The sequence below is a fragment of the Urocampus carinirostris genome, chromosome 18, assembly GCF_059441175.1.
Source record: "Urocampus carinirostris isolate Australia breed hairy pipefish chromosome 18, RoL_Ucar_1.0, whole genome shotgun sequence".
Lineage (NCBI taxonomy): Eukaryota > Metazoa > Chordata > Actinopteri > Syngnathiformes > Syngnathidae > Urocampus > Urocampus carinirostris.
In genome coordinates this window covers 9,356,350-9,644,707 of record NC_142366.1, presented here as the reverse complement: position 1 = coordinate 9,644,707, position 288,358 = coordinate 9,356,350, and the positions used below count along the sequence as shown (strand labels likewise).

The 288,358-nt window shown below is 40.6% G+C and overlaps 3 protein-coding genes, 1 long non-coding RNA gene and 2 pseudogenes across 6 annotated transcripts; 1 reads left to right on the top strand and 5 right to left on the bottom strand.

Moving 5' to 3' along the window:
• Nucleotides 1-59,853: 59,853 nt before the first annotated feature.
• LOC148348315 (uncharacterized) lies at nt 59,854-60,921 on the bottom strand. The gene is made up of 2 exons (XR_015847602.1): nt 60,624-60,921; nt 59,854-60,229 (listed from the first exon to the last, which is right to left on the bottom strand). It is a non-coding gene; the product is annotated as an uncharacterized LOC148348315 (long non-coding RNA).
• A 32,169-nt stretch (nt 60,922-93,090) lies between these two features.
• On the bottom strand, nt 93,091-109,398 carry pxdc1b (PX domain containing 1b). 2 transcript variants are annotated; one of them, XM_088322280.1, is made up of 5 exons: nt 108,988-109,398; nt 99,141-99,232; nt 97,836-97,947; nt 97,668-97,779; nt 93,091-94,705 (listed from the first exon to the last, which is right to left on the bottom strand). In XM_088322280.1, exons 1-5 carry the CDS (start codon nt 109,241-109,243, stop codon nt 94,594-94,596), a joined length of 684 nt encoding a protein of 227 aa, XP_088178406.1. In that variant the 5' UTR covers nt 109,244-109,398; the 3' UTR covers nt 93,091-94,593. The 2 variants fall into 2 exon arrangements, with proteins under 2 accessions (XP_088178406.1, XP_088178407.1); XM_088322281.1 differs by having other exon boundaries at nt 97,677-97,779.
• Nucleotides 109,399-114,274: 4,876 nt separating this feature from the next.
• On the bottom strand, nt 114,275-129,492 carry prpf4bb (pre-mRNA processing factor 4Bb). 2 transcript variants are annotated; one of them, XM_088322491.1, is made up of 16 exons: nt 129,378-129,492; nt 128,555-128,636; nt 127,192-128,270; nt 124,986-125,159; nt 124,758-124,916; nt 124,601-124,682; nt 124,322-124,523; nt 123,727-123,800; nt 123,570-123,660; nt 123,352-123,499; nt 119,064-119,201; nt 118,841-118,994; nt 117,176-117,290; nt 116,959-117,110; nt 114,857-114,943; nt 114,275-114,790 (listed from the first exon to the last, which is right to left on the bottom strand). In XM_088322491.1, the coding sequence occupies exons 1-16, from the start codon at nt 129,434-129,436 to the stop codon at nt 114,587-114,589; spliced, it is 3,000 nt and encodes a 999-aa protein (XP_088178617.1). In that variant the 5' UTR covers nt 129,437-129,492; the 3' UTR covers nt 114,275-114,586. The 2 variants fall into 2 exon arrangements, with proteins under 2 accessions (XP_088178617.1, XP_088178618.1); XM_088322492.1 differs by lacking the exon at nt 129,378-129,492 and adding an exon at nt 128,726-129,298.
• Nucleotides 129,493-132,303: 2,811 nt separating this feature from the next.
• On the bottom strand, nt 132,304-280,746 carry gli3 (GLI family zinc finger 3). The gene is made up of 15 exons (XM_088322278.1): nt 280,396-280,746; nt 252,170-252,331; nt 225,323-225,520; nt 203,674-203,779; nt 175,679-175,893; nt 172,340-172,480; nt 165,425-165,626; nt 160,621-160,855; nt 154,747-154,860; nt 154,529-154,669; nt 141,661-141,810; nt 139,542-139,706; nt 139,218-139,478; nt 136,534-136,891; nt 132,304-136,021 (listed from the first exon to the last, which is right to left on the bottom strand). The coding sequence occupies exons 2-15, from the start codon at nt 252,288-252,290 to the stop codon at nt 134,136-134,138; spliced, it is 4,293 nt and encodes a 1,430-aa protein (XP_088178404.1). The 5' UTR covers nt 252,291-252,331; nt 280,396-280,746; the 3' UTR covers nt 132,304-134,135.
• LOC148348312 (U2 spliceosomal RNA) lies at nt 154,025-154,114 on the bottom strand (annotated as a pseudogene).
• On the top strand, nt 230,852-231,029 carry LOC148348311 (U2 spliceosomal RNA; annotated as a pseudogene).
• Nucleotides 280,747-288,358: the final 7,612 nt, after the last annotated feature.

The window sequence follows — 288,358 nt, the reverse complement described above, 5'->3', positions numbered from 1 at the left end:
TCATCTCATCTCATTAGCTGCACTGCTTATCCTCAGTAGGGTCGCGGGGGTGCTGGAGCCCATCCCAGCCATCTCCGGGCAGTGGGCAGGGGACACCCTGAACTGGTTGCCAGCCAATCGCAGGGCACACAGGGACAGACAACTCGCTCGCTCATTCACACCTAGGGACAATTTGGACCGGCTAATCCACCTGTCTTTGGAATTTGGGAGGAAACCGGGGTGCCCGGAGGAAACCCACGCAAGCACGGGGAGAACATACAAACTCCGCACAGTAAGTCCGGTAGCTGGATTTGAACCCACACAGGAGGTTCCCAAGACCTTAGAACTGTGCCGCACACGCGCTAACCACTGCGCCGCCGTTCTGCGTGCATAAAAAATATACATTAGAATAAGAATACTTTACTTCACATAACTGTCACGACCGGTACAAGCAGGGGACCAAAATGCGTAACGTTTCACATAATGCTTTATTAAGGGATCAGGAAAGTCTGGGCGAGAGGAAAAATACAGCATTCTGGTGCTCGCTGGGCAGGAGTAGCGGGAAGCCATCGCGAACTAAGCTTGGTCGGATATCGGAACAAAACGGGCAGCCGGGGCGGGAGACGAAGCGCGGTCGGAGGTTGGAACAAGTCCGGCAGCCGGGACGGGGGACAGAGCGTGGTCGGAGATCGGAACAAGTCGGGTAGACTGGACGAACGGGAAGCCAGGGATTGGGGATCGGTACAGGAAACAGAATCAGGATACGGGGAGCCGAGACAGGAGAACGGAGCTCGGATCAGGGATCAATATACAGGAAAAGAGTCGGGATCAAACTGGGAGTCAAAAGTGCTTGCCTTGCATGCGCTGAGGTTTGCAGACGGGCTGACTAGGAGTGAACAAGAATGACGTGTTTAAATAGAAGGAGGACTAAATATGGAGTGAGTGGCAGCTGGGACTGAAGAGAGAGCGCAGATGAGGGCAATTGGCAAATCATGACAATAAGATAAATGATCATTACATTGGGGAGCACCATTAAAATTATTCTTAGCAAAAACAAAATGATCAACCAAAAGAGGGCACCATATGACCACTGTATCTCTTTCTCAGAGGCGGAACAGTTACCACATTTAACAACAATTTAAACAAAAGTACGCAGTTTTGTACAAATCGTTACCATAAGCAAATAATCCCAATATGTTTCATACTCCTGGGCAATTATTTGTCAGGGCAACAGCAAAGGAGGATTTGCATTGAGTGCTCAAAAGTTAGCGTCTGAGCTTCCTTCCAACTTCTGCACTTGTCTTGTTTACTTTTAGCAACAAACAAGTTAAACCACCAAAGGGTTCTTGAAGACCTCTCTATATGTTTCTCAAGGGTAGAAGAGTTATGCAGTATGATTAAATTATAACTAAACATTTCAAATAGGATTATAATATATATAAGGCTCACATTCAAATTTCTGGCCAATTTGTGTACCTTATAGTCCAGAATATACGGTCATATTGTTAGGAAATACCTAGAGTGGAAATTGCCTTTAAACGCTAATAGTTATTCGTATTGTTCAAAGAATCTACAAAATAAAGCTCTTACTAAATCATGAAGACCTTCTTTGTTTATATGACGATTTTATATGATGATGTATTTGAGCTTAACGTACCTAGCATCAGCGAGACCCATCCAGTTTAATAACCCCGTGCTAGCAAGATACACAGCTTGTATTCCTTACCTTGAGCTAGCTTTATATTTGCTCAAATACAAAATACGATTGTGGCCGATCAAACAATAAAAAGACAAACCGTGTTCAAGAAGTAAGACTTAATTGTGCTAAGCTATCGGAGCTCCCCGAAGAGATTAGCGCGAGTATTGCAATAGCAGCAGTTTTATTAGCGCTGAACACAACTTCTTGATTAAAAGAAGAAGAAAAACCTGCAGTAAGCTTTTCGTGATGAAAGGATGTTTACGTGTTCTTCCCGTTGGGTTTCGGCAGTACACATTGACATTGGCAAGTTATATGCTTTACTTACTTGCTTTGATATTGACATTTTAGACCGGCTTGTAATGAGGTGAGTGGAGGATGCGAGACAATATTGACTTTTGTCTTTGGCTCGTCGCATGTATCAGAACATATGGTTATTTCGGAAATTTCCAGTTATTTCAACCAAATCTCTTATCATTGTCGGGATTTGTCCTCAAACACTGCTCTCAACATTGACAAATGTAACATAACCCATAGTGACTCGGGCAAAAATCTAAGTGCTGTATTTGATCCTAATCTGTCGTTTCAGTTACATGTGAAAATATTACTAAAATTCATCCAGCTTCTCAATATTGTGAAGACTTCGCCCGGTGCTATCACAATCAGATGCTGGGATCATATTACATGCATTTATTACTTCTCGGCCCAGTTACTGTAATATAAGCTCTCTGGTCTCTCGTTGTCTCGCATCAAAAGTTTGCAGCTGGTTCAGAATGCGGCAGCGAAACTTTGGACCTAGGACAAGAAAGTTTGACCATATCACTCCTATATTAGCTAACTTGCACTGGCTCCCAGTCCGCTTAAGATGTGACTTTAAGGATGGACTTGCCCCTCTTATCGGAAAAAGCTGGTCTACTTGTGACTCCAAGAGCCAAGAAGAAATTTGCATGCTCAAGAGCATTTTCCATCCAGGTCCCAGTGTTTTGGAATGGTCTGCCTCCAGAGATAAAATCTTCAACCTCAGTGGAGGTTTTTAAATCTAGACTTAAGACACACTTCTATTCTATAGCTTATGATCGATGCCCACTACATACTTTTCTTTTCCTGTCTATTCCGGCTGCCTGGCTTGTGGTGATGTAAGGGAGACAGACGTATCAAGATGAGTCAGCAGACCAGCGCTTGGACTTGAAGCATGTCAATGTCTGAATCAACCAGCCGGGCATAAATGGGAAGCTTCGCAATTGCTTTCAATTTTACAGGCTCGAGTTCTTGTTGCTGTCATGCACTTTCTGGACAACATTTTACATCTTATCCATGTTTTTTAATTGATGTTCTTTGTGCTTTTTGTATTATTACCCAATGCCAAATCTATTGCAGCCTGGTCATTATGGAAGGGGAACTACTACTTGTGGGGCCCCTTCCCAAGGTTTGTTTTTCTCATATCGAGGTTTTGAGTTTTTCCCTGCCCACATATTGGTTTAAGATCAGTGGATTGTGCGATTGTAACTTGTGCAGTCCTTTGAGACATTTTGGGATTAAGAGATTTACAAAAAAAAATATGACTTTTGCGGGACAATTGCGACCCATGGGGTGATAGTTGGAGGCCACACCCTTAATAAAGTCTAGAGACAGTCTGTATTATTAAACGCCTACTAGTGGGAAAATTATGATTCATTTTTAAAAAAATACTCATTTAAAAATAAATAAGATTAAATTACTACGAAATAAAAGGCCATGTTTTTAAATACTCATAGGTAGAGAAATTTGCATTTGTTTTACATGACATTAGCCTCACTTAGATGAAGCTGACATCATTGTTAGGCATCTTACTGCTACCGGTACCCAAAACCCTCACCTTTTTCTTGTTTTGACTAGCCTTTTTATTTTTTGTTCTCTTTTCTTTCATCTTTGTTTTCATCTTTTTCATTTTCTTTCTTTTTAAACTTTTTTTCCTTTTCCTTTTTTCCATCATTGTACTTTCTTTTTCCCTTTTTTTCATTTCATTTCCCCCTTCCTCTTTCCTTTTTTTTCTTTCTTTACAAAAGGCTGGGCCGAAAAAAAGAAAAATGTTGTGGTTTGGTCACTTTAGGTCCCTGTAGTTTGTCTTCTTTCTTTTCAGCACTCGTTTTTGGTTGCACGGCACAATCAAGCAACATCTAGTGGTCAAATAATATACACTCTCCCTTTGATGTCAGTGCAGCCCATGCAAATAATGGATTAATGTATTACTCATTGGTTTATTTTCACATTTGTTCTTGATCTGTTTTATTTATAGATTTTTTTGTGTGTAGCATATTTTTTTAAATATATTTTATAAGAGTGGATTTGTTTTTAAAAACAGAAGTTTTCTTGAAGAAAGCCCAATTCGGCCCGACCTCACCAAGACCCTAGCTCCGACGGCCCTCATGTCAATTGAGTTTGAGACCCCTGCTTTAAAACATCTTTTCCCAACCAGTGTGAGACCTTGTATAATGTGCCACAAGGAATTGTACAATGGTGACAAAATATATTCTATTGTTTTTGTGTGTAGTCTACAAAAAAAGCAGTCTACAAAAAGTCCAGTCAGAAAACTATTAAATAGAGTACGCACTAATGACCACGTGCTAAAGGCCACATGCTAATGGTCACTTGCTAATGGCTACATGTTAATGACCACATGATACAGCCACATGCTAACTGTTAAATGCTAATGGCTACGTGCCAGGGCCCAGCCCCAACTGTCACAAGTGCTGCAGGAATTGTCTCATTATGGCTTGTTTTCTTAAAGTATCTCAGAATGCTTTCCGTCCTTCCATTTCATAGCAAACATTTTACTAACAATAATTCCAATTTCAAAATGTTGTGTTTATAAACACATATGTCAATACTATATGAAGTTAATATCATTTTTGTATTGTTAATAATATAGAATATAATTATTATTTCTATTAAGATTATCATTCCCGGACCTAATTTTCCCCTCTTTTAGGTTCCCACGCTAAGGAATTAGGTACATAGACGGGTTCGAACCCAACAGGGTGGAATTGTTTTAGCTAATCTAGCTGTATTAAATATACATTAATAAATAAAATAAACATCTTACTGAGTGAAGTTTGGAGTAAAACAAAAGAAAATCATAATGAGTTTACTGTTATTATTTTAGATTTTTGGGGGGGTATTTCTAGCTGTTGTCAGCCTCAGCTGAGCACATTTTGAACTTAATCTACTTTTAGCCTTATTATCTGTATTATCATTGCTGGCTGAGAATACTACAACATTAGTAATTAGCTTGGCTTAAAATTCTCGTAGGTTGAGAATATAGCAATTATTTTCCATGATGTAAGGTAGTCCATTTTGGGGAAAACATTCTGCTTTCAAAGAGACATGAACTCCCCCCTGCTACCCCCTCCAGCTTCCTCTCTCTCCTCCAGCTGGACTCCACAGCGTTGAAATCGCTCATCTGAGTTTGCACACAAAAAACTCGACATCGAAATATTACCCGTTTGCAATGTCCAAAAAAAAATGTGAAGAAACAATGTCAGAATATGTGAATCGACTTCTATGCTTTTATCCAAATATTTAAAGTGATTGAATTATCTGGTAGCAACGGGGCGTGAGGTTTGATCTTATATCTATCGTCTGGAAAGAAAAGGTATTGTGGAGTTGCCTTGGTAACCCCCCAAGAGGTAAGAAATGTTTGTGCCTGACACCCCACCGCCCGAAAAGTTTTCATCCAGCCAGCGGCCAAAGCAGTCCTGTGAGCAAGGAGTAAGAAAAAATCTTGCTTAGCCAGGGACAAAAGTTCTGAATGCGAGAGCTGCCAGGCAAGTTCTGTTCAAGAAATCTGACGAGCACTTTTAATGTTGGGTTATTTATGGATCTTGGGTTTTATCGATATTTATTCGGAATATTTATTCTGTGAATTTTAATTTCTTGCTGAGCGGTTAGCGCGTCCACGGCTCAGTTCTGAGGTCATGGGTTCAAATCCAGCTATGAGCTTTCCTGTGCAGAGTTTGCATGTTCTCCCCGTGTTTGCGCTGGTATCCTCCGGGCACTCTGGTTCCCTCCCACATTCCAAAAACATGCATGTCAGGTTAATTGGCCAGTCCGAATTATCCCTAGGTGTGAATGAGCGAGTGAGTTGTTTGTCTCTGTGTGCCCTGCGACTGGCTGGTCACCAGTTCAGGGTGTCTCCTGGCCACTGCCCAAAGATAGCTGGAATGAGCTCCAGCACCCCCCGCGACCCTATTGAGGATAAGCGGTGCAGATAATAGACGGAAGAATTGATGCGCCAAAAGGAATTTGGCTACTCTTTTACAATGACAATACATCTTCGGATTCCGATTCTCAAGTGAGATTGTACCAGCAACCTCAAAGGTCTACCAGATTTAACGCATTTCATCCAGGTCTTCTGGTCCCGATTGGGCCTCCATACTTGAGGACTGCAGACTGGCCGGGACCTTCTGAACCGGACTCCACCATCACCACATCGACGCACTGAAACCAAAGTTCATCACAATGGTTTCAGTTATCGAATTAGGTTACAAATATGCCCAATTGCCTAAAGTTCTCCTTACAGTAGAAATAATGACAACCACTATTTTATCTATCCTAAAGATGTCAGCCAAGATCCCAACCTCTTTCGTTCAGTCTTTTTCTTATCCTTATTTCTGTTTTTTGTTCTACTCAAGTTTTCCTGTAGATGATTAGTAAATAAAAATAACTTAATCCATGAGTGTGTTTGACTTGTTTAAAGTATTTTGTACTTTCGAAAAAGGTGAAAAGTATTCACTTTCTATTGTTATGTAGCCAGTCTTCAGATTAAATAAAAGGTTTTTCATCAGTTTTCCTGAGCAAATTGTCTAAAGAAAATATGTGGAGCTCCTAAAAGGTGAAACAAGTTAAAAATAATTTGGTCACATTCAGTCTCCATACTTTGTATTCTTCTTTGTGCACTCAGTTTTGGTTGTGTTACACCATGCAGCGACATCCAGTGGTCAAATAATACACACTGTCCCTTTAAAGGGACTTTGCTTTCCAATCTTCATGAATATAAGCATGCTTAGTTATCGTACAATCATTTGTAATGGTTCAGTGCCTGCAGTCCCTTTCCTTTTCCAACAGATGGCAGCATTACCCCATTTTCCAGTCGCCCTCCCAGCTCCTTTGCCCTGGTGCTCCCTTTCAAACAATCATCCAACCTGTGCCATAAATACTCCGGGGTTCAGCTATACGTGGCTAATTTCTTTTTGATTCTTGCTCAAGACATTCACCCGCCAAGACTAAAAATTTCTCCTTCCAAGACTTTCTTCTTCATTTCCCTCTTCGTCCCAAGATCTGCCACGCCAACCATCTTTTTAAAGCTATCCTCATACCTCCTTTTCAAGATCTGCCACCACAAGACCCTCTTGCATATCACCCTCCCAAGTCACCCTCTCAAGTTTTTCCTCCTCAGCAGTCCTGGTTCCACTTGCTTATCATTAGTGAAGTCCTTTTTTAGAATAGAATAGAATAGAATAGAATAGAATAGAATAGAATAGAATAGAATAGAATAGAATAGAATAGAATAGAAAATATCTTTATTGTCATTGTTACAACTTGGGTTGAATATATTGTGACAACGAAATAGGACGTGTCACTACAGGTCCACGTTTTACAGTGAGGGTAAAGAAAACAAAGAAGACAAAGGAACAAAGAAGATGTTTGTACTGTCCTTGTTGCAGGCTTTGTTATCCTCCAGAGGGGGGTGTATGAGAGGGTGAAGGACAGACAGAGATGGCCGGATCCCAACTAGATGTTTGATCTTACTGTACACACGGTCCAGTGTTTTTTCCCCTGGTTGCTCAGTGCACTTATTGAATGAATTTGGGAAGTACAGTCCTTAAGCATGCCTGATTAAAGTCGCCGGCGACGATAAAAGGTCCATCGGGGTGTGCAAGCTGCTGTTTATTGATAGCAGTGGGCAGGAGATTTAGCGCTATGCTAACGTTAGCATCCGGCTGAACGTCAATAGCAACCACAATGACCACAGTTAGCTCTCTCGGTAGATAAAAGGGTCTACACGATACTGCTAGAAACTCTATAGCGAGTGATCAGTGTGTATCAATGATTCGGCTGTTGTTGCAGCGCATAATCCCCCACCCCTATTTTTACCGGAGTCTCCATCTCGGTCGTGCCGGTGAAGCGTGCGTCCTACTAGTTGGACTGCGGCGTCGGGGAAGCCAAGACTCTGTAATGACAAAAATACTGCAATTTCGGACGAAGCTGTTGGTGGCGATCCGCAGCTCAAATTCACTCATTTTGTGGACGATGGATATGGCGTTGGTTAGGAACATGCTTGGAAGCGCTGGTCTGTGTGGTCGCCTTCTTAGCATAGGCCCGACTAGCAGCTTTTTACTTTTGCTCCGTCGTTGTCGGCAGGCAGATCACCCAGGGAGATCCGCTGGTCTCTGTATATCCCTCGGGATGTTGTGGATGTTATTGTAGTTGTGAAAGGAGTCAAAGGGAAAATATTAGGGATAAAAGTACACTGAAAAACCAAAGACGAACTGGAGAGCCTGAAGCCGCTGCACTCGCGCGCGCCGCCATCTTGGATCATTTTGTTGATTGAATAAATGCCACTTATTAGTGTTTTATATCATTTCCGTTTTATGTGTCCTTGTGACCTGCATTTGGGTCTTTCCAACATTCTGTGACACCATCATGTGGTGTCGTGTATACACTCCCCTTCCTGCGGTGTCGCTGTATACTAATGCGCAGCCTTGTACTTGTGCTTGAGAACTACCGAGGAAGAAGTTGAGTAACCACTCTATGAATGTACCGTCCGTGCCTCTCTTGAATCCTACTACAACCCTACTACATACACAACATATTGGCGACGAGGATGACTTGTATCGGAATCTCACAACCCCCTGCTTTGCTTGAAACCCCGGGTGAGCCTATGATGTTGTACACCACGTGGATTCGGATGTTCGAAAATTACCTGCTAGCATTGACTGCTAACGACATACCGGACAAACGAAACCGCGCACTACTGCTGCACTGCTTAGGCACAGAAGGGCAGAGAATTTTTCTCTCCCTTCCCGACACTGGCACTTCTTACAAATCCGCCTGTGATGCGCTAATAACTTTCTTTGTACCGAAGATGAATGTCGTGGCTGAGCGTAGCAAGTTCCGTCAGCGTGCTCAGAGACCGGGCGAGACCACTGCTCAGTTCATTGCCGCATTGAGGGAATTAATTACTGTATTTTCCGCACTATAAGGCGCACCTAAAAGCCTTTATTTTTTTCAAAAGCTGACCATGCGCCTTATAATACAGTGAGCCTTATTTATGGATCAATATTAATTCGCAAAGTCTTGCAACTAACTTGCCACCGCCGACTAGATTTTCCCCCGAACGCCAAGTAGTCCGCGGTGTATGCTGGCTAGAAACCTAGGGTGATTAGCTAATACCTTCCAAACCCCCGAACCCAAGACAAAAATTCAAAATATATAAATAAAATATGGTAAGTACCATATACACATGTTATTTACCGGCGTTTCATTGGCTAACCAATGTGTCAATCATCATTTGAATCGATCACTATTGGCTAAAGTTATTCAGAGGTCAAGGGGCGGATCCTTTTTATCATTTACAGGCTAGCATTGGCTTAAACGGCAAAACAAAGCCTGCAATTGGCCGAAAAAGATGAATGTGTATAGCATGTGGCTGACGGCATAGAGAAAGCATTTTTTTCTATTCTGTATTTGTAAATATTTTATTCTCCTGGATTTACTACCCTCACGGATATAAGAGGACATTGGCTGCACATTATTATGAACACAACGACTTCGGTGAGCTACTCCAGGTTTTATATTGTCCCTGTATCTTGTTTCAGACTGAACTCGATGTTTCTGTGATAAGTGGTGCAGATAATGGATGGAATGGAGTGTCTATTTTTAAATTAAACTCAATTCCAAGTGTTTATTGTCATATATACAGTAAAGTTGCGAGCGAAAAAGAAAATAGAAACTAAGGAATGGATGGCATTTCTTGAATCCCAAGACTTTAACCTTCCGAATGATGGAACGATGCATTTGAGTGGAATCGTACGGACACCGCATCCGCACATGTTCTCGACACGTGTTTGCGTCTTTGCAAGCTTTGAGAATGTTAAAGGAGTAATAAGTTTGACTGAACTATCTGACTGTTTTGTCGACGTTCCCATTGTAGGGCCTTATAATTTGGTGTGTCTTATGTATGTCAAAAATAGGACCAAAAACTATTTTTTCGTGGTGCGCCTTATAACCCGGTGCGCCTTATAATGCGGAAAATACGGTACTAACTGTGACTTTGGCACGTTTGCTGATGATATGATTAGGGATCAATTCATTGAGAAGATGTCCTCTTCGAGGATCAGAGAACGCTTGCTGTTGGAAACGGACTTAAAACTTGACAAAGGGATCGCTATTGCTATACAAATCGAATCCGCTATGACAGAAGCGAATGCTATTGCTCCTGTGCACGTGTCCGACGTCCCTGTGAAGCTCGTGCAACAAAGAGATCAAAGGAATCAGAGCAGTACGCATACACAGCGCTCGAGAGATAAAAGGAATCAACACAAAACCTGCTACCGTTGTGGCTCCAACTCTCATCTAGCAAATGACCCCAAAAACCCTGCTAGAAATGCAAAATGCAACCAATGTGAAAAAATTGGACATTTTAGTAAAGTGGGCCGCAGCGAATTTCCTACTCGATCAGTGAGAGAAGTTACTGTCCCAGAACTTACTGTGTGTCATGTAGCCCCTACAGCTGCAGTCCCAAAGTGCCTTACGTGTACAGTTGCTCTCCATGCGAATGATGAACAGTCAATTACTACTGACCTGCTTGTGGACACTGGTTCAGCAGTCTCAATTCTGCCAGAGAGAATTTACAGACATTCATTCATGCACGTGTCTCTCTCAAAGCCTACTGTACGCCTGGTGACCTACATGAAGAAGCAAATTCCAGTGTTGGGCTGTCTTCAACTTACTGCTACATGCTGCAACCAGAGTGCACATACCACATACTGACTTCTACATAGTTCCTGACGGTACTCCACTACTGGGAATGGACCTGTTCACTGCACTTCGCCTCCACATACAAGATGGGCAGATTACAACACCTGCTGCATCGGAGATGAGTCACACCGTCAACACTACAAATGCTTTAGGCGTTGCTACAGGTTTTATACACAAAGTTAAAGTGCATGCAGACGTCCCTCCAGTCCAGCAAAAGCTACAGAGACTCCCATATGCCGTGCGTGACAAGGTGTCGGAGGAGCTGACGAAACTGGAAACGAATACAAAAGCAGATTGCTTGTCACGTTTGCCTCTCCCTATCACAGACGACCACGAGGAGATGGAGTTGGAGATGGTGGCTGCTGTGTCTCCTGATTTTGCTGCAGTCACTGCTGATGAGCTCTCCAGTGCGTGTGAGGAATGTCTGGTGCTACAGAAGGTGCGACACTACATGCAGAAGGGATGGCCTCGTACTGCAAAAGGCCTTGACCCCCTCATCGTGCCATACTTCCGACTGAGAGACTTGTACTAGTGGCCTGGAATGGATTCTCAAGTTGAGCTCGCCATCAAATCATGCACCACCTGCTTGCAGCATGACAAAACAGCAACCACACGTACTGCCCTGTTACAGCCTGTACCTACCCCAACTGCTGCCTGGAAAAAGGTTGCTGTGGACATTGTTGGTCCTATTCACTCTTCGCCTGCTGATTGCCGCTTCGCCATCACCCTCATTAACTATTACAGCCGATAGCCTGAGATTGCCTTCTGCTCAAATGTTACTTCTGCCTCTGTTATGACTTTTCTTTCCATTGTGTTTAGCAGAGAAGGTTATCCACAGGAAATTGTTACTGACAATGGCCCTCAGTTCGTGTCGACCGACTTTGAAGCATTCCTTATTGACAGGAACATCACACACCGTCGCAGCTCTGTGTACTACCCACAGGCCAACGGTGAAATTGAGCGTCTCAACAGAGTCTTCAAGGACTGTCTACAAACAGCCAACATCGAAGGTAAACCACTGAAAGCCTTCTTCACTGAGTTTTTACACACTTACAGAGCCACACCACATGCTGTGACTTCAGTATCCCCCGCTGAACTATTGCATGGTAGACCACTGAATACAAAGCTTCACATCACAGGTCTTCACTCCATGCGCCCCACTGCTGACAAAGGCAACATGCTACAAAACATACAAATCAAACAACGGAAGTCAAAACAATACACCGACAAACGTTGCAGTGCAAAATCACCCAGCTTCCAGATTAGCTCTGCGGTTCGCATCCGCAAACCTGGAATCATTGCCAAAGGACACTCAAAGTTCACCAAGCCACTGACAGTGGTAGCCCAAAAGGGTCCAGCCACTTATCTGCTGTCTGATGGAAAGGTGTGGAATGCTTTCCACCTTGCCCATTCTTCCACCTGGTGCTGCTGCTTCAGCGCCACAGCCTGCTGATGCTGATGCTTGCCTCCTGCCAAGCAACCAAGGTGCTGAGCCACCTGAACCACATCCCTCTCCGAGTGCACCAAGAATACGACATGCTGCATGGCTTCAAGATTACGTGACTTAAAAAAAAAGAAACAGAAAAGATGTGGTGATGTTCAAGGAAAAAAAAAGACAAGATGAATGTTCATTGTTTAAAAATTGTCATGTTTGTTTATGATGTGATCTTCATACAGTCTGCTTACGTTTACAAGGCTTACACACTTTTGCTTACCGATATTGACAGTATAGTTCCTTACAATATTGCTTACCTTTGATAAAAATTTACCTCTAATCTGGTAATGAATATTGAAATTTATGTTTTCTATAAGCTCATACTTACCGAAGAGTTATTGCGTATTTCAGATTAATGCTACGGTTTGTGTGCTATTCTAACAAAAAGGGAATATGTGGTGTCGTGTAATACACTCCCCTTCCTGCGGTGTCGCTGTATACTAATGTGCAGCCTTGTACTTGTGCTTGAGAACTACCGAGGAAGAAGTTAAGTAAACACTCTATGAATGTACCGTCCGTGCCTCTCTTGAATCCTACTACAACCCTACTACATACACAACACATCATGTTACATCTTTTGACCAATTCCTAGAAATATGTTCTTGCATCCTGAATATTCACAACACCCCACCATTGCAAATTATCTCCCTTTCACGATTATTTTTAGTGTCCAACCTTTAAATACATTTTGTCAAAGACATCACTCACAAAGGAAATATTTATTAAGCATCCCCAAAGTTTAAAGTCATTCATAACCAAAGCGTGCCCTTCAAACTGGTTATGACGTTTGTCCTTGTTTTCTGCTTTGCATTGCTCCGCCTCTCTCCTTGAACCTGACCATTTTGATTTTTCTTCTATCTTTGTGCAAAAGGTGCCGATAAAACACATTCTTCAATGCAATTCCGAATGGGGGACTTGCTTTTGAATAGAGGGACGCTTTCTTTTCAACTCCAAACGTGACTGAAATGGAATTATTCATCAAGGTTGATCTTTAATTTGGATGATACTGACAAAAAAAATGTTCTGTTCGTGCGTTTCTGACGACGTTTCAGCAAGCAGCTTCCATTTGTCAAAGGTGAAAAAAACACCTACCAAAAAAGCTTAATTGCAAATTGCTGGCACTGTGGATCCCTGGCAACCTTGAAACACTTGCAGTTTAATTTGTTTGATTTCTCTAAAATAGTTTTGATGCAGTAGTCTCTCATTTTCCCTGGGTTTCGTTCCAAGAAGGACCTAAATAGAATGTCATTTCTCCACTTACATGTATTTTATTTATAATGTTATTTAATCATATGCACATATATAAAAGTTTGAATCTGTCCTCCCATTGCATCCACCTGCTACTCTACTCTACCAGATCAAGTCATACCAAAGGTAAATGAAATTTATTTTTTCTTAATACGCATGTATATATGTATCATGTTATTTATACATGTGTATATGGTACTTACCATATATTATTTATATATTTTGATGTTTTGTCTGGGGGGTTTGGAAGGTATTAGCTAATCACTCTAGGTTTCTAGCCTGTGCTATATGGCAATTTAACTTGGTGATCCCCTCTTCAAAACAGATCAATTTTGTATCCCAGGGGTCTACTGTAAATGGCTATTTGTCATCTGAAGTGATAGTCTATGTTTGTTCAGTGAAGACATGTTTTACATAAGAGACATTTTACTAAATAGTACAATGTAACAAAATATTGTATTTATTTGTGTATAACACGCACCTATGGATAACAATCACCCCTATTTTTTGATTACAAGTTTGTATAACATTTTGTTTTACTTTTTCTCAGCTCAGACTAAGCATGATAAGTGACAAACGTTGTTGGATACTTGCGGCTACGGTTAAAACCATGTATTGACAACGTAAACTATGAACACAATACTAACAAAAAATTTAAAATGTATTTGTTTCATGTTCTTCAGAGTCTGATTCTGTCACAAGCCAGGGACGGAGACAGGACCCAATAGTGTTCGTTTTACTCAGTTTTTATTGAGAAAGAAAGCAGTGCGTGCTTCCACGAAACGGGTCGCCAACAGGTAACAGGCAGGAAAACACAGGGCAGGATAATGTCGGATAGTACAAAGCTTGCCTAGCTGAGAGCATAGGTTCGCAGACAGTCTAACAGCTTACTCTTGGAAGACAGGGGTTTAAAAAGAGTCAGGGAGCCAATCAGCGACCAGGGGTGTTGGCGCCAACGGGGCAGTCGCAGGTGCCCCGAATCAGCAATCATGACAGATTCACCATCTGAAACCACAAAGAGTTGTTTACCTCGTCATGTGTTTTTTGGTATATTGGGACGACTTTCTTTTTTTCCGTTCTCTAACATTTGTCCCTGGTACTGTTCATGAAAATGGTGTGATGAGTTCAAATGAAATGCCTTTTGAGATGTCATTTATATCACTGGTGGTCCGGTGGTCAGGATTCGGCGCTCTAACCGTGTTCGACTCTGGTTGCATTCAATGTTTTGCGATTGTTGTCACGGAAATCAATCGACTGATAATCACACAAATACAGTATTAAACTACAATAAAACCTTGTGTATAACGCGCACCCAAAATTGTTTTTGGATTTCTTTTACCGTATATACAATACGGCATATACAATGTGAATACATCAAACTAGTCCTTGAGCAAATACACAAAAGCTCCGTAGCACATGATCTAGCAATGGTTTTGATACTATCCGCACTCTGCGACAAACTAAGTGTCAAGGGACCTTCTGATCAAGACTCAAGCTCACATCAACACATACTTACAGACTAGATGCTAATCCAATTCTCATCCATCTGCTTAACTGGCTTTCAACAGGGTGAATGAATTTTGATTTGTAATCTCTCTCCGCTGAACGAATGTAAGCCATCTGACTCTTTTTTTTTTCACGTACACAAACACAAACTCACACATAAATGGTTTAATAATTTTTTTGCTTAGGGATGTATTGTAACTTTCTAGGACAGGGGTGTCAAATTCAAATGGAGGGAAGGCGAGGTACAAATCTTTACTACAAGCCGAGTGCCTTGATGCATCTAGCAACCCCTAAGCAATTTTGGGCGTGTAACAATTGTAGCTTAGCTTTGATATATTTAGTTTTAGAATGGAGTTGTAGAAATGGATTGTCTACTTTGAAGTTATTCAGATTAACCAACAGGGGACCCCAGATGTCCACCACAAAATTGAGTTTCCGTGTTTTCTTTTTATTTTCCTTTTATTTTTATTATTTTTTTAATAATCATCACGGAAAAATCACGATCAGTCTGAAACAAAATATCCGTAAACTATAACGCCATGATAGCTCACCTATAAAGTCTCCTGGGTCATAATAATAATAATAATAATAATAATTTCCTTGTATTGTCATTCTGTGTAACAATGTACACAGAACGAAATGTCGATTGCACCTGACCCGTTGTAGCGAGCCGATGCAGCCGCAGCCAACAGAGGGCGCCGCCGACCACTTTTTAAGTCTTAGGAATGACTCGGCCGGGGCGCGAACCACCGACCTCCCAGTCTCAAAGCGGGCGCCTTACCTATAATACGATTCCCCGCAAACATTGTGTGGTTACATTTACGAAACTCCAGTGAATTCAACCGTGTAAAACACACGATAATGCTGTTAAAAAAAATCCACCTAAAAGTATTCTTGCGTTGTTTGATGATCTTCATTGTATTCATTGTATCGGTTTTACTTAATTTTCCCTTTTAAAAACAGACTCGTCAGATGATATCCAATATGGCTGTCAGGCTGTGAGCTTTTGATTGACACCACTTTCAGCCAATTGCAAGAACTTTTTGGAAGTCCTTAGCCTGTGACAACCCATGAAGAAAAAAACGTCATGACCAATTCAGCTTCAAAAAGCTTTATTGCACGTCACATTGGGTATTTGTATATTGTCTTCTTTTTGCTTTGTTATTGTATTGTTCTCAGCGCAGGGATGTTGCTGGAAATGTGAATTTCCCTGCGGGGATGAATAAAGTATCTATCTATCTATCTATCTATCTATCTATCTAGCCAATAGTGACCGATTCAAAATATGGATCGACACATTAGTGAGCCAATGAATTCCCAATGTAAATATGTACAGATTTACGGTGTGTATTAAATAAGAGCGGAAGGTAAACGTGCGCAAAGCCATATATGATTCATATTTACACACCATTATTATGTGCAAATGTGCACAATTGGGATTCACTGTCATGATTGCTGATGTGACTCAGCTGTGCCCGCTCATTTGGTTCTGATTGGCTCCCTGTCAGTATTTGAACCCAGTCCTGTCTGTCACCTGTTGTCAGTAGTCTGTGAACCTCACTGAATACTAGGCAAGCCTTTTTTGACCCTGACCCCCACCTGTCCCGTTTTTGCTCCAGTCTGTCTCCAGCTACGACCCGTTTTGATCCTGACCACGTCTGCTCTCCCGTCCCGGCGAACGACCTCTTTCTGTCCCCGACTATGTCTTCTCTCCTGTCCTGGCTTACGACTCGCTCCAAACCATGACCACGCCTTGCTCTCCCTGTCCTGGCTACCGACCTGTTTTTTTCGTCCACGACACCGCCATCGTTGTTACGGAAGTTCAGCTTCCGCGTTCGGAACATCATCCGACTACAAGAGCGACTTGCTTCCCGCCTCCAGCGAACACCGGATCGTGGGATCAGCCTCTAATAAAACTAGTGAGAAACGTAACGCAAGTGGGTCCTGTTTCCGTTCTGGTCCTGACATTCACTTCTTAAAGGAGAAGTCAAACATTTACAACCCCTTTAAAATGTCTAAAAATTTGCCAAAGTAAAAAAGGGCTGTGAACTGGTCATTTACAAATGGCCAGGCCTTGTACTACAATTAAAAAAATGTGTAAAAAAAATATTGTTTAGGTTTTCTGATTGTATTCAAATTTGACAAGGTACTAGGTGAGGCTTTGAGCAGTTGTCTCACCTACTTTCCAGCTAAGATGCAGGCATTCATTGGAAAAATAAATCAGACGAGAATTAAAACCTTCTATTTCTGTATGTTAGATTACCCAATGTTAGTAGCACTTGCAGTGATTATTTCAGTTTTGTTACCTAAACCATACAGATTCTCGGCTCAAGAGCAGCATTGAATTTACTCTGGGTACGCCTTGGATTAGTATTGAATTTTACAGGAACGGTAAAGGGTAATAATCCCAAATGTGAAAGTTAATAAAAATATAAATATCTGAGATGGTCTTCCTACCTCCCATGTATAAAACACACACACACACACACACACACACAAAATTTACGAGTGCCATTTTTGGATGAGGTTAACATGATGCATTTTACCGTTACAGTATACCTCACCGTGATGCCGTATGCCAGCATGCTCTCCAATTTGTAAAAAAAAAAATATATAAAATAAAAAACACACAAAAGGTGAAACTCCTCTGCAGCAAGAAAAATGCTGTCTTTTCTTTTTAAGATCGTTTTTTTGGGGGTAGGGGTAAAAACACCATCAATACAAATATTTAATGGAAGGAAGAAAATCCATTTGCCTGCACCATCTGCAACGCCTGAATCCCGGTCCTCTCTCAGCACCCAAAAAAAACGAGAGGGTGGAGATTGGTTACCAATAAGCAGATGGAGCTCATACTTCACATGTTCCAGTTAATCTCTGGATCTTACTGCAACTTTTTGCTGGCCTCATCATGAGGCTACACCAGGAGCCATATGGCTGGGAAAGGCATGCAGGTGGTAACTTTGGCTTGCTCCATATGCATGCTTCTCACAAACACATTTAAAACACGCAATAACACTGAAGTGATTTTTTTCAACATCTGTAACAGTCCTCTAAACCAAAATTAAGCTGTGGGGAAATAAGCCAAACTTGAGTTCAATCAATGTCAGAAGACCTGTTTGTGTCACAATCTAATGGAGGATTCTTATGCAGGCAAGCAGGTAACAAGGCCAGTGTGCTCAAAAAATATGTTTAATAAAATAAAAACAGTTAAAGTAACAAACCAAAAACAAAAAAGAAATAAGAAACCAAAAACAAACCTGCTATGACCATTACACTGTCAATGACCCGACACAAAAGGAAATATAAAGGTTAGGAATGATTGAGTCATTTGGGTGGGATCAGATGCAGTTGTGCGCAGTTCTATCACTCCCCTCGGTTTGTGCACTATAAGGGACGACTCTGACTGTTTCTTTGGAGTTTTCACCCAAAAAATATTCTAATACCTATTAAAGTTACAAACGGAATGTAATCAAACAACATTTTTTTTTCTGGAAAAACAGAGGGAAACATCCATCCATCCATTATCTGCACCGCTTATCCTCAGTAGGGTCGCGGGGGTGCTGGAGACCATCCCAGCTATCTTCGGGCAGTGGGCAGGGGACACCCTCAACTTGTTGCCAGCTAATCGCCGGGCACATAAAGACAGACAATTCGCTCGCTCAATCACACCTAGGGACAATTTGGACTGGCCAATTAACCTGATATACATGTTTTTGGAATGTGGGAGGAAATCGGAGTGCCCGGAGGAAACCCACGCAAGCACGGGGAGAACATGCAAACTCAACACAGGAGGTTCGATTTTATGACCTCAGAACTCGAAATCAATGAATTGATCACTTAAATTATCCTTCGATGGCAGTCTATTTGGAATTGGCCTCCGAAACAAAATCCTATTTTTTTTCTCTTCCGAAAATATTCTTGAACTGAAATGATCGTAAGTACAGTAAACCAATGTTCATCGAGGGGGTTATGTTCTAAAAAGAACCTGTGATAGGATATTTGTTTTTTTACAATTATCTGTTGTACATTTAATCTAAACACTCATTTAGGGGACTAAAATGCCTGCAATATACGAACATCCACAAAGTGGCCCTTTCACTCATTTTTACCATGCGCTCTGCCGCCCCACTTTCAGCAATAGTCGACCGGGGATGAAGGATCGCAGCGACATGGGTGCTGATCATTTTAGGCGGAAACGACGTTAAAACAAATCTGCTCTCTCGGCCACCTCTCTTAGCAATAGTGGACTGGGGTTAATGGATCTAGTCAAAACAGTATAGTTTGAATTTAGACAGGCAACAATGGCATGTTTCAGTGACCCAAAATAGAAGAAAAATACGCTCTGCTGGGCCCTGCTCACAGCAAAATGTGATTGTGGATAATGGATTGTAGCCACACGAGTACAGTTTACTTTAGGTGTAAAGAACAGGGGAGAAATGGAGCCGCCACACACGACACAAATTTGCTTCCACGGCTCTTGTTCTAGCAGGAGTCGACCAGAGATAACAGATCGTAAGTTCATTAAACTCTACAGTCATGCATCCAGTAGATAGGAAAATAACAAACAGGGTTGGGTAGGGTTACTTTAACTGGATTACTTTCAATTTATTTTGGATTACTCCAATACCAAATATGCTAACAAAATACAAATAAACTAAATATGAATAAAATTACAACATTTTGTGCAGGCTTGGGGAGTAACGGAATACATGGAACGGCAAAAATGATGCAAGCTGTTTGGATTTATTTTCATTTTGTTTCTGTCGCATTTTATGTTAGTTTTGTCGGAGATCAAATCCAGGAGAGAAAGCTTACCATGTGTTGTGAGTCATAATTGTATTCACTTTTAGGTTATAATAAGGGTTTCCTGTATAAGTGTGTTTTGTTTTGGTTTTTTAACTGTGAAGGCTTGACTAAGGGCAACTCATCAAAAGATTCCCGTTGCTACTGTATTAAGTTAAATCTTTCTCTTTCTCCATTTACTGTAGGCCTTTTTTTCTCAACTATTTTGCAACTTTTAAAAAGTTAGGACTTGCAGAGTTTAATCCATTGAAATGAGAAATATTGATTTCTTTACTTCAAAAGAAACAATCTTTGCAGCAGCGCTGTCCCAAGGTCTGAATTGACTGTATTACACTGCACCGCTTACAGTTTTTGTTGGCAGTAAAATAATGGCTTCAGCTACGGCGGTAATTGTACACAAGGAAGAAAAGATTTGACAGTGCATGTCTGTGTTTAGTGAGCAAAACAGCAAACCAGAGGGAGATAATTGAACAGTTTGACTATGAATCAGTTGCAGTGATTCGCAATGGTTTTACAGTCTTGTCTTTTTGTTTCGTTTGTGTTTGTACTGCTTCTCCAAGAATAGATTATATTTCGGTTTAAAATCAGTGTTATAGAGCTAACTTTCTAATACCTGGCAGCATGTTGTACTCAAGACTCAAGCCTTAACATAGCCCCCCCCTCAAAGCTATGTACTTAGCCCCCTTCCTGTACCGGTCCAAATTGTCCCTCGGTGTGAATGAGTGAGTTAGTTGTCCATCTCTGTGTGCCCTGCGACTGGCTGGCAACCAGTTCAGGGTGTCCCCGGTCCCCTGCCCGAAGATAGCTGGGATGGGCTCCAGCACTCCAGCGGCCCTACTGAGGAGGTCTGTCAAAGCTTTTCCAAAAGTGGCCATTTGGAGACAAACAGTTTACAGTAACAAAACTTCTGCAATGTTGTATTTTATTTTGGCCAATCAACAGTCATTCCAGAAGTCAATCACTGATTTTGCACTCTTGCATGTGATAAATGGATCCCGAGTTGCGATTACACCCATTTGTTTTCACCTCTGATTTGAACACACATTATAAATATGCATACATTTTTGGGGGGAATTTGTCAATCATCATAAGAATCGGTCACTATTGGGTAATGATAATTTGAGCCAAAGTCATGCATGTCGTTTTTCTCAGTACAGGCATTTATAGGCTATAAGGACCGTGAAAAGAAACTTGTGATTGGCCCAATTGGTGTCAATCAAAAGGTCAGATGCTTACAGCCATACTGGAAATCATCTGACGAGTCCATTTATTTTCAAATGGGAATTACGGAGTAAAAATAACTGATTACAACAAAGATCCCCAAGCGACGCAGGTATGCTTTTCGGCAGATTTTGTTAATCTGTCGGCAGTATCGTGTGTTTTGGAGTAGATATTTTACTCGGATTCACTAGAATGCCATAAATGAAACAAGACTATGTTTATGGAGAACCGTGTCATTAGCTGACTATTGGAGCATGTTATTGCTATATAGCCATACCGGCTTTATAGTTTTCGGGTGCCTGTTTCAAACTGAACGTGATGTTTCTGTCCCATTATATGTGGCATGAGGTATTTCAGTGACTGGTGACATCGTGAAGACAGGTCTTTTCTTCTCAACAGTCGGAACCTTAAAGGGTTAAAAAAAAATAACCGTAAGACTGAAATCCAAGTTTGTGGATTGAATTTAGGAAAACTGGTCAGTTAACCAACAGATTAAAGAAAACCACGGGGTTGATTAAACAAACACCTTGTGGCTAACTCTGAATTGTTTCGCAAAGAGAATAGATTGCCCACCCCTGAAGTTTACATTAGACTTCCATTTTCGAGGAGCGACTAAGTCGTATTCGTTATGATGTCTTCGGGGATACAGCTCTCTTGAAGCCATCTAATGCTCAATAGGGACATTTACGCAGGCAACAGATCATTACATGAGCATTTATACATAATCACCCACTTAAAAAGACCCCATAGGACACAACTGCAGCGTATGGGCCTTTTACACACCCCACTTGTGTTTTTTATGCTCGTGTAAAGTGCAATGGGTGTGTTTGTGCTGGGGTTTTCAATGGAATAGTCCATCTGACACGAGCCTTGTGGTTAGAGATAATGGTCAAAATGATAGGCTAATCGTTACAGTTTTCAACAAAAAAGTCTTTATACATTTCATAACATTTTGATTTTACTTATCAACCTTTTAATCAAAAAATGCAACATTTTGGATAACCAATTCAGCAGTAGGGGTTTTTTGGTAACATTTGAATCCAAGTAAATACATGATAATATTGATCGATACAGATCGGATACAGAAGCTTTTTGCTTGTAAATGTCATGATGATTGAATAATTGAACCCTTGTCCCTTGAGTTAGCTTATAATTATGATAAACACAGATTTTAAGCACTTCAAATATTTTAAACAATATGTATACAAGTAATTCTTTTACATCAGTTTCAAAACAAAAGCCAGGAGAGTCAAACCATAAAACCAGCAATGTGAGGAAAAAAAAACTCTGTATTACAATGCCATTTAGAGAACTAAAATACCGATTGCGCAATATTTTGGAGAAAAAAAAAGTCAGTAATGCAAATAATTGTAAAGTGTTGCTCTGGCTCCTTTGTCATATTGACAAACAGGCTTTTGTTCAGAAACAGTAACATAATTATAATTGGATTTTAGCTCGTTGCTTTAGGCAGGGTGAGCTTTTTTCATATGTTTTTGTAAACTTTTGGTGTTGCCACAGTAGCAGACCACTTCACCATACAAATTGCACCTGTCCTTTTCTATAGTTGAAAAAACACCTGTACTGCGCTGAGCTTCATATTTACCTATGTCATTTTTAGCTTCTGGTAGAGGGTGGCAGATATATTGTGCCATTCTTTCTGCCTTGCAGTCAGGCTGCAGCAGAAGGCCAGGTACGTAGAGGTGCGAGTGGCCAAGTTCCCTGGGAGAGAGAGAGAGAGAGAGAGAGAGAGAGAGAGGTAGAGAGAGAGCGGTAGAGAGAGAGAGGTAGAGAGAGAGAGAGAGAGAGAGAGAGAGAGAGAGAGAGAGAGAGAGAGAGAGAGAGAGAGAGAGAGAAGAGAGAGGGCCGCACTATCTACATAGCGAAGCCACGCTTTGAGGAAATTGCTGGAGGAGTGGCGTATCGATCCCAGGAAACGAGCATCGATCCGATCCAAGTACAGTGGAACCTCGGTTCTCGACCATAATCCGTTCCAGAACCCTGTTCGAAAACCGATTTGTTCGATCACCGAAATCATTTTTCCCATTAAAAATAATGTAAATCGTTTTAATCCGTTCCAACACCCTGAATGTTTACCTTGAATGTTTAACGTAAAAATAAAGCTAACCCAAGCTAATCGTACGTTCGCGTTATCGTAATCTTCCGTACGAAAGATTACGCTAACATGAACGTGTAAAAATAAAAAAATCAGGTCGTTTACAAGTCATTTAGCACCCGGGTCTCCACAACAAGTGGTGAGCGGTTCATTGGAAAGGGGAATCCGTTCCAACACCCTAAATGTTGGGCTCCGTTCCAACACCCTGAATATTTACCTTGAATGTTTAATGTAAACATAAAGCTAACCCAGGCTAATCGTACGTTCGCGTTACCGTAATCTTCCATACAAAAGATTACGCTAACATGAACGTGTAAAAATAAAAAAAGGATAAAGAAAAGAAGTATGAATAGGATTTCCTACCTTTGTGGTGGTCAGCAGAAGGCGCAGGTGGACCGTGGGGAGAGGGATGGAGCAAAACGAAGCACGTCCGCACGCGATAACAGTTGGTCACGAAAAGAGTGATCTACACCCATACGCCGCTCAGCATTGCACCCTAGCGTACGCACTCACGCATTACCGGCGTTCGAACTCCGATTTTTTGACCGAACACCGAAGCAAGAATTTCTTGAAATTTTTGGTCGGATTCCGATTTGTTCGAACTGAGAGGCGTTCGAAAACCGAGGTTCCACTGTACTTGCTTGGTATTGATAATATATATTGATACTTGGATCTATCCGCCTACCCTTACTCTGTAGTGATATGGGTCACAAAAGATCTCCGAATGCGGCGGTTGACTCGACCTTCGTTTTATTTTCCGATTTGAAGAACCTTCAAAAGTATACATACATTTTGGACTGACAATTTTTCTAAGGCAAAACTTGACTGTCAGCGTGTGATTGATGAAACAATATTTCAGGCGTATCGCTAGCCCACACGGTTTATTTGTAAGCGATATGTTTCCCGCTAGCTGTTAGCCGCCTGCCGGCACTACTCTGGACGTTACGACGGCAGAGTCGGGGAAGCATGAAAAAAGATACAAAGACTTGTTTTTGCAAATGTCTTATTTTCACGGAAGGAAATAACGTCTTCCTTTAGAGTTCTGGAATCTCGATTAAGTTCATTCATGGTAGCTTCCTAGAGTTTTCAAATCGACACTCCAAACTACAATACATTTTCGCCAGGAATATAATTGTCAATCAATCTAGTTGAGTCATTTTCTCTGATGATTGTAAATAATGCAACTAGAAAATCTACGTTTATGTCCTGTCTGAACAAACGCCGCAACATAGATTTATTGCATGGGTCATGATTTAAAGGTCTGATTTCTTTTAATATGGTTTAAAGGAACGGCTTGATCAAATTCGATCGGTGTTGAGTATGAGCCAGGCTAGAATTGTTAGGGCCCGGTGCGCCTCCTTCCACCAGAGGGCGCCAACCGGGTTTGGAAGAGGTGTGTCCAATCAGGACACATCTGTCCCTATTTATTATTACCCTTTGTATTGACATTTTGAACAGTACAGGTCAGGGGTCATTTTCATTTCCACTGCCATTGCTAAATGAGATTTGTTTTTTTTTCCTTTTTCTGGTTGGTATATTTTCTTAGTTGTTAGGCACAACTTGTTTTTGTTTGTTACTTTGTTCATTGCATTCCCACTACCAACCCTAGTTGTTTTTCTTTAATTTATGGTTTGTTGTTTTACATATTGCTTCTAGTTTTGTGCCGATTTATTTTTGTGTGTTGCTTTGTTCATTTGGATTCCCATCACCACACCAGATTTTTTTGTTTTTGCTTCTGTTTCTTGTTAGGACATTTTGCTACTCGTTTATGGTCCACTTGTTTGTTACTTTGTTCATTATATTTCCTCATTTTGGTCTTTCTTTCTGGTTTAGACATTGTCAAGTTTTTTTTGTTTGGACACCTTATTTTTTTGTGGCCCCATGTTTGTCTGTTGCTTTGTTCCTGGTTTTGTTTATAAATATCATCCAGATTGTAAGCACCCCTTCCTACGCTTCACATGGGTCCATCTGCCAAACCGAAAACAGAAAAAAATATTTGCCAGTGAAAGATTTTGTTTTTTTGTCATATTCAAAAAAAGTTATTTGGCTAAATTATTTCCCTTTGGAACACAAAAATTTGCAACAAATATTTAGCAATGTTATCCAATGTGGTAGGTAGCAGATGATTTAGCTCCATTTAACTATTATTTTTCTTTTTTGGGTACAATTTTCAGCAGCATATTAGACATACTTTTCACAGCACACTGGTTGAACAATGCTGGTACATTCGAAAAACCCTTGGGTTAAAAATGAGAACGACCCAATACTTCAATTTGACTAATTTATCTTGGCCATTTTTCTCAAAATGATGCAAATAGCAAGGGTCGTTCGAAACCAAATGTCGGAGACTGTTTCGTATAAAATAAACTAATTTTGGGGGGGGATGTTACCTTAAATAAAAATACGTTTTTTTTTCAGAATTCTCGTGTACCAAAAAAAATTACACAAATTTTAGGGGTGAATTTACAAGATCTTGCTTCTACACTGTATTTCACTATATTCTTGAAAATTATTTTAGGACACTCTCTTTAATTCAGTTGGTATTTTGTCGCCATAATGTGGACGTTACGGGGGAAACAAAAGTGGCATAAAAATGTTTTTAGCTTTCTTTAGTATGTGGAGAGGTCCAACTTTGTTGGCGATATAAACAATCTTCCTCTTTCTTTTGCTGCTTTTGTAGGTCGAGAGTGTTTTGTGGAGATAATGGCTTTTGGAGAAACTCAAATTTGAAAAAGATTGTGATGTAAGTGTGTGAAGCTGTTTGTGCACAACTCAGTTCGCACAGTTATTTGCGCACAGCGAGAAAGGGTGCGGGTGAATGATGAAACCCTGAAAAGCAGCAAAGAGTAAACTGCCAAACAGCAAGGGATTACTGTTTTAGGTGTGTCCATTTTGATCCAAACTTGGGTTTTTTTCCAGAGCAGGGGTGTCTCACGTCGTGCCCACGGGCACTATTTCATGTAAATTTGATATACTATATTGGCAGACTGAATAATCCTACGCATATATAATTCATCTTTTGTTTCTTGTTTTTCTAGAGCTTTACGGTTCACGGCCTGGGTTGTGGGGGCACCACTTCCTGTGGTGTGTTTTGGCCAAGTACAGTCTGGCGACGTCCATCCATTTCCTTTGAGTCGAGGTTTGGTACCCCACATGGAAAACATAGTATTGGTTTTCTTTAGTACCTGCAGCATGAAAAGCTTACTGATCTGACCCAGATACAGCAACTTCATCATCTGGTCTGCGTTGTTTTTCGGCGTAAAGTGTCATCCCGCTTTTCAGAGTTGAGTCGGAACTCGGCATTGACAGGCAGTGATGGTGTAACATTACTATTACAAGATCCTAAATCACTAGGTAAAACTGTATTGTTACAAAATTGTGGGTATCAAAGCATAGCATGCATAGCATCATTTGTGGCTTTCATATTTCTGTTAAAAAGCAAACTTTGTCACTTACTAAAGTAAAATAAGATAGTTCTTGAAACTTCTACCTGCTCAACCAAACACATCCACCAATAAAAAGTTCACAGAGGATTCTACAGATTTAAAAGTCAGCACAGGGAATGAAATGAAACCCATTGAAAGATGAATGCAGATGGTGGTCATCTTTATGAACTGTTTCCATTAAAAACACATCAGTCAATTTGGATGGATAACCTTTTGGCATGTAGAGTGATGGGTACATTGCTTGGCAATAAGGTTGTCAGTCAACATGATTACAGAGACCTCCGCCATGTAGCAAAGGGCAAAGGGCTCGGAATGTGCGAAACGTGTTTGTGTGTGTTACCGAGGCAGCAGATATTTCAGGCGATAGTGAGTGATGCCCTTATAATATTTCCGTGTTATTCCCTTCTATTATTGGTGTTGGCTGCAGAGTCGCCCTGCTTTATTACTGTCGAACTCTCACCACGCTTCATCTCTCACTCACTTATGCCGTTCCCGTTGCTCCCCGTCCTCCACTCTTCCAATAACCCCTCATGTATTTCTGTCCTGGTGCTAAGATCCCGACTGTGATACCATGAGAGTTGTTGATTTTTTTTCTTGCAATCATTTCATTTGACCACCGTGCATCAGTGTGTCCCAGGATGGTATGATTGTGATTTATTTTGGGAGAAAGGGGGCTGTTTGAATGGAAGTTCTTGTGATTGATGGAAAAACATATGAGTGTTTGGCCAGAAAATGAGATGGGGCTATTGAAGGACACTAGTAAACACAGTCTGTATTTTGTGCCCCTAATTACAGGTCATGTGTCGCCGGAATATCAAACAGAGCTGCTGACGGACGATCCCTTTTCCATGAAATACATTTAGTCCATCTGTGGCACCGGAATAGAGTTTGGTAACGGCGACGTAGCATGTGAATTGTCGTATGACATTTTCAATCTAGGTGGCAATTTGTGTGTAAATGAGGCTCTTTTCTGATCCGGTATCATGGAAAGGTTTTGCCTACATTGAACGTGAACTTATGGGAGAAAAAACAGCAACTGTCACAAGGCAGATCAGGATTCCTCACTCATCTCCAACAGGGTGATCACACACCTCATCCAGGTTTCTCCAATCTTGCTCCCCGAAAGTTGGAGTCATGGCGGTTTTAGATGTTTCCTGATTCTATAGTTTAAGACCATGAAGGCAAAGAGGTGAAACAGCAATTAAGTATGTTAGAGGGCAGAGACATGTGCTAAAGAGAATTCTGAAGATATTTTAACTGACCAAGGAAAATAAACTAGTAGAAGGTGGTTTTCTGGTACGAGGTCAGGAAACAGAAGAGAGAACGTGTTCTAGACCAGACTTGGGCACTCCAGTCGTCAAAGGCCAGATGTCCTGCATGATTTTGAAGATGTTCCTTTTCTACTCGAGTGATACAAATTATCAGATCGTTAGAGAGCCAGCAGAAGCTTGGAATCACCTGTTTTGACTATTGGAAACCTCAAAAATAGAGCAGGACATGCAGCCCTCAAGGACCGGAGTGCCCAGGTCTGTTCGAGACCAATGGTTTTCCAATGATGGTAGGCATACCCCTGGGGGTATTTGAGGGTATTTTAGATTCAAATTAAACTTAAAAGTTATTCAAAGCGGAAATTCAATCATTTTACGAACAGCTATGTACAAAAGTTGGCAGTGGTGCTTGAGCCCAACCCAGCCGAAATTGAGAATTGTCCATCTAATTGTAGGGAACACATTGACACATAACCATTGACACACCCTAGGGAAAATTTAAATCTGCCAATCAACCACCCTTTTGATATATGGGAAGAAACTGGAGTACCTATACAAAACCTACTCAGGCACAGAGAGCATGCAAACCCCAAACTCATGGCTGGAATTGAACACAGGACCTCAGAACCTTTACCTAGTCATCCACCTTGCCGTCCAAAGTTGATTTGTTTTTTTTGTTTTTTTTCAGAAAATATAAGTACTGTTCATGTTTCAGGTTTTAACCTGTTAGTTGGCTTAATCTTTAATCCGTCTGAAATTTGCATTTCATATAAGAAAAACAAAATGGAAGTGTTTCAATAACGTGTGGTCAAATAAATCAAAATGCAGCAGATGGTGCAGCTTTTGCAGAGGTTCCTAATTTGTTTTGGTCCGTTTTGTTGTAAAGATAAGGGTGTGAGTTGTTTTGAACTCAATTAATTACAATAAGCTGTGGGCCGAGAAAAGAGTTTATCGATACATCTAATCAAGGGTTCATCCGATTGTTTAAACTCTCAGAAAAACTCAGTTGTACCGGGCTTCTGGTTATTAGGGTGTTTCTTGGAAATCTCATTTGTATAGTCTTTGAGAATCCCTTCTGGGCACAATGGAAATAGTTTGACTGACCTAGAAACAGAAATGTCCTACGCTAGGTTTGAACTCTTCCTCAGGTTAGATGAGAAGGTTTTCGGACATCTGGTTATTAGAATGTTTCCCAGAATTCTCTCATAATGTGTTTGGAACACCCAAAATATACCGGAAGGATCTCAGCTCAACACTTGATCTCATCGAGAGACCTCAACAAAGTTTTTAGGTAGATACGTGTATTGTGGATGGATGGATGGATGGATGGATGGATGGATGGATGGATGGATGGATGGATGGATAGACGTGTACTGTGATGCAGGACAAAAGTTCGTCAGATGCCCTGCGAAAGGAAATCGTATATGCTGGTTGGAGATGAAAAAAGGCTTCATTATTTAGCTCAGGTGGGTTGGAAGGAGATTTTGATTCAAGTCAAGTCAAGTCACTTTTATTTATATAGCCCTTAATCACAAAAATGTCTCAAAGGACTACACAGGTTTACAATCACATCCTTACCTGATCTTAAACCAAAATGCGGGCAAGGAAAAACTCAAAACCTCAGTGTGAGGAAAAAAGACACATTGAGAAGGGGCCTCACAAGTGGATTTAATGTCATTTGATGCCAATGCTAACGCATGGTCATCTTTTAGAAAAGTGGCGTGCAGCCTGGCCTAAAGATTCTCTCGGAGAATAGAAAGGGATGCTTGCACTATTTGTTGGCCATCTCTTAAAACAAAGGAAGTCATTGGTTTCAAGTTTCAACATACTGCCCCCTTTGAGTAATCAGATTTATTATTCTCCAATCTGTATAAAAACAAGTCTACACTCTTTAGGACAGGACTTCTGATCTGCTCTTTGAGGAAGGGAAGGTTTGCACCTTAGCGGTTATGCACCACCAACACTACGGTTTAATGCTTTAGACTACCGCTTTACTCCCCTTAACACTTGGGCAAGAAATGGACAATCTGGTTTTTGGGTAGCTGTGAAGCTTAGTACGCATTGTTTAGGTGAATTTCTTAAATTAGGCACAACAATACAGAATCCTATGTTTCTCAACAAAAAAAAATACAACATTGCTCTCTCTATTCAACTCCAACTCCCTTTTTCCTACACTTTTGTCAAGTGGAAATACGGGTTTCCATTGTCACCAATGTCCTTTGTTCTTTCTTTTGTTTTAATTTTCCTTGCCATGTAACTAAATTGTAGTTTGTTGGAATCCAAGCACTATTTATTGCGTTAAGCATTATTTTTTGTGTGTCTACATATTTTTCTGTTGGACTGATCCATCATTAACAATATTAATGAACTGAAAAATAAATCATTTAAAGCTAAAAATTCAATATGTTGTGAGAATTGCTTCCTTTTTGATACTAAAGAGACAAAAGACGCTATTTTGGGAACTAATGCGAAAGGGAAATCGGGAGAACCACCGAATTTGATTCTGAATCAAATAAATATAATTCAAAGGAATTCTCTACAAAGACAAAAAGAGAGTATGAGGTCAATAGCTCCTATAACCTATGAAATATACAGGTATGTGTGTTTCAAGTCTAGATTTAAACACTTCCACTGAGATTGCAGATTGAATCTCAGAGGAAGGAACATTCCACAGCAACGGGGCTTGAATGGACAACCTGCAGATTTCTTTTTGGTTCTTGGAATCACTGGCAGACCAGCGTTTTCTGAGCGAAAGCTCCGAGCAGGTACATAGGGTAAAACGTCTCGTTAAACTTTGCCGTTTTCTTTTTTAAACCAGAATATGTTGTTGTTGTTGTTCTTTAATAAACTGGAGACAGATTGTGTTTTGCATGTAAAAATACAGTGCACGATAACATCTACCACTTTTTAATGTCCAAAGGTTGGCATAAATGGTTATTTCACATGTGTTCTCTTTGTGTCAAACCTCCCATTTGGATTTATACTGGTCGCATATGGAAATATACCTCAAAGAAAATTCAGCTTTGGCTGCTCCGTAATTTTCCTTATCCTAAACAACTTAGAAAGCAGCAAATACAATTAACAGTTATGACATCTCATGGACTGAACAGAAACTGAGTTGCCTGAGTTGCCGCATACTCAGACTTTGTAGCCAATCAACGCTTTGGCAGTTCCATCAAAGCCCATTTCTTTTTCAACACGACTACGCCTTTGCGGGGAAATGCAAGTTGAATAAAAGACTAGGCCGGATGCGTTTTGTGAGGAAACATGTCCAAAAACACCTTCCCAGATGAACTCAAATCACGTTAAAAGCCTCACATGGTCAATAACGGCACTAAAAGTCAGACATGCGGCTTGGTATAAAACATTTTTATCTCACTCTACTTCCTTTGACAGGTAAAGTGGGGCTTTTTTAAAGGAAGGCAGAAAGGACTTCAAAAAATATATAATAGTTACAATTTTGTCTTTGGGTGAAAAGAAAGTGAAGGCTTCTTTTTTCTTTTTCAATGGCAATTAAACTTTGACTGCAAGGCAAGGTGGCACATTTTAGGGCATTAGCCTCTTCTTGGGTTATTTTCATGGCGGAAAATTTTGGACAGATAGTTATTATAGTAGGAAATTACAGTCTAGCAGAATACTATGAAGGAAAGTATTTTACAACAAATCTCAGAGATGATTACATGTGTTGGAAAGTTGTTTTTCAAACCCCTTTCTACACATTTGTTTTGTTCTAACTTCTGAAAGCAGAATTTAGGGGGCTGATACATTGTTAGCCGAGAATTATTTTGTCTTTGTTTTTGTTTATTCCAGGACTCTGTGGTGGAACTCTAGTAATTGCTTATATTTGGTCAGGTTTGTATCATCTCATCTCATCTGATCAGCCGTACCGCTTATCCTCATTAGGGTCGCGGGGGGGCTGGAGCCCATCCCAGCCATCTCCGGGCAGTGGGCAGGGGACACCCTGAATTGGTTGCCAGCCAATCGCAGGGCACACAGGGACAGACAACTCATTCGCTCATTCACACCTAGGGACAATCTGGACCGGCCAATTCACCTGAAATGCATGTTTTTGGAACGTGGGAGGAAACCGGAGTGCCCGGAGGAAACCCACGCAAGCACGGGGAGAACATACAAACTCCGCACAGGAAGTCTGGAGCTGGATTTGAACCCACGACAGGTTCCCATGACATGAACTGTGCCGCACAAGCGCTAACCACTGCGCCGCCGTGCTGCCCAGGTTTGTATCAATTGCTTTTTATTCATAACGTAATTATATCCGTCATTTCTAATGTTTTCATTCATTCATAATTATAGAGCTTTTTCCATTATTTCAGTTGTGTCTTATTTTTTAGCTGGAAGCGACCTTCAAAATGTAAGTGTTATCATATCACTTGTTAGTATCGGTTTGGAACAAAACGTCCACAGAATGTCCGATGGTCTTTCTATAGGTTTAATTTTGACTCATCTACCACCATTTGAGTATAAAAGTGATTGTCAGCCACTTCAGTCTTTGAACAAGTGTTGTTCCATAGCCATTGTTCTGTAGCTCATTTGCTGTAAAAAAATCACAATTGCAAAGACTAAGGCGAATATCCATCATTCTTTAGGATTCGTGCACCTTTATCATGTCCAAATTTTAGCACTTTTAAAAGACTTACAACGCCAATTTTTGATTTCTTTAGTACCATTAAAAGATGAAAAGGTGAAAATCGTGTATTTTACAGAGCCACAAATATATCTGCAAATTTGTTTAATCTTGCATGTGCAAGACATCATATTTGTGGATTTGAACAATACATGTGCAAATATTTTTTAGACAAATCTTTCCCCAAATAGATGTTGGGCATAATGAAGCTCACATTTTCAGTTACAGGAAGTTCTTTCCTTTACAAATTTCCACTGAAAAATGCTACCGTCATTTTTTGCATGGTCTATAATGAATAGCCATAATTGATACGTAATACTTGCACTAAAAGACATTTCATAGTACCCTGTTAAGGTGTATCATGCGTCTGTCTTCTTGGGTGCCATCCACCAAACTCTGCCATACAAACTAATGCCAGTTGCCGTTAACCACAAAGAAAGAAAAGCAATGGCATTGCAAAGCCACTAAAGAGCAGCGTTGGTATGAGAGTTGTTGAGAAATATGCCAACAATTTCAAGAATTTACAAGCATTTCACCCAAAATTCAAGCACTTTCCAATCCTTGAAAAAACATTAAAATTCAAGCATTTCCAAGGATTTCAAGTACTCTTATAAACCGTGATTCTTGTACGAAAACGCATTTTCAGTCAAATTGCTGTATAAAAAAATTCAGTGTACGATAAGACAATAAAATCCCCTCCTTTATCCCTACTCAACAAACCAAAAAACGTAATACAGACACACACAATGGTTAAACTACAATGACTAATAAACACAAAAAGAAATAAAATATGATTATGAAAAGGCACAGATTAACCATGTGAGGAAAGGGACCTGAGGAAGGGTTCTCAACACTGATAGGTATGGCAGCAGATGGCCAAAAAAGAAATCACGAAAACATAAATATATAGATAAATACAACTGCAGACCAAAACATAAAAATGTGAAGTAAAAGTAAAGTATGATACAGTAAAAGATTAGAAGTTCAACAAATCAAAGCTAAAAAAATGTTTTTTAAAAATCGGTTAAAAGCCATATTAAAAAAGTAGGTCTTAAGCCTCTTCTTGAAAATTTCTCCGGCAGACCGTTCCAAAGGTGAGGACCAAAGTGACTGAATGCTACTTCACCACAGGTTTTAGTACTCAGCCTAGGAGCAGTCAACAAACCTCTGCCAAAAGGACTCGAGAGACCGAGAGGGCTGATATAATGGCCTAAGATTATCAAAACATTTAAAAACTAGTAAAACATTAAAGGAATCCTATGGTTAAATAGAGCACTGTCCAAACTGAAAGCTTGCTCAAGCCGCTCAACCTTTGCCTGAGGAAATCAATTGTATTTTGTCAACGTGTGCGAGAGACTTTGCTTGATGTGATCTTCTAACTTCCCACTGGCACTCAGGAAAGTTCTTTTTTTAAGCACCTTCATACGATTGTGTCTCCTTGAAGTGTTAAAAACTCTTCCCTGACTGTTTATGAATGGCTAAGAAAATAAATAAGTTATGGATAAAACAAACTATACCGCCTTTTTGTGTAAGAATGATGGATAGCCACCCTAGTCTTTGCAGTTGAAGTCACCCGTGAGGAAATCTTGCTTAGGCAGATCGACATTTGCCTGAGGATATACATTGTTATTTTGCTTTCATGGACAAAAGAGGACATTGCTTGATGTGATAAAGAAATAATACTCCCTTTTAATAAAAATAATGACAAGTCCCATTAGTCTTTGCATTTGTGAATTCCCACAACCATTCTTCTATAGCTCATATGTAACAGGAATTCACAAGAAATTCACAAATGCAAAGACTAATGTGACTTACCATAATTCATATCCAAAAAGGACGGTCCATAAGATGATTGTAAATACAATAAAAATAAAAGTAATCCAACAGTTGAAATCCTCCTAATGATACCCTCGTCTTCTTTGAGGAAATCTTGCTCGAGCCGCTCCACCTTTGCCTGAGGATATCAATTTTATTTTGTTAACATGGACGAAAGAGGACCTTGCTTTATGTGATGAATAAATTGTATTGCCCTTTTTGCATAAGAATAATAGTAAGACACCTTAATTTTTGCATTTGCGAATTCATACAACCATTGTTCTCTAGCTCAATTGTTCTCAGAATATTCTGTAATAAAAGTTTGACGGAACTGCTTATTTTTTAAGTTTTTTTTAACCGATCTACCATCTAACAATCCAGATATGAACAAACACGCAGACGAAGAGAATAGTGTTCTTCAGAACTGACCAGCTGGGATATAAAATGCTTATTTGCAGGACATTCAGCCGCTCATTTAACATTTCAAACCACAAACAGTTCAGTCACTAGGTGTGAAGCTGGGCTATGTATGCTCAAATTGTTTGGACAATATAATTAGGATGTCCAGTTGCAAAATAACCCTACTTGTAATGCCTCTGGGTATTTGGTGTTGTCCTTGTTTGTTTTTCATCACGTTGAGCAGATATTTTAATGAGCCTTGTAAGACCTACTGGAGCCCTGTCATTCACATTATAAAACCTTACCTTTATTCAAGTGAAATATCAATAGTGCAATAGCCTAACCTACCCTGTTTCATTTATGTAAGATGTATTTTTTTTAATAGGCATCCAAATTAGACTGTGAAATTAAATCCCATTTGACATGAGGCGGTGTTTCACCCAGAGTGCACTAACTGAAGCAACCTTGACTCCTATTCTTCAGCTGAATAATTGGAACACAACACACAATGAGAAGCGGTAGTCCTGCGCATAAATGCTAACAGAAAAGCAATTTGTCTTCGGTTACTCCAGCATTGTGACTGACCTCTTTAAAAAGTCTTCCCACTTTTGGAACACGGCTTAAAAAAATTTGGAATCTGATATCAAAGAATCAATCAAGCAAATTACGTGTGATTGGGCTTCCACCCTAAAGAAGTATATTAAAGCCGGGTTCACACAGCACGGGATTCGGCTCGATCTTGCCACCACACTTAACTCTCATAAGGCACACAGTATTTAAAGACTGTGCCAACAGCAAAAGCTGTCAGATCTTTGTTTGCTCTTGATGTTCCTGATTACCTCAATGTCTTTGATTTATTCTGGACTTCCTGAAATTTTCCAGGAAATGTGTATTTTGTCGTTCTCCAAAATCAAACTAGTGAATTTGTAAAATGGTGATTAATCACACTAATTTCACAATGAATTCTCAACCTGTGTTGTCAGAGGATCTCCCTCAAAATGATGCTAACTGACAGGCAAGAGAAGCCAAGATTGTCGCTCATTTCATTCGGTTCTGGTGTGTTTAGGTTCCAATTTCTAAAACCGAAGCATAAATTAATCAAGATTTTGATGGGCTCAGAGGTCTGTAAAAGGAGACACTGGAGGACAGACAGCAACATGAAGGCCTAAGAGTATACTAGGCAGGTCTGAGATAAAGTTGTGGAAATGTTCAAAGCAAGAATGGAATGCAAGAAGATTTCACGCATCTCTCTGAGCACTGTGCAAAAATGGATATAGCATACAACCTCTGTAAACCTACCAAGACCTGGCCAGGAGACAAAAGGAGTACTGATGCATAAATCTGCCCTTTATGGAAGAGTGGGACATATATAACAAGGTGCTCTGGTCAGATAAGACCATAATTGAACTTTTGGGCTTAATGCAAAGTGTTTCGTTTTGTATATGAGTAACACTGCAAATAACCCTGAAAACACCATCCCCGCTGTCAAACATGGTGGTGGCAGCATCGTGCTCTGGTGTTTCTCTTCTTTAGCAGGGTCTGGGAAGATGATTAGAGTTTATGGGAGGATGGCTGGGGCTAAATACAGGGCAATTCTGGAATAAAATCTGTTGGAGTCTGCAAGAGACCAGAAAATGGGGCGCAGGTTCTATGTCCAGTAGCTCAGAGCCCAAAACATAAAGTAGCATCTACAATGGAATGGTTTCAACTAAACAGTATAAAGGTGCTAGACTGGCTCAGCCACAGTTCAGACCTCAACCCTTTAAAGCATGTGTGGAAAGTTCTGGATATCTTTGTGCAAATGATCACCTTTCAACCTTAAGGAACCTGAGCTGTTTTGTAAGGAAGGATGGGAAATTATTTCTGTTTCAAGATGTGCAAAACTTATAGAAACATACCCAAAAATACTTGTGCCTGTGATCGGAGGTTGTATAAATTATTAATTGAAAGGGGACCAATATGGTTTTGATTCTTTAGTTGTTAGCAAAATATAAAATGTTGAATAAATGTGTTTTCTTTTTACTCTTGTGTGTCACATGTTGTCGATTCATAGAAAATATTTTGAGTTTTTTATCTATAGGTTTGAAGCCTGAAATATGACAAAGTGACGAAAGGGAATTGGGAGGCCACTTCTTTTGCAAGGCACTGTAGACAGTACTGCCTTTTTTTGTCATCCAATACACATAATCAACATTGTTTTCATTTGTAGCTATTTATGTCCTTTTTAGCTTTCCTGCATTGTCTTGGGTCCACTCTGTCCACTCTCTGCGGGAACACCTAATTTCAGCCGCCACTCAAAAACGCAATAATCCTTCATCTCCGAGCCGCCACTTTGTCGTCACTCGTGTTTCAAAACACAGCACGGCGTGCGCTTCGCGGAATCAAATGTTGGCATCCCCATATTCTTCTCGTCGGCTGTTGATTGTCCAGAGTGGAAAAAAAAACATATCGAAGCTTTCATTCATCTCATTGAGGTTTATCAATGTTTTCATTTTCCCATCTATCTTTTCATGGAATTCAATTTGGAGCTGGAGCTCGGCGGGTGCAGCATCTTCCAATCAAGGGTAGCGGCTATTGATGCAGGCCACGGCATCCTCTGGCCTCAAGCGAGGAGCCCAATTTTCTGTCTATTTACGCCACAGTTATGACCTCATTGATTTCAAATAGCTCTGTTGCTATGGTGGCTCTTCTTCGATGCACCCTGTGACCACCGCTGATCAACCAAGTGAGAGCAACACAAAATCTCAGCGGGCCAGTTAAAGCCAGCAAACTGGAGCGTAGTCTCATCAATGTCCGGGTGTCTTGTCGATACTCAAAGGGAGATTTGATTGCTTGGTACACGCTTTAAATCACGTGAAACACATATTTTTCAATATCTATAGTCACTGGTACTGAACCCTTGCCATAACCAGAATAACTTTTTACAGTCTTGATCCTTAACTGATTTGCATATTCAAGTTAAGTCATGTTTATCTGTATAGCCTTTAATCACAAAAAGTCTCAAAGGGCTGCACGGACCATAATTACAAAACCTCCTGATCTGAGATCCACATGAGAGCAAGGATAAACTCAAAAAGCTCAGCATGAAGAAAACCTTGAGAAGGGCCTGCACATGAACTAATCCTCTTTCTGGGATGACCAGGTTACAATGGATATTGCATCAACAGACAATACACAGACATCAACATGAAATATAGGTAAAAACAAAACGTTTTGTTGACGGCTTCCTGTTCCAAATTCTTGACCGCTAAAGCAGGTTCTAGAACATGGCGTATATCAGGTGCAGGTGCCGGCACGATGGCTCAAAATGCATGCACAGTGCATCATGAACTGTGTTTTACATTCCAATTAGGTCTCTTCGCTTCTTCTTGAAGAGAAACGGTATTTACTTCCTTTGCTGGAGTTAAGCAGTTTCAATGAGGTCTTTATTAAGAATATTCCGGGCACAAATGGGGTACAAAACAAAGATGGTAAATTCACAAGTAAGCAGACAAATTGACAGAAAATCACTTTTACACTTGGAGTGCGGGCTATTCTTGTTTTGCGTATTGTTGCGCCAGCAACATCCATTGCCGCCTGGTCAACCGGGAAGGGGCGATTACCTCCATATTTTGAACTTGTGAGTACAGACCAGTGCAAAGACCAATGTGGATGACAATCACTTTAATAGTAGGAGGGCAGGCCATGTCAAAAACAAAGCCTGAGTAGGGAAAGGTCAGAACGTTAGAAAGCTCATTGAAAAAACTTTGCTTCATAAAAGCCCTTAGTCTAAACCGCGAGTAGTGATAACACTGAAGGCCGTGTTTTAACTGCAAACTAAAAACGCCACTTGAAACAATGTGGAAATTGAATAACACTGAACTTAATGCCGAGTTTACGTCACATACTTGAAAATTCTCTTGCAATCTCTAATTACCTTAAAGCACGTCAAGCAGAAAAAACGTTCTACTTCGATAAAAGTATTTGGTTGTATAGTAATTCTAAAAAAAAATGATATTTGTTTTGTTGTAAAATTGAAATGTGTCGCTGCACACAGTCTTGTCTTTATTTCTAACCTTATTATGATTTTGTTAATTTATACCTCTTTACGTTTTAATTCACTTGATGATTTTTTTTAAGTATTTACTGCTTTAGTATAATTATTTAATATCTTTACATTTGCATTCATTCCATTTTATCAGTCTCTGCATTGTTTCAATTAATATTTTTAGTTTGCAGTTACGGGCCTTGAGTTCTATTAGTACTTGCCTAAACAGGTCTAAACTGGTAGTTCTTCTTTAGTTTCTACTTTCTGATTTTGCCCATCATGGGTTCTTTGTGGAACATAACTGTCAGAATCCTGCACTATGGTTTACATTTCTCTGCAGGTTACCTATGTATCCTACTTTGCTCCTTCTCTCCTGTCTCTCTCGACCTTACCTTATTTGGTCACTAACCTACGAGTTACTTTTCAGTGCTGTGATCACTTGTCTAGATTTCCTTCCTATAACAACTCTCCTTTGTCTCTTTTCGAACAATCTTGTGTCCTTGGTTATGTGCTAGTTTGTGTTCTTCCATGTCCTGTCTCAAGCACTCTTGTCTCAGCCTTTTGTTAATCCAGTGTACCGAACCCTCCACTGCCCTTCCGGGCCACGAGCACCGCACGACGAACTTTTGGACTGTCGCCACTGCTGCCTCGGTTTACTAGAACACTTATCGTAGGCTGATTTGACAAAAATGTTGTTTACTTTCTAATCAGGTAAAACCAGAAACAACAAAAATCAGAAATATTGCTGATTTTTTTACCGATTATATAAAACAAGGGTTGGCCAGCATATACACACTGCCTGATTACTGTAGTCAACAAACACCATGTTAAAAAGCTACCACTGTCAAGAACCGGAAAAGTAGGAGGACCCAGAAGTGTGACGTTTCTCACACAAAGCTTTATTTTACGGGAAATGGGGCAGTCATGCACGTAAACCCAAACGCCAGTGAATCGGCGATCGTTGGGCGGAAGACGTAAGGCAACAGTCTGGCGTGGAATGACAGGAAGCCAGAGGCCGACGAGATCGATACCAATAGCACGAGCAGATATCGGACAAATGGGGTTGATCCCGGACAGGAAGGGATAGACAGGATATATATCATACACTGAAGACTGGAGTCCGATAACAAGCAGGACAAGATAGACGGAAACGATACCAGACACTGGAGATCGAGATCAAACAGGACAAACTAAGCAGGAAAACCCACGTCTTGCGGGTGCTGAGGTTCGTTGACGGGATGACAAAGGGGGAGTGAGAGCACTGAGCTTAAATAGGAATGAAGCCAATCTGTCAACGAGCCGCAGTGGGGCCACACGGGCAGGGCCAATTGGGCGCCATGGGCAACCGTGGCAACCACGGAAAAACACGCCAGACTCAAAAGCTGTGTCAGAAAACAAAATTTTGAAGAACCGAAAGAGTCAAATAAAACTAGATAAAAGAGAAAATCGGAGGTACTCACCGCTTCAACTGAATGTATCATCGCTCTCAAAGGCACATATGATAGGTAGGATAAAAACTTGCACAACTATTTTAAAGTTTTGTAAGGATGCATACTTGGCATTGTAAAGATGTCTCGGTGTGTAAGGAAGACGGACAGTGGTTTTCATCTCTTGTCCTACGCATGTTCGTTGAATTTCAGGTTAACAGAATGTTGGTAGAATCAGAGGCTGGAGATGAACTGCTTCTCGAGAAGTTTTTTTATTGGCAGAATAAAATTCTGGAAACCATTGCAATACAAGTCTTCAATTGGACAATCTTAGCAATAGTCTTTCTTCGACATTTTGAAGCAAGATTCTGATACCTTTTCCGAGGCGTTTTATAGGTCAACAGATAACCACAATTTCAGTCTTCTGTTCGCGTTGTTAGCACATTTTTGGTGTTATCAGCCATATCTTAGAATTTGAGTTTGCACACTTTGGCAAAATTGAGTTTTTCTTCTGTCCCAGATGCGGAAACTTCTGTTTTTAACATTCAGTTTGAAATTTGCCTACACATGTGTCTTCACCATTGTCTCTAAGTGTCTTGACATTAGCTTTAACTTATGGTTGTGAGTTTAAAGGTCTTGACATTAGTTTGAACTTATATTATGCACAAAAAAATATTAATTCATGATAAAAACTAATATACTTGAGGTACAGTACAGTCTTCAGTAAGAAGGAATTGCAGAACACCTAATTTTCCGGAAAAAAAATATTTTCTTTATATCTAACTAACAACGATCAGATTTCTTCCTTATAAATCCTTAAAATAGTAATTGAAAGACCAAAAAAAATGGTATTTGCATGAAATCAGCCTGAAGCATAGAACAATCCTTCGAGTATACTGTGACTCGGAGGCTTTTCCGGCAATCTAAAACGAGGAGAGGTTCAAACCGGCAAGGTCGCAGTTAATGACTGTAAAGCGCTCGGAAACATGCTCTTAGAGAATTTGATGAGAGGAAGAATAAAAGCAATCGCAAACAACTGCAGAGCTCAGTCCTAAAAGGCAAAACTGCTGGTTATTGTCACGGGTGCTTGAGATTTATGGTTCATAGTTCACGGATCCCTTAACTGCCCGGGGCACCACTGTCTCGGGTAAGTAGATCCTGGCGGCGCGCATCCTTCTCCGGGACGTTTTTTTGGGTAGGGATTTGCTCCCCCACATGAAAGAGATAATACAGGTTTCCATGGTTACAGGTTGCAGGAGAACTCTCATGATTTATCTCAGATACAGCACATTTATCATCTGGTCGCCGTAGGTTTTTGGGTGTAAAGCGTCATCCCGCTCTTAAGAAATGAACCAGACCTCACCGTTGACAAGCAGCGGAGTGTGACAATACTGATACTAGATCCTAAATGACTGTCAAAAGACTATTCTGTTCCGAAACTTTGAGTGTTATACTGACTTTAATTTTAAGTGTACAGTAAGTGTTTACGTATCATCAACAGTCTCCCGTGCCTCCTCACTCCTCCCATCACATCACGCATACATCTCTGTTACGGTGACTCCCTCCATGGTAAGTGCTCATAATAAACTTTTTTCTTTGTCTCCTGGTTAAAGGTAAAATATTCGGCCCGGGCCAGTTTCAGACTTAAATGTGAAGGATCAACACAGCATGCACTTTCTTTTACTCAAGTAATAATTTAGATTAAAAAATACGCTCACCAAACTTTCGGTTTAACTCCAAATCACGAAATCCAAAGAAATTTTCCTCCTTGGTGTTGGGGTAAAAGACACGCGACTTCCTTCTTCCCCCTCTATCACGTCAGACGTCATTTCTGCTAGTTGCCAATAGCTAACAAGCTTTCCAAACTTTATTTCTGTTTTTGGTCAAATCGTTCACTATTTGCAGCTTTTAATCTGCAGAATTTGATTTTTTTTTCGGTGCCATTTTGTTCGGCACCACTTTCGCTCGCTGCATGTCGCCGTGATGCGCACCTCGGCGCCAAACCGCACTTGCAGTGCACACTTGATTCGATGGACTCAGTCCCAAGTAAACCCCAAGCTGTGTAGTTCAGCTGAAACGCACTGAAGTACGCACAGCCTGAGTAAAGCTTCACATTTACTGTGGGGGCAGATTAAAGCTTCGGGTTTATTTCGTGGTTGTTTATCAAATCAAGTCAATCCGTCGGGTTCGGCCGGGTTCGGGTTTATATACTCGGGTAGGGTCGGGCTAAATTTTTTAGGCCCAATCTTACCTCTACTCCTGATCACTGAGGTTTTGACATGGAGCCACCAACACAGTCAAAACCACAAGCAGTGTGGACATGCAGAAGCATATAGCACAGTGATTCAGATTCAGATTCAGATTCAGATCTACTTTATTGTCATTCTAGTACACGTGTATACAGAACGAAATGTCGATGCATCTGACCCCCACAGTTTCCTTGAATGTACAGATATAAATAAAGTTGTATTGTAATTGGCTACGTATAGTATTTTACCATAGTGCCGATAGTGCAAGAATAGTAGCTAACCAGATGTGCAAAATGGGCATTATAGGGTAACAGTCAAGAGTCAATCACGCTTTCCTGTCGGATCAAAACCACCATCCTTAAAATGCATGAGTGCCTCCTTACAGTAATTTTACCTGACCTAACTGCCTTGGTGCGTCCTGCAGTTTTTGCTGCTTTACAGCTTTGTTAGTGGTGGCTGGAGACTGCCTGGACTTGGTAAACAAAGAGACAGGCATCCGACATTCGTATTCTGCAGGGTGACCCAAACGAAACAGATAAAACAAAAGAACAACTCAACGCACAGAAGAGTGACAGAACCAGGCAGTGATGGTAGAAAAATAACAAAAATAGTGTGAGACCTTGTGCAATTTTTTTAACTTATTACCATATTTTTATGTTCAATGAGTATTTAATGCGTTTTTAGCAATCAGGAAGGTGTGTTTTATAGCTAATTAGGGTTATCTTAAATGTTTTTGGGAAGTTAGGGATGGACCCATTAGTTTTTTTATTTATTTTTTATTTCTTATTGAGAACATTAGCTTGTTAATTCAAGAGACAATCCAGGAACATATTAAGCTCGTATGTTGAAGTAACTCTGAATGAACAAGAAAGGTGGCAGTTGAGAGAAGGGAAAACAAGTCTGTGGAAACTAAAGGATCCCCACATCTAAATAACACGATCGATTTATGTATTACCGGGTCTCGCAATCTGTAGAACATTACACAAACACACACCCTGTGCCCTGAGGCTTACTTATTTGCATGACAAACATGTTTGTGATCAGAAGTAACCCTGTCCTGCAAACCAAATCTCTTTCTTTGTCAATTAGATATGACGCCTGCAGAAAAATATCTGCAATTGCTTCATATTTTACTAAAAACACAAAAAAACAGTGTTTTGGAGTTGAGTAGTGTGTCATTTCCACAAAATGTAAAGCTATTAACTAACCATTCGGACGTGTCTTTTGTTATGTATATGAGCCCCATTATGTATGGATGTAAATGTGTCGAGAGGAGGAGGATAGAAGGGGGTCAATGTGAATAAGGGGTGTTTTTTTTAATAATCTTCGTGTGGGTTTTACAGGGGGTGAGGGTGGGCTGTTTCCCTGGAGGATCCACTTCAGGGCCACAGCGCACCTCCTCCTTCTATTATTTTCTGCTTTTTCCACTTGATATTGAGACAACAGGGAGGATAAAGCCCTGCGGTGACAGGGAGAATGGTTAAAAGCATCGTGAGCTTATGGGCTGATGTCAGGGGGTTGTAAGAATTACAGTTTACATTATAAAACTGTTCTCACCCTGGTCTGACCTTTTGTTGGATGGACTAATAGGTAACAATGGGTGGTTCGATCCATATATCGATATTATCAGTACTGAGCAAGAAATTGGATCGGATTGATACTATTGTCCTGGGATGGATCCTGTCTTTCAATTTTAACTAGCACTCAGGGATCGTACACCTTTTTTGATGGCTAAATTCAAACACGATTTAAGGACTTTCAAAGCCAATTTTTCAATGATTCAAGTACTATTAAAAGAATGAATTAGTGTGAATTGTGTATTTTGCAGAAATATATCTGTGATTTACTAATGCGATTTTTGATATTGCGTTTGCATTTATCATATGATTTTTAGATCTTGGAAAATCGCAAATGTGTTTGTATATCTGAACAATACAAGAGAACCTATTTTTTGAGAGAAATCTCTCTCCAAAAAAATGACAATGATTTGCAGCTTACATTTTCAGTTGCAGGAAGTTACATTGTCAGAAGCCGAACAGACGTGGGACCCAGACGCGTAACGTTTTCACACAGGCTTTATTTTACAGGAATGGGGCAATCATGCGCCTGAACGCAAACGCCAGGGATAGGGTGATCGCTAAGCGGAAGAAGTGAGACAGAGAAGTCAGAGGCAGACGAGATCGAGGCCGGCCAGAACAGATGGGATCGATACAGGGCACACGGGCGGGACAGACGGGATCGATACCGGATACTTGAGCAAGAAACCGGACACGATGAGACAAACAGGATCGATACCAGATACCGAAGACTGGAGAAAGATACCGGACAGGACGAGACCGTCAGGATCGATACCGGATCCTGGAGACTGGAGCAAGATACCGGACAGGAGGAGACAGACGGAATCGATAGTGAATACTGGAGAAGGGAGCAAGATACCAGGTAGGAGGAGACAGACGAGATCGATACTGGAGACTGGAGCAAGATACCGGACAGGAAGAGACAGACGGGATAGATATTGGATACTGGAGACTGGAGCAAGATACTGGGAAGGAGGAGACAGACAAGATCGATATCGGATACTGAATACGCGTGCAGGATACCGTACAGAGTCAAAACACAAGTCTTGCAAGTGCAAAGGTTCGTTGACGGACTGACAAGAAGTAAATGAGAGCACAGGGTTTAAATAGGAGGGAAGCCAATCAGGCAACAAGCCGCAGCTAGCGTCAAATGGGCGGGGCCAAGTAAGGGCAATGCGCAACCTTGACATACATTAAAATTTACCACTGGGAAACGCTATCTTAATTTTGCATGACACTTATTAAATGTCCACAATTGATACGTAATCCTTGCAATAATATAAATAGTGCAACCTGTTCTCTTAGGTGCAACTCATAGGGGCCGATGATGCTTCATAGGACAATGCCATACAAACTATTGCCAGCTGCCGTCCATCATGAGGGAAGAACTGTAATGGCAAAATGAGGTCACCAGAGAGCAGTTCACTTCACCCAAAATTCAAGAACTTCCAACGTTGAAAACACGAAATAAAAATTGAAATCTTTTAATGGATTTCAAGCACCTGTACAAACCCTGAGCACTAAAATAATGTTGTTCATGGATTGTAATATTACCCATACATTGTTTATATTTCCAAACTGGATCCAACCTTGTTCACACTTTATTTGCATTGCCGACTTTGATTTTCAAAATATTGTGCACCGGAAGGTATTTTAGTAGCCTTGTTGACATTGTAATACAGTAGTTGCATACCAACTCAGCCAATTGATCCTTACTAATAATGGATGCAATTCCCCCTATTAAACAACATGGGTCGCTGAAATGGTCTTACAAAGTTAATGCCTAAATTCAGAAGGTCTTGCAATAAAATGTTATTTTGCAAGCAAAGTGCCCTTGCGTTTATGAAAAGCATTGTTTACATATTGGAGGTGTCACAAATGCAAAAAAAAAGGACCGAAATGTAAGTTCTGCTTAACAAAAAGCTGTTTTTCTCCGACATTTGCTTGGAAATGAGTACTTTCAAGAAACCTAGCTATGTTCAACGATTGTTTACTAAACAATAGTAAAAGTTGGAAATATACATTGTTTTTTAAAGAAAGATGAGGGTTCAAGTCTTCTGTAGACCATTAAGAACTAGTTGAATGGTAAAAATTGGTTGACACCGGATCTTCCCATTTGAGAGGAAAGTCTGGCATTGAATTAGTCCAAAACCCGTTCGTTTAATTTCTACGAATCAATTTTTTTTGCTTGATGACGACTAAGCAAACAAAAAGTACCGGTGAATGGCGCTCCGGCCAATTGAGAATGTACAGGAATAGACTGCTTTGTAGTAAAGACAAGGAAATGCAAAGGAACAAGAGGATGCCGTGACAGTTATTCCAAAGGGGCTTTTATCTCATTAAGAATCCGTCTTTATTGGCTTCCTTCAGTCTATTCTGGTCAGGTCAATCCCAACAATCAATCAATCCATCCCTTCCCGATAGAGCTCCCCCGTTGCCAGGCGTCTGGAGTCTTATTCATCTCCACATAGAAGACAGTGCACTAATCAATTCCAGAACTGACAATTACAGAACCATTTGGAAGAACTGCCAAAAATGAACCAGGTTGTACAGGAAAAGAGGCCACGAATAGTCTGAAGGTTCATAGAAAGCAGACTTACTACAAGTGTTGGAAGCAAGTCATTAGTTAATTACTCACTATTTCTTCCAAAAAAGAACTGAGTTAGTAATTGAATTACTCCACAGTAAAAGTCACCAGTTACCAGGGAAAGTAACTATATCCGTTACTTTACTTTAAAAAAAGTGGTATGTCATAGAATTTCAAATTATCTGATCAGTATTTGTGTCATTTGAATAGAGAAAAACAGACAGTAAGTTGTGTTATGGAACCTTATGATAGCTTTTGCTCTTCACCAGCAACAGTTTTATCCTATACAGTGGAACCTCGGTTTTCGAACGCCTCTCAGTTCGAACAAATCGGAGTCCGACCAAAAATGTAGAGAAATTCTTGCTTCGCTTTTCGGTCAAAAAATCGGAGTTCGAACGCCGGTATTGCGTGAGTGCGTACGCTAGGGTGCGATGCTGAGCGGCGTACAGGTGTTTTAGCCCCTTATTATGCCTCCAAAGAAAGTGCAAGCAGCAAAAGTTGCTACAGGTGAAAAAAGAAAAGTAGTGCGTACAACTATTGCATTTAAGAAAGAAATTATAGCAAAATATGAAGGAGGTGTGCTAGTGTCTGATCTTGCTGGGGAATACAGCATGGGTAAATCTACGATCAGTACGATACTAAAGAATAAGGAGGCTGTGAAATCTAGTGATGTGGCTAAGGGAGTGAGTGCTATAAGCAAGCAACGGCGGCAAGTTTTGGAAGAGGTTTCCTCTCCTCATCGTCCACCTGCGCCTTCTACTGATCACCACAAAGGTAAAAAATCCTATTCATAATTATTTTCTTTATCCTTTTTTTTATTTTTACACGTTCATGTTGGCGTAATCTTTCGTACGGAAGATTACCATAACGCAAACGTACGATTAGCCTGGGTTAGCTTTACGTTAAACATTAAAGGTAAACATTCAGGGTGTTGGAACGGATTAAAACGATTTACATTATTTTTAATGGGAAAAATTATTTCGGTGATCGAACAAATCGGTTTTGGAACAGGGTTCTGGAACAGATTATGGTCGAGAACCGAGGTTCCACTGTATTTGAAGTGCAACAAAAGAGAATTTAAAATCATCAACACAGAATCCCCCAAAAATGCACATTGACAAATCATAAGAGGGAACCAGCTCTTGATTGGTAGGGAGCACATTTGTTCGCCAACGACACGAGTCAGGTGATGTCAAAATTCACCCCTCAGTTGCCTTCTCTTTGTCGTGATTACCGATGTGAATCACTTGTGCCCGCTCATTTGGCGCCAACCGCTGCAGGTTCTGATTGGCTCCCTGTCCCTATTTAAACCCAGTCCTGTCAATCCCCTGTTGTCAGTCTATCTGCGAACCTCTTTTTATACAAGGCAAGCCTTTTTCGACCCTGACTCCCGCGTGTCCCGTTTTTGCTCTCGTTTGTCTCCGGCTAAGACCTGTTTTGATCCCGACCACGTCTGCTCTCCTGTCCCGGCTTACGACCCATTTTTGATCCCGACTATGTCTACTCTCCCATCCTGGCTTACGATTCGTTTCCGACCCCGAGAACGCCTTGCTGTCCCAGTCCGGCTACCGACCAGTTTTTCCGTCCCTGACACCACCATCGCTTGCTACCGAAGGTCCACATCCGTTTTTGGATCACAATCCGAGTGCGAGAGCGACTTGCTTCCCGCGTCCAGGGAACACCGGATGGTGGGCGCAGACCTTCCTCTTTCTTTCAATAAAACTTGTGGTAAACCTTACGCAATTGGGTCATGTTTCCGTTCCGTTCCTGACACGAGGAACTACTATATTCATAATCGCCATTTGGTAGTGGCTATTTTGAATAGTGATATAATCCGGAAAAATGTGACGTAGATTCGGAGGAGAGAGGAAAACTGTGCCGCTAAAAACGGCTCCAGCTTTGCGGGGGCATGGAGCTGTTGGCGTTCTGCAGCCAAAATAATGCACCGCTTACCATCAGTAATGGTGATTGCGTTGTTACAGCGGAAAAAATAATTAGTTTGATTACCCGGTTACTGAAAAAATAACGCCGTTACGGAATAATGCGTTACATAAAAACGTGTTCCTGGAACACAATTACTTTTCTCTGTAACGATCACAAAATAAAATTGTGTCACTTAAGTGGGCGGGACGGCAGCTGAGTGGTTAGCATGTCCGCGGCACGGTTCTGACGTCATAGGATCGAACCCAGCTACCAGACCTCCTGTGCGGAAATGTCATGTTCCCCCCCATGCTTGTATGGGTTTCCTCCGGGCACTCGGGTCTCCTCTCACATTCCAAAGACATACATGTTAGGTCAATTGGCCGGTCCAAATTGTCCCTGAGTGCGAATGAGGGCGTGGGTTGTCTCCATGTGCCATGCGATTGGCTGGGAACCAGTTCAGGGTGTCCCCTGCCCACTGCCCGAGGATAGCTAGGATGGGCTCCAGGATCCCTGTGACCCTACTGAGGATAAGCGGTGCAGATAATAGTTGGATAGTGTTACTCAACTGCCGTTACAACATGGTGCATTTTAAAAGAAGATTCGACAGTCCTTCCCTCACTCAGGAAAGCATTTTACTGTAGCGTTTTTGGGTGGTCAATAAACTATTTGAACAAATAATCTAATTACCAATCACGTGAAAGAGGTGAGTTTATTGCTTGAAACTCCTTTTGGCTATTAGAAGCATCACATTTTATTTTTAGGATGATTTTATCAAAAACGGAAGAAAAACATTTTAGTTAATCCAAAGGATTTGCTACATAACGAGTTAAACTGAATTATTTTCACCGTTTTTGAAAGTTGAACATACTTAAATCAAGACAAACACACTCTCGGGTTTCAGGGATTTTCTTTACTAGCCTTCCAAAGAAGAAAATTGAATAGAACATGACACAAAAATAGGGTAAGGATAAGAAAAACACAGAAAAAAATATAGTTTGGAATCTTGGCTGTGTAGTTGGATTAATTATTTCCGTAAGTAAAACTTTTATTTTTACTTTCAGAGTAACATATTACTCTTGGGTGTCAGTAATATGTTGTTGTTCATTTTGTGATTTAGTGGTTGATGTTATTTGTTTGTGCTCTGCCCAAATAGAATGCTACAAATAAACATGGAAAGTACACAAAAATGGAGAAGGTCGAGTGCTTTAAAGCCCAGAAACAAAATGGATATGGAGTGTCTCCGCTTTGTTAGTTAGAAAGCTCTCAAGTAATATTTTGTTGTTTCTTTTTGTTATTAATGGTTGTTGTTGTTTGTTTGTGTTGTTCCTAAATAAATTGCCAATATCATATATAAAAACATGGACAGTAACAAGAAATGGAGATAGAAATCATTAGGTAGTTAGAAGACAAGAGACAAAATTTATATGGAGTTGCGTTAGTTTGCAAACTCTCAGGTTTGCACAAGCTAAGATATATGAAAGGTTGGTGTACTTGTTTGCTTTTATTTTTTATTATGTGGCTATTTCTAAGGGGTTTTAGGGGGTCACCTTCAATGTGAGAATATTCGGTGATATCTAACTAAATTGTCACTTTCAGAGTACAGTAACGTGTTAACCATGGGTTTCAGTAATATTTTGTTGTTTCTTTTTGTTATATAGTGGTATTTGTTGTTTGTTTGTGCTGTGTAAAAATAAAAACCTAAATGTGAGTGTATATGGTAATTTGTAACTAAATAATTACTTTCAAAGTAAGACACTACTATTTACAAGTCAAGTCAAGTCAAGTCATTTTTATCTGTATAGCCCATAATCACAATTAGTCTCTAAGGTCTCTGACAGGCAAGCCGCTGCCTGTCAACGCAAAGATCTTCAAGACGCTTATCTCTAAAGAGCTATAAAAGTACAAATTTAAATGAATACACTGATTACTTGGTACTCGACCATAGTCTGTTTGAGATTGGTGTGCAGACACCAAATTGTCATGAAACAATTTTCCTTATATTTAGTAATGGTATTTATTTTTGTACATTCAAACACTTTTCAAAATACTCAAACTACCCAAAAATATGTACCTTAATAACCCTTAATGTTTAAATACAGTATGTCACAAAAGCAAGCGCATTTCTGCAGAGATTTCATCATTATATTTAAGTGAACAACACTGAAGAAACACCCATTTGACCGAATGAAAGGGAGACTGCGTAAAACTTATATAGCAGTGTAAATGTTTTTTCCCCTCTAAAAACTCAAAATATAGCCATTAATAGCTGAATCCCTGGTAACAAAAGTGAGTACACCCTAAGGTAAAAGTTCCATAAGTTCAATATTTTGTTTGGCCAATATAATTTTGCAAAACCACCTGAATCTTCCTGGCCATGAATTTCAGCAGAGCCTCACAAATTGCCACTCGATTGCTCTTCCACTCCTCCAGGGCAGCACAACAGAGATTTTGTGCTTCTCCACCTTCTGCTTGAGGTTGCTCCAAAGATGTTCTATTGGATTTAGAACTGGAGACATGCTTGGTCAGTCCATCCCCTTTACCCTCGGCCCCTTAAGAAAAGCCTTGGTCCTCTTAGAAGTGTATTTGGGGTCATTGTCAGGCTGGCACATTGTCAGGCTGGCACATTGCCCTGCGACCCAGTGTCTGGAGGGAAGGGATCATTCCTTGCTCCAGTATTTCACAGTAGATGCTTGAGTCTATGTTTTCCTCAATCAAATACAACTCCCCAACTCCAGTTGCACTCATGCAGCCCCATACCATGACATTCCCAACACCATGCTTGACTTTAGGCACGACACAAACATGTTTGTACTCCTCACCTGGTTGACAACACACATGCTTCACACCATCCGAGCCAAATAAATACATCTTTGTCTAATCAGACCAGAGGATGTATTACCAGTAACTCCTGGCCTTTGTTGACATTCTTCTTTTCATTGTGTCGAAGTGATGTTTATTCAGTGATATTCTATTAAACTAGAAGAATATCTCTGCAGAAATGGGCGTTGTGTACTCACTTTTGTGAAATACTGTATGCTGCCTTTCAATGCTGAGGTCCAGCCCATCTCTGAGGTGCTAGATGAAGCTTTACACCGGAAAACAACGGCGGCTGGATGCGGCCAGGAGGCTTTTACTGCTACTGCTAATGGTAACCATGGAAACCAGTATCTGTTTTACGTGGGGGAGCAAACCCTTACAAAAAACAGCCTGGAGGGGGATGGGCGCCATCAATACTTGCCCAAGACACACCACAGGAAGTGGTGCCCCGACAATCCCAGCAGTTAAGAGATCTGTGGTTGCGAATCTTGGGGGGTGATGCAATTACTTTTTAAATAAAGTACCTAGTAACTAGCTATTTTTTTTCCAGTAGCACACCCAACACTGCTCACGAATGAAACAAACGGCCTCCATAATAAACCAAGTTGAAGGACAGCCAACAGGCTAGCACGGAACCATCAAGCTCGATTTTCATAACGTTGGACTTGATGCCCTTTACCTCTTCCTCGCTATTTGTCTGAGAAGACTTCTAATGAAAATACAGCGTCCGAACCCATTCGCCGGCAGCTTTTCTCCACAAATGGTAACTGGCAAATACTGTGAGGCCGATCGATAACCCGAGGAGAAACCTGTGGACTCTCAGGGCTTAATGGGAGGTAATGGGAGTGGAAGTAGAAAGAACAGGACTGTGCTTTTGCAGGTTCGGACTGTAACATTGGCGGAATTAACACCTGAGTAAGACACGGAGAGTGTGGGCAGTTAGTGGGGAGGATCGGCCAAATGAAACTAAATGGTTCATAATGTTATCTTAGGCTATTGCTAAAGGTTTCAGATTGACGGGTTGCCTTTGTCCCCACTCGGGCTTTTATGTCTGACCTAGCTTGACAGCAATTGGGAAGAAGAGAGCCTTGTCAGGCCCAATTTCCAATTTTCCTTTTCATTTTTTCCACATTTCAGACCAGTAGTTTGGAAATGGTAGTATGTGAAGGCACTTTGTATCCTTTTCATTACTTGCGTAAGATTGTACATTAAGTTTATATTCAGAAGGCAATGCTAAAAATACAAAATAAAAACACAAATCAAAGCAAATACAGTGATAACTCTGTACTCGACCATAACCATTTTAGTGTTCAATTGTTTATTTTTAATGTTCTTACACATTGCAAAATACCCAAAGTATAAATAAAACATGAAGCTAAACTACCATCAATACCCCTAAAACGATAATCATTTGATTGTGCAAACACGCTGCCTGTCAAAGCCGAGGTCTAGCCAAGCTTTACACCAGCCATGTCCAAAGTCCGACATGAGCAGTTCTTTTGAGGAGTTTTATTACAGAAAAAAGAAACAAACAGAACATTCTGGGATTGTGATCAGGACAACGTACTCCCTTAAACAAGCATTGAAAAATGGCCGACCACATTTTTTGTAGGAAAGTCCTGTGGATTGTAAAAAAACATGAAACTTACCTGGAATTAACCTTAACTGAAATTGATTTTTTAAGGCAAAAGCAAGGTAGCAACATCTTCACAAGAAACCTTTGTTTGGACTAGATCTAACCCGATTTGGCAGGTGATATGATAAGATTACGGCATACGCAAGGACAGACTCATCAGAACACTACTGAATGAATTGATACATAAAACATCAAATGAATACAGCAAGAACATACTTCATTTAAATATGTAGATAAACAAAATTTGCATTTATACCATCCAAATGAATAATGTGATTATCAAAGTAATGTGATGATTAAAAAAATCAACTAATAAACTATGAATTATGCTCACATATTCAGTTATACCAGTATATTTTAAGATTTCTAAAAGTTTTAGTTTGCTTATTTTAGTTTTTATCCCAAACCAAAACGTTAGTTTCAGGTACTTGGCTGAATAATTCCACAAGGAGTATGTATTCCTGAAAAAAATTGCAGGGAGTACATTTCCTCAGTATCGTCACACGCCGCTGCCCGTCAATGCTGAGGTCCAGTTCATCTTCGAATAGCTGGATGACGATTAACACCTAAAAACAGCAGACACCAAATTATGAATGTGCTGTATCTGAGTCAGATCAGGAGGCTTCACTTGCGCCAAGCTGTTTTTGCCCAAGACCAAGTCCTATTTAAGCTCAGTCTTTTCACTCTCCTGTTGTCAGTCCGTCAGCGAACCTCTGTTTTCACGAGGCAAGCATTTTTGACTGACTCCCGTCTGTCCCGTTTTGTCACCCGTTTTCCACTCATCCGTTCCTGATTTCCCCGTTTGTCTCCTGCTACGACCCGTTGTTTGACCCGGACCACATTTTGATCTCCCGTCCCGGCTAACGACCCGTTTTTTTACCCCAATTACTTTCTGATCTCCCGTCCCGGCCAACGACCTGTTTTTCCGTCTAACTACGCTACGATCTCCCGCTCTGGAAGATCCAATTCTGCATTCGAAACATACTCCGATCCAGTGAGCGGCTTGCTTCTCACGTCCAGCGAGCCTCGGGTCGCTCACGCTGCCTTTCCTCTATGTTTCAAAAACTTGTGAGTAACGTCACGCATCTTGGTCCTCCTTCTATTCTGGTCTTGGCAAGAACTTAATTTGGTACTGCTTGTCTCTTCATGTAATGTATTGTTTGTGTTTATAGTCTTTTCTTCTTTCTAATTTCATTCTTGCTAACCAAATATCCATCTTATTGCTATGAACACTTGTTCATTTGAACAGTTCACACCAAGGAATATCCTAAGACAAAAGAAACCAACATTACCTGTCGCGATAAAGTGTCTTTATTATACGAAGTCACTGGTGCATTGGGATCATCTGGCCAGAAAACAACAAGAGTGCCATATATGAAGAAAATATTAACACCTATGTGACCCAGGGAAACGCAATTGGGTGTTTTTTCTTCCATTAACTGGATGTTAGGCACTTGACACCAACAAAATGCCCCTCGGAGTGTAAGGAGCCCTCAAGGAAATAGCTTCAGCCGACATTAAATCCTTTTCTCCTGCTACTCAGAAGGGCTTGAAGCCCGAAGCGGGATTAAGAGAAGCCTATCAGTTCTTTGCCATCATAAGTGATAAGGGGGGAGTGTTGTGGGAAAAAAAGCTTTTTAGCCACATGTCATTATTTGACTCAGGAAATGTTAGTATATCTTTTAATTAAAGCATCCGAGACTTATTTTGTTACGAGAAGTTCCAAGTTTTACTTCAAGAATTGATTTTCACCACAAAATCTCGAACATGGCTTACGTTCTTTTTTTTATGCTTTTTAGTCTCAAACTGATTCGCCATTATGCTAAAGCACAAAGCAAACAATTGAACCAAGGTCGGGGCTCCATTCGGGAATCTGAAATGCGTTGAAATGCTACTTATATCTGTCTTTTCTCCTGAAAACCTTCTAGATTACCATGAGAAAAGCATCACCTTCATTGTAAACATAGATTAAAACATATTTTAAAAACTGAACTAAATGAGAGTACTATTTTAATCCCTCGTTTATCTCGTTAGGATGTGGGTGTCAAAATAATGTTAGCTCGGGGGCCACTTGGTGCTTTAGCTGGCGGGTTGGGTGTCTTTTTGTTGGCTAAAAATTAAATTATGATTTGGGGATGTAAGATTTGATAGTAAATTGTTTATGATTTTTTCTCTCAATATATTTTCTTCTCAAATATTTAATCTCTTTGAATATTTTTAACTGTGCAGAAAGAAAGACAGAATAAAAGAAAGAAAAAAAGAAAGAAAGCTAAACAACAGTTGAGTTAATTTCCACTACAGTTTATTTAACTTTTCTAAAATCCAAACATACTAGGAAACAAAAAAATATCATACACCAATTTAAATGATGGCGGCACGGCGGCTGAGTGGTTAGCGCGTCTGCAGTACAGATCTAAGGTCATGGGATCAAATCTTCCTGCGCGGAGTTTGCATGTTCTCCCCGTGCTTGTGTGGGTTTCTTCCGGACACTCCGGTTTCCTCCCACATTCCAAAACATGCGTGTTAGGTGAATTGGCCGTTCCAAAATGTCCCTAGGCGTGAATCAGCAAGTGAGTTGTCTTTCTCGGTGTTCCCTGCGACTGGCTGGCACCCAGTTGAGGGTGTCCCATACCCACTGCCCGAAGATAGCTAGGATGGGCTCCAGCACCCCCGCGACCCCACTGAGGATAAGCGGTGCAGATAATGGATGGATGGATAAAAATGTTTACCCGAATTTGGGAACGTTGCCAGTGAATATCTTTAGCATTAAATGTAATTTTTATTTGATCGTATAAAATCCTTTATAGTCAAATGTATAAAATCCTTTATAGTCAAATGTATAAAACTCTTCAGTAGCTACACAAAATGGACAGCGATTTCAATGACCAGAAACAGGAAACGTCCACCCACGACAAGAGTTGCTTGGCCACCACCATTAAAGCTACTCTTCTTGCCTGATTAGAAGAAAAGGAAGAGATGGAACTGTTCGACCACCGCCATCCGCTAATCGCTTCCTAAAAGGCAGCAAGCAAACACAAAGCGTTTCCAGTCACGGCCCTGAAAAGTGTCGGCTTACAAAACACTACCAAGGCGCCAATACAACAAAATGGCGAGCTTTTCTATCGGGAGAAATCGGAGAAAAGCGCAAGGTCATGTTGATTATGTTGATGTGTCTTTTCCACCAATGGCGCAATGTTCAGTCCTCCACACAGAATTTCGATAAACATATTTATATAAATTCATGGGTACAAAGAGTATATGGTGCTTGGAAATTTGGTATTGTTCCAATTCAAGTAAATACAATCAGAATCATATTTATTATTATTGTGTTGCTACAATGAACTTAGGGTTGTACTCCAGTTGGCAAAGTATATAGAATCAAGAATACTAAATAGTCAAGTCGTGTCTATTTGAATAGCCCTTAATCACAAAGAGTCTTGAAGGGTTGCACAGACCACAGATTTTTGCAAACCACAGACTATGATGACACCATCCCCTGATCTAGAACCTACATGAGGGCAAATAATACACAGATATTGTCACCATAAAATATAGGTTATTCATATGCTATAAAATAGAAGTGTGTTTTAAGTTTAGATTTAAACATTTCTACTGAGGTTGCAGATCGAATCTCAGGGGGAAGAGCATTCCACAGCACCGAGGCCCGAATGGAGAACGCTCTCAAACCTGCGGATCTCTTCTTGGCTCTTGGGATCACTTGTAGACCAGCATTTTCAGAGCGAAGGCTCCATACCGGAACATAGATGGAAATTAAATCTGAAAGATATGAGGGAGCAAGTCCATGCATGATTTTGTATACTACCAACAGAACCTTGAAATCACATCTTAAGCTAACAGGGAGACGATGCAGGTTAGCCAAAATCTGGGCAATGTGAACAAACTTTCTTGTCTTAGTTAAAAGCCTCGCTGCAGCATTTTGTACCATCTGCAGGCTCTTGATTTTGGACTTCGATAGACTGGCGAGTAGTGCATTACAGTAATCGAGACGGGACGTAACAAACAAATGAATTATAATCTCAGCATCCGACTGAGACAGCATGGGGCGTTTTGTAGCAAAGCTGTTCTAGTAATATTCTTAAAGTGTGTTCGAAAGGACAGATCAGGGTCAAATATGGCACCTAATGTGTAAAACTGGAGTGTCATGCCCAATTTCGTTGTCACAATATGTTAGCCCATTTGTAACAATGACAATAAAGGTATATTCTATTCTATTCTATTCTAGGTGATATTACATTTGTCAATGTTCAGAGCAGTTTTTGAAAACAAGTCACGCCATTTAGATGGACCAATAACTAACACTTCGGTATTTTCAGAGTTATGGCGCAAGACGTTGGTTGACATCCATTCTTTTATCTCAGCGAGGCAGGCCTCCAAATTTCCACAGTTTAGTGTGGCAGATTCCTCCATCGGAAGATATAGTTGAGTGTCATCTGCGTAGCAATGGAAACTGATATTATACTTGCAAATAATATCAGCTAATGGAAGCATGTAAATGCTGAAAAGAAGGGGCCAAGTACTGAACCCTGCGGAACACCGCAGGTAACACTAAAGGGCTCAGATGTCATTTCACCATATTTAACACAGTGCATCCTATCTGAGAGTTAGGATATGAACCATAAGAGGGCGGTTTCTGAGAGACCAATCCATTTTTCCAACCGTTCTAGTAAGATATTATGGTCCACAGTGTCAAAGGCAGCACTAAAGTCCAGCAGATAGAAACGTATAAAGTATTCACTTCTCATATAAAGTATTTAAATGGGGAAATGAACTATACACAACTGGGATGTAAAATTAGAATTGTCTTTGATGTCATTGATAAGCACTATATATGCAATATTTCTGTAGTAGTGTTTTTTTATGGTAGACACACAAAAGGACAATGGGGACGAAGCTGGATTTTTTTTTTGTTCGTAGTATTTTATCTATTATATATATATTGTTATTATATTTTGACCATTTTTGTTCAGCCGGTCGAATTAAAAAAAAACTTGCCGGGCAGTATGTGGCCCACGGGCCATAATTTAGGGCTGCAACAACAAATCAATAAAATGGATAAATATCGATTATTAAAAGGATTGGCAGCTAATTACCTTGTCAATTCATCGTGTTCCGCAATTCATGAGCCACTACGTATGTTAATCAATGCAAGTAAGAGCATTGGATCTCATTGTGAAGTTGTAAAGTTATAGTACCACTTTGGTCCGGCAGAGAACGCCTTGAGACTGTATTTATCAAAGTATCTAATTTTTTTTAATCATCTTTTATTCAACATTGTCAGTGTCTGAAACTCATGACAAAAAGTTACTGGACACCAGGGCAGACAACTCTGAAAAGTTGCCTGCCCAGCCATAAAGTTGCCTGCCCCATTTTTCACAACTTGAAACACAATTAAGGCCGAGTCCCATTCTTCGCACTTTCACTCGCTATGTGCCCTAGTCACTCGGTTTGCGCGTTCACGTGAAAATGGAGTGTGTCCCGATACTCTCAAGTCCGAGGCAGAAGTGACCTCAAACCATGTCGTAACCACTTCAAGACCGAGGGGGCTCCCTACCTCACTTGGCGGCGAAGTGACTACCCAGAAGGCTTTGCGAATTCTCAATATCAACAAACATGCCCGGAAAGGAACCGCACAAATGTAAGTAGTTTTCCACAACCACGCATGTATTTGCAACAAAATGTATTGAGATATCTTAGTTAGACGTAAATGCAATAGAAAATCGTATTTTCGCGTTAAAACATGAACATTGCAAAATCGCTACTTTACGAAGTGCACAAATCTACCAAGGGAGCTGCCAAAAAATAATCTTCACGCTACAAACTCTAAAGTAGGATAACTGCAGAAAATCACGGTTCAGCCCATCCCTGTTTGTATCTTAAACGAGTCGTGCTTTTACATGTACATGGCCAGTCGCTAAAGGAGCATAGTCAGAATAACGTTCTGGACATACGCGCTTGTTTACTGCACACAATTTCGGGTGTCGTGTTTTATTTACAATATGATTATTTCATGTGAGATCAGAATGCATTTGTTTTCATTATGCATTATGAGTAATGTCTCCGAATTTCACGTGGAAATACAGTTGAAACAAATTACTATCACACAGTCCACTGCCTTCTCTGTAAACACATATTAAGTAAACTAATTACCTTCTCAAAATGTTGTCCAAATGTGGAGACAATTCTAAAGCATATGTGATGCTGGCCAATAGAAGGCTCTTACAGCCATAAGAATAACATGTCCATTTTGTGTATCTATTCACTATCAAATAATTATCCAGAACACATCCTATAATTTCTCACATCAACTTGTTGAGCATCCTATACACAGTTGTTTTTGTGCAATACACAAGCATTAAGTAATTCTTGTTTTTTCCACCCAACCTAAAGGCCAATGTAGAACGTCCCGTGGAAGAGCTGGCCACCATCACAGCTACCACGCCATCCACACCAACGGGCACGTCGTTGGCATCTTCTAATCCGGCGCCAAACCCCAAATCACCCAGAAAAAAAAGGAAGCACGATACACTCCTTGACTTTTTGAAAGCGGAGTCTGCCGGAGTGAGGAAAAGGCTCGAGGAAACTGTGGCCAAAACTGAGCGGTTCCCGTCCTTTTTGGGAAGCTCGTGGACAAATTTCCAGAACAGTGACATCCCTGCAATGTTTCCCTTTGTTTTATAAAAGGAAAATATTTTTTTTTAATAAGAACTCAATGAAGTTCCAGTTTGTGTTTTCCAGCTTTATGGAAGTATTGGTATATTTTTGTTACAATTTGTGACATATTATTTATTTACTATTATGTATTTCGGCCCAATGTGATTTTGTTTTTCTGAAAGTAAACTATTATTTCAACTGGAGTGATTTGTAGTTGTTTTCTGTCCAACAGTCACATAGTTCACACACAGTATCTCACATCATTATGAAATAAACCACCAAGGTGTTACTCAAAATAAAGATGTTTATTGAATAGTAATGCAGAAAAGCACGGAATGCAAATGTGGGTCTGACTTCCAAAGCCTAAAACATGGCTTTTGGGCAATTTATTCCATATTAACTGTGGACAATTCTGTGTATGGTGGACCTGGGAACCCTGAAGACCCGTGACACCACACGGTGGGACAGACCGTGGGCCAGCCAGTACACGTAGATCAGGACCTCCAGCCATGGCCCTGTTCCCTCTTTAGCAGCTCCTGCAGGGCCCACATGACCTTTTTGCTCAACCTTAAGTCCTGAATGAGTTTTGACTTCACATCGAACCATAAGCACAGGATGGGAACATTCCTGTCCAACCTGTCCACGCTTATGGGACAGCCACTCTGGAACACAATAGATAACAGACAATTTAGACATAAATGTGGGCATAGATGATGTAAGCATCATGAAAACATGTTGAAATGAGCTTTTTTATATCCAATGACAACTCTTTTGAATTAAATTCCTTATGAACCAAGGTTTTTGGGTCGTACAGGGAAGTTTGGTGACGATATTATGTCAGCTTAAGGGTCAGGTGGACTGTTCTTGTGTTTGTTTACTTTTCATCATGTCACACACTAAAGACCCCTACTATATGTCATAAAATGGCATTAAGATACTAATAAGTAGATTGCCATTTATGTCTACACAAACATAAGGTATTATGTGAACGTGCATTGTATGTTAACTTTTACTGTATTTGACCGAACGGGTCATTTTTTTAATGAGTGTACGTACCTTGTAAAGATGAATCAGCACTACATAGCGCCGAAGCTGTCTTCAGTATAGCACATTTCTCCTCCGTTTATTGGAGACACGGAAAAGATGATGAGCTTTCAGGCAATCGGTAATAACACAGCAGTAGCGGGCATTTTTAACATTGCACGAACTCTCCAACTGACACACTACAAGTTGAGACTCGAGTTGTTTACATGTGACGTAGACCAATACGTCACTGAGGTCTACAGCCAATTAATATTACCGCCATCTCCTGGACAGGGGTGGAACCTTGCAAGTCTTGTCCAAACCTTTTCCGCTTTGCACTTCACTCGCGTAGGGCACTCCTCTTCGAGGGACCTCACTGGAGGGTCCTCAGGGCCGAGTGAGAGAAATGGGATTGGGCCTAGACTACTAATCGTAAAAAAACAAAAACAATTGTTGCAAAGTATTAAGGATTGATAATCAGAATATATGACAAAGCAACACTTTAAAATTAAGTTTATGACAAATCTAATTATAACATTCATTGCATGTATATGACATCGCTGTTTTCCCATCTGCCATCAGTATGAACCTGTATTTACTCATCTTCTGGTCTACTAGTGATCCCAAGAGCCAAGAAGAAATTCGCAGGTTCGAGAGCGTTCTCCATTCGGGCCCCGGTGCTGTGGAATGCTCTTCGCCCTGAGATTCGATCTACAAAACCCAGTGGAAATGTTTAAATCTAAGCTTAAAACACACTTCTACTCTATAGCATATGAATAACCTATATTTTATGTTGACAATATCTGTGTATTCTTTGTTATTGAAACATTCATTTCAGCCTGGTCATCCTGGAAGGGGGATTACCTCATGTGCGGTCCCTTCTCAAGGTTTCTTCATTTTCCTCATGTTGAGGTTTTTGAGTTTTTCCTTGCCCTCGTGTAGGTTTTAGATCGGGGGATGGTGTAAAAATTGTCTGTGGTTTGCAATAATCTGTGATCTGTGCAGCCCTTTGCGACTCTTTGTGATGAAGGGCTATACAAATAAACATGACTTGACATGAATGAATCAATGGTTCTCTTGCGGAGGAATAGAACTCCCACTTCCACGAAAATAAGGGAGGTGGCCCGAGTCGGAGGAAAGACCTGAGCAGTGGGTCACCGAGCAAAGCACAAGAGTAAAATAAGACTTTTCAGACCTCGTTGTGCATATCGCTACAGTGCTTTTTGAAAATGTTGTTTTATTCTTGTGTTTTACTTTGTAATAAATACTTAAATAAACCACAACTTAACCCAACAAAAGTTTTGCTCCCGCTGTATTTTTCATTATGCACACTTGTATGCTTGTCTGTGTTGTTAAAAGGTGGGCACACTAAAGAGCACCCGCCCCCAATAATCAGGTGCGCCCTATATATATGTTAAATACAGAAATAGAATAAACTACCAAGACTGCACCCTTGAACTTAGTGGGCCTATTGTCCTGAAAGTACCGTACTTTTGTTGTAAAAAAAATTGTAAAGTACAGTTAGTATATGTCTACTTGACCAGTTGACTGACTTGAAACTGTGATTTATGCAACAGAGTGAAACTCGCTTCTTATTGTTTTACCATCAACTTTTGTTTTGAAAAAAATATTTTGAGATCAGTTGCGAATGTCTACTTGACCATTTGTTTCAGGTTTTAAGATAGATTTAAGTGATTAAACTCACACAAAATTTCAAATTACTTGATGTACAACAGCTTATGTTTAAAGTAACAGAAATAGTTACTTTTTCTGACAACTAGTTACTTTTAATATAGAGTAATTCAGTTATTTACTCAGTTTCTTTTTTGAAGAAATAGTAATTATAACCAATTACTTTTTAAAGATAATGTGCCCAACACTGTTCATCACACTCGCGACAATTAAGCTAGCTGCTAGGCTGATCATTGTTGCATTTAATTCAATGTAGCTAAAACAAGGACTAATACCTGTATATCATAACAAGGAAATTGTCAGAACCAGGACAGGAGGAGGACCCAGATGTGTAACGTTTTCACACAAGCTTTATTTTACGGGCATGAGGCTGACAGGGTCGATACCAGTCACGACGGGACATGCATGATCGATACCAGATACCGTTCGGACAGGATACAGGCAGATACAGGAGCAGATACCGGACGGATGGGATCGATACCGCACAGGACGGGACAGACAGGATCCATACCGGATACTAGCGACTGGAGTCAGATATCAGACAGGACAAGACAGACAGAATTGAAACGGGATACTGGAGACTGGAGTCAGATATCAAACAGGACGGGATAGACGGGATCGATACCGGACAGAGTCAAAACACACGTCTTGCGGCTTCAGAGGTTCGTTGAGGGACTGACAAAGGGTGAGTGAGAGCACTGAGCTTAAATAGGAGGGAAGCCAATCACGCAACAAGTCACAGCTGGCACCAAACGGGCGGGGCCAATTCAGGGCAATGGGAAACCATGACAGAAATGGGATCACGTGGTAAAATAGTTGTTCAACATAACCACTGTATATTATAACCTCACTAAATATACCGGAGCCTCCACTGACTCCGTCGCTATGTTGCAAGTGAAACTGGCCGAGCGGAAGAGGAGCGGCGCTAAAAATCAAATTGACTGAACCATTTCAAGACAGTGGAGTATTTCCGACACTGTCTTCTTTACATGTTTTATTTTTAGTTTTTCATCATATTTAAGCCTGTCCTGTCTTTCAAGTAAAGGAGAGTTTTAAAAATGCTATAATTTTGGGGGTGTTTGGGTTGAACTAGTTACGCTCATGACGTCTGTAACCATCAAGGCAGTGAATGAGTTCAGAACAAATACGCTAATAAACATAAATGCCGACAACATAATGTAAAAATCATTAGGTTTGATTCCCCTTCAACATAAAACAACATGGTGGACGCATCAGGTTAGCACTGCTCGTTCTATGCGTTTATACTGTCATTGGCGTCGGTTATAAGAGTATTGTTAATTATTAATTTTACAATTCTAACCATTTTAACATAGTTAGAAGTAAAGCAGCCGAGTCCTGCCATGGCCGGGCATTATACCGGCGGGCGGAGACGTAACTGCGTGAGATTCTTGCTCAAAGATGTTGTGGCAGTTTCGGAGGGAATGTCAAGGACGGATTTTATTAACAAGTTTGTTGAGAAGATTCTGAAGTTTAAAAAGGAGGAGGTATATGCTGTCATAAAATTGACTTCTGGCAAAGGCTTTGATGTGAGTTTTGAAACGGCAGCTCTTTATCAAGAGTTTTGGAATCGCTTTGAGGGAGTGAGGTCCCAGTTTTCAGGATTTACAGTGGAGAAGCTGACTGATAATACTAACAAAATTGTCGTTGTTAGAATGTTTAGTGAAATGATCAGTGCTGATGACGTCTGTTATTGGTTGAGTAGATACTGCTCAGTAAAAGGCCAGGCTATGAAGGTGAGGTGTGAGAAAGGCTATTGGAATGGTGCCTGGAGGGTACCAGTCCAACTACGGCAAGATCCTCAGGGCTTTCAGGGACTGAAACAAATTCCGTCGACTATATTCCTGGGGGAAAACCGTGGCTTTATCCACTATCAAGGGCAACCAAAACTCTGTCGCAAATGTGGTGAGCATGGGCATCTGGCTGAGGTATGTGATCGAATTTTTTGTGGAAAGTGCAGAACAATTGGACATTCCTTTGAGGAATGTAGCAATAGCAGAAAATGCAATCTCTGTGGAGAAACGAATCACCTCTTTAGAAACTGCCCGAATTCGTTTGCTAACAAATTGAAAGCTAGGAAGGCAGTTAACAAAGACAACAAAGACAATGAAATGATGTCAGACAACATAGATAATGAAGTGAATAAATGTCACAAAGACAATGAGGTGAATAAAGATAACAAAGACAATGAAATTATGTCAGACAACATAGATAATGAAATGAATAATTGTCACAAAGACAATGAAGTGAATAAAGATAACAAAGACAATGAAATTAATAAAGTCATGGAAATACAAAATGGAAATGAACAAGAAATTAATGAAGTTATAGAAATACCCAATGAAGATGAACAGGAAATGAATAAAGTTATGGAAATACCCAATGAAATTGATCAAGAAATGCACAAAGAAATTGGACAAGACAAACAAATTGAAAAAACAGATGTACCTACCAAAACCCCTGGAGCAGAGACCAGAGAATCAAAATTGAAACAGGAAGAACCTGGAAATTCAAATTCGATTTCTCATAAAATACCTGAATTTGGACATGACAAACGAATAGAAAAAGCAACTGCCACTCCGAAAACACATATTAATCAGGAAGGGCCTGGAAGAGAGTTCAAATTAGCAAATTTGTTTGCTACGCCATTGCCGGGATTTGGAGAAGACAAACAAATCGAAAAGGCGAATGACTCTCCAAAAACCCATACGGGCACTGGAAAGAGGAGTAAAAGTAAGACAAAATTGGGAGTGGTGAAAAAACCAGAAACAAAGATAAGAGATTTAGAAGAAAGCCGATTGCCGGTAAATAAGCCCACAAGGGAACTGTATGAAGTTGAGACGGAGGAAGTCGGGGAGGGAAAAAACCTGACCCTTAGTGGGCAAGGAAGTAAGAGACCCCTTGATAGGTCCTCTGGCTCACCCCCTAACCCAGAAAAAAGGGGAAGACCTGGAACCACAGACAGAGAGTCAGAGGGTCCCAGAGTTTTCCCCGGTGAGTCTCAAAATGAGGTACTACTCTTAAGTGATGTGTCTGACACAGGTGACACCCTCGATGATTTCGATGATCACCAAAGAATGGACTCAGATCCCCCAGTTTTGTCTAACTAGTTTAAATACTTTTACAACAATTATGAACATTACATTCTCTACTATCAATGTAAGAAGTGTGAGATCAAAGGTTAAGGCTCACAGTGTTTTATCGTTTTTAAAAACTATCAGAACGGATGTGTTTTTACTACAGGAATGCTGCATCCCCTTTCTAAAAAATTATAAACAGTGGGAAGAGATTTGGCCATATCCGTCATTATGGAGTGGCTCGAATGAAAACCGTAACGATGGGGTAGCCATTTTAATAAACAACCCTCAACTCATCATAAAGGGGAGTACTGTGATGAGAGACGGACGCGCAATCTTAGCAAGACTTTCTTATATAGGGAATGATTTTAACCTCATTAACATATACGGCCATGCCGACAGACAACTCAGGTACGAACTTTTAGAGGACATCCAGTCGTATATGCTAGGCCATCAACCACTAATCGTGGGAGGAGATTTTAATTGCATCTTAAGTAGGAAGGATAGAAAGAGGAATGATGAGGAGTTTAAAGTAGATAAATCATCAACTTTATTACAAGACATGTGCCGGACATTTAAACTGGTGGACTGTTTCAAATCCATACATCCAGGAGAGGAGGGCTTCACCTGGTTCAGTAGTGACAATGCCAGAGCCTCTCGAATAGACTACATATTTACGAGGGGTTTAGCACAGAGTGATGCAAGATTAATTCCAGTTTTTTTTTCGGATCACTTGCTACTGTCCTGCTCTTTCTCATTTCCTTCAGGTATGACTGTTGGGAAGGGTTTGTGGAAGTTAAACTGCTCCCTGCTGGAGGATGAGGCTCTAGCCGCACAATACAGGGAGCTGTACAAAGACTGGCAGACCCTTCAAGACTCGTATGATTCACGAGCACAATGGTGGGAAATGACAAAGAAACGAACACAGACCTTTTTTAAAAATGCAGGGAAAAACAAGAAACTCAAAGAGATGAAACGCATGTCGGGACTACAAAGAAGACTCCAACGCTATTTCATCCTAACAGAAAAGGGGATGGACTTTAATGATGAAATCAAAGAGACCAAACAAGAACTAAACGCTTTGGCGGAAATAAAGAGCAAAGGCATCATAATAAGAAGCAGAGAAAGAGAAATAGAAGAAGGGGAAAAATGTACACGCTACTTTTTTAAAAAAATTATGGGCAAAAATGAGGGGATTTTTAAACTTCAAAACGAAAACGGGCAAATAACAAAGGAAAGTAGTGAAATAACCAGATTGGTCGAAGACTACTACAAAAAATTATTTGAAAAGAAAGAAACATATGAGAATGAAATGGGGCATGTATTAGATCATATTTCAAGATCAGTGCGTCAAGACCCCTTTTTAACATCGGACTTTACCCAAGACCAACTGAATGATTGCATAAAGACTATGAAAAAAGGCAAATCACCCGGGGAGGACGGACTCAACCTCGAATTTTACCGGACTTTTTGGGATATTTTAGCACCAGATCTGTTAACTGTTTTTAACGAATTTTCCAGTCGAGACCATATGCCAGACAGTTTCAGAATCGGGATAGTTACTCTATTGCACAAAAAAGGAGACAAAATTGACTTAAAAAACTGGCGACCCATAACGCTTTTAAACGTGGACTGTAAAATCTTCAGCAAGCTTCTAGCAACACGAATGTCTGTTGTCTTGGGAGACTTGGTTGATCCAGACCAAACCTGTGCCATTGTGGGAAGGAAGATCAGCGACAGTCTCATGCTGATCCGTGACACCATTTGTTATGCAAGAGACAGAAACATGCGACTAGCGGTCCTAAACCTAGACTTTGAAAAAGCCTTTGATCGAGTCTCGCACCAATACCTCTTCAGGGTATTGCAAAAATGTGGTTTCCCCCAAAAATACATCAATTGGGTAGGACTGCTATACCGAGACATCTACAGCAAATTCATGATTAACGGGAATTTATCGGAAGCAATCGAGATCAACTGCGGTGTACGTCAAGGTTGCCCTATGTCTCCCCTTCTCTATGTTCTTTGCATTGAACCTTTGGCACAAATGTTAAGAAAAGATAGATTTGTCGAAGGCATCAATATCCCAGGAAGTGGGGGACAAATTACCAAGTGTGTTTTGTACATGGATGATTTTAATATTTTGTGTACTGACCGCGCATCTGTTGAAAGAGCCCTTGACTTGACTGACCTGTTTGGGAGGGCGTCTGGCTCAAGGCTAAATAGAGAAAAATCGCAAGTGAAGTTTTATGGAATGTGGAAAGAGACAGAAAAGGCAGGACTCCCGCTGACGGTGTTAAAGACAGACCAGAAAATCCTAGGGGTAAAATTCAATGCGGATGGAGGAGGCGAGACCAACTGGGATGACGTGACAAGGAAAGTTAAGCAAAAACTTGTTTTTTGGTCACTAAGAAAACTGACAATAGAGGGGAAGGTCCTAATCATCAAAGCGATCATCCTCCCAATGCTTTTGTCAATCAGTTTAATTTTTATGCCTAAAAGAAACGTGCTGTTACAAATGGACCGAGCCATCTTTCGCTTTGTCTGGGGCTCAAAGTGGGAAAGGATAAAAAGAGATACAATGAAAAAGAAAAAGGAAAAAGGGGGGAAAGGAGTGCCTGACCTCCAGCTTTTCCTGGGAAGCAAATATGTCTCTCTCCACTTCCAAAACGCTGTGGGCCCACCCAACAACCCGAAAAGTCAAGCAATGACCCGTTTTTGGATGGGCTCATATTTGCGGAAGCTAAAGCTTGTACCAAACAATCGTTTGATTCCAGTTTCGTTTAACTTGCCACCAACACATCTCTTTATTCGGGCTTTTTTGAAGAAGTTTGATTTGGAAACACAAGAATGTCACACTTTACAAAACCACAGGGCCCTTATTTCTATTGTGCAAGAGCGAGCTACAGTAAGCCCTGTGCGGGGGCTTGCGTTTGGCGATTCCACAACGGTTTGGAGCAACGTCAATCATCCTGCCCTCCCAAACAGACTACGAGACTTGTCATGGATGGTGGCTCATGAAGTTCTCCCAGTCAGAGCTGTAATGCACCACCGAGGAATGTCAGCGACTTCGACGTGCCCTCGACCTGGCTGTGGCGCCCAGGAGTCGGTGAGGCACCTTTTTTGTGAGTGCAGCGCTGCCAAGGTCTTGTGGACAATGGCCGAACAACTAGGAAAGTTCCCGGACTTGCCAGCAGGAGAGGTCCCTGATGCACAGTACGTGCTTTACGGGGTGAGTCGGTCGAGGAGACATCGGAACGACTTTGCCAGGGACTGGCTCACTCTCGCCGCCATCAAGGACGCCATCTGGACCTCCAGAAACCTGCTGGTATGGAGGTGCAGGCAGATCCCCCCCGTGGCTGTGCTCCAAATGGCTGCAGATACCATACAATCTGCGAGCGGCGGGCCTAGGACGCAGCCATAAAGAAGACTCGTCTGTACCCACCCGGAGGGGGGAGCCGGAGCTACGCTGTGGGAGTCCCGGCAGCAACGGCCTGGGTTGTGGAACCCAGAAGGGAGAGGACCCACGCAGAAGGGAAAGGACCCACACAGAGGACTGGAAGAATGCTGCTTGGGAGGGTGGGATGGCAGAGCTATGCCCTTGCACAATAGTATTGCCTTTTACACGCTGGTTAACTACTGTTAAAAGAAAATAACTCTGAAATTGTTTAATTGATGTTGGAAATGTCAGGAAAAAATGTTAAAACGTCATATCGTCACGTCATATTGTCAAATATAAAAAAATTGTGAATATGCTTGATGGCTGTGTTTTGCTGCTGTTGGTGTCAGTGGATTTGTTCAGACCGAGAACAATCGACTTTGGCCTGGACGGATCTATTGACACTAACAAAGATGTTATATAATGAAATTGTGAATATGTTTGATTTTCGAGAAGGTTTGTTCAAACCTCACTTTGTGTTTGCTGTTAAAAACGTAATATTGGAATATAATATTGTGAATGTGCTTAATTGCTGTTGAGATTGTCATGATTGTTTTCTGTTTTTAGTGTCAATAAATTTGTTCAAACCAAAAAAAATCAAGATTAAGTGTATATTTTTTTAAGTCTTTCATATCGAAGTAGAATCTTACATCATGTGAGCTGACAAACAAAGGACGTCAATGATGACATCAATCAAGGGCTTTATTGACAGCACACTGACAAAAAAAAACATAAAACACATCTGTATATGTTCCCGCTTCTATTTAAAGAAGTCCAATTAAATGTATTGTTTACATAATCTCTCTGCCTCACTCTCCACTTTCATTAAGTTTCTCTCGAATGTCAGACACCAGACCGCCCACGCCTCGCACTGGCCAATTATGAGCCGCAGCCGCAGTGCAACAGCTCCCTCTAGCGACGGTGTTCTTTTTTTGTGGCTTCCTGTCACTTTAATTGGACCGGATTTTGCAGAATTCTGCAGGAATTGAGGGTCAAACGTGTTGTCAGGGTGTCGAAAGGTTTTCGGGACCAAGCCAGACTCATTCGCTGGTGTGAAGGAGGAAAGATCTGCTCTGCAAATAACTCACTGTGTGGTTGTTTATGGGGAAGCATTCACTCGGGGAAGGTGAAAAAACTGCTTGGTTAGATGCCTCAAAAAAACCTGGGTTTTTTTTGTGGAAAAAAACATCCGATAGCCTAAAGCGGGGATGTCAAACTGAGTTTGGCTGTGGGGCCAGATCCAGACTTTCTGTTTTCAGGCAGGCCGAATCAGTAAAATAATATCAACTCCAAATTTTAAAGGTTGTGTATGGAGCTTCAAATATATTCTACTTGCGCCGGCCATTTTCTGGCTGAAATCATCATTGCAACTTATTATGTTGCACATGTATGGATTTGAAATTCTTAGATGTGCTCAAATAAACTCTTCCTTTTTTATCTAGTTTGGGGTTTGGGTTGGCATTTGGACTGTACTTGTGCAAGTTCTTTTCTTACTTTCACCAAAAAAACCACGAGCAAGGGCTTAAAATCACTCTGTACTTCCCACAAATAGAAGAAATGCCAAATATATTGAGGTCCCGTTAATCTCTGAAGAGATAGATGATACTTTCCATCGAAAAACAACTGTGACCAGAAAATGAAGCTGCTGTATCCGAGTCAGACCAGGAGGACACGTTTTTTGGAAAAGGGGATTGCTTGCCCACATGAAAACAGATACTATGTACATTTTTTCTTTCTTCATTATGCCTTTTTGGGCTTGTGCGACTTATACTCAGGAGCTACTTATAGTCCGTTTCTACAGGTATGTCTTTAGAAATTTCAGGAACCCTAATCCCTTGTTTTTCAGGGGAGGTGCCTTCCAAGAAGGTCCTACGATAGTAAAAACCCACAAAGTAGAAACCTTTATCTATCGTGATTTAGGGCTATACAAATAAAAATGACTTGACTTGACTTGACTTTATTTATCAAATACCCTGTTGTACATTGAAACAAAAGAACAAACCCAATTTGCAGGATCAAAAATGTGTTTGAGAAATAAAAGTACCACATTTTACACTATAAATTTTGTTATTTGTCGTTGTTTTTTACGAATAACTTGTGTACTGTAAAATTATGACTTTAAAAGAAACTGCAATATCGCACAATAGATTCAGTACATGATCCACTTTATATCATGAACCAGAACAGGATCAGGACCCAAATGCGTGACGTTAGTCACACAAGCCTTTTATTTTACGGGAAACGGGGAATCGTGCACATTAGGCAGCAGTCTGGCGTAAAATGATAGGAAGCCAGAGGCCGACGAGATCGATACCAATTTCCCTAATTGGTATCAGACAGATGGGGTCGATACTGTTCAGGACGGGACAGACTGGATTGATAATGAAACAGGATATCGATAATAAACAGGACAAACTAGACGGGAACGAAAACTGGAGAAAATAATAAACAGGACCAAAATAATCTGAAACAAAACTGGAAAAGAAAATTAAACAGGACAAAATAAACGGGAACAATACCGGACAGGAAATACCAACAGGAACAGTACCAAGTCGAAACCCACGTCTTGCGGGGCAGAAGTTCGTTGACGGACTGACAAAGGAAAAATTAGAGCACTAAGCTTCAATAGACAGAAAGCCAATCTGTCAATGAGCCGCAGCTGGTCCCACACGGGCGGGGCCAATTGGGCACCATGGCAACCGTGACACTTTACCGTCGTTGATAATTTCTCGCTCACGAGGACGTTATTGGAAAACAAAAATGCGGCGTGAAAAAAACAACAACACATAAAAGTACAGTACTTTATACACACCGCCAGGTTGTACTTGACCAAAACACACCACAGGAAGTGGTTCCCAGACCACCGAGGATGTTAAGAGATTTGTGAACGGAGGTATCACCTTATTATTATTATTATTATGTCTTTCGATATAACTCAATACTGCCCTGGAGTGTTGTGGCGCAACTCGGTACTACACCAAGATGATTTCCTTTGTCTGATATCTTGTTTTCAAATCAATTTCAATTCATCCTTATTTCAGGGAGGAATAGCCCCTCATCTGGTTCCATTACCAGTCACCACGCCGATTGGAAATTGTCGTGAGCGTGACGAAACATTTCATTCCAATGCGCCAACGAGAGCGTCCCTCCGCCTCTTTTGTCGCGGCGAATCGGATGCATCGGCCTACTACCGGGGGGGGGGTCAATCAGAGCAGACCTCACAAGCCGATCTCCAAGGTTTTCATTAATATTATTTTGTCTTGCCGGCTTATTGCTCTCCTGCACGCTTCACATTTGAATGAGGCTTACCTTTGTGCTCGACTATATTTCCCCACAAGGAATTATTCATCTAGGCACATGAAAAGCACGGCTGGGAAATGAATCGGCAACGTTAGATGGCAATCGGACGCCTTGTGCGGTTGTGTGCTGCCGATATTGAGAAGAGAAGATAGGCGATGTTTTACATGAGGATTTTAGTCAATAAACTCATTTTCACTGCACTTGGACAGATTGTTCCATGTCACATTTTTGGATCGATGTTATTACAAGTCAGTGGCACAGATTGTACATTTGTTTGTAGTTTTTTGGTTACATCAAAGAAATAACATTTTCCGGCATTGTGTAAAAAGTTTATACACTGCCTAGCAAAAGTATTACCCCCCAAGAACTTTTCTTCATATTGCCACTGAAGGGACAGTGACCCCAGCCGACTCCACCCAAAGAACAATCCATTCACAGGAAGTGATCCCACTTTCCAGCTGTATGATTGCCTTTTTCTTTATTTAGTCCAAACGACGAATTACTTCCCACAATGCCTTTTCTTCTGAGCATCCGTTTCCCAATTGGTAGAAAACCGTAGTGTCATTTCACCAAAGTGCCGTGGATTTCGACTTGCTCAGGGGTGATTTCTATACAGGGTACAAATGCTTTGTGCTTTACTGTTGTGTTATATTTCCCCCCAAAATGAGATACAAGTCTGTAAAATATAAAAACATGTTTGAACTAAATACAGACCCTCCCCTAATTACGACAATTTGACTTACGTAAAACGGTAGATACGAACATTTTTTGGGGGATGTCGAAAAATTTTCGGACATTGCTGTAAGTGAGATTTTGTATTGTGTGCACCTTTTTCCGAGTACAAGACATTACTGTAGAGCTTCTTAGCGCCGGTACTGGCGTGTGGTGGCGCTGTGAGAGGTCACCCAGCATCCACCCCCGAAGAAGAAATCCACTTCCTAGTTCGTGTGTAGACATTCTATACTGTGTCTCCAGCACGGAGTAGGACCTCTTAAAGCGCATCTTCCAAAAGTAAGTTAAACTCAACTTTATCTTTATAGAGCATATTATATTATGAAATGTTTATTTTTTAGTAGAAAACAATACAGGTTACTTATACAAACCTTCAATATACAAAATATAGCACTGAAGCAACTTACGAATGATCATCTGGAACCTCGTTCGTAAGTCAGGCAGCGTCTGTATTATTTGTTCTTATTCAACCAGCCTCGTTATTTTTCGTTGTCCTCATGTAGGTTTACAATCAGGGGATGGTTTGAAGGTAGTTTGTGCAGCCCTTCCAGACAGTTTTTGATAAAGGGTGAAGGACTTTATACATTTCACTAAAAAGGATATTATAAATTTGACTATAAAGGATTTTATACGATTGACTCATAATGCAATGAAGATTATCACTGAGTAGGCTTTAGTTCAATGACAGGTCAGGCTGCAGAATATTTTGTCTAGTTCTGTTGATAACAGGACTCTGACGGAGGACGGCAGGCGTTGTTTTGAGAAAAGCTGGGTTGTTTTGAGTACCCCAGACATCGGGACCCTCGTCTACAAGATGGTGAAGCCCAGGGGGCTTCCTTGGCACGCCCATGGGAGGAGCCGACACGCCACCTTGCGGGAAGACGTGGGCCAAGAAGAGAAAGCTAACGGACTTCAGAAAAAGGCATCCCTCACAGACGCCAACGTCACTAATTCGTCCGTTTTCAATGGAGTACACTTAGTTAAATTGTTAGGGAAAATAAATCTCCCCCCGTGTGGAAATGTTGGCTTCCTGTTTATCTTTTCCCTCAAGAAACGAGCGCACATAAATTGTTGGGTGAATGTGGGTTATGTTTGGTTAATGGAGTCAGATAACTAATTCTTACAATTTGGTAAACGGTACATTTTGATATTTAATTCCCAACAAGGGCTATACCAACACTGTAAATATGACTTGACTTGACTTGAAATCCCCAAAATGTTCATACTGTATGCAATCCAAATGTATGCAATGTATGCATCTGTGTGTCATATTCATGCCAGGATTTAGTTCACTGAGCGTCTAAATACAACATTGCCAATTATCAACATTCTAATTATAATACTTATAATCAACCAGTTGGAGAACTTTATTGTGAAAAGTATCAACAGGAACTCACCGGTCACCGGACTGGCCTCTGTGACCGGATCCCCCTTTAAAAGCAGACGCCTCAAAGCTTTCGCTCTCGGAGGGGAGGCCTCACCGGCCTGGGCCGCCTGGAGGACAATGGTGACCAAGGGGGCCGAAATCCAAAGCCTTGTCTCCCCAGCCAAAAAACATGGCCAAAAAATACTCTAACAAAGTGTAAAGTTCAGTCCAGTATATAAAGGTCACAGTTTTACCAAGAGTTAAAAGTCAAGGTGTCACACCAACAGAGTCCTTTATATTGAAACTCATTAAATAATGCATGTTCACTGTTGATACAGTTTGTGATAAAAACCCACACAACAGACTGTAATTACCAACAAACGCTAGCCAAATATACAGAGTAATTTGATTGAGTGAGCGGTTGGAGTGGGCGGAGCCATGCAACACTGCGCGCACCCCTCTGTCTTACACGCGCCCACCGCACTAAAGGGAAATGTCATGTAGTGGAGCGGGAAACAGGAAAAAAGGGCCCATTCGCGTAGACATACTAACAATTTATTAGGGAAAGAAAACAAACGGATCAGACCAAAAACAAAATAGGATCGAACGCAGGCAAATTTACAGACTGGCCATTTCTCAGAGTTAAACAGAACTTGTAGAATTCTCACCGAAAGTTCACAAAAATCTCACAGGGTTTAACAAAAATCTCAGAGAAGTTTAACCAGGTTTATCAAGTCTAACCGACGTTCAGGCAAAGCACAGCTCAAAGGAACGCGTTTAAGTACTCCAAGAAGCAATCAGTCAATGCGTCTCAGCCGGTGTCCATAGGCGGGGCCAATTGTGCGCCGTGGCAACCGCGCCAGAATCCGGCGCCACCCGGCTGGGACCAACTGGGCACCACGGCAACCGCGGCAGGCGTGACAGGAAATACAGCCATAAACTTTTTGTTTTCTTTATTTTGTGACATGTTTACAAAAGAACTCTGCTTGAGCCTTGCTTTGAATCATCAATGTGGTCAAAAAGAGCCTCCATGATCTTAAGTAACTGTGGGCGCGAGGCACATTTAAAGTGGTATATTTGTTGATATGGGACACAGGCTCTGGCATTAATATTATTATTATTATTTCATAAAAGTTATCAAATTAGATAACGTCACTCAGATAGAAAAAATAGCTTTTGTCTGGAGAACAGGTTTGGCGGTTTTCTCTTAAAACATATTGTATGGCTCGAAAAAAAATGTATAGATATTTTGCTATTATTGCTCTTTGGCTCACAAAGGTTCCCGACCCTTGCTCTTTACTTTCAGCCCAAACAAGGAGAAAACTAATTAGAGAAGCAACCAAGAGAACCATTATCGCATTGGATGACCTGCAGTTATACAAAGCTGAGGTGTGACCCTCAACTAACACAATGCAAGGTTTCATTTGGACTTCAAAGTTCTCGGAGAATCAAAAGAGGGAGCGCAATCCGATTTCTTTTGTGCTGTTGAGAATTTAAGACATGGTGGTTGTGGGGGTTCTAGTGAGCATCGGGAGAGAATACTAAATAGATGCACTTTGATTAGCATAAGGGGCAAGTGCTTTTGCCATTTCCTCTCATGTCCTGAAGCACTTTGGAGGATGCGCTCCGCCGTCAAGTCTGTCTTTGTTGGTGCGGGCCGATCGCGCAATATTTGCAGCATGTAAAATTGAGATGAATGTTGCTATTGTTGCCGATCCTTTCCAGACACTTTCAAAAGGTAATGCGGCTTGATTGGGCCACAGTCTGCTCTGACAAGATAAAAGCCGTTCGGGCTGCATACAAATAATGGAATAGGACATGCTAGGTTGGATTGAATGTCTAATTTTGCGCTAAATGCTACAAGAGTATTCAGAGGTGTTGTTTTGTAACAAATTACACTAATTTGTCGAGTAAAATTAGGAATCTTTTTGTATTTTTTAGAAATGTTAAACTCCATTTGGCTTTTTTGGTAGCAAGAAATTACAGTGAACGGATGTATAATGAAGGTGTTGCTTAGGCTGAATCTCATTATGTCCTTTTTGTCTTGTTTCATTCCCCTCCTTTCACTTCTTTGGGTAGGGCAAGGGAACAATTCTTCCCCAGAAAATAGCTTTGTTAAACTCTATTTGGCAATGTATTATGGGTAGCAAAAATATACAATGAATTTCTGTATAATTAGGCAGTTATTTAAACTTACTTATATCCCCTTATTCTATTTACTCAGTCTTGTTTCTTTCTCCCCCCTTTTCACTTTGTTGATGAGGGCAAAGAAACAATTCCTCTCTCGAAACTCGGAATGTTCAACTTCATTTGGCAATGCATTATGGGAAGTAATACATACAGTGAATTGCTGTATAAGGAAGGGGTTAGTTATGCTCAAAACCATTACTTCCTCTATGTCTTGTTTTGTTCTCCTCCTGCTTCCATTTATTTCGGTGAGGGGAAGGGAAGAATTCCTAGTTAGTAATTGGGAAAGTTTAACTCCATTTGTCAATGCATTATGGGTAGCAAAAAATTACGGTAAACTGCTGCATAATAAAGTGGGTACTTTGGATCAATCCCAATACTTCCTATCTCACCTGTCCACCTAGTCTTATTTGTCCTCCTCCCTCCACTTTGTGTGTGAGACATAGAAAACAACTCCATTTTAGGAATTAGAAATATTCAACTCTATTTGGACATGCATTATGGGTAGAATGAATTTGCAGCAAACTGCTGTTTAATGAAGGTGTTACATGAGCTCAATCCCATTAATTCCTCTTTGTCTTGTTTCTTTCCCTTCCTTATTCCATTTCTTTGGTGAGGAGAAGGGAACAATTCCTGGCTAGTAATTGGGAATGTTTAACTCTATTTGTCAATGCATTATGGGTAACAAAAAATTACAGTAAACTGTTAATAATAATGTTTCATAATAAAGTGGTTACTTAGGATCAACTTAGTCTTATTTATTTTTCTCCTTCTCCTTCCACTTCTTGTGTGAGACACAGAAAACAATTCCATTCTAGAAATTAGAACTATTCAACTCTATTTGGACATGCATTATGGGTAGGAGGAAATTACAGCAAACTGCTGTTTAATGAAAGTGTTACCTGAGCTCAATCCCATTAATTTGTCTCTGTCTTATTACTCCTCCCTCTTACACTTCTTTCACTTTTTCGGTGATGGCAAGGGAACGATTACTCGCTAGGAATTAGGAGTGTTCGACTTTATATGACAATGATTCTTGGGTGGCAAGCAATTAAAGTAAACTGCTGTATAGTATAATGAAGGGATTGTTTGAACTTAATTCCATTACTTCCTCTTTCACCTATCCACTTAGTCTTGTTTATCTTTTGGGTGCCAAACAAATTGCAGTAAACTGCTGTATAATGAATGGGTTAATAAGATCAATCCCATTACATTTGGTTTTCACCTTTCTTTTGCTTATTTTTCTCTACTGTTGGATTTCTACATTTACCCAACAATCATGCGTGCTCGTTTTCTGAGAGAACAAAAAATAATCAAACAGCCTTCAATTCCGCACGGGGGCGGGTTTATAACAACAACAGAAGTAAGTGTGCCTTCCCGAGACGACTGTCTCGCCCCGATTTTTCCATGATCATTTATACATTTCAACTAACATCTCAAAAAACATCCCACCATTTTCCAATTTGCTATGTGTCTGCAACTAGCTTTAGCTTTTTTCTCATTGGCCATCTTCTCCCCGCACAATGGCGTGCCGACTCCTCCTCCCATGGGCGCGCCAATGAAGCCCCCCCTGGGCTTCACCACTGCCTCGCCGAAGGGCGTCGCAATATTTGTCCTTGTGCATCTGGCCTTCTCCCGTCAGCACTCACCGGAATTCTGTTGTCAAAATACGTCTGACGCATTCCAGACAGCCTAACCTTCTAATGTACCTTGAAGAAAAACAGTCAGTGAATCTCTCTACTGCATCAAACTGAGTACATGTACTTACTTTGTAGTTAATTTTATAATATCTTTTACAGTCAAATGTATAAAATCCTTCCACTTCTTTGCTGAGGGCAGGAAAAAAGTTTCTTTCTAGAAATCAGGAACATACTACCTGTCTACCATGTCATCAGTTTGAGCTAAATTTGTATATTTGACATAATATATGTGACATTTCCTCATACTGTATGTGTTTTTTATGTTAATTTTACTCATCTAAAAACAATACTATTGAAACTGGTAACGACAAGATTATATAGAGTTTAAAAAAAGAAATAAGTATATCGCCAAAGGAGTATTGCGCTTCACTGTTGCTATTCTTTGTTTTAACCGTGACCACTTGACCTGAGCATCTGCGCTTCTTCTTTTTCCACAGAGCCCTCTATAAGAATTTCAGTTCCATAACAACCATCTCCATCCGCTTATTCTCAGTAGGGTCGCGGGGGTGCTGGAGCCCATCCCAGCTATTTTCGGGCAGTGGGCACCATGAACTGATTGCCAGCTAGTCGCAGGGCACACAGAGACAGACAAGTAACTCGCTCATTCACACCTAGGGATAATTTGGACCTGCGAATTAACCTGACATGCATGTTTGTGGAATGCATGAGAAAACTGGACCGTCAGGAGGAAATCCACGCAAATTCCATACAGGAAGGTTTGATCCCATGACCCCAGAAATGTATCGCACACGTGCTAACCACTGCGCTGCCATGCTGCCCTTAGTTTCATAACACAATACAAAAAAACATAATCGGATGAAATATATTTGTCACGAACCAGGTCAGGAAACAGGAATGGAGAACCCAATCGCGTAACGTACTCACAGTTTATTAGGGAAAGGAGGAATGCGTGCACACTCGATCCGGGGATCGATGGTCACGGACGTGGATTGAAATCCGAACAAAAGAGTTGTCAGAATCAAACAGATCAGGCCAAAAATAAAACAGGATCAAACACAGGTAAATTCACAGAACTAGGCATTTCACACAGAGTTTAACAGGAGTCTTGCAGAGGTTTCACAGACGCTCTGACACCAGGCACTTCGGAAGACCGCGTTTAAGTAGTCCGGCAGCAATCTGTCAACGCGTTTCAGCTTGTGTCCATGGGCGGGGCCAATTGGGCGCCGTGGCAACCGTGACAGAACCTGGCGCCACACGGCTGGGACCAATTGGGCGCCATTGCAACCGTGATAGAACCAGGCGCCACACAGCTGGGACCAATTGGGCGCCATGGCAACTGTGACAATATTATTTCATATATATATATATATATATATATATATATATATATATATATATATATATATATATATATATATATATATATATATATATAGCGTCAAGCAGGGAGGCAATGAGTACCAATGTTGTAAGTCTTAGGTATGACTCGGCCTAGGCTTGAACCAGCAACATCCCAGTCTCGGGGCAGGCGCCCTACCCCCAAGGCCACCAAGCTGAAATATATAAGAAGAAAAATAATGTTAAAAATATGTTAATTTTTCTAAAATGTTGTTACTCAAATACCAAATACAGTGGAACCTCGGTTCTCGACCATAATCCGTTCCAGAACCCTGTTCGAAAACCAATTTGGTCGATCACGGAAAATCGTTTTTCCCATTAAAAGTAATGTAAAAACATTTTAAACCCTGAACGCTTACCATGCACGTAAACATGAAGCTAACCCAGGCTAATCGTACGTTCGCGTTAGCGTAATCTTTCGTACGAAAGTTGACGCTAACATGAACGTGTAAAAATTTAAAAATCAAGTCATTTACACGTCATTTAGCACCCGGGTCTCCACAAAAAGTGGTGAGCAGTTAAAGGATAAAGAAAATAATTATGAATAGGATTTCTTACCTTTGTGGTGCTCAGCAGAAGCCATGCTGTATGTATAGCAAGATCGGAAACTCGCACAACTTCTTCATATTTTGCTATTATTTCTTGCTTAAATGCAATAGTTGTACGCATTACTCTTCTTTTTTCACCTGTAGCAACTTTGCTGCTTGCACCAAACTTCTTCCGAGGCATAATTAGGGATTAAAACACTCCCATCACCGATTTTAAAAACGAAAGCAAAAAGAAGTGCGCGCTCACGTGACAACAGTTCTTCACGAGGGGTGGGGGCAATCTACACCCGTACGCCGCTCAGCATCGCCCCTAGCCTACCGGCGTTCAAACTCCGATTTTTTGTACGAAAAGCAAAGCAAGAATTTCTTGAAATTTTTGGTCGAGAACTGATTTGTTCGAACTGAGAGGCATTCAAAAACCGAGGTTCCACTGTATGCTAATAAAAGACAAAAAAAAACTAAATATGAATACAATTATGACTCACAACACGTGGTAAGCTTTCTCTCCTGGCTTTGATCTCTTTGATCTCCAGCAAAACTAACATAAAATGCGACAGAAACAAAATGAAAATGAATCCAAACAGCTTGCCAACATCATTTTTGCCGTTCCGTGTATTCCGTTCCTCCCCAAGCCTGCACAAAATGTAGTCATTTTATTCATATTTAGTTTCTTTTGTCTTTTATTAGCATATTTGGTATTGGAGTAATCCAAAAGTAATTGAAAGTAATCAACTTAAAGTAACCCTACCCAACCCTGCTCATAAAGTACCTCGTCGTCGCAACCCACCTTAAGCTGTCACGCAATTAAGCCCACAGAAGCCGACAGTTGCAAAACGTTGAAAACGTTCTTTCCTTACACTAAAGGTAAGGTCGAGGGTTAGCGCCACCAAGCACGTCGTTTCTTTCTTTGTTTCTCCCCCCCCCTCAATCAAAGCCGTAATTAGTGCCCGTGTTTCTGCTCGAGCGGAATCGATGACTCACGCTGACGTGAATTGATGGGATGGAAAGAAAAGAAATGGCGAGAATCGGTGACACTTTGCTGGAAAGAGTTACTTATACTACTTTGCATTTCCTTCAGTAAGATTTTGCACATTTTGTACTTCTCTGAGTATTTCTAACCCCTTGAAGGATTCCCAAATTCTAAAACATACAAAATGTGAGAAAATAGTTTTTTTGCATGATATCTACAATGAAGAAAATAAGTATTCGAACACTGTGCTATTTTGCAATTTTTCCCACTTAGAAATCATGGAGGGGTCTGAAATTTTTATCGTAGGTGCATGCCCACTGTGAGAGATAAACTAAGAAGAAAAATCCAGAAATCACAATGCATGATTTTGTAACAATTTATTTGTGTGATACAGCTGCAAATAAGTATTTGAACACCTGAGAAAATGAATGTTGATATTTGGTACAGTTGCCATTGTTTGCTAATACAGCGGTCAAACGTTTCCTGTAGTCTTTCACCAGGTTTGCACACACAGCAGGAGGGATCTTGGCCCACTCCTCCACACAGATCTTCTCTAGATCAGTCAGGTTTCTGGGCTGTCGCTGAGAAACACCGATGTTCAGCTCCCTCCAAAGATTTTTGATTGGGTTCAGGACTGGAGACAGGCTGGGCCATGCTAGAACCTTGATATGCTTCTTCTGGAGCCACTCCTTGGTTTTCCTGGCTGTGTGCTTCGGGTTGTTGTCATGTTGGAAGACCCAGCTATGACCCATCTTCAATGCTCTGACTTAGGGAAGGAGGTTGTTTCAAAAATCTCATATTACAAGGCCCCAGTCATCCTCTTTTTAATGCAGTGCACTCAACCTGTCCCATTTGCAGAAAAACACCCCCGAATCATGATGCTACCACCCCCACACATCACAGTAGGGATGGTGGATTGTACTCTTTATTCTTCTTCTGACCAAAAAGTTGTATTTTGGTCTCACCTGACAACAAAACTTTCTCGCATGACTCCTCTGTATCATCCAAATGGTCAAATGGAAACTTAAGACGCGCCTTGACATGTGCTGGTTTATACAGGGGAACCTTTTGTGCCATGCATGATTTCAAACCATTACGTCTAATTTTATTACCAAAAGTAACCTTGGTGGTCCCAGCTCTTTTCAGGTCATTGACCAACTCTTGTCGTGTAGTTGCAGGCTGATTCCTCACCTTTCTTAGAATAATTGAGACCCCACGAGGTGATATCTTGAATGGGGCTCCAATCCCATTGTGATTGATCGTCATGTTTAGCTTCTTCCATTTTCTAATGATTGCGCCAACAGTGGACCTTTTTTCACCAAGCTGCTTGGCAAATACTCCATAGCCCTTTCCAGCCTTATGGAGGAGTACAATTTTGTCTCTGGTGTCTTTGGACAGCACTTTAGTCTTACTTTAGCCATGTTACAAGTCAAAGTCTTACTGATTGTATAGGGTGTACAGGTGTCTTTATGCAGCTTATAACCTCAAACAGGTGCATCTGGTTCAGTATGATACATGGAGTGCAGGTGGACTTCTAATGGGCGAACTAACAGGTCTTCCAGAGTCAGAATTATAGATGATACACAGGTGTTCAAATACTTATTTGCAACTGTATCACACAAATAAATTGTTAACAAAAATAATGCATTGTTATTTCTGGATTTTTCTTTTTAGTTTATCTCCCTCACAGTGGAAATGCACCTACTATGAAAATTTTAGACCCCTTCATGATTTTTAAGTGGCTAAAATTGCAAAATAGCACGGTGTTCAAATACTTGTTTTCTTCAATGTATATTTATGTTCCGAAAGCATTAAAGTTAACTCTAAATCGCTATAAAACACATCTGCCACTAAAACATTTGAATAGTAATTAAACATTCAAAATACAGTATAAAGATAGATAATATATTAATTAGAAAAAGTGTGAGTTTATTTTTTGGGAGTCGCTTTTACGTTGTGTGCAGGGAGTGGGGGGTGTAGGAGTGAAGGAGATGAAATTGTTGATGATACGTAAGCACATACTGTACACTCCAAATTAAACTTACTTGAACCCTAAATGAACTGTTAACACACAAACATTTTGCTGCACAATTTTCATTATTTTTTTCCTTGATTCAGTTTTTATTCATCACCTTCTTTTGCCCTTTTAGCTGTATTTGTAATTATTTCACTTTGTAAAATGTATCCAAAAACGTTAGTCTTCATCTCCACTTCCAGATTTTACAAAAATGTGTTAAAGGGATTGTCAAGTTTTAAAACATATAAAATGTGAGAAAATAGTAAATGCTGTTTACATAATATATGTATAATATATATATATATATATATATATATATATATATATATATATATATATATATATATATATATATATATATATATATATATTGGTATATACAGTATATATTGGTATATTCCAATTATTTTCCGATATGACGCATTTTGAAGACAGTCTGTCTCGTATTTGACTTTCCTGAGCAAGACAGTCACCATATTGGTTTACATGTTAACTAGTGGAAAATGATTTGAGTGTTTTAAGCCAACTTCAGGTAGTTTTTGTGGGGAATGGCCAGGTGTTGTTTTGCAGCAGGGGTGCAACAAATAGCAAGCAGCCAAAATAGAGCGAACTGGCAAAAATAACACACAGAGAGCCAGGACATAGCAGATTAGCCGGCTACCATAGAGAACCGGGACACATCGGTGAAAAGAAACCCGGTTACAAGCTGAGAACTTAGAAAATTTAGTGTTTAAAAAAGGGACCTAATATATCATATGGCTTTAAGTTGGGGCGTTTCAAAACAAATTTGATAAAACTAATCTATTTAAACACACAGCGAAATATAACATTCAGATTTCTGCATGAATATTCATCTCCATCCATCCATCCATTATCTGCACCACTTATCCTCAATAGGGTCGCGGGGGTGCTGGAGCCCATCCCAGCTATGTCCGGGCAGAGGGCAGGGGGACCCCTTGGATCGGTTGCCAGCCAGTCGCAGGGCACACAGAGACAGACAATTTGCTAGCTCATTCACACCTAGAGACAATTTGGACCAGCCAATTAACCTGACATGCATGTTTTTGGAATGTGGGAGGAAACTGGAGCGGCCGGAGTAAACCCACGCAAACACGGGGAGAACATGCAAACTCCAAAAGGGAAGGTTCAATCTCATGACCTCAGAACTGCGCTGCACATGCGTTAACCATTGCGCTGCCGTGCTGCTCCAATATTCATTTATAAATTGAAAAGAAAAATTAACAGTTCTACCCAGATCGGGAAACCAGTTTAGGGTGTCCCCTGCCCACTGCCCAAAGATAGCTGAGATGGGTTCCAGCATCCCCGCGACCCTACTGAGGATAAGCGGTGCAGATAACGGATGGATGGATGGATGGTATACTCTCAGTCGGTAAGAACGACCCTTTGGGGCTTTAAGAAGGATTTTCACTTTTCGTGGTTGCTTCTGGTCCCTATTAACCAAGGGATCTCTGTAGTTTACTGTCGCCATCTCAAGATGATATCTGTAGGCAGATACAGATACAGGTGGGGTGGTAAGCGGGCGGTATATGGTTCCATTTGTCAGAGGCGGGCGCCGTAAAAGTCGTCGGCCATTGCTCCCGGTAGAACGATAAGCGGCTTATTCCAAATTGGAGAAGGACTGATTGCATCCCCGAGGAGACGTCTGATGAAGTGTTCCGACCTGATTGAGATGTCTGCTTACGTGTCAAAGCCGTCCTAGGCCGGAAAACAGCTGCTTGCAAAATAAAAAACGTTTGCTCACCACCATAGAGATTTTATTGTCATAAATATTTACTGTATTTTGCGCACTATAAGGCACACCCGGATTTTAAGGCGCACCCCCAAATCTATTGTTCATAAACAGGGTGCACCGGAGTGTGTGTGTGAGAGAGAGAGAGAGAGAGAGAGAGAGGGAGAGAGAGAGAGAAAGAGAGAAAGAAAGAAAGAGAGCTCATGAGGGAGACATAGCGACATAGTGACATAGCAACATAGAGATAGATAGATAGATAGATAGATAGATAGATAGATAGATAGATAGATAGATAGATAGATAGATAGATAGATAGATAGATAGATAGATAGATAGATAGATAGATAGATAGATAGATAGATAGATAGATAGATAGATAGATAGATAGATAGATAGATAGATAGATAGATAGATAGATAGATAGATAGATAGATAGATAGATAGATAGATAGATAGATAGATAGATACCATAGAGAGATATCATAGATAGAAAGTATTAGTAGATTAGAGATTGGCTGGCAGGCCGCATTGCACTGAAAGATTTTGCCAAGGGGCCGATCCTGGAGACCTATCCAGTTCTTTTATTCACGAATAAATAAACATGCAGACATCTATTATTATATTTTTCGATATTTGTTTTTTTTAAGTAAAAGCGTTTTATCAAAATGGTTTTAAAGCGCTCAGAATAACCATTCCCCTGCTAACATGCAACAAAATGGTCGCCCCCGCATAGGTATTAAAACATCACATCCATAATGTATTTACTGAGAATTCGGGCATATACCTACAACGTCCCCTGAGATGCGTTTCACTTCACGCCCTGTGGTCATATTTTTCTGGGAGGCTAAAGTGTCGCATTGAAGCGCGTATAGAAATGTCGAGAGACTATGTTCCTGTTTAATTGATGCATTCCTTTCCAAAGTACCCGTAGGCCATTTTTGTTTACTTCCTGCCTGAGGATAAAGATCATACCATGCTGCAACTGCCGGTAGCCAAAGAATGTTAAAGAGCTCTGAGCAGGACCAATATGCTCTTGGTCACCAGCGTTATCTTTATTTTTGGGATTCGACGTAAAAAAATCTAGTCTGTCTGTCTGTCTATCCGTCCGTCTATATATCCATCTATCTATAAATATCTCTGTCCATCTGTCTGTCTGTCCTTCTATCCATCCATCTATCCATCTATCCATATGTCTGTCCGTCCATCTATCTATCTATCTAGACATCTATCCCTCTATCTCGTGAGTCAATCTTTCCGTCCGTTTGTCCGCCTATCTCAGGGGTCGGGAACCTATGGCTCGCGAGCCATATATGGCTCTTTCCATGAGTATCTGTGGCTCAGAGACCAATTTGATTGCATGCAAAACTTCTCCATCTTGTTCATAACCGGGATTGTCTATCCTTTTCAGGTATACGTAAAGCCAAACCAAAGCTAAATGCAAAGGAAACACTTCGCAGTATATCTAGGGCACGTTTTTCACTACAATTTACAGTCAAGGTGTCACACAAAAACTCGTTTTGGCTGTACAACGCTAAAGAATCCTTTATTTAAAAGTTCACTATATAATCTGTGTTCAGTGTTCAGATACTTTATGATGAATCCACAGAACTGTAAATACGCCAAAACACCGGAAGAGAACTTAGTCATTTGATTGGGTGAGTGGGAGGGATGGGTGGAGCTATGCAAAAAGTACAAGCATTCCCTCCCATCTCTCGCCAAAGGTAAGCACATAAGGCTCCCTATTCTCAGAATGTTGTGACGTTTTTACAAAATAAATGCTTGCATCTGGTTTTGAAACCAATATGTATGAAAAAAAGGGTCAAAAGAAGTTTAACTGATCTTGAGTAATTGCAAGAAAGAGACAAGTTTAAAGTGGTCTGTTTGTTGAATTTGGGACAGGGGCTCTGGCATTATTCTCTTTTCATAATTTTTATCAAATCATCAAAAATAAATGTGCTGAAGACTAAGCTTTTGTCTGGGGCGCGGGTTTAGCAATTTAGTAAATTTGTCTCATAATATATGGTGTGGCTCTTTCCCAAAATAAAATTAATATTTTTTGCTTTTATGGCTCTTTGAGTCAAAAAGGTTCCCGACCCCTGATCTAGTCTCTTGTCTTAGCGATCAGAAAGAGTTACAATATTTTGACATGAAAAAAGCGCTCTCTGCTGGTGGAAAGTTAAAATAGCATCGAAGCAGTACAATATTACATTCTGACATTTTTGAAAAGCGCTCTCTTCTGGCCGGAAGGACTATTACATCACTTTAAAAAGCTCTCTCTTGACCCGAAAAGAGAACTGTATTACATTATTTTGAAATTTTAAATAGTGCCATTTGCTGGTTGAAATTAGTATTATATTGTTTTTTCACGCCCTTTTGTGACCAGAGGGAATATTACATTCCTTTGAAATTTAAAAAGCGTCTTTTTGTGTTCCAAAGGGGTGTTACAATGTTTTGAGATGTTAAAAAGCGCTCTTTACTGACCTTAATGTCTGCTGGCCAGAAGGAGTACTATATTAAAAACAAAACAAATTAAAGACAAGCTCCTGATCAAAAGTCGTACCATATTACTTTGAAATCTTTAAAAAGCACTCTCCAATGGCTGAAGCAGTATTACATTAATTTGAAATTTAAATAACGCCCTATTCTGACCAGAGGGAGAATTACAATAAATTGACATTTTAAAAAGCCCCTTTGTGACCAAAAGGTTTGTTAAATGATTTTGAAATTTCGAAAAGCGCTCTCTTCTGGTCAGAAAGAGTATTACATCACTTTAAAACTTTACAAAACCGCTCTTTCTTGACCCGAAAGAGTACAATATTACTTTATTTTGATTCATTTAAAGCGCTCTCTGGTGGCCTGAAAGAGGGCTAAAATAATTTGAAAATTAAAAAAACGCTCTCTCCTGACAGTACATTATTTTGAAATTAGAAAAAAAGGTGCTTTCTCCTGGACAGAAGGAGTATTACGTAATTTTGAAATAAAGAATTGTCCTCTTCTGACCGGAAGAAGTATTACATCATTTTAAACCTTAAAAAATCGCTTTCTGAACAAGTATTACATTATTGTAAAACTTTAAAAAGGGCCATCTGCTGTCCAAAATCAGTTTTATTTTATTTTATTTTGAAATAAGTAAGCGCTCGCTTAAATTGTAAAATTTAAAAAGTTATGTCAAGTCACATTATTTTTTATACAAATTGTCTTAAAGGACTGCACAGGTTACAATGACACCATCCCCTGATGTAAAACCAACATGCGGACAAGGAAAAACTCAAAACCTTAGCACGAGGAAAATAAGAAACCTTGAGAAGGGGCCTCACAAGTGGTAATCCCCCTTCCAGGATAACCAGGGTGAAATAGATTTAACATTGGGTAACAGTACACAAAACATAGCCAACATTATAAAAAGAAAACAATAAGTAATATCTTAAAATTTGTCCAAAAAGTCCATGACAACAACAACGCAGCTTCCCATTTCAGCTGGCTGGTGGAGGCAGATGTTGACATGCTTCATGTCCAGATGCTGGTCCGCCGACTCATTCCGTAGACCACCAGCCAGGTAGTAAGGAAAATACAAGAAAAGAAAAGTATGATGTGGGCATCAATCATAAGCTATTGAATAGAAGTGGGTCTTAAGTCTAGATCTAAAAACTTCCACTGAGGTTCCAGGTCTTATCTCAGGGGGCAGAGCATTCCAGAGCACTGGGCCCTGATGGAAAACGAGCCTGCAGACTTCTTCTTGGCTCTTGGAGTCGCAAGTAGACCGGCATTTTCCGAGCGGAGGCTCCGTGCAGGATTGGCGACGGAACCTCAAAGCGCCGTTTCCAAACCAGAATAAGTTTTACATTATTTAGAAATTTAAAAAAGGGCTCTCTGCTGGCTGAAAGACGTATTATATTATTCTGAAATTTAGTGCTGTCTCCCGGAAGGAAGCATTTTTACATTATTATTACATAATTTTGAAAATTTAAAAAGCGCCCTCTCCTGACCAGAAGGAGTATTATATTCTTTTGAAATTTCAAAAACACCTAGTATTACAATATTTTTACTTTTTTTTCTTAGAAACAACGCTCTTTTTACCAGAGGGAGTATTACAGTACTTTGAAATAAAAAAGCGCCCTTTTGTGACCAAAGGAAGTGGTACATTATTTTGAAATTTAAAAAGGCCTTCTCTCCTGGCCAGAAGGAGTATCATAGTATTTATAAATTTGAAAAAGCACTCTCTCCTGACCAGGATTAAATTATTTAGATTTCTTCTTAAAATGACTCTTTGCTGGCTGAACAGAGTATTACATTACTGATGAATTTAAAAATCTCTCTCTGCTGGCTGAAAGGAATATTACATTATTCTGAAATTTTAAAAAAAGCGCAGTTTCCTGGCCATAACTCTAAGTGCCAGTCGTTTCTCTCAAATGGGAAGTACTGGTGCCAGCCCATTTTGACTAATTTTTGAAGGCTTACAGAAAATTTAGCTCTCTAGCTTTGTAGACATAGGACACATGGAACTAAAACTTGATCACTCAGCTTTAAATAGAAAAAAAGTATGCTTTTAGTTTTTACCGTTGTTATAGTAAACAACAGCTGAAGTTAAACTCGTCTTCAAGAAAATTTTAAAATATATATTTGTGATACCTCCATTATCTGAACTTTCCACAAACACAAGGGCACTTTGCTTGAAAAATAACATTTTATTGCAAGAACACTGAACTTATGCATGGACATTGCAAGAACTTCCAGCCTCTGATGTTTCCAGTGATGTGATCACATGAATTGGCACATCATGGCAATTGGAAGGTGCACGAAACGTCATCCCTCTCCGTCCCGAAATTTAAGAAGGCACTTCCTCATCTTTTTTTTTAGAAAGAATAAAGCTTTTAAGCGTTAACAGTCTGCACTTATATCTTCGCTACACACCGCCATATTGTGTAATACGGTGGATATAGTAATGAAACTATGCCCTTAGTGTTGACAAAAACCCCTGCCATCTAGTGGTGCTTTTTCACACTGAAACCATTCCCAGAGGCTTAATACTACCAATAGGGCTGCGCCATAGCCTTTAGAATAGTTCCATCCATCCATCCATTAATCCATTATCCGAGCCACTTATCCCCACTAGGGTCGCGGGGCCTTAGAATAGTTATAAAAAATATATATATATATATATATAAATATATACTGGACTGTCTCAGAAAATTAGAATATTGTGATAAAGTTCTTTATTTTCTGTAATGCAATTAAAAAAACAAAAATGTCATACATTCTGGATTCATTACACATCAACTGAACTATTTCAAGCCTTTTATTATTTGAATATTGCTGATTTTGGCTTACAGCTGAAAAAAACTCAAAAATCCTATCTCAAAATATTAGAATACTTCCTCAGACCAAGTAAAAAAAATAATTTTATAACAGCAAAACTAAATCAAAAATTTGAAAATGTCCATTGATGCACTCAGTACTTGGTTGGGAATCCTTTTGCACGGATTACTGCATCAATCCGGCGTGGCATGGAGGCAATCAGCCTGTGGCATTGCTGAGGTGTTATTGATGCCCAGGATGCTTCGATAGCGGCCTTCAGCTCATTTGCATTTGTAGGTCTGGTGTCTTTCATCTTCTTCTTAACTATACCCCACAAATTCTCGATGGGGTTCAGGTCAAGGGAACTAGCAGGCCAATCAAGGACAGTGATGCCATGGTCAGTGCACCAGTTACTGGTGGTTTTGGCACTGTGGGCAGGTGCCAGATCATGCTGGAAAATGAAATCCTCATCTCCATAGAGCTTTTCAGCAGATGGAAGCATGTAGTGCTCTAAAATCTCTTGGTACACAGTTGCATTTACTCTGGACTTGATGAAACACAGTGGACCAACACCAGCAGCTGACATGGCTCCCCAAACCATTGCTGACTGTGGGAACTTCACACTGGATTTCAAGCAACTTGGATTTTGCTCCTCTCCAGCCTTTCTCCAGACTCTGGCGCCTTGACTTCCAAATGAAATGCAAAACTTGCTTTCGTCTGAAAAGAGGACTTTGGACCACTCTGCAACTGTCCAGTGCTTCTTCTCCATAGCCCAAGTCAGACGCTTCTTCCGTTGTCTTGAGTTCAGAAATGGCTTGACCATGGGAATACGGCTATTGTAGCCCATTTCCCGGACACGTCTGTGAACTGTGGCTTTTGATACCTGGACTCCAGCTTCAGCCCACTTTCTTTGAAGCTCCCCCAAATTCTGGAAGCGGCTCTTCTTCACAATTTTGTTAAGGCTGCGGTCATCTCTCTTGGTTGTGCAGCGTTTCCGGCCACATTTTTCCCTTCCAACAGACTTTTTGTGGATATGCTTTGAAACTGCACTCTGTGAACAGCCTGCTCTTTGAGAAATTTCTTTTTGTGTCTTACCCTCCTGATGGAGGGTATCAATGATGGTCCTCTGGACAGCAGACAGATCAGCAGTCTTCCCTATACTTGTGATTTAGTTTACTGAACCAAGCTGAGTGTTTTTAAGGCTCAGGAAACCCTCGCAAGGTGTTTCGAGTTAATTAGATGATTCAGGTGATTAGTTGAATAGCCTACTTGTATACTTTTTCATGATATTCTAATATTTTGAGATAGGATTTTTGAGTTTTCTTAAGCTGTAAGCCAAATTCAGCAATATTCAAATAATAAAAGGCTTGAAATAGTTCAGTTGATGTGTAATGAATCCAGAATGTATGACATTTTTGTTTTTTAATTGCATTGCAGAAAATAAAGAACTTTATCACAATATTCTAATTTTCTGAGACAGTCCAGGGATAAAGTTCTTTATTTTCTGTAATGCAATTAAAAAAACAAAAATGTCATACATTCTGGATTCATTACACATCAACTGAACTATTTCAAGCCTTTTATTATTTGAATATTGCTGATTTTGGCTTACAGATGAAAAAAACTCAAAAATCCTATCTCAAAATATTAGAATACTTCCTCAGACCAAGTAAAAAAAATAATTTTATACCAGCAAAACTAAATCAAACATTTGAAAATGTCCATTGATGCACTCAGTACTTGGTTGGGAATCCTTTTGCACGGATTACTGCATCAATCCGGCGTGGCATGGAGGCAATCAGCCTGTGGCATTGCTGAGGTGTTATTGATGCCCAGGATGCTTCGATAGCGGCCTTCAGCTCATTTGCATTTGTAGGTCTGGTGTCTTTCATCTTCTTCTTAACTATACACAAATTCTCGATGGGGTTCAGGTCAGGGGAATTAGCAGGCCAAACAAGGACAGTGATGCCATGGTCAGTGCACCAGTTACTGGTGGTTTTGGCACTGTGGGCAGGTGCCAGATCATGCTGGAAAATGAAATACTCATCTCCATAGACCTTTTCAGCAGATGGAAGCATGTAGTGCTCTAAAATCTCTTGGTACACAGTTGCATTTACTCTGGACTTGATGAAACACAGTGGACCAACACCAGCAGCTGACATGGCTCCCCAAACCATTGCTGACTGTGGGAACTTCACACTGGATTTCAAGCAACTTGGATTTTGCTCTTCTCCAGCCTTTCTCCAGACTCTGGCGCCTTGACTTCCAAATGAAAAGCAAAACTTGCTTTCGTCTGAAAAGAGGACTTTGGACCACTCTGCAACTGTCCAGTGCTTCTTCTCCATAGCCCAAGTCAGACGCTTCTTCCGTTGTCTTGAGTTCAGAAGTGGCCTGACCATGGGAATACGGCTATTGTAGCCCATTTCCCGGACACGTCTGTGAACTGTGGCTTTTGATACCTGGACTCCAGCTTCAGCTCACTTTCTTTGAAGCTCCCTCAAATTCTGGAAGCGGCTCTTCTTCACAATTTTGTTAAGGATGCGGTCATCTCTCTTGGTTGTGCAGCGTTTCCGGCCACATCTTTCCCTTCCAACAGACTTTTTGTGGATATGCTTTGAAACTGCACTCTGTGAACAGCCTGCTCTTTGAGAAATTTCTTTTTGTGTCTTACCCTCCTGATGGAGGGTATCAATGATGGTCCTCTGGACAGCAGTCAGATCAGCAGTGATTTGGTTTACTGAACCAAGCTCAGTGTTTTTAAGGCTCAGGAAACCCTCGCAAGGTGTTTCGAGTTAATTAGATGATTCAGGTGATTAGTTGAATAGCCTACTTGTATACTTTTTCATGATATTCTAATATTTTGAGATAGGATTTTTGAGTTTTCTTAAGCTGTAAGCCAAATTCAGCAATATTCAAATAATAAAAGGCTTGAAATAGTTCAGTTGATGTGTAATGAATCCAGAATGTATGACATTTTTGTTTTTTTAATTGCATTACAGAAAATAAAGAACTTTATCACAATATTCTAATTTTCAGAGACAGTCCAGTATATGTTTTAGCACTCAGGGACAATGCTTCTGAAAACGCGTCCTCTACTGACCAAAAGGCATATTACATTATTTTGAAATTTAAAAAAGCGTCCTATCCAGGCCAAATGAAGTATTATATTATTTTGAAATTTAAAAAGTCCCCTTTGTTAGCTGAAGGGAATAATACCGTTTTTCAGATACTAATAAAGACCGCCATTTATTGGCCAAAAGGAGCATGACATTAGTTTGTAATTTTAAAAAGCGCCTTTTCCTGGCCGGAAAGAGTACTACATTGTATTGAAATTAAAAACAATCTCCTCTGCTAGCTAAAAGGGGTATGATTATTTTGAAATTTTAAAAGTGTCCTTTGCTAGCTGAAAGGAGTATTATAGACATTTAAAGATATTTTTTTAATAAATCCGCCATCTACTGGCCAAATAGAGTATTACATTATTTTTTTTATATTAAAAATTCCCCTCTGCTAGTTGAAAGGAGTTTTACAATATTTTGAAGTTTAAAGAAGCGCCCAGTTCTCGCCGTGAATGGTTAAGTGTGAAGCACATTGTAAAGTGCTTTGGGAGGTCTTCAGTGACTTGAAAAGCTCTATATAAATGCAGGCCATTTACCGTTTACCATAAGTTGAGACTCATCGAGAATGGAGCTGACATGATGGTCTTCTATCTTGCTGTTAAGGGTTCCCCAAAAACCAAACACAATCCTTAATGCAAAAAAATGAGAAGAAAATATGGCACTTCTTGGTCACTGTATCTCTGTAGTCTGTTGTCTCCCTTGTCCTTTGTAGCACTCGATTTCGGTTGCACTATACAACACAACATTTAGTTGTAAAATACGCACTGTCCCTTTAAAGTGACACTTTTCTCCATGACGCTGAAACTGCTGTGGCTTTAACATTTCCTTTCTGGATTTTGCAGACTACTGTATGTGGTGCCTTTGGCGGTTCGGAGCGGAACACAATTAGGTGAAAGGAATATGGGCTGGGGAGAGTGCTCGAGAGGGATGTTATGCTTCTCCTTGCAGATGTGGTTAGTGTGGCATGAAAATGATGACGTTAAGAAAATTCCATTTTCAAATGCCAACCCAAACCCCAAAAAAGAAGAAAAAAAAATATTATTTGAGCGCATCTAAGAAATGCACGTATTTGCACGCACGTCCTGAACAAGCTAAGGCTGCAATGGTGACACGAGCAAGGAAATGGCAGCAGCCAGTAAAAAAAAAATCAAAATTCCTTACAGCTCCTTTAACAAGCATTACGAAAACAAACACTTGTAACAAGTTGCCTTGATGGACGCAAATTTGTGCAAATTCAGCTGAGGGACCTCAAAGGGCTCCAGGTGGCACACCAGGACCACTCTTCACTTTCAAGATGTCCACCAGGAATCAGCAATGGCTGAAACACCTGTGTGGAGGACCACCAAGAAAGACCAGTTTAGGTGCAGACCCGGACCAAACAGTGTCCTTCCCGCACTGGTTTCGTCCATCCTTTGGAGGATCTGGTCTGGAGAGATCTCATTCCAGAATGTCGCTCTCGAAGGGAACCAGCTGGTAATAGGACAAGTTGGTGACGTACGCTTCCGTTTCCTCCATGCACGTCGATTCAATGCCACCATTATCGTCGAACCTGTCGGGGAAATAAAAATGTGTTGGGGAAGAAGCCGACACGGGGAACTACTGTATTTTTTGCATTTTTAGGGTGAATTTTGTTTGATAAAACCGACACCAGAAACATACATGTCATCTTAAAAGGCAATTTAAAGTAAAGTAGATAACCAGTGCAGGCCCCCGTGCGCATGGCTGAGCACGCATGCACGCGCTCGAGAATAGGAATGGTGATTTTTGCTGAACACGCACAGCAATTTTAGGCATAACGCCGTTAGAGGCAGTGGTGTTCATTCATGAGCAAAACGATAGCTCTATCTAGTGGTAGTTAGTAGCACTGCACTTACATTCAGTCACACCACAGGTAGGAATAAAGATTATCTCATCTCATCTCATCAGCCGTACCGCTTATCCTCATTAGGGTCGCGGGGGGGCTTGGAGCCCATCCCAGCCATCTCCGAGCAGTGGGCAGGGGACACCCTGAACTGGTTGCCAGCCAATCGCAGGGCACACAGGGACAGACAATTCATTCGCTCATTCACACCTAGGGACAATTTGGACCGGCCAATTCACCTGAAATGCATGTTTTTGGAACGTGGGAGGAAACCGGAGTGCCCGGAGGAAACCCACGCAAGCACGGGGAGAACATACAAACTCCGCACAGGAAGTCTGGAGCTGGATTTGAACCCACGACGGGTTCCCATGACATGAACTGTGCCGCACAAGCGCTAACCACTGCGCCGCCGTGCTGCCCGAATAAAGATTAAGTCATGTTTATTTGTATAACCCTTAATCACTGTAAATCTCAAAGACTACAGACTATTACAGACTACAAACTATTATGACACCATCCCCTGACCTAAAACCTACAAGGAAAAACTCAAAACCTTATCTTGAGGAAATTAAGACAGCTTGAGAAATGACCGCACATGAGGTAACCCCCCTTCTAGGATGACCAGGCTGCAATGGATGATGCAAGGGCATTCCTACCGTATGAACTTACATCTGAGCCATATTTAAAACTATAAAATTAAATCCTGAAATCAGGGATCAGTTTTTAAGCGCTTATTTGGTTGTATGTCACCAGTATTGAATGGTAGGGAGCACGTGGGATGGCTTATACGGGATCAATTTAATCAATGAGGCAAACGTGAGCAGAGAGTTTACGGTAGAGGTATGTTGAATTTTGGTCTTTTTATTTGCAAATATTTGGAATAAACCATGATTGGAGAAAAAAAAATGAAAACCTATTGGACGGTAACCCAGAAAGGGACAAGGAGATTTTGAGTAGTTTGAAGCCCAGAGACAAAATGGATATGGAGTGTCTCTGCTAAATGTTCATTTGCAAGCCCTCAAGAATGTAAAAAGCTAAGAAGTATGAAAGCTTCACTGCTTCCATAGGTTGGTGTAGATGTTGATGTTTTTGAGTTTTTTCTTGCCCTCGTGTGGGTTTTGATCAGCAGATGGTGTAATAATAGTTAATGGTTTGCAATAATCTGTGGTCTCTGCAGCCCTTTGAGACTCCTCGTGATTAGGGGTTATACAAATAAACATGACTTGAGTTCTATTTCTTTTATTATGTGGCTATTTAAACACCGTTTTCGGGTGTGGACTTCAGTGTGAGTATAAACAGTAATTTCTAACTAAAAAGCAACTTTCAGTGTAATGCAGCCAGAGCGAAACCCGGTCCGACCCGAAACGAACATAATGATTGACATTTTAGGCCTGGGATTTTACATCATCGTTTAAGGAAGACTGCTTTAGAGCCATTAATATAATCAAAATGAGTCCAAATTGGGATTATTTTCCCATTCACACTCAAGTCTTCCTCTGACTCATTCCTGTGGCGAAATTGCTGCCAATGTTAAAGTTATTTTGATTTACTTCAAGTTAATACATATTTGAAAATATTATTTTTATTTTTATTTATACAAGTTAATGAGACACCGTGGCGGTACCCCGCCAGGGACTTTCGATAGTATGGGAAACACTTCAGCGATAGAAATAACTTGATCTACACTTGAGGTATTTTAAGCATGCAATGTCCACATCTTTGCAGTATTATTACTTTGTTTTTTACTTCCAAACACTCCAAATTTTTATCCACGCATACATTTTTTTTCAGCCCACCATAGTCTTTAGTGTTAACCTAGTGCAGTGGTTAGCACATTAGCCTAAAACTAAAGACTGGGTGAAAACATTTGTTAGGCTGGAGAGGGGATGGGCGCCACCAGGCTGTACTTGCCCAAGACACATCATAGGGAACAGTGCCCCTACCACCCTAGTGGTTAAGGGATACACACCCACCCTCCCAGTGTTGTTTTTATGCTTTTTTTTTAAATGATAACACATCGTAGCCTCAAAAAGACAAAATATATTTCTGTATTCTCCAAATTCTGAATAATTCAGCATCGCTCATATTGCCACATAAAACTCTTGATCAGCTAGTATCAATGAGTGGGCAGGTTTATATTTACCTAAAACGTACAACTGCATCTTGTATGGTGGCACCATCTCAAGCACAGACTAACTGGACACTGAATTTCTCCTCATGCAGATATTCTCTCTACCAAATTTATTACTATAAAATACTGAAATCGAGGGGTCACCTTAAATGCAAATATTTGGTTGTGTCACCAGTAGCAAATAGTAGGCAGCACGTGGGGTAGGGGGCGTGGCTTCTACAAAAATAGCAAACCAACTGAAAATAAATTGGGGAAACTTAAGCACAGAAATTAAGGTAACGGTGCTGAAGTTTGGTCTTTTCATTTGTAAAAATATTTTTGCAATGCATCACGCCTCGAGAAAAAAAAGAAAATGTCTTCCACAGTACCCCAAAGTAGAAAAGGAAATCTTGGATGGGTTTGAAGCCCAGAGACAAAATGGATATGGAGTGTCTCAACTGTTTGTTTGCAAACCCTCAAGATTGCAAGCACCATGAAATTTGATGACAGGTCACTGCTTCCACAGGTTGGTGTACTTACATGTGCTCCAGCAGGTGGGTGGAGGGGGTGCTCTCCTCGGCATCCGCCATCTTCCGATCAAACACGATACTTTCCGTGTTGGCCAAGCAGAAGCCGTTGGAGCGCATGATCTCTGCAAACATTTATGTGAGTGGTATTGAATCGATGGAATGGTATTGCAGTTCTTACCCGATATCTTGAACGGGTCCTGGAAGCAAGGCTGCATGGCGTGAACCTTCCTCAGCACCTGGTCCAGTGGAGAGCGCTCGAAGAACGTCAGCATCACTTCAGACCTGGAAAACTGGACGACGACCGCTAGAATCAGCAAAGGCTAGGGATGCAACTAACCACTATATTAATAGTCCACAAGTCATCAACTTCAGTATTGATACTTTATAGTTGTAAATACACTTAGGCGTGAGTATACATGGTAGGGAGAATATCTCCATGAGGAGAAATTCACGGTTCTCGTACTCTATGTTTGAGATGGCACACCATAACTGCATTCAGTTTAGGGCTGCAACCAATGACCATTTTGATAGTCCACTAGTCACCAACTACTGAAACCATTAGTTTAATCCTCAAACATATGTATGTTTTTCGTTGCATTAAGTTTGATTAAACAAAGTGACAAATGATAATATACACGAGAAAATTAGGTAAAATGAAAAATAAATTGAACTGATATGAATTGAATACTATTTGGACCTGCTGTGGATTTGTACAAAAAGTATATAAAAATGCTTTCACTAAAACCAATAACGCACTGTGTTGTCCGTAGAAATAGTAATCCATAAATAAACCTGTCCATTTTTTTAGGGACAGACAAATAAATAAATAATACATTTAATTCAAATAAATATTTTTTTCTCACTGTAAACCAAGAACAGGCTCACTATCAACAGTAAACAGTAAATAAAACATGATGTGCATTCAGTGGTCAACCGCAAAATCTGTATCAAAAGAACTTAATGATCATCAACCCCGTTTGATGTCTTTACATTTTGACTGACGTTTGTTTTTCTGTCTGCGTGAATTTGATTTCAAATACGTCTGTCAGGCAGAGTCTGGCATTATGCTCAAGCTCTCTTTTATAGCCAAATATACGCGTATAAAATGTACAATCAAAACCGTATTGGCTTGAACATGACTTGAATCTTACTGAGGCGAGTCAGACTCCTCCAACAATACGCCATGTTTCGCTTTAAATGTTCGTGCATCACTTTGCATGTAGTCTTTTTATTGGCCTTATCCAAGCTAAAATGCTCCCAAACTTTTAAAGTTTTGGTCCTTGGTGTTGACACTGTCATTTCTATATATTCGCGCTCGCAAGAGATGCTTTGGGACATGATCAGCTCTTAGCAGATATTATATTCACGTACAGATGTCTCACTCTGTTGTAAAACCACGTCTGGTGACAATAGTCAACAATGGAATTCATTGTCGACTATTTCTGTTATTGATTCGTCCGGCAAAGTTTGTGTGGCGACTCACCTTGCGCGGCATGTTGATGGCGCTCTTGAGCAGCCGCTCCACCTCGTTCAGCTTCTCTTCAATGTCGCTGGCCTCCTTGATTTTGCTAAGGCCTGGGAAAAAGACAATGAAAGCACTCTCAAAAAGCTCTGCAGCTTCCGGTTAAACTACGGCCGGACATGCCGAGAATGCGTTCGGGCTTGGCGGCTTGCCAGATTTGTCGAAACGCCGAGCTCCTTTGAGAGCTTCCTGTCAGAGAGCAGTGTTAGGAGTAACGTGTTACAAAGGAATGTGTTCCTGGAATGAAATTACATTTCTTGGTAACGAATACTAGTATGCTTTATTAAGAACAACTCAACTGTCATTACAACATAGTGCATTTCTCCGCTTCTTTTTAAATGCAGATCACAATGTCAATAGGCCTTTTCTTAGCCTATTTCGCACATGAAACCAAGCATTTGTTTCTACTAGTTTGGATTTTAAAATTTCGTCGTGTGTGTGTGTGTTAGAATCGAAGAAAAAAACATTAGTGATCAGAAATTGAAGTTTTACAGCATCCTAGTGGACCCTCTTGATCAGAGAAAAGCTTGGACCGAGGCACTCATCAAAAATGCTCTGGTTTGCAGCGTACACTTCATATCAGGTAAGAGAAATTAAACATTTATGATTGTTTCTATAGAGTCTATATTACTTATTATATGGGCAAAGTATGTTGTTATTGTTTTATTTTGAGCTAACTGTTAGCATGTAGCATAAATGCCACTAATAGAGGCCTTTTCTAAATAAAAAAAACACATTGAATACATGAAAAACTAAATGTATCTAAAAATTGCCTGGATTGTGTGCCAAACAAATGCGTACCTGTTTTTATTTTCGAACCATGCAGTGTTTTCAAGGCTACCGTTTACGTTTAGGCTAGACGCTAACAGTTAGCTGAAACTGAGAAAAAAAACTAGATATTTTGCTGATATAATACGTATAATAATTTATTTGAGGGTGCATAGCAACAATCATAAATGTTTCGTTAGTCTTACTTGATATGAAGTGTGCATTTTCTCATAGGGCGTGCGACTTATACTCTGGTGAAAATTACACTTGAAATGATTAACACATTATTATATCATTGAGTTTTAAATGTTTATTACCGGTACTATATATCACTTCACGTGTTATTTTCACATTAAACAGCAAGAGGGCGCTATAGGCCTGTTTTGATCATTTCAAACTTGCCCTGTTGTGGGTGGACATTTTTCGAACAAGAAGGAAGAGAGTTATTGTCCCGAGTTGGAGGAGTTGTCTACTGGTAAAAGTGACAACGAGAATGAAGATGTTATTGGTTTAAAAGATTTGGAGTGAAACTGGTAGTTTGCTAAGCATGTTCTTTATGCTAGAGTTATCTGAATAACTCTTAATATGTTACGCCGTTACTGGTGGGAGTGTCTAAGATATGCACATACATACATGTAACGCTAGTATATCGTGTCTATTTTATACTTATTGTAAAATTGCCTTCATGATGACATGTTTTTGGTGTTGGATTTTATTTAATACATTTTCCCCAAAAATGCAACTAATACTCTGTGATTTGTACATAGTTTTCCTTCTTAATTATGCATTCATTGGCTGGTGTGGCTTGTACTTCGGAGAAACTTATAGTTCGGAAAATACGGTAGTTAATTTGACAGTAAGAAGCTATTTTTGGGTGTCCGTAATCTGAGGAGTCACTGAATTACTTTTTAGATGAAGTAACAAGTAACCGGAACTGTTTTTTTTTTTTTTTTTTTTTTTCAGTAACATGCCCAACACGCTTGTGTGAGGCAGCCTCTGATGAGTCAAATTTAGAGAAGGGGCGCTGATGTCACAGTGGGATGACATCATTGCGGTGTCTGCTTCCCTTGTTGTCGGGATGTAAACACAGGCAGCAAAACAGACCAAACCCAAAAGGACGCTTTGTCCGTCCACAAGACTGGCAAACAGACAGCGAGAAAATCCGTCCTGGTAAAAGCTTGTGGACTCTTTCCGAGCGGCAGCAGGAAGTGAAAAGGATTCCAGGCACAGCTGCGAGGATGTTTGGACAAATATTTGTCGTCTGGCCACACTGTGGGTGACCTCGCATCCAAAAGCTGTGCCAGAAACACTCCAAACATTACTGCCATGTTTTCAACCCTAACACACGATGCCCCCAGAACGATCATTACACAGGAAGTGACCAGACTCATCATTTGTATAATAAATGTTTGAAACTCCCAAAGTGTCCATATGTAATCAAAAGATAAATAATCTGCATCTGTGTGTCATATTCATGCCAGGAATTGATCCGCTGCGTGTAAATGTAAATGTAATTGTTCTACATTTATATAGCGCTTTTCAAGTCAATGAAGACCTCCCAAAGCGCTTAACAATGTGCTTCACACTTGCCCTTTTTACACACACTAACTAACCGATAGCAGCGTCAGACATGCAAGGCAACTACCTGCTCATCATGGTTTTAAGGTTTTGTAGTGAGTGATGGAGTTTCAGCCAACCACAATTTTTAATTTTCGAAATCTAAAAGAGCCAAACAATCAGAGGCAAGTTCTTATAATAACACAAGTCAAAAAACGCGATTCAAAGTTTGCAAGCACCACACCACGCCGCACCCACGGTGTGAGCTCATTGAGTGTCATGGCGGACTCCGTAAACATAGTCCCAGAGTCAACAAACGAGAAGGAAAAGGAGCTTGGACCGAAGAATTGTGTACTACAGTACGTGCAATACCTTATTTTCTTGGATTAAGCTTTTTTTAAGATTTCACTGCAAAAATAAAAATAACAAAATAAAAAAATTAAAAATCTTGCAAACATTCAGCAAATTTAGATTTGTTTAAGGTAAAAATAAAGTTTAAACGTAACAAAAAGCAGCAAAAGCAGCATATATTTGTGACTAATTTTTTTGCTCATCATAAAATAAAATGTATGGTTTTCTTCTGGTTTGTTTGTATGATAAGTCCAAATGAAATATAATCTTTGTATAAAGTAGTAGGAAATGCATATCTTGCATTTTTGCCTGTGTATAGCATGCATTTGTATGTATGTTTGTGTATTGTTGAGTTATTTGACACTTTTTTAAATTGTTTTATATTCTGAAATATTGTTGCTTTGTGTATTATTTTTCCTATGTGTTCAAAACTCCAATCTACACTATATAAAATCTCAACTTCTATGTAAATCCTGATTGTGTGTTTGTGTGTAGCTAAATAGGCTCTGAAACAGCTGAACCTATTTTAGTGAAAATGTACACAGTAGTACTTTAGGCTTCTGGGACTGTCTTTAGCTAGCTTGAGTCAAGGTATCCCCAACAAATACCAACAATATTGCGTGTCTGAGCTAAATTTAGCCTATTATCAACAATTAGATTTATTATAACAATAGAATTAACCAATTTGAGAACCTTTTTTTTTGAAAAGCATCAACCGGAACTTACCGATCACAGGACCCATCTCTGGTGACTGTGACCTTATCACACTTTAAAAGGGGACGCGTGAACGGCTTTTGCGCTTTCTTCACGCATGCTCGAATGAGAGGTCTTGCCAGCCTGTGCTCTCTGGGACAATGGCGACTAAAAAGGCTGAAAATACGGCCATGTTTCTCCATTTCCTTATTCTTCGGGTGAAAAAGGTACGATGGATGTGACAAAAGGGATAGAGAGACTTTTCTGAGGAGGGGTGGGGTCACCTGCGGCTAGCCCTCATCTTTTTTCCCTGTGTGTTGCTTTATCCAACCCAAAAGCTAGGCAAGAAAAGATAACGCGACTACTTTATTTTGGTGCAGGGAGAAATTATCTTTCATTCCTGACACGCTATGAAAATAATTAATGATCATTTAAATTGGATGATTATCTTAAAACCATGTTTATTGTTCAGTAATTTCATTATTGCAAATCCCAACCCCTTTCTCTAACACTGGAGTGCTTGTGTCAAGAATGTGCTTATTCTTTCGTTTTATTAAATTTTCCTTGTCATGTAAATAAAACGTAGTTTGTTAGCATAAAACGCACGGGCCTTATTTAGTTGTGTGTAGATATTATTTTCTTTCTGGACGGATCAATCATTATCTATATCAATTAACTAAAAAAAATCTATAATTTAAAGCTAAAAATAAAATATGTTCAGAGTATTGCTTTCCTTTATGATAAATTCTAGACACAATATAACGAGGACAGCAGAGAAAATAATCGGGACTACACTTCCCTCCATTCAGGACATTGGCCAGAAGCACTGCCTATCCCATGCAAAAAACATTACCGGGGACCCCTCTCACCCCCATCATGGACTGTTCACTCTGCTAGCCTCTGGGAAGAGGTACTGCAGTGTGCGGTGCAGGACCACCAGGCTCCGCAATAGTCTAGTCCCCCTGGCCATTAGACTGTTAAATGGTCAATCTAACATATAGTTAACTTAAATCTATACGGCTGCTGATCTGACTTTTGCACTACTGGCAGTTTTTTTTATAGCTTGCCACTCCTTGCACATTGCTCTCTGCACTATTGTAATTACAGCGTTATTGTTACAGTGTTAATGTTACTGTGTACCTGACTTGTTAACCTGACTGCCCATATTGCACATCTGGTTAGCTACTCTTCTTGCACTATCGGCACTATGGTAAAATACTACACGTAGCCAAAATACAATACAACATTATTTATATCTGTACATTCAAGGAAACTGTGGGGGTCAGATGCATCGACATTTCGTTCTGTATACACGTGTACTAGAATGACAATAAAGTAGATCTGAATCTGAATCTGAATCTGATATGAGGTTTCTTTCGAATGAATTCGTGTGGGAAACCGTGAGCACTACCTGCTGGCTAAATCAGAAACCACCAAATTACATTCTGAAGTGAATTAATATAATTTAAAGTAATTTTTCTCTACACACATGACAACAATGTCAGAGCAAGGAAAACATATTTTGTCAAAAAAATGTTGTGGCTATATTTCATTAAGTTGGAAAACAATCGAGAAAGAATTGGAAAAGAAAGCCCCGTGAATGTAAATCACACATTCACATTGTGATCGTAAACGCGTATCAAAATCTACTGTAGTTTCTATGGCTTTAAGTGCCTATGGCAGAGGTGTCAAACATAGGGCCCGCCGGCCACATCAGGCCAGGCAGAGGATTTATTTTGGGCTGAGAGGGACACAATAAAAAAAGATGGCGTAAATAAAAAGGCCTGCAGTTTTGAAAATTCTTCACACCATGAATTCCCAGGCGGACTTTTCACTACTTATTGTTCTTTACACTATTTTCTGCATCATTTCAGTACCTTTTTCATCAAATGTTTTTGTATTTTCATACATTTCAATACAATTTGATACTTGTAGAACTGCAAGACTCAAGATTGTCTTTATTGTCATAACATAAATTTCCAAAGAAATTTCCTTTGCAACCCTGGTGTGCAGTGTTTACCTTCCAGTATATTCTTCTGTTTTTTATATTATAGTACTTGTTTTATATTTACAGTATTTTTTGTTTTTTTCTTGGACTTTTCAGAAGTTATGTTTTATCCATTTTACTACCTTTAGAAGGGTTTCTTACTTTTCAGTACGTTTTAGAGTTTTTTAGTAATTTAAAGTACTATTTCATACATTGCAGTACTTTTTGTGTATTTTCAGACTTGTCAAAGCCTTTTAATAATGTCGGTTTTTTTTTTTCTTTTCTGATCATTTATCACTTTTTACATTTTGGTATTTAGTACTTTTCACACTTGTTGTTGCCTTGCAGCCATTCGTATACTTCATACTTTTCTGTACTTCTCAGTTATTTTTCATAATTTTTCACTAGAATTAAATGGCTTTATCCATACTTCGCAGTACGTTCTAGTACCTTTTTGTACTTCAGAGATTTTTGTAATTATTTTATGAATATAGAATATATATAGAATATAGAATATATTTTCTTCACTAAAAGTGCTTTTTCTACTATGTGCCCCCGGAGCAAAAATGAGTTTTACACTGCTCGTCTTGAAAAGAGGAGTGGACCCAACTAAGCGATTTTCAGGCATTACAAAGAGCCACATTTAGTCATCTAAAAACAGGACAGTGTGACACATCATCTTTTAATAGCATGCATAAAAAAAACGTTTTCTTTTGAAAAAATCCACTGCTGACGAGTTGTGTGACTTGTTGAGGTGGTAATGCACACTAGTAGCGGTAATAGACACCGGCTGACTCTTGACCTAATACTATCTTTAAACACACAGGCTGCAAATGGCTTATATGTCACGTACACATCCAAAAAACAGACAATTTGAAAGAAAAATCGATGATGAGCTTGGACTTTGCTCTGGTGTGGACCGCAAACGGAGAAGCTGACTTTGTTAGCAGGCAACCCGTCCAAAAATGTCAAAGCGATCTACACAAAAATGAGAAGTTGTGACCCAACCAAGATGACTCTTTGCTTCCTTTTCAGATGACGTCTCATCCGGCACAAAATGTGTCATGAAGCATTCACAGCCAATGAAGCCATTTTTGGCCTTGTCGAGTTTCAAAAGGAAAGAAAAAGGGTACAAAATGAAAGAATGTGTTCTTAGGCTAAGAACCATAATAGTTATAAGTGTGTAAGCAGCAAACACAAAAGTGGTCTGGAATGTGTTGTGGGTATTTGTCCCATTCTGAGCCAGTACGTATGGCAACTAAGCCTTACTCAGATTCCATCTATATCGAAAGAGAGAGAGAGAGAGCGAGAGAGAGAGAGAGAGAGAGAGAGAGAGAGAGAGAGAGAAAGAGAGAAAGAGAGAGAGAGACAGAGAGATAGAGAGAGACAGAGACAGAGAGAGACAGAGACAGAGACAGAGAGAGAGAGAAAGAGAGAGAGAGAGAAATATTAGGGGTGAGACGATATTCTTTGGTTCAATTTGATTCTTGACAATATCGATCCTACAAGCATTGCAATTTGATATAACTGATGGTTGCAATTTATTTTATTTCCTAAAAAACAAGCATAGGGTAAAAAACATGGACATCATATATTATTTAGCCTTCAATATGAAAATCAAAAAATACTATTGAAATAATACAAAAGTACTACTACAGTAAAACTACAACTGAAACACTACAAAAATACAACTCCATAATAATATCAAATACAACAAAAATACTACTATGGAAATACTACATAAATACTACTGAAATACTAAAATAATACTACAATGGAATACTCATCACGGAAACATCACGATCAGTCTGAGACAAGTTACAGTACCCGAAATCTATAAAGCCGGTATAATTCACCCAAAAGTCTTTTATTCCACTAGTGAAATGACTTCCCGCAAACATGGTCTGGTTATATTCACAATAGTCCAGGAAATCCAACAGTTTAAAATACTGACTCCAAAACACACTATAATGCCGACAGATTAAGCACAAAAAAAAATCTGCCTAAAAGCATGCCTGATTCGTTGGAAGATCATTGTTCTAATTTGATCATTGTTCTAATTCGACTCACCATAGCCATTATTCTCCGACCTTTTAATTGACACCACTCTCTGCCAATTGCAAGCTTTTTTTCACTGTCCTTAGCCTTACATAGCCTGCAAGGCTGTCATAATCAATTCAGCTTCAGAAATCTTTACCCAATAGTGACCAATTAAAATGTGCATTGAAACATTGGTTAGCCAAAGGAAATTCCAATGTAAATTTTACGCAATACTACGAGCTGTATTGAAATCAGTGCCGAAAATAAACGTGTGTACAATTATGCGCAAGTGTGCACAATCAGGGATTGACTTCTGGAAAGGGAAGTCAAACATTTACAACTCTTTCAAAACATCTAAAAAATGGCCAAAGTAAAATAGACAAATGCAAAGTTTTGGGCTACTTTTGAAAAAGCCTAGACCTACCATTAGAAAAATGTGTAAAATACCATGTTTAGTTTTTCAGATTGTGATTAAATTGAGCAAGGTACCAGGTAAGGCTTCAAGCAATTGTCTCACATGTTTTCAAGCTAGGATGCCCAAGCTACACTCTTCAGCAGCCATGTGCGTGCTATTTTTTTGTATGAAACAACAAAAACCTCTGTGTGTTTCTGTGTGTTTCAACTCAATTACTCAATGTTAGTAGCACTTGCAGTGATTACTTCAGTTTGGAACAAAACTTCCTAGTCTTGCCTTTCAAAAGAGACAAAACCATTCAGTTCAAGAACAGCATTCCATTTACTTCGAGTTCGTCTTCGAATGGGATTTTAGGCGAATTTCACAGGAAAGGTAAGGGGTTAAATCCCCTTCATGAAAGTACGCATCTGTCTGTCTCTGCTATGTACTGTATGCACAACGTATACAGCTGTAGACCCACATACTGTACATACACGTATATATTTCCTATGTATTTATTTTTATTGTTAAATCATATCTTTATTTCAGTATGTTTTCATGATGTAATCAATCTTGTCCTGGCTATTCTAAAAACGACTTATAGGTATGTCTTGTTTTATTTTTCGAAAATGTAATATTTAAAATGTTATGAGCATGTTTATGATAGCCCCAGCAAAAGTCAAGTCATTTTTAAGTCAAGTCATTTTTATTTGTATAGCCCTTAATCACAAAGAGTCTCAAAGGGCTTCACAGGTTATTACACAGACTAGTTATTTCAGACTATTATTACACCCTCCCCTGATCTGGAACCTACATGAGGGCAAGGAAAAACTCAATAACGTAATAAAAGATATGTTATTTTAAAAAATCCAATATATCATTATTATTACTTAAAAGTAGCCACGTGAGGCAAATGTGCTTTTCTGCATGTTCGTTTTTTTGTATTCTTTCGTCCAGCTGCACATATATATATATGCGTATATATATTAATCAACAGAAGGTTCACCCAAACTAACTGAGCAGTGAGTACACAGACTTACAATTACACAGACTTGTAATTTGTTGTTGATTCGCTGGACTTTTATGCTCTGATTGAACGGTTGTTATTTTTTAAAAATCAATTAAAAAGACATTGCTAAAGTTACTCGGTACTTGAATAGTTTTTGAACGAAGTACTTTTAAACTTTTCCCCTAGTCATTATTTGGATGTCTACTTTTTACTTCTACTGAAGTCATATTATTTTGAAGTAGCAGTACTTTTTCTTGAGTAAAAAAGTGGCTACTCTACCCACCTCTGTCCAAAGCACACAGACATTTTGTGTAGTATACATAAGATGTTTTTTTTTTTTAATGGGGTAGGATGGGGAGATTTTCATTTTTTTTTGTGTGCAGGGGCGATTTTAGTTTCAGAGCTCTCAGTGCCAGAGTGTCTGTCTGGTTAAAAAAATAGTTTCACTTAAAGTAAATAACATTTAAAATTTAATCATGAAAAACAAATCATCAAAGTATTTTGTTTAAAGCTTTTTAATTTAAAGGGTAGTTTTTATGAAGTGAAAGTTTGTTTTAAGGCCGTTTTTATGTATTGAATGTTCCATTTTGTAATTGAATTATGGCACTCTAGGGCTTCCATAATAACATACTCTCACGGGAGCCTCCACAGACTCTGCTGCTGTGCTGTAAGTGACATGAAAGAAGGCAAGGGCAGTTCTAGAAATCAAATGGACTGAACCATTTTAAGGCAGTGTAGTATTTCTGACAATGCGCTTTTCCTATCCTGTCCTTTATTAAGGAAAATAGAGTTTAATATCCTTAATGTTTAGGGTACTTGGGTTGAATTTTGGAGGTGCTTGAACACCCCCTAAAACGGGCTGGTTACGCCCATGGTCGAGTACAGACAGGGGCAAAAAAACAGTTCGCTAAAGTTATTTAAGGCGCGACTTATTTTGAACTCGTGTAGAGGACTAGAACAACTTTTTGGGGAGGGGGGGAAACCATTTAGGCACCAGAACCGAACCGACCTTGTGCAAGAGGCGAAGCCCGAAGGTCTCCGCCGTCGTCGGGGAAGGAGTCCGTGAGGCGTCGCAGGAGGCGTCCCATGTCCGAGAAGCTTCGGTGCAAGTAGAGAACGTTCCGGTCCGACCACTCGGTTCGGATCTCGAAGAAGTCCTCGCGGTCGCCCTGAGGGCCCACTAGGAGGCGGCGGACGCCGTTGACCCAACAGTCCCGCACGAACATGTTGACCACAGAAGTTCCCTCGAACACGGCCGAAGCCATGTCCGCTCACTCCGCCATCACCCGCCGGGACCGGGAAACACCCGACACCCGATCGCCTGCCCGCTTACGTTCCTTTCGGTCTCGACGTGGTTCCGTCTGCTCGTGTTCGACGTGGCAGACTTGTGAAACCGAATCGAACCGAACACTGGTCTGCCTCCGAGAGTCGAATCACGCCCACTGAAAAAAGGGTTTTCTCCATTGAGACGCATGCCAAGTCAAATCATGTCTATTTGTGTGTAGCCCTTAATCACAAGGAGTCTCAAAGTCAAGTCAAGTCATTTTTATTTATATAGCCCTTAATCACAAAAAGACTCAAAGGGTCGCACAGGTTATTGCAAATCACAGACTATTATTACACCATCCCCTGATCTAAAACCGACATGAGGGCAAGGAAAAACTGAAAAACCTCAACATGAGGAAAGTGAAGAAACCTTGAGAAGAGACCACCGCACATGTGGTAATCCCCCTTCCAGGATGACCAGACTGCAATGGATGTTGCAATAACAAATAATACACAGATAGTGTCAACAAAAATATAGGTTATTCATATGATATAGAGTAGAAGTGTGTTTTAAGCTTAGATTTAAACATTTCCACTGAGGTTGCAGATCGGATCTCAGGGGGAAGAGCATTCCACAACACTGGGACCCGTATACAGAACGCTCTCGAACCTGCGGTTCTCTTCTTGGCTCTTGGGATCACTAGTAGACCAGTATTTTCAGAGTGAAGGCTCCGGACCGGAACATAGGGGGAAATTAAATCTGAAAGATATGAGGGAGCAAGTCCATGCATGATTTTGTATAGTACCAAAAGAACCTTAAAATCACATCTTAAGCTAACAAGGAGCCAATGCAGGTTCGCTAAAAATCAAAGGGTTTCACATAGAATTCTGACAAATTGTCCTATTTAGGCATGCATTTTATTACCAAACCCAAGAAAGCAAAAAAGAAATGACTGTAAAGTAAAATAAAATAAATGCATGTAATATTTTTTCTGATTATATAATTTCAATTAAAATAATAGTGGAAAGGTAATATAAATACAACAAAATAATGACAAAATCGTTTTTAAAAAAAACTTTATTTTGTGAGTAAATTACAATGTCGTTTAAGACAAAAGAAAAAAATGATCAGGATTTTATTTAATAATTAGTTTAATTTAAAAAAATATACAATATATAATTACAATAAAATATGGTAAAATATATTAAAAACAGTTGGAAATATAATGGATAGATAGATAGATAGATAGATAGATAGATAGATAGATAGATAGATAGATAGATAGATAGATAGATAGATAGATAGATAGATAGATAGATAGATAGATAGATACTTTGTTCATCCCTGTAAGGAAATTTACACTTCCAGCAGTATTCTTGTGTTGAATATAAAATAATAATGAAATAAAAGAAATAGAATACAGAAATACAGAAAATATAACGTGTTGATATACAGTATTTAAATAGTGCTACATAAAATACACACATTAATAAAAATAGGGTAGTATGCAAATGTGGGGGTGGGGTTTAATGTTGGCTTTTACTCCCCCGGGTGGAGTTAAAGAGCCTCATGGCATGAGGAAGAAATGATCTCCTCAGTCTGTCCGTGGAACAAGACTGTGACAGCAGTCTGTCGCTGAAGCTGCTCTTCCGATTGGATATAAATATAAATATAAAACATACTCCAAAAACTATAAAATAGACAAACATCCATCCATCCATTATCTACATTGCTTATCCTCAGTGGGGTCAGGGGGGTGCTGGAGCTCATCCCAGCCATCTCCAGGCAGTGGGCAGGGGACACCCTGAACTGGTTGCCAGCCAGATGCATGGAAGACAAGGACAATCAACTCACTCGCTCATTCACACATAGGGACAATTTGGACCGGCCAATAACCCTAAAATGCATGTTTTGGGGAATGTGGGAGGAAACCGCCGTGCCCGGAGGAAACCCACGCAAACACGAGGAGAACATGCAAACTCCACACAGGGAGGCTGCGGTAACTAGACTTGAACCCTGAGTCTAACCACCCACCGCCGTGCCGCCCAACAGATAAACAGTTTTTACTAATACTTTTTACATGATTTCTACTTCAAAGTAATACAGTATATTACATTTGTTATTATCATTCAAACAAATGGTACTTTAAAATTATTAATAGACACAAAGTAATGAAAAAAAGTATTATGTTAAAATTATAAATCGTGACTGTTAGTAAAAAAGACCAACGTAAAAAACAAAAGGAAACTAGACATAAAATTCAAGAAATCTGAAATATGCATTTTTTTCTTACTGCTTGAATGAGAGGCATGGACTCGTTTTGCTTAAAGGGACAGTGTGTCATAGTTTGTGCCTCCTAGTGTTGCATACAATTTTCATTCAGTAAATGAAAACATTACCCCTCCCTACCTCTCCAACCTCCTTTACATTGCCACATCATCCCGCACCCTTAGTTCATCTTCCTCCCTTCAGCTCTGGAACTCATTGCCGCCTGACCTCTGAAATTCTGCGACTCTGACTCTGTACATCTTCAGACTTGCCTTTTCTTGCCAATCTGCCTTACACACTGCCCCTTTTACCTGTAATGTCTTTTATTGGCTATTTATTACTTGCTTGTTTGACTCTTAGTTTATTGTTGTGTCCTACTTACAGTTGCTTGCAAAACTATTTGCCCCCCTTGAACTTTGTGACCTTTTGCCACATTTCAGACTTCAAACATCAATACATAAAACTGTAATTTCTTGTGAAGATTTAACAATAATTGGGACACACTAATGAAGTGGAACACACTTTATTGGATATTCTAAACTTTTTTAACAAAGAAAAAACGAAAAAGTCGGTGTGCAAAATTATCCATTGAGTTTATACTTTGTAGCACCATCTTTTGCTGCTATTACAGATGCAAGTCGCTTGGGGTATGTCTCTATCAGTTTTGCACATCGAGAAACTGATATTTTTGCCCATTCCTCCTTGCAAAAAGGCTCGAGCTCAGTGAGGTTGGATGGAAAGCATTTGTGAACAGCAGTTTTCAGTTCTTTCCACAAATTCTTAAGTGGATTGAGGTCTGGACTTTGACTTGGCCATTCTAACACCTTGATATATTTTTTTGGGTGAATTTAAGTTTTGGATCATTGTCTTGTTAAAAGACAAATCTCCGTCCCAGTCTCAGGTCTTTTGCGGACTCCATCAGGTTTTCTTCCAGAATGGTCCTGTATTTGGCTCCATCCATATTCCCATCAATTTTAACCATCCTTAAGAAAAGCAGGCCCAAACCATGATGCTGCCACCACCATGTTTGACTGTGGGGATGGTGTTTTGAGGGTGACGAGCTGTGCTGCTTTTGCGCCAAACAAAACATCTTGCATTGTTGCAAAAAAGTTTGATTTGGTCATGTTTGGTGTGTCTCCCAGGTGGCTTGTGACAAACTTTAAATGGCACTTTTTATGGATAGCTTTAAGAATCGGCTTCCTTCTTGCCACTCTTCCATAAAGGCCAGATGTGTGCAGTATACGACTGATTGTTGTCCTATGGACAGATTCTCCCACCTCAGCTGTAGACCTCTGCAGTTCATCCAGAGTGATCATGGGCTTCTTGGCTGCATCTATGATCAGTTTTCTCCTTGTATGAGCTGAAAAGTTAGGGGGACGGCCCGATCTTGGTAGATTTGCAGTGGTCTGATACTCATTCCATTTCAATATTAGTGCTTGTACAGTGCTACTTGGGATTTTTAAAGCTTGGGAAATCTTTTTGGATCCAAATCCAGCTTTAAACTTCTCCACAACAGTATCTCAGACCTGCTTGGTGTGTTCCTTCTTCACGAAGCTTTCTGCGCTTTAAACCTCTAAACCTATCGCAGTGGAGGTGCATTTATACAGAGACTTGATTACACACAGGTGGATTCCATTTATCGTTAGTCATTTAGATCAACATTGAATCATTCAGAGATCCTCAGTGAACTGGACAGTTTCATGCACTAAATATTTTATTATGGAGTACGAGGCAAAACTACATGAACTATCATATCAATTTTAATTCGTATATTAAAAAAAATCATAGGTCAAGGAATTTGTATTTCTTTTGGAGTAAAATCCAGGTTGCCGCTATGTCTGTCCGGCATCATGCTCTAAGGCCCGGGTCCTCGCTCCCACCTGATAACTCAGTACCATCTCGTGGTCAAATTTTACACACTGTGGCTTTCAGCAAAACCAGAAAAGAATAATGGACTGCAAGATTTCTCATGTAGACATTTTGTACATTGATCTATGAGTCCACAACCAGAAGCATTTGTAGCCATTTGTCAAAATTTGTGTAGCAAGAAAGTCAGAAAAAGTCTCAAAACAGATTCAAAAAGTTGCAGAGAATTTATGGGGAACTTAAAATGACATGGGCAACTACTCAGCACAATTCCTGAAATTAATTTCTCAAGCAGACATTTGTCCCCAGCAAGGCTGGGTGTACCAAATTTAGATGGTCAAAAAAATGATCGATTGACCAATTTAATTATTCTTTTAATCTAGTCTTTTTAAAGCACCACTTACGTTTTTTTTTTTTGTTTTAAGATTATTTCATCAGAATATCAGATAAAAAACTTTAATTTGAAAGACTGGCTATGAAAATTAAGTGGACTATTTTCACTTTTGCAAAGTTCAACATATCTTAATCAAGACACATACTTCCAGTTTTAAGGATTTGTGTTTACTAATCATCCATAGGAAACTCAATTAGAACACAAAACAAAAATAAAACAGCCATGGCCAGCCTCCAGCGTGGTTGTCAAGACAACCTGGAATGTCCCTTTGTTTTCACAAATGCGTGATAGTACCAAACCTCACGCTCAGTTGCTAACTCAAATCACTGATAAAATTAAAGCATAGTATTCAATGCACATGTTTTGACACCATTTCATTCTTTTCTTTTTGACATTGTAAAACAGAACGCTGACCCAACGAAGAAATGTCCTACTAGGGGTGCCGACTTTCCACATTAATAGACATTGTTCGTTCTGCGCCAAATAAAGGCAAACACGCTCTTTTGTAGGAAACATGTTTTATTACTAAAAAGTAAGTGGAGGGTGCTCTTGTAGGCCGCAACTACTCAAGTCATGATGCGATTGGAAGGAACCAAAGAATCATGTGGGGGAGGTTTGGTCTATTTACAGGAGGGGGGAAAAGAGCGCTGGAATTAACAGCAAAAAATCCAAAGAAGAAGAAGAAGCAGACTTTTGTACACGGAACGTTTGAAAGCATGCATCTGGACGCAGTTCGTATTTACAGCATAACAAATAAACAAACAAAAAAAACCAAGAGACCGTGCGTAATTTACAGTGGAGGTGAATTGAAGGTCAGATCTTTTCCTGGATGAAGGGATGCTGCAAGGCCTGGTTGATGCTGATGCGCTTGGCCGGGTCCAGCATGAGCGTTGCGTCCAGGAGTTCCTTCAGCTGCATCACCTTCTTGCGTTGCTCCTCGGGAAGACACTGCCAGCCGATCATGTCGCTGAGAAGGTCTTTGGTGGGGTTGATGGTGCTCATCACCGTAACCTTCTCCTGAAGAAAGAAGGGGAAAAAAAAAAGTCAACGTTTGAAAGGACAAACAAGTCGATCAATGCTCACCCTCTCTGTGACTTTGTCCACCTCGATGTAAAGGAAGTTGAGGTTCTGGTCGAAGTGTTGGTCTTTGAACAGCCCTTTGCGGATCATCTGCACAAAGCGAAAGTCTCGTCAGATGTTTCCATGACGACCGGGCCCAGGCGAGCAACTAGGGCTGAAACTAACTACTATTTTAATAGTCCACTAGTCACACACCATTGAAACAATCAAATAATCAGATAACTTCATTTTTTCCTTAAATTTAGCATGAAGTTGATGTAATGTGGCATATCATGAAAAACACAAAAAAATGGGTACATCTATTTTTTTAACATACTGCTAAGTCGTACAAAAATTGAATAAAACCAATTAAAGGTCAGTCTGTGCAGTAAATCTATAAATAAACCGTGGTACATATCTCGGGACAGGCAGATAAATTATAATCAAGTAAACATTTTTTTTATCTCTGTAAAACAAAACAGGCTCATTAGCAAGAGGAGAACAATTATTCTGTCATATTGGAACCATTTAATTTTATACTTTTATTACCGGTACTGTATATTAATTCACGTATTATTTTCACACTTAACTGCAAGAGGGCTGTCAGTCAACCGGCGGGCGGGCGCTGCCTCGGTAAACAAACTTGGAAGCATGGCGACCCCTAGCTTATAGCGGCTAATTATATTTAATAGAAATTCATCAATTAAATAAGACTCAGAGGAAAGTCAGAAGAGCACAAAGAAATGCTGATCACCAGCGAGTGCTGCGTGGATTATTATTGTGTTGGTGAAGCGACTAAGTTGGCGTCAGGAGGCAAAAGCTCCTTCTCTGGCCTACTGCTATGGCTAAGCTAACCACCCTCACAAGCTACGCCTGCGGACCCTGTATCTTGCCAACAAGAGATCCAATAGCCATGAAACGGATGACCTGAAGCTAAAATTCATGGGAAACTCGGACGGTTTAATCATCGTGGAGATCTGGCTAAATTCGAAGACACCCGATGCTAGCGCGCAGCTAGCCGTCCGCTCTCTAAATTGCTTTCTTACTCTAAAAGGAGAAGCCCTCCAATTTTAGTTTCCTTCTGTATAATGGCAAAAAACGATTTTTTTCAACTGCAATTATGTGTTGTGTGTTATTTGTAGATCTATAATAATTTTCTTACAGGTGTATACGCTCAGTCGGTAATGATGTCAAGATAAGGTTAACCCTTTGAGGGATTTTGTGATGGAGCGATGCTCCTTCACGGATTTTCACTCTTAGCAAAGGGTTCTGGTCCTTGTCGACTGCGAGGGATCGCTCTGTATACAGTGTTCTCTATTTTATATTTATTTAAAATTTCCTTTGAGATGATATCTAAGTTTTTGGTGTTGGATTTTTTTAAGTAAAGTTCCCCCCAAAATGCGACAAACATAAGTTCATCTTAGAAATTCCCCATTTCACTTAACTGACTTCAGCACATATTTAAGCAATAAACAAACTAAAAGCTAAATCTCAATATATCATGCGAACAATTTCACTGGCACATATCTAAGTGTCACTGCTCCATTGAATCAGTCACTTCTCAAAGTGAAGCAAGGCACACCAGTGTCAATTGAAAAAGATTTTTATTCTCTGAAAAGCAGATAAGGGACTGAAAAGCCATAAACATGTGTGAGTTGATTCACTTTAGCATAATTAATGATATCCAAATGACCTCTATTCCCGCTGCCAATTACGGTGCTCCAATTGAGCTAAAAATAAACCTCGCGCAGTGATATATCAGCACTGCCAGACAACTCTGAAATGGTACTTTGTCTCCATCTTGCGGTGGAATGTTTTTACGATTTTTTATTTTTAGAGGGAAAACCGCAGTTCATATGACCCAACCGTAACACCGTAGTGGGTTAAAGAAAACCGTGCTCGTTGCGGCAAAACCGGAGTACTTGGCAGGTATGCATTTCCGTATGCTACCGCTCGAGAAAGAGACGCTATTGCACATAAGTGACTCTCAGCTGATGTTATATTCATGTGGAGATGCCTCACTATGTTAAATACTCATCTGAAAACAAATAAGTCCATTGTCAACTGTTTCTCTCATCCATTTTTGTCGTCATCGATTAATTGTTGCTGCCCTACTAGCACCCTACCTTGTTTGGCATTTTGCCTTTGGCGTCCATGGCGAGCTTGATCATGTGGTTGTTGGAGGATCCCGGGAAGAGGATCTTGCCCGTGTAGAGCTCGTAGAGCGTGCAGCCCACCGACCACATGTCGATGCCGTAGTCATATGGCTTGCCGATGACTACAAACGGCAGGTTAACAAAAGCACCAGCAGAAAAAAAAATGGGGATGGAAAAATGAACTCACTGATTTCGGGCGCTCGGTAGAAGCGGCTGACCAGGTAGGGCGTGATGTCGTTGTCGGCCACGTGCGACGCGGATCCAAAGTCGCAAAGCTTCAAAATGGTTTTGGACTCGTTCACCTGGGAAGGACACATGCACACATTAAAAAGGGATAGTGTATATATTATTTGAACACTAAATTGCTTTGTGCAAGTGAAAACTACTGCTAAAAAGATAAAGGAAGACTAAAAACTATAGAGGCTCAAAGTACAGGAAAGGTCGGGCCAAACAAAGCAAGCCTGACCCGACCCGAGAGTATCAAAGTCCAAACCAACCCGAGCCCGACCGATGAACTCGATTTGAGGGACCGGGCCAGAAGTAAACCCGAGGCTGCACTTAGGTGCTGTGCGTTTTTTTGTTTTGCTAAGCTTTTAATTCAAGGTATTTGAGATTACTTATAGGAGCAAAATTAAAATGATGGCAGCTCCCTCTGGGTGAGCCAAATGTCATTTCAATTTAATATATGAGTGTTTAATAAAAGTTAGCATGTGTCATGAGCAATTTGAGCTACAAGCATGATACGGCTCGTATGTAGAAGTACCACTGTACTGTGACTTAAAGTGAGAAAACTGCAACATTTTCCTTTTTTTATGCTTTTCTGTTTTTTTTTCCTGGCGGACAATCATGTGAGTGCGCTATAGGGTAGGGGTCGGGAACCTTTTTGACGCAATGAGTCATAAGGGAGAAATATTTAGGTTTTTTTTTAAACACATTTTAAGAAAAAAAACAAAAACACCAAACCCGCTCTCCAGACAAAAGCTAATTATTCAGTGCAGTTTATTTCACTGTGTGACGTTTGTTGATTTGATCAAATCTCTTAAATAATGATGCCACAGCCGCTGTCCCATATCAATATAAACATAGCACTTAAAATTTGTCCCCCTCCCTTAGTTACGTAAAAGTATTGAGGTTCATTTTGCCCGTTATTTTTGTCCTAAATAATGGTTTCAAAATATGGCGCTGGCAAAGTTCTTTGTAAAAATGTCTCAAAATACTGCAAACGATAAGAGTATCATCGTATTTACCTTCGGCAAAGACCAGACTGATCGAGAGAGTGAAGGGGTCGCTGTGTGCAGAGATCCGCCCATTCTCTACTGCTCACCCAACGGTTTGCTGGCGTTTTGGGTGTTTAGTTTGTTCTGTGGGTTTTCATCATAAAGTATCTCAACAGTGAACATACATAGTTTAATGAACTTGCATTTAAATTATTTTTAGCGACCTACTGCCAAAACAGGGTATGTTGGTGTGACCACGCGACTAACTTGTAGTTGAGAATGTTCCCCCTATATATACTGGACTGAACCTAGAGTTCTCAGTGTTGCTTTGGTTTACTGATATCCCAACCTAAGAACACCACAGAGAATGTGCAACCGTTAAATATGCTTTACAAGCCCGATTTACTCATTAAAAGAGCCATATATGACTAGTGAGCCATTGGTTCCCAACCCCTGTTCTAGGGGATTCTCATATGATGTCAAAGAAATGCTAATTTTGTGTAGCCCAAGTACTAAAGACAAAAAAATGCATGTTTACATGAGATTACTTATTTTTGCTTATCATTCTAAAACGGTGTTTTTCACTACTATGAGATTTTAAAACAATACACATAATGAAAGGAAAAGAGGGTCACCAGGATGTTGTCGGGCTTGATGTCGGCGTGCAGGATGTTGCATCTTTTGAGCAGCTTGAGGGCCAAAAAGAGCTGCTGACTGTAGGAGCGCACCGCCTTGATGTGCAAGCCCACGTCCTTGCCGTACTTTTTCAGGACCTCGCGCAGGTTCATGCTAGCGCAACAGCAACCAAAACGGTAGTTAGCATAGGCCTACAAATAGGCCGTTCAGTCTTTGGTCTACCTGAGCGGCTCAAAGACCAAACACAAGTGCTGTTTGTGGTAGAAATGTCGGAAGAGACGCAAGCAATGGAACTTGTCGTCGGGGTCGGCGTCGTTAAGCTTCTTGAGGAATTCCAACTCCTTCAGGCCCGTCTTCTGCCTGAGACACACCATAAAAAATGTATTACAATTAATGGAATAGGAAACTAGAAAATGTAATTTAAGAAATTCAAAGACAGTCTTTCCTCGTCTTCCAATACTTCTCATAATCACATGCAAGAGTTGGAAGATCATTTTTGTTTGGACATCATTCGTAGTGACGTATCGTTTGTGAACGTAACAGATCTTTGTGCAGGCACTTTCAAGCGAGTCCCCACCAACCAATTTGTTGAGTATATACAAAGTTGAATTTGTTGGGTATTTTGTCATTAATTGTGTATATGTAAATATTTTTAGACATTTTCTGTGTTTTCTTGGGATGCGTGCCACAATTAGCCTTTTTTTTAACATAAAAAAAAGAGAGGTTATTCTTATATTTCATGGTTTAACAGTTTTTGTACTGAAAATTCAATATTTTTAGTTACCTCTGTTGTGTGTTGTATAAGTCTAATCTAAATTTAATCAAATTTGCGATGTGACATAGTGTGATTGAGTAATCCTATAACAATGAGGTTTTTCTCAAAGATTTAGACTGCAACCTTAACAAAACTCCCCAGAAGAGGGCACCGTTTGCCTAAAATTAACATTTTGAAATCCTGTAAAATTGACCTATAATCTCAATCCAATATTTACCCTAAGTAAATTGAACGCTGTTGTTGAACCATTTAAAGAATCTGGGAGGTTTTGGCTTTTGAAAGGTAGCACTTTGAAGTTTTTCCCCCAACTGAAATAATCACTGCAAGTGCTACTAGCATTGAACATTTAAAGTTGGAACACACAGAAATGGCTTTTCTACTCGCCTGAATTTTATTTTTGCAATCACAGACTTGCTGATAAGTGTAGCATGGGCATCTTAGCTGGAAAATAGCTGGAACAAATGCATGAAGTTTTACCTGGTCCCATGTCCAATTTGATCACAATCTGAAAAACTAAACATTCGTATTTTGCAGTTTTCTAAGGGTATGTCTAGGGGTTTCCGAAAGTGGCCATTTGGAGACTCCAAAACGACTAGTGAATGGTGACAACATACAGGAACGTTTTTGCTTCTCAATAGTCTGACGGCGCGCAGGCGGGCTAAAGCATGTCAATAATATTAACCCCTGAATGCACAAGTGGATTTAAAAATGACCCCATGGGTTGTTTTTCTAAATCGTTGGAAAATAAAAAAAAAAAGTTTTAAAAAGTTCTCACTAATAATAACTAGGTCAGGCGTCACCAACCTTTTTGAAGCTTAAAGCTACTTTCTGTCACAGGGGCTACCATTGATATACAGACGTTCCCCTTCTTACGACCATTCGACTTACGTAAAACGGTAGATACAAACATTTTTTCGGGATGTTGAAAAATATCCAGACTTTGCTGTTAGTAAAGATTTTGTATGGTGGGCACCTTTTTCCGAGTAGAGGACAGTACTGTAGTGCTTCTTTCCACCGCGTGGCGCTGTGAGAAGTCACCCAGCGTCCACCCGGAAGAAAACAAAACTGCTTCCTCTTTCCTAGTTTGTGTGTGTGAACATTCTATGCCAGGGGTCAGCAACCTTTTCGGTGCGGAGTGCCACTTTCAAATTTCCTTGTATATCAGTGTGTCACACCAAGATTAATGACTCGCACAACATTTTTTTAACATCCAACAGAGCTGTCATTTTACACCAGTCCAAATATACAACATGGATAGACATTTTAATCATATAACTCAGTGTTTTTCAACCCTTTTTTTGAACCAAAGTGCACTTTTATTTATAAAAACGTTCTGTGGCACACTGTCCGTCGAAAATGTTTGAAAATGAAGTTATGTCAAATATTTCACTGTACTACCTCATAAGCAGATGATTAGTATATAAAAAGATAAAACAATAAAGAAAATAATACTTAGAAAAAGGAATGATGTGCTTTATGTTTTTATTTTTTAAAGTGCAATATTAAGTTATTAAATGTACAGTGCAACCTCAAGAGCAGATAATTAGTGCGTAAAAAGTATATAAAAATCTACTGCCACCTACTGATAAGGATGACTATTACAGTTCCCCGTCTGGAGTGCAAAAATACTGAATAATGGCCTAAGTTTTTGGAAAGATAAAATTCCAGCGGCACACTGGTATAACTGACCTATTTATCTTCCACTATTCTTGTTCATCAATTAACTAAAATGTGAATGTGAACAACATGTGGAAAGGCCTGTAGCCATTCTGACTAACTTTTTACCACAAGAATTAACCAGAATCAAGCATTCTTCATCAACTATAAACTACAATCAAAAAACAAGTAATATGGTCAGATACAATACCATTCATCAATGATATCTTGTTGCAGAAAATATCAAAACTTGAAATCACAGCAGCAATGCAGAAGGAACACACACACACACACACACTAAAATATTCGCCATCAGTAAATGGTTTTCCGTGCTTTGCAATTCAGTGAGCAATTTGTTGGATAGCTTCAGTGGTGGTGTTTTTAGCAGCGACAAAAGTTTTTAGGGTCTGTGTTTGTTTTCCATAACTGGACACAGAGCGTTTTAATGTGTACTCCTTGAATTCAGGTTTCGTCTCGTAATGACGTTTAACACTTAATGTGCGAGGTACAACGCTCTCGAAACACAATTCACAAACAGCACGGTCATGTTTTTTTTTTGCACAAAGTCCCTGTCATCTGTCCACGCTGGCTGGAAAAGATGTTTTTTGGCTGGCAGGAAGTCGCCTAACTTTTCCAAAGGTAAGTTAAACATAACTTTACTAATCTTTATAGAGCATATTATTTAATGAAATGTTTATTTTTTAGTACAAAACAACATTTAAGGCTTGTATAAGTAACCTGTATTGTTTTAAAAACCTTAAACAAAAAAATATAGCACTGAAGCAACTTACAAACAAATACAACTTACGACGATCGTCGTTCATAAGTAGGGCAAGCGTCTGTGCATGACTAAAATAACAGCTTATGTTATCACTACGTTGATATGTTATTATTACAGAGTTGTAATTTTTAGAAGACAACCACTAAAAGGTCAGTTGGAAATCAAATCGCAATGACCCATCACTGGTAAGCTTTTTGCAGAAGCCTTCCATAGGCTACACAGTAAAGCTGCATGGTTTTGGGGGGGAAAAAACCCAATTGCGATTTTTTAGACCTGCATTGCAATTTCGATGTGACTTCTGATGTTTAAAGAAGTGCATTTTCTGCGCTAGTTTTGTTTTTTGTGAGTACTTAAAGCATGGATGCGTGACCAACCAGTGCACACACTCTTCCAAGGGTGGGGTCGAAAATTAGTTGGAAAAATAAGTAAAGTATTGACAACATCATGTGATAACCATCTCACCTGGAATAAAAATAATGCAACTTTTTTATATTTTTAAAGATTTTGAAGAATAAGAACCTGATGGATCATTTCTCATCCTACTTATGCACCCAAGAGTTAATAATAGTGACATGCTTTATCCAGTAAACGTTCCAATGGCCCACCAGCGGGACGTCAGACTGTTAAGAAGCAAAGACGTGTCTGTGTGATGTCACCAGTCCCTGGTCCTTTTGGAGTCCTTAAATGGTCACTTAAAGAGACACCTGAACCTACCCTTAGAAAATGTGTAAAATACCAATGTTTAGTTATTCAGATTTGTGACTGCTATTGTCTCAGCAATTTTCGAGCTATGGTGCCCATGCTACCCTTATCTGCAAACATGTGATCGCAAAAATAAAATTGAACAGAGTATAAAAACCTTGTTTTTCTTTGTGTTCCAACTAGATTACTCAATGTTAGCAGTACTTAGAGGGATGATTTCAGTTGGGGAAAAAACTTCAGAGTGTAACCTTTCGAAAGAGACCAAAACCATAAATATTCTCCAAACGATTCAACAACAGCATTCGACTTACTTTGGATTGGGATTTTAGGTAAATTTTACAGAATTGGTAAGGGGTTACACTAAAGTAAACAACACTCTCTTTTAGGGAGCTCTGTTTTGGGTTGCAGTCTATAAATCCTTGGGGAAAAAAAGCGCTGTGTCATGCGATTACACAATTGCACTACGTATCATCGCAATATCAATTAGATTTGGGTTAATTTTGCAGCCCTACTACTCGGGTTTTTATGAGCTACCTGGTACCCACGGAGCCCCCTTCACTGGATTAAAATGGAATGCTGGCGTGGAAGTAACATACATGAGTTCATTGTTGCGAATGATCTTGACAGCCACCTCTTGACCAGCCCTGGCCGTATCTCTGGCCCTGATGACGTTGCTGAAGACGCCCTGGCCCGTGTAGCCGTAAACGTCGTAGCGCTTGTCCAGTGTTTCGCCAATGTTCACTCCTGAGGAAGATACCATGAAACGTTAGCGGTAAAAAGCAAAGGCACTAAGTTAGAGTGCAAGGGAGCTTACTGTAGTAGCCCTCAGCGTCAGTCCAGTTGTCCCTCAGATTGGGGTTCTCCTTGAAGTCTTTGCCCACGCCACAGGCTCGCATCCGGGCACTCTGCAGAACAAAGGTTGACAACTTTCCATTCTTTAAATAAAAGAACACAACTGACTCGTAACTTACATCAAAGTCGGCCGCAAACATGTCGTCCGACTCTGTAAACATGTCGGGTGCCGACGGCTTCTTGGTGGTGGTCCCTGGAAGCGAAAAGGGAAGCTTGAGAAAAATTTGCTAGTGCAGTGGTCAGCAACCTTTTATGTACCACAGACTGCTTTCATGTCTGACTATATTATCACAGCCCAGGTGGGCCAGTAATAACATTAGTATTAATAATAAGCTGTAATTCACGGTGCAAACACTAGACGATTGGCGATCTAGATGACATAGAAAAAGGTATAGTTTTGATCTCATCACACTATTTTTACCCAAGGTCCAACGTTGCTTTGGTTAAACCATTTCCTATAATGCTCCATTACATTGTAAGTTCAGCCAAAACAACATGGCCCCATGGGTATGAATAGTGCGATGAGATAAAACCTACCGTAGTTTCACAGCAATAAGGCCTACGAAAGATTTCGGGGCTTGAAAAAAAGCACATTTACGCAAATGATTTGAGTATGAGGAAAAAACAATGGCTTTTTTATCCTTTCGGCGCAGCTTAATACCGGTCCAGGGCCCAGTAGTCGCTGACCAAGCACCCGGCAGTGCGGATCCTCACCGTCCTTCTCCTGGGCGATGAGGTTCAGCTTGGCTTTGACGCTGGCCTCGAAGGTGTTGAGGTTTTCACGTTCATATTCTTTGACGTCTGCAGCCACGCGTTCCAGAATGTCGTCGGGCGAAGGCGAGCGACTTCGCGTGCTGCTTTGCGGACTGCTGGGCTCCGAACCCGGGTTGGCGTCCTCGCTCGCAGCTTTATATTTCTAACAGCACACCACTCGGGTCACGGCAACCGCCAGAGCAAAACGAGGACAAACACTAAAAAAAAAACGAGACCGACCTGGACAATCGCCATTCGTTGCTGTCGGCGCTGTTCGATCAAGGCCTCTTCATCCACTTCCTCGCCGTCATAATCATCCAACCTGCCAACAAAACCATTCCAATTCCTCAGTATCAACACGGAAGAACTTTTCTTTGCTCGGGCAAAGTTGACTGACATGTCTTCTTCCGAGGAATCCTGGTCCACTTTCATTCCCTCAGAGAGGCTCCCCTTGAACTTGTCTTCGTCTCGACTGCGCCGCCGTCTCCGCTCACGATCTCGTGACATGGAGCGCCGATACTGCCGCAGCCTCCCGTAGCGGTCCCGATCGCCGGATCTGACCACCCAAAGAACATTTGGTTTCGCTAAGAAAAAACACGAGACGCTCGTCCTTCTCAGTGGTTACCTGTGCACCAGCGGAGAACGGCTGCGTCTTCTCGGGGACGAGCGGGAACGTCGGCGAGGAGACGGCGAGCGGCGCCGGAGTGGCGAGCGGCTCACCCGGCGCCGCGATGAGGCCGGGGAACTCTTGTCTCGCGATCTGTCTCGACCAGGCCCGGTTTCCGCCCGCAGACGTTTCCTGCGTAGACATCATAATCACACAGATTGTACATTTCAAAAAGAGCAAAGTATCTATTAAAATCAATATTGCTGAAATTGCTTTGTGACGACTTAGACAAGCGATGTCAGACTCAAGTTTGTCTGTGCTGCCGGATTCAGACTCTGTTGTCAGGGAGCCCAAATCACTGAATGAATATCAGCATTATGCTTTATCATACAGCCTAAATAAGCAACCTACCCTGCTATTGTAATCACAGCTTATAACGAACCGTCTCTAAAAGCAATAAACTTATTCAATCAGGAAAAAAAGATTGCATGTTTGGCATTGAATGTGTTAACTGGCTCATTTTGACAGTTAAGTAAATGCTGTTTTACACCTGAACCAACTCTACACGCCATACAAACTCAATTTGGAGTTTTGAAAAATGTACATTTTGTCTTAATTGTTGTACTGGTTTGGAAAAAAATATTGAAACAAAATTCAGTGCATGGGCAATGAAATTAGACATTAGATGAAAATACTCGCTGGCCATTCGAAAGATAAGTAGATTCTCCACGTCGCGTTTCGGCAAAGGTCGGCATTTCCAGCCTCATTTTTCCGGTTAGCTACTTCTTTTAACGGAAGCTCATTAGTTACCTCGGCCTGTCCGTCTCTTCCCTGACACAGATAGAAACCATTTCCACCTTTGTCTGCGGCCCATCCACCCTCAGTCCCATTGCTGTCTGGCTTTCCTCTGGAACCTAAACCCAGTACCTGGGTACACAACAACTCCTTGGCATGGGGTGAGGCTTTAAAGTCTGCATCATATTTTTAGATGGACCATCAAATTGCGAATGTCTATTCCTGGCACTAACTAGTTCAGTCTGCATGCCGGATGTCAGCGCTTTTACACATTAACAGTCCCTTGGAGCAAAGGTCCGGAACCTATGGCTCGCGAGTCAGATATGTCTTTTTATGAGCACATCTTGCTAGGGGATAAAGTGAGACCTTTGCTATTTTCACAAATCGCTCCAAATATAAAACAGAGCCATGACAACCTTAAACGATGCTAAGCCCCCCAAAAAACACTGATACCTTAAAAGTATTTCATCCAACATTTTATATATATGTATAGGACACAGTCTAAATTACAGTATACAATCACGGTGTCACACAAACATACCCCATCTTGGTAGTGTGTTGCTAAGGAATCCTTTATAACTTCGAGTCTCTGTACAATGGTACTTCTTCATACGAGCTTATTTCATTCCAGGGTCGTCTTTGTAGCTTACATTGCTCATGTAACAAGTTTATCTTTATCAACAATAACTCATATGAACTTTGAATTTTGTTAAATATTCACTGATGGAAACAATATAACATGATGCTTACCTGGAGGGAGCGGATACAATTTTCTATTTGCTGCTAATGGTGACCCCAAAACTTTTGTGTTAAAAGCTTGACAAAAACATGTTTCTTTTCTTATCTTTCTTTTTTCGCTACTTTATTCTTTTCCTCATTTTTTGGGGGGCAGAAGCCCGTTTAAAAAAAAAAAAAAAAAAAGAAGTAAAATGATGCGTTATGGTCACATCGAGTCTCCGTAGATTGTATTCTTTCTTGAGCTTCTTAGGACTTGTTTTCGGTTGCACAAACTGTACAAGCGACATCTATAGTGGTAAAATCATACACACCGTCCCTTTACAAAAGAGTGGTTTAGTCACTGAGCTAGAAGATCATGGGCCCAGAAAATGTCATTGAGCCGGGTTTCTCTCTCACCATTGTTTTTTTCTGTGAAGATCTGCACAGCTTATAGACTGATGGAAAGCAATTGGTTTATATTTAATTAAAAAATCCAAAATTTTGATAAAAAAGAAGTGAGTCTCTAGGCCATTTCATTGACCAACTCTGAAATTTATGGCAGACTGGATTAAATCATTCAACAGGCCATGTTTGTCATGCCTAATTTAGAGATCGGAGCCTTCTTGATTTTTTTTAATGCATAGCAAACATTGGGCTTGTAACTGCCCAAGCAAAAAGTGCTTGTGATTGAAATCTGAAGCGCTGCACCTACCTAATGGGCGATTCCTGCTTTTCAGTTTCTCTCCTGCGTGTTTCAGGCGAGCGTCCCCTCCTGGGGGGCGGCAGCGGCGGCGACCTGGCCCTAGTCCGGTCAGCAGCGCCGGCCGAGGCATGGCGAGCGTCCTTGTGACGAGGCGAAACGCTTGGCTTCCTGACGGGACTGTGCGTTGGCCTACGGTGTGGCGAGCGGTTCTCCTTGCCCGAGGAAGCGTCCTTGGACGGCGACTTGGCCGGCCTTTTGTCTCGCTCCGTGTCGGCCCGAGCGGGCCGCTCTCGGCCGGCCGAGCGAGACCGAGCCCGCGTTTTGTCCTGCGCGTGGCGCTCGTCTCGGTGCGGCGAATGCCGCTGTTTGTCGGCACGCCCACTTTTTTGCTCGGCGGGAGACTTCCTGCTTCTCTCCTTAGACCTATCGACAGCATCTGAGTGTCTTCTCTCCTTTGAAACGCTCCTACCACGGCCTCTTTCTTTAGTGCTGGCGTCCTTAGTGCCGCTTTTGTCCTGCTTGCAGTCCTTGCTGGGGCGCTGCTCCGTGTTCTTGGTGTTCTTGGAGGCGGTCCTGCTGCCGTCCGCAGAGTCCCGTCTGGATTTAGCGACTCCCCCTGCCCGGGGGGAGGCCACTTTCCCTGAGACGCCCCGCTGGCGCGCTTGTCCATTTCTGACGTCATCTTCCGAGCCAGAGTTGTAACCCTGCAGGATGAGGCCCATTCCCGACTGGACTTTGCCTTCCATCAGCTGGCTATCCAGCTCCGCCTTGATCATGGCCCTCTGCTTCTCCAAGTCCTCCAGGAGCGCTCGGTCATCCAGAGAGGGGGAGCTTTCGCTTATCTTGCTAGCGGATGAGGCGAAAATGGTGGCGGCGGACAGGGAGGAGGCACCCTCCTTGTTGCGCTTATGTTTTCTGTGTTTGTGGCGATGTTTGCGCTTGCGTTCTTTGTCCTCGTCTGAGGCATGCTTGTGTTTTTTGTGCTTGCTACGATGCTTGTGTTTTTTGCGCTTGTGTTTGCCACCACTGTTGCCGACGTGCTGGGAGTCAGCCCTTGCAAGCTTCTCGCCGTTTGTGTCGGCCTCCTCCTGGTAGACGAAACGGGAATGTGAATGGCTTTGCACCAAAACACTGACATTTATTATTTTTTGTTTGATGGGGTAGTTTAGAGGAATTATGAGATGGTGTAAAAAGCGGCCTCAAGCAAGCCGTTACACATGTTGTGAAAACCAGCAGTATTATTTGCTTACTTGAAGTACATTAAAAATGGATGCACGTGAAAGCATTATGTGTGGCTCTAAAACTCTTTCTCCATTTATCAAGTGCTCAATGCTAGAAATAAGAGGCACCGAGGCCATCCAAGTGAAGGTACCTCTTCTTCCTCCTCTTCCCCTTCAGACACGTCTCCGCTGTCTTCATTTCCACTTTGCACGTGGCTTTCCATTTCGCGTTTCCTGTTCCAACAAAATAGACACAATACAATGCTTTATTGATGAAGTTTTAACTTTTGCGTAGGTTACATGGTCCTTTCAATGAGACCTACATCTAAATACACTGTTGACAACTAATCCTTCCCTCTCACGTAACGATCGGCAAACAAACTCGTTGACTTCAACCCCAAACAACCTATAGTGCTTGGTAGTTGACCTTGCATTGTTTTTAACCACTACCATAGTCAACTAAAATCTACATCGGTCGAAAGTTTGTGGAGCTTAAGTGCAAAGGTTGGCGACAATGTTTGTTTCGTTACTTCTTAATATTTACAAATGTGTTATAGACAACAAAAGGAAGTCATGCAAAAGTCAAGTAAACGCGAATGTTGACGTTTGCAAATATCCTCGGCTTGGCGCTTCGAATTTCCATTAGTAGCATTAGCTCTCGATTGCTATGCGTTTGGAGCAGTCGGGCAACCCTGACTGATTGATTCTATGTACACTTCCACAATTTAACAATTGAAAAGCAAACTCATTCGGCACAATTGCAATAACCCAAGAACCAGAGAGTCTATTTGGGCCGACGTCTTCTTGACGTTTAGCCCAACTTAAGCTAAGCTAAGAACACTAGCCAATGTTGGCAACGGTCTTAGCCCAATAACACGACTTGAGTTTGGCGGTGTACGCTACTGTATTACATGCTTCAAAAGTAAAAACGCGCTCTCGTTTCACAATTAGTGAGCTGCTCGTTAAAATACTTACACGTGCTCGTTGAAATTATTCATTCTATTCGACGCGATATCCATTTCCACGTCGGCCATTTTCCAAAAGCGAAGGAGCTCTTCTTTTTGTTTAGACTGACGGCGAGGAGCGCCCCCTCGAGCACAGGCGACGCAGGGCTTCTGTGCGCGCTTTGTATAAGTCAGTGGGCGACAATGCGGAGGGACGAGTCGCGTTTCTTCGGGCAGTGGGCAGGGGACACCCTCAACTGGTTGCCAGCCAATCGCAGGGCACACAGGGACAGACAACTCACTCGCTCAGTCACACAGAGGGACAATTTGGACCGGCCAATTCACCTGAAATGCATGTCTTTGGAATGTGGAAGGAAACCGGAGTGCCCGGAGGAAACCCACGCAAGTACGGGGAGAACATACAAACTCCGCGCAGTAAGGGCAGTAGCTGGATTTGAACCCATGCAGGAGGTTCCCACGACCTCAGAATTGTGCCGCACACGCGCTAACCACTGCACCGCCGTGTTTCGTTATATCATTCTGTAAATATCCTTAATAATAATAATAAAAAAAAAAAAAAAAAAATCAGGAACAATTGTTATCAGCGTAACTAAAATATCTATTAATAACACTTTAAATGTAAATTTGTAAATAAAGATATTTTGGGAGGAAAAAATTAGTTGGCATTTCTATTTTGTAAACCAAAACAGAATATCAACCATCGATGCTTGTATTTTACATTTCAAAAGCCAAAAACAAAACAATAGCTTTATTGTTTTAATAAGCTTATTATACAGAATACGATCGTCGGAAGCGCAGCAGAATGCGTGTTCACGCGAGGGGGGGAAGGATTTTGCAGGGAAGTCGAAATTAGGAACTACAGCGGTAGACGCATGCGCACAGTAGCATCAAACACGCTTCATTTGCAATGAAAAAAAACGATACCGAGATAGAGGGTACCGCGGCCAACTCGTTTGACTTGATTGATTTGCTGTTTCGTGATAGTCGTTGTATACTGGATGGTACCCGTAATTTGTCATGATTGCCAAAATGAAGACACTTGGGGCAGTCGTTTGGCGCGCAGGAGCGCGCTCTCTGATTGGCTGGCACTCCCCTCTTAAGCTGTCAGCACCCAGAGGGGAGTGTCAGACCGTACTTATGTCTCTCTGTGTGTTTCGCCAGATTACCAGTACCAAAGATTTCTCCTGCTTGATTCCTGCCTGCCTCCTGTTCCAACCTGTTTCTGTCCCACGTTTACGATTTACTCTCCTGCCCTGGCCACCGACCTGCCCGCTAAGCTGTATCGATTCTGCCTACCTGTCACGGAACTGCCATTCTGTCCGACGCTGCTGATGACCGACAAACACAGACGTCCAAAGCAAGCTCTGACAACTCATTCCAATAAAGATTCCTTTAAAACGAACGCAATTAGGTCCGGGATTCCGTCCTGGTTCCTGACAGTACACGTCTCAAAATGCATAATAAACGTACTTTGTACGGCAAAAACATACAGGTTGACAGGTATGCATATATACTGCGTTAACGGTATTCAAGATTCTCTTTCTATATTCAGCTCACAACTTTAAAACAAATCAGGTCCTGGATTGCTAGTTTTAAAGGCAGTATGTGACTTGGGCAGCACGGCAGCGGAGTGGTTAGTGCATGTGTGACACAGTTCTGAAGTCATGAGATCAAACCTTCCTGTGTGGAGTTCACGTTCTCTCCATGTTTGCGTGGGTTTCCTCCGGGCACTCCGGTTTCCTCCCACATTCCAAAAACATGCATGTCAGGTTATTTGGCCATTCCAAATTGTCCCTAGGTGTGAATGAGCCAGTGAGTTGTCTGTCTCTTTGTGTCCCGTGATTGGCTGGCAACCAGTTCAGGGTGTCCCTTGCCCATTGCCCGAAGTCGGCTGGGATGGGCTCCAGCACCCCTGCGACCCTACTGAGGATAAGTGGTGTAGATAATGCATCTATGGATGTCACTTCAAAAAGATTCCAATTGCTTACACCATCCTCTGGCTGAAATAATCATTGCAGCACTTTTTCTTACCTTCACGATTTTCATCCTGGAATAAAAGAAAACCGCGACCACGCTCGTGATATCCCTCCACCACCCCCTCTTTACCTTCGGTATAATGTGCTTCGTGGCCGGAACACCCCAAAAAAGTAAGATAAAAGCAGATAGGGGTGAAACCTCACCCCATTGAATTAAAAGCACGACTCTGCCCCCTAAGATTCGATCTGCAACCTCAGTGGAACTGTATAAGTCTTGATTTCAACACACTTTTATTCAATAGCTTATGAATGACCTATATTTCATGTTGACAATATCTGTTTTATTTGTTATTGCAACATCCGTTGCAGACTGGTCATCCTGGAAGGGGGATTACCTCACGTGCGGTCCCTTCTCCAGGTTTCTTCATTTTCCTCATGTTGTGGTTTTTGAGTTTTTCCTTGCCCTCATGTAGGTTTTAGATCAGGGCATGGTGTCATAATAGTCTGTAGTTTGCAATAGTCTGTGCAGCCCTTTGAGACTTTTTGCGATTAAGGGCTAAACAAAAAGCATGAGATGCCATGACTTTTGGAATGACTTTGGTGTTATACCTACACCGACCACACGATGGGAGCATTGGCACGATGAAGACAAATCGCTGGGAGTCCTCCAATCTCCCGTTTTGTTCGCATATTTTCCTCCGAACCGATTCCAATCAAACCTTTATTTATTCGAGTTAAACAAACGTAAAAAACAAGCAATCGTTCATTTTTCAAGAATCGTATTTTTAATGATACATCAGCTTATTTTTTTCAAAATTCAAATGGTGTGGCGCTGCTCAACGAGTTTTAAATACAGAATTAAAATCAATTTTTGTGGGCCAATTGATTCATTCTATTTAAGAAATGTATACAGTTTTAAAATTTTATCTTCAGTTAATTGATCGCAGGAAAATCAAATACAAAGAACAAAACACACATCAAGCCAAACAGATTATTTAAATGTCCATTATTTTTTAATGAAAACATACAAACATTCGGGGTCTAATTATAAAAGAGACATTTTTATGTAGATATAGCGCACGGGCGTGTGTGTGCTTGTGTAAATATGTGTGTAGACGAATGTGACAAAACTGGACATTTAAAAACATTTTTATTACAAATAATCATTTTTTGAAATGTTCATTTTTTAGTTCTTCTTTGTTGATAATGGCAAATTGGCAGTGTTTGTTGTTTTAACTCAAACGAATAAGGCACATACCTCCGTGCGATTTCCACCATTCACAATAAATGCTCGCCACACATTATTTTTTTTTTCTCCAAAAAACATCAATGCCCTGCCACATAAAGTACCTTAAAAACAAAAGTGTACCTTCTTGTTCTGGTGCTCAATTACTTTTGTGATTGCGCACGCGTACGAATGAAAAAGGAAAAGCACAAAAAACGCCAACAATTTCGCAATTTAAGAGCTTTGGAGAGGACAACATTGTCAAATCGTCAAACACGTCACTGTACAGAATAAAAAAAAAAGTCATGTGCTGCTGGACCAGCGTCCATTAAGACAAAAGGACATTTTACAAAAGTCAAATAGAAAAACACTGTTGGAGTAAATAAATTGGACAACGGCACCGTCACAATACTTGATTGTTTGAGCCTTGTTGGCTTGTCTTTCCTTTTTTCATACGTAGATACTGAGCAGTCTGGAGTTTTTTCCGGCTCCTTTTTTTGTCCGTGGCCTTTGCTCTTCGGGCAAAAGAGGAATTGTTGTTTTGTGCTTGCAAAGGTGTGCTCTTTTTACACTTTTCCTATGTCATCTTTTTGAGGAGAAACTGTCATCATATAAAAAAATAACTTCAAAAGGAACCCAAACTTTTGGGACTCGTACCGCAGTGTTAAACAACCTCCGGGCTGTAGGCAGTTAAAGTCCATCATTTTTTACCTATTGTTGTGTTACTGACACCGCTTCGTTTCAGACTGAAGTTGAAACGGGGCTTTGAGTTAGTAAGTTTGAATTAAAATCGGTGGGGTTTGCATGAGTGGACAAAACAAGGATTCCCGCCTGCCCAAGATACACTGAAGGATGAATCAAACCAAACTTTCATGCTTATAGCGAATCAGCGTGAGCTCAACTACATCATGCCAGAATGATTGTAAATAATCTTGCTGCTATGGAAGAACTTCAACGGAGTTGGTGGATCCATGGATCGCTAAGTAAAGAACGCAACACAGAGACCACATAACACCAACAAGCTTTTTGTGGGGTTGCTTTGTTGAGTTTGTATTCTTAATGATTTGGCAAGCGGATCAACGTGACATTTTGCGTTAAACATTACGGTTAGTGACCAGTTGTGTTGCTATTAGCACGTCCGCCTTGCAATTCAGAGGTCCCAGGTTTAATTCCTGCTACCAGCCTCCTCGTGTGAAGTTGGATTTTTCGCCCAGGCCCTAGGACTCTGGTTTCCTTCCCCATTACAAAAATATGGATGGCTGTTCCGGTACCGCCTAGTGATAGACGATAAATAGTCAAGAAAATGAATTAATGTGATCTTGGTGTGATGTTACAAGGCCATTCTAATGTCCCACATGACCACACAGTGGAATTACTGTTATTATTAATGTTATAATTGTTGTTATTATTAACGTTATTATTATTTTAGAAAAAGTACAAACATGTTTATTCCTGCCCTTGAGCCACTGATATTGACAGACAAGGAACCGGTCCTTGGTACGGAAAAGGTTGCGAACTACTGTTGTACCGTACATGGACTTGATAAAAAATTTGATAATTTGGCGTCCTACTGCATAATGGCCAAGAACTTGCTCTCCTGGGCCAGGCTGCTGAGGAGCGAGCTCATGTCGCCGATGGCCATGTTGTTGTTAAGGGTGGGCGCGCGGGGTGTGGTCACCCGAGACCAGTTCCTTGACAGGGACCGGAACATAGAGGGGCTCAGTGGGCCTGACAGTAGGCTGCCTCGGTCTGAGCCATCCTCCTTCACAACGCCAAAGTCGGCTTCCACCGTGCTGCTCACTTGGTCAGAGGCAGGAGACAGGAGAGAGGCCGAGACGCCAGGATCGGCTCCGAAGGAGCCTGGTGAGTAGTGCTGGTCCACTGGGGGGAAGGAGGCCGGCTCAGAGTCCATCTGCTGGAAGCAGACTGGCTCCTGGAAGCCTTGCTGGAGGTAGCAGAGATCTCCTTTTTGCAGTTGCTCGGGGACTTGAGTGCAGCTTCTGGGGGAAGGGCGGTTCCCGGTCCCGTTCCGGCAAGCGTCCATGGGCGGGCGGGGAACTTTACCTTGGGAGAAGTTGGGGGGATGGTTTATAGAAGCCTGACTGAGCATAGGGCAGAACACTCTGCTGGTTTGGTTCTGCTCAAAGCGGTTTCTCCATCTGGAACCCTGGTGCATAGGAGGTTCCGCACCGGCTGCCGGCAAGTGACAACCGGCAAAGCCGGCGGTGGCAGCTCCTCCTATTCCCAAGCAGGGGCCAGAAGATGTCTCCGGCTTTACATGCGAGCTCCACGATGCCGCATTCCCAAATCTGCCGAAAGAATCAGAGCAGGCCTGGCCGCTGGACCACCCGGCGCCATCGCCGTCCCCGCTACCGGAGCTGACTTCATTCCACTGGATGGGAAGCAGATTGGGACTGGTCCTTTGGACTGTTGGCTCGAATTGACCGACCTGCGTCCTGTCCACAGACTGCTGCTGCCAGCTCTCTTCAGCACCACCTTCGGCTTGGACCCGGGAGCGCAAGTACTGCAACATTTCATCAGGAAGGAGATCCTCATCTTCCAGGAGCGAGTCAGCATCCTCCAATCCCTCGGCAGCCAGTGCTTCCAATGCAGCGTGCTCTGCAATGCTTGGACTGTACACTTGGTGCTGCAGGCCCCTACTTGGCAGGCTCCCTTCGGAGCGAGTCAAGTTCTGCAGGTTTAGGTTAGGCGGCAGCTGCTGCTGGCTTACAGGCAGGACAGGATGGAGGTTGCTAAGACTGTTAAAGCGCTGCACAGGGGGTAGAACATATAGGTCGCTAGGCCGTGAGCGCACCGGGTCGCTGGCTCTCCGGTCGCCTGCTGCTAGCCCCTCGCCAGGGTAGAAAACTCGCCTCCCGCCGCTGGAAAGTCCCCCGGCGCCAGACCCTGACCAGCGCTGCGACCCGACAACAGGTGGTAAATGCTGATGGCTGCCGCCGCGGTCCATCATAGCCATGCGAGCCTTCAAACTCATGCGTTCCATGTTGGGGAGCGGCGTGGGTGGAGGGCCCCCTGTAGCCGCCGCGTACTTGGCCTTCAGGTGGTAATGCTGCGCGGGGGTCAAGGTGAGCATTCCCCGAGACCCCGCCAGGTCCCCGTTGGCTCCCCGAGCGTTGGCGGAAAAGGCGGCACCTCCTCCGTAGTGGCTGGCCTCGCTGGAACGTCGAGAGGCATCAGTGGAGATGGGATCGTACGAATCGGTGGAGCTGAGGTTGTGTCGGCGGCGGTCGTTGTGCGAAGCCTGGCTGGAGCGACGACTGGAGAAGCAAGGCGAGATGCCTGAAGAGCGACGGCTGCCGCTCAGGTAAGCTGAGCTGGTGGCGCTCTCGCTGCTGTCGCGCCGGTCCCGCAGCAAGGTGAGCGCCGTCAACTCAGCAGTGCCACCCAGCTCGGGCGGCTGAGGGGCGCCTGATGCCCACGGCTCACCCAGTCCTGAAAGGACATCAAAACACCACAGACTTTACTGTTTGTTTTTGGTTTGGCAGTACTTCCAGCTTCGAATAGAACCCTTTCCGTGTGTAAGATTAGGCCTTTAAGACATTAGATAGAAGACTTGAGCTGACCCGCTAGGTTGCTATGACCTTCCTTGCTTTTGGTGTCTTTCTATATAAAAACACTACATTATACAGTTTAAACCAGTTAAGACCACCAAGTCTAACACCGGCACAATTGGAATTGCAAAAAAATTGGTGTTCCTTAAACTGGGATTTGGGAACCGTGAACACACAACATTTGGGCGTTGTGTTTTGGTAAATTTCGACCCGAAATATGCAGCTTAACATACAAATCTTCTTTCGCTCTTTTGAACTTGTGTTGCTACTCCTGCGTTTTTGGGCCAACAATGGGCATGTATCCTGTGCTGATCCAGGAATGACGTAGGCTGGAAAGGGCTCTATTGGAAAATATTTTGGTATAATTTTGTTGAGAAAGCATCGGGGACTTACCTTTACCCTGGATGCCGATGAGCGCAGACCCCTTGGAGGGGGGTGGCGCGGGGACCATGGGTCCCAGGCCGGCCGTGGTCTGATGAACCTGCTTGAGTCTCTCCATCCTCAGGTGCTCCATCCAGCGTAGGGGACGCCGTGGTCGCAAGCTCAGCGCGCTAGCAGTGGAGACGGTGGAGTCCATGAGGGGCCCCGGGCACCCCTGCCGGCCCCCTTGCTGGCCCCCCTCTACTTCATCCTCCTCTTCCGGGCCCGCCAAGCCTCCGGCGCTCACAGTAAAGTGGACTCCAGCGTCGGGATGGACGGGGGACTGCTCACTGCTGCATGAAGACTGACCGCCAGGGCTTGGCTGAGACGTCTGCCGGAACAAAGAGACGTTTAGAGGTCAACTCGGTCATGCTTCTTTTGGATTTTATTGGCGATGCCATAAATGTGGTGGCATGGAAGAAGCAAAAGAAACATTTCTATTTTGGGTTTCCCCCCTGGAAGTCCTCTCAACATCTGACATCACAGAGCCGATTTTGGGGCATAAAAAGTTACATTAATCCAACATGCACTGGGAAGTGGAGTACACATGCAGAGGGTAGAAGGTGCAAGTCAGGTTTGGTCACCAGTACGACACGGCACCACACGAAAACATACGGCCAAAAAACTCACAAAATGGACACATGCATTTCGGCATCCAACTTGTCAGCGTTCTTGCATCTTTGGACCTCCGATTTTACAGCTTCAAAACTAGTTAGGGTAAGAGTTACGATTTCATGCTAGCCTTATTCTTTCACTATTGGAGACCTGCAAAAGAGATGGGAAATTATGCCAGTTTGTTATTTTGACTATTATTGAACACTGTTGCTTGTTATTTTGGATAATGTGCAACGTTATTGTCACTTTTCTTTGATTTTGACACCTTATAGGGCTGATCTACCTTTGTAACCTAGAAGTTTTAATTAAAATAACTGATGCAGGAGAGAACTTTTAGAACAGCTTGGTATTTTTGCATCTTGAGGTTTGTTTTGTACATTCTTCTAATTTTCTCGTTGCAAATTTAAAATACACTGATTTCTTCTCTCCAGATTTTATTTCACCACTAAACTAGATACTTATTATTTAGTTTCAAATTAAGGATTTTAAAACTGAGGAGATTTGCAATGAGGGTTTGACGAGGTAGAATTAACTTACTAGCCAGGATTAAAGATTTAAAGTACAGCTTCAAGCTCTGTTAAAGGGTAAAATTTTGTGTGCCAGTTTTACAACAGTTGAAACCTGCTCCACATTTTTCTTTGTGGATGCTCTCAAAAAACATCAAATATTTAAGTTTGGCAAGGCGGCCCCCAAATTGTTGTGGTCGAAGGACATGACTTTATGGCCAAACCCCATGAGGGCGATGGGAGGCTGATGACACAAAATGAGTGATGAGAAAAAAAGAGGAAAACGTCGGTTTTGCGCCCATCTCACCTGATCACCCACTGTCCTTGGAAGACAACGAATGCAATGCCCATGGAGGAGATAGAATACGACATGCGCCGGTTAGAAAAGTATTTTGACAGCTGTTTCCTGCAAGATCTTATCTAGTGTCCCGCAGAAAACTGCCCAAAGCATGTTAATAGTTATTTTTTGCTTTATTCCAGAGATCAGACAGGTAACCTACATTCACATCAGTAGGTGGTAGCAGATTATCATTTGCCATATGTTAATTACTGCTCATGAGGTAGTAAAGGGAAATATATATTAAATAACTTGATTGGTTTGATGAAGCTGCTTAAGATTGTACAAAAACATGACGCTTATATTATGTTAGAATGAGCGAGACTCTCAGGGATGATGTGGTAAGCAGGCAGTACGTTCCTAATTTCAAAAGAAGTGTTAAAGGAAGGAGGACAATAAGCAAGCCAAAGTGGCTAGGGGAAAGTGGTAGTAATGAGTAATGAGGTTTTAACTGTCATTAGGATTAGCTTTTGTCCAACTTATTTGATTTAATATAACTTCTTCTTTCTCAGGGAGTCAGATGAAAGGAACAGACTTTTTATTTTACTCAAAAATATGTTAGAACACAGCAACAAAAACCTGTGATGTTATTAGTATTGTTTCAATTTTTGTAGACAAGATACAAATCTGTTAAAACATGTTCAAAATACAAATGGCAGCTAAATGATTATCCAAAAATCAAACAAATTATAATAACTGTTTTACTTTCAATGTGGGCAACATTAAAGGTTTAAAACATTTCAGAACTGGTACTGCGAATATGCTTTACATAGTATTTCTGATGTTGCTGTGCTTTTGGATTTCTGTCGTAAAAAAAAGCAGACAAAAAAGAAACACAGCATTAAGAAACATGTTTGCTAATAGCTTCAATTTGAGAAAACATTTAATTAAAATGTACAAAGCTACACTTTTGATAGCTTTAAGAAAGGAATGTTAAGAACAGCTTTCTCACATGGCGGTGTGTCATTGATAACATTTGAGTCACAAGCGCTAATGTTGCGCTATGCTAATCTGCATTTATTTGTCGCCATAAAATTTTGAGAAAGACTGTTGGAATAGAAAAAGTGGTACAAGTGGAAATGACGAGAGAGGTGGAGTAAGGTTGTTTTTGGGTTAACCCTTCGAGAAAGACAGTGTGCAAGGAAAACCTTGCTAGAAAACCTTGCAAGAAAAACCGAATGAGCAAACAAGAGCCTCACCATGGGCTTCTCGGTCTTGATGGACTTGAGCTGCAGTTCCTGGTCCTGTTTGGAGCTCAGTCGTCCTGCGTAGGCCGGGGAGCGTCCCTGTATGTCAGGGGCAGGCGACCGCGGGGCCGATGGTGGGGCCCTCGGGAAGTCTCCACGCTGCTTTTTGGTGACATGGGCTTCGGGCCCGTGCACCGTCTTCACGTGTTTTCGAAGCGAGCTGGGATCCGTGTAGCGTTTGGTGCAGCCCGGGATTTTACAGACGTAAGGTTTCTGACAAACACAATGGCAGCTGTCAGTCAAAAGGGGGGGAGGGGACATCACACCCATTCTTACCTCATTGGAGTGTGTTCGGTTTTGATGCTTTGCCCGGTCCGAAGCGTTGGAGAAGGCTTTGTTGCAGCCCTCATGCTCACAAACGTACGGCTTCTCACCCGTGTGCGAACGCAAGTGCGTCTTCAGGTTCTCCAGACGTGAATAAGCTTTGGCGCAGCCCTCAAACTGAAAAACATTTACCATAATTATTCGTGTATAAAAAGCATTTTTGGGTGCGCATTATACAGGGTGTCTCAAAAAAATGTACACACTCTTTTTATGTGTTGCAGATATCCTGAATTACTGAAGCCATGGCAGGAAATCAACTTAGTTTCAAAGAGAGAAAGTTTGTCCTGAAATGCTATTGGAAGACCGAAAACGCCACTGAAGTGCAACGCCGCTTCACAAGTGAATTCCCAAAACCGCCACCCATGTGCCGGACCATTGCGTGCATCAGAGACAAATTTGAAGCAGATGGAACCATACAGAATACCAACCACAAACGTTCAGGACGACCACAGACATCTACAACCAAGGACAATTGATGCATTGAAATTGGAAATTGAAAGACAATGTCGTGATATTCCTAATGACATGTTTCGCGACGTTTGCGAATCCCTTGGTGCGCGTTATCAGCATTGTCTGGACAATAATGGTCATCGCTTTGAACATTTGCGAACATGATTTTTCAATTACATTTGTCTCATGTATTCGATGCTATTTCACTTCACTCTATGTTCATAAATAAAGGTTTTCTCGTCATTCTAAGAGTGAGTACATTTTTTTGAGACACCCTGTATAAGTTTTACAGTAGTACATTGCTGTATTTGTGCAATGATTGATGAGTCATATATCGATCTAAAAAAATGTGATGCAACAGAAACAGAGCCTGGGTGGCAGCAGTGAGAGCGTTGAATCCTCACCACTAGACTAAGAGAGATCTCATTATCACACTATTTTTAGTTACAATACCGGAGATAAAAGTTGTAAATATATTGCAATCTTTGGAACAGTTTATTCACACACAAAGACTTTGTTTAGCTTCAAAATAAAGGAACCGTAGACTGAAACAGTACCGTATTTTCCAGACTATAAGTTTGTCCGAAGTATAAGTTACACCAACCAAAAAAGGCAAAATGAAGGAGGAAAAACATCGGGAGTATAAGTGCCAAATTTTGGAGGAAAATTATTTGATAAAAACCAACGCAAAAACTATACATGCCATCTTGAAAGGCAATTTAAAATTTAAAAAGTATACTAACGTTACTAAGGATGTCACTTTTACCGGTAAACAACTCCTCCAATTCGGGAGGTGGACTACAAATGACTTCCTTCTTCAGTTTCGATAAATGTCTACCCGCAACAGAGCAAGGTTCACATTAGCAACACAGGCCTAGAGTGCCCTCTTGCGGTTAGTGTGAAAATAACATGTGCAATTATGTACAGTACTGGTATTACAAATTCAATTATATAACAATGTGTTAATGATTTTACATATATAGTAAGTCTCACCAGAATAAAGGTCTCAAATTATGAAAAAAACTGTGACTTATAGTCTGGAAAATACAGTAGTCTCCAGTCATGATTCAGTAGATTTTTATTTCTTTATTCATTATTTATTTTTATGGGGAGAAAAGCAGTAGTTTAATCCATAAAGCAATAGTTTTGGTAAGTATACAGTTTTCTGGCAAAAATGTTTTTACTTTGAGGTTGCGTTGCCAGTAGGTTTTACACACTGTTGTGTAACAACTTTATTGTGATTCCAGTTCATGTTTACAGTTAACAATAAGGAATTGGCCGTAGCAGTTACTTTTGCAATATGCTAATTGCCCACAAACTCAGGTCCAGCTAAGATGGAATCTTAGACGCATTTAGTTTGTCTTTAAAGGTATTTGCAAACACCAGATGTGCATTCTTTAATTATTTTTATCTGTATTTTCAGTTTCACCCTCTTGACTATTGGTTAAACGGCTTTGAATCATTCATGTTGTTGACAGATTGAGATTCAGTAAATTTGTCATCGTCGAAAAGTCAAACAAAACTTTGTTTCTTTTGTTTTGTTGTTTTGTTGAAAGTGCTCCTCAAGTACATTCTGATTTGATTTGAAAGCCCCATGTTATTGAGTGTCTTTCTGACTCACCGTGCACTTGTGAGGTTTCTCTCCAGTGTGTCGTCGCATGTGGACCACCAGCATGTATTGGGCCTTGAAGGGTTTCTGCTCCCGAGAACATTCTTCCCAGCGGCACACAAACTCTTTTTTCTCGCCATGGATGTGCTCGTTGTTGATGTGCTGCAAACACGTGCAAACGGGCATTCTTTTTTAGCATAAAACTACGGAAAATGAAAAAGGTTATCAGGGTCACATACTGGCCGGAAAGCCTTGACCACCCCATTCATCACTCTTTTCTTTGTCCTCCAAGGGTCTTTGGCAGGAACAAGAGCGGTCATTGGAAAGCGGCCGCCCATTACAGTAATTCCTCGCAGCATCAGGGTTTCACTGCTTTGCGATTTTCATCGTGTATTGTGTTCTGAATTTTGATTGGCTAAACAGTTAACCCACCCCTGTTCTGCCTGTGTCTATCTGTGCCTCAACAACATTACGCTCTGAGTTGTGCACAAACAGCTTGACAAACTTATATGACGTATACACTATCATTTTCAATTTTGAGTATCTCTAAAATGTCAACTAAATGCTCTAGACCCACAAAATCAACAGAAGAGAGGGAAGTTATTTCTATCATCAACAAAGTTGGACTTCTCCACACACTAAAGAAAGGTAAATGCATTTTTTTGCCACAGAAAGTCGACGTGATGGGTACATAATATCATCTTAAGTAAAAATAGTGTTCTGAAATCATTTTCAATGCAATAGCGCAGGGTACGAGAAACCTTTTGACCCAAAGAAGCATAAAAGCAAAATACATCATACATTTCATCCTACAAAATTTATTAAATGATAATACCAGACCCTGTGTCCCATTTAATCAACTACCACTTTAAACTCCCGCAGTTACTTAAGATCGCTGAGAACCATTTTGACCTTCAATTTTTCGTAAATAATGGTTTCAGAACACAGTGCGAGTAGTTATTTTGTAAAAATGTCACAATACGCTGTTATAAAAACCACCATTCTTGTATTTCCAATCGATTTTTCTGGACAGGATCCAGAAGCTACTTTGAAAGGGCAGTTGGCATTCAGGAAAAACAGGATGAACCCCAGGAATGACTGCACTGGGGGGGAATGTCTAGTCACCCTATTCACGAGTACTGCCAGGGACACCCAAACCTACTACAAAGGAATGAAGGAAAATAAACCGACGGGACTTTTACAGGTGAGGTGTCAAAGAAAGATGAAGCTCCCAGCTTTGGTTTTAATATATAATAGAGCAGTGTTTTTAACCTCCTTTGAGCTATGGCACATTTCTTGGAGTGGATAAAAAAGCCCCGGGGACACCACCAGTTGGTGCCCATGCATCTCGGGTAAGTATATCCAAATTATAGATACCCTAACTCTAACCCTGGACCGCACAGGCACAAAAATTGGATAGTTTCCCACTGCAAAGTGTTAAAATTAATTCCTGTGCTGCAGCACACTAGAGTTAAAAACAATGTAATAGAGTATTCAAAAAATAAAAAAGAACAAATGTTGGCGCTTGGCAGGTTTTGACTATTGCAGGACTTTTTTGGAACGGAACACCCGTGACAAATGAAGTATTACTGCACTCCTGCGCTCCACTTGCTGCATCTTCCAGTGGCAAACAAGACAAATCGGGTTGTAAACATTGGGGAGCCGAATCAGTGCTGGCCAAGTGCTCCCCTTCAGCCTCCTGAGATCCATCTTGGGGCTCTTTTGGCCCTTTTTGTGGCAGGGAATCCCCTTTGGCGAGCGATGGTCCCGTCGGCGCTCGCTCGATATTCTCCCGACGGCCACGTTTTCACCAATGACGGATGTGATGCATGAGTCGGTCAGTTGACAGCGAAGGGGAGGAATGGGGGACTTCGGGGGGCTCGGGAGCTAATGGCCATTCTTATTGGATCAATAATCTCCATGCCGAGCGGACATGAACAAACAGGTGCTGATAGTGGCGCCGGCGCTTATTCGTCTTCTTCCTGCCAGCTTATCGGCGCACGAGTGTAAAAACGCCACCAAGATGGATGGCAAGGAAGACGGCAAATGACAGTCAGGCAGTGTTGAGACTAACACGTTACAAAAGAACGCCTTCCTGGAATGTAATTATTTTTCTCGGCAACCTGTTTTCAATAACTCAACTGTTGTTACAACATGTTGTTACTATGAATTACAACATCCTCTGATTGCTAATTGCTCCTCCTTCATTCAAACTGTAACATACAACCATCAATACACCAACAACATTCAAGACAGGCAGGCATGTTTGTTTTTTCCAACTGAATACAGTGGTACCTCTGCTTACAAATGTCTCTACATACAAATGTTTCAAGTCGAACGGGAATATATTGCCTATAGTTACAATACATTTCAGGATGCAAAGTAAAAAATACAGTACAGTACGCGCTGCCATTCGACGCTCCCAGAGTTAAACCTAATCATAGCATGTTCACCGAGTCCCTTTCTCGCTCTGTAAACACCCGGCAATCCGATGCGTATGCGTTAATCCTGGCATGCTCTTCGTGTCGCCTTAATGCTCTGTAAACAGTCTAGTGTATGGTACAGCTACAAAGAGCTATCATTCACAATAGACCCCCTAAAAGACATGCAGAGGTTTGGACAAGGAGAAAAGAAGAGGAAGAGACATTTTCTGCCTATTGAAACAGGAGATATTAGAAAGGTATAAAACACACACGAGGAGTTCACAGACAACAAGAAGAAGGAAACAGCCATTATTCCATTCCAAATTAGAGAAATCTCTCAGAATTTGTGGAAAAGGAATCACGCAGAAAAAGTGTTGATAGGTTGGGTTATCGCTTATTATGATGATGTCTGCCTCGCACATTTCCCACAGATTGTCAAAAGCAGGTAAAAGCAGACATCGTTGGATCAGTTTTCAAAGAACTGCGAAGGGAAAGGGAGCAGTAAACAAAGTGGCCCTTTTAAAGGTAAATTGATATTCTTTTATTAATTTTTTACATTATGTGACTCTCATTTTATGTTTAGTGTGAGGTAATCTAATTTGAAGATGTATTTGTTTCAATTTCTGATGCTGTTCTAAGATTTATTAAAAATATATATCCTACTTTTGCGGGGCTTGGAATAGATTAGCGCATGTACATTTCAAAGGTGTCTCTACGTACAAACGTTTTCGGGTTACAAAGCTACTTCCAGAATGACTTAAATTCGTAACTGTGCAGTTACTGTGCTGTCATCTTAAGCACAGAATATGAGAAACTGAATTCCTCCTCATGGAGATATTCTCCTTACCATGCCTACTCTCATCCATGTTGAATTTTCAGCTATAAAATAAAATACAAAAACCCATGTTATAATCTATGGTAAGGGATAGTCAATGGTGATGATATTTCGAGCCAAAAGTATCAGTATTTGATCGATACCACCCTGTGCTCACTTGGATGGATTCATCCACTAGTGTTGTGGGGGCACCATTTCCTGTGGTGTATCTTCGACATGTAAAGCCTGGCGGCATCCGTCCCTTTCCAAGCTATTTTATTTGGGTAGGAGTTTGCTTCCCCACCTTCACCGACAGCACTGTTAATCAAGAGCAGGAAAAAACCTCTTGATCTGATTAAGAAAAAGCACCTTCATCATCTGGTCGTCGTTGTTTTTTGATGTAAAGTGTCATCCCGCTCTACAGAGATGCAGCATTGAGGGCGTGTGACAATACTGATATTAGATCCTAAATCACTGTGAGAAAACTATTTTGTTCAGTAATATCTTGTTTTTAAAAAGTAGAGTAAGGTTGTCTGAGTTGAGAAATTAAAATTACCTCAGAATCCCAAAAGAGGGCAGCAAACGATACTTCAATCAAATAATCATAATTTAAAGGAGCTACATACATACAGAGACACCTCGCTACGACGCACTTCGGGTATGGATAGTTTACCATTTTGAGGATTTTAGTGGTGCATTGTGTTCTGCAATTCTGATAAGCTAAACAGGGGAAGATGCTTTCGATTGGAATCAAAGTTGGACCTCTCCACCTGCTAAACCTGCTAAGGAGCCACATGCGGCTGTTCGGCGCTCCCCAATGACTCTCTAACATTTTTCAAACATGTTTATTATTAAAATGATATAGTATTTCTGTGGGACTGAACTGCAAGGTATGGGATTGGTACCAAATATCAAAGTATTGCCCAGTACTACACAAGCAGCAAACAACATATTTTTTCCCAATGAGGAGAGTGACCACCACCCAGCAAGCTAATGTTTGAAATAGCGTTTGGTGGGTAACGTGATCTCGGCGGGACAAGCGCGCAAATGTTTACGCAAAAAACCCAGCCCCACTGAGGGCCCCCAGGGCCCGCAATGCGGTTTAGCTTTTATCAAAGGGCCGCCTAATAAATCAGAGGCTCTTTTGTGATGTCACTCCACAAATTGCTTTCTTGTCAAAGTGGGGGACGTTTACTAAGAGTTGCAAGTGGGGGTGCACTCACAAAGTGCAATTCAGTTTTCTTTAGTGGGGTGCACTCGCAAATTCCGTTTTCTTTTCATCTCGCGGCGAGATACTCCACGCCGATAAGACGCTTAATCCCTCTTTGCATCGAGAAAAAAAAGAAAGAAAAGGATGAAAATGTGCATTTCACCAATAAAAGCCTGCAGTTTGAAGGTGAAGGGGCGGGGCTTGTTACGTTTCTACTTTTATCTCGCTCACACAGGTACCAACAACTTTTCAACAGCGCCACCTAGGGGGACACAAACTTTTTCTTTCCGTGAAAACAAAATGGTGAAAGGACAGAGATGAAACCTAAATGGACACTGGGTGAAATTTGACTTGTGCAACCGAAAACAGGTGTGAAAAAGCACATGTAAGAATGCAAACCACAGAGATTCAATGTAAAAAAATGCAATATTTTTGTTCTCATTTTGTAAGAAATAGAGAACAAAAAAACCAGAAGAAAGAAAAAAGTGATAAAAAGAATAGAAAAAAATACAAAGGAAACAAATTCACGTTAAAAACAAAAAAAAGTTGAAAATATTGAAAAAGTAAAAAAAATACCTAATAAAAAAGCAAAAAGGGATAACAATAAAGAAAGTAAAAAAGTGAAGAAAAAAAAAGTAAAAATAAAAGGAAAATTAAATTAATAAAAGGCCAAGGGGGATAAAAATTCTCCACCCCATCGCCCTTTTTTGTTTTATTTTTTTGTATTTTCTTCCCTCTTTCTAGCTTTTTAACATTTTTATTTTCTTTTTTGGGTTATTTTTTATTTTCTTTTTATTGACTTTTACTACTACTTTTTCTCCTGATTGATTTTCTTCCATGTTTTCTCTTTTTTCTCCATTTTTCTTTATGTTTTTCTTTTTTTTTACTTTATTCTTTTTTATTTTATTTTTCTGTGTTTTCTTTTTTCATTATTTTTATGTTTTGCCTTGTTTTCTATGATTTCTCCCATTTTTATAATTTTTTTTTCCTTATTTATTTTAATCTTTTTTTTCTTTTTTCTTTGCCATTTCTTTGCAGCTTCCCCTTTTTTCCATTTTTAAAATTTTCTTCTTTCCTGGCCAAACAAATGAGAAGTGAAATGGTTTTGGTCACTTTGAGGCTCCATAGTTTGTATTCTTCCTCGTGCTTTTTGGCCCTCATTTTTAATTGCACTACACAACACAGTCACTTCTAGTGGTCAAATATTAAACACGTTCCCTTTAAGATTGAAGATCAATTTCTCTTCCCAAAAGGCTTGGCTGAAAAATGAGAAGAAAATGCTGCAGTTTTGTCGCTGTAGTTTGTTTTTCTTTGTAGCACTCCTTTTCGGTTTCATGACAACATGCGGCGACATCATCTGGTCAAATATTAAACACTTTTCATCCCCAAAAGGCTTGGCTAAGGAAGGAGTAAATGTGTTGCAGTTTGGTCATTTTGAGTCTCTGTAGTTTGTATTCTCCCTCGTACTTTGTAGCACTCTTTCCCGGTTGCACGACACCATACAGCCACATCTAGTGGTCAAATCATACACACTGCTCCTTAAGTTGTGCTTGTACAATCCGAAATGGAGTTGTAAGGCCATAGTGGGGGGTGTGGTTTAAACAAGAGCGGGCGGGGTGGGGGTCTCACTAGTTGTAAGGCCATGGCGGAGGGGGGGGGCGTTAAACAAGGGCGGGCAGCCGGGCGGTAGGAGGGGGGGGGTTTACTCTTGCACTTGAAGCTAAACATTAAAGAAGGCGGCAAGCCTTATCTAGGGAAAGTCTTCCCCTCAGAGGGGAAAAGAAAATGTCAGGGAGGAGAATGAAAGTGAAAATGAGAGCGCTGGTGGAGAAGGGGGGTATGCGAGGGGTTGAGGTTGCACCCCCTAAAAAAGGAAACGAAGAGTGGGGGTCCAGTAGAGCGAGCGAATGGAATCAATGAAATCAAGTAGAAGAGACGGCTGGCGACAAGTCGACTCAATTGCGCCTTTATCTCATACAAAGAAATAAAGCGGCCTCGGTCCGTGTCGACCATGTTGGAGGCTGTCGCCACGACGAGGTAGAATGCTGTGGATTGGTGGACGAGGCTTCGTCAGACAAACCCGACAAAGACCCACCGGAATTTTCACTAGACGTTCCCACCATCTCGTGATTAAAACCTCACCGGGCCAAACTTCTACTACTTGAATTTGTTCCGCTTCACTGACAGTTCATATAATGTCGGGACTTGACAATCATAATTTTACCCAGAGTGACCTGGTCAAAGATTTTGGTCAATGGACTGCATTCATAAAGACCTCCTCAAACGCCCTACAATGTACTTCACACTTACCCATTCACACACAAACTCACACACGATAGGCAAGTCAGCCATGCAAGGCGCTTACCAGGGGCAATTAGGGGTTCAGTGTCTCACCCATGGACACTTAGACATTTAACTCTGGAATTGAACCTGTAACCTCTTGGTTCCAAGACAATCACTCTACTGTCTTAGGTATCACATTTGAACCTAATCTGTTGTTTCAGTAACGAGTTTGGAAGACGATTAAAATAGCTTTTTTCCATTTTCACAACAAGCAAAGATTCGCCCCCCCCCCTGCTCTGAAAGTCGGATGCCGATATTATAAGTCATACCTTTGTTACCTCGCGTCTCGATGACTGTAATTTACTTCTCCCCGTTCTCCCCATGCCTAGCTTTAAACATTTGCAGCCGGTACAAAAAACTGCAGCGAAGATTTTGACTAGGACAAAAAGGTTTGATGACTTCAATATTCTACTCTCTGACGCCATCTTCTGGCTGATATCATTATTAAAGCTCCTTTTGTGGCGTGTGCAGGTAGGTAAAATTCTTAGATGCGCTAAAATAAACCTTTTCCATATTTTTGGAGGCTTGTGCTGTCATTTGGACTGCATTTGAAATGGTTCCTCTCTTACTTTCACTATTTTCATCCCACAATTCAGAAAACCACAACCACGCGTGTGGTTTTACACTGCCCTCCTTCCCTTCGGCGTAGTATGCTTCGTGGCCGGATTACACAAGTAAAATAAAAGCAAATAGGCACGGTGAAAAAAAATATATATAAAGGCTCTTTGAACTTAGTTGGGCATTTTCAGCACATACTTGAGAAAATATTTAACTTACTTTTTTCAAGGCCATCTCAAACCATGCACCCCACCTGTACGGTTATGTGACCAACTCAAAGAAGTTTGCATGGACTTGCTTCCACTTCGCTTTCTGATTGAATTGCCCCCTATGTTCCTGCTCAGAGCCTTTGCTCAGAAAACGATAGTCTACTAGAGACTCCAAGACCCAAGAAGAAATCCACAGCTTCCAGAGTGTTCTCCATTTGGGTCACGAAACCGTGAAGTGCTCTGACCTCTGAAATTCGATCTACAATTTCAGTGGAAGTGTTGATATCTAGACTTAAGACACACTTGTAATCAAAAGCTTGTGAGTGACGTTGACCTAATACTTATTTGTCCTTAAGGGAGAAGAATGAGCCTGGTGGTTGGACAGTACATGCATTCCGAACCATCTTACAAGCACTTGGATGCCGATGTATGGCATCATCTAGAACCTGCTGCATTGGTCAAGATTTTTGGGCAGGAAGCCGTCAACCAGACATTCTGATATGACCTATATTTCATGATGATGTATGTGTATTGCTTGTTGATGCCGTTGCAATTGAAGAATTTTATACATTTTACTATAAAGGATTTTATACGATTAAATACAAGTTACATTGATTGGGTGCAATGAAGATTTTCACCGGGTAGGCTGAAGTTAAATGACAGGTCACGCTGATCCAAATTCGGAATGTTTTAGCTGGGGAATTTTGTTAACAGGACTCTGACGAAGAACGTTAGGCATTGTTTTGATAATGAACGCTCTGCTGTTTTGAGTTTCTCCAGACATCGAGGCGAGGGGGTGGACCCCACGTGGGGGGTTCCCTTGCACGCCCGTGGGAGGAGCCGGCACACCAACATGCGGAAAAAAACGTGGGCCGAGAGAAGGAAGCGAGAAGATAGAGAGAGGAGGCTTGACGGTGACTCGAGGGACACTCATTCGGCTTATTCGGCTAATTCAATGGAGTTCACTTAGTTAAATTATTTAAGAAATTAAATCTGGCCCTGTGTGGAAATGCCGGTCTCTTGTCCATATTTTCCCATCAAACGAGCGTGCATTGTTAGGAGAATGCAGGTTGTGTTTGGTTAATGGAGTCAGATAACTAATTCAAACAATTTGGTAAACAATACATTTTAATATCAAATTCCTAACAAAACATCAGTTGCAGCCTGGTGGCCCCCCCTTCTCAAGGTTTCTCCATTTTCCTCATGCTGAGCTTTAAGATCATGAGATGTTGTCACAGGGGTCTGTGCAGCCCTTTCAGACTTTTGGTGACTATACAAATAAACATGACTTGACATGACTCATGCTCAAAACCCAATTGGTACCGATCCAAATTTGGGCCCCGGTAGGGGTCCAAACGCCACCGTTTCGCCCTTTCTTTTTCTTTGTTGCCCCAAAGCAATTTCACAAGACAAATGTGGAGTGGGGATGGGGTATAAATGGGGTTCACTATTGTTTGCTTATATGAAAAGCCCCCCTCTTCCTTCCTCATCAAGTCAATCTTCCTCCATCCCCCTCAAGCCCGCAGCAGTCTTGCGAGGGGGTCCAAATACTCGACTTATCCTATTAGTGGGGGGTAACGACGAGGAGGGGCTGCAATGCAGATAAGAGTGCGTTGTCGGAGGCTGCAATTCCACCACTTTTAACGCATGCAAAAGAAAGAAGCAAATTGCAAAAACAAAAGAGAGGAAATACATGCAAATTTCGGCCTTCAAACATTTCAGAAACAAATTAAATATCAAAGATAGAGTAGTACCTCTTCATAAGGGCTCAATTTGTTCCGGGATTGTGCTCGTAGCTGGAATAGCTTGAGTAATGAGCTAATTTCCCTGATATTAAATAATTAAAAAGTAATCGAAAAAGCGAGCACGAGATTGCTGATTTACTTAATGTATCAGTGAAGTTTCTGTAAATCCCTTTCTTTTGCCCTTTTAGCTTTCCTCGCAACCCTTTCACTTTCTGAAGGATTGTTATAAAAAACGTATCCAAAGAGATTTGTCTCTGCCTCTCCTTCAAAATGTTACAGAAATTGAGTGCTCTCTAGTGGTAGCCTCTGGGAAAGCTGCTAATTCGTTTCAAAAGTCTCATGTATAGAGGCGCTTGTATGAAGAGGTATGACTATAACAACACATTTTCTGGATTATAAAGCGCACTGATTTACATGGGGCACCCTCGAAATTCTGGCATTATTTTCGTTTTTTTAGGTGCGCCCAATAGTCCAGTACATATGGTTAACACGTTCCCATTATGTAAGTTAAATAGAGACAAAAGAGAAATGTTAGGGTCTGACATTCCTCCTACCACCAGAGGGCCCCAACCAGGAGTTTGAACTTGGCACAGTTGTTCAATTATCACACACTTATGCCTAATTTTCCAGAAACCTTTGAAAGGATATTTTAAACGTTACACATTGTTGGATCATTGTCATTTTTTGAGTTATTCTGCCCTATTTATCGTAGTTTTTATTTTTTTCTACTACCTGGTTACGTTTGTTTCTGGTTTCTTTGTCCCATGCATTTGTCAGTTCCAGTTTCGATGTTTGTTTCTGGTTTGGATATTTCCCATGTTTGTTTGTCACTTGGAACCTCCTTTTTTATTATACGTGATCCCTTGTTTTGAGCATTCCTGCTTCCAGTTCCTACCTCCCCCACATGGGTCCATCAACTTAACAAGAAACATTTATCACTTCTGCAAAGAAGATATTTTTATGTCGTGCTTGGAATTTTACACTGTGATATAAAGTGCTTTCGTATTTTTAATTTCAAGATCCTATTTTCAAAATAAATATCAAATTCTACCATATTTCAGACAAATAAGCGTACTGGGTTATAAGGCGCACATTTAATATTCCGGCAATTTTTTGTTTTTTTTAAATACGCCTTAGAGTCCGGAAAATTTTGTGTTTTAAAATGGGCATTATATGTTTGCTTGAAATGTAATTGAAATAAAATCTGCAATCACGAAGCCGAGGATGTCACAAGGGGGATTCCCCTCCCATCCCCTTCCCGCTAGAAACGCCGCAAGAAGTTGTCAAGCTCTTCAAGCGTTTGAGTCTTGCCCTTGAAAGGCGGCGGCAGGTGAGGATATCAATTATAGATAGAGGTGAGCACTCCCCATCTCGCGCACCGTTAGCGTGTCAAGACGCTAACAGACAAGCATGGTGAGTGAGCCAGCAATAGAGCGCCCCGTCGTTGCTGCTTTCTGACAGGAAATGATTGGGCGGGCTGAGCATCCTGACCTCACAGGTGAGACTTCGCCTCACCCAGGACACAAAAAGCACGAGCATGTCCACTTCATGACTGACAGCTTATTCCTTTTGTCATTACCAAAATAACAGAAAAACACCCAATCTCACTAACATCAGGACTAAAGGCATGGCCTTCTTTGCTGGCCTAAAAAATATATGAATTATGTGATGTGAGCTATATTTAGTCCATGAATACTTATCAAATAATTCTGAATCGTCTGTTAGCTTCCTTAAATTGTTTTTTTCCTGGTTGTATGGTTTCCAAATGTGTGTTTCCATATTTAAGCCTTTAACCAACCACATTTAAGCCATTTGTTGTTGCTAGTCTCAGAAATCTACCTCTAGGCCCTCACAATCAATTTTGCAGGCCCTGTAGCATAAAATAAGTGTTGGTAAAGCTTTTGCTTTAACCAATCAGATTTTGGGTTGTCGACACCATGGCTTTCTAACAAGTGATGGTAAAAATCAGCGTTTTCACAAACTACGATTGGCTAGGGGGCGGTAATGTACCAAAGTGATGATGCCAAGCGCTGTTAAACTTGAAGAGGACAAAAAGAATGATTGGCTAACGATAGAGTGTATTAGCCAGAGCTAGCAAACTATAAAGTAGCGAGCTACACAAGCTAAGAGATTATTGTGTTGGTTTTGTCAATTTATAACTGGAAGGGGACAACAAATGGATTTGGTCACAGATTTACTGTCAAAGCCATTTTCAAAATGGACTTTTCAAGAAAAGCTGGACAGACAACCTTGGAGCTAGCAAGCTTGTCGCAACTAGGAAAAAGGTTTGTCTGTCACTGTAAGCCCACAAATTACGAGCGGTACCCACTGCTCACAGGTTTAGGGGAACACGACCACTTTCAGCATTAGCTTCAACGGGGATAGAAAAGAACTTCTTGATGGAACTGAAACACACTGAGCTCCCGTGACGGCTAACGACCCGTTTTCGACCACGTTTATGATCTCCCGTCTCAGCTAACGACCCGTTTTTGACCACCGACCACGTCTGATTTCCCGTCCCGGCTAACGATCAATTTTTCCGTTTGACCACGCTACGATCTCCCGCGCCGGAAGATCCACTTCCGCATTCCGAACACACACCGATGCCGTAAGCGGCTAGCTTCCCTCGTCCAGCGAGCACCGAATCGCTGGCGCTTGTTTTCCTCTATATCTCAATAAACTTGTGAGTAAACGTACGCAGCTGGGTCCTCCTCCTGTTCTGGTCTTGACAAAACATTAGATTTGATTTTACAAACATGATTATTTCTCTTGTATAATAATGAGGTGCGACGGGACAGGCCCAGGATAAACTCGGCTTTTTCTTGTCTGCCATTTTTTCCTGGTGCTTTTTTCAATTTTTTATCAAAACTGTTGATTTTTTAACTTATTGTATCCTTGTATAAGGGGTTTGGGGTTTTTAAGGGTTATTGTTCTATCTTCGTTATTCATTATCCATTATCCGTTATCGGTCAGTTCATAATACGCTACAAAGCCTAGGAGCCGGGACACTTACTCTCAGCCAAAAGGCCAAGCTAAGGTCCTAGCCCTAAAGCCTTGCTGCGATCATTGCGAATGCACCGTTCCCGGAGGTACTGCAATACCGGGCCGATGCGTGGAGTGGACAGAGCAAGCTCTTATTCCATCTCCGGATTGCAAAAATCAAAGATCATGGGCCGGAGTGCAATGGCTGAGCCATGGTATAGCTGGATGTAGTTGTAGATTTAATCTGATTTATTATAGCTGCACATATGTGCAGCTAAAATAACACTGGCAGAATATGGTCACGTGACGATGCAGCTACGTTTGATTGGTTAAACATAGCAGCGCCTGCTGAAGGTCTCCGTCGTATCCTTGTATAAGATGACCAAATAATATTGCAATTTTATTATGTTATTATGGATGCTTTTTTAAATGTGTAGCAGCTTTAGTTGTATAGCCATATATGAGTTAGTGAGGGTTGGAGTGACGCAGACGTAGCACTACTGAAGGCGTAGGTGTGAAAAGCACTGGGCAGTACATCACGACCGATTCTTCAAGCAGAATTATTTTGTGTGAGAGACCAGACTGGTTTGTCTCACCTGCACCAGTTGTTCTTGCGTATCGAACTGCCGGCAGCAGTTCTCCCAGTGGCAGTTGGTCTCATAGAGAAGTTCGGGCTCCGGTTTGCCGTCCTCCTTGTCGCCTTCTTCCTTCACCAGCGTCAGGCCATCTGCCGTGTCCTACCATTGGCAAAATATGCAAAATATGCTCGACTTTCCACGTGTGGAGCTCAGCCTTTTTATGGGACCCCACTTACCTGAGCGAGAAGTGTCCTGGGACTGGTGGTTTGCTCCTCTGGCTTGATTTTGGAGCGCTTGTGGTGCGTGGGGTCCCCCGTGCTGCTCACCGCCGACTCGCTGGTGGGTTTTGCCTGCAAAAACAGAAAGTCCTTCAACAAAATGCCATACAAGCGCTACATACTAAACTGCTATGTTATTGATGCACAGTTGAAGTAGTGGAGACTGTTTAACCTGTCAGAATACACTATGCAAATCAGTGTTTCTGTCACGGACCAGAAACAGACACAGGACCCAATACCGCTCGTTTACTCAGTTTTATGAATAAAGAGGGAGAGTAGGGCTTGCTTCCACGACTCAATGGTTGACGGAAAAGGGTAGCAGGTGGCTGGAAAAGCGGAAGTGGCACTTCAGTGTCGAGCGAGGATGATCGTAGATTTGCAGGTATACTAGTCGTTAGTCAGGACAGGAGAGCAAGGGTGGTATCGAGTTCGGAAACAAGGTCGGCAACAGGTGTCAGGCAGGTAGCGGGGCAAAATAGGTCGGATGTCGGGATGGCAGAACAGGGCAGAATCGGGTCCGGAAACAGGTCGGCAACGGGTATCAGGCAAAGGAAAATAGGGCAGGAAAAATGTCTGAAAGTGTGAGCTTGCCTAGCTAGGAGCATCGGTTCGCAACGATCTGAGGGTGTTCTCTCTAAAGCCGGGGGTTTGAAAAGAGTCTCTTAGCCAATCAGCTTTCATGGCTGTTGGCGCCAATTGGGCAGTCACAGGTGCCTTGAATCGGCAATCATGACAGTTTCTGGAACGATGAGTAATAATAGTTTAATAATGAGATAAGCTGTAATGTCTTTTTATTTGTCACCTGTACTACTGATGGTCTAGCGTTAAGGTGTAAGCACCATCACCACCGTGATCCAGGTTTGATTCCTGTTGCAAACAATTTTTATTAATTTCATTCAGTGATACTTATCTTTTCACCGGTTTCAATTTTATCTGTTTTATAATCTGTTGCATTTTATGTATGAAAAATACATTACAGAATACTAGTTTTGGGGGTGCACCTTATGATCTGGTGGGCCTCACAGTGCAGTAATTAGGGAAATAATTACGGTAATGGTCAGTAAATTCTGCTACAGTGGGTGCTTTGCAAAAGGCATTTTTCACTTCTTCTTAGCATTGTCTCGTAGGCCACATAAAATGATTTGGCAAGCCATTAGTTTGACACATGGGGTTTTAAAAAAACAAAGCAACATTATGTTCCTGCCTGGAGCTTCTGCTCGAAAAAAATGTCGTTTTAATGGTGAATCCAAGAGCCAAGAAAAAAATCTGCAGGCTCGAGAGTATTCTCCATCTGATGTGATGTGGAATGCTCTGCTCCCTTGGATAAAAAGAGTGTTTAAATCTAGACTAAAGACACACTTCCATTCCATAGCTCATGATAGATGACCTCATACTTTTGTACAGTATGTTGACCAGCACCTGGACCTGAAGCACGTCATAATCTGCATTGACCAGCCGGCTTAGATGCAAAGCTGCGTCATTGCTGTCATGGAGTTTACAATTTTACATATCACATGTGCTTATTCTATTATTAATTCGTGTTGACTGCGTTTTGTGCATCGTTACCCAATGCAACATCTATTGCAGTCTGGTTGCCCGAGAAGGGGGATTACCTCATATATGGCATTTCTCAAGGTTTCTTAATTTCCTAATTTTGAGTTTTTTTAGTTTTTCCTTGCCCGCATGTCAGTTTCAGATCAGGGGATGGTGTAATTATGGCCTGTGAAGTCCAGTGAGGCATTTTCTGATTAAGGGCTGGACAAATGAAAGGGACTTGACTTGTGTTTGTTCTTCCTCCTCTTTTTTCTCCTTTTTTCTTTATTGTCCTTCCTATTTTGTCTTTCTTTTTTCCTTTTTTATTTCATTTCTTTTTTTACCTTTTTCACCTTTCTTTTGTGAGGCTGAAACGACTTCCACTAAGTCCCTGCTCCTGGTCATCCTGGAAAGGGGGATTACCCCTTGTTTGGCCCCTTCTCAGGGTTGTTTATCTTCCTCGTTTAGTTTTTCCTTGCCCGCATGCCGGTTTTAGATCAGGAGATGGCGTCATTGTGGCATGAGCAGCCCTTTGAGACATTTTGTGAAATAAAATGAATGGGGGGCAGCACGGCAGCTGATGAGAAGTCTGATCCGGTTGTTCAATGGCAGGCCCGCCCAACAGGATAAGGCAAAGTGAAACCCTTCGGATGCATCCATCATATCAATATAGAGTTAGTCCCCCTTTCCCAATTGTATGATGAATGGCGCTAGCATTGAAATGCGATGCTAACAAGGCCCAACTGTCAGGTGGGCGGTGCGAGTCCTAGGAGAATCTGCAGGACAGCTGGTATTAGCTAGTTACAGCTAGCGCATGCTAGCTGGCTATTTATTAGCGGCTGTGATGAATTGGCCCAGGTGGCCACAAGAACTCGCGGACTATTTGACAACGAGTGCAGATAAAGTAATGTATTTTCCGCACTATAAGGCAAACCCTCCCCCAAAAAGAGTCTACTTTGTCCTATATTTGTCGCATATAAAGTGCACTCGACTATAAGGCACATGGAATTAAGACAACAATAGGAGCTACCGGATTTGTTTGTCTAGAACTGTTGGGCATTTAATTCACAAATGGTAAAGAATACTGTTCAAATGTTTGGGGTCGCTTAGAAATGTCTATCATTTTACAAAAGTAAAGTTTAAAGGATTCATTTATAAATCTTTATTTATAACCTTCTCAATGCAGTGACTATACTTTCTATTTATTTTGAAACATGTGATTAACAAAAAAGAAGTGTGACCTATAATGAAAAACACACTACTATGTATGAGACCCCAAACATTTCAAAGGTACTGGATATTAATTTACCCAAATTATAAAACATTGCATGCAGCAGCAACTAAACCCAATTTGCAGGAGTGAGGTTAAAAACCCTGCACTAGCCTCTTAGTAATGTAGATGACAAAGAAAAAGGCATTCCATTTGATCTCATTATCACACTATTTTTACTCAAACAAATGCAAGAGAATGGAGAAAACAGAAAGTCGTCCTAAAGGATAATAAAAAAGCACGCCGAGGGAAACAACTCTTTAGTGTGTCTGATACATCAGACTTTGGGGCGGCAGTAGCTCAGGAGGTAGAGCGATCGTTTTAGGATTAAGGGATCCCAGTTCGAATCCCGGCTTATCCGTGTTACATGTCGAAGTGTCCTTGGGTAAGACACTGAACCCCCAATACCCCCAATAAGCAGGTTAGCGCCTTGCATGGCTGCACAGATCACGGCCGCTATTGGGAAATGTGAAGCACAATGTAAAGCGCTTTGGGAAGTCATTGACTTGAAAAGCGCTATATAAATGCAGATCATTTCATTTCATTTCATTTCACTTTGCTTCTGAGTATTTTTCTGGAAAAACTAGACAAAATATTGAAGCCTGAAAAATAATAAAATCCCAAATAAAAGCAAAATTCACTAAACAAAATGAATAACCTGGAACTTCCTGAGCCGAATAGACCACAAATGAGAAGAAAAACCTTGGACTGTCAATATGAACAACAAGCTTAAAAATAAGGAAAACAAAAAAAGAACATGAATAATAAAATTCTTAACATTTTTGACAGGGGGTGTGCCTCCCTGTTTAATTGAAAAGAAGTGTGTATTGGTAAAAAACAGTTTTAAAAACACTGTGCTTATTTAGTGTTAGCTTCAGCTAGCGGAGCAAAAGCTCAATAGCCAATGTCATGCATGATGTCACAGTCAAAGCAGGAGGCAAAAGAATACTCAGCGCTGGTGTTCCGCAGGGTTTAGTGCTTGGCCCCCTTCTTTTCAGCATTTATATGCTTCCACTGGGTGATATTATTCGCAAGTATAATGTCAGTTTCCATTGCTACGCAGATGACACTCAACTCTATCTCCCGATGGCGGAATCTGCCACACTAAACTGTGGAAATTTGGAGGCCTGCCTCACTGAGATAAAAGAGTGGATGTCACTCAATTTCCTGCGTCTCAACTCTGAAAAGACTGAAATGTTAGTTATTGGTCCATCTAAGTCCCGTGACTTGTTCTCTAAAACCGCTGTGAACATAGACAATTGCCACATCACACAGAGCGACTCACTTAAAAATTTAGGTGTCATTTTCGACCCCGATCTGTCCTTTCAAACACATGTGAAGAAAATTACTAGAACCGCTTTCTTCCATCTCCGTAACATTGCTAAAATTCGTCCTATACTTTCTCAGTCGGATGCGGAAATCATAATTCACGCGTTTGTTACCTCCCGTCTCGACTACTGTAATGCACTACTTTCCTGTCTTCCGATGACCAGACTCAAGAGTCTTCAGCTGGTAAAAAATGCTGCAGCGAGGCTTTTAACAAGGACAAGAAAGTACGATCACATCACCCTAATTTTGGCTAACCTGCATTGGCTCCCTGTTAGCCTAAGATGCGATTTTAAGGTTCTCCTACTACTATACAAAATCATACATGGACTTTCCCCCTCATATCTTTCAGATCTGATCTCCCCCTATGTCCCGGCCCGAAGCCTTCGTTCCGAGAGCGCCGGTCTCCTGGTGATCCCAAGAGCCAAGAAGTGTTCCGCTGGTTCGAGAGCGTTCTCCATCCGGGCACCGGTGTTGTGGAATGCTCTTCCCCCTGAGATCCGTTCTGCAACCTCGGTGGAAATGTTTAAATCTAGGCTTAAAACTCACTTCTACTCTATAGCATACGGATAACCTAAACTTCGTATATGTAATACTTTGTGAAGCCCTTAGAGACTAATTGTGATTAAGGGCTATACAAATAAAAATGACTTGACTTGACTTGACTTAAAAACATATTGAAAAAACCAAGCATTCATTTCTGCTAGTTCAGTGTTAAAATGTCCTCACGATGTGTGTTTTTGCGCCAGAATCAGAGAGAAAAACATTAGTAATTGTAAATTGATTTTTGACAGGATACCAGCAGACACTCCTGATAAAAGAAAAAGAAGAGAGTTGTTCATTAAAGACAAAAGATTGGACCGAGGCACTCATCAAAAATGCTCCGGTTTGCAGCGCACACGTCATCCCCGGTAAGAGAAATTAAACGTTTGTGATTATTGCTATCGAGTCCATATTACTTATAATGTAAGCACAAAAACACATTATATTCTGATCTTCAACTATTAGCATGTAGCCTACAGGCCAACGGTAGCCTTGTAAACATGCTTGGTTCGAAAAAAAAAACAAGCACGCATCGCAAACAGTTGTTGGTCACACAATCCAAGTCATTTGATTTGATACCTTAATAGATACTTGAAACAATACTTTAATAAATGAATTGAATTTGTGCTCAACAAATGTGTGCAATGCGTGCCTTTTTTTAGTTTCGGTCCACGCAGTGTCTACAGGGCTACTTAGCCTACACACTAACAATTAGCTGAAGCTAAGAAAATAATGAGATATTTTGCTGATATAATAAGTAAAATGGACTCAATAGAAACCATCATAAATGTTTAATTTATCTTATCTGATATGAAGTATGCGCTAGAAACCCAACATTTTTGATGAGTGCCTCGGTCCAATCTTTTTGCTGTAATGCATTTAACACAACCCTCTTTTTTTCTTTGATCAGGAGTGTCTACTGCGATCATGTAAAACAAAAAAAAATACGATCACTGATGTTTTTTCTCTAATTCTGGTAAACTAGCACACAACATGGTGACTCTTGACGTCAACAACAGCTTTCTTTTCCTCTGTCTTCTGACTAGCATTAAGTATTATTTTGCCTCCAGGCTAAGCCCCGCCCACTGGATACGTCATAATGTTGACAGACAAATGAAAGGACCTATTGGTTGAATTTGAGGTGAAAAATGGTGGCGTACCTGCAAGGAGTCACTCGAGTTGGCGGAGCGTTCGGCGGCGGCGGCCATGTTAGCGGCCATGTTGGCAGCGGCAAATGCAGAAACGGGTCGTTGCGCGGCAAATGCTGGTGCGGGTTGTACGAGCGGCGGGCTGTGTCCGAAAGCCGAGCTTACCATGCTCGGTGCTCGACCCAAAAGCTGCTGGTGCATGTGCAAAGCCACCGGCGTGGGCGGGTAGCCGAAACTCAGCGCCGGGCTAGCCACAAACACAAAAAAATGTATACGTAAATATTTCTTTAACAATGACGCAACATGTTACAACAAGTAGTACATAATTATCAATCACCATTTCCTAATATAACTGAAGAGTGTTAAAATAATTTTTACCAAGGGCCGCATCATCATAATAGCTGCTTTCAAAGGGCCTAATGTAACTTTAAATAAAAGGAGCTTCTCAAAGCAAAATAATTACAAATTTGTTACTTATTGAATTCCAGGGTTCATATACTTTTTTCATGGCCAATTTCAAGCAATTTTAAGCACTTTCAAAGCCAATGTCTCAATATCTGTCCTCTTAAATGCAACGCGTAATGGGTAGTGACGGTTCACATGAACACGCCATGCAAACTAATGCCAGCTGCCATTAGTCCCAACGGAAGAATGCGATAGCAAAAAAAATATTGGAGCAAGCGTGTCAGCGTCATTTTCTTAGCAGACTTTCTTCAATTTATCGAGTCAATGTCAAGCATTTACAAGCACTCCGCCCAAAAGTCAAGCACTTTTCCATCCTTGCAGACGAAACTTTGAAATTCAAGCATTTTCGATGATTTCAAGCCATACGAACCCTGCAATTCACAAAGATAAAGTTGCACGAAAAAAACATAGTTACACATACAGGTATATAATATTTTACCACCCCGCCAAATATCACAAAAATTACTAAATCTCCTTGGACATTGTGGGAAATTTCTTCAATTTCACTCATTGGAATTGATATAGAATAACGTAGAATAAAAAGTGCTGTAAAGTATGGAAAAGAACTGAAAGTACTTAAAAGTTTTAGAAAGTATTAAAATGTCCTGAAAATGATTAACATGTATAAGAAGTTCTGAAATGTATGAAAACACTTTGAGGTAAAAATGTACTGAAGAGTAAGGAAAGAGTATTAAAATGTATTGATAGGTACTAAAAAAATAATAAGATATGCAAAAAAATACTAGGTAGAATAAGGAGTACTGTAAAGTATAAAAAAGGTTTTGAAAAGGGTTAAAAGTCCAAATAAAAAATGAACTGTAAAATAGTAACAATGTACTGAAAAGAATGAGAAAGTATTAAACTCTTATAATAAGTACTGCAAATTATGAAAACGTAATTAAGTAGTAAAAAACATTCAAAAGATCTGAAAATACAAAGAAAAAAAGTTCTGAAAAGAATGAAAAAGTACTTAAAAAAATAAAAAGAATGCAAATGCATTAAACTGAAAGGTAAAGGAGTGAAAAATGAACTAAAGGTGGGGGAGTATTAAAACTTATATACAAAAAAAAACAACGTAGTATGAAAAAGTACCAAAAAGTAATGGAAACATACAAAACGTAGTGAAAATGACAAGTGGTAATTAAAAGTATCCTGGCAATTGAGGGTTTCAAATGGACATATTTAAAACTGCAGGTCTTTTTTCGTGCCCCGATATTTCAGTTTTGTCTGGCGGGCTGAAACAATTCATTTGGCGTGCCTGATCTGGCCCACGGGTCATATGTTTGACACCCCTGCTATAAATACTTTAGTCAAGCAACCCCCTCCCCCCAATTGTAAGCCCCACCCTCAACCCGAAGCCCGGGGCCAATCAGACAGCAGACGAGATTGCGCTAAAAGCGTAACGAGGCTAGCTAGCGGCATTTTCGGAGCGTGCCGCGATGCAAGCGATAAATGAAAAAACGTGAAATTGAGCGCAGTTCATCAAAGGCCACAAAACCGAGAGCTTGATCTTAAGTGCTTGCCTGAAAAACAAAGGCAGTCATCTTGTTGCTAAAAGGAAAACATGGAAACGCTAATACAGTGGCGCTCATACATAGGAGCTACTCTAGTTACCTGAAATACTATATAGGAGGACATGTCTTGCCTGACCAACAAGATAAAAGAAAGTCCATGGAATTTCCAGATGCTACCACTAGAGGGCCTAGTACTTCAGACGCTGCGAAACAAAGTGAAGAAAAGTAAATACTGAAACTGTTTCAAATGCAAAAAAAAAAAAAAAAAAAGACAGAAGTTAAAGAAATAGTTTACGTCTAATGTAAAGCTACAACAACTTCCATTTTAAGTGTACAGTAAGGGCTCACGAATTATCCACACGTGCCAAAACACAATCAGTCTACTAAATATAAAGAAAATATTTTCAAAAACCAGATGTGCTTTTTAAAAGCGGTAGTGGCAAATTTGTTCATTGTAGTGGTTCATTAACACACATACACTTAGTCTCACTTGAAAGTAAAGCAGCTGTAGATTAAAATCGTAGTCCGACGGCAAAACGTCTTGTTGTTTTAATTTGAAAAAGCGGTAGATTCAAAAAAATAAATAATCAAAAGTTGTTTTTAATGGAAGAAAAACAGAAGTTTATCGCGTAAAACAATAGTTTTGTTAGAAGATCATCAACAGTCCCTCACTCTTCCACCACCATTTATTAGCAACTGCAAATGTCCTTAATGGAAAGTGCTCATAATAAACCTGCATTTTATAATGTTAATATCATCTTGTTTATTTTATGACCATATTTTTTATGTTGAATGACTATTTGAATGTGTTTTAAATTATCAGATGGATGAGTTTTATAGCTACTGTGCCTTGAAAAAGTCTACGTCCCCTTCCTGAATTCTGTGTTTTTTGCATATTTTTACTCACGAAGGTTTCAGATCATCAAACTAATTTTTGTATCACACATGGACAAACATGGACAACACAAGGAAATACAAAAGGCAGTTGGCAAATGTTGATTCCATTTATTAAGGCACAAAAAAAATCAAAACCTATCCGGCCCTATGTGAAAAACTAATTGCCCCATGAACCTTTATAGCGAGTTGGGCCACCTTTGGCAAATATAACAGAAATCAAGCATTTTTACACAACGCTGTAGTAGGTTGGGAAGGTTTGCCACTGTTTCAGGTTTTCTCCATTTGTTAATAATGGCCCTGACAGTGGTTTGCTGGGGCCCCGGAGCCATGGAAATGGCTTTGCGACCTTATCTGGAAAGATAGATTTTGATCACTTTTTTCCATTTTCTTTTTCTGGAATTTTTGGGGATTGTGGCATGTCAATTGTGTTCTCAAGATGTTTAACCCTACTGAGAGTCAGCTAACAGATTCAATTGAAGTCATTTCTTGATTCAAGGAATTTAGGGTGTAGCTTGTGGAATTGAACTCAGCCTTGCTAAAACTGTGGTTAGTTACAATTACTTTGTGGTATAACAAGGAGGGTAGCATTTACTTTTTAACATAGGGCTAGATAGATCTCTTTGGGATATTAAAATTGGTACGATGACCTGAAACCTTTGAGAGTGATAAATACGCAAAAAACACAAAAATCAAGAAGGGGGCAAATACATTTTCACAGAACCATATTTAGGTTTCACACGGAGTGGACCAGTTAATTTGTAATTTTTCATATCAGGAAAATTTGTTAGTTACACCTTGTCACAACTTGCCGAGAAGTGCTTGAACCCCCCGAGACGAGACAGCAACTCCCCCAAGAAAAGTAGGGAGGGTTGCGAGGGGAAAAAAAAACACGTTTCTCTCACTGCCGTCATTGATCAGCAATCGGTGCCGGGAGCCCGATCAATCAAGCTTTGGGCTGGGACCGCCGGCCCGCTGACAGGACCCCGATAGGAGGCGGGCGAGTGACCGATATGACAAGCCGGAGGGCCCCGACCCGCTTGCATCCAGACACATCGATTCATCTACAAACTGATGAAGCGGCCGCCAACAGGGGACTACCGCATTTGTTCCTTAAGTCTTAAGGAAGTGGTCCCCCAAACTATGGCCATATTTTTCAATATTTTCTATTTTTACAACTGATTAAGGAATTAAAATTAATTTAATAATGGATGAATATAAACAAATGGTCATTAAAAGTAAATAAGACCAAAGTCATGCTTTTGGCGAGAGTAACAACGATGATAATAATAAATTTTATTTCAAAGCACCTTACAGTATACCTAGGGTTGCTGTATGCAGAATATTAAACAGTGATATCACGAAAAACAACAATTAAAACAAACAATCAATTAATACTAAAATAAAAAAGAAGTACAGTTAAAAGAAGGGGGCATGTGGGGGAGTTTATGATGGCTAGGCAAAGTAGAAGAGGTGGGAATGGAATGTATTGTCATTGCAACATATGAAACGCACAACAAAATTACCATTGGTCTCTGGTGCCGTGACTAAAAAAATAGTGAGATAAGATAAAATCGACTGCCTTTTCGCAAGCAAGTCATCTATATCACTGGTGGTCCAGTGCTCTGACAACTAACCTGAACGTGGATCTGTTAAGACTGTCACAGCACAACAGAAAGTTTATAATCCATGGACTTTTTTTCTCTGAAGAACCCACAAATTGTTTTTATTTATTTCATAAATGTCGGTATTATTTATTGTCTGAGTTTCGATCTCTGAAGAATCCAGAAGGGCGATTTGATTGTGGATTTCTGCAATGGTCACACAATTTCTGTTACAAAGTGACCATAGCCCTTCATCTGAGAAGGGAAACTTGATGTGGCCCTCACAGATAAAGGATTAGTGACCCCTGCCTGTAGGTAGGCGGTGGCAAATGGCGTTACCTGATGGCGCCGGCCGACAAGTGCCCGTAGGAGCCACTTGCAGAGGAACTTGATCGCGAGGTGTTGAGCATGCCCACCAGCGAGTTGGGCGAGTTTCGGATCATGGCCTGAATGTCCAAACTGTGCTCTGAAAGCGGCGAAACCGGTAGTGCCCGCTTCCTGCTGGGACGCGACGCCAACCGGGGGCTCCCAAAGCGGCAACCTGAAGAACAAGGACATTTTAGTATTGATTATTATTGTTATTCTCTCCTCTACGGCCTACCTCGAAAGTCCCATCATACACCTCAACTGGCCCAGAACTGTGCAGCCCATATCATCAGCAAAACCTTCTCTTGCCACCACATCACCCGTGTCCAACAACTCGCTGGGCTCCCGATCAATGAAAGAGTCACTTGCAAAATCCTTTTACACGCATTTCAGGCAGTTTATAAGCTTGCCCTTCCCTACCTTTGCAACATTTTAGACTGGAGGTTGGCAACCTGCAACTAAGGAGCCACATGTGGCCTCTGAGCGCTGCCGAGTGGCTCCCCTTTTCAGAAAATGTGTACATATTGAAAAAGATGGAGGAGGGAAATACATTTTTGTTTTAATAGGGGTTCTGTGGGAGGACACTTTAAACGTTTTCAGTGCTGTAAAATGTGTAGAATAAATAATACATTTCAACTATGGGTGTTATCATTAGATGAGAGGGAAGATCAGCTGGTACAAGTTAATGAGTGGAAAGTGACTGCTACTTTCTCACTGGTATGGGGATGTAAAAAGACAGGATACAGGTGGTCACCTTAAATGCAGCAAAGTCATACATTGTGGCGTGAAGTGGTTGCTCTCAGGCTTGAACTCCTGCCTGGAGAAATGATCTGCAATGCAAAACTCCAGGGCTGCTCTCTTCAGCTTGTTTTCCTCTTTCTTCTCTGTCATACAGAGCTCCGCCATTTAAATAGGCTTCGTCAACAAACCAAAAGTGGTGAGATCATGGACCCCAAAGGTAAAAATTAAAGAATACCTGCACAGAAATCAAACTTGAACTGTATTGATGTGATTTTATCTACTTTACCTTTTCATAAGGCTGTTATTTTATCCATATGAATACACTCTTTATGTTGCCCAAATAAGGGGCACATGATGCATGTTTCATTCTTTTGTTTTAGTTCCTCAAAATAAAAATGACCAAAAAATTATTCAAAAATTGGATTTTTGTAATTGCATTTCCACTTTCAAATGCCTTTGCATGTATTTCATTTTTATCCATCCAACGTAGTTGTTTTCATAGAATACTAATAAAGCTAACAAATATACAGGTGTTGCTTTCATTATAAGGATTAAATAAGGCTTTTACATTTTTTGCAGCTTCATCTTCCAATCCAGACTCAAAAGTCACTTTTTTACTTTACTTGCTTTTATTTACACATTTATTTTTTCATTATTGACATGGGTTCCCTTGACCACTTGGGTTGTAGGGGCACCACTTCCTGTAGTGTGTCTTGGGCAAGTACAGCCTGGTGGTGCCCATCCCTCTGCAGGCTAACACATGTTCTGTTCTATATTCTGCGAACAGCGACCTTGGGTGTCCTGAAAGGCGCTTCGAAATAAAATGTATTACTATTTGCAGAACCTTGGGGGGCGTCACCCTCATTTGCCGCCGGTTGCTAACACGTCTCCATCTATTTCCTCTTTCAGATGCAATCAAGAAAAAAAAGAAGAAAACAACAAACAAAAAAGAAACTCCTTTGATGGTGTGAAAAAAGCAGGCGCTGGCTGGCACGCACAAAGAGCCACGGGTGGAGATTAAAACGTGACTTTTGTTGTGTGAAAAGACGGCAAAGTGGCAAACAAGAAGGCGAACAAGGGAACAAGGAAGGCGTGCGGCGCTCTGACACAATGACTCCAGGACTCGAAAATCAAACATTTTCGCAAAAAGCAAACAAAACCGGCCTCGAAAGGCGCCCACAATCCATCCATCCATCTCCAGAATGGAAATGCTCCGTCTCTCGGCTTGACACATCCCGCGATTAGCGACGGCTCCTTTCACATGTTAATCAGCGTCTTCGCACAAAAGCAAAAGAAAAAGTCCTGCCAACATCTAAATCGTTTCAGCAGGATCATGGAACCCGGGCTCAGATCCTCCCACTTGAGATACGATCGGCACAAGGGCATCCTTCGTCGAGTTCCGAATGAAGAATTCACGAAAGAACAACTTTTTGTAAGTTTTTTTCCCGTCTTGCCAGGAAAACGGGCTCAGAGATAACTCCTTTTTTAGGACTAACGCCACCCTAAACGAGCAAGTCCAGTCACTTCAAGTCAAGTTTATTTGTTTAGCCCTTAATCACAAGGAGTGTCAAAGGGCTGCATAGACTATTGAAAACTACAAACTATTAGTACACCATCCCCTCAAAGCTGCCGTCAGGAAAACGATTGCAGAGTCTCAGAGCCAGAACCAGCAGGCTCAAAGACAGCTTCTTTCATCAGGATGTCAGGACTCTCAACTCTGTCCTGCCCTAACCTCTTCTTAATCCTCTGATTTCAGCCAAATCAATTCAAATCTATTATTATTCTATTTATATTCCGGCTTTACTTTGCACTCTTTGTATTCTCAACTTTATATTTATTTATATATATTTTTAAAATTCTGTGGTTATTTTTTAAATTTGTATTTGTGTCTTATTTACTAGATGTATGTGACAAAATGGTTATCACAGTATAACATTTCTTATCGGTGTATATAGATAATTATCACATGCTTTTTCATTTTTTCTTTCTTTTTCACGTTTTAAGCATAAATTTTGCCTGTTAGCAAAGTTGAACCAGATGCTGCTTTAACCATTTAATGTCAGAACTAGGGTGCAGGGTGACTAACTGCTAAACAGCATTCACAAATATAAGGAACATTAAACCAAAGTAAAAGTTAAAAAAACGAGGTATTCAAAACGCAGAACATTGCACATAACTTGTGGTAGACCTACTGTTCCCTAAAATTAAATAACCATAAATACAAAAATTTTAATTTATATTAAGCAACACAAATTTTAAAGCTTTAATGTGCGATAAGTCTTAAAGTGTCTAACAATGTTAACAAAATACATAAACAAAAAGAAAATGGCATGCTGCTGGAAACGCTGTTATGAGCGTTTGTTGCTCATAAATCGATTTCCCGGTGTTTGGCCCACTAGCACTCGTTTAGGGTTGAATTGTTTTTGATTTAGTATATATTCTAGCGGGTGATATTGTACTAAATGATGGACTAATTTTGTTGTATTGTCTTTGTAGCAGGCAGCACGGTGCAGAAGTTCAGGGTTCAAGTCCAGCTACCGCAGCCTCCCTGTGCGGAGTTTGCATGTTCTCCCCTTGCCTGCGTGGGTTTTCTCCAGGCACTCCGGTTTCCTCCCACATTCCAAAAACATGCATTTCAAGTTAATTGGCCGGTCCAAATTGTCCCTAGGTGTGAATGAGCAGGTGAGTTGTACGTCCCTGTGTGTCTTGGACTGGCTGGCAACCGGTTCAGGGTGTCTACTGCCCACTGCTCAAAGATAGCTGGGATGGGCTCCAGCACCCCTGCGACCCTACTGAGGATAAGCGGTGCAGATAATGGATGGATGGATGGATGGATGGAGATTTTTGTTGCTGTTAAGTATTATTGCACTTATTTTCATTGCACTATTACTAAGATTTACAATTTTTTTCATTGCACTAGTATACAGTCTCTAAGCACTGCCTTCTAAATAATTTATGCCAATTTATCCAGACAGAATTTTATCTTATTTTTCTCTCCGAGCTTTTTATTACACGTTTATTATTTACGTGCCATGTCTTAATTTGGTTGCATACAATATTTCATAACGTTGATATGACAATACAGACAATTCTGTTCTACTAAATTGAAAAGCGACACAATTAATCATGACTCCCTGTCCATAAATCAAGAGCAAATGAGAGGGACGTCTGCGCTTCAGGGGGCTCGGACGGTCCCGCTCGCTCGCTCGCCGATTCATCATCTGGGTGGCGAGATGATCAAACAAGACTCCCGACGGGCCCGTACGTCCCCAGGGACAAAAAATATAACATAAAAAATAAACACCCTGCTGGTTCCATTCCTTTGACTGGGAAAGGATTTTAAGCCGAATGCAAAAAATGGCGGCATGTGCCACCACTTTATTGACCTTTGGCTTTCTGATAGGCACTTCTGGTCCTTTAAAGTTGCATTGTGTATAATTTACCACTTCGTAGTGGTATGAAACGTCTTTAACCCTTATGCTGTGTTAGGGTCGCCAGTTACCCGTTTCAAGGCTCTAAAATGTAATAACTGATATGTCTCAGGGGCCAGAAAATCAAATTACAATGGGAATATATGTTTATGGGTGCATATAACGTTTGTTAAGATCTTGTATTAACTACATTGATTGATACTCTTATTTTTGGAGGTCAGGACTGCGTTAGAACCCAGAAAACAATTGACTCACGAACCACAGTTATTGGTGCCAATTCTCAACACAACATGAGGTGTAATTAAACAATAATATGAATTTGAATAATAAGCAAAAATACATGAAGTATTACATAAACTTGCATTTTAAGTACTATAAGTGGTTATAAAAATGTATATTTATTTGACATGACATAAAGCTCACCTACAACATAAAAAAGGTGCTGTACTGGCAAAAAAAAAAAACCAAAACTAATATCCAAGTCGTTTAGTGGAAAACAACCACCGTAACAGGACCGTTTTACTTATAAATCTATGCAAAATAACCCCCCCAAATGGGTCCAATAATTACCTACAAAACTGGCTCATCTGGCGAAAAAAAAGAAGGTAGTCTTATGATATGATATTTTGGTGTATTTTTGCTTATTATACAAATTAAAAAGGCGGGGTGAAAACAAAATACAATAAAAATGTCGCAATTTGGTCATTTTTTTACATGGGCTACACAATACACCAACATCTATTAGTAAAATATTACGCAGTGTCCCTTTAAAACAAGTACTAAAGGGCTCAGAAACCAGTTCTTCCATAGGACCATCACCACCAAAAAACAAGGGCACAAATCTAAGAAAAACGTATAGAAAAATGAGTATTCATATCTTGTTTACTGACCTGTTTTGGACTTTTATTGCTGCTAAACGTTATTGCACTACTCTACATTGCATTATCATTACATAAGAAAACTGCACTTACAATTTAAGCCAATTTTCAAGCATTAACTTATATTTATTAATTAATATTTTTGCCTATGGATCCTTACATTTTTCTCTTTTACATCTTTGTTACATGTTTTCCCCGGAGTTAATCTCATTGTAAACAAGATTCACCATGCTATCAATGACAACTATCTTAATTCTAAAACCTATTTTAAAAAAATGTTGGCTTTCTTTTGTTCAGATCTTAGTTTGGAAGGGGTTTTTGATAGTAATTGTGCAGAAACCCGAGTTGAAGCGTTTCATGGCCCTGATTAAAGCACGGAAGAGAAATGAGGCCGTCATAAATTGGCCACTATAAATTGTCCTAATGTGGCTTTTGGCCGCTAATTACTTTGCTAAGTCTGCAGACAAAAGGAAACTCGCTAATGACGGCGGATCATCTCGTTTTCACTTTGAAAAGGTGACAAAAGAAAAAGACAATTCCCGCTTAAGAACAATTCGGGGATTTGCTGATTGTTGCGAAAACTTTGCACACTTTTAATGAGCTGGTGGCCGAAAACACTCCCCAACCAAGCTCCTAATCAGTGTTGAAGAATAGTCATTAGTTACAGTTAATAGTTACTTCATTTCGAACGTAATTATGTTTCTTTTGCAATCTTAAGAGCTTGCAAACTATGAGACACTCAATATCTGTTTTGTCTTTTGTCTTCAAATCATTTGAGCATTTCTTTTTCGATTTCTGAGTAAAGTCCAACACGTTTTCTTTTTAGGGCAAAAATAATTTTGCAAATAAAAAGACCAAAATTCAACACTCTTTTACCATAAATCAGGGATGTCAAACTGAGTTTGCGTCTGGGACCAGATACAGACATTCTGTTCTCAGGTGAGCGGGATCATTGAAAGAATCGTAGTATACTTTTCGGTAGTATACTTTGTCATTTAGCCCACTTTAGTTGCCTAACATTCATATTATAATCATGGCTGACACACGATCTTTTCTAAGCACAACACATCAATTCACAAACAAAAGGAAAAAAATGCTTTTGATGTTTGGAATTGAATGTGTTAACTGTTTTTTTTAACAGTAGAGTAAATGCAGTTTTACACCTGAACCAACTCACCGCACTTTACAAAGTCAAGTGGGACTATAAAACTTACATTTTTGCCTTAATTGTTGTAAGAAATACATAGTAAAGGTTTTAGCAGTGCATGAGCAAAAAGATTAAATCCGATTACATCAGATCAAACTACTAGGCTGGGACTACTAAAGCTGAGAGTATATCCTTTACTGCCCTCTGTCGGTCAGGGGGAGCATTTAGTTTATATGTAATTTGGAAATCACAAACTTTAGTAGAAAGGAAAGAAAGACGTGTGTCTTTTTTTTGACATACCTTAATTTGTGAATTTCCCTTAGGGGATGAATAAAGTATCTATCTATCTATCTATCAATCTATCCATCTATCTATCTATAAATAATGGCGGGCCGGGTTAAATCATTCAATGGGTGGAATTTGCAACTGGTGACACAAATATGTACATATGAATATGTACATATATAGTGACGATATGTATTTTCAGCATTTTATTTTCTAGTTTTTAATACAGCTCGGATGTGAGTATATACAGTAGGACAAATATCAGATTATCAGTAGGGAGAAATTACGTTTCCGAGTACTTTGTGCTTGAGAAGGCACCACCGTAACTGTATTGAGTCGAATATCGTAGGTAGTTCTATGCATGTTAACCTTTTCACGTTGATGTGTTTAGTGTTGTGTTGCTTACCGTCTACAGCCTGCAGATAGTCAACGTGTAGGGCGGGGGAAGCCCCCGGCCCAAGTAACTCAGTCGAGTAGGGGCTGCGGTGGCCTGCCAACAGCGCCATCTGGTGGTAATACTCTGAGGGTGTCAGGCCGGCATGAGGGGCTGCAGAAGGGGGAAAGTGTTTCAATTTCAAATTATTGCAACTTACATTATTTTTGGGGGAGTGGAATGCGCTGCTTGATAATTAAAATTTGCCAGGAATTTGAAAGTGCACCTTATATTCCGGTGCGTCCTATAGACCGGATATACCGTAAATAAAATCGGAAATGCATAATTACACAAAAAGGCTTCTATGGACCAGAATTTCGAAAACATAATAAGATTCTGGCGCATCATAAACTTCTATTTATTAAAAATATAGAATTTTTAAAAAATGTTTATAAATGTTAAGTGATCAAAACAACTTTTAGATTTCTCACCAGTATAAATGATCGCAAACGCCACCGTGTCTATTTTGGCTACGTATCGCTGTCAGAAATAAAAAAATTAAAAGGTAAAGCTTAAAATTGTATGGGGGGTTTCTACCTGGGATGAAAATGGATATTTTTTCTAACTGCAGGGTTCATACACCTTTTTCATGGCTAAATTCAAGCACTTTTTAAGGACTTTCAAAGCAAATTTTTCCAATATTTCAGTAACATCAAAAGAAGAAATCCAGTGTAAATTATGTATTTTGCAGAACTACCGGTACTAATATATCTGCAATTTACAAATGTGATGTTTAATCTTGCGTGTGCCTTTATCGAGACATATGATTTAAGATCTTAAATAAATCATGATTATATTTGTTTTTGAGACAAACCTCTCCTCATATAGGTGTTGGGTAAAAAGACAGTAATATGTAACATATCTTCAGTGGCAGTTCTTTCCATTAGACCTCCCCACTGGGAAACACGAAATATATTTTTTGTATGGCCCATAATCCTTGCACTTATACACATTATACACATTTGATAGTGCCCTGTTTAGGAGTAGCATGCACCTGTCCCATAGGAGGTGATGATGCTTCTTACGACAATGCCATACAAACTACTGCCAGCTGCCATTAGACACAAGGGAAAAAAATGCATTGGTAAAGCGAAACCATCAGAGACCAGTGTTGGCCTCATTGTACGCAGATTTGTTGAGAAACATGCCAACAATTTTAAGCATTTACAAGAACTTCACCCAAAATTCAAACACTTTTCAACACTTGAAATCACATCATCAAGATTTGATCATTTTCAAGGATTTCAAGCACGGGTGTACACCCTGGAACTGGAAGTTGAGCAAATGTTTGTCCATCCATCCATTCATCATCTGCACTGCTTATCGTCATTAGGGTCTAGGGGGTGCTGGAGCCCACCCCATCTATCTTCATGCAGTGGGCAGGGGACACCCTGAACTGGTTGCCAGCCAGTAGCAGGACACACAGGGAGAGACAATTTGCTCGCTCATTCACACCAAGGGAAAATTTGGACCTTCCAATTAACCCAACATGCAAGTTTTTGGAATGTGGGAGGAAACCAGAGTGCCCGGAGAAAACCCATGCAATCACGGGGAGAACATGCAAACTCCACACAGGAAGTTCGATCTCATGACCTCAGAACTGTGCCGTACACGCGCTAACCACTCCGCCGCCGTGCTGGCCCTAAACGTTCGGATTTCGAGATATTTCCTATGCACTGAAAGAAGGTATCCTTCGATGCCTTTTGAAGGATGGTTTGGATGGTATAGGTTTGGTTTCTGAGATTGGCTCCGGAAAACAAAAGGCCCGAAAGACGGCATATGCCGGATATCGGTCGCGCCTGGATTGCCCGCCCGGCCCCCACATCCTGGCTGCTTTCCCCCATGCAAATATTCCCTGAAAAGACAACGAAATCTTGGTGGATGCAAATAGGGAACGCATGGAGATGCACAGAGTTGAACTCCCCCCTCAATCCAGAAAAGCCGCAATGAAGAGATTGCCTGATGGGCTGAAAGGCACTAAAAGAGGCAAAGAAAGATGCTAAATTAATTGGATGCGGGTATTACATCCCGGCAGCGAGTGGGGCCTTCTTCTATTGTCTGCCGTCGACGCTCGAGTCGGACAAAGACGCTGTCGCTAACAGAACGGCTCATTCGCTGGCTCGCGTTTTAAAATAACCGGCTAGCTAGCTACAGCTGGCACGGTGGCGGCATCCTCGGGGCAGAAGCGTGCGTTCATGGCGCTCCTGTTTGGTGGAAAATGTGGAGGATGGGGAGCCATGTGAGATGCAAAAGAGTCTTTTCACTTTGGCGCGTGAAACAGGAAAGATCTTAAGACCAAACCATAACCAGAAAACGACCCCCCGAATAATTTAAAAACCACCGAAACGATCAAAAAGATGACTAAAGAGTTACCCAAAAAGACAACCCAAAAAAGGAGCTAAAATTGACCTGAATACCAACCAAAAGACAACCCAAAAGAAAATCAACAAACTGAAAAAAGACCCCAAACACATCCAGAAAACAACCCAAAAGAAAATCAAAAAAGACAAAAAGACTCAAAAAGACAACCCAAGAAACATTAAAAAAAAAACCACCTGAAAAATGAGAAAAAAGAAACAAGAAAAAAACGCCAAAGAAAATAAAGTGACTGAAAAATGACCAAAAGACAACATAATAAATCACAGAAAACTAACCGAAAGACATTATAAATGAACTGAAAAGTGAATCCAAAAAGTGACCTCAAAACAACCTGGAAATGACTAAAAAGAACCATAAAACAACCCCCCAAAAACACAATCAAAACATGACTGTAAACTAACCCAAAGAAGACAACCCAAAAAAGACCACCAAAAATGACCAGAAACCAACCCAAAAGAAAATTGAAAATTACAGAAAAATAATAATACTCACTCTAAGTAGTAAGAACATATTTAGCTTTAGCGGTTAACTCTTAGCTTTAGTATCTGTATTGTCATTGGTTTAGGGCTTGCTAGCTTCAACAAGCAGAACATCAGAAACTAGCTTTAGTTAAGCAGCCAACATCGTCTCTTTCACTAGATATATAAGCATTAAGAACTAGAATCATAACTGGCATCTAGTTTTGCTCAATTAAAATACAAAAAAATAAAAAAATAAAATAAACGCACTGGAAGTAAATCCGTTCTTTATTATTATTTAAAAAAAAATCAGCCTGAACTGAGCACATTAGCAAGTAGCATTAGCAGCTTATTTAAATGTCAACATTCAATCAGTCTTTTGGTCAATATTTTGATCTGTTTGATTTTGGCATCCGTAAATGAATGCATGAAAAAAATAGTATCAAACGTAAAGAAGGTTTTTTTTTGTTCTTACCGTCGGTGGGGTTGAGCCCCCTTCCGGCCGCCAGCACGGAGAGCGAGGGTCCAGCTAGCGGTTGCAGGGATCGCAGGTAGTCCACGTAAGGGTTGAGGTAGGGGTGCGGGGAGGTGTGGAAAGGTGGCTCCGCCCCTACTGGAGAGCTCCGTTGCGGCGAAATGCGAATAAGCGAAATGTCCGAGAATGACGGGCTGCCTGCTAGCGATGGAGGGCTGCAAGAAAGAAAAAGATAGGTCATAAAGAGCGCTCACCTGAATGACTCCATGGATCACACCTGCTAAAAGTTAGCAGCTACGCCTGCTTTTTACAACACAAGGCAAGTTGAATTCAAGATTTTTTAATGCCTTTCGAAATCAATTTTGAGACCAATTCGACAAAAAAAACCAATGCAATACACAAAACAGAACAAAAAACGCAAACATTTCTGGCAGACAATTCATCATGTCTCATACGCATTACCTGGCACAGATTTAGCCATGGCAAAAAACATTCACCAGACAGCCACTTCTCATTAAATGTACATTTTGCCATGGTCTAAAGTAAAGGTCTCTGTCCAAAGTTCCCATGTATATTGTGGGTAGACCTATGTCATGAGTCTGCTCCGAAAAGTCTGACTGAAACCACATCACCGTATCAATATTTCTGTTATTGCGGTCTCACTTGATGTTCTCACAAAAGTAAAATCGGTAAATTAATAAATTACAAGATTGAAAAATGTTACAAAATCTTTTTGGTTCAAACAAATATAAATCTTATTCATGGGTTCACAATTTTAAGACTTTCGAAAATTGGATTTAAGACATTTAACGCGAATTAAGGCCTTGTTTTGAGAACAATTAGTTCAATGCCTCTTCGGGAACCCTAGTAATGTTTTCTTTTTGAGAACTGGCTCGGCTCACTAAAAAAAAATTGCAGTGTTCTAAAATTTCTTCTCATCCTCTGAGAAACCCTACCAATGCCCAATGCACATGCACCATACCCTATGTCAGGCTGTCCAAAGTCCGGCCGAGGGGTCAGTTGCGGCCTGTGATCAGATTTTTACTGGCCCGCAGCATTTTTCATAAAATTAATAATTTGTGGCCCGCCAGTAATGTTGACAGTGGTATAAAATAAATCTGTACAAATTTTTTTGTGACCCTAGCAAGGAGTTCTGGCAAGGATAATAGTCAAGTTTTTTTCCAAGAAAAAAAGGAGAATGATGTCAATTGAAATGGAGAGGGAAATAATAGACAATCATGGTGTTTGGGTGACCTAGCTAAGGAGTACAATCGACCAACATCTCCTATTCATACATTATTGTAACAGAAATACGTCATCAAAGCTCTAAAAGCGACCAGGGGCAGGACCGTTTTTCAAATTTGCAAACCACTATTCGTGACTAGATAGCGTGGATTCTTATTGTGGACGCAACAAGGAGTTAGTAGGAGATAGTGACGCAGAGAGCAGAAGTCTCTGTCTAATTACGAAGACCGACAACTTGAGGCAGCGCCGGTACAAGGGGAATGGATTTTAAAGTGCGTTATGGCTGCTTTGATAAATCAAGAAAATGACAGGCTTGGCATGAGTAAGCAGCGAGTGCAGGTTACAAAGCCGCAGAGGAGTTTATGGCGGGTTCTCCCATGATTTTTCAATTCAAATTTATGACTTTCTAAGACCTTCTTAAGACCACATCCAATGACATTTAAGACCAATCATATGTGAGAAGCGGGCGCCGAGCCGTGGCTGACCCCGACGGCACTCGGATACGACGGCGGAGACTTTAAAGCCCTATGCCTAAGGAGCTTCCAGTCATTTTAAACTCCAGGTGGGCGGAGGTGGTTGACTGTATGGGCAAACCGGAACAGTCCGGGTTGGCGGAATGGCATGCCCCTGCGACATCAGCCCGGCGACCCTGTGACGGAGGTCCGTGCCCGACTGCCGCTGTTATCCCCACCGCGCCTGTCGCACCGGTCGTAACGGGTTTCGGACATCACCCGGGTGACACCTTAATGGAGGACAGCGCCCAACAGCTGCCGTTAACCTGCCTCGCTGGACAACGGGTCCAAGAGTCAGCTGGGCAACCCCACCCCACTCATATACTAGAAATAACTCAACTACAAGGGGTTAAACCGACACTTTCCCATCCCAAAGTCACTCCGACGCAACAGCGGGTTAGAGATTTGGATTTTCCGACCGACATATTGCATTTTTCTGAGAAAATATAAAGACATTTTACGATACAATTTCCATACTTGTTACTTTACTCTTTCTAGATTTATTTGTCCTGTCACACATATGAGATAGGGAAAAAAATAATACATTTGAGAGTTAATTTAAGACTTGTAGACAAAGTTTAAGGCCTTTTCAATGTCCTAAATCGCGGGTATCAAATTAAAGACGTTTTCAAGTGTTTAAGACCTTTGGGGAACCCTGTATTTTATGTTTGCAAATAAAAAAAAAATCACAATTTCAGACACATTTTCTTGCTGCTACCCACAAAACAGCAAAATTGAGGAGAAAAGGTAAAAACTTTGAAAGCTGAGAAAAGACAACGACAAAAAACAAGGAAAATATTTAATTGAAGACTTAGTCCATCTCAATTCAGACGAGCGCAAAAAAGTGGAGCAATTTTGTCCGTCTCCACGGCAATAATTGTCTGCAGAGGCCGTCCCCGGAGAGGCGGGACCCGTTTCAGATGACGGCCAATCAGACGCTCCGTCTCGGCCGGCGTTTTAATCCCCGTGAGGATGACATTTTGTCCGGCCGTGACCTTGGGCCTCATGGGGGGGGACGGAACGGACCAATTACGACCTCCGCCCCCCCCGTCGGCTCATGAAAGAAGTTGGGCCCCGGGGCCAATAATGAGCGAGCCACACATTATTAAAGGTGGCGCACCCGCACATACACGCGCTAGCCCCTAGCTTTCTTTAATTAGCCCAAAGGGTCTGCAACGGTCGGTTTTGGTGCAGTTTACTTTTACAAAGTTTGACCATACGTTCCTCCACCCAGGATGAAAAATGAACTTTTGCTCTGTTTGCTTGGATTACCTTTCCTTTTGCTAGTTCAATGCTAATGCTAAGCTGAAGCTAGTTGGAGCCGCTTTTACCCTGCAAGCAACATGTTGCCGCGTGTCTTTGGACATTAGAAAAGTGCAAAAAAAAAAAAAGATGTATAGCTGTACCTCTTTATACGAATACCTCTAAACACAAGAATTTCTGTATTTTTTTCTTTTTAACAAAAATCTTCGCTCGCAAGATATAGGAAATTTCCAGTTCACGAGCAGTCCCAGAGGCTACTACTAGGGATTGTTCAACACCACTGACCGCAGTTTGGGCATGCAAACTACTAAAGGCAAAAAAAAAGATTTAAAAGGGTGGTGTAAAAGTTATTTGTGTGTGAGTCATTTAAATTTAAATTTACAGTAACATTAATTTTAGGTGCAGAGGAAGTGCTTATAAATCATCAACGGAGTTCCCCTCATTAATGACTGAAAATTCTCCCTATTAAGCGATGTGTAAAACTGGAGTGTCATGCCCAATTTCGTTGTCAAAATATGTTAACCCATTTTGTAACAATGACAATAAAGGTATATTCTATTCTATTCTATGATAAACCCTACAAACACAACACGACACCTATTTACTCACAGCAGGACAGATTACGAAGAAAATCGCATTATTAGCAATTTACGAAGACGTTGTTTGCTACCAGTGACTGAGATGATTCCAATTACAGCCAAAATGGTCTTTAAAAAAAATCCATATAAAAATTGGTATATGGCGTACACAATTTCAAATGATCAAAAAAAACATACAAAATACGGCGAAACCCTTGCAACTGTGTTTTGTGATTGTGGTCAGCAATTTTTTGATTGATCAATCATTGCTCGAATACAATAATAGACTATCGTAAAACCTCTTGTATATAGCGCACACAAACTTTGAGTTTTACGTTAAAAATGCCTGTTTTACACAAAGAAATACGGTAATAATTTCACATTTGAATGATAGCAAGCTGCATCCTTTACTTTCGAGTGCACCACAATTTGTGAAATGTGGGTGGAGCAAAACTTTGAAAAATTGTGACCTCTTATGTAAACTGTATTATCTCCACCTTCTGGACTAGAGTGGAACTTTATCGAGACCAATTTGCAATTGAAACTCAACATTCAGACGTCTATGCAATTCTTGAGCAAGGCGGACTTTTATGCGTCCAGTGTCCATCTTGAAAATACGAATGACTTTTCCCTTCAAAAAGATTGTGACATCTTATGTAAACTGTCTTACCGCCACCTTTTGAACTAGAGTGGAACTGCATAAAGACATTTATTTAGCAACTGCAACTGATCATTCAGACATCAAAGAAAAAGACATTGGGCATTGCTACTCTTAGGTAAGGCGGACTTTTTGTGTGCAGTATCCATATTGAGAACGCGAATGACTTTTCCTTTCATAAAGATTGTGACCTCTTTTGTAAACTGTATAACCGCCACCTTCAGGATTGGAGTGGAACTGCATATAGACATTTTTATTTTGCAAGTCAAGTCTAGTCATATTTATTTGTATAGCCCTTTATCACAAAAAGTCTCAAAGGTCTGTACAGAACACAAAATCAACAAAAAATAACTAGTAAAATATAGCAACAGCTATATAAAATATTTTTGTGGGATCAGGAATACTTTCAGCAAAATATGGAAAAAGTAAATGTGTAACTTTGCAACCGCAACTAAGACATTAAACTAAAAGACCTGTGGCATTGCACCTCTTGAACAATGTGGACTTTTTCTGGTGAATTGTCCATTTTGAGAATGTGAATGACTTTTCACTTTATTTAGATCGAGGGCCTCCCTGTCCTATGTGAGCTCATTTGTAAACTGTATTACTTTGTGATTAGGAGGGTGAGTACTCATCTTGAAACCAGGAGGTCGCAGGTTCCAGTCCTGACTCCTCCAGCTTAAATGTCTAAGTGTCCTCGGGCAAGACACTGAACCCCTTATACCCTTGATAAGCAGGTAGGCCCCCCTGCATGGCTGACTCCGCTATCAATGTGTGAATGTGTGTGTGAATGGGTTAAGTGAGAAGTACATTGTAAAGCATTTTGGCTGGTTAAGAGCGTTGAAAAAAATGCAGTCCATTTGCCATTTACCGCCATCTTCTGGACAGGAGTATAACTGCATCAATATTTTTGTATTTTAAACCGCAACTAAGACATCAAAGAAACAGACATTTGGCATTGCTCCTCTTGAGCAAGGCAGACTTTTTTGCGTGCAGTGTCCATTTTAAGAACACAAGCTCCTTTTCCCTTCATAAAGATTGTGGGCCCCCTCCCGTTTTTGTCTCGCAGTCTGCGAGCACATGTGGAATCCATTTCCTGGTATTTTACGAGGAGGCCTCAGGATGTCGTTGCTTTCTTTACCGCTGCTAACGGAGAAACATTTGATTTAGATTTTTTTTCAAGGTCACATTTTTTGGGGCCGGCTACTCGACGGTTTCATCGGGTAACGCGGTCTGCAGCCATACTGGGAAAATTTGGCCTCAACCAAAACAAACATTTTTAACGTAACCCGCATTTACAAGTTGACACATTTATTTTCTCTTGCTTTTTTGCGGGCTAAGCCAAAAACAGGAGGCGGAAATGCCAAACATTAAAAGGAAATTCAGCCGATTGTTTTGCGGTCTGTTTGTTGTTAAACAAGTTTACTATCTACAGAAATATCAAAAATGCTTGGATTTTTGTTTTGGCGGTTCCTGCCTTTTAATTAGCTCCAGTACTGTCTATCATAGCTCCTAGCCACATTATCAAATAGCATCTTTATACTGGTAACCTTCACTTTAGCCACTAGCACCACTTTAGAACAGGGGTCTCCAACATGTTGCCCATGGGCACCAGGTAGCCTCCTAAGACAACATACGTAGCCCACAGACTCATTCTCAAAATATAAAATGGGTCATTTTGATTTTCTGGAAAATTTGATTTCGAACTGGCACTGTGTTTAGCGGATAACTGAGCCTATTTTTACCTCTAATAACTAAAACTTGGTAATAACATAGTAACAACATAGTAATAACATGTTATTTCAGAAATATATATATAATTGGTAGCCCTTTGCAATAATCAATGGAGTAAAAGAAAAAGCAAGATGGCGGCTGCGCATGGATACATGCTTGCGGCTAGCTCTCCAGCTAATCTTCTATTTATTGCCGTTCTCTTGTCTTTTTTGCTCTCACTTTTGGACACATGTGTGGCCAAAAACACTTACAGTAGGGACGAACTTATTCGGTTGGGTGGGCGTCTAAATTTCGATTTTTCGGGCACTTTTTATACCGCCCATGATATACCGAGCGAACTTCAAAGAGACCCGGCATCCTTGTGGACAGCTATTCCTCTTAATAAACGTCGCCGACGGCGCCGTAAAGAAAGGACACAGAAGCGTGGTTGCCGTGCAGGTAGATGTGTGAAGCGCGTGAAGTCCAAGCAGCAAGATGGACGCGAGGATGTAACTAATTCCACCATTCATTCCTCGCCGGACAACCGACGCTTTAAACTCAGCGCTCACGAGCGGCCACAACGCCGGGAGCTTTTGAAGATCTCGACAAAGACTACAAAGAGTTCAGCTAAGTCAAATGATTCAGCAAAGCTGAAATTTGGTCTGTTAAATATTAGATCGCTTGCTCCAAAAGCTTTACTTGTTGATAACATTATTCGTGATTATAAACTTAACTGTATGGGTCTTTGTGAAACGTGGTTACGCCCGGATGAGCACTTAGCGCTAAATTATGCCTCTCCCCCAGACTACGAGAGTAGTCATATAGCACGCACGCTGAAAAGAGGTGGTGGTGTTGCGCTAATCTCTGAAAAATCGCTCAAATTTAATACACGTACCTCTAATAATTACAAAACGTTTGAGGCTCTTGTGATGCGGTCCCCTCAATTGTCAATTGATGTAATAACTATCTATCGTGCACCTGGGCCATACACAACTTTCTTAGACGAATTTGCTGAACTTTTGTCTGAACTAGTAACCTATGCAGACAAAATTATAATTATGGGAGACTTTAACATTCATATGAACTCCCCACACAGTTCACTTACTATTGCGTTTAGTTCTCTAATTGATGCATTTGGTTTTACTCAACTGGTTGACTTGCCAACCCATAAAAATGGGAACACGCTAGACTTGATTCTGACTCGAGGAGTTTTAACCTCAAACATTATGGTTCTACCGTGTACTACTGTTATCTCTGATCATTATTTAGTGACATTTGAGGTGCTAACTAAATGTAGACTTAATAAAGCTGAGGGATTTAGCGGACGCAATATAAGCACTGGCACAGTTTCTGAGCTCTTTGAACTCCTTCCTGGAGCAGTTGCGTCCTTTCCTAAATACAATGGCTCGATTGACTCACTCATGAATGAGTTCAATACCACCCTGACTAGTGTGCTGGATTCAATAGCGCCCATAAAACTAAAATCACGTCCTAAAAGACGCACACCTTGGTTTACTGATGAAACTAGAGCCCTTAAAAAAGAATGCAGGAAATGGGAGAGAAAATGGCGCGCTACCAAGCTTGAGGTTTTCCATCAAACCTGGTGTGACAGCTTGTTAAAGTATAAAGCGGCCCTTGCCTCTGCAAAATCGGCCTACCTTTCAAAGGTGATTGCGTCTCAAAAGAACAACCCCAAAGCCCTTTTTGACACTGTAGCATCGCTTACAAGGCAACAGGCTATCGCAGACAGTTCGACACACTCTGCTCAGGACTTAATGGTCTTCTTCACTAAGAAGATTCAATGCATACAGGAAGAAATTGCAAAAGATATTGTTAGTACCACACGTATTAAAGGACTGAAATTTACAGATGCACGACAGGGTGGCTGCCCTGGGAAAATGGCCGGTTTTAGTGAACTGTCACTTGATGATCTCAAACAAGTGGTGAATGCGGCCAAACCGACAACTTGCCAGTTCGACCCTCTCCCAGGTTCACTTATTAAAAGTCTTTTTAGCGTCCTTGGGCCTTCAGTTCTAAATATTATAAATACATCACTCTCCTCAGGTGTAGTTCCAGCAGCTTTTAAGTCCGCCGTTATTAAACCCACACTGAAACGACCCAACCTTGATCCAGAAATATTAGGTAATTACAGACCTGTGTCAAACCTACCTTTCCTCTCTAAAGTACTCGAAAGAGTAGTGGCACAGCAGCTGAATGCTTTCATATCGGAGAATAACCTTTTTGAATCCATGCAATCTGGATTCGGGGCTAACCACTCTACTGAGACAGCTCTGATCAAGGTAACAAATGATCTCCTAATGTCAATGGATTCTGGCGCTTCATCACTTTTGCTGCTACTGGATCTTAGTGCTGCTTTTGACACAGTGCGCCACAATATCCTACTAGAACGGTTGGAAAAATGGATTGGTCTCTCAGGAGCCGTCCTCTCGTGGTTCAAATCTTACCTCTCAGATAGGACGCACTGTGTTAAATATGGTGAAACGACATCTGAGCCCTTTAATGTTACCTGCGGTGTTCCGCAGGGTTCAGTGCTCGGCCCCCTACTTTTCAACATTTACATGCTTCCATTAGGTGATATTATTCGCAAGTACAATATCAGCTTCCACTGCTACGCAGACGACACTCAACTATATCTTCCGTTGGAGGAATCTTCCACACTAAACTGTGGAAATTTGGAGGCCTGTCTCACTGAGATAAAAGAGTGGATGTCACTCAATTTCTTGCGTCTTAACTCTGAAAAGACCGAAATGTTAGTCATTGGTCCTTCTAAATGCCGGGACTTATTCGCAAAAACTGCTGTGAACATTGACAAATGTCACATCACACAGAGTGACTCAGTTAAAAATTTAGGTGTCATATTTGACCCTGATCTATCCTTTGAGATGCATGTAAAGCAAATTACTAGAACTGCCTTCTTCCATCTTCGCAACATTGCTAAAATCCGTTCAATACTGTCTCAGTCTGATGCGGAAACAATAATTCATGCATTTGTTACCTCCCGTCTCGATTACTGCAATGCACTACTCTCCGGTCTCCCGAAGTCCAGAATCAAGTCTCTTCAGCTAGTACAAAATGCCGCAGCGAGGCTTTTAACTAGGACAAAAAAGTACGATCACATAACACCGATTATGGCTAACCTGCATTGGCTCCCAGTTAGCCAAAGATGTGACTTCAAAGTTCTCTTAGTATTGTACAAAATCATACATGGACTTGCTCCCTCTTATCTTTCAGATCTGATCTGCCACTATGTCCCGGTCCGAAGCCTACGATCTGAGAGTGCTGGTCTTCTGATGATCCAGAGAGCAAAGAAGTCTTCTGCTGGTTCGAGAGCGTTCTCCATCCGGGCACCGATGCTGTGGAATGCTCTTCCCCCTGAGATTAGATCTGCAACCTCAGTGGAAATGTTTAAATCTAAACTTAAAACTCACTTCTACTCCATTGCATACGAATAACCTACTCCTCTTGTCGGTTGAAAATAGTTTGTGTAATATAGTGTAACAATCTGTGAAGCCCTTTGAGACTCTTCGTGATTTAGGGCTATACAAATAAAAATGACTTGACTTGACTTGACTGTCAGCTTCAAACAGGTTGGCAAACTTTGCTTGGGAAGTAAATGATAAATACCATATATTCTGGACTATTAGGCGCACCTAATTATAAGGCGCAAGGTCAATAAAATTTCTCTGGGAAAGGTTTTTCCATATGTAAGGTGGACCACGTAAAAATAAAACAACTGTTAAGGGCAAGGTTTGCATTTAAAAAGAATTCAGAATAAATCAAATTAAATTCATAGAACATAAATATTAGGAAATCATGTTTTCACAACCCAAATGAATTGATTCATTTAGAAATGGTTACCGGATGTTGAAGCATTACGTTGTAATTACACATTTATTATTATTTTTTTAATCCTATTTCCAGGCCATAAGGTGCACTAATATATATATATATATATATATATATATATATATATATTATATATATATATATATATATATATATATATATATATATATATATATATATATATACTGGACTGTCTCAGAAAATTAGAATATTGTGATAAAGTTCTTTATTTTCTGTAATGCAATTAAAAAAACAAAAATGTCATACATTCTGGATTCATTACACATCAACTGAACTATTTCAAGCCTTTTATTATTTGAATATTGCTGATTTTGGCTTACAGCTGAAAAAAACTCAAAAATCCTATCTCAAAATATTAGAATATCATGAAAAAGTATACAAGTAGTATTAAATAAACGTGATTTGACTACACAACATGAGCCTCACATAGAGAGAGCTGACATGATTGTCAGCCATCTTTTTGGTATGGTTTTTTGAAAATAACTGAAAAATTGTGAAAGGTTGGGCAAAGAAGAAAATAAAAATGGAGTCTCTAATTTGCATTCTTCCTTGTGTTTTGTAGCACTTGTTTTCAGTTACATGACACAATACAGCAACATTTAGTGATTGAAAATGACATACTGTCTCTTTAAAACACCCAAGTAAATGGGCAAGTAGAGCCGCAGTCCAAATTTTTTAGTAATTGCAATTGCCCGCCATCTCAACCTTCTCTCTGAGCCAAGCAGTCGAGCTTTAGAGGGCGTTGCCGAGCCGCAAGGGCAAATATGTGACCTTGATGCCCCAAAACATCAAAGAGAGGGGAGTGGGTCGAGGTCTGACTTGAGTCTTTGGCATCTCTTCCACTTTTCATAAAATCAAAACAGCTTTTCAAGTACCCTAAATTCCAGACTATAAGCTCTACTTTTTTTTATATTTCAAACACTGCGGCAGTAAGCCTGCAGCTTTAAATCCTGTGCGTCTCGTACGATGACCACATTGAGATTCGTCTTTGAATTTAATCTGGTGCACTCCTTAGTCCAGAATTGACATTGTTTCTCAAGTTCCAAAATTTGGAATTCCTTGGTGTGGTGCTACTACATTAAACTCACATAATATCTTCAACATTAGATTTTTGCAAACGAGATTCTCACAATTTCTCTTTTAGACAATGATGATGTTATTTTTCAAACATGTCCAAAAAGGCAGTCCGGTAACGATTGGCATCCGATTTGTGCTTTTCCAGTCGGTGTTTTTTCCAGGCCGCCATCAAAGCTCATTTCAACCAGCCAGATAAGAACTAAACAAATCCAGTGAGGAAACATCAAAGACAAATTACACTAAATGGCTGCCCAGCCCGTCCAAGTACTATTAACGGAACAAGTATGAAAATGACACATACTTGTGTATAGCGCTCATTATGCGCCATTGTTTTTTATAAGAATCGGTATCAAATGGTGTTTCACGTTTTCCTCAGCTCAGGAACCGAACTTTGGCTCGGCAGTGCAAGCGATGAATCCGAACCCATAAGCCATCAGTTATGGAGATAGCATACGACAACGCATTCTATTTTATCTCATCATCACACTATTTTTATTCACAGTACCAGAAACGAATGTTATTTTTGTGTCCGTTTCACATGGTGCAATGACAATGAATTTGATTCTAGTCTTCTATTTTATTATTATCGAAATGATCAAAATCATTTATTGACAGAGTTGTTTCCCTTACTGTGCTTTTTCACGTATTTTTAGGACCACTTTCTGTTTTCTACATTCTCTAACATTTGTCTCTAATGCCCATTCATATGTCATCTCGTCTGGTCTAGTTGGTAGGATTCAGTGCTCTCCCTGTCACAACCAGGGTTCGATTCCCATTGCAGTCATTGTTATTTAAAGCCTTGAAAATAACACGCACCTGAATTTTTTTCTGGTAAAAAAGAAAAAAAGCACATTATACACGAAAAAAATGGTCAAATATATTTTTGCCAACCCCCGTGATGTATTTGTTATTTGGATTTGACAAGCAGTGCATGTCATCTTTTTCTCTTTGAGGATTTTCCAGTCTTGGGATTTTGAGCATGTCCTTGCAGGGGGCGCCGCAATCGACTGCGATGGAACAACCACATTTTTCACGCTGACTTTCTTTTCCAATTTCCGATCCTGGAAGGGCCCGGCTGGAGGTTTAGGGCCCCTGATTCGCAAACTGAAGATTTGGGGCCCCCGACTTGCAGCCTTGGAGACGACTCAACTAACTCACGAGCTGAGATGACGCCAATAACACTCATTGGCATGGTTTCCAAGTCGGCATGTTATTGTGATAATAGCTACTTTTCTGCTTAATTTAGTAACATTGTGTAGTATTTGACCACTAGATGTCGCCGCATTGTGTCGTGCAACCAAAAACGGGTAAAAGTGGAGAAACTACGAGACTAAAATTTACCAAAATGCAACGTTTTACTTTTCTTTTTTTGCCCAACATTTTGCTTAGGAAAAGAAAGAAACGAGGGAAAAGGAAATAAAGAAAAAGAAGAAAAGAGGGAAAAAAGAAAGATAAAGATAAAAATTTTTAAAAAGGAAGAAAAGAAAAGGAAGGAAAAGGTAAAAATGAAAAAAAGAAAAGAAGAAATTAAAAAGGAAAAGGGAAAAAATAAAAATGAGGAAAAATTAGAAGGAAAAGAAACATGAAAGAAAAACAAATAAAAGTAGGAAACTAAAATAAAAATGAACAAAAAAACAAAGGCAAAAATAGAAACAATGAGAAAAGGGAAGGAATAGAAGCAAGAAAGAAAAAAGAAAAAGGTGGAAAGGAAACAAGAATAAAGGGAATATGAAAAAGGGAAAGAGAGAGAGATCAGAGAATGAAAGAGAGAAATAAGGAGAGACAAAGAGACAAAGTGAGAGAGTAGAAAAGAGAAAGAAAGAGAAAGGTAGAGAGAGAGAGAAAGAGAGAGAAAGTGAGAGGGAAAAAGAGGAGAAAAATAATACACAAAAGACAGAGTGATAGAGACAGTTTCCTGGCTCTTTTGATTCACTTGAAAGAGCTGGCTCGTTGAGCCGTTTTGTTCATGAACCACATATCACTAGAGCACTCATTTTAGTGTGTCCCCAACAATTTGTGTGTGTCCAAAATGTTTTTCTTTTATTTACAGTGTGATTTTTTTTTTAATTCAGTGACGCCATATTGTGAAAGCAAACCCGATAGAGTACTCGTAAACATTTTGATGGAAGGTTAATAAAAGTACAATTGATTTTTTTTTTTTTGCTGTTTGGCAGGAAGTTGCATCCCGCCGGGTTACAACCGTACTTCTCCAATTTCTGTTCTTTTGCGGCGTTTGAGCAGCATTGTTGTTGTTTTTTGTGTGTGTTGTTATTGTGCACAAGCGTCCGTCAAGGTTTTGAGTTCCTGCAGCTTGCCCCAGGCTCGCTGAGCGCTCTGCAACAGAACAGGAAAGTAGTCTTTTCGCCTGCCCCAAAGGCCGAGTACTCTCCGGGACCAATCCAGACATACGTCGAGATAAATATAATGTATGCTTTTAAAATAAATGAACATAACAATAAATCACGTTATGTTTGAATATATAACACCAATGCGTTGTATAGTATCCATTTGTTTATACATTTTGTTATGCATTATGTCATCTGTTTTTCATTAATTTTGTCATTTATTTATTTTGGTGTATATTTTGTGTTTTATTTTTCAATTTATTTATATTGTCATTTATTTTGTTGTGTATTTTGTCATGTCCCTGCAACCACAGTGAGGATAGGCGGCGCGGAAAATGGATGGATGGATTTTGTCATGTATAGTGTTAGCTATTTGATTTATTGTTTGTTTAGGTATTCCCATCCATTATCTGCACCGCTTATCCTCAGTAGGGCCGCGGGGGTGCTGGAGCGCAGCCCAGCTATCTTCGGGCAGTGGGCAGGGGACACCCTGAACTGGTTGCCAGCCAGTCGCAGGGCACACAGGGACAGACAATTCGCTCGCTCATTCACACGCAAGCACGGTGAGAACATGCAAACTCCACACAGGAGGTTCGATCTCATGACCTCAGAACTGTGCCGCAAACGCACCAACCGCTGCGCCGCCGTACTGCCTTATTTAGGTGTTTATTGTTTCTTTTATTTTGCCTTCATTTCTTTCAGTATTTATTTAGCTGTATATTTAGTTGTAGTTTGTCATTTATTTTGTCATTTATTTGATCATTTATATTTTTGTGGATTTATTTTGGTATTTATTCTGTCGATTATTTTGTCATTTATCCGACCATGTATTTGATCATTTGTTTACTTTAGTACTTATTTTTTCCTTTATTCTGTAGTGTATTTTGTCATATATTTTGTCATTTATTTAATTTAGTATTTATTTTGTTGTATATCTTGCCGTGTATTTTGATGTGTATTTGGGCATTTTTTAAAACAATTTATTTATTTTAGTTTTTATATTTGTAATTATTATGATTTTATTTTGTTGTGTATTAAAATTCATTTTATCATGCCGTTATTTTGGTATTTATTTAGTCATTTATCTTGTGTATTTTGCATTCTGAAACACTGATTTTCATAGTGCATTTTGTTATGCATTCTGATGGGCTTAACAGTCTCTCCACTTCCTCACCTGTGCGTCCACAATGTAGTTTTTTTTCCCTCCCAGTTGCAGTTTAATATGTATACGTACAAAAAAAAGCTTGTATAGTATTTTGTGGAGAGACCTTCTGATTTCTTCATTCTCTGAAGTGGAGAGACCGCACAACAAAATGCACTATGCAAAACAGTGTTTCTGGCACCGTAAGTAAAAATAGTGTAAGAATAAGATGAAATCCAATACATTTTTGTTTGTCATCTGTATCCCTTTTGAGCTAGAGGTTCAGCATCTGCTCTCTCACCCCCTGTGACCCGGGTTCGATTCCCATTGCTTACAATGTTTTTTTTTTAATGCTTATCGTCTGATCATTCATTGCATTTATACAGATCACAAATATTATAGTCATACACAAATAACCATGGTAGCTATTACTGTAGTCTCAATTTCATTGTCCGGTGTGTATGAAAAATATATGACAAAAGACTATTTTTGGGGGTAAGCCTTATAATCCGGTGCGTCTTACAGTGCAGAGAATACGGTAATACAACCCCCACAGTATCAGAACAAGTGATTAGAGCGGTGCCGGGATAAAGAAAAAGGACAAGAAAGGAAAAAGTGGCAAGCACAAGACGGCAAGAGTATGTGGACGCTTCGTGCGCCCCCAAATCCATCAGCGACCGCTAATACCAACTTGTTGGCGTCGGCAAAGGAGGCGGAGCCTAGCTCAGCCAATCAGAGACCGGCCTACTTTGCCGCTTCGGCCCGTTCATCCATCTTGCGGCCCTAATAAAACGTCAAATGCTGGCTTCATATTTCACGCGCGCTCGAGCTGCTAAACGCCATCAAGATAGCAGCGCGACATTTATTTACCATATTTTCATGTTAGCCGTGATTTATAGCCTTTAGAGTTTGACATTGCCGGCCGCCGTCCGGGTTTTGCAAACGCAAAGGCGTCCGTTTCAATAACTTGTTTAACTTGTGAAGATTGAAAAAAAAATTGCGGTGTTTGACTACTCGATGTCGCTGTATTGGGTCGTGCAATCCAAAACGAGTGCTATACCAGTAAACACAACTTGACTTGAATGAAAAGAAAAATGAAAATTGGAAAAAAATATAAGTAAAGAACAAAAAAGGTGTAAGAAAGAAGAAAAAAATGAAAAAGGGACAAAAAAAAAACAGGAAGAGAAATGACTCAACAAAAAAATGAAGGGAAAAAAATGAAAACTCTAAACATTAAATAAAGTAAAAGAAAAAAAATGAAAAAATGAAAAGAAAAATAGAAAATCAGGTAAAAAGATATAAAGTAAAAGAAAAAAGCAAAGCAAAGAAAGAAGAGAAAAAAAAAAGAAAACAAGAAAAAAGCCAGGAAAAGGGAGGGGAAAGAGGTATTTGAGGGTAGTCTAAGCACCATGATGGCGGCTTACGATGTCAGCTCCCTCTAGGTGAGTATCATCTTATGTAAAAAGAAAATGCAAATTTCTCAACCACCAAGTATTTTTAAAAATGCTAATTGCATGAAAGTTCATACATTTTTGCCTATTACTCAAATCGATATTGATTTTTCAAATTGAGTTTCTTTTACCACCAAGAGGTGCTGAATAATACACACTTCAATCCAGACACTTGAATGATATTTTTGTATTTTGCAATCATTTCCTTTTTCGAATCAATCCTTGCTGGCATTGGTTTTTCCTTCCCCTTATCACTAACCTTTTCAGGACACATTTTTATGGGCAAAAAAAAAAGGAATTGAAACCAACAAAATTACAATAAAATGAGATGTGGTCCTTTTCAAACACAATCTGGAGGGCACTGATGGACTAAACAGAAGAGAGCAGGGTTTTATAGCCATTTACTGTTGAGTGTAATCGAGCCTCAGTTATTTTTGGGGGGAAAGCAAGGCCTGCAGTCCACTGAACAAAAAAAAACTAGCATTAAACCATTATTATTATAACACACGTTTTCTTCTAAATCCCTCAAAAAACAGTGAACAGGGTTTGCAGACCTTTTTCAAAGCCAAATTCAAGTCCTTTTAGGGACTTTCAAAGGCAATTTTCCATTTTTTTCCGATCCATTAAAAGAAGTAACCCAGCGCCGATCAAAAGAACGGTAGCCTAACCCTTACTTTCACACCCTAAATCTAGCCCTAATCTTATTTCGGAACCCTAAAATTTGTTTAAAACCCTAACATTTAGCCCAAACCCCAACTCCTAACCCTAGCCCTACGCTTAGAATGAAATCCTAGCCCTAACCCTGTTCGAGCCTTATCCTGAGCTCTAAACAAATTTTGGGACCCTACATGCGGTTTAGAACCCTAATATGAGGCCCAAACCCTAGTTCCTAAGACTAAACCTACACTACACACTAGCTGTAACCTTAGCCCCTACCCCATTTCAGAACCCTCACGGAAGTGCCACCTCCGCGTTCCTGCCATCAGCTGCCCGTGACCGACGATCATCAGATCATGGCTAAAAGCACTGCTCTCTTTCTCAATAAAAACTGAGTAAAACGAACGCTATTGGGACCTGTCTCCGTTCCTGGCATGTGACAATTTCAAGATCATAAATTCAGTTTAATACCTTTCAAACTGTGGTTCCAATCCTATTTTGACCCCATAAGAGATGTTTAAAACCCTTATTTGAAGTAAGAATGGCTCTTAACCCTAGCCCAACACTTAACCTAAGAATCATGGCAACAATTTCAAGCCTTTACAAACGCTTCACGTAAATTTGGCGCACTTTTCAAACCTTGAAAACACAACATTAAAGTTTAAGCATCTTTAAGAATTTCAATCACCCGTGCGAACCCTGAGCATACCTGTCAAACCAGCACGTTTTTGCCATACAAAGTACGTTTTTATTTTGCATTTTAAGACGTGTACTACTTACGAGAAAATCCGCACAGAAAAACGCAAATTTGTCAATTATGGGTGCCATCCGGTATACACCGACTATCACGAAACAGCAATCAAGTCAAACAAGTTCGCCGCGGTAGCCTATATCTCGGTATTGTTTTTTTTTCGTTGCAAACGAAGTGAGCGTGGTCTTAAAAACATCGGATTTCATGTGGTAGTTATGTAGTGAAAGGAAGTCCGTCTCTTTTTAAGGAACCGGCTTTTTCGGCTCAACTCATTAAAGAGAGCCGTCTCTCAAACGGCTCACTTGCTTTGATGCATTATATTACGAATGATGATGTTGTATAAAGAAGTTAAGAAAAAAGGAAGGAGAAAATGAAAAAAGACAGGTTTGTGGTTATCCCTTTAATCAGTATATTACCAACAGTAATTTAATGCAGAAAATCAATTCATAACTTGAATAAGAAAATGAATCATTCTACTTAATTATATTTGCATATTTTTTCCTTCTATAGTGAACGTCCAAGCTACTTCATTTTTGAACTTTTTTTAATAATAAACTTCATTCATGTCGAGCAACTGAGTATCTCACAACAAAATGTTAATAAACAATATACATGATATGATGAAACACATGTACAATATAACATGTTAAACTACATAAATAAACGCATTTGAAAAAAAAATATGGTGTAAGATTATTTTGTATTTTGTAAGGAAAAATACGACATTTTGTAAGGTCATGGAGCCGTGGAGCTTGACAGGTATGCCTGAGTAAAGCGGGATTCAAACCCAGAACCCGAGCATCTTTTTCGCAGCGCCGACTGAGCGGGAAGAAAAAACCAAAAATGCAATGTGGCATCTCCAACGCGCCCCGTTTATTTATCTCTCTACCGAAACGCCGTCCGCATAACTTTGGGCTTTTTCTCCCCCGAAAATGGAAGCGGCTTTATGTCAAACGCGAGCGGATAGGCCGGCCTCTCCGTATCAAACAAACGCCGGCGAAAAATTACGGCGCCGACGATAAGGCTGCCAGATAAGGCTCAAAGAAGGGGGGGAAGGGGGGTCGCTGGCGAAAGCAAGTGACTCCACTCAATTATACGGCAATATTGCCAAGAGTGAATATTTTTCATTCAGGTGAGTGATGTTATCGCTCGGCCTGCAATGCAGATAAATAAAAGAGCTTTCTGTCAACAATAAACACCATTAATCATACGGAGAGGGAGCCGCCCCCTCCCTTTTTTTCTCGAGGTGACCCGGGACGATCGTCGAGGAAGGAGACCCATCATGACGGAGCCCCTTATCAGGGTGACGGAGGGATCCCGCTTCGTCCGTCTCGTTTAGGGACCGGGATCAACAACCCAATATTTTAAAAGAGCCATAACGGACCAAAATAGGTTTTTAAAAATGAAATGTCTGGAGCTGCGAAAAAAAGGAAGACTTATAAATGAAAAGAAGTAGAAGTAAGGCCTTCAATATGTGATATCATAACACAAAATATACTTATATGTTCCCTTTCCCATCTTTTTCTATGTTAGAACATTTCGAATAAATCTCCAGGAGCCACTCTTTTTCTTTCTTCCTTTCATTCTCTCTTTTGTTTTCTTCTCTTTTTCCCATTTTTTTATAACCTTTTTCTTTCTCAGAGATACATTTCTAACTTTTTTTTTTTCTTTCTCTCTCTCACTCTCTTTATTCAGTCGTTCTCTCTACGTAATTCTCTTTGTCATTCTTCCTACCTTTCTTTATCTCTTTCTATGTTCTTCTCCCTCTTTCTTTCTTTCTTTCTTTCTTTCTTTCTTTCTTTCATTTTCTTACACTCTCCATCTCTTTATTCTCTTTATTCTCTTTTTTTCCTTCTTTCTTTCCTTCTTTCTTTCTTTCTTTCTTTCTTTCTTTTTCTTACACTCTCAATCTCTTTATTCTCTTTTTTCCTTCTTTTGCGTTCACTCTGTTTTTCTCACTTTATATTTGTCTCTCCTTTCTTTGCCTATCCCTCTTTTTTCTCTTTGTGTTTGTCTTTCTCTCTTGCACTCTTCTCTCTTTGTTTTTCTCTCTCTCGGAAATTCTCTCTCTCTCTTTATTCAGTCTTTCCATCTCCCTCATTCTGACTTTCTTCTTTCCCCTCTTTCTTTAATTCTTTCTCTGTCTTTCTTTCTCTGACCCCTCTTCTCCTTTTCTCTCTATCGTTTGTCTCTTTCCTACTTTTTCCTTTTCTATTTTCTCCCTCTCTATATTTATGTCTTTCTTCAGCATTTTTCCTTTCTTATTTTCTCCCTTTCTATTTTTCTCTTCTCTTTCTATGTCTCTCTGTTTCTCTTTCGCCCTGTCTATTTTTTCTTTCTCTCCCTCTGTCTCTTTCTCTTTTTCTGACCTTTTCTTTCTGTTTTTCTCTATATCTCCTTGTTTCTGTCTCTTTATTCTCTCTTTCTGTCTTCCCTTATTTCTTCCTATCTCTCACACCCTTTCTATTGCTCTCTCTCTCTCTCTCTCTCTCTCTCTCTCTCTCTCTCTCTCTCTCTCTCTCTCTCTCTCTCTCTTCTTTTCATTATTTCTCTCTCTTTTCATTCTTTCTCTCTAATCTACTAGTTCCCCGTGAAAGTGCTATTTCTAGCATGTGGCCCCTGAGCTCAAATGAGTTTGACAGCCCTACTTTAAGTCACCTTCTGACTTTTTGAGTCTCTTTTCCAGCTCTTTGAGCCAAATCTGAAATCTTGCTGCTGCGGAAAAACGCAAAGAAAAAGGACAAAAGTCAGGAGTGCCTTTTCGACTTCATTGTTTTGCAGGATGCAAGCTAGCAAGCTAGCGAGCGGTGTCGGTCCCATCTGATTTTTTTTCTTTCTTTTTGCATTTGAGATAAGAGCTGCAGCGCTCTTTATGCTAAGCGCCACGCCGCAGCATGCGTGACAGCACTTTATGGAAATTACAAATAAAAATATAAATAAAATTTAAAAAGCGCCTCGAGAAAGTTGACGGAAAACTTGAGAAAAAAAAACGCATTTTGTTTGCGTCTCGACGGCTTTACGGATGCACATTAGCATAGCTTAGCGTTAGCGCTGGTGACTCAGACGCTATCCACCACACGCCGGCTTATCGGGACGCCGTTTTTACGAGCGTCCTTAAATTGGCACAGTGTGTATTTTTTGTGCCTTCCGTGCCTCATTGATTAAAAAACATTGTTGATTAGATAACATCAGTGTGTGTGTTTGTGTGTGTGTGTGTGTGTGTGAATGGGTAAAGTGTAAAGTGCATTGTAAAGCGCTTTAGGTGTAAAGCGCTTAATAAATGCAGTTCAATTACTGTTTATCAATAGGAAACAAGAGTACATGAACTATTATACAACATTCATTTATAAAATATAGGTCAAGATGATTGATTGTCGGCCATCTTGCTGCTACGGGTGCAACCAAAAACCTGGTGAAAGGCTGGGCAAAAAAAGGTAGAGAGTACAATGGGACCTCGCTACTTTGCGCTTCGACGTTCGCGGATTCAGAGCTTCGCGGGCCTAAAAAAAAAAAATAATAAATTAAAATAATTAAAAAATAAATAAATAAATAAATAAGGATTTTTGAAGGGGCGTCGCTACTTCGTGGTTCCATGTTCGCGGGTTCAGAGCTTCGCAGGTCTAAAAAATAATAATAACAGAATAAAATAATTAAGTTAATAAGTATTTGCCCGTTGTACTTAAGCATTTTTGAAGGGGCGTCGCTACTTCGCAGATTTTCACTTTTTGCGGGTGGTTTTGGTCCCCATTAACCGAGGTCCCAGTGTAATTGTGAATTTTTGTTTGCGATTTTGCTTGTGCGTTTAGGAGTGTATTAATTAGCCCCTTCTAGTTGTGAAAAATATTTATTCATTTGAAAATAACAAAGATTGATTTAACTAAGAAGCATAAACACATGAACTGTTATACAAAGGTGCTTTTTTTAAACATACTCTTTTGTGGGGAAATGTGTGTACAATAAAAAAGGAGAATACATTGTTACAGTTTGATCTTTCCTCTTTTTTTTTCCTTTTCTTTTTTCTCCTCTTAATTTTCTCTAATATTTGTGTATTTCTTTTTTTCTCTTTTTTCTTTCTTTTTTCTTTTTTGTATTTTTCCTTTTTTGTGTCATTTGCTCTTTTATTTATTTCCTTTTTTCCCTTTGTATTTCTTTTTTTTCAATTTTTTTAATTTCTTTTCCCATTTTTTCCCTCTGTTTTCTTTCCTCGAAAGAATCCTAGGCAAAAAACGTCCTCGTAGTTAGTATTCTTCCTTGTGCTTTGTAGCACTTAGTCTTAGTTGTACAACACAATGCAGCTACATCTAGTGGTCAAATATGACACACTGTTCCTTTAAAGGGAAAAAAGGGAATCAAAATGGTGCGTTTTGGTCCCTTTGCGTCTCTGTAGTTTATATTCTTTCTTGTGCTTTTAGTAGCTTTTTTGGCCGCCCGACACAATAGACCGACATGTAGTGGTCAAATATTAAACACTGTCTCTTTAACGTACCAAAATAAAATCTAAAAAAGTTCCCAGATGGAATCTTTTTGCATTTCTCATATATTTTTGTGAGGTTGAATGTTATTTTTTTTACAATTTTCTCTTTTGTCAGTCTGAGAAAAGGCTTAAAAAAATAATCGGATTTTAATGATCTTGGGTTTAATGGACTCATTTGGAATCATGAGCTCTTAAATCCACATCCACTTAAAAGGAAGCTCAGTCAATCACGAGTCTTTCTTGCTGCTGCCTAGTAAGTGGGGGGCCCCAGGAGGGGGGCCCCAGGGCAGAGCACAGCTAATATTTGCTATTGTGTCCAGCGGTCGCTAGGTGACACTACAGAAGTATTGGCCAGGGAAAGTGTGGCCCTTGGTCGCTTCCGCAGGGAGGGGGGTCATGGAAGATGGCGCTATAAAACATCCGGCGGCACCTCCTCAATTTTTTAGTATTCACTCCAGGAAACTTCAAAGGGACAGTGTGTAATATATGACCACTAGGTATCACTGTATTGTGTAGTGCAATCAAAAACGAGTGTAAAAAAGAACAAGGAAGAAAGAATACAAACTACGGAGACTCAAAGTGACCATAAAGCCCCATTTTTCATTTTTGTTTTATCACCCAGCCTTTTGCAGAGAAAAAAGAGGGGGAATTGACAGAAACTCAGTAAGTAAGAGGGAAAAAAAGAAAAAAGTGAGAAAATAAAAAAAGAAAGAAAAATAAAAGACAAAAGAAAGACAAGGGAAGAAAAAGGAAAAAAAGAAAAGAAAAAAACATGGAAAGAAAAATGGAAAATATTTTTTTAAGAAAAAAGTAACAAAAAACAAAAAGAAGAAAGAAAAGAAAGAAGTTGGGGGGTAAGAAAAACGCAAGACAATGAAAACATTGAAAAAAAGGAAAAAAATGGAAATAAGAAAAGAATAAAGAAAACAAAAAAGAAAAATAGGGAAAAGAAAAAAGTAGAAGAAATAAGTGAAGAAGAAAATAATACAAAGGGGAAAGGAAAAGGAAATAATGGACAAAAAACAACAAAAGGAAAAGAGCAAGAAAGAATAGGAAAGGGAGAAAAAAGGGCAAAAATGTCAGAAAATAAATGAAAAACAGAAAAAAAAGAAAGACAACAACAGGGGTAAACGAGGACAAAGGAGTAAAAAAGAGCAAATAAGAAAAAGACAGGTTTTTGTTTTGTGGGGCTACCTAGTGCAAGCTCCCTATAGACGAGCCTCATGTTATGACTAAATTACGATTTTTTCTACCTATAAATATTAAAAAAAAAACTACAAAACTACATGATACTTGTACTTTATTTGTATTTATAATTCAAATCAATATTGCCAATGAATGGAGGTTTTCTCCCACTAGGAGGCGCTAAATGACATACTTTAAATGTAAAATGATTCCAAATAAATGAAAGTAAGCTGCAAGCTGTTTTTAGGGAAAACATTTTTTCTTAACCTTTGTTTAGTCATTGGGACGCCATTGTTTTAAGTCCTAAAAACATTGAAAATTACATTCAAAATTAAAAAAATTTTGTGTTAGTAATCGAGTGTTATACAATAGAAGAGCAAAAGCTTTCTGAGCCTCGGGCGCGAAAACTCAACAGCGACTTATTGACAGATTCATAAAGTCACCGATTAGCTTGCGCGCGTAATTGAAGCAAGTAAGGAAATCCGCAAAACAAAGGACGACGGCAGCATTGTGATTTCCACTTCTCGTTAGAAGGCAAATGAAGTGTCAGGGCGCTAATACGGAGCATATTTCATTTTACGAGCTTTTAATTCAATTCCGCCCGCTTCATAACGCCGAGGGCCGCGCCTCGCTAGCTCGCTCGCTAACTAGCTCGCTAGCTCGTCCCCCGCCGGCCGCCATAAATAAACATGTTTCAATTAGCGCTAATAAGACGGGACGGCGACCATGACAAAACAAGTGCGCCGCTTTTGAAAAAAGGTGGGGAAAAAAACGGAGGAGGTGCGGCTTAGGGACGGCAGATTGATGTGGTCGCCGCAGGGTCGGACCCAAGTGTAATTACAGCATATAATGAGCGGCTGCATGGCCAAATTCGCAATAAGAACCCAATAAGAGCGCTTGTGTACTAAGCAACTTAATAAGCATCAATTCTTCTGGCGCGAGCGAAAACTTGTTTAAAACAATGGAGGGTTTTTCTCACGAACGTCCCACAATGCATTGCTTTAACCGCATATCCAAAAATGGCAAACTATAAATTCTGAACTACAACCTGCTATTTTTGTATGGATTTGAAACACTGATGCTATCATTAGCTTATTTTCCTTTTTGTTTTTTGCCACGCGGATGGTTTCCTCATCCGGCGCCTAACAGCTGGCCTATATATGGTGCGGACCAGAGAATCCCACTGTTTGGTTTAAAAGAATAAATCGCAATTTCTGCCAAGTGCTCTGAATGTCAAAGTGAAGATATCAATGAAGCGCAGGCAAACAGCTATAGTAACTACGCCTCTCGTCAGTAGCCGCATGCCTTGTCATCTTAATAGTGACGCGCAACAATGGTTGAATTCAGAAGCCCATACAATTACATCAGCCTGTAAACATGCTCAGCAATGTGACTGATCTTAAGCTCTCCCAGTCATTGCACACATGACAATGGAATGGAGAGGACACCAAATATTGCTACTTATATAATAAAAATAAATTGAAGGTAAATCTAAAAGAAAAAAAACTCCTGCCATGATACCTTTTAGCCACGTTTAAAAAAACTGTACGTATATAAGAAAAATATTTCAAAAATTAAGATCATAAAAAATAAAAATGCTTGAAAAATCAACTTGAAAAATATTGAGAAAAATTGAAAAACGATTCTAAAAGGAATGGGAACAAAATCTACAAAAAATATGACATAAAGAATCCCTTAAAATGAAAATCAGATCGAGAAAATGAAAAGAACGATACCCTAAATAGAATAAAATACATGTAGAACTGAGGGGAATCCCTGAAAATGAAAAGATGATTTTAAAACTATTAAATAATAAATCTAAAAATAAATTTATTTTTTTTAGAATTTCTAAAAAAAAAAGTGTGTGTGTGGGGGAATAAATTACAGAAGTAAAGACTCTTTAAAAATCTAAAGATTAATACCAAATCAAAATTGAAAAAATACATTTTTTTTCAAATCTACTAAAAAAAAATCCTTTAAAAAAAAAAAAATCCCTAAAAGGGAAAGATTTAACGTGAAAACGTTGAATAATAAATCTAAAAATTTTGGGGGGGAATCAGAAAACGAATCAAAAATAATGGACCAAACAACCTTAAAAATTAAAATATCTAACCCAAAAATAAAATAAAAATAATACATCTAAAAATAAAAACATTTCTAAACATTTGGTTAATTCTTCAAAAAAGGATTTAAAAAAACACAGATGAATATAAATAATCAAAAAATAAATGTAAAAAAAAAACAAAATAACAATGATAATAATTATAATAATGAAATCTAAAAAAAATTGCTGTATGAATCTTAAAAAAATGGCCAAAAAATTTGCCTGAAAATCAAAAATTATTTTTTAAATCTCTAAACAACAAAACAAAGAACCGACCCTATAATTCTGTACTACAACCTTCAAGTTGTTTCTACATTTTAAACACTGCAGCTGACAATACAATGTGTCTTATTCATTAAAAGAAAAAAAAGAAGAAAAACTTTTTGGGAGCGACGCGGATGGTAACCCCCTGTCCGGCGCCTACCAGCTGGCTCAGAACTGGTGCGGACCACGGGAACCTTTTTGTTTAATTGATCAAATTTGTATGTATGCTGACACTAGTCACATCCGAAGGATAATTATCAATGATTGTCGGGTTGGGGGTTATCGGACTGACCACAACCGAATATGAAGTCATAGTTTTCGGCCCTATGGGAAAAATATAACCGAAAATGAGTCACCCAATCCCGGTTTACCAGACACCAAACTCGCTGTACGTCACAAAGTCCATGCTACCGTGAAAAGTGTATTGTAGCACAATTTGCAGCCAGCGTGAAAGTTTGTGTCCGGTTGTGTTCCCCGTCGGCACGACAAGCGCAGCGCTTAGCGAGCACCTGACTCGGAACAAGGAAAGCAGAAAAGTCCTTGAACGCATCGCAGATAAGCGCCGACAACTTGTCGCGCCTAATTGGATTCCCGCCGGACGCTGACGGCTAAGCAGACGTCCCGAACGTTAGCGGCGCGTTTGCTAACCCGCTCGGTTATCTGGCGCCAGCCGGACGCAAAATGAGATTTGCCGTTTTGTTTGCGCCGACGCGGGGCATCCGTCAGGGGCCCCCGCCCCCCCGACGGGCCCCCATCAAAAATTCATTACGGCAGGCGGGCAGATAGCGCCGCTGCCGTAATGATGAAGAATATGAAACATAATGCAGAGCAAGTGGCTGCTCCTTTCCATTTGTTGCTTCCTCCGGGTTCGACAAGTTCCGCCGAGGCGCCGGAATGCAAATCACACCTTCTGAAAAACCCAAGAGCCGGGGGAGGGGGGGTCACGATTTACTACTGCGCAATGAGCCTTGCCCACAAAATCAAACACTTGTTTTTATTCTAATTTTATTCAGGGTTCGTACACCTTTTTCATGGCCATTAGCCTTACGGCATTAGCTCAGAATTAGCTGGGATCAAGAGATTGCAGGTTCGATTCCCGGCTCCTCCGTTTTATATGTCGAAGTGTCCTTGGGCAAGACCCTGAATCCCTAATGCCCCCAATAAGCAGGTCGGCGCCCTGCATTGCTGCATGGCCGCTATTGGTGTGTGAGTGTGTGTGAGTGTGTGTGTGAATGGGTAAGTGTGAAGCACATTGTAAAGCGCTTTGGTTGGTCTTCATTGACTTGAAATGCTATATAAATGCAGACCATTTACCATTTACCACTGCCATATTAAAGCACTTTAAAAGCACTTTCAAGGCCCATCTATCTATCTACCCTGGTCATATCCCTCAAGAGGGGTGACCGACAGCAAGACAAACACATACACAGAAAAAAAAAAAAAAAAAAAAAAAAAAAAGTTAAGAACCTCGGCACCCAAGTTGGTCATGCTTTCGTCCCTCCAGATGAAACGGGACACAAGAAAGCGGCCATGTCACTCGGGTCAGGGTGACACAACCCACTCTTCTGTTCAACAGCAGGGCCCGACAGCTTTCACTGGTTTACCCCTGCCGCATCATACAGAACGCGTCCAATCATCCTACTATATTTTAACAATACAATACCTCTCTCTTTTGAAAGATAACACAATGAAATAAACACTACAAGTGCTACTAACATTGAGTACAATGGGTTGGAACACACAGAAATAGATTTTTTTCTTTTGCAAACATATGCCTGCAGATGAGTGGAGCATGGGCATCTTAGCTGAGAAATGGGTGAGACAATAGTTTGAAGCCTTACCTGACTTTCCAAATATGATCAGAATCTAAAAGACGTAACATTGTATTTTACACATTTTCCAAGGTATCTCTAAAGTGGCAGAAAACCAGTTTACAATAAAACTTTAGCAAATTTGTATTTTACTTTGGCCACATGTTTAGACATTGTGAAAGAGTTTTAAATGTTTGACTTTTCTTTCCCGAAGTCTGTATGTGAATGTTGTTATTTGGAGTTTTTAAAAAAAACTGCCAAAATAAATGTTAGTTTTCCATTACTATTTGAATGGATTCTTCTGTATTGTTTCCCCTTAAGAGTTAGAGCTTGGCTAGCAATGTTTTAAAAACGAACAATTTTTATGACGTGTGATACTCATTATTTTGGAAACAAATTGCTTTTCTTAAGTATCACACGCTGTTGCCTGTCAATGCTAAGATCCGACTCATCTCTGAAGAGCAGGATGACGTTTTACATCCAAAAACAACAGCGACTAGATGAGGAGGGTAGTGTATCAGAGTCAGATTAGAAGGCTTCTCCTGCAAATCCCCTACCCAGAAAACGCCCTGGAGAGGGAAAGACTTGGTCAGGCTGTACTTGCCCAAAGAAACACCACAGGAAGTGAAAGTAGGTCTCATCTTCAAAAAGGTAGGAGACTTCTGCTTTAAGTGATGGAATGTACTCTCAGCTTTAGTAGGCCCAACCTAGTACTCTGATTTACCCTTATCTTATTGCCCGTGCACTGCTAAAACTTATTTTGTATTTCTTTTTTACTTATTTCAAAATTATTTTAAACCAGTGCAACAATGAAGGCATCAATAAGGAGAACAAAGGAAAAAGAGAGAATTGTTAGTATGAAAATAAAGTTTACATACACATGAAGGGGCGGCACAGGCGAGGGCTCATAGATGTAGCGTCCCTGGGCGTGCCTGTCGTCAATGGGCACCGGTGGATGGAAGGCTGGGAAAAACTGGGGGGCCGCTGAAAAGAAGAAAGGGAAAAAATACCATTAATACTGTATGTAAGTGTCATTCTTATTATTTTACCTAAAAAAAACTCAAAATTTATCAGTAGTATAATTCGAATGACTGAAACTTTATTTCGAACATGAGAAAACAAAAGTAAAACAAAACAAGTCAAAAAACAAAAACATCCATCCATCTATTGTCTTCCACTTATCCGGGGTCGGGGGCAGCAGCCTCAAAAGGGAAGCTCAGACTAACCCCAACCACTTCCTCAAGCTCATCCGACGGGATCCCGAGGCGTTTCCAGGCCAGCCTAGAGACATAGTCTCTCCAGCGTGTCCTGAGTTGCCTCCGGGGCCTCCTGCCGGTGGGGCATTCCCGGAACACCTCCCGAGGGAGGCGTCCAGGAGGCATCCTTATCAGATGCCCGAGCCACCTCAACTTGCTCCTCTCAGTGCGGAGGATGACTGAGCTTCTCACCTTATGTCTAAGGGAGAGCCCAGACACCCTGCGAAGGAAACTCATTTCAGCCACTTGTGTTCTTTCGGTCATAACCCAAAGTTCATGACCATAAGTGAGGGTAGGAACATAGATCGACCGGTAGATAGGGAGTTAGATTACAATTTTTTTTTCTTTTTCCAGTTCAGTATATACTAACTATCATGAAGTACAACGGGGAAATACTTATTAACTTATTTTGTTCGACAAAGCTATTTAAAATTTGAGTGCCGAAAAAAATGAAACAAAGCAAATCAAGTAAAAATAGTGCATATGATTTTTCTCATTTGTTTTTTTATAAAAATAAAACTATGGTCAGAAAAATCTCAAATCCAGTAAAAAAACACATTTTTGATCCACTAACAGATATTTATTCAATTTTTTTTCCAGAAAAACAACATTAAAATATAGTGAAACCTGGAAAACAGGTAAAAAATGATAAAACCCTAAATTACGGGTGACCAAAAATGTTAAAAAATCTTAAGTAATAAGAAGCTCCCCGACTTACGACCATTCGACTTACATTTTACGGGTGATACGAACATTTTTGGGGGGATATCGAAAAATATCTGGACATTGCTGTAAGTTAGATTTTGAATTGTGAGCACCTTTTCCTGAGTAGGGGACAGTACTGTAGTGCTTCTTTCTGCCGCGTGGCACTGTGACAGGTTACCAAGCATCCACCCCGAAGAAAAAATCCGGCTTCTACTTCCTAGTTCGTGTGTAATGATAACAACGTGTACTGTATCTCTAGCGCACTAAGAACTTTTACGTTTTTATTGTTTGATATCTCGTGCATCCATTCAATATGTTTGGTGCAAAGTGTAAAGAAGAGGCGAGTCATTTCTTTTGAAATGAAAGTGGAATAAGAAAGCTTGATGTGGTTGAGAAAATGGTCATAACGCTTTTTTTCTGCCACTTTTTACCACAGAGGTGGACCTCTTGAAGCGCATCTTCCAAAAGTAAGTTAAATTTAACTTTTTTTTATATTTTTAGAACATTTTATCTTATTAAATGTTTATTTTTCAGTGCAAAACAATACAATAACCCCTAAACATACCAAATATTGCACTGAAGCAACTTACGAACAAACTCGACTTATTAACGATGGTTTGGAACTTATCTCGTTTATAAGTAGGGCAGCGTCTTGTCATGATTACTGATTCGGGGCACCTGCGGCTGCCCCGTTGGTGCCAACAGCCACGAGACCAGATTGGCTGTTGGGCTCTTTTTAAACTCCTGTCTTCCGAAAGGAAGCCGTCAGACCGTCTGCGAACCTACGCTCTCAGCTAGACAAGCATTTGTACTCTCTGCCATTATCCTGCCCTGTTCTCCTGCCTGATACCTGTTGCTGACCTTTTTCTGAACCCCTTTCTGCTTTTGCTCCTCCGTCCCGGCCATCGACCTGTTTTGCCCTGTTTCCTGCCTGATACCTGTTTCCGACGTCTTTTCTGGGCCCGTTTCTGTTTAGCTCCCCCGTACCGGCCATCGACCAGTTTTCTCGCCGTCAACGACGACCCTCGCTCGACACGAAAGCGCCACTTCCGTGTTCTTGCCGTCGGCTACCCGTGACCGATGATCATCGGATAATGGCTAAAAGCACTGCTCTCCTTCTCAATAAAAACTGAGTAAAACAAACGCTATTGGGTCCTGTCTCCGTTCCTGGCTTGTGACACGTCTGTACTATAATTTGGTTTAAGGAAATTATGAAATGATCTGCATTTTATATAGCGCTTTTCAAGTCACTGACTTCCCATAGCGCTTTACAATGTGCTCCACATTTCCCAATAGCGGCCTTGCAGCCATGTAAGGCGCTAACCTGCTTATTGGGGGTATTAGGGGTTCAGTGTCTTACCCAAGGACACTTCGACATGTAACACGGACGAGCCGGGATTCGAACTGGGATCCCTTGATCCCAAGACGAGCGCTCTACCTCCTGAGCTACTGCCGCCCCTAAATTACATGAGATTGGAGCCAGGAAATAATTTTTAATGGACGGTGTGTCTTGAAATTTTTAACAAAGACAAAAAAAAATCTGCCTTCGCTTAGGAAAGGTTAAAGAAAACTGTTTTGTACTATACTAAAGTTTTCAATGTGGAATAGAAACGTTTTAAGCGCTTAAAATCGTTGTGCTGCGTTAATCGGAACGATAAACTAACTGGCGGAGTCTGGCTTGTGTGCAAAGTTGTGAAAGGTTGCCACTTCGTCGTAAAACACACAAACGCGAACGCGACTTTGTTAACACGCAAGCGTGACTTCAAGGTTGACAACATTGACTTAAACCGTGTCCCTGAAGGCTACGCTTGTGTCAACATCTGCAGGCCTTCAGCGTTCTCCTGCCAACTTTCTTTCTATTTGAACGAACGGAATTAGCGCGGACATAATTAGCATTTGGGAGCGAGGTAGGAGGAAACATCTGGCAGGTGGCCACGAGCTCTGCAACAAACCACGCTTTATGTGGAGCGACCAGGAGAAGAAGGAGGAGCAAAGATGGCCGCTTAGACCGCGGTTACCTCATCGCTGCTGGATTTCGCCAGGAAGCCACAAAATAAAACAAAAGAAAATTGGATTTGACCGCAGTGCTTTCTTTTTCTTTGTGTTTTATTTCTTTTTGTTTTATTTTGTATTTTACATATTTTTGTGGGTTCATTTGACACAATTGATTTATTATTGAATTTGTCCACACCCTGTTTTTTACTGTTTACATTTTATTTTATTTTTTATTTCAAATTTCTATTTATTTTGTGTCTTCGTTTGACATATTTTCAACTTCATTATCTTATTCATTCCCCCTTTTTTACTTTTTAAATTAAATTTATTTTTTTTATTTTATGTATTTATAGTTTAATTGTTTTATTTTTTCAATTTTATTGTTTTTTTTGTGTATTCATTTAACACAATTTTAGCTTGACTTGTTTTATTTGTTAATTTATTAATTTCACTCTCCTTGAATTAAATTTTTTAATTCTTATGTCTAATCAAGGGCAGCACGGCGGCGCAGTGGTTAGCGCTTGTGCGGCACAGTTCATGTCATGGGAACCTGTCGTGGGTTCAAATCCAGCTCCAGACTTCCTGTGCGGAATTTGTATGTTCTCCCCGTGCTTGCGTGGGGGCACTGCGGTTTCCTCCCACGTTCCAAAAACATGCATTTCAGGTGAATTGGCCGGTCCAAAATTGTCCCTAGGTGTGAATGAGCAAATGAGTTGTCTGTCTCTGTGTGCCCTGCGATTGGATGGCAACCAGTTCAGGGTGTCCCCTGCCCACTGCCCGGAGATGGCTGGGATGGGCTCCAGCCCCCCCGCGACCCTAATGAGGATAAGCGGTACGGCTAATGAGGTGAGGATGAGATGAGGTATTTATAGTTTAATTGTTTCATTTTTTCAATTTTATTGTTTTTTTGTGTATTCATTTAACACAATTTTAGCTTGACTTGTTTTATTTGTTAATTTATTAATTTCACTCTCCTTGAATTAAATTTTTTAATTCTTATGTCTAATCAAGGGCAGCACGGCGGCGCAGTGGTTAGCGCGGCACAGTTCTGAGGTCGTGGGAACCTCCTGCGTGGGTTCAAATCCGGGTCCCGGCCTTACTGTGCGGAGTTTGTATGTTCTCCCCGTGCTTGCGTGGGTTTACTCCGGGCACTCCGGTTTCCTCCCACATTCCAAAGACATGCATTTCAGGTGAATCGGCCGGTCCAAATTGTCCCTAGGTGTGACTGAGCGAGTGAGTTGTCTGTCCCCGTGTGCCCTGCGACTGGCTGGCAACCAGTTCAGGGTGTCCCCTGCCCAATGCCCGATGATTGCTGGGACGGGCTCCAGCACCCCCGCGACCCTACTGAGGATAAGCGGTGCAGCTGATGAGATGATGAGATGTCTAATCAATGTATTTGAATTGCTTTAGAAATTCAAATTATTTTTTCTTATTATTTTATTTTTTATAACTTTTATTTTTTTAATTTTTTAGCATGGTATTTTTAGTTTTTGTTTTGTTTATTCATGTGTAGTTATCTTTAATTGTTTCATGTATTTATTTGACATATTTTCTTTGTTTTTCAACGTATCTAATCGATTAAAATCTAAACTCATATGAAATTTACACAGTTGTACTTTAGGCTTCTGTGAGTGTTTTTTAGCTAGGTTTTGTGCCAGGGAACCCCTCAATAAATACACTCTTTGGCACTATTTAGTGGCTCCATGGTGCTTTTTCAACAAACCACAGCCCCAACAACCTCGCCCAAAGAGAATGCCCGACAACACCTAGCCTGGCAATGCTTGATGTAATTATTCTTTTTTTCATTCATTTATTTTAAGGATTTAATGAGATTTTTTTTTTTCAAAACACGTTTACGTTTCTGTCACTGGGGGAATGTAAACACTGAAGGAGGAGTTGGGGGCTTGTAATGGCCTCTCCATCCTGTCATCCATCTCCAAGACTTCCTGCAGGGACGCTCAAGTGTTTACACCAGAGAGAACCCAACAGATCTCTTCAACATATTCAAAGATGAGAGCATTTAAGGTCGCCGGGGGGAAGGGGGGGAAAGGGTTTGTCAAAAGCCCACATTGGCGTTTTCATCCTTACTTTTCATCATCGTCCAAACCTTTCCTCCTAATGAACCACCCTCATGTCATTTTTTTTTCTCTTTTTTTTGTTTCGTTTTGTTTAATCAACCAGTCATTAAGACACCATTACAAGTCAGCCGACTGGCTGCTCTTCATCAAAGGCAATTTTGAGCATGCCTGTTCATTTCCACACTGAGAAACAGTGTCCACAGCTAATTGCAGGCTTACTTCTTTACTGGCCACCAAAATAAGAAGAGAGACGTATTTATTTGTGTATAACATGCATTTTATTTTTTTGTTTACAGAAAAAAACCTCAAAGTTTGGGGGCACGTTATATTGAGGTTTTACGATGGTATATTACCGTAATTGTCTAATGATTGATCAGTCGAAAAATATCACCGACCACAATCGCAAAACATCGGATGCAACTGTAATTGAACCAGGGTCAGGACAGTGAGAGCATCAAATCCTAACCATTACACCACCAGTGATATGCAGTAGCTGAGGTATGAAAAGGCATTAGATTGTATCTCATTATAATAATAATAATAATAATAATTTCCTTTGTATTGTCATTCTTTGTAACAATGTACACAGAACGAAATGTCGATACACCTGACCTGTTGTAGCGAGCCGATGCAGCCGCAGCCAACAGAGGGCGCCGCCATTTTACCAATGTTATAAGTCTTAGGTATGACTCTATAGTATTTATATTCATGGGACCAGGGACACAATTTCAAAGAATGGAAAAAACTGAAAGATTTACATATACGCAATAAAAATGGTGTATCTTATGATGAATCACACTTTGAAAGACACAAATTGAGTTCACAATTTTGATATTGCGTTCAGAGTTAACAATGTCAATAAATCAAGCATGTCCAAAGTCCGGCCCGGAGGCCAGTTACGGCCCATGATCAAATTTTTATTGTCCTACAGCCTCAAATACAATTAAAAATATGTTGCCCGCCAGTAATGTTGACCGTAGTTTAAAATAAATTTGTACCAAAAAAACAGCTCAACATTTTATCAGATGATGGCAGAAGCCCTTTGCCCACCTTGGCTTTCTGTGATGATTTTAGCCCACCCCATTTTCAACATGGCAACTGTAAAGGAAAAAAGGAAAGTTGACTGTGAGGGCCGCCGCTTCCAGGACAAGTAGAAGTTTGTCATGATTGCTGATTCGGTGCACCTGGGAATGCCCTGTTGGCGCCAACAGCCCTGAGCGCTGATTGGTTAATAGACTCTTTTCAAACCCCCGGCTCCCAAGAGGTAGCTGTCAGACCGTCCTGCGAACCTACGCTTTTGGTAGGCAAGCACCGTACCCTCCGACAATCTCCTGCTCTGTTTTTCTTCTGCCTGTTACCTGTTGCCAACCTGTTTCTGGACCCGTTTCTGGACCCGTTTCTGCCCTGCTCTTCCGTCCCGGCCATCGACCTGTTTTTCCCTGTTTCCTGCCTGATACTTGTTGCCGACCTTTTTTCTGGACTCGATTACCGCCCTTGCTCCCCTGTCCCGGCTACCGACCAGCTTTCCTGCCACCCACGACTATCCTCGCTTGACACGGAAGTGCCACTTCCGTGTTCCTGCCATCAGCTACCTGCGTAGAAACGAACGCTCTGAAAAGGTGAAGCAACCGGAAGCTGTTATAACACCACAGCAGCGCTTTTTCACGAGAGCATGCGAGTCAAGTGAAAATGCTACAAAGGCGAGCTTCGAGGTCGCGACGCTGATCCCCAAGCATTGCTAACGTTTCACGGTGGGTGAATTTATTAAAGACTGTTTATTAATTTATTAAAGACTTATTAAAGAATGCCAGGCTGAAACCAAACTGTATTCAATGGAGTTGCATTCACCACTAGGAGGTGCTAAGTAATAAACAATGTCTCTTTAACAAGAATGTGAAAAGTACAAAGCAACTCGCTGAAAATGACATCAAGGAAATTATTTGAAAGGAAACGAGTGCAAGGAGGGCGCACAACTACGAGTGCACTCGGAGATCTCTCGTAATCCTCGGCCAAAGGCTGAGGGGAGATCAGAAGAAGGTACGCCTGAGGGGCTTTTGGGGGCCCTAAATCCGCCCTGTCTTGCTCATTGCCATTACCTTTGGGAGAGAAGATTTGGAAACTTGAACTCGACATCGGGGGTGCTGGGGGCCCGCAACCTTTGCCCTCGCACATCACGCCCTCCAATCGGACGTCGAAAAAAATGTCTGAAAATGTGTACCATTCAACACTTGATCGGTTTTTAATCAAATCTGAAGTGTTTTCTTAAAGGGACAGTGTGTATTATTCGACTACGAGATGGCACGGTATTGTGTGGCGCAACTAAAACGCGTGCTGGAAAAGCACAAGAAGGGTAGATCACAGCTACCGAGACTGAAAGTGAGCAAACTATAATTATTTCTTCTTTTTTTTTTGCCCAGCCTTTTTTTGGGTTAGAAATAGTTCAATCTTAAAAGGATAGAGTATATTATTTGGCCCCTAGATGGCGCTGCATTGTGTTGTGCATGTGAAAACCGGTGCTAAAAAACAAAAGAAAGAATTCAAACTACCGGGACTAAAGTTGAGCAGAAACGCACAATTTTTCTTCTCATTTTTATAAAAAAAAAAGAGCAAAAATGTAAAAAACCAAAACGGTGAAAAAGAAAGAAAAAAGTTAAATTAGTAAAAGGGAGAAAAAGAAATGAGAAAAGGAGAATCAAGGGAAAACATGAAAACAATGAAAAAGGAGAAAAAGAAAAAGGAAAAGTAGAAGATAATAAATAAAATAAGGAAAAAAGGAAAGAGGAAAAAGGACAAAAATAATAACGAAAAACAAAAATAAAAGAAAATCTCTCATCTCATTAGCCGTACCGCTTATCCTCATTAGGGTCGCGGGGGGGCTGGAGCCCATCCCAGCCATCTCCGGGCAGGGGGCAGGGGACACCCTGAACTGGTTGCCAGCCAATCGCAGGGCATAAAAGAAAATTAAAAAGTTAAAAATAATTAAAGCAAGAAAGAAAGAAAACAGATTTTAAAAAAGGAAAGAAAAGAAAATTGAGAAAAAAGAAAGAAAAAAAGAAGGGAAAAATGCAAAAATAATAATAAGGAAAAAAAGACATATTTGTTTTCGTGGGGGTACCCATTGCAGCAAGTTGGCCGCCAATCATTTCAGCTCTAAGTGACTCTCATGTTATGGCAAACTCTTGTTTTTTTTTTTTTTTAATGAATGACATTTTAGACTAACAAATAATACACAATATTCCTTTAAATGAGGGAAATACAATAAATAAAGATTGAATATTTAAAAAATGAATGAACCCGAATGGTCATCTCAATTTCATAAAAGATTGTCTCATCTCATCTCATCAGCCGTACCGCTTATCCTCATTAGGGTCGCGGGGGGGGGCTGGAGCCCATCCCAGCCATCTCCGGGCAGTGGGCAGGGGACACCCTGAACTGGTTGCCAGCCAATCGCAGGGCACACAGGGACAGACAACTCATTCGCTCATTCACACCTAGGGACAATTTGGACCGGCCAATTCACCTGAAATGCATGTTTTTGGAACGTGGGAGGAAACCGGAGTAAGTAACAAAAAAGGCCAAAGATTGTGCGGAAGCGCCTCTGAATTGACTTTCATGATGGCTAATTAGCACTCAATAAATCAAGGGAGGCCCTTTTTTTCTGGCTTATCCGGCGCCGGGTCTGTGAGCGGGCCTCAGCGGAGCAACAATAATTCCTTCTTTGCTGAATTTTTACAGATTGGGATGAAATTGGGGAGAGACCCACAAAAGCAAAGAGTGCTGGCCTCTCTGTCCAAATGCAACAACAGAGTTTTTCCCTTCCCATCCCAGAGATTTACACACTGGGTTTGACACCTTATTATGGGCAGTTTCAAGCAATTTTTAAAGACCTTAAAGTCAATTTCCTAATTTTTTGGTAGCACCAAAAGAAGAAAACTTTAGTTACAAGCCTTAACTCAACCCTCAACCTTATTTCGGAACTCTAAAATCGGTTTAAAACACTAATTTACATCCCAAAACCTAGCGTCTAACCCTAGCCCTAAACATAACCATTGCTCTAACCCTAGCCCAAACCCCATTTCAAATTGTAACCCTAGCTGCAAACCCTACTTTTAGTTTAGAACCCTAATATGGAGCACAAACTAGTTTGTACCTATAAACCTACACCGAACTCTAGCTGTAACAATACCTATTTAGACCCTTAATTCACTTTAATACCCAAATAAAGAGCCTAAACGTACTTTGTTACTTTGTAACTTTAGACCCAATGCTTTTTAAGAACCATAAGATAAGTTTAAAACCTTAATTTGAACATGGCAACAATCTCAAGAACTTACAAGCACTTCATCTAAAACTCAAACCCTTTTCAAACCATGCAAACACAAAATCAGAATTCAATCATTTTCAAGGATTTCAAGCAACCGTACAAACCCTACACACAGCATTTTCAAGGCTCACAAAAAAGAAAACGCAAGCAGGCGAGTGGACTCACCTCCCTCCTGACAGCTTTTATCTCCTCCACCGCTGATATGTCTCCAACGAGACGACTTGATTTAAAGCTGGAGTTAACTCGCAGCAGCCTACGTCTATTTCAGTGTTTCTTAAGCTTGTTGGAGCTACCCAACCCCAGCAGCTTCATACGTGCATCTAACTCTTGTTTTTTTCGAATTCAAGATAGGTTTTCAAAATCAAATTTCAAATCATACGTATTTGTAGGGCTATAAATTGCCATTCAAAGTGCTGTATAAAAACATTCAGGGTACAATAAGACATTAAAATCCCCTCTTTGGTCCCCTTTCAACATCTAATACACCTACACACACACTGGTTAAAATATAATAAAAACAAAAGAAATAGTAATGGAAATAAAATATAATTATGGCAAGGCACAGACTAACCATGTGAGGAAAGGGACCTGAGAAGGGGTTTACCCACTTTGATATAGATGGCAATAGATGGCCTTAGGATTTTCAGCTATTGTACCATACCCTACCAGTGTGCCCACTCCCCTAAATGAGGAAACACTGAAATATATAAATATGAATAAAAAAATTGCAGAATAAAACATAAAAATGTAAAATAGACAGGGTACAAACACCTTTTCATGGCCAAATTCAAGCACTTTTAAAGCACTTTCAGGACAATTTTTCCATTTTTCCAGGACCTTCAAAGGAAGAAAACCAGCGCAGATCAAAACACGTTTTTTTTGTTGTTGACCAAGTTGCCTGAAATAATGTCGCTATCTTGCTACTGTCCCTTTGAAGAAAAATGTTGCAGTTTGGTCACTATTAGTCACAGTAGTCTGTATTCCCTCTTGTGCATTTCAGCACTCATTTTGGTTGCTCCACACCAATGGTGCCCCCCTTTGCTCCCCAGTGTATTCCTAGTAAGAAATGTATTCAAGTATCAATTCAAACCCACCATTCCTGCTAACTTATTAACACTACTGCTACAACTATTTATTGCTCTTATTATAACATAAGCTTAATAACTTGCATCAATAAAAAGTGTTACCTCTAATCGATGATGCAGTTTTGGGGTTGGACACTGTTAAACTTTTTAGCTAGTCACAGCATTGGTATTTCTTTGTGCCTTTGCAAACTTTTTTCGTACAGTGTGAAGGTCGCAAATGCCGTTTTCATGAAGGTTTGTTTACCTTTCTGTCCACTTGTAGATGGACCGTCTTAGTCTTTTACTTGTAATCCTTTTTAAATGCCGTGATAATTTTTAAGGTGCTGGTACAAATGGCATTTTTCTTCTGTTCCACGTCCGCTTTGTCAAAACCAAAATAGGTCCAAACAAGCTATGTACAGCCCTTTTTCGGTGCAAGCTTCGTTTCCTTCTCGTTTGTTGACTTTGGGACTATGTTTACGGAGTCTGTCATGACCCTCAATGAGCTCACACGGTGGGGCATAGTGTGGTGCTTGCAAACTTGAATCGCGTTTATTGGCTTGCGTAATTATTCAAACTTGCCTCCGATTGGTCGGCGCTTTTAAAACTCGAACAGTAACAATTGTGGTTGGCCAAAACTCCATCATTCACTACAAAACCTTGAAAAGTGCTTTGCGGTTTCCCAACTACGTTCAAACTTCTGACTTCAACTTCGAACTGCCGCCCCCCCTAACGCCCCCCTACCACACCCATCTTCCTCAACGCCCCCCCAGGTCTTTCCACCGCCTCCAGGAGGGCGGTACCGCCTACTTTGGGAACCACTGCTCTATACAATACAACGACATCTAGAGAACCAAATAGCACACAATGTCTCTTTTAACTAAATACAAATTAAAATAAATCAATCAATAAAAACACTAGTTCAACGGCAACGGGACTCAAAAGCGAGACTGCACATAAGCTCGGCCACGAGACCTGCGACAGAACTCGTCTCAACCTGTGCCAGAACGTAACAATGGTGCACGAGACCCGCACGGGAACCGAGAAAGCAAGACGAGAACCTGAGAAAAGCTAAACTGGAGGCGCTCCCTCCGCAACTTTGCCGGCTAATCGCGGCTTTTCAGGCCTGGCGGCAAAACAAGGACGACGTTGTAATCCCTTTAGCTCGGCCGCCCAATAATACTGCCGGGTCGAGAAGACCCCAAGAGGGAAAAGAGTCGGGAAAACGTGAAGGGGACCTTGCGGGTGGGAGTCGTCTTCCTAGAATCGTGGCGAGTGGGGGTCCTTGTCTCCCGTGAGTGAACAAAAAAAAATGCCGCTACCTGCCTTTGAAGGCGTCACCCGAGCCAACAATGGCCTCCACTTTCTTACACTTTTCATCTGCTTTGGGGTTATGCAAAACCTTTTGTCTTGCAGAGGTCCCAAAGTGGACTCGTACTTAGTCTACAACAGCATACCTGTCAACCTCCACGTCTCCACGCCCTTACAAGCTGTCGTATTTTCCCTTTCAAAATACAAAATAATCTTACACCATATTTTTTTTAAGCATGTTTATTTATGTAGTTTAACATGTCATATTGTACATATGTTTCGTTATATCATATATATTGTTAATTAACATTTTGTTGTGAGATCCTGGGTTGCTCGACATGAATGAGGTTTATTACAAAAAAAGTTCAAAAATGAAGTAGCTTGGACGTACACTGTAGAATGAAAATATACATGCAAATATAATTAAGTAGAATAATAAATTTTCTTATTCAAATTATGAATTCATTTTCTGCATTAAATTATTGTTGGTAATATACTGATTAAAGGGATAACCACAAACCTGTCTTTTTTTCATTTTCTCCTTTTATACTTCCTTTTTTTCTTATTACAAAATAATAATTCGTAATATAATGCATCAAAGCAAGTGAGCCGTTTGAGAGCCAGCTCTTTTTAATGAGTTGAGCTGAAAAAGCCGGTTCTCTAAAAAGAGACGGACTACCTTTCACTACACAACTACCACACAAAATCCGATGGTTTTTAAGACCACATGTATTTCAAATTTACTCAATCAACCCCGCCTGTTGTTTTCAGATCAGAATGACTTACGGCGTTTTAGTTCAGGTTCGGCCATTGCGACTTGATTATTGTATCCAAATAAAATTCAAAACTATGTTGTAAAGTAGGCCTACTGCTCTGCTTTCGCTTTGTTCACATGTGAACGGAATGATGCATAATGGGAAATCCCCAGGCAGCAGACACATGCGCACAGTAGCATCAAACCATACCGAGATAGAGGCTACCGCGGCAAACTCGTTTGACTTGATTGATTTGCCGTTTCGTGATAGTCTGTGTATACCGGATGGTACCCATAATTGACAAATTTGCTTTTTCCGTACAGATTTTCTCGTACGTCGCACACGTCTTAAAATGCATAATAAACGTACTTTGTGCGGCAAAAACGTACAGGCTGACAGGTATGCAACAGGAACCTTTTTCACTGAACGAGCCATGAAAGCAAAATATTTGGATTTTTTAAATAAGAGCCACACCATATATTTCAGGGGTCGGGAAACTAGGGCTATCTTCATGAATACATCTGGTTTGTAGATCAAAATAAACAAGCACAATTGTTTACTATATTGTTACAAGCACATTTTAGCACTTGCGAACCCGAGACACTACCAACAAATTATAAGGTTTGTTTCATTTTATATTTGGCACAATCCATACAACAGTTTAGAGCATGGGTGTCAAACTCGGGAGCCACACAATAGAACAAACATCTCTCGGGGGCCTGACTAGTAGATTAGAGAGAAAGAAAGAAAAAGAGAAAGAAATAAGAGAAAGAGATGGAGAGAAAAGTAGAGAGGGTGGGACAAAGAAAGAGAGAAAGGGATAAAGGGAGAGAGAGAAAATAGAGAGAGACCATGAGAAACAAAAGAGATAAAATGAGAAATAGTGAGGGGGGAAAGAAAGAGAGAAAGAACAAAATCCAAAGAGAAATAGAAAGAGAGAAAAAAAGAAGGAGAGAAAGAGAAGGGGAAAACAAGAGAGAGAGAGAAAGACCAAAAAGAGTGAGAAAAGGAAAGAGAGCAAAAGAAGGTAAAATTTGTCTCTTTCCCGCAATTACCTTAGAGTGTTGAGGCTCTTTTTTTTAGATAATACTTTCAAAACAAGGTGCAGTAAGGTTATTTTGTAAAAATGTCACAAAATACTGCAATTGAGGATACCAACGTATTTACCTTCAGTGCAGACGGCGCTGGACAAAGGAGAAAGAGTGCACGTGCGCTGTGTAGTTTCGCCCATTCCGACCGCTCACCCAATCAAATTGCTCTACATTGTTTGCTAGAGCTTCTGGGTAAACATTTCTTGTGGGTTGAAGTTTTTCTGTGGCTTTTCATCACAAAGTGTCGCAGCGATGATTATAGATTGTTTAATGAACCTTCATATAAACAAATATTTAGTGATTTACAGCCACAGCGGGGTTTGTTGGTTTGACACATTAACTGTAAACTGTAGTTAAAATTATGTCTAATACATACCGGACCAAATCCTCTATCTATCAGTGTTGTCCAGGCTTTGCATGAAAGACAATTGGCACTATTTCTATTTTATCTCCGAGCCGTATGTACTCAGGAAAAGAGCCATATATGCCGGGCCTTAGGTTCCCGATCACTGTTATAGACATACAACCAAACGGGTCTCTTGGTGTAAACTGTTCTTTGAACATTGTCCTATGTATTTTGGACCGAACGATTGGTTTACTGTGTTGCTTCAGCTTCGCACTCATTAACATTGGAAAGTCCCCAAGAAGATTACTGTGGTTCTCATTTTTTCTCCTGGCTGGATGTACTCATGAAAAGAGCCCTACCAGTTTTATGAGCCATTCATTTCCAAACCCGTGATTTACAATCTTATGAGTTTGACACTAACAAAAGAAATAAGTGCTACAACTTGAATCATTTTGCAAGCACAAAAATAATGAACTCCACTGCAAGGTTCGATATCAATAAAAGCGAACAACAACTGTTCTATTTAAGCCAAGAAACTAGACGTTTAATCACCACAACTTGTTTCTCTTGATTTCTTTATAACACCAACCACGCCACTCTAATGGAATTCACCCTATTTGAAAGTATAATGGAGCCAGAATGGCAATAAAGGCCCACTAAAAAGTCAAACTGCGCTTCTGAATTGGATTTTAACTCCATTGGAAATTGATGGAGGGCAAAATCATCCTGTTGACTTAAAGGTACAATGTATTTTTTAGCGCCATCTTGTGCTACAAACTGAATTCATCCAAAAACAATATTAACAAATAATAGGGAAAAATACTAAACATATATAAATGTGCAGTTTTAAAAATACTTAGGTGGAAAAATCTGTATTTGTTTGACATAATATAAAGCTCACCTATAGGGAACCGGCATGATTGCTGGCGATCTTGCTGCTATGGGTACCTCCAAAAAACAAAAACCTGATGTTGCATAACAGGGGAAGGGAAAGTGCCGTATCTTGTAGTCTAAAATGTGCACTGGATTATAGGGCGCACCTTCAAAAAAATGTATTTTTTGAAAGATTTTCAGATACACGGTACATTCACTTAAAACTGTAAGAGTACTCTAAGAGCTAGAGTTTGCATTAAAAGCCTTCCAAAAACACGTATTACATAAATCTGGTTTCACTAAAGAAATTAGTAATTTTAAAAAAGGTAAATATAGATTAATTTATGAATGGTGAGCGCATTTCATTATAGTAACGTTTTCCCAATTTTATGAACATGTCTTTTCTGGACTACAAGGTGCAAAAAATGACAGAAAGTTTAAAGTGCACGCCTTATAGTGTGGAAAATACTATCTTGGTCACTTTAAGTCTCCATAGTTTTTATTTTTCATTGTGCTCTGCAGCACTCATTTTCGCTTGCAAAACACAATACAGCAGCTTTTAATGGTCAAATATTACATACTCAGCGTCTATTTAGGCAAAAAAACGTCTTTTTTGTGCTATGCATGTTTTGGCATCTCCAGAAGCTCAAGCTCTCCCCTGCTGAGCAAAGCAACGGCGCTCTTAGCTTCTCTTTTGCAGCAAAACAAAACAAGCAAAATACAAAAACATCAGCAACATGAGCGATCATCCCGCTAATAAGGCGGCCGGCGAGCAAAGCACCATTGTAACTGCAAATCTGCCTTTGAGGCCGGACTGTGTTTTGGAATAAAAAGCAAAAGAATTTGTGACGACAGATGTAAGTGAGCTGATATGCCGGCCGAGTCGAGCTGAAATTCCGCTTCTTCCACTTCCCTGGAAATTTGTCTTTAATCTGCTCATTGTCAGTGAGTCCTTTTGACTTGAAGACACTTGAAAGAAGCAGAGGCTTGGTCCCCCCTTTGCCCCCCTTCGCCTCATCGTCTTCAGGAAGACGCGTGGCGGCCGAGGGCCGATGTGGCCCCGCTGCTAATCAGCTGTAAAAAGGGGATGATGTGATTACGCCGAGGCCGCCGGGACTTCTTGATGAAAGGCGGATTGCAACCGTCCCTTTGGCCCGCCTGCGGCGCGCTCCCGGCCAGCTAGCGCTTTCAGCTAGCACTTCTTTTGCAAACATTTGCAACAGACGTTCGTGTCTTTGCTCGTCACCTCTTCTGAGGGTCACTTCAGCTTTTAGAAGCCCAAAAACGAGCGAGAACAGGCCCGATTGACCCACAACGGCTCACGTCTTGTCAGGTTCTCAGAAGGTCAGAGAAGAAAGGCTAACCCTGCCTCCAAATACACTTGAAGATAAATGGAAATGTCTTGTAATGACTCGCCAGCCTCAGCCGAGCCGTTGTTGTGCCGATCACGTTGCCGGCATTGACAGCCGGCGAACTCGCTTCGGCGCTCAGCCGCGTTTTCATATCAAGACCCGTCCACCGACCGACCAACCGACGGACTGACGTAACACAGCTCAGTGACCGATGAGATCTGCTGGTCGCAGCATTTTTCCGAGCAGGCGACCGCCACTGACCTCCGTCTCAATTTAGGTTCTCAAGTCAGCTTTAGGATTAGACGTGAAGAAAATTTCATTTGACAACAAGAACCGCAAAATTATGCTTAAGAAAGACATTTGGCTGAACAAAATGTAAGTACAAGAGAAGTACGACTGGACAGAGAATCCAAACTAAACAAGAAATGAACTGGAACAGCAAAAACTAACCCTAACTCGATGCATGATCCGACACTCACGCCATCCTGGGTAGAGTGGCTGGAGAGTGCCCCCTGTTTCTAAACTGTGTCCACACTTGCTTCTTGTTATTCTTGCCCTTTATATTGGCAGACTTTGACACCAAACAGTGTTGTATCGTTGTCATGGTCACATCAGGAAACTTGGAGCTACCCAAATTTGAGGAGGTATTAATTTGGTTACATCAGGAATTTGGAGGTAGTTTCTTTTTTTCTTGCTGTACGACACTCAAATAGAAGCCAAGTTTAGAACTATAAAATACAATACTGAAGTCAGAAGCTCAAGCTTATGTACACATGCAACAAAATGAAAACAAGGGGGCGTAAGACAGGGAGAGCCACCTAAGTCAGGATTCTCTGTCAGTTTAGTCCGATCAAGTTCATCTTTGTTGCTGGATCATATGATATATTTTAGCCTCCATAATATGTCCTCGATGACCTACTGCTGTGCCGTGTCGTCATGCTCCCCACATCTAATTTTATTGTGATTTAACATGCTTTATTGCCGATAATAATGGGTCCCAAGAAAGTGAGAAAGGAAAAGTGGAAAACAGCAATAACGATCAAGTTGAAGAAGGAAAAGATCGGGAAATACAAAAATGGTGTACGACTGTCTTCTCTTTAAATGTACAGTAAATGGTTTCCTTTTTTTCTTCGATTTATCGCTGATAAATTAATCGTTATTATAAACACATTTAAACAATTATTGTTGTAAAGGTTACACGTGTTTTGATATTTGGGGTATTTCTTTTAGTATGTGGCTATTTTAAAACGTGATTGTTTGTTACTTTGTTCCTGGGTTTTGCTGGTAAACGTAATCCTTTCTGAGCACATCTGCCTTGCTTCCTGCTACCCCGTATAATAGGTACATTTCTAAAGTGGACCGTTCCAATATATCTCAAGTAGACATACCTGAACCAGATACTTTAATACAGTGATGGCTCTCACATTCCACTGGGTTACCTCAAATGGCTCCACCCATTCAGCTCATGGGTTTATGGACTTTTTGGATAAAAATTTTCAACTAATTAAGGAATAGAATTGTAATGACCATTGTGCAACTTTGTTGTGCATCAATGGTTTGTAAGTTACAGGAAATGTGCAGGACAGAGGCATCTTAATGGCTATTGTGCTACCCCTTCTTAAGGTTTCTTAACTTCCTTAATATGAGTTTTTTTTTTTAGTTTTGTAGGTTTCAGATCAGGGGATGTTGTTATGGTGGTCTGTACAGCCCTTAGAGACTTTTTGTGATTAATGGCAAACTTAATAAATGGGACTTGACTGACCACAACCCTATTGGATCAGCAAAAGACAAGCAAAAGACAATCAAAAAGAACTATACTTGAACTTTTAAAGGACTACGTCATGGGACGATGTGAGATTACGATGAAAAACAAACTTGCATTGTCTGAAGGAGGACAACTGAAAAAGTGGACAACATGAAGGAAAGTTGCCGTACAATCCAAGGACGAGCTCTTTATTTTGTGGGACGGGTCAGCAACGCGATACGGGAACAAAGTGGCCGAGCTTGCCAAGCTCCTGCTTAAGCGGCACGATTAGCACTTGCCTTAGCCAGAGATTTGCGGCGGTGAAAAGGAGAGCTTTGTCTGGCAAACGTCTTGGCAAAGGCCTTTAAGAAATTAAGAAAGAAACCCTTTTAAAGACGCTGCCGCTTGCTGGACCACTGACCGGCTAATCGGCGGGCGCGTCAAGATGCGCCATTCACGCCTGCTCGAAACAATCGAAAAGACTAACATCCTCCTCTCCTCCCTCATTAATCCGCCTTCTTTGCCGTGTTCCAGCAGATCCGCCGTCTTTGCCCGAGGAAAGCCACGATTAGCTAATGCTAACAAAAGGGGCCGCGGTGTTGCACTCAAGCGGGCGCAAAGCCCATAAGTAAACAAGGAAACGGGACAAGGAGCGCCGGGAAGACACACAGCCTTCTTTTCAGTTTTTGGCGGGAAGTTGGCGGCAGGTAAGCGGGGGCCGCAGTTGCCGTTGTCTCTTCTGTTTGCACGATACAAAAAGAAGCCCATTGAGGGTTTCTCCAGCAGCATCCACACCCGGAATGGATATGAGAGAGGCAGGTGGGACTGCTACTCAGTACAGCTTTTAAGCTGTTCAACAGAAATGTTTTTTTTTTCAATTAAGCACAGAATTCATGGGATTCCGCTACACAATTATGTTGCAAAATATTGCAGGGATTTTGTCACAAAGTTGACCCATCTGGCTTGTTTCCTCTGGAGCTATGACTTCATTAAGGAACACAACAATTTCCAAACGGCCAATCCTGTTAACGCAATATTTGAAGCAGCTCTGAATCGGACTGCTTTCAGGTTGGCCATTCTGGCTTTTTGTTTGTGTTTTTGGCTGCGTTCAATCCGGTTGGTATCATTTTGTCCAGTTAGCTCCACTTTAGCATCGGGGCAGCCGAGGGCTTTCCTGTTTTGTTTGCTCCCAGTTGACGCTCGTTGGCTGCCCACTGTGTTTTGTTTGGTCTGCTAGCCTGGTGTTAGCAACCGTTTTTACATGTTCCATAGTTTGTTTATTACCGACCGACGTTGCGTTTCTCCCTGTAACCGTTGTCGCTTTTCGTTTTCGGCTTTATGAGTTCTGAAATTCCTTCCTACACATTGGAATGTACTGCCATGATAGCCATTTCCCGGGTAATGCACAAATTTCTGCCCTACCGATCATGTGTGCCTTTGGTGATGATACATTCAAGTTGAAAGCAGTGAGTACTTACGATTTTCTTATATTTTTATTTTTTCGATTTATTTTAATTTAGTCTCATTCGACTATTTTACTGCTTTAAAATACTGTTTTCCGGCATAGCTTTAAAGCTTGTCGTGTTTTTCTGTGGTAGCTTCCTAGCATGGTGTTTGTTGACCATGGTAATAAAGTGTATGTGTCCATGCCAACCCTCGTTCAATATCATCAGTAAAAGTTTTTTTTGCAGTAATTTGAGTTTCAGTGTTGCTCGTTTTACTTGATTATACAGAAAACAAAATTGATGTCAGGACATCTGAATGTAGGATGTCTCGACGGGTTAGGATGTTTCGACAGAACACCAGTTAGCCGGGGTGCTCACTACATGTTTTTTGGTCAGCCAGCCTCGCGTTTTTCCACTATGGCTGCGGCTGCCCTTTGTTGATCAGTCCTGGTAGGTATGCCCATGTTAGCTTCTAATGTGTTATTTTTGCCAGTTCGTACTTTTTGGGCTCATCGCCCTTTGTTGTACCAATACGTATCAACCTGTCATACAATTCCTAGGCATTCTCATTCTCAGAAAGTACCAAAACTTGTCTTAAAACAATTTTAACCTCTTTGACTAATGAACATGTAAAAGAATGTGGCAACGGGCTTGCTAGGGTGCATGTGTTCCCCACACGACATCACAGCTCAGTAAGTCCAAGACGAGACAGGCTGCATGCAAAATCATGAACTATTTCCTCACATTTTGCATCATTAAGAATTTGAGAATACCCATAAAGATGGGGATTAACGGGATACATTTCCTTAATTGAAGCCTGTAAAATGATCATTGACCCACCACTGATGTGGAATCAAATGTGTTTCACGTGGAGTTTGAAGCATGGTTAAGCTAAAATTTCAAAAAGGGGGGTTCTGGTAGTCTGGGAGGGAGTTTTGCCTCTGAACCCTCCCCCGTCTTTCCAACACCTGCGCCGCGTTCTTCCACACATCATCAATCCGACTGCCGACACTAACGACTTTTGCGCCTGGTTGTTATTAGGCGCGACTAAATTGCGGACTTGGACTCTCCGACACAAGACGCGGTGCAAGCGATGATGAATCGGGTCACGCGTGTCCACTCGATTCTAACGATTGTTCTGAGAAAAGACAAAGGAAAGCATTTCAAAACAGATGAAACTGGACTGCGGACATTGGTTTTGGGTCCTTTACAGGATTCCGCGGTCCGTAGTTTTCCCACCCCTATTCTATGCAAAAAAGTTTGCATCTTTAATCTTTCTTCTTCTCCGTTTTAGTCCAATCATCCATCAAGATCTCATCTCATTCATTCCAATTCAGAGAAAATTGGAGGTCAGACATGATTTTGAGAAATGGAAAGTGTGAAGAACGTTTCTTGCGTGCATTATGGCGGACGAGGAAGCGAGGTTGTCGGGCCGGGCTAACAGCTAGGCTAAAGGCTAAACGCCTCTCCCATCCATTCTCCAACGTTCGGTCTCTGGACAATAAACTGGACCATTTAGCAACTGGAAGTGGCATCGAACCGCGAGATGACGAACTGCTGCGCTAAAATTCTGACGAAGACATGGTTAATCTTATCTATCCCGGCTGACGTTCAAAGTAACTGTGCGGGTCAGATGTATCGACATTTCGTTCTGTATACACGTGTATACGAATGACAATAAAGTAAATCTGAATCTGAATCTGAATCTGAAGACTAAAAACAAAAATATGTGATTGATGGATGTTGACCACGAAACAAGAAATTCTGAAAGAGGAACAGGACGACGTTTGCTCTTTTTTTAAGATTGCTGATTTAAAGATCATTTGAGATGATAATAAAAAACTCAACAACTGTTTTAGAGTGACCTTGCCCTACCCCGCCCCTTTCCCAGCTAGCCCCAGCAGTGGCCATTGCTCTGGCAGGTAAACCAAAAGTGGCAGAGGTGCTGAGTTGGACTGCCCGCCCCAACACAGAAAATGGAGTTGCGGCGTTCTCGTTAGTGGTTGACAGGTTAGCCTTTGGGTCATTAGCCTCATAATGACACGCTGACCAGCTTGATCCAGTCAGCAAAGGCACCCTCAGCCCCCGGTTGGGGAGGTTTGGCGGTTTGAAGTGTGAGCTGACAAGCACTTGAAAAAGCGAGCCTTGTCTTAAAAAAGGTAGATTTAAGAATGAGTATTTTTCTTACGGTAGTGTGAGTCGAGATATGAGTTGCGGGGGTCCATGGCGAAGAGCGTACCCCGGTAGGGGAGAGCGTGCTCGGGCAGAGGGGGCAGCAAGGTGGTCTCCTTCTTAGGGGGCCGCTCCTCGCTGGATGTGGTGGGCTCCTCGTTGGCCCCGCGGACGCCAACGCGTCTCTCGCGATGCCCGTACGGAACTTCGTCCTCTGAAAACACAACACCCAACTCGATTGGAAACACTTTTTTGCACACGGACACAATCAATGACAAATCAAAAATAAAAGAGGATTTGCAAGAAAAACTTTAAATTGATCTGTAGTCGACACGTGGTCACATCTTTTGTGTGTTAATGAATGTTACTATGATCTTACAATATGTACTGTATGAATAAATAGCAACCAATATATGCCAAATTAACACATAAATAAATCACATAAAACTTTTTTTTGACCGTAAGGTGCACATAAAAGTCTCAGATTTTCTTTTAAATGTGAAGCACGCCTTACCGTGCAGTGTGCCCTGTATTCTGTTATAAAGCAATGGCTGTAGATCGGTTCAGTGGCCTTAGGGTTGGGGGCCCATCCTTGAGACTGGATGGTCACAGGTTTGGAACCTTAGTCAAGTCCAGATTTAAAACATTTTTGGGTGAAATCAGATGATTTGTGCGACTGTTCACATTTTCAACTATATGTATATATGACATGTATGCCATCTCTTCTGACTTTTATGCCTTTTTCCACGTGGCTGACACCAGAAGAGGTGTGTGTCCGGAGAACAAAACCAGGGTACCCTTGCCTTGTTGCTGGAAGTTGGTGTGTGAACATAGTTTGACGCTTTACTTCACAACAAGGAGCTATAAAGAAATATATGTGCACTTGAAAGTCACCTTGTACATTTTTACCATTCCTTGTGATAAAGGTGTCAAAATGTTTATTTAAAAAAGATAAAAATAAGTTGTTGTTAGGCATTTTTACACTGCTTTGAAAAAAGAGCAAACAATGTAGATGATGACCTCTTCAGATTGGACCATTATCATATCAAAAATAGCTAGTTCTAAATATTTAAATAGATTTACAAAAATGATATTAAGAATTAGGAATTTCACTGGAAAAAAAATACAGTAAAACAAGAAACAGTGATTGGACTACATTTTGTCTGCTTGTATTTGCCCAGCCTAGTGAAAGCTGCTAGAGTGTCGAACAGGGTTTTGGGGTTATTTTCCCTTGCCCTCGTAGTGATTTTAGATCAGGGGATGTTTTGATGGTAGTCTGCGAAGCCCTTTGAGACCTTTTGTGATAATGGGCTATACAAATAAACTTGATTCGTGACATCACAAGCAATGCGTCCACTGTTTGCGGAAGTACTCGTAGATGCTAACGCCGTAGCGTATCTGGCAATTTGAAAGTTATTGTTATCGTCTTGGTGCTTTAGTTTCATGAAACAGTGTCATTTTTTCACCAGGACAATGGTGGCGCAGAAACTTTTAGCAGATTATATTATGAAATGAATAGATAGTCAACTCTTGGGCTAACGTGTCTGCCGAGACTGTTGTTCTAACTTTCGGAAAGTGAACCTTTTGATGGAGCTTTACTGAAGCTGTTCTGATCAGAAAAAGAAGATAAGAATTTGGCGGTTTTGTGTGATATAGATTACCGAAATTAAAAACATGTGGGAACCAAACTCTGTTTTGCTACTGTTTTTCTTTTAATTTTGTTTCATCCGGGGGTTTTACTCTGTAATCAATACTTGAATGAACCACCCAAAAATTTCCGTTGTATTTCTAAATGCGCAAACTTGTATGCTTGTCTGTGTTACAGTAACGCGGCTGCAGCAGAGGTCACCCGCGCCCAATAATCAGGTGCGCTTTATGTATGTGTTAAATACAGAAATAGAACCAGCTACCCAGACTGCGACTTTTAACACGATGCATCCTATGGTCATAAAAATACAGTAAATACATTACACCAATGTAATTTATTTATTTATCTATGCATTTTCTGATTTATTTTTTTCATGTCATGATTTATCCATTCTAGTATTTACTTGTCAGGTACTTTGTTGTGCATTTTGTCTTTTTTGTAATTAATTCTGTGGTGCATTTTGTCATTTTTTCTATCCTGGTATTTATTTTGTCATGTATTTGGTTGTTTATTTTGTCATTTGGTTTGTCTTGTAATTGGTAACAACAAAATGTTATTTAAATGAGAGCGTGGGTCCAACTGGCTGAGCTCACCTATTGGTTGATCGATGCATCAAACAGTCATTACTGTTCAACCAATGGGTGAAGAGTTAAGACAGTTTGACACGCGAAAATGCATGATGCAATACACAAGGAACTACACGACAAAATACTTGACAAAATACACAACCAGAACACAAGAAAAAATACACAATACGATACACAACATAATACAAAACGGAATACCTGACAAAGTACTTTACAAAATGAATATTGAAATGAATAAATGACAAATTAAATGACAAATACACAGTATAACACACGATAAAATAGACGAAAAATTTCACAACAAAACAAAAACCCAAGTAAAAGACCAAACAGATGACAAAATGAGTACATTGCATTGATGTCACATATTTAGGTATGACGTGTTTTATTGATGTGCTCATTCATTTGTATGACATATGTTTGAAGCTATGTATTCATTTCTCAATTTATTCCTACACAAGCCTGGATCTGTCCTCCATACGTAAGAGCAAATATATTTCCCTCCTTTGTTTCACTTTCCAGCAAGAAAAAAAGCCTCCGTGGCGAGCTCAAATGAATGCAAAAGCACTTCGAAACTTTCTACAATTCCGCTCTCACGTTTTTTCCCATGGAGCGAGCGAGCGAGTCAACGAGCAAAAAGTGAGAGAGAGCAGCTTCCCGAGTGCATTCCAAGCTGCCCATTAAAGAACGTCATGGCTAGTATCAAGCGCCCCCCATCTTCCCCCCTCAAATCTCCCCTCCGAGCGGGGATCTCCGGGGGGGTCTTTGAAGGGGGTTTTATAGGGGGGTTTGGGGGTCTTCCCGGCTGAAGGAGGGGATGAACGTCGAGTCGAGTTGAAGAGCTCAGCCCACAAAGACGGCCTTTGACCTTTGACCCGCAGCTGGAGGGACGGGGGATCGTGAAGTCAGTGGGCCGTTCCCACCCTCCCCCAAATTTGCTTTTGCTGTCTTTCATCCAGTAAGAACAGGGATGTGACTTGCTTCATCATAATAGAAAATAGGAAACAGAGTGGTTTTGTGCTTCTCATTTAGGGATCAGATGGACAGTGTGTATCATTTAGGGGTGAAAAAAACGTCATTCTTTTGGAAAAAACAATATGATACTTGAAATATCATATAAACATACATTTTTAAAATACTTGTGGGTAAAGATACTTGTATTTATTTGACATAACATAAGCCTCACCTAAAGAAAACTTACCAAATTGTCCACCATCTTGCTGCGACGGCAGCCAAATGGTGGCAGAGCAAAATGCCGGGGGCGGCAGTAGCTCAGGAGGTAGAGCGCTTGTCTTGGGATCAAGGGATCCCAGTTCGAATCCCGGCTCGTCCATGTTACATGTCGAAGTGTCCTTGGGTAAGACAGTGAACCCCTAATACCCCCAATAAGCAGGTTAGCGCCTTACATGGCTGCAAGGCCGCTATTGGGAAATGTGGAGCACATTGTAAAGCGCTTTCGGAAGTCATTGACTTGAAAAGCGCCATATAAATGCAGATCATTTCATTTCATTAAAAAATTTATGTATTTTGCTCAATTTGAGTCTCTATAGTTTGTATTCTTCCCCTGTGCTTCTTAGCACTCATTTTCAGTTGCACGACACAATACAGCAACTTCTACTCTAGTGGTTAAATAATACAGACGCTCCCTTTGAATTACGTATGTAAATGTGGCCTCCGAGAAGATTTTGTACTGTACACCAGGAATTGTTGTATTTTTTTTTCACAGTAGGTTAGATTTCCTTGTACTTAAACATATTTTTTTGCATTACTTGCTTTATATTGTGCAGTGGAGGGTATTCATGTTTTCTAGTTATACAGTATTTGTATTTTCGTTACATAAATGTTTTGCTTTGACTCGCTTGGCTTTTGTTGTGAGACAGCTGTAATAGAAATATTTCTATTAAATTTGTATACTGTAAAAGTTTGCAATGTAGTTATTAATGGAAATGAAGCATTTTAGTGCTTAGAGTTGTCGTGCTGTGTTTATCTTAATTAGAACTACCGTAAATTCCGGACCATAAGCCGCTACTTTTTTCCCGAATGTTCAATCTGCGACTTATTCAGTGATGCGGCCAATTTATGTATTTTTTCTGACAGCCGCCAGCGGCGCTCGAGTACAAAAGGTAAGATTTAGACCGGTGGAATATAAATCATATTGTTGGGATATGATATAATGAAATTGTGTGTTTAATTGCTGTTAAAAAAATAGTTAAAACGTCATATAACAAAATTGTGAACATGCTTAATTGCTGTTAAGATTGTCGAGAAAAATTGTTCAAACCTCACATTGTTTATTTGATGTTACTAGTGTCAATAAAATTGTTCAAACCAAAAAAAAACAAAAAATATGCGAGTGTGTTGCTAGCGTGTTTTTGAATAAAGGAGCGTAGGACGACGTCTATATGACAAAGTCTCTTTCCCATACTGGGGAAGACGACTTTAATGGCGTCAATTGTAAGGAGGAAGATGAGCACGGTTTACCATGATTTTTACAAATACCGTATTTTTTTTTAACAGACCCGTTTCCTTGTGTTGCGAGCGTGTTCCTAGTAGCGTTTTGCTACCCTTCACAGACACGGTTTGGGAAGAAAGTTATAATATTATTATTAAAGCTTTGAAACTCTCTCGGTGTACCGTCTTTCTCTGTAAATATGTGTAACCATGTATAATATGTATTTGGAACTGTATATTTTTGTAATGTATTTATTTTAGAGACTTATTCTGATATGTTTTCCACGGGCGAATCAAAAAGAAGGGGCAAATGCAACGGGGGCTGATGGGAAGTGGAGTAAAGGTGAGACGTGTTTGTGGACGCAGCGGACAATAGTGGATATATATTTTTCTCACCCTTACTTTTGGAAATATACATTTTTTTTCCCTTGGATTATTTTCAACGGGACCCGGACTCTGCAGGTCTGCGTCATATCTTAAGTACCGGTATCATTTTACGATCGATTTGCCGGCTACTGTTTTTGGACTGTGTACTTCTCGGCCTGATAAAAAAAGCCGTACCGCAATTATGTAAGTCAGAGATGGAATATGAGCTTGCTCTGTCCACTCCACGCATCGGCCCGGTATTGCAGTACCTCCGGGAACGGTGCATTCGCAATGATCGCAGCAAGGCTTTAGGGCTAGGACCTTAGCTTGGCCTTTTGGCTGAGAGTAAGTGTCCCGGCTCCTAGGCTTTGTAGCGTATTATGAACTGACCGATAACGGATAATGGATAATGAATAACGAAGATAGATCAATAACCCTTAAAAACCCCCTATTGACTGGAGGTCCAGGGGTTAAGATTTAGCACCTAACGGCATCTGCTTCACGGCCAGAAACTTCTGGCCGTGATAGCAAGGCTTTGATGCTGGGTCCTTAGCTTGGCCTTGAAGTCACTATCTTTGATTTTTGCATTTCGGAGATGGAATATGAGCTTGCTCTGTCCACTCCACGCATCGGCCCGGTATTGCAGTACCTCCGGGAACGGTGCATTCGCAATGATCGCAGCAAGGCTTTAGGGCTAGGACCTTAGCTTGGCCTTTTGGCTGAGAGTAAGTGTCCCGGCTCCTAGGCTTTGTAGCATATTATGAACTGACCGATAACGGATAATGGATAATGAATAACGAAGATATATCAATAACCCTTAAAAACCCCAAAACCCCTATTGGCTGAGATCAAGTGTCTCGGCCCGTGGCTTTGTAGTAAATTATGAATTGGCCGATAATGGATAATGGATAACGAATATAGAACAATAACCCTTACAACCATTTTAAGATCTGATCATGCCAAACGGCTTTTAAACTGTTTTTATTTGAAAAATGTAGACAAAAAGGTGATTTGGAAAAAACGCTTTGCAGCCGTTTATATTTGTTAGCCGCTTTTGAACTGCAATCGTCAAAAAAATAAAAGTGGCGGATGTGCACGACAGCAGACAATTTTCTGATTTTGCAAAACGTCGCTTGCGGGTCGAATATTCTCCACGGCCCTGATCGGCGTCTGAAGCCGATTCCCCAAATCCCTTTATGTTAATATTGCGCTTTGCAAGAGGCGGCCCTATTAATCCAGCTTTGGAGCGCATAAACGCCATTCTTCCCTTAATAAGATCACGGCTGCCGGATGGGATTCAATTCTTGCGTGCCGAGTGAGGCTGTCATTTGTCGCCGATGATGAGAGCGCTTGTGCCGTGCCACCAATTTTTCCGAGAAGAGCGGCTCTTCATGGCCTTCGAGCGGGCCTCGTTCTGATATCAAGCAGAAAAAATATTTCATTTTTTAACCAGCCTCAGTTGCAAAGTATGGCAGGGCTCTTTATATCTATCCGTGCAAAATGCAGAAAATGATTTCTTCGGGTCTGCTTTGCCCTTTAAAAAAAGGCTTCAGTTTGAGAATCGCATGATTTACAATTGATTCACAGTCTTCTTTCAGAGTTTTACGAGAAAGGACGCTTTTCACAATTGCTTTGGAATTTTCCCTTCTTCACTCCCTTCAATCGCTTTGGATTTCAACAAACTTAAATTTTGACAAAAATGGAAATTCTCCGGAGCAAGGAAAGCAGACGACATGGACTTGAAAAAATACAGGAGAAAATGCTTATTTGTATCAGGTTTTACACATTGTATTGTTGTTCTTTTGGGGATGGGTCTCTTATACGACTTTCCCTCTTTGTTTTCAGGTCATTTGTCATTTTGTGACGTGATGTTTGTCGCAACATGATTGAAAAATAGAATAAACAAGAAAAACACCCAAAAAATAATATTTAATGATTAATATACCACAATGCAAAATATGTCAACCTTTTGTCTACTTCTTTTTTTTTCCCTTAAAGGGACATTGTGTATTATCTAGCGCCCTCTAATGGTAAAAAACTTCATAAAAAAAACAATATTGATTTGAATAATAAGGAAAGAATACATGAACTATCACACAAATGTGCATATTTTCAAATACTTGTAGGTGGAATTTGAATTTATTTCACAAAAAAAGGAGGTTCACTTTGGTGCCCATCTTGTTGCAATGGGTAACCCCGTAAATTGTGTAAAAAAAAATGTTTAAGGTTTTCTTTTTGCCGGAAAAGACACATTATTAAGTCATTTATATTTTTATTACTATATATATTATTTTATTTTTGTTTTTTCACACAAATTTATATAATTTGGGTGCAATGTACGGAAAAAAGAATCACTATCATCTTTGCATTGCGTTTCCGTTTGGACTCTACTTTGAGCAGGCCTTTTCTTAGTTTTACCATTTCAATGCTACACTAGCGAATATAAAAAAAAATAAAAACCTGCAGGGATAAGCGATGAGGGAAGACGTCACACTCTAACCCCATTACACCCTTTACTTGGACCTGATGTGTTCCGCACCAAACAGCTCTGCTTTAAATAAAATAAATTAAAACATAAGGGCTCTTTGAACTTAAATTGACATTGTTACCCTTCAAATTTTAAAGAACACCTCAAACAACACAGCCCACCCTAAAAAATATGTATTTTAATCATAAGAGGTGTGAAATAACACAGAGTATCCCTTTAAAGGGGAAACAACAAATAAAAATTATTCCCTTGATTTTTTTTTCTCAAAGATCTTTCCAGCAAAGATGCCGAGCCAGTGAGGAAAAAAAAATAATCGGCCCGTGAGGTCGAGCAAATAATGGCAGCCGTTACCATGACGAGCCCGGGCAGGGGGTTCGGGGTTGGTCCCGGGGGGGTTCATCAATGTCCCATCTGAAACCTTCAGGGTCTTCGATTAATGCGCCCACAAACGTTGCTGATGCTTAAGCAAACACTGGCCGCCACAAAGGCCCAATTGACTCCTGACCCAGACCGAAGCCCCAGGCAAAAAAAAAAAGCAGGAGGAGGAGGATCTTTACACTTCCAGTTTCTGAAAAACTTTTGCTCTCCAGTTGTTTTTATCGGCCAAATTTTCCCTCGGTGGCCACATCCAGGCCTTCGTCAGTAAATAAATAAATAAAGAGTGAGAGAGCGAGCATGATCCGTGGCGTTCCCTCTCTGGTGATTGAATTTCTTAACATCTTTTCAAAAAAAGCGCTTAAATGCCTCCAGGCCAGAGGAAGAAACAAGCTAATGGCGGCTAGGGAGCGCAGAACAAATTTCAGAGGCCTTCCTTGCGTTCGCTTTCTGCCTTTGGTTGCGGCTTGAAAGCGCCTTTCAAGTCTTCAAAGTCTTCCTTCCTTGTCACGCCGCCATCTGAAAAGCAGGTAATTGTGCCGGCTGCCGTCCGGATCACAGCCCGGGCACGCCTTTGCTGCTCCCTGGCGCCCTCCTCGCTCTCCCCTGGACCCTTTTAGCGCCCTTGAAGCCGCTGCCACCGAATTCGGAAACAATTCTGGTCGGAACTCAAGTTTGTACATCAAATGGCCGCTATGGGAGTGCCAAGCCTGATCTGGCAAAGGAAGTGGGGCCCTGACGCTTGACTTATGCATGCTTGAAGTAGATCTGCAATGATTAGTCGACGTTGTCTACAAAATTGATAATAGAAACACTTGACTATTATCTCCAGACACGTTTTTCCAATATAAACTCTGCTCAGAGTTGCCCATGCACAGTACAGTCTCTGTGCTAACATACAGAAATGCCGACATCAACATCAAGCACCAAGTCTTGTAAAGTTTGGGAGCATTTTAACATTTTATCCTGAAAAAAAGACTACTTGCAATGTTAGGAAATCAGACTTTGCGTATCATGGCCGTAGGTAAGTGACGCACAAACATTTAAAAAGAACAGTCTGACAGTTTAAGGAAATGGAGTCCGACTTGCCTCGGTAAGAATCAAGTAACGTTAGAGCCAATATGGCTTTGGTGACATGCATTATACATTTTATTTGTGTATATTTGGTTATGGAAAAAAAGGACTTGAGCTTTATGCCAGACTGTGCCTGACAAACATATTTGGAATTAAATGCATGCTATCCAAAGAACAAACGTCAGTTGTTGAAAACTGGTTGTATTGAAATGTTGAAATGTATTACGTGCTTTTGTTACAGAGATTTGCGGCAGATCGTTAAATGTAGCTCACAAAATGCTCGTTATATTTTTTTTACTTACTGCTTAACACTGCTGCTAATGAGCCTATTTTGGGTTTACAGCGATAAAAAATGTTGACTTGATTTTAATTTATTGTTTATTTGCTTGTCACTAAAATGGACAGAGGCTTATTTATGGAATTTTATCTCTTCAGAGTGGAGAGTGATTTCATGCTGGTCACCATGTTTTTGGTTAGAGTAGCATGAAAATGGTCATAGTAAGACAAGGTCTGTTTCAATTATAGTCCAAATACAAACCCAAACCACCCAAAAAGTTGAAAAAAATAAGTATTTATTTGAGCGCTTTTAAGAAATGTGCATACTTGCATGCGTCACTTGACCTTAGCTAGAAGATGGCGTCAGCAATTGGAAAATTTCCAAATTTCAGATAGAACATGTTTTTAAAAAATCAATATTTATCCAACTATTCAGCTAATTCAAGTCAGGTCACATTCACATGTGTAGCCCTTAATAACCAAAAGTCTCAAATGACTGCACAGGTCACAATGACAACATCCCTTGATCGGAAATGTGCATGTGGGCGAGCGAAAACCTCAAAAACTCTGCATGAGAAAAATAAGAAACCTAGATCGTTTAATAACCTGTGACGAGTCGACTATTAAAATAGTTGTTAGTTGCAGCCCTAGCTTGAAGATCCCCTTGTTGCCTAATTCAGAAACAATTCCTGTCGGGACTTAAGTTTGTACTGGAAATGGGCGCGATGGGAGCACCGAGCCCGATTTGGCAAAGGAAGTGGCGCCCGACGCTTGACTTTTGCGTGCTTGAAGATGCGATTTGAGGTTAAGAAAGTGGTTGAGGTTAATAAAAGAGGGCTGCACCTAATCCACTTGGCAGCATCGGATTTGCCCTGCGGCCTCTATTCCTGTCAGTCTCCAGAGCCTGGACCACGTGCACTTTTCAGGGGTGCACAAAAGAGAAAAAAGGGGGAAAAAAGGAAAAGTAACCCCCCTCCCCATTCAAGTGTTCCCCAACCCCCAGCCAGCATCTTTTGTGCAGGCCAACATCACAAGAAGTGTTGTTGTACCTCTGAGCCGTAGAGGAGAGAATGTGCGCTTTGGCTGCAACGCTGAGAGTCGTGGAGCCAAAAATCCGACGCTAGCTAGCTTGCAACGGCTTCAAAGCGGCTCTCCTCCTGCGCAATAATCTCCCCCTCGCTCCTCTTTTTCTTCCTCCTTGTCTTTCTCTTGCAAATGGAGACTCCCCCAATTAACAATGAGCTAAAAGGAGGTGGATGAGGGGCAACATTCCGGCAGCTGGCTGCACTTTAATAAGCACACCTCCGCAAGCCGCTTAAGATTTTCTACCTGAATGGAAGAAGCCGCGTTGGTGAGTTGCCCGTTTGGGAAAACCGCCTGAGAAATTTGGCCTAACCCGACAACGACTAAGATATGAGGGGCTGCCTTGTTGCTCCCTCCAGGGTGACTGTTTGCCTGTCACTTACAACCGGTTAAGCATAGCTCAGCTCAGAAGGTGTAAACTTTTCAACAACAGAAAATAGGAAAAAAAAATTTGGGTGGAGAAAAACCTTAAAAAATACATCTCAATCTAATGCAAACTACGTATAAATATCAATTTGTCTGTGTGTGTGTTTGTATTTGATTTATAGGCTCCGAAACGGCTGTACAGATATTCATGAAAATGTACACAGTTGCACTTTAGGCCTCTATGAGTGTGATAAGCTAGGTTTAGTGTCAAGGCACCCCCATTAAATACCCAAAACAAAATCTATTGACATCTGCTTGTCTGGTGTCCTTTCATGGTTCTCTAACGGCCTATGGTGGCTAAATTGGATACAGCATCTTTCGACCGCTGAACACTCCAAGCAGCCCAAACCAATCTTCTATTAGAAGCAACAATGGTCTCTTATGCACATGTTTCAACAAACAACGGCCCACAATGCTCAGCCATTCGGCCAGTTGAAATAAAGTCAAATGTTTGGAGAATGTTTTGTAACTATAACAATATTTATGAAATGGTTAAGTACATTTTTGGTAAAAAAGGTGGTCATTCACCGTAACAATGCCTAAAAATCTTGGAGGTGTTTCCATGGCCCAAGTAATAGAAATCAAAAGCTTAGCTGAAGCAGCATTCCACTGTGGGGAGGTGGGGCAGGGAAGGGCCCGGTGTAGGGGCTGGGGAGGTCCCAAGGTCCCATCGCTGGTTAGCAGTCGGCTGCCCATCTCGCATGCCACAAACGCTCGCTCTAATATTCATCCCGGCAAATTCAACAACTCCCACGTCTCAATTTGGCGGCTTGCGAGCCCTGCAACGGAACCCTCCCCCCCCGACGCTCTCGCTCTGCCGCTGGGGGTCTTTTGGGACCCCTGAGCTTCCTCACCCCCTCTCTACCACCCCCAGGAACTCAAGCTCTGCCAGTCCCGAACCCCGGAGGGAGGTTTCGGGGGAAAATCAAAGCCTGGCCGACTTCTTCAATCCCGCCAGGCGGCGAAAATCAGCCTCACAGCGGGACGTGTCATGCCAAGAACTAAGACCAGGCCCCCCTCCTCCTTGGCCCCTGACAAGGGTCCTGGAAACCCCACCGGCACGTCATCAGGGCCACATTGTGATGCCGCAATGAGCGGGGGGCTCCCAAGAACCCCACTAAAAAGGCAGTGCTTTCCTTTGACGAAGGATCGTTACGAGCTTTTAAGACTTTTGACGGCGAGCAAACGATAAAGCGAGCGAGAAAACGAACGCACCTCCATCTCGGTTCAGAATCAAACGCCACATTTGATGGCGGCTTCAAAGTCGGAGATTCCATTAGGCGCTTTTGCCCGCCGCCGGCCAATCGGCTTCCGACGCCAAAACGCATCCGACGAGACCTACTTCAAACCGTCCCAGTCACAATGCCGACTGATTACGGAACTTTGCCACAAAATCCGTTTGGAATTCCTCCTCTGGAACTTCCTGGCATTAAAGAGGCTTTCAGTTTTGGAGGAGGGAAATAGTTCAGAGTTTGGTGTGCTTGTCTGGATCATGATGGTTTAACTTATATCTTAAACATAATAAAAGACAAACAACTCTGTCAGTGCTTACGTTAGTTTGAAATCAGATTCAATTGTAATCATATAACACATTTGCTTTAATTTGGTTATGTTTTGTATTTATGGACAATCTAAAATCAGGAAGGACTTAAAAGGACATTCTATATTAATTAGCGCCCCCTAGTGGTGAAAAAAAACTTTTCAATAAAAAAACAATATTGATTTAAAAATAAGCGAAATGCCTAATCAAATCAAATTTCATTTTAAAAACTCATTATTTGGCACAACATGAGGCTCATCTAAAGGGAGCTAATGTGATTGTAAGCCTTCTTGCTGCTTTGTATACCCAAAAACCTTAAAAAGGCTGGACCAACAAAAAGAAAAGAATAATGCTGTAGTTTGGTCACTTTGATTCTCCAAAGTTTGTATTTTTGTGCTTTGTAGCCCTCCTACTAGAACCGCTTTCTTCCATCTTCGTAACATTGCTAAAATTCGTTCTATACTGTCTCAGTCGGATGCGGAAATTATAATTCATGCGTTTGTTACCTCCCGTCTCGATTACTGTAATGCACTACTCTCTGGTCTCCCGAAGTCAAGAATCAAGTCTCTTCAGCTGGTACAAAATGCCGCAGCGAGGCTTTTAACTAGGACAAAAAAGTCCGATCACATCACACCGATTTTGGCTAACCTGCATTGGCTCTCAGTTAGCCTAAGATGTGATTTCAAGGTTCTTTTAGTATTATACAAAATCATACATGGACTTGCTCCCTCTTATCTTTCAGATCTGATTTCCCCCTATGTCCCGGTCCGAAGCCTACGTTCTGAGAGTGCCGGTCTTCTGGTGATCCCAAGAGCAACGAAGTGTTCTGCTGGTTCGAGAGCGTTCTCCATCCGGGCACCGGTGCTGTGGAATGCTCTTCCCCCTCAGATCCGATCTGCAACCTCAGTGGAAATGTTTAAATCTAAAACTCACTTCTACTTTATAGCATATGAATAACCTACTCTTTTCGTCGGCTCCAGAGCAGGGGAATGTATGATAATATTCTGAAAATAGTCTGTGTAATATAGTGTAATGCTCTGTGAAGCCCTTTGAGACTCTTCGTGATTTAGGGCTATACAAATAAAAATGACTTGACTTGACTTGATTATTAATCAATCAATTTTTACACTATGTCCCTATAAACAAAATTATAATGGCCAAAAATCGAAAGCTGATCAAATTGGGTTGTGTCTGGAAGTCCCTGGCCTGGATTTAGCTGCAATTTTCGCAAGCTATATTAGCAAATAGTATAGCCTTGGTTGATAGCTTTGCATAGAAATCAGAATAGCAGTTAATGCTAAATAATTTAGCACTTCGCGGAAGTTTTGCTAACACTCACTTATAATGATAGCATAGTCGACACAGCAGTTAGCTACTAGATAGATAGATAGATACTTTATTCATCCCCTAAGGGAAATTCACATTTCCAGCAGCATCCCTGAGCTGAGAACAATACAATAATAAAGCCAAAAGAATACAATATACAAATACCCAGTGTGACGTGCAAATGCCCACTTTAGCATGTTATATAGAGTAACTAAATAGTGCTACACAGAACACATAATGCAGTAAGATTCGGTAATATCCAATGTAGGTGGTGTGGTTTAATGTGGGCCTTTACTCTGCCGGGTGGAGTTAAAGAGCCTCATGGCATGAGGAAGAAAAGATCTCTTCAGTCTGTCCGTAGTACAAGACAGTGACAGCAGTCTGTCGCTGAAACTGCTCTTCTGTCCGGAGATAATGCTGTGAAGCGGATGCGATGGATTGTCCATGATTGACCTCAGCTTTTTCAGTGCCTGTCTCTCAGCTACTGTTGTTAGGCTGTCCAGCTCTTTGCCCACAACAGAGCTCGCTTTCCTAGCCAGTTTATTGAGACGAGAGGCATCCTTCTTCTTGACGCTGCCTCCCCAACACGCTGCCGCATAGAAGAGGGCGCTTGCCACTACTGTCTCATAGAATATTTTCAGGAGCTTTTTGCAGATGTTGAAGGAGGCCAGCCTTCTGAGGAAGTACATGCTAGTGTGTATGCCTAATATTTAATTATGCAATCTCACTAAGTTAAAAACTGTTCAGAGACATAGACATTTCCTTGATAAAATTGGTTATTTATTTGTTTCTTAAATGTGATCTATTTGTGCCTCATTGCACACTTTTATTGTTGTGTCCATTTGAGTTGTTCGTCCACTCTGTTGTCCAACAGCAAAAGATGCGCCGAGGCCCAAATTGGATTACGAATCGGCAAGGCTTCAGATATTTACGACCGCCCAACGACCTGTTACGCTGTTGCTCAGTCCTCCAAAACCGAACCACACCGGACCCTGAATGGGCCCCGAATTGTCCCCGGCAGGAACAGAGGCCACCGTATCAAACTAGCTACCGTGCTAGCATGTCAGCAGGCGCAATCGCAAACATGAGAGTGCACCGAATCTGTCTGCGGCGCTTTGATTAGGATGGGCTGGCCCAGGAGAACCGTTCGGTGGCCAGTTCCAAATATCCAATCCAGGCAGAAAAAACAAAACTATGCGTCGTCATTCTATTAAAAAAAATTATGAAGTATACAAAGTAAGACAATTAAAGATTTTTTTTCCAGTACTGATGAGTAAAAGGAAGACACCGGCAAGAATTGACAAGCATGTTAGCTCTAAACCGAGGCTAGCCGGCTAATTTAACTTTTGACATTTGATAGGGAAGGAATGAGGGGGGATCAGCCATTTATCTGGAACAGGATTACGCCCCCTCCTTCATCCTCCATCCTGCCCCTAGCGCACTCACATGCCAGGAAAAAAAAAAAACTCTCAGAGTCAAGGCCGGATTCATTAATTTTGCCGGCGCTAAGCACTTTATCAATGACTGCTTTCTGCTGCCACGCTTTCTGTCCTGCGCCTTGTGTCGCTCCCCCCCGGAACCAAGAGTGACGTTTCCGAAACTTTGTTCACGCTCGCTTCTGCCGTATAAAGGTCGTTCCAGTAAAATTCATGCACGTTCATTGCTAACTTGCTACGAGTCTTCCATTGCGCGCATCTTACAATCGAGACTTGGCTTTAAGACTGATCCTCCATAAAGGATGTCATCTTTTTTGGAGTAACATTTCATGATAAATACAGAGGTCTCGTATGCACACAAGGTAAATTAGTTACCGGATGGAGCTTGGATTTAGAAATGCTCTTATCTCTAACAAAGTTTCTCTATAAGAAATAACTGAAAACTAATTAATCGGTTTCCAACCTACCAAAATCATCCAAGTTATCCCTAAATAGCTATAAAACGTATCTTCCTGATCACTAAAAACACGTTCAAATAGTCATTGAACATAGGATGAATAACAATTATTATTATCTGGTGAATTGGCCGGTCCAAATTGTCCCTAGGTCTGACTGAGCGAGTGAGTTGTCTGTCCTCGTGTGCCCCTGCGATTGGCTGGCAACCAGTCCAGGGTGTCCCCTGCCCACTGCCCGATGATTGCTGGGATGGGCTCCAGCATCCCCGCGACCCTACTGAGGATAAGCGGTGCAGCTGATGAGATGAGATTATCAACAAAACAAAGTTTGAGTTCCTTATGAGCACTAACATTGGAGGAAGTTGGCAGTTTTTAACGGAGATCTATGCGTGATGGTGGAGGAGTGAGGGAGCATGAAAGAGTACGATAAAACACAATCGCACAGGATCAGTTCTGTGGAGCAGGAAATTCATGCACTAACTGGAACCTGTGAGCAGTCTCGAACGCTTGGCCCTCAGCTCAAGAAACTTGACAGACTTCAATGCAACTGTTATGTTTATGACTTGAATAGGGAATCATTTTAGAATTGTTTAAATCAAGGAGTATTAAATTTATTTTGGATACCAATCAATTACCGTATTTTCCGCACAATAAAGCACCCCTAAAAGCCTTACTTTTTTTTTCAAAAGCTGACCATGCTCCTTATAATACGGTGCACCTTAAATACAGCACAATATTGAGTCGCAACTACAGTAAACAGCCGCCGACTCGATATTCCCTCGTAGAAGAAGTAGTGCACGGTGCATGCAGGAATATATAGACCGGCATTTCATTTCTTATCCAATGTGTCAATCACCATTTGAATCGGTCACTATTGGCTAAAGTTATTCTGAGGTAAAGGAGGCGCGTCCTTTTAGGCATTTGCATGCTTGAATAGGCTAATGTGGGGTAAAACAAACCTTGCAATTGGACAAAAAAATGTGAATCACAAGTTAGGTTTTTCTACGGCCTAGAGAAAATAATTTTACTAGTCTGTGTATTTCTAAACAGGAAATATGCCAAACAAACAGCTCGCAAAAAGCAGATTTTCTTTTTAATTTGTTGGCTTTATCGCGTGTTTTTTAGTATATCAATATTTTACACAGTTGGATTCACTATACTCACATCTTTGGTAAGCTACCCCGGCTTTATATTTTGCGGGTATGTTGTTTCAGACTGATAGTGATGTGTCTGTGAAGAGCATATTTCTAAATGGTCAACATATCTTGAATCCCAAGAGTTTAAGATTTCCAATGATTTGTGACATGACGTATTTCAGTGAATGGTGACATCGTACAGACACCTCGTCTGTACATGTCTAAGACATGTAATTGCTTCTCAACAGTCCGTTAAGGGGTAAATAAAACTTGACTTACCTATCTGACTCTTCTGTTAACATTCTTACTATAGTACCTTATAGTCTGGTGCGCCTTATGTATGGAAAAGATATGACAAAGGACTATTTTGGGGGATGCGCCTTATAATCCGGTGCACCGCATGGTGCAGAAAATACGGTACATTTCATTTACATTAATAAGCTAAATCAGCCCCTTTTAAGACAGCCATTGCACTAATGTGTCCTTCTGCGAAAGTGAGTCTGACACCCCTGATGTAGAATTAAAAACAAGTCTTTCCCCACTTGCAGTATTTCAGTGTTGCTTATGATACACAGCAGTACACTTTAAAAACAAAAACCCTATAAAAAATTGTTATACGCCGTATAAAAATGTGAGACGATCCAAAAATGTATGAAATACAGAAAAAACATATAAGTTGACATGTATGAAACCCGCCTAAACACCGACTTGAGCCGCATATCTGCTGTCCTGATGGGACTGGCAGGAAAGCGGCATTTCATGTTTAATGCCGTCGCCATAAGCTGAAGACTACTTTGGGATTTAAGTGCGTCCATGTAAAGCGCCCCCTCTTCGCTCACCTCGTGTCTTTGAGCCAACCTTTACTAATCTCTCCCTTCGTCACTCAGCACAGCCTCATACATGATACTACCCTGCCCCCAAACTCTCTTTCCTCCCTCTTTTCATTCCGTGCACCCCAAAGGCCTTGTTCCAGTTGCAAGCAGATCTGGACCAGAGCCAGCGCCACAAACAAAGAGGCCACAGAGAGCCCTAGACATAACAAGGAGAGCCCCCAACATGAAGTCACCAGGTCAGCCAATAGTTCATCATGGTGCCCCCAAACACTCCACCAGAAAACCAGCACCGACTCGTAAGTCTGAGCATGTGCAACAAGTGTGGACAAATCAAAAGTTCTTGGAAACAGAATCACGATACGCCGGCAAAACTTTCAGCTGAGCTCTATTTCGGTTGAAGACCGGCACAATCCCTCCCCTTTTTATCGGGGTGGGCCTGACCAGAAATGGGATGGAGTCCCCCATCAGGACTTTGTGGGAGCCTCTAGGACTCATGTGAAGCTGTAAAGGGCGTTTCAGACTGCTCTCATTTCCTTCAGAATGTCAAATTGAGGAGGATAAAGTCAAGTAGACCATTGCTACATTCACCTTTGCTAGTTTCCTAACCACTTGAATCAGTTGGAAAATACTCTGGGACGGCCAAAGTTCTATCAAGGTTTACAGTGATCCCTGTTTTTTGCGGGGGTTGTGTTCCAAAAAGGACCTGCAATAGTGAAAACCCACATAGTAAAATTATTACATACTACATTATAAATTGAAACCAAAGAGCAAACTAGATTTACAGTTTCAACAAAATTAGAGGGGCTAGAGTTTAACCAATCAGAATGCCAAACACAATGCACAATGAAAATCCAACAAATGGCGAAAATGTGAAAAGTGAACTGCGCTACAGCGAGGGATTACAGTAAACTGAAGAGCTATGACGAATCCAATATACTGAACTCCTGTGTTCTTTTACGAGAAAAAAGTTTGGCTCAGAGCGGAAGACCCTCCCCCAATCATTTTGGGGGGGTGTCAAGCGCATTCCATCATTGCTGTCAAAGCATAGGGTGGCCTCCTTGAAAGAGCTTCAGAGAACCAGAAGGAGCCAATCAGAGCTTGTTGGTGACGGCAAGCAAGCTTTTCAATTGTTTGACACGAGTTGCACTCTTCTGTTTCCCCAGAAAAGTCAGTGTTGGATTCAGGGCATGCATGCCCTCTGCTTGGGAAAATCAATTCCTCTCAAGAGTCGAGCGAGGGGATTACACCTTCCCTCCCCGGATCCAGGCCCACAAACCAGTTTTATCGGCTGACGGCCCCGCCTGGACTTTCTCGCCTCCCTTTTCTCCGTCCACTAAGGGAGAACATGGAGGGGATCCAGCCCAAACTCTACCAAATGCGGCAACTCTTTTTACATTCGGAACAGCAGCCATTTACCGAAACCCCACGAGGGACGAAGGCGAGATGGAATGCCCACGGTTGCGAACTGAAAGCAGAGAGCCAACTGCCGAGATCCAAGCGCCGTGTCTGCTTCCAATCAATGGGCAGGAAGGCCCGCCACGCTTCATGGCCTTTGATCCGGGCTTGTCTTTCCCGCCGAAGTGGGCAGAAGGGCGATACTCCAACTCCAGGGGGGATGGAGGTCAGGATGGAGGGATAAAAGGGAGAGCATGGGCCTCCTGTTGACGCAAACCCAGAGCTTTGGTTGATCAACTCTGTCAGGCAGCTTCTCCTGCTGCCTGAACGCTTCGTGACGCCAAGAGTCATTTATTGAGCCTTCTCAGCCAATAAGTGCAGTCGTAGCATAATTCGGCCTATGGAAAAACCACAGGACCTTCAATTAAGAAGGACGCCTCCATGAATAACTTGAGATTGTCAACTCACTGGCTGCTGAAAAGCTACAGGATGACTCATATATGACCTAAAATTGGCCAACGTGCCGTCATTGTGGCTTCGACCAAAAGTGTCATCAGATAACCACAATTTCAACCACTCATGCTACATTTGCCCCATAATTGGACAGTTACAAAATGTTTTTGTCTATGGAAAGTCATGTTCAACTCTTATGAAATCATTTGGTGCTAACTAAGTCGATCTGAGACCGGCATCCTTTTTCTCACGGAATTACCAAATGAAATGAAAACTAACATTTACAAAAGCCACATCTTGCATATTTCCCTGGCTGAGATCCGCGAATGTCCACAAGTAATTCCCCGACCAGCCAGACTTGAACCTTGAACTCATTATCCGCGCTCACCGCAAGACTATGTGTGTCAAGGAAGCCTTTCAAAACCTGGAAAAGCTTTTGGTCACGCCGCGGTTTTTCTTCTGATCAGCAGCAGATGCAAAAGCTGTCAGAAGCTGACGTCCGCCAGCGCATGAAGGGAAGGGCCGGGGCCGCGCTAGGGGGGGGGGGTTCACGTGATCCAGTGAGAGCCGGAAAAAGAAGGAAGGAAGGCAAAGGAATAAATCCTCTTGGCAGGTCCTTGACGCTCCTGCTTTTGTTGCTAGCGGCGGGGGGCAGGCCGCCCATGCCCGAAAACAAATGGAGAAACAATCTACTTCTGTTGGTTGCCTTGATGGCTTCGGGGGCCCCCGCAGGCTCGGACGAATGAGATCCGGGTTGGGGGTTGCCTGACCCTGACACAGTCACGGCAGCCCCCTTGCCGATCGTCTCAATCGCCGGTGACTGGAAATTATACCTGCAGTTAGTCAGTCTGCAGTGATGAACCCACAATGGCGAAAAGACAAATTCTGTGTCCCAAACTTAGGGGAAGTCCCGAAGGCAACAAAAACTCAAGTCCATTCCTTGGGCCACTGAAGCAAAGGACGCCGCCGCCAGACTGATGGAATTGTGCCAGACGAGCACAAAAAAACTGGGCTGGGAGGCTCAATGTTTCCCTCCGCCCTGAGTAGCGCTCAAGCTAGGCTAATCCTGTGCCTCGGGCACCGGCGAAATGGCGCTGCCAAAGCCGGCCCTCGCCTGCCCCAACCTCCTCCTCTGCTGCTTCAGGAAATTGCTTTCAGTCAAGAGGTCCATTAGATAATTGGTACTTGCTGGTGTAAGCCAAACACGCCCTACATTTTGGTGGAAGCCGGTGCTGTATTTATTCATGTATAACGCACACACTAATTTTATTTTAAAAAATTACAAAATGTTGTTTCACTTTTTTCCTGCTCAAAATACGCTTTATAAAAAACTTTATATCTTCTCTCTTTATTTTGAGGGTCTACTAAACTAACTAAACGTAACAATTGGTCCTTCGGGCTGGATGGTATACATTATGAGGGTTTTGTACAGTGCTCCATTGTTCTTCTAGCAAGTTCATAATTCATCTGTGTCTTTACCCTTTTTCTGAGCGCCTACTAAACTGTAAACTTATCAATAAGATTGGTGCTTGATAAACAGTCATTTCTGCAATGGGATGAGGGTCCAGAGGGCCCCAATCAGCAGCTTTGCTGGGGGGCCTCAGATGCTTCCCTGGTGCCGTTTGACCCCCAGGCCAGTCGTTGCTCCCTGGAGTTTCCTTATCCTTCCATCAGTCCTCTCATATTAGGACCTAGAACCCTGGGAAAACCTCTGGAAGGAGCCCAACAGCACATCCGGCTCCTTCTTTACATCTACGGGTAGTGTGTGGAAAAGAGTCTACACATTTAGATTCATAGGGGTCCTACTCTCCCATGATCTCTCCTGGACAGCTAACACCAAAGACATCATAATACCAGCAACCTCTTCACTTCCTGAGAGTCCTCAGGAGGAACAACCTATACAGGAAGCTGCTGCTGATCTTCTACCGCTTATCCATCGAGAATCTGCTGAAACTGTGTTTTTGTCTGGTACGGGAGCTGCAACGAATGGAAAGAGGGACGCTGCATAGGACAGTGAAAGCAGCACAACGCATCATTGCCTGCCTTCTACCCTCTCTGATGGACATATACTCCACTCTGTGTCTTAGCAAGAACCACCCTAAACTCCAATCCTCAGTCTCCATGAGCATAATAGTCTGTATAACTGCCACTTTGAATATGCATAATTTATTGTATCATTAATATATTGTCTTTTAACATGTTTATCCTCTCACACATTTTAACCTTTCTATTTTGTTTCACTTCAGGGTCCGTACACTTTTTATAACCCAATTCAAGGACTTTTTAAGGACTTTCAAATCTACCTTTCCAGTTTCTCCAGTACCAAAAAAAGAAAAAATCCAGTGTCAGTTTGCAGAGCCACAAATATATTTGTGATTTTTAATCTGCATGCACATTTATCAAGACAAATGGTTTTTAGATCTTGAGTAATAATATATGTCCATAATCAATATGTAATACTTGCACTAATACACTTTTCATAGTGCACTGTTTAGGTGTAGCATGCATCTGTCCCGTAGGGGGAGATGACGCTTCATAGGACACTGCCATTCAAACTAATGCCAGCTGACGAAGAAAACAATTGCATAGTGAAGCAACCAGAGGGCAGTGTCAGGGTCATTTTTAGGTAGACATGTTGAGAAACATGGCAAGGACTTCGCACAAAATTCAAGGACCTTTGAATCCTTGAAAACACAACCTTGAAGGATTTAAAACACCCGTACGAAGCATGTAACCTGCACTGAAAGCAGAAGCCCTCGCCTTTGGTTCTACTTGTATAATGCCATATATGTTTTTGCAACAGAGTGAGGCATCTCTACATGAATATTATGTTTTTGAGTTTTTCCTTGCCCGCATATTGGTTTTAGATCAGGGGATGGTGTAATTGTAGTCTGTGCAGTCCTTTGAGACATTTTGTGATTAAGGGCTGTACAAATAAATGTGACTTGATTTGACTTGTCAATAAAGGCCATTCACTCATTCAACAGCAGAAATGATGAGGGCAGCAGCAAGACGAGTGGGGGACGATGTTCACTTCGGCCCATGGTGTATTTTTCAAGCTTTTAGTAAGTGGACGTCGAGGGAGGAGAGCAAACAGTTGATTATGAGTCCCATCAAGTGATCAATGATTTCATTAGCGGGAGAGATCACGAAGCTGTCACGGCGTTGAGGGATCATCCCTTTCCCGACCTCCATTTTCCTCTCTCGCCATATTCCACCGACGAGAAAAGGGGCGGGGGGGGTAAAAATGTCTGCGTGTTGACGGACGGCGGGGAAAAGTGGAAATCCATTTTGAAAGCCATTTTCAATTAGGGGGTCCGGCGGCTGTTATCACAGGTGTCCCAGAATGGAGACTGGTCCTTCTGCTATCCGGCGCGAAAATGAAACCTTATCTGGGCGGCGCAAAGATGGAGGGGGGGTGGACAGCGTATCTGTAAATTACTTTTGGGTCGCACTGTTAACGGGAACTTTATTTCTGTCGGATGACGCCCTGCCTCCCCCCCCTCTGGTCTTCTATTTACTGTTGATGATTTAAATGGATGCTTAAATGGACGGCTGTCCTCGGATCTTGTCCTCTCTTCACCTTTCCTCACCTGTCATTTTTTTCCCCTTTCTTCTTGAAAGCACCGCTTCTGCTCAGAAAAGGGTTCATTGTCCTGACTTGAACTGCTAAGAAGGCAATTACACAACTTGGAGCACATCTTTCCTTAACAACTTCTCTCTATTCGTGTTCCACACTTTTTCCTGAATAGTGCAAATCTCTCCAGTATTATGCTCCCTTTTTCTTAGCCAGCACAAGAAGGATGAAGGAGAGCAGAGGTGTGGAGGGACGTTGGGCAACGAAAAACTAGGGCTGGAACAAATAATCAACATTGCCAACAGAAATCGATAATAGAAAAATGAATTCCATTGTTGTCTATTGCCAGATATGTTTTTCCAACAAAGTGAGGCATCTCTTATTGAATATAATCTCTGCTGAGATTTACTCATGTGCAATCTGTCTAGAGTGCAAAAGAAGAGAAATGACGGCGTCAATATCAAGTACCAAAACTTGGAAATTTTGGGAGCATTTTAGCCTTGATACGGCCAATAAAAGACTACTTGTAAAGTTTGAAAATCAGACCTTAAGTATCATGACACTAGCTTAGTGGCGCGTGAACATATAAAGACAATTGAACAAAACGGAGTCTGAGTCGCCTCTGTAATATTCAAGGTATGGTTAAGCCAATGCAGTTTTGATGGCACGCATTATACATTTTATACGCATATAGTTTGCTATAAAAGAGCTCGAGCGTTATGCCAGACTGCCTGGCAAACATATTTGGTTGTTAAAACGTTTAAAACAACAAACATCAGTTGTTAAAATTGTTTGATTTTTAACTCTCGAGAATTATTACTTTTTTGTTACAGACTTTGCAGTTGACCACTGGATGTATTTCACAAAATATTTAATTTATTATGAGCATTCTCTTTGATTTTAAATGATTTCTATTCACCTGTGCCTAAAAAATGAACATAGAATTTTTTATGGATTTATGTCTCTGTGCCTAATTAGTTTTAGTGCATTCTTATTAAATTTTTGTGCAAATCAGCAGTAGATTTAGTAAATATGCATTTTTCATTGTCCCCATTTTCTTGTGTTTATTATCCTTTTTCATATCATTCAATCAACTCTTTGCTAAATTTAAGTAAAAAAGTATAAATGTTTCAAAAGTCTGTGACTAGCCGATTATTAAAATAGAGTTGCAGCCCGAAAAGCTGAAATATGTCATCAGCAGACTTGAAAGCAGACCGGTATCATCAAAATCTCTCTGGCTTTTCTGTGGATGAGGGCTTCCTTCCAGCTGCCCTCAATGAGCTTTTTGTTTGCACAGGGGATGCGGGGTTTGTGTCGGGGTTCAGGTCAGGGTTCGGGTTACACCTGATAAGAGGTTAGGAGCTCCTTTGCCCTAATGACAACCGCCCCAAGAATGTTTTGCCATTGAGGTCTTGGACTTGGGTGGCTTTAAAGCCTCATTAGCTGTGGAACTGGATCCGTCTTTTAGGGGCAATGTTTCTCAACCTTTTTGGAGCCCAGACACACTTTTTTCATTTAAAAATCTCAGGGCGAGGCACACCCTGCATCGAAATTTTTTAAAACTTAATTACTGGCAATAATCTTATTTTTTCAAACGATCAATTTTACAAATATTGTATTTTGTTTTCTAGAATAACAAAAATACTTAAACTGACAAAAAATTATCTGCCTGTGAACATAGATATTTGTTTTTTTAATAAGTTCTAGCTCTTTTCTGTTTCTTCTATATTAAATCAAGCATAATGCCCCGGTGTTGCTGGGAACTCTACTTGGGTGAGGTTGTTGGAAAAGCCAGGGAGCCACTAGGGAGGGCCAAAGAGCCGTATAGCAGCATGCAGTGCGAGAGCCGCTTGTACACGAAAGCGGATGTTTACCAATTTTGTTGGTTTGTATTGGGGTGTCTTGACACCAAACCGAGCTAAATACACTCCCAGAGAGGCCTTAAGTGAAAATTGATTTAGCCATTTCGGAGCCTATAAGCCACATACGAACACACGCGTTTGTGCGCTGGCATGGAAACAGGATTTATAAATACATTTAGATTACATTTAGATTAAGCAAGAAAAAACAATGAATTGAATGAATTCATATTATATGTAATAGTTTTACACTAATTTATTTTTCCATTTTGAAATTATCACACAAAGTTCATAAATATATTTCCCTCTACAACCACAAATTAAAAGAGGATTGTACTGCCACCTACTGATATGGATGAATATTAGTTACTCATCTGATCACTCGAAGAGAGCAATGATTTTTAGCAATGGCATGATGTTTTTTGCAGAGATAAACCAGGGCAATTTCCTGCAAAGTAGAAAAACTGCCCCCGGGTCCTCTGAGTCAAAACATGCAGTCACTTTTCCAAGAGAGTGAAAAAAATAACAGGGAAGATTCTTCAAAATTGAGAAGTTGCAGAAATGCTGTGAATGGCGCCGGGATTCTTATCACTCGTCATGACATCGGCAAGAAAAATCTGCCGTGATGAAGCAGACTGATACGGCCGGGCTCTCTGCACATTACGGCCCCCAGCCGGAAAAATCGCTTCACGGCGCCCCCTTTAATTAATATACGTTTCAGCCATCTGGCAAACACTTTTACAAGGATGCTTGCAAGAAATGTTTGCTATGATTGAGACAACTCCCAAAGTGGTTACAGGCACAGCAGATTTACACAGGCCAATTGAGAAAATCTCCTTAGACTGAACATTTAAAGACCCCCACAAACCAGTCCATAATCCTCTCGCAACTAATGGGGCCAGGCTGTAGTCACTACATCTTTCCACCATTCTAAATACAGTGGTACCTCCACTTACGAATGTCACTACATACGAAAGTTTCATGTTACGATGTACCAAAACGGAAAAAATATTTGCCCTAGTTGTGAATGCGTTTCAGGGTACGTAGTCAAAAATACAGTACAGTATGAGCTACCATTCGCTGCTCCCAGGGTTCTACCTGGCAAGCGTGAATCCCAGCATGCTCTTCGTGTCCCCTTCTGGCTTTGTAAACAGTCTACTGTATGCAGGGTTGGGTAGGGTTTCTTTAACTTGATTACTTTCAATTACTTTTGGATTACTCCAATACCAAATATGCTAATAAAAGACAAAAGAAACTAAATATGAATAAAATTATGACTCACAACACGTGGTAAGCTTTCTCTCCTGGCTTTGATCTCCGGCAAAACTAACATAAAATGCGACAGAAACAAAATGAAAATAAATCCAAACAGCTCATTTTTGTCGTTCCATGTGTTCCGTTACTCCCCAAGCCTGCACAAAATGTTGTAATTTTATTCATATTTAGTTTCTTTTGACTTGTATTAGCATATTTGGTATTGGAGTAATCCAAAAGTAATTGAAAGTAATCAAGTTAAAGTAACCCTACCCAACCCTGACTGTATGCTACATGAGGAGGAGACTTTGTCTGGTAATATATCTACCATCGCCACAATAATGTGTAGATCACGAGGACATCAACGATCTGGTTCAGGAGCACAACAAGGAGATTTCGACAAAGGAGCTGCAGGAATTGGAGGTGATACAACACACCGTCATGCAGTGAAGACAAGGAAGACAGCCCTTATTAAAGACATTCAGGCAAAATTCCACAATGTCATGGAATTCGTAAAAATAAATCACTCCCAAAAACTTTTGACAAGTCGGGCTATCGCTCATTATGATAACGTCTGCCTCATGCATTTCAGACAGATTATCAAAAGCTGGCAAAAGCAGACCTCATTGGATCATGCCTTGAGGAATAGAGCAGCTTGCCATTTTCCTCTGTGCCGCCACGAAAAATATAAAGCCGCAGTGTATATAAAGCAGCAGTGTTTAAAATGTAGCAAAAATAAAGCGGCTTACTATCCGGAATTTACAGTAGCTAGCAAAGGAGAAGGGAGGCTGAATGGAGATGAATTTGTGGTGCAGGATGTTTTACCATTGGAGGTTGTGCTGGAGGCCACAGCCTTCTCGCTGACGTCACGGCGTGTGGCGGCCATCGCCGCCTCCATCTTTTTCTTCTTGTCGGCTGCCGAAGTGGCTTGGGAATGGCTTTCCATGGCCGATGCTCATTCCTCAGTACTGCATGGAGACGGGAGAACTGCCGAAAACACAAAACACATTTCGAGTTTGGACAGGGACTATACGGGCCGAAGATCCATTTTTGGTTCATTTGTAACCAGGAAGCCAGCTTAAGCTAAACTGAAGTTGGCAGAGTAAAGGCATCACATGAAAACACTGTGCTACGTAGGGCTGCAACTAGTGACTATTTTCAATCGTCGACTAGTCACCGACCATTGTAATGATTAGCCAAATAATCAGATAATTATAATTTAAAAAAAATAATCAATTAAAATCAAGTAAACAATTGTATTCCTGTAAAGTTGTAAACCGATAACTGGTTCATAAGAAACAGTAGAACAGTAAATAAAACCAATATGGGCATTTTGTGAAGCACATTCAGTGGTCAACTATAACAAAAGAACTTGATTCTAAACCGTTTGATATAAAACAGACTTTGCACTACATGCATTTAACTTCTATTACATTTGTCAGGCAAAGCACGGTTTAACGCTCAAGCTCTCTTTTATAGTGAAATATTCGCATGCATGTCAACAACACCGTATTGGCTTGAATGTTACATGAATCTTATTGAGGCGAGTCAGACTCAGATTATATGAAAGGTCTTTTTTGGAAATGTTGCAAGTAGTGTATTTATTCACTCTATCCAGGCTAAAAAATCTCAAAAAACCTAAAAAGTTATGGTACTCAATTTTATTCAATTTTATCACAATACGAAGATGCCAATCGCAGTTCTCGATAATTGCTATCCTCCAAGTATTGTGATTCGATATAACTGATGATTGTTATTTAATTTTCTTTCCTAAAAACATGAAACGTAAACCATACACTTCCAGGAAATTAAATCATGAATGACGTTCAAACAATGCACATCACTCTGTGTCAGTCAGTCTGAAAGGTACATTTATTCCAACAGAGACAATAGCAACATAACATGTACACTGTACAACAGGTTCGGAGCCAGTGATGCTCTAAGGCAGGGGTGTCAAACTCATTTTAACTCAGGGGCCACACGATAGAACAAACATTCTGTCGGGGGCCGGACTAGTAGATTAAAGAGAAAGAAAAAGAGAGATAAAGAAATACAAGTAAGAGGGAGGGAAGAAGAGAGGGTGGGGCAAAGAAAGAGAGAGAGGGAGAAAGCGTGAGAAACAAAAGATAAAAAGTCGTGAGAGAGGTGGAAAAGAAAGGAAGAGGAAGAAAGTAATCCAAAGAGAAATAGAAAGACAGAAGGAGAGAAGAGAAAGCACGAAGGGTATGAAGAGAGAAAGAGAAACGAGAGAGAAGGAAAAAGGGAAGTTAGAGCAAAAGAGGTTAAAAGACACAGAGAGAGAAAGAGACAAAGAGCAACAAAGGAAGAGAAAGAGAGAGACACAGAGAGTGAAAGAGACAGAGTGGGAGAAAAGGGGTGGAAAAGAAAGAGAGAGAAAGAGAGGGGGAGAGAGAGAGAGAGAGAGAAATAAATACAAGTACAGTGTCTTTGTGAGAGGCACCTGGCTTTGGCAACATCAAGTTGACTTATTTCAACCTGCAGCTTGTTTTTCTCTTGCGCTTCTCATAGTGTTGTCTCGCGGGCCGGATTCAATCCTTTAGCGGGCCTGATCTGGCCGGCGGGCCGCCTGTTTGACACCTGTGCTCTAAGGTAATAACATAGAACATTTGTGCAAAAACTGCCTTAAAAAGATAGCAGCTGAACTGTGAGCTTTGAAATTAAAAGTGCTTGAAATTCAAGTTTTACTGGACACTGGATTGCAGATAAACACCAACCAACAGCACTATATGATACAAGCACGTAACAGGTAGGCTACTGTTACTACTTACTCTTATTGCTTATTGCTTTTCGGAAGTTTTCTCAGTGATACATCTAGGCTCCGCTGACATGGCGCTGCAGGTCGTTTGGGTTAGTTAATGTTGATATCAAGGTGATGCCGCCAAATATCTGAAGTCATTTCTGTCATATTACTATATTGGGATTCGGGTCTATGACAAAGTTTGCAGACAGTTTTGGTCATGTCCAGCTCTGTCTTCCCAGAAACTGTATAAAAACCAAAATCCGTCCATAGTATTACACATTTTAAATTTATGGCCGCCGGACATAGTTCTCGTTGCTTGCTTTATTCATGAATTTTCTACTTTTACTCGTTTTCCCACATTTTTACGTATCAGACGTGACGTCAAAATAGATTCCAGGTAAAATGTTGATTTTAAAAATAGCCAAAAATAAAAATCGCAATATATACAGTACGGCAGCACTGCGGCGCAGTGGTTAGCACGTGTGCGGCACAGTTCTGAGGTCACTAAATCGAACCCGCTGCGTGGAGTTTGCATGTTCTCCCCGTGGTTGCATGGGTATCCTCCGGGCACTCCGGTTTCCTCCCACAATCCAAAAACATGCATGTTAGGTTAAATGGCCGGTCTAAATTGAAATTGTCCCTATGTCTGAATGAGCGAGCGAATTGTCTGTCCCTGTGGTCCCTGCGATTGGCTGGCAACCAGTTCAGGGTGTCCCCTGCCCACTGCCCGAAGATAGCTGGGATGGGCTCCATTACCCCCGCTACCCTACTGAGGATAAGCAGTGCAGATAACTGATGGATGGATGGATATATACAGTAAATGACTCGATTTTTCGTCTACCCTTACGCGTACTTGATGTTGATGTTTTTGTATGTTATCGATCGAGTGAGAGACACTAATGTGCATTAGCGACTCTCAACAGAGATTAAAATCATGTAAGAGGCCTCACTCGGTCGGGAAAACGTGGATGCAATAACAGTATATTTTTATTATAAATTTTTGTCAACAGCGTCAAATAATTGTTGCAGCCCCACTCCTAATGTAGCATTTAAGCTAAAACAAACATTTTTCCAATTCATTGACCCAGGAACGATAAATGTTCTATACTTGGGCTAATGGATAAGCTAATTTATACATAAACAGTTAAGCTAGCATTTTTTTGTTGGCCAAACTCAAATTCTAGCTTTCTCAAAGTCTAGTCCCTCGATTTTTTATTTCACACAGCAGACCTTTAATATTTCTTTGGACAGTTACAGCAACTATCTTAGTAGCTAACGACTGAGTGAACAATTAAGTGCAAATATGATACAAGAAAACAAACGCTAAGTAAAAGCTCAGTTGTAAAATGAATAGCTTGATTTCTTTCAAGCTATCTAACAAAAAACATCCAAAAGAATTGGGAAGTTTGTTACCTTAAACTTCCGACTTCCTGCCAAGAAGATGAAAAACACTAACAACAAGAGGAAAAGTGGCAACTGACAAAGTCAAAGCTGGTGTCGATGCAGTTAGGCAGTGATGTTGAACCTTGAGGGGATGGGGCCACTTTCAAAACGCTCGAAGAAAAAAAACTTGCCGGCGAAAAAACACAGATTGTTTGAAGGCCTTTGGGGGAATGGCCCGGTGCCAGACGGACAATTTCACTTTTAAACCATCAAAATCTACCAGCTCGGAAAACCAAGCACTGTCTCATGCTCGCCAGGGTCCCTCAGTTCCTACCCGGACACAGTAATGTTAAACATATAGCTTGTGGACCGGAACTGGCCCATTGAATGATGAAATCTGTCCCGCTGTAAATTTCTGTATACAGACGCTACTACGTCTACTTACGACTATTCGACTTACGAAAAAGAGTAGATAGGAACATTTTTTTCGGTATGTCGAGAAATATCCGGACATTGCTTTAAGTTAGATTTTGTATTTGTGCACCTTTTTTCGAGTAGAAGACAGTACTGTAGTGCTTCTTTCCGCCTCTACCGGTGTGTGGTGTTGCTGTGAGATGTCACCCAGCATCCACCCCGAAGAAGAAATCCGGCTTCCTCTTCCTTGTTTGTGTGTAAACATACTACGTGTACTGTATCTCTAGCGCGCTAAGGACTTTGACGTTTTTATTGTTTAATATCTTGTGAATCCATTCAATATGGTTGGTGTAAAGTGTAAAGAAGAGGTGAGCCGTTTCTTTTGAAATGAATGTGGAATAAAAAATCTTGACACAGTTGAGGAAATGGTTGGATTGCTTTTTTTTCGTCCACTCTCTACCACGGAGCCCTATTTATCTTTATAGAGCATATTATTTTATGAAAAGTTTATTTTTTTAGTACAAAACAATAAAGGTTACTTATACAAGCCTTAAACATATATAAAAATATAAACTTATGTAAAAACATACAAAATATAGCACTAAAAGCAACTTGCGAACAATTTCAATTACGAACGATCGTCCGAAACCATTCGTAAGTAGGGCAGCGTCTGTACGTCAAAAAGTCTGTCACTCTTTTTTATTAAATATTATGATTTTTTTAAGTAAATACAAATCAAATGCTACTCTTTGCTACCAAAGGGCAATTCACGGTTCACGGATCCCTTAACCAAACATAATGTCTTTATCTGGCCCCCGAGACAAACTCAGTTTGACATGCCTGCTGTAAAACAAGACCCAAAATCCCATCTGTTAAAATCAGGAATTATTATGTAGTACATGATTTTGTTTTGTTTTTTTCATATAAATTAACGTATTTACTCTTGCATAAAGCGCACCCCTAACTTTTGACGTATTTATTTGAAGTCCCTTTAAATTCGATTCATAGTCTGTTACACCAAAGAGTTGTTTCCTTGCCATTCTTTTTTTCTCCATTCTCAAAAAAATCGTCTCTGGTACTATAAGTAAAACATGGTGTAATGAGATCAAATCTAATTCCTTTTCATATGTCATCCATAGAACTTGTGGTCTAGTGGTTAAGATTCACTGCTTGCCGCGACCTGGGTTCAATGCCTGTTGCATCCAAAGTTCTGCGTTATTTTTTCACCCCAAAAAAATCATTGCACAAATAAAGTAATATACTACCCTAAAACCTTGTATATAACAAGAACCCAAACTTTGAATTCCTTTTTAAGTAAAAACAAATGTGCGTTATATACAAATTAATATGATCGGTTGTATTGGCACTTTTCATTGATTTAATTTGCCGATTATTATAGGCTCAGATGCAGCCTAGTCTCTCTCTCTTTCCCTCTGTCTTGGAAGCGAGCCACCCCCGCCTTCCTATTGGATAAGCAATCTGGGGCAGAGCCACTGAAGCAGAAAGAGTAACACTACCTTGAGCTTTTTGAGTATATTGAGTCCCTGGTATAAAAGTAAGTGTGTGATTAAGGGGTAGCGTAAAATGGGATGTTAACTTTTTGGTCAAGCAAATTCAGGTAGAGACTGACATATTAGCTCTTATCATACCATTAGTTAGTCAATCAAGCGTGTGTGTTTGTGGTTTTGAGAGAGCATAAAAAAGCATGCTGAAGTAGAAGGCTGAGTGATTAGCTTTTACCATAACATTAGTTCATCAATCTGGGTCTAGCACAGGCATGCCCACACCTTCAGTTTGTGAGCTCCGTTGAAATTGCACTATTTGTTTCAAGTTGATTTAAGTCATGTCTTGACATTTGTATTCATTTATTGTAAGAAAATTAGATAACTATTTAAGTTTTAATTGAATCAATGATAAATATATCTTTTTTTTTGCATGACAATTTTTAAGCTTTTACAGTAAATGAAAATTGGCTATAAATATTGGTTATCGGCTGCCTCTTAATGCAAATCATCGGTATCGGCTTGAAAAACCCATAACGGTCAATTTTAAGTCAATATCAATATTATATCGGGACACCCCTCGTTCTTTTTACAGGAGGAACACTTTGGTTTACCTGCCAGCATGAAAATATTTTGCTAGCGAGAATTTCGTCCAATTAGCTGACAGAAACATAGAACGACTTTCTTAAAGGCAGACAAGACCATGGTCCTACGGCTGTTTTATTTTGTTTTCATTCGGGAATCAGGAAGTGGGCGGGTCTCAACTTCAGACCAACACGGCTAGGCTTCTCTTTAACGTTAATGCTGCATCTGGAAGCCATTGCCACAAAAAAAGACAAGAAAAACAGACGGGCAATTTCTAGCCGCCCCGCCCGAGCAATTCAAACGGCCGGCTAATTGCTAACATATGGTGGAGCATATTCGGGGCCCGCGAGACATGGCTTTCGCACCACCTTGCACTTACTAACAACAAAAACACACGTCTGTCTTTTGGTTCTGACAAACAAAACAGGGTTTGTATGCCAAATTTAAGCACGTTTTGAATACTTTATAAAGCCAATTTTACAAATTCTCCAGTGGCATTAAAATGAGAATTCCGGTGTGAATGATGTATTTTTCAGATTTACAAATGTATCTGCGATTTTTAATCTTTTTAGAATAAATCACATATATATATTTTTGGGAGAAAAATCTCTCCCCCATATAGGTGACAGTAATATGTAGCTTACAATTTACCACCGGGAAACACTACCTTCATTTTTTCCATGGCCCAAACACAACATTAAAATTCAAGCGTTTTCAAGGATTTCAAGCAGCCGTACGAACCCTGATAAAAGATAGGCTCTGAAAAAATACATTAAAAGTGGTTACATGTTTGTATTTTCTTATTTGCTATAAATTGGTGTAGTAAACTACAGAAGATTTGTAGTATTTGCTGTCTTTGTGATAACACCAAAAATTGTTATACGTACCATATTTTTGTTTTGTTATGATTGGAATTTTTTCGATTCAGTTTCCTAATCTTTAATTCTAGCATTGCTTTTTAGTTCTCAAATTCTGGTTATGAAAATCTAATTTTGTTAGAATTTTTTTTTCAGTTGGGTGAAAAATAATTACTGATTTTCTCTTTTGTATCTATCAATAGTCTCAAATCAGATGCCTCAACAATACATAAAAAATTAAGTATGCTCATCCAATTTGACTCTTATCAAAGCTGCCGTTTAAACAGACGTATCTGTATTTTGGGGCATTTTTTCAAAAATGTTCTGCTTTATTTTTTGCATATACCATTTACGCAAAAAGGAAACAAATGGGAAGCTAAGAAAATGGGAGCTAAGCCTTTTTATTCATTTATGAATAAACAAACATGCAGACATTAACAAGTGCATGTTATCTATCGAATCTAAACTTAGCTTCTAAATTTTCTAAACATATATAAATCCCGATTTACATGTTTGTGTGTTCGTACATGGCTTACAGGCTCCGAAACGGCTGAACTGATTTTCCTGAAAATATACATAGTCGTACTCTAGGCCTCTGGAAATGTTTTTAGCTAAGTTCGGTGTCAAGGCGCCCCCAATTAAAATCAACAACACCGATAAACATCTGCTTTGGTGTACAAGCGACTCTGGAGCTGCATGCGGCTGTTTGGCACTCACTAGTGGCTCTCTGGCACTATTTCAACAGCCCTAACAACTTCGTACAAGTACATTGCCCAGGTAAAGCGTTGACCAACAACCCCAGGCCATTATACTTATATTTCTTATTTTCTTTCTAAAAACATACAGCTTAATCGAATTGGTTTTGAACAACGTAACGCGACACACGGGACATGGCTTTCGCACCTATGAAAAACGAGAAAAACAGATGTTTGTTTTTTCATTCCTTTTGTTCCCGCCAAGTTAAAAAAACGGCACGGTGATAAAAGATGCGCTCTGAAATAATAGATTACAAGTGCCGGCATGTTTGTAAACAACGTCAGCTTTTTTGTCTGCTTTTGATGCGCACCTCAATGCTCAGTTTGCTATTCTTACTTTTTTTGTAAAGCTGTCAAGTTGTGCGATTGCATTGAGTTTATCGTTTTCTGCGCAGCAAAACACACAAGAGTCATGACACATTTACACCGATAAAAAGCATCACATTTTTAAGATAAAGTTGGCACAGGATTGTTTCTTTTTTTTTCATAAAAATAAAGAAGTGAGTCTGAGTTCCCCACGTCTTCAAAGGATCAAACAACAAAACACTTCCATTTTTTAATAATAATATAAACTTGCAATGATAGGAAAATGAGGAAAAGAGTTTCTATTTATTTTTTCTAGACAAGACTCAGTTTTATTTTATTTTCTAAAATCCACTTTATACCAAAGCCTTAAGGGGTACAGTATGTAATATTTGACCACTAGATGTCCCTGTGCTGTGTGGCGTACCTGGAAATAAGTTCGCAAAAGCACAAGGAAGTTTACAAACAACGGAGACTTTTTTGCCACAGAGGAAAAAAAGAGGAACAAAAAAGGAGAAAAGGGGATAAAAAAGAAAGAAGAAAAAGGAAAAAAGAGAAAACAAATAAAACTATCCATCCATCCATCCATCCATCCATTATCTGCACCGGTTATCATCAGTAGGGTCACGGGGGCGCTGGAGCCCATCCCAGTCATCCTCGGGCAGTGGGCAGGAGACACCCTGAACTGGTTGCCAGCCAGTCGCAGGGCACACAGGGACAGACAACTCACTCACAACTAGGGACAATTTGGACCAGTCATTTAACCTGACATACACGTTTTTTGGAATTTGGGGGAAACCAGAGTGCCCGGAGGAAACACACGCAAGCACAGGGTGAACATACAAACTCCGCACAGGAAGGTGTGCCGCAACGCGCTAACCACTGCGCCGCTGTGCTGCCAAATAAAACTAAAACATAAAAGAATATGCAAAAATGGAGGGGAACATAAATGTGGAATATAGAAAAAGAAAAGAACAGAAATGAATAAATGAATAAAATTAAAAAAGGAAAAAAATAGGAGGAGAAAAACAAGAAGATAAAATGAAAAAAAAAGATTAAAAGGAGAGGGGAAAAAAGTTTCCTCTAAACAAGCCTCAAGTGATCTAATCTAAATGTACTAATAAGTATCGATAAATAGCAAAAGGATCATTTATATTTGGTTAGCAAATGTGAAATTAGAATTGTAGGCGGGACTTGTAAGCATGTGGGGGCGCGGCCTCATCTGTCACGGCTTCTTTTAAACGCTGCCCGCAGTCCGGCTATTGTTTATTTTCTTTTTTTTTCAGTCTGCCAATTAATCCTCATGTTACACAAAATTGCAACAAACCAAGCGTGAAGAAACTTCAACTAGTCTGCAGGTGAGCCCAAGAGACGGGACAAGCAAGGTCAATTTGTTTTCCCTGCACGTCAAGAAAGAGCCGTTCTCTCCAATGCAAAAAAGGGGTGTTTTTTTGGGTGGATTGAGCGCATCTTTATTTTGTGCCTTAATCCCCCCATGCGGAAAAGGCAAGCCATTTAACAGGTTTAGAACGCGGGAAAAAAAAACATCCTTATTTTTCAAGCACATTAAGCAAATCAATTTAACATAAATTATACGCCGACGGGCGCACAAAAGACGAAGAGCGAATGCGCAAACTTCAAAGCTAAGCCACAAAATTAACTCCAAAACACTGGTTTTTTTTTTGCTCTTCTGAAAAACCTAATGCAGAAAACAAGGAAATGAGAATAAATCTTTTTCTGGAAGGAAAAACTATCATAGCCGGCGATGTAGAGAAGGGAGTGAGACAAGTGAGTGGTTCCCTGTGTTGACTGGTGTGAGACAGGGGTGTGTGATGTCACCATGGCTGTTTAATTTGTACATGGATGGCGTGGTGAGAGAGGTGAATGCAAGAGTATTTGGCAGAGGTGTAGAGATGATGGATAACAGTGGAACGGTGCGGCAGGTAAGTCAGTTGTTGTTTGCAGATGACACAGCGCTTGTGGCTGATTCTGAGGAAACATTGAGAAGGTTGGTAATGGCGTTTGGAAGAGTGTGATAGGCGTAAGTTATGTGTGAATGTTGGGAAGAGTAAGGTGAAGAAGTGTTTACGTGATGGAGTGGGCATGGCGTTAGAAATAAGGTTGCATGGACAAGTGCTGGAAGAAGTTGAAAGCTTTAGGTACTTGGGTTGTGATGTGGCTGCAGTTGGTGGAATGGAGTGCAAGGTATTGCACAGAGTGAATCAAGGATGCAAGGTTTTGGGTGCTCAGATGAGAGTGATGAGCAACAAGAGTATGAGTATGGATGTTAAGAGAGGACTGTATGAGAGTGTGATTGTGCCGACTGTGTTGTATTGTCCAGAGACTTGGAGCCTAAACGAAGATTTGTGAAGGAAATTGAATACTATTGCGATGAAGTGTTTGAGGAGTATGTTAGGAGTGACAAGACTGGATAGATTGAGAAATGAAATTGTGAGAGACAGAACTGGAATATTAGTGGAACTGAGCGAGCGTGTGGATAAAAGAGTACTCGGTTGGTTTGGACAAATGGAGAGGATGGATGAGGAGCGAATGTTGAAGAGGATCTACAGAGCAGAAGTCAATGGAAGGATGGTGGATGGATGGTGTTATGAGTGCACTGCAGGAAAGAGGTCTAAATATAATGGAAGCTAGAGCTCTTGTTGGTGATAGAAAGGAGTGGAGAGGTCTTGTGAAAGGATAGTGGGATTGCGGACGCGTTCTTAAGGATGGGCTGGGCACCCGTATGATCAGCAGGGGTAAACCAGTGAAAGCTGTCGGGCCCTGCTGTTGAACAAAAACAGTGTGTTGTGTCACCCTTACCGGAGTGACATGGCCGCTTTCTTGTGTCCCGTTTCATCTGGAGGGACGAAAGCATGACCAACTTAGGTGCCGAGGTGCCTAACTTGTTTGTGTGTTTGGGCAATTGGGTTGGCCCTGGTCCAAAAATGTTTGTGTGTGTTTTCTGCTAATTTTTCTCTTTTTTTCCCTTTTTATTTTCTTTGTTATTGTATGTGTTTGACTTGCTGTCCGTCACCCCTCTTGCGGGATATGAACAAGGTAGATAGATGGATAGATTTTTGTTGATGTTTCGCTTCAGCGCCATGAAGTGCAAAGACGGTTGCTTGGACTTGGCAGCTCTCACGCTTGACTTGTTAGACTTGTGTTGACTTGGTTAGGGTGACTGTTCAGATAAGCCTCCCGCCCCCATTTTTACCCCTTAACGTCCTGATAGCCCGATAAACAAATACTTGTCCGTACAATGTTTCCAGTCTCTGAAATACGTCATGCCACGTATCAATGGAAAGCTCAAACTGTTGGAATTCAAGATATGATGACCATTTCAAAACACTCATCACAGTAACATGACCGACAGTCTAAAATAAGATACTTGAAAACTATAAATCTGGGATAGCTCACCAATAAGGTCTCAGGATAGTTTGCTCATCATACGATTCCTCACAAACATGGTCTTGTTATATTCACCACAGCCTAGGGAATCCAACCGTGTAAAATACATGATAATGCCGACAGATTAAAAAAAAAAATCTGTCTAAAAGCATTTTGTATCATTAAACATTCCTTGTTGCAATCCGTCTGTTTTGCCACATAATTGCTGTTTAAAAATAGAGACTCGTAAACTATTTTCAGTAAGGGCTTTAGCTTTTCACCTTTTATTTTACACCACTCTCGGCCAATAGCGGGTTTTTAGGGCTTATATTGATAAAAAGAAGATCAACTTATCTAACTCTGAATATCTTTAGCCAGGAGGAACTGATTCAAACGATGCTTGACACAATGGTTAGCCAATGCAATTCTGAAAAGAACGATAATCAGATAGATGTAGTATATTAAAACTAGACCCCAAAATAAGCATGCGTCACGCCACTTGTGATTCATTTTTACGCACCATTATTAATCGTAAGTATGCATTATAGAGATAGAGACGCCGACAGAGAAGTCAAACATTTACAACTCTTTCAAAATGTCTAAAACAAATTGGCCGAAGTAAAATACACAGTTGCAGAGGTTTTAGAGCTGTAAACTAGTCATCCTACAATTAGAAAAATGTGTAAAATGCAACGTTTAGTTTTTCAGTTTGTGATCAAATTTAACAAAGTAGCAGGTAAGGCTTCAAGCTACTGTCTCACCTGTTTTCCAGCTAAGAGGCCTATGCTACACTCTTCTGCAGGCATAATGATTGCAAAAAAAAAAAAAATCAGGCGATGATAAAAACCTGTGTGTTCCAACTCACATTACTCAATGTCAGTAGTATGTGCAGTGGTTATTTCAGTTTGAGACAAAACTTTTTAGAGTGTTACCTTTCAAAAGAGACCAAAACTGTCCATATCCTCCAAATGATTCAAGAAGAGCATTCCATTTACTTCGGGTATGTTTTGGATTGGGGTTTTAGGGGAATTTCACAGGAACTTTAAGGGGTTAAGCAACTATATTTGGTATTAGTTTGGAGAGATGCAAATGGTATGCAACTTATTCTTATTAATATTTTATTAATTGATCCCCCCCACGCTTGACTTGTTAGACTTGTGTTGACTTAGTTAGGGTGACTGTTCACAGTTATACCCCCAGCCCCATTTTAAAACAGCAAAGGGGGGGCTTGCGTTAGCACATTCATCATCATTACATCAGCAAGCTCCGAGATCCGCTATCTGCCCCTTATCGGCACGCTAGTCGGAGGGGAGGGAAGCAAGATTGTAAGTGAGGAAGGGGGGGGGTTACTGAATAAATGGAGAGGGGAGTGCATGCCTGCATGGCGGCGGGCGCATGTTTTCCCGTGTGTGTTTTTGCAGGTACGGCAACAAGATGAAGGTTGTGCTGCACAGCTGGAAGCGCTCAAAGCACTCTGCAGGGCGAAAGAGGGGCAAGAAGAGGATTAACGGGCGGATGGCGAGGGGATCGTAGTCAAGGGGGGGGCAGAGCAAGATGATCCCAAAACGCCCTTCGTCTGTTTGGAATGCTTGGATACACACAAGTTTTATTTATACAAATAGTCACTGTTTCACTTGAAAAGAACAATGTGTTTTATTCAGCACCTCCTTGAGATAAAATTAAAAAGATTTATTTGAAAAATATGTAAATATACATGAACTATCATAAACATGAAAAGAATGAAGATGAAAAAAGAGAAGGAAAAGAGAGGGAAATGGGGAAAAAAAGGACGGTGTGTATTATTTAGCGCCTCCTATAGGTAAAAAATAGATATTTTGAATGATAAGTAAAAAATACACGAACATGCATTTTCTAATACTGGACATGATTGTTCTTCTTTTCTTTTTTTCCCCTGTTTTTTTTACCTCTATTTTTCCTTGAGAAAACAAATTTTCCCCCTTTTTTTCTTTTTTCCTTTTCTTTTTTCTTCTTGCTTATTTTCTTTCCTTGCTTTTGTTTTTCTCCTTTTGCTTATTCCCTTTTTGCTTTTAAATATTTTTTCACTGACTGTTTTTGCTTTTATTTTATTTTTTTTCAATATTTCTTCTTTCCTTTTTTTCCTCTTTTCTGATTTTTTTATTTTCCTTGTGTTTCTTTTTTTACTTTACCTTCATTCTTTTTTATATGCTTTCCTTCTTTCTTTTTTCATGCTTTTTCCGTGCTTTTCTCTCTTTACCCCCTTTTTCAATTTTTCTTATTTTTGAGAAGAAAATATAACGTTGCTGTTTGATAAATTTGAATCTCCACAGTTCGTATTCTTCCTTGTGCTTTAAGCTCGTGTTCTCAGTTGCACGATACAGCGACATGTAGTGGTAAAATATTACACACTGTCCCTTTAAAACACAACAATATTTACCTCAATGTTAAATGTAATTATATTATAATAGCAAAAAATAAAAATTCATTTAAATTTATATTTATATTCAAAAATGTATTTTTTTAATGCAAACTTCATAAAAAATATTCCTTCAAATAAAATGGCTTTAACATAAATTACTTTTTGTTTTTTATTGTTTCAACATTGTGATTTTCATCCCCTGTTTTTTAAAACCGTGTGGAGGAAAATGTAGTCGAAATCATCTTCAAAACACACGATTATTTTCTCACGACATACTTAATTGCTCTCATTATCAAAACCAGTTTGGCTAACACAGTGCCCAGATGGCACCTGTACTGACATAGGGGACCGAGGGGGGGTTGAGGAATTTTGGGGGCCTCCCGGCCCTCAAGGGAGGGCCGTTTAGCAGGAATTAGTCACACAACACACTAAATGGTGTACATGCAAAGTGTTTGTTATCGTTTTTTTGATGGATTTGTGTGAAGCTCATTTAAAAAAAAAACAGTAAAAACGGGCCTTAGTGATTCTACCTAGCAACACGTAATAAGCACTGCGTCCCATTTGGAGTTTTTCTGCTTTTCTTGAATACCCTAACCCTAGTACAGTGTTTCTCAACTGGTGGGTTGCGGCCGTTCTTCAGTGATTCGTGGGCCTTTGCCTTGGCAAAATAATGCTAAGGCAAAAAAAAATTGAAGGTCCATTACACTCCTTAACAGTAGATGGCGATAATGCCCTGCTTGATCTCTGCTTCATGGTCAGTTAATCTGGACCATCCTGATTGCGTTTGAAAGGAACCGCGTTTTATTGTGATTCTATTCGTTTTATTTCCTTTTTCGTCCCATAATAGGTCCCAAAAAGTAAGTGATAAGGGGAAGGAAAAGCGGAAAACAGTGACAACAGCAATTGAGCCAAAGAAGTAAGTGATTGCAAAATACGTAAATATTGTATGAGTGTCAGCCATCGAAAGGCTGCTTAAAGGTATATGGTAGGGCTGCACGATTAACCGAAATCTAATCGATATCGCGATGCGACGTAGTGCGATAGTATAACCGCAAAACACTGCGTTTTTTTTTCCAGAATTCATAGTTCCAGTTTGTTATTTAAATGATGGAGTGTTTGAGCAACAAGAATTGTCACATTTCGTGGTTTAACAGCGCCGGCCAATCAGAAGCAGGTTTTAATGCCACCAACCAATAAAGGTGGGGCAAAGTTTGCAAGACGTGTGTGCACGACTGATAGGCTGGTGTAAGCAAGCCAGTCAGTCATACAACCTTCGCACGAATGGCCACTAAACGCCACAGCTCATAGCTTTAGCGGCTCGTTACATTTAAAATGAATTCATTAATTAAATTAGACTCTGAGGAAAGTCAGGAAAGCGCAAAGAAGAGCTGATCACCAGTAGGTGCTGCCTGGATTTTTATTGCGTTCCGGAATTGACTTAGGCAGTGTCAGAAGGGAAAGCTAAGCTAGTCACCAACGCCAGATCCATTACCCATGAAACAAAAGACTCGGAGATACTACTCAAGGGAAACCGTTACACTTGTGACGTTTGTATTTTAATCATCTCAAAGACCTTGCAGAAGTTGCGATTACCCGACACTAGCGTGTAGCAAGCCAGCCTCTCTCTAAATCGTTTTCATACACTAAAAGGCCCTCCAATTTGGTTGTACTTTTGTATCATGACAATAAGGACTATTTATTGTACTGCAATTCTGTTTTTATTTGTAGATCCATAGTTATTGTGTTAAAGTCAGATAGTCTCAGTCTCTAAAGACATCATATCAAGACAAGTTGGCACGTCACTATGTTTTAGTTCTCCCCCAAAAGAAAACCAAGACAGATACGCATTTTTTATGTAAAATCAGAAATCGCATGGAGTTTGCAATACAGGTCTGAAATATTGCAATCATTTTTTTTTTCAAAAATTGTGCAGGTCTAGTACATGCTTTTTTACTGGTATATTTATCTTTATTATCTATAATTAATTTAACATTGTTCATTTATGTTTTGGGTCTGTATTTCTTTTAGGATGTGGCGATTTTAAAGCAGGCTAATATGCAACCAGCTCAGTAGCCTAGATGGTAAGGCGCCCGCTTTGAGACTGGGAGGTTCGGGTTCGCGCCCCGGCCGAGTCATTCCTAAGACTTAAAAAGTGGTCGGCGGCGCCCTCTCTTGGCTGCGGCTGCATCGGGTCAGATGCAATCGACATTTCGTTCTGTGTACATTGTTACACAGAATGACAATACAAGGAAATTATTATTATTATTATTATTATGTATAATATATATAATATAAAATATAATATAAAAAAGGTGAATATGTTCTATTATCTCTGCTTTAAAACTGCACAATCTTTTATTTGATACGTTGAGAAGTGGAGTTTTTTCTTGATTAGGGTTGGAGTTTTTCATTAGGGTTTGATGCTGGGTCCTCAAATAGAACCAGTTGAGGGCCATTGCCCTAGAGAATGTGAGATAATAGAAAAACTAAAAAGAAAAGAGTTAGGATTGTGCTTCAAAGAGGTGCGAAAACGGAAGCGGTTTGATGAGCTAGCTTTAGCGCGTTTGTATTTTGCGTGAAGGACAAACGGTGTCTTTGAGCGCAGCTAACGGGATTATCGCCTCAGCGACCTCTGCGCCCGCCGCACAATGGCGCCTGGGGACCTCAACACATTTTACATTCCCGCATCTTACAAACCGGCACGGTGTAATCGCCACGCTTACACAACACCGATTCCTTTTTTTCCTTTTTCTTTTTTGCTGTAGCGCAGATAAGACCCGAATAAAGCCAGAGAGCGCTCGGCAACGGTGGCCTCGGTCGTGTCGTCTGCGACTCAGCCACAAAGCTTATTAAAGAATTATTGTTACATTTTGGGGAGTGCTCGCTCGCCTTTCATGTAGGGGTCGAGCAGGCCGATTATCTGCAACATTATTTGGGAACTTGGTATCAACATTATTCATTTGACGGGGCGGTTAGATATATTTTAAGATGGGTTATTTAGGCTCAGATGCAGCCAAGTCTTGCTCTCCCTCTCCGCTCCTCTCTCTTCTCTGACGCTACCTACCCTGCGCCTTCTGATTAGATAAGTAACCAGGGGCGGAGCCACTAAAACAGGAACAGTAACATTAGAGCGCCAACTTTGGTAACTCGTACTAACATGCCTTTGTCCACGGTAGAAAAGCGTGTTTGCGATTAAGAGCTAGGGTAAAAAGTGAAGTTAACTTGTTTTAGAGGCACGTTCAGGTGGTGAATGATATATTAACTCTTATCATAACATTAGTTTGTCAATTAAGCGTGTGTGTTTGTGATTGAGAGACCATAAAAGGGCCCCTAAAGTGGAAGGCTGAGTGATTAGCTGTTACCATAACATTGGTTATTCAATCTTGCTCTAAAATAGGAGTGACCCTACTTTTCAATTCGCAAGCTTTGTCGAAATGTTGATGCACTTTTTGTTTTAAGTTAATTTAAGTCATGTGGGTTTGTACTGACGTTTTTGTTTATTGTAAGAGAAAGAAATCGTGCAGCTTTGAAAGGTTTTATGTTTACAGGAACTGATAGCTTTAGTGGCTGGTTACATTGAAAATGAATTCATGAATTATATTGGAGCTGATCACCAGCTGATCGAGTTGCTGCCAAAGCTAATTTATTTCTTGCACTGTTAGTCTCTGTTTTAATCTAAAATTAGTCTTGAAATACTGATGTATTCACTGTAAAAGGTTTCAGAGAGCCGTTAAAGTTTAATTAGAATTTATAATGAATAAATATATACACAAACATATATATATATATATATATATATATATATATCCTTCCAAATTTTGTTTTCAAATATTAGCAGTACAGATTGTCTAAAAACAGAAGTTGAACTGAAATTGGTCATCGTGTTTGTTTTGCATTACAGCTGATTTGATCTTTATCTATTGAAGCAATTCTATTTGTTATCTCTTAAGTTTGTCCATAATTTGACTTTATTTGCACCACCAGTTGCTGAAAAAGAGCACTAGTTGAACTGAATATTGTCATTTTGAACTGAAACTCGATATTGTATTACTCCATTTAAATTGAATTTGGTTTTCTCCTTTATTTGTAGGAGCATATTCTTGTTTGAAAGGGCTCTTTTTGTTGCCTTCAGTTGAAATTTGATTTGTAATCTTCAAAATGTGGTCATATTTGGACTTTATTATTGAAAACAGCAACCGTTGAACTTATTTTTGTGTTCCTCCATATAGATCTAATTTGATTTGATCTATAGGAACAAATACTTGGTTGAAGTGGTCCTTTTGTTGCCTTCAGCTGCACTTTGAACTTGTAATCTCCAAAATTGGTCCCTATTTTAACTTTTTTTGCACCAAGATTGTTGAAAAAGAGCAGTACTTGAACTGAAACTTCTTATCGCGTTCTTCTTTTTGCATGAAGTCAATTTGAAGAAAGGCCAAGAGAGAAATGATCTCTCCCGAGCATCTCCGCCATTCATCAACGAGACCCCTCCTTTCCCTCCCCTGCAGCAAGTAGCCATGCTGTTTACATAAAGACCGGAGCGGCTTCCCCAGCGGACGTCTGGATCGACTCTTATTAATTCCCGCAGAGTTAGCAGTTAGCGGACGGCCAAGATGCCAAGGAATGGCGGAGGAGGCCCAAACTGAATTGCGCCCACTGCGGGAGGAATGTGGCGGGAAAAGATGGAAGGGGGGGGGCACCTTAATGTTTCACATCCTGCACAGATGGGAAGACTTGGGGGAGCAGAATTGGGGGAGATATCGGGGGGCCATTCGGCATTCCGAGCGTGCCGAGAGCCGCGACTAAATCAGCCTCATCTGCCGGGAAGCGCCGCCACGACAACCTCTGCCTCAACTTCAATTCGAACTTGAAGAAAGCTGGAGCTCTCATCTGTTTTGGCCCTCAATCTTTGCTGCCTTACCCTCGAAACCGTCCTCAAATGATTCTTCAACAGCAACTCAAACTTTAAATTCTTGTCAACAATTTTCACCATTTGGATACGTCAAGTTTTGGTTTCATAAAGTTTCTTCATTCATTCTCGACGATCAGGAAGCAACTATTGAATTGTTTGCCATTGCCATAACAAAAAGTCAGACGTTTTATGATTTCCAAACTGTGAAACATATTTTGTGAATTATTTGGGGTTTTTTGTTTTTTGCTTCTGCTAAATGTCATTGCATTTCTTTTCCTTACTCGTTTTCATTCACAAACATTGCACTATTATTTTAACTGGGGCCAGTCTCTAAGCACTATGTTGTAAATATTTATATATATTTTCTACTTTTCATCCGGATTGTCTTTTATCTTTCTCTTTAAACTCTTTATTACGAGTTTACCCCGGAATTCCATGTCTAATCGCATTGCATACAATGTTTACAATGTTGTTATCATTGATACTAAAGACAATTCAATTTAATTATTTATTATTTCAAAATTGTTGAAAGAAGTAGCCAAACATGCCAATATATTATTGTGGTAGTTACGAGTTGGATTTACTTGTTTTAATGTTTTTGTTGAAAAGTCTCCCGAAAGTCAGTTAAAAATACAGCAAATTGTAAACTGCTGCCACTGATTAGTATGGAAAAATACTAAAGCTAAACTGCTGATCTCAAGACAGGTGTACAAATATTTGACAATTTTTGCAAAGGATCAATTTATTTTAACTCTCCACAGACTGGATACTATTTGAGAAACACTGCCAGATATTGTGGCAAAATCGAGGAACCCACAGGTTGCATTTGTTGATTTAATTTGCCATTGTTAAAATGACAAACAGTTTATTTATTTATTTTCTTTAATTTTTTTAAGGTGTCCTGTCCTTGTGTGCCCCGCGACTGGCTGGCAACCAGTTCATGGTGTTCCCTGCCCACTGCCTGAAGATAGGTGGGATGGGCTCCCGCATCCCCGCGACCCTACTGAGGATAAGGAGTGCAGATAATGGATGGAGGGATTTCTTTAAGGACTTCTTAAGTTGCTGACTTAAGTTGCTGTTGTTAAGTTGCTTTGACAAAGACTTTGATTGCTAATCTTTTGGATCAACATATTTCAGGGTGTCTTGAGTTTCTGTTGTTAAGTTGCATTGAGAAAGACTTTTGTGTAAATATTTTATTTTTTTCTTCAAGGACTTTTAAGTTGCCGACATAGGTTGCATCAACAAAGACTGAATGCCTTCTTGGTTAGGTTTTGAATCAATTTCATCAATGACTCCTCAAGAGGCCCTTGTTAAGTTGTGCTGAAGATGTTGATCGCCATTTTTTTTTTTTGCATTCATCTCTGTAAGGACACCTTAAGTTGGCACTGATGAAGACTTGTTGCTTTTTTGGTTGTTTTTTTATATCAATTTTTTCAAAGACTCCTCGGGTTTATGCATTCATTTCTTTAAGGACTCCTAAAGTTGGCATTGATGAAGACTTATTGCTTTTTGGTTGGTTTTATTATCAATTTCTTCAAAGACTCCTCAGCTTTTTGTATTAATTTCTGTAATAACTCCTGAATTCGGCATTGATGAAGACTTATTGCTTTCTGGGTGTTTTTTATATTAATTCCTTCAAAGACTCCTCAGGTTGCCGTCGTTAAGTTGCATTGAAGATGTTTTTTTTTCAAGTGCCTCCTGAGTTGCTTTCCCTTCCCTTGTGTTAGCATAGTCGGGGTGCATCAAATCCTGTAAAACCCCACCACCACCCCCCCAGACAGTGCGAAAGCTAAAGCCTGCACATAAAAAGAGGCGCGCAACTCCAGCGATCGCGTCCCGTCGACTTTGGATGGTTTGCTTTCATACGGGCCGGCTTGCACGCTGACTGCTGTGCACACATGCACGACAGGGGTCTCCGAGGATTTCCCGCCAGCCACCTGAATGCATACGCATGCGTGCGCATGACATCAAAGAGTAGAAGACACCAAATAAAAAAAAGAGAGAAAAAGTGCGCTAGTTCACGTGTATAGTGGGCTCAATGGATTTTCCTGCAGCCTGGATGAAAATATCTGGGGGATGGCCGAGCCCGCTAATTGCGAATTGATGAGGAGATAATAAAGTGACGAGCACCTGCCGGCCGCACCTAAAATGGAAATGACCACCACAATGGCAGCGATAATGGATTATTAGTCCCAGTGAGCTAGTTTGCATTGATCCCCCTCCCCACTCAAACATTAATGCCATGGGGGGAGCAGAGCTGTTGAGCGTCTCTAATCACATCGCGGCCTGTTTCAATAAAGACACATTAGCATAAAGCCCGGCAAACACGCACAAATTTCGCCCAGTGAGGACGGAGTGCCGAATTATCCCGGAAAGCCTTCAAAGCAGTGCAGCGGCGACAACTTTTGGGGAGTGGAAACAAGTAAAAAAGCCCTTAAGGTTTGAGACTTAGGGTGCATTTGGGTACACCCGCCCCCTAAAAACTGAGGGGGGCAGGTAGAATTAATAGAAAGAGACAGAATTGAAGGGGCGCTGCACACAAAAGCTTTATAAATAATTCTAAAAGCTAACAGGGCGCCTCATCGACGTGCCTTCACACATGCCCGTTTCTTAAGAAAGAAAAAAAGACTGCTCGGGAGGTGACAAGAAAGTGTGGCCGGCGTCGAACTTGTAACTTCTGGTGCAAGGCAGCGGAGAGATGCCTTGTAAATCTCTTTGTCAAAGAAGCTTGGAGGGTGTCGTCAGGGGCTACTAAGGGGCTTACACTCTGCTGAGCCGCCAGGTGCAGATACACACTCTCATACAAGAAACCCCATGCCAATAGATGAATCCTCAGTGGTCCTGCTCCCACATAGTCCTACATGCATCATTTTGCAGGGGGGCGGGGAATCGGTTTGACCTCCCCAAAAACATATAGTAAGTGAGTAAGTAGAAGCTGGCAAACTCCCACAGGCAGCGCTGACGAATGTTCTGCCCGCTGCAGACAATAAGAGGGCAAAAGTGGAGATCCATCGGGTGGGCTGGGAGTCTCGGGTGGGGGCTTCTGCTCACCTGTGACAAATAGACGCCTTGGTGGACACTGGCTTTTTTCATAAGATGAACCCGGGAAGGGATGAATTCTTGAGAATTCTGCTCATGTATGAGATACCCTTCCTTGACTAAGGGAGGACCCCCTACCCATATGATATCACTTATGTCAAAATTTTAATTTCAAGCGATAAATGCGTAGGCGTGTTTGCAGTCCAAACTTTTTGAGGCCTTTCAACATCTCCTAAAATGTCCGAGACTTGTGTGGTGCCCCACTTGGACACATCTTCCCTCAAATGACTAAATACTGGATTTACGACTTGCGCTCAGACAATTTTGAGACACTGGCAGCTCCCGGGTAGCCCGGCTATAAAGGTTTTTGGGAAATTTTGATGATGCTGTAACTTGTAAAAATATGCTGAGGATATTAAACGGGTTTAATGTGACATATGAGCGATGGGATGACTTATCCCAACCAGAATCTGTAACGCCTCCATATTTGTGGTACGTTGCACCGGACTCCTTATCCAAATGTTTTTGATCTAATCTACATCTAAACTTATATATAAATCCCGATTTGCGTGTGTGTGTGTGTGTGTGTGTGTGTGTGTGTGTGTGTGTGTGTGTGTGTGTGTGTGTGTGTGTGTGTGTGTGTCTGTGTGTGTGTGTGTGTGTGTTTGTGTGGTTTGTAAGCTCTGAAACAGCTGAACCGATTTTTGTTAAAATGTACACAGTTGGACTTAAGGCTTCTGGGAGTGTTTTTAGAAAGAGTTAGTGTCAAGGCATCCCCAATAAATACTAATAAAATCGATAAACATTTGCTTTTGTGTACATCCGGCTCTTTCGCACTCCCTAGTGGCTCCCTGGTGCTTTTTCAACCAACCACGGCCCCAACAACTTTGCTCAAATAGAATTCCTGGCAGAGCCAAGCCCAGTAACTCCAGGCCATCGTGCGAGTGTATGTAAAATCTTTTTGAATTTATACATTTTTTATTAATTTATAAATGATGTGAGACTACTGAGACCCCAAACAGAGATGAGGGCAAAGAAATACGGAAAATAAAAAACAACCAACGAAGTCAGTGCTTTCTAAACTGTTGCATCATCTTCAACATAACAAAATGCTAAATAAAAGATTCCATTTGGGCCTCTCGGTCAGTTTTTACGAAAGGAAAAGTCTGGTCAGAAGGGTGGGGGCTTTGTTTTTTTTTAGTGCAGCAAGGTTGTGTTGTGTTTCTTCCACATTTTTTGCTGTCAGCACGAGCGTAAAGTTTGGGCTGCATGATAATAAAATGTCATGAAAAAGCTTTCCCTCTCTTTCAAGGAATTTGGATGTGCCCCCTCCCCTTTGAGCACCCTGAAAGGAACTGTGCTTTTGTCTGCACAGTAAAACAGAAATGTTAACGCCCCCCCCCCCCCCATATAGCCCCAGACCTTCTTTCCCCGAAACCCTGTTTCTCGCTCCCTGTGGAGTATTGTTAAAACAGCCCCCCCCCCTTAAAACAGCATGCTTTGCATGAGAAAAAACGATTAGTCTTCCAATGCAACGCTGTCAGAGTGGGGGCGCGAGGAGCTTGGTGCAGGGAGCTTGGGTAAGAAGTTTGCTCCCATAGTTGAGTTCTTCTTTTGTTTCGCCAAGTTGAGGACGACGAGGCACTCGAGCGTTCGGAGAAAAGCACTCCGACCTGTGCGGAAATGAGCCGCGGGGGGAAGTGGAGTGTAGGGGGTCTTTTCAGGTATTAACCCCCCTCAACCTCCCTTCGTACCCCGACAATGTGGCCCTCATTCACATCCGCTCACTTGGTTTGAACTTCAGCATGCAAACAAACTTACACTCCCAACACTTGAGCAGGACTCGCTGCTGTCAGCCACCGCTCACACCCATTCGCTCACATGAAAAGGAAGGAACCGATCACCCAGCGCCACCTTCTTTTAAAGCTTCTCTACTGGTCTGACTTCTTGACCCACTATCCCAACCAAATTACAAAGTGTGACCCAAGTGAAGAAAAAAATCCACTTCTCAAATGATTCAAATGAAAGGATTATGCAATTTAAACTGAAGATAGTTATATAAACATTAAAAAAATAACCAGCAAAATGAAAACAACTTCAAGTAGTTCCTTTTAATGCACAATTAGGTGCATTTTTCATCAAATCCAAAACGCTTCACTTTAGTGGCTTTTTCTCCAGTATAATAAAATCCATATCTCATATAAACTCAGTTGTATCAGCATTTTGCCATGCTCAACATGTGTAAACAAACTTTATCACTTTATCATTTTTTTTTTCTGTGGTGTGTAATGACAGGTGTCAACTTGCATTTGCAGGGAATTATTGCCATTTACTGTTATGGAGTTGAAATGACCCTCAGTTCTTTCTTTTCTTAGCATTATTTTACAAGGTAAAGGCCCAAGAGTCATTTAAAGTGGCTTTGTGTCCTTACCCAAACACTGTATTAACGGCAAACATTTGGGCTTTTAATGACATCCATCCATTGACTACACCGCTGGGTCACAGGGCCTTTAATGACATCCCAAGTCTAAAATTTATGAACATACTCGGAAAAAACATTGACAACTTCCCAAAAACAGAGGGAAACACCCATTCTATTCAATCCCCCTTCCGCCAATCACTTAAGACGCTTTTTGGAATTTTGTGCCGGCGGATCCAAAGCGAAAGGCCACTTTTAAAGATGCCTTTGGCGGGTCCTTCAATCCAAGAAGGGGGTGGGGGGCTGGGATATGCACGGGGGGAAAGTAGAGCTATGGGACAATGATATTCTGCGGTGCAGGGGGCGTTGGGGGTGCGAAACCTGCAGCATATAAAACGGCTTGTCAGATTCCGCACGGAGGCAGATCTGAGGCATGCCCTGAAGGGACGGCCGGCCGGGGGATTAGCGGGCCGAGGAGGAGCCCGCCAATATGCCCCCTTCCCTGGATGCCCTCCACCAGCGTGCCCCCCCCCCCCAGATGCCCCCCACCTGATCTCACTCTTGCACGATTTTTACCCCTGATGTGCAGGAAAAAAAAAAATGAAAGCAAGAGAGGCAAAAAAAAATGCCCCTCGTAACGGTTCACGTATACCCTGGCCCATGGGCAAGGAGAACCAGCCAGAGTCTATGCCTTGAGTTGTGGAGCCACAAATAACAGACGCGATTCGTACACATTTTTCATGGACACATTTTAGCACTTTTAAGACTTTCAAATCCAATCTTTAAATTTCTCCAGTAGCATTCAAAGAAGAAAACGAATGTGACGCATGTATTTTACAGACTCACAAATATATCTGCAATTTACATATGCACCTTTTAATCTTCGAGTGCATCAATCAAGACATATGATTTTTAGATCTTGAGTATATTTCAAATATATTTGTTGCTGAAACAAATCTCTCCCCATATGAGTGTTGGGTAAACATGACACTAATATGTAGCTTACTTTTACACTTGCAGGAAGTTTTTCCCATTACAAGTTACCGTTAGGAAACTCTGCCTTCTTCTTTTGCATGGCCTGTAATAAATTCCCATAATTGATACGTAATACTTGCACTAATACACATTTCATAGTGCCCTGTTTAGGTGTAGCATGCACCTGTCTTATAGGGGGCGATGACGCTTCATAAAACAATGCCACACAAACTAATGCCAGCATCCGTTAATCACGAGAGACGAAATGCAATGGAAAAGCAAAGCAGTGTCTGCATCATTTTTAGGTAGATTTGTCTGGAAAAATGGCAACAATTTCAAGCATTACAAGCACTTCACCCAAAATGCAAGCACTTTTCAATCTTTGAAAACATCATATTCAAATTCAAGCAATTTCAAGGATTTCAAGTACCCGTACAAACCCAGAGATGAGAACATTTTCGATTGATTTGCTGACAGTTGCTACAAGAAATTGAGAAAAGCTGACGTAATATTGCTGACTATGACAACAGCTAGGCCACGCTCCTTAAACACTTTAAGTTGCTGACACTCACTTTATAGATGGGGTGTGTAGTTCGAGGTATTCTGAAAAAGTTTAAAATGAATTAATTTTTCTATTAAGTATGAGTTAATAGGGCCCAACTGAGTTCAAAGAGCCTTTATATTGTTTTCAGAAGATGGCATCAGCAAGATTATTTTTGGAGTTACATACACCACCTTCAACAATTTGTGAAACTCTGACTACGTTACTTTGACGACTGCTAGGCCACGTCCCCTTGAAATTCCTCACTCAACAAATTTCCTGAATACGGCAAAACAAGTTCTGTGTTTGATGTCATCTTGGATTTCAGTGATGAAAAATTTGCCTTGCAATTGGATTCCTCGTTGTTCCTCGATTCGCTCGTATCGCTCAGGAAGCTAATAGGAAGTCACCTCCACTCGAGAACATGACAGGCTCCGCTCGGAAGAGCAACGCCAACTGCATAATTTGGAACGCTGAAGTTGAGATAAACGTGATGTGCAATTTTGCCGAGAGGGGGCAAATATCGTGAAAGTAAGAAGATTGATATCTTCAATGGCCAGAACGCATTCATCAGCATGAAAAACACACCTTGACTTTCATTTTGGATTATTTTGAAGGAGAGCTTGACCTAAAACTCAACTACGGAACCACGTTGAGAATTTTGGGGGGGGGTTCTTAGCCAATAAAACAATTATTGGGGAGTGGGCTAACAAATAAATACAAACACCAAATATCCCTAAGTTCATTAATAAAGTTTTCACTGTGACTAATTATTTTTCATCATGCATTCTTTCACTATTTGTGTAAATATAAATCCAAATGGATTCCTCCTAAACACACAAGAGAAAACCAAATGGGAAATATCAAGAATGTAATACAAAGTAAAATTACCAGTGTTAATTTAACCCCCTGTAGATAAGGAGCATAACTTTTCTAAGATAGTGCCCTTTTGCAATATTTCTGTCCAAATAAATACATATGGGTTCCCCCAAAATATACAAAAAATATAAAAAAAATATACATTATTTTGTAATACACAGTAAAATTACCAGTTTTAATTTAACCCTCTCTAGATAAGGAGTATAATTTCACATAGGTAGTGTTAAACGTTTACTCTTAAATTGTTGAAATAACAATGTTTATTTGAAGGTACTCAGTAGTAGTGTTCATTTAACACTTAAAGAGTAAAATATATGCACTTATATATATGAACTTATGGGCCTAATCTATAGAGTGTTTATTTATCATTGTCTCTTTTAGTGTGTATAGTTATTTATTACAATATATCTTTTATCTTTTTACTCAGCAGCACCTGAATGTACATATACAACACAGAATATATATACACAATATTATTATTTTCGTATATTGATATTTTATTTTATTATTTCCAGTTTTAAACATATTTTATAAACACTGTACACCAAGGTTGCAGAGATTATTTCATTGGCATTTCACGTTAACGAGGATAGAGACATATTGTTTAACTATTTAGTGTAGTGGCATTGAATTTATCGTGTTGACCGGCTAGATTGGCAACTTACCAAATTTAAATTAAAAAAATATATTTAGATATAAAAGTAAAGTTTGAAGGTCAAATTAAAAAATGATGCTCAGGTTTCCTTTAACACTAAATGGAATTCTTTAGAGTTACATTTCCACGCTGCAATGATGAGATCAAATATTTATGACCTTCAAATTGCATTTGGTTACAAATTAAAAACAATTTTTTTGAGTTATAGCAGTCATATTTTTCTTGCACAATTTCCCAAAATGTTTTTTTTTTTTTTGCAGGTGTGAAAAGGAGGACTGTGTCCAAAAGGAAACCCGAGAAGGCGCTTCAAATGCCGGGCAGCTGCTGGACACTCACGAAATAAATCTGTCCAAAATGTGAATGCACACAAAAATAAGTTATTGAAAAAAAATGCTCATAAACTTTCCTTTGCAATACACAAGTCACGAAGCATCGGCCGCATTCCACACTTTTGATTTCTCTTCCACTGGGTAAACATTTTCTCTATTAAAAGTATTTTAAAAATCTCTGTAGGACACATTTCATTTTTAGGAGAATTGTGTTATTTTTACTGGATGGAAAATGTTTTAAAATAAAAGTAATTTGATTTGACTTTGAGATCGGTGCCAGTTGAAAATGGAATCAAGCCACTTAGAACTTTAATAATATAATTATTGATGTATTATTATAATGAATGTCATTATAATGATTGACAATGTGCATATCATAATCATTTAAAAACACAATGTGTGTGCTCTCTTTGTCATGTTTTACACACACATAGAAGAATATTCCTGAGAAATTTAGTCTTCAAGCATTAACAAGGACTATTTTTTAAGCATAGTAATAAATAAAAACGGTGACGATACTCATCACAAGTGTTTAACATTTTAAAGTCATATTTGAGCGAGTGTGTGTGCCCACGTTCACTTTTGACATTAAACACAGCACGACTTTCACAATAAAAGCAATTAAAAAATAATAAAAACACGAATAATGTGAAATTATGAATTGCAATTGCCACTTGATTTCCTAAGACGTGCGTTTTTGCACACAGCATTAGAAGCATAAAGGTTAAATAAATACATAAATAAGAATGCAAAAGTTATGTGCGCTCATTTAGGAAGAAAAATTGTACACGAACCCACGCCAAAATAGTGATATGTGACACGCGCTCGTGCATATTGGGACCCACGCGCGTGTACGTCGGCGTGTGCCGATGAAGAGTGTTTTTGCTCGTCCAAGTTTTAGGAAACTGCAAAAGTCAAAGAAAAACTTTGCATAATAGTGAAAAAATCGGACACACTTACTTGAGCGTCTTGCTTAGGAGCGGGGAAGAACTTTTCTTTCTTTTTCTTTTCTTTCGTTCGCTCGGTCGGGCTTCAGGTGCTGCACAAAAGTCTTGTTCTTTTCCTTCTTTTTCAAGTTCTTGTCCCTCCTCCACAAAGTCCCAAAGCGCGCTCCTCCTTTTTCTTTTTCTCTCTTCTTGCAACTTTTCTTCTCTCTTTTTCTTTCTCGTTCTCGGGGCACCTTTGCCGCCTTCAAGGGCCGTCGGACACACAAGAGTCCGGCAAAAGTGTGCGCTAAAATGAAAGGTGAGAAGTTTAGAAAGAAAGAAAAAGGAATAGAGGAGTGCAGGCGTTTCTTGCTCTGATGCGTTTTTTTCCCTTTTTTTGGAGAAAGGAGGACGAAGTGTGCTTGCAAGTCCTTCGCCGGTTTGGCTCCTCCCTCCTTCAAAACTCCACTCAACGCCCCTTCCCTTTTTTTGCACCCCTTTTTTCCCTGCACCCCCCCTTTTTGCACCCCCTTTTCTGCTTCCACTCACTTAATACAACTATATCCCCCCCAGACTGAAAAAAAACCTTACATGGGCGAGGTTTAAAAAAAAAAAAAAAATCACTATATCCACGCGTGGAAGCAGTGAAGTTCTCATTTTTCACCTGAAGGGGGAGACACCTAAGGCACGCCAGGATGGCTTAATCAATAAAAAATAATCGATTATTGATAGAAAAGGCCCGAGGAGGCAATAAGGAGGATTCCTAGCGCAAAGGAAGTTGAGCTGTGAGCATATGCGCGTGAAGCATACATATCAGTAAAGGAAATTGAAACAATTTTTAAAAAATGTTATCTTTAAATCCAACTTTGTATTACAGTTAGAGTCAAAACGGATTTTTTTCTTTTAAATATTCTTGTTGATCATTGCAACCTGACAGAGTTTTGTGTAAAAATGAAAAACAAAATTGTCTTGTTCTTTTAAAGTGTTATTGAGTCATTTAAGGCAGTGCTTTTCAACCTTTTTTGACACAAGGCACACATATTTTCATGAAAAAAATTTGAGGCACACCGTCCGTAGAAAATGTTTAAAGATGAATCGCCAGTACCAGTTTCATGTTGTTGATTTTTTTACTTAAATTATCATGTTGCCAAAATGACAGTATAAAGTATAGGTATAAACACTTTGGTACACCGAAAGGACTGTTGTAAAGGGGTGTGTAAATAAAGTACTGTACAGTTAACATTGACATTTTTATCATCATTTGTGGTCACCGTGGGTCAGGAGGTAAACTAATTTATTCATTCTGGTTAATAATTTTGTTGTGATTTGGGATTGTATTATATGTTTTATCTATTTTCAAGTTTAGCGATATTTTTTATGTTGTTTTCCTCATGTTGAGGTTTTTGAGTTTGTCCTTGCCCTCATGTAGGTTTTAGATCAGGGGATGGTGTAATAATAGTCTGTGGTTTGGAATAATCTGTGGTCTGTGCAGCCCTTTGAGACTCTTTGTGATTAAGGGCTATACAAATAAACATGACTTGACTTTTTTAGAAAACAAACTAAAAATGAGTAAAAATGATTTTCTAGTAATACAAACGATTTAATACATTCTAACATTTTCTTCAATCTTTTTGGGGAGATTATCAAGAAATTTAAATTATGATTTTATCTTTATTACATTTATTTAATTTTTTTCTGTTGGTTAATAGATATTTGTACCGGTTCTGTTTCATGTTCAGAGAATTACTTAAAAAAAGTGAGAAAGTAAATGCTGCCACCTACCGGTGCGGATGAATGTTACAGCACGGCGATCAATGGCAGAATGCTATGTTTTATTTAAATACTCATAAAATACTAATAAAATAATAAAATTGGGCAATTTCCTGTGGCACACTAGACAAAGTCTCACGGCACACTAGTGTGCCCCGGCACACTGGTTGAAAAAAACTGATTTAATGACTCCAAGGAATAAACTGTTTGACGTTTTCTTTTCTTAGCTTCTTTATTTTGTTTTGCATTCCTTTTTTCTTTTTCTCATTTTTCTCATTTTTCTTCTTCTTTTTATTTTTTCTTTATTTTTGTTTTGTGTTTTACTTTGATTTCTTTTCTATCTTTTTTCTTTTTTGTCTTCCTTTTTTCAATTATTTTGTCTTTTCTATTTGTATTTTCTCTTCACTATTCTTTTTATGTCTTTCTTTTACCTTTTTTTGCATAACGCTGGGCAACAAATGTAGCGGTTTAGTCCTTTTGACTGTCCATAGTTTGTATTCTTTCCTTGTGCTTTGGCACTTGTTTTCAGTTGTTCTACACAATATGGCAACATCTAGTGGGAAAATAATACACACTGTCCCTTTAAATAACAACATGCATCAGCTGGGGTGAACAGAAAATATCTCACTTTTGTACACGAAAGCTGGCACATTATAACAAATGAGCAGTTGTGGGAGTGAGCACAGCAGTAAAATAAATTTAGAAAATTGTTTCTTCTTTTTTTGCGCTAGTACGAAGATGGCTCGAGTGATGACAACTAAAATCCAGGGCGGGTTGCCGTGACAACGGGAAGAGGGGTCAACTTACCATCAGCTCATCTTTTTAGTTTTATTTATTTATTTTTGTTGTTTATTTGTGTGCGTGTGTGTATATTTTTTCAGAATAATTTTCATAAGACTTTGTCCATTCCTGTGTATTTTTGACTCCTAGCTGACTCAAGTAGTCAGGAAACCTGCAGAGGCGAATAGTAGATGTAGCAGTGTGATACCTGACTCTATCGTTATCAACTCCGCATTCAGCTCATCTGATCATGATGGCAAGAGGCCGGGGCCACTGGGGCCAGAGGGGCTAGAGGGGTGGGCCCCCCCTAGGATCCCTTCAAAGGGGGTCCGGGATCTCGGGGATCGTGCCCGCAGGCCAGGCGGTCGAGGCGGGAGAAGCGAGGCGGGCGAGTCCTGGCATTCCAAAGTCGGACCCGCGCTGCCAAAGCGCACATCAAAAGCACCTCTGCGCTCCACAAAGACCTTCACAGCACAGAACAAAGGGGAAAAAAAGAAAAAAAGGAAGGAAGATGTGAGGGGGGGGTCTCGTCAAGCCCCCCCACCCTCGTTTGAGCCCATCATCTCACCCCAATTAAGGAACGGCTGCTGCAAACCTTCAGTGAGTGCACTCACACTGAATGTGTTGCCGACTTTATCGAGAAAAAATGAAAATGATACCGTGCTCCGTGACTCTTCTTTCATTTCAAATCTCATCGTTCTTTTAAGATTTCAACTTTTCAAAAGTACAGCTGCAACAATTAGTCGACATTGTCGCCAAAAATTGATAACAGAAATACTTGACAATGAATTTCATTGTCGACTATTGTCACGTTTTTTCCAACAGAGTGAGACATCTTACGTGATTAATATAATCACTGCTGAGAATCAATCATGCGGAATTGCGTCTCTATCTCTGGCGCAACATACAGAAATCATGACGTCAACATCAAGAACCAGAACTTGTCAAGTTTGTAGATCAGACTTTGCGTATCATGGCAGTACCTCGGCGATGCACCAACATTTAAAGAAATAATGATAACAGTTGAATGACACGAGTCTGACTCGCCTCTGTAAGATTCAAGTAACATTCAAGCCAGTACTATTTTGATAACATGCATTGTACATTTTTTAAATGTATATTTCAAAGAACGATTGATTGTCGGCACCGGGAATTTATCAGACATCGGTATTGGCGTTTTTATTTATTTGACGGGCCGATAAGTAGGTCTCAGATGCAGCCTAAAAGCTCTCCCCCTACTCCTACCCCTCCAATCCCCCTCCCTCCTCACTACCCACCCCGCCCCTTCTTATTGGATAAGCGACCAGGGGCGCAGCCACTGAAGCGGGAAGATTAGATTAAGGAGTTATTTAAGTTTGTGTTCACCTTTATATGAGTTGCTGCTAATCCCAATTTTATTACCTGCCCTGTTAGTTTTTGGTTTAAGTGAAAGATTATTCATAGTTGAAATGATGATGTTTTAATCATTGTTTTATTTTGATTTCTAACAAAAAATATTTGTTTCTTCTTGCATTAATACAATTTTCTTACCCAATGTTTTAAGCTTTTACAACAAATGCATATCGGCTCCAAATATCGGTTATCAACCTCCTCATAATACTATAATAATCAGTATTTGTATCCGCACTGAAAAACCCACATCGGTCAATCCTCATTATAAATGGCTATAATAGAATGCTTGACTTGCTGTTAGCTTGCTAATACTATTGCTAATTCTATTGTTTGGGGCGCCAAATGAGAATCTTTGGTCTCACTGAGCGTCTGCGGATGCAGAGTGAGGCACTCTTGCCTTGTGGCAGAAGGAGAAAGTGAGACCCAAAATTCTGATTGCATTCATAATATTCTTTATTTTATTTATTTTTAGAAAAATCCCCAAATCGTGGCGTTACATGAGGAATACTTTAAATACTAATAAATACATACATTTTTATATCAATGACGACTGACATGAACCAGGACGGAATCTCAAACCCAATTGCGTTTGTTTCAAAGGAATCTTTATTAGAGAGAGTTGTCGGAACTGGCTTTGGACGCCGGCGTTTGTCGGTCATCAGCCGCTTCGGACGGAATGGCAGTTCCGTGACAGGTAGGTGGAATCGGTACAGCTTAGCAGGCAGGTTGATGGCCAGGGTGGGAGAGCAGGTCGAAAAAGTGGAACAGAAACAGGTCAAAAACAGAAGGCAGGCAGGAATCAAGCAAGAGTAGTCTTTGGTACTTAGTAATCTGGCGAAACACATAGGAATACAGAAGTACGGTCTGACGTCTTCCTCTGGACGCTGACTGCTTAAGAGGAGAACGTCAGCCAATCAGAGAGCGCGCCAAATGATTGCCCCCAGGTGACTTCACTTCGGCAATCATGACACGACAGGTGAGGCACAGCCTGACCTGCCTCGCTGGTCGGATCCTACGCAAGTCTAAGCATCTGCGTTGAAAAGAAGAGGGAATATAAGTAAAAAAAATCATTTTTTGTAGGGCAGCCATCGATGGTCGCCGTGTTGACAACGGAGGTGATGAGCGGCGACAGAGCAGAAAACGCCGAGGCAGCAGAAAACTGCGCCGTTCCGATTCCAGTCAACTTCAAAGCTCAGACAAAATGTCAGATTTTGGGGGATTTGACAACAAAAGCCATCTTACTTTCTTTGCTTTAAATCAGGGGTCTTAAACATGCAGCCCGCGGATTGATAGTTTGAGGCCCCCACTTTAATATGAAGGTTAAATGTTTTTCAGATCATGGAGTTTGATAGGAATTCTACTTTCACGTATTGAATTAGGCAGGGCTCGTAATGGGGACCAATTCATTTGCAACCAGGAACAAATATTAACTTGCAAAATGTGAGTTTTAAATGCGGTATTCAAAAGTCAGTGTACTTTGTTGTCCGTTCTTGTTTAAAGCATTATCAATTATGTGTTAACAATTCCCAGCTGAATTCAAAAGGCCTTTATATATACTTTTTTAGCTTTTCTTACCTTTATCATTGGTGTTCCGGCCACAATCTGGTGAAAGAAACGAGGCAGGGAGGATGGTTGGGGAGGAGTTATATCATGCGTGTATTGGCAGTTTTCTTTAATCGTAAGATGAAAATGGTGTAAGTAAGAAAATGACTGTTTCAAATGCAGTTCTAATGCCAACCAAAACCCAAATAAGATGAAACAGGAAGCGTTTATTTGAGTGCATTCAAGATAGACACATATGTGCACGTGCTATACAAGCACCTCGATAGAGGCTGCGATGATTTCAGCCAGAAGATGGCGTCAGGAAGTATATATTTTTTTTAAGTTACATACACCACCTTTAACAAATGTTGTAAAACACATCATTGTGTTTTTGTTGTTGATTTATATTACGTCAACAGAGTCTGACTTGGTAAGTGGCTGTTAATTTACTAAATGCGGATTCAATTTAATATTGCAAAATCTTATTTTGCTGGGGACATGTTAAGAACAGTTTAGGGACAGTGTGATTTTGTGCATCCTAGTGATACGAAAACATTTAATCCAGTAAAAAAAAAACATTGATTGGAATACTTGGCAAAAAAACTGAAGTATCATCTCATCTCATCTCATTAGCTGCACCGCTTATCCTCAGTAGGATCGCGGGGGTGCTGGAGCCCATCCCAGCAGTCATCGGGCAGTGGGCAGGGGACATCCTGAACTGGTTGCCAGCCAATCGCAGGGCACACAGGGACAGACAATTCGCTCGCTCATTCACACCTAGGGATAATTTGGACCGGCCAATCCACCTCTTGTCATGTCTTTGGAATGTGGGAGGCTGAAGTATCATACCAGTGTTAATTTTTATAAAAATATCATGGGTTGAGTATTTTTATTTCTTTTACATTGTGGACTCCCCACTCAGGTTGCCGCCATGTTTGTCCACCATCCTGCCGCCACGCAGTGCCTTGCATCACTGGCCCTTGCTCGTACTAGGCAACACAGTGCGACAGTTGCTTGCCAAACTATTTGGCCCCTTTGAACTTTGTGACCTTTTGCCACATTTCAGACTTCAAACATAAAGATATAAAATTTTAATTTCTTGTGAAGCATCAACAATAAGTGGGACACAATCATGAAGTGGAACACACTTTATTGAATATTTTAAACTTTTTTAACAAATAAAAAACGAAAAAGTGGATGTGCAACATCATTGAGCCCCTTTACTTTCAGTGCAGCAAACTCTGTCCGGAAGTTCAGTGAGGATCTCTGAATGATTCACTGTCGATGTAAATGACTAACGATGATAAATGGAATCCACCTGTGTGTAATCAAGTCTCTGTGTGAATGCACCTGCACTGTGATAGTCTCAGAAGTCTGTTTACAGTGCAGAGAGCATCTTGAAGAACAAGGAACACACCAGGCAGGTCCGAGTTACTGTTGTGGGGAGGTTTAAAGCTGGATTTGGATACAAAAAGATTTCCCAAGCTTTAAACATCCCAAGCAGCACCGTGCAAGCAATAATATTGAAATGGAAGGAGTATCAGACCACTGCAAATCTACCAAGATCGGGCCGTCCCCCTAAACTTTCAGCTCATACAAGGAGAAAACTGATCAGAGATGCAGCCAAGGGGTTCATGATCACTCTGGATGAACTGCAGAGGTCTGCAGCTGAGGTGGGAGAATCTGTCCGTATACTGCACAAATCTGGCCTTTATGGAAGAGTGGCAAGAAAAGAAGACGTTACTGAAAGATATCCATAAAATGTGTCGTTTAGAGTTTGCCACAAGCCACTTGGGAGACACACCAAACATGTGGAAGAAGGTGCTCTGGTCAGATGAGACCAAAATCAAACTTTTTGGGAACAATGCAAGACGTTATGATTGCCGTAAAAGCAGCACAGCTCATCACCCTCAACACACATCCCCACAGTCAAACATGGTGGCAGCATCATGGTTTGGGCCTGCTTTTCTTCAGCAGGGACAGGGAAGATGGTTAGAATTAATGGGAAGGTGGATGGAGCCAAATACAGGACCATTCTGGAAGAAAACCTGATAGAGTCCGCAAAAGACCTGAGACTGGGACGGAGATTTGTCCTCCAACAAGACAATGATCCAAAACATAAAACAAAAGCTACAATGGAATTGTTCACCAAAAAAACATATTAAGGTCTTAGAATGGCCAAGTCAAAGTCCAGACCTCAATCCATTTGAGAATCTGTGGAAAGAACTGAAAACTGCTGTACACAAACGCTTTCCATGCAACCTCACTGAGCTCGAGCTGTTTTGCAAGGAGGAATGGGCAAAAATATCAGTTTCTCGATGTGCAAAACTGATAGTGACGTACCCCAAGCGACTTCCAGCTGTAATCGCAGCAAAAGGTGGTGCTACAAAGTATAAACACAATGGATAATTTTGCACACCCACTTTTTGTTTTTTTATTTGTTAAAAAAGTTTAAAATATCCAATAAAGTGTTTTCGACTTCATGATTGTGTTCCACTTATTGTTGATGCTTC

Excerpts from the sequence above, each read along its gene's own strand:
- pxdc1b (XM_088322280.1), bottom strand. The coding sequence starts at position 109,243 with ATGGCTTCGGCCGTGTTCGAGGGAACTTCTGTGGTCAACATGTTCGTG. Across the intron at positions 97,948-99,140 it reads CCATCAACATGCCGCGCAAG|TTTTCCAGGTCTGAAGTGAT; the intron begins GTGAGTCGCCAC and ends GTCGTCGTCCAG. Across the intron at positions 97,780-97,835 it reads GGACCCGTTCAAGATATCGG|AGATCATGCGCTCCAACGGC; the intron begins GTAAGAACTGCA and ends AAATGTTTGCAG.
- prpf4bb (XM_088322491.1), bottom strand. The coding sequence starts at position 129,436 with ATGGCCGACGTGGAAATGGATATCGCGTCGAATAGAATGAATAATTTC. Across the intron at positions 123,801-124,321 it reads CATCGCCCAGGAGAAGGACG|GGACCACCACCAAGAAGCCG; the intron begins GTGAGGATCCGC and ends TTTCGCTTCCAG. Across the intron at positions 123,500-123,569 it reads TGACGCTGAGGGCTACTACA|GAGTGAACATTGGCGAAACA; the intron begins GTAAGCTCCCTT and ends TATCTTCCTCAG.
- gli3 (XM_088322278.1), bottom strand. The coding sequence starts at position 252,290 with ATGGAAAGCCATTCCCAAGCCACTTCGGCAGCCGACAAGAAGAAAAAG. Across the intron at positions 203,780-225,322 it reads ATATCTCGACTCACACTACC|CGGCCCCCCAGTTTTTCCCA; the intron begins GTAAGAAAAATA and ends TCTTCTTTTCAG. Across the intron at positions 136,892-139,217 it reads TCAAGACCGAGAAGCCCATG|ACGTCTCAGCCAAGCCCTGG; the intron begins GTGAGGCTCTTG and ends TTGTTCCGGCAG.